At 45.4% G+C, this 287,026-nt stretch overlaps 6 protein-coding genes across 7 annotated transcripts in view; 3 read left to right on the plus strand and 3 right to left on the minus strand.

Moving 5' to 3' along the window:
* Positions 1–6,366, minus strand: part of LOC111153948 (5-hydroxytryptamine receptor 3A) — a 13,025-nt gene extending 6,659 nt beyond the window's left edge. The window contains exons 1-4 of the mRNA XM_022513295.1: positions 6,294–6,366; positions 3,980–4,146; positions 2,976–3,020; positions 968–1,077 (exon numbers count right to left, since the gene is read on the minus strand). Of these exons, the coding sequence (XP_022369003.1) occupies positions 968–1,077; positions 2,976–3,020; positions 3,980–4,146; positions 6,294–6,360 (389 nt within the window). The 5' untranslated portion in view covers positions 6,361–6,366. The remainder of the gene's footprint in view (positions 1–967; positions 1,078–2,975; positions 3,021–3,979; positions 4,147–6,293) is intronic.
* Positions 6,367–26,836: 20,470 nt separating this feature from the next.
* LOC111153895 (5-hydroxytryptamine receptor 3B) lies at positions 26,837–72,365 on the minus strand. Of its 2 annotated transcripts, XM_022513195.1 has the most exons (10): positions 72,285–72,365; positions 67,154–67,273; positions 51,389–51,549; positions 39,399–39,443; positions 38,962–39,071; positions 38,361–38,530; positions 37,666–37,823; positions 29,131–29,341; positions 28,814–28,996; positions 26,837–27,647 (listed from the first exon to the last, which is right to left on the minus strand). In XM_022513195.1, exons 3-10 carry the CDS (start codon positions 51,530–51,532, stop codon positions 27,412–27,414), a joined length of 1,257 nt encoding a protein of 418 aa, XP_022368903.1. In that variant the 5' UTR covers positions 51,533–51,549; positions 67,154–67,273; positions 72,285–72,365; the 3' UTR covers positions 26,837–27,411. The 2 variants fall into 2 exon arrangements, with proteins under 2 accessions (XP_022368903.1, XP_022368904.1); XM_022513196.1 differs by lacking the exons at positions 51,389–51,549; positions 72,285–72,365 and having other exon boundaries at positions 67,154–67,181.
* Positions 72,366–73,531: 1,166 nt separating this feature from the next.
* On the plus strand, positions 73,532–132,708 carry LOC111153880 (ubiquitin specific peptidase 28). The gene is made up of 26 exons (XM_022513158.1): positions 73,532–73,630; positions 90,173–90,250; positions 91,740–91,872; positions 97,604–97,709; positions 98,619–98,778; positions 104,121–104,207; positions 104,925–105,062; positions 106,103–106,176; positions 107,077–107,153; positions 108,549–108,697; positions 110,583–110,710; positions 113,475–113,570; positions 116,703–116,882; positions 118,017–118,234; positions 119,392–119,462; positions 120,958–121,186; positions 123,609–123,803; positions 124,412–124,551; positions 124,717–124,902; positions 125,904–125,999; positions 126,697–126,875; positions 126,980–127,058; positions 127,861–127,940; positions 128,464–128,587; positions 130,256–130,451; positions 131,555–132,708. Exons 1-26 carry the CDS (start codon positions 73,574–73,576, stop codon positions 131,728–131,730), a joined length of 3,432 nt encoding a protein of 1,143 aa, XP_022368866.1. The 5' UTR covers positions 73,532–73,573; the 3' UTR covers positions 131,731–132,708.
* Positions 132,709–146,612: 13,904 nt separating this feature from the next.
* LOC111154012 (claudin 25) lies at positions 146,613–147,299 on the minus strand. Its single transcript, XM_022513362.1, has one exon. It carries the CDS (start codon positions 147,297–147,299, stop codon positions 146,613–146,615), a length of 687 nt encoding a protein of 228 aa, XP_022369070.1.
* Positions 147,300–152,178: 4,879 nt separating this feature from the next.
* Positions 152,179–184,958, plus strand: LOC111153788 (zw10 kinetochore protein). The gene is made up of 16 exons (XM_022513027.1): positions 152,179–152,361; positions 154,472–154,606; positions 158,821–158,922; positions 159,123–159,200; positions 159,349–159,508; positions 160,807–160,959; positions 161,585–161,776; positions 170,563–170,726; positions 171,321–171,503; positions 175,532–175,770; positions 178,258–178,329; positions 178,909–179,078; positions 179,929–180,059; positions 180,778–180,909; positions 181,698–181,900; positions 184,358–184,958. The coding sequence occupies exons 1-16, from the start codon at positions 152,257–152,259 to the stop codon at positions 184,476–184,478; spliced, it is 2,340 nt and encodes a 779-aa protein (XP_022368735.1). The 5' UTR covers positions 152,179–152,256; the 3' UTR covers positions 184,479–184,958.
* A 21,688-nt stretch (positions 184,959–206,646) lies between these two features.
* Positions 206,647–223,061, plus strand: LOC111154017 (transmembrane protease, serine 5). Its single transcript, XM_022513364.1, has 13 exons — positions 206,647–206,670; positions 209,119–209,242; positions 209,590–209,688; positions 210,195–210,317; positions 211,378–211,513; positions 211,847–211,960; positions 212,655–212,698; positions 213,401–213,563; positions 214,548–214,726; positions 216,444–216,542; positions 217,030–217,172; positions 217,423–217,575; positions 222,954–223,061. Exons 1-13 carry the CDS (start codon positions 206,647–206,649, stop codon positions 223,059–223,061), a joined length of 1,509 nt encoding a protein of 502 aa, XP_022369072.1.
* The last annotated feature ends 63,965 nt before the right edge of the window (positions 223,062–287,026 follow it).

Genomic DNA, 287,026 nt, shown 5'->3' on the forward strand with positions numbered 1-287,026 from the left:
AGAATCAACTAGAGAAATCATGGAGAAGAAATGAGGCAAGGTGGAAAGTTCTGCAAGACTTAGCCCTACTCTCTCAGCAGATCCCCAACCCCTAGGCTCTCCCAAGTGGCCACTGTGGCACGGAATGGCCTGAGCTGGGCGTCCCGAGCCTGTAACCTCCTGTGGAATAAGGCTGAGAAATCAAGATTCAGGCTGCTTCACAGTTTAACTGGAGACCCAGCCAGCAACTGGGATCCCTGCAGCCTGAGCTGTGCAGGTCATGGGGCTCCAGGTCAGCTGCCTTCCCTGAGAAACAGAGTGAGTGGGACCCCAGGCATCGGACAACACAGTGCCTACTGAGTGGAACGCTACTGGCCCTGGACCCCTTCCTCCTTCCATCTGTCTCCCCAGCCCTCTCCATGCTCTAGCACTCAGAAGCCCAGGCAGCAGAGCCTGAAGGAGCCTGAAGGACGGAGGGAACGGATGTTAGCTGGGGGCCGCATGAGACAGTGTTCAGCCGTTGGTAATAAAGGATGGGGGTACCCACTTCTCACTGGGGGCACAAGCTGGAGCCAACCAGTCATTGCACGACTTGAAAGGTCGGAGCCTCTACGGCTCCAAATCACCCTGTGACCAAGGTGGTGACCCCTGCGGCACTTCACCCCTTTTGGTAATGCAGCTGCCCCTCATTCAGCTACTGTTAACAGTGGGGATTCATTCCTCAGCTTCCCCTCGCCAGGAAGGGGGCCCTCGGACCAAGAAGAGCAAAGTTTCAACATCAGGCATAGAAAAAGGAGTTTTAAAAAAGAAAAGAGAAAACAAACCAACCACAAAGGGGAGTTGGGGCCCAAGGCAATTCCTACAGTCACCTGACAATTCTGCAAGCCTGGGTGGGACCTCTCCTGCCGTGCAGAGTCGTGTCCCCACGCCCTGTCCCTCCCCAGCCCCGGAGGCACCGGGCAGCCCAGGACTGGGTGACAGCACTCACAACTCATTGATGAGAATGTCTGGGACCCAGATGTTGTCGGTGGGGATGGACAGCTTGGTGATGTTGTCAAAGTCCTCGGGGTTCCACTGGAGAAACTCGTCAGTCCAGTACTAGAGGAGGAGTGGGGATGGTCACAGGAAGCCCCCTCCATCTTGGGTGGGGGGGGACATCCGCAACTCGGGGTGATGTCACCGCTCAGGGGGAATCTGGGTATTGGTGTCCCCGATCACCTGGCAGTACCCAAGAGCCCCCCACCTCTGTGCTCACACACTCCCCGCATGCAGGTATGACCCAGGCATATGAAGCTTTGCCCAGGGAAGGCATGCGGCCATTTCTCCTGTTTGAACAGCCCAGCTGCCAACTGCGGGATCTTAGACAGATAGCCTCTTGGGTCTTGGTCTGCTCACGTGTAAACTGAGGTAATAACACGCACCTCACAGGTTAGAGATGGTTACTGTTAAATTTGGATCAATGCATTGCTCACCATCCTGTCGGAATGACTGATCTAAAATGTCAACTTAATTGTGTCACTCCCTCGCTTAGAACTCTAGTCGCCAACTTTGCCCTTGGGATAGAGTTCGACCTCACGGCCTACAATGGGCCGCATCGTCCGACCCCCCAGCATTCTCTCTAGCCTCGTGAATTCTGCCTCTCTGTAGCTTCTCACCTCCGGCCACGGGAGGTGAACGCCCCACATCTCTTCTTACCCACGCTCCCACACCGCAACCCCCGTCTTCACCCCTGAGGGAGGTCTTCCTCGTCCCTCCAGACTTTACCAATGCATCTGTCTGCTCCCTTCTGCAGGAACCTTCCAGGACCCCACAGCCCAGGTGGGGTGTTTAGGTGCCTCCTCTGCTCCCGTGGTTGGCCTCTTGTTCTTGCTGCATTCACGGGTCTGTCCATGTGTGGAGGCCCCCTAGACTGTGAGCTCACTGTGGGCAGGGCCTGAGTCTAGTCTGCGTCTCTGATTCTGGCCCCTTAGCATAGTCTCTGGAAGACGAGAGGTTGGTGTCCCCTTGCTGCTGGGCAGACAAGTGACCCTGAGGTCCAGCGGTGGGACCTAAGCCCGAGGTCCCAGGAAAGGAGCTCCAGGCTGCCTTTTTGGGCTGGGCCCTTTCCCTTGACACAGGTGTGCTCCACAGTGAGATCTCTGTGAGGCTGAGGGGCGCCGTCGGACGGGAATCTGCACTCCCGCGTCTTCCTCCACCCGTCTCTCTGCCCCATGAGCAGCTGGTAGTGGTGTATGCGCATGAGGAGAGGGAAGGATTTCACTGAGACCGTCCTGTGCCAGGCGTGCCCCCAGACAGAGCCTCTCTCACGTTTGACCTCTAGGAACCGGCCCCGTCCTCCTGCCCATGCTCTCCAGCCACTGGGGTTCCCTCTGGCTCTCACGTCCACCCCCCAGCTCAGGGGCTGCCCGAGCAGACCAGCCCGCGGACAGCAGCCTGCGCTGTTGGCCTCCCTCCCCGCCGGCTCCCCACAAACGTGCTGTAAAGGCCTCAGAGAGTTTCCACCAGCTCTGGAGCGACGTGGGTCAGAAACTGAGTGGGGAGGTGGCTGAGGGGGTGAGGACTCGGTGGATGGAGTCACCCCCTGCCAATCGCCCAATTTGGTTGTCATTGCATCTGGCGTAATAGAAGGAAGAACTTTCTAGCAAAGAGAGTTGTCTGAAAGTGCAGTTGCTGCCCACTGAGCTCCCAGTCACTATAGATAGTCCATCAACAGTGGCTGGGCAAGTTGTTGTTTGAGATGCTATGAAAATCCCCAGAAACCAGAGGGGTCTGGAGGATTCCTCCTCCACTGACAGACACGCTTCCTTCCACTGCCAGTCCTGAGATGAGAGGAGCCCAGACTCCTGGGCCTCAAGAGTCTGCTTCCTAACCTCTTCCCTCCCTCTCCCTCATCAAGGCCTCTGAGATTCCTGATTCCTTTGAGATGGAGGAATCCTTCCTGGCAGGGGAAGCCCAGATCTCAGGACATGGGGGTGGGCGCGCGGTTGGTCGCTCACCTGCCGGTACCAGATGTAGGTGGTCAGAACCTGGTTCTTCTCATCCTGTGAAGGGAAAGGGAGCTCAGCTTTGGTGGCCCTGGGGGTGGGCGTCCGCCCTGCACCCACACCCCAACAGGAGCTGCTACTTTGTGTCCCTAGTCCTTTGGGAAGTGAGAGTGAAGGAAAGGGGAAACGGAGCCAGCCAGGAAGAGGTGGTCTTTTACTAGACACATCTAGAAAGAAATACAACCAATTCTTTAAAAATTTCACATATATATACACATTCATATATATATATTTCATATACATATACACTTTCATATATATATGAAAGTATATATATTTCATATGTATATACACTTTCATATATATATGAAAGTGTATATATATATCTTCTACTATTTTCTATTGTTATGCATATTATAGATATGTATACATCTCTTATATTACATCTAGTTTACGTATATAATATACATAACATAGAGATAAGAGGAGACCTATAGACAATATCTTCTCTCTGTTACATGTTTTTACGTATCTGTATGCCTATATGTCTGGATCTGTATCTCCCTCCTGTCCTGGTGTGCCGGCAACAGGGACAAGACTGCATCGAGAACAAGATTCATCACTGGTTTCGGATTCATTCTGCAACAACGCTTCAGCAACACCTGCCGTGTGTGGGGGCCCACGTAACACAGCTTGGGCCTGGAGAGGAACAGGGCAGTTTGAAGCCTCACAGCACTCACATGGAGACGTGGTGACCGTGACACACTGAGTGGAAAGTGGGTCTCTAGCCATAAGGGTAGGGAGAAGCAGCCACACAGGTGACCCCGTTTTCTGGTTTGGGCAGCTGGGCAGGTGTTGGGTGACATCGTCTGTCCTGACACGGGTTTGTGCCAGGTCGCAGGTACTCTGGGTCCTTGAATGGCCACTGTACTGCCCAGGGGGTGACTTGGCCTTCCATGGTCTCCCACCCCTAAAGGTCTACCTCCGAGCGGGGCAGTTTGGGGCCCAGCGCTCACCACGCTGAGGATGGCATAGATAATGACGTCGATGGCCACGGTGGTGGGCTTCCTCCAGTCCCGCACGGGCCGCACGCCCTTCTCGTAGTTGGCCATAAGGTGATCTGACAGCCTCAGCAGAGCTGGCCTGGAGGTGTTCTGGGCCTGGAGGCGCCTCCAGTGCCTGGCTGGGGAGAACAGTTCACAGTGGGCCTCAGAGCCTGAGGCTTCCCCCAGTTCTCTTGCCTTGGTTTGAAAGCTGTTAAGAGGGAAATGTCTCCACTATTTCCATCTCAGATCCCCAGGTCTGCCCACTGACTGAAATTCCCATGATTAAACATTTTGTCTCCAGAGGTAAACAGATCTGAAGCTATTGTCTCCTCAGGGTGACAGGTACGCTCCTGTGTGTGAGGGGGCCGCTCGCCAGGCTGCAGAGACCGGAGCCGCAAGACAGGTGAGGTCTAGGGAGGCCAAGGGCTGAGGAAGGCTGAGAGCAGGTACAAGCTCAGAGGCGGTGGGCCTGTGGGGATGGCGAGGGGCCCTGGGGGACCAGGGAGGAGTGGCCCCAGGACATGGTACTGGGGCTACATGAGGAAAGGCAGCTCAAAGCACACAATCTCTCAGCCCCAAGGTCCACATGAGGGTTTGCCTCGGTGTCTGCCCTTGGCTCCCTGACCCCAGCCTGCTACTGACGAGGACAGAAGGGAGCCATTCCAGGAATGCTGACGTTCTTTTCCCTTCCTGCAGAATCCCCCCTCTCAGCCGCAAACACACGCTCCTGGGGGCGGGTTGGGCCGGACTCCTTCAGAGGCGTCCTGCTCTGCTCTGTGGGCAGATCTGGTGAAGATAGGAAGAGGGTTAGGTGTGGGGTGAACAGGAAGTGGGGAGAAACCGAGTTGTCCCCAGAGCCCGAGGCCTAGAGGGACCAGAGAGTGGTGAGAAAACCCAACTCCTAGGCCTCTCCCCATTCTATGGGGGTTTCATGTGTACCTGTCATTCCTCTGGGAAATAGCAGAAGAATTTCCTGAGAGATGCCAAGAAGTATGAAGGTGAAAGGCACAGGGGAGAGAAGGGGAAGGCCCCAGAGGGCCAGGGTGTGGGCTGTGAGAGGACGAGCAGGGTGCCACCTGGGTCGTTGCCCCGGCAGGTGCCTCTCCCTGTCCTTTCCCTGATAAACTCTCCGTTTCCCTCGGAATGACAGAGAAGAGCAGAGAGAGGCGGGAGGCCAGAGACCATTTATTGAGTGTCTCCTGTGGGATAATCTCAGGGAACATATTATTCAATTCGATCTCGAGCAGCCCCCGGGGGTGGCTATCATGACAGCATCGTTTACAGAGAAGAATCCCCAAGGCTCAGAAAGGTGGGTCCTGTGCCCGCGAGTGGAGGAAAAGAGATTCAAATCCCAGTCTCTGTGTGTCTTACCAGACAGGGCCCCGCAGGACTCGGGGCGAAAAGCCGTTGCTGGAAGGGACAATACTTCTCTTCAGCCAGGGAAGCCCCAGACCAGGGTCTTGACAAGCAGCCTGGGGCGTTTGTCCCTCTGAACTTCCCCAGGGACAGCTCAGGAGAGGAAACCCATCGCGTATTTAAGCTCTTCCTATCTGTCCAGCCCCGAGACGGGCATCCTAACTGTGCTCCAGCCCCAGCTCCGTCCTAGCTCTGGATGGGGAGATGACCTTCTGGAATGGGGAACCGATATTGTTTGTAGCCAAAGGAAACCGATCCTTTGGTGACCCCAACATCTTTTATCCTGGGAAGGCAGGAAAGGGTGGGTGGGGGAATGAGAAAAATTTGGTGTCGCTGGAGTTTCGCTCTGGAAGGGAAGTTTGGGAAAGGAGGCCCAGGGAACCCATGCAGTAAGACTAGGGAAGTGGAGGAAAGTGGAGGAAAGATGGCTATGTTTGCTCTGGTCCCCACTCTGTTGCGAAGGCGCTGTGTGACCTTGAGTGAATGACCGCCCCTCTCTGGACCCCTGCATTCCCACTGACAACTAGAAGGGGTAGACTGCCTCAGCTCCAGGGAAACTTGCGGATGTCATTCCATGAATCTAGGGCAGGGCAAAGGACAGAGAAGCCCCTCTCTGGTAGCTGTGTGCCAGGCTGCTGCTGGGTCCCTCTCAGCAGGCCCGGCGCCCCACCCACGCTCAACCGCCCCAACTTTGGAGGTGGACCCCAGTCCCTTAAACTCCTCTCATGCTCCTGCGGCATGATCCCTGACCCTCCTGCAGCAGCACCCGCCCCAAAACCCTGCTTCCCTCAAGCCCTGGAGGAATCAAGCGCCCCCGCCCATGTCTGCAGGGGTCAGCAAGTCGTATGGGCACGACCGGTCCCCTTACCTTCTCCCTGTGCCAGAAGCGTGGGCAGAAGCAAGGCCAGCAGTGCCTGTGGCACCCACAACAGCATGGTGAGCTCTCCTGGGTGTGGGATGCTGGGCGTGAGCCCGGGGTCAGTCGTGCCAGGGCGCAGCCTGCCTGCACGCTCCCAGCCTCGTGTGTCCCAGCCCGCCTGCCTCTCGGGGCCACTTCCCACACCTTCTGAGGCTGCTGCCTCATGGAGCCCCGCCGCTGGGGTTGGGCGGCCGCCAGGTTTTCCTGCAATCAGTTCTTCTGCTGGATCAGGTTTCAGGGCGGGAGGGAAGGAGAGGGAGCCAGTGAGAAAGGAGCCCGCCCAGCTGATGTCATGGGGCCGGCCTTGGGCCACCCAGCCAGCCAGGTGGTCTGGCCAAATTCCCCAAGGAGTAACTGGGAGTAACTTCAGGAGCCCCCCCGAAGGAGGGTGCGTCTGTCTGCTGGGAGGTGCTCGGGCTCCTGCCTTCATTTACGTCCAGTGTGGTTTGATAGCATGGGGCCGAGGCAGGGAGAGGTGAGGTGGTGGGAGTAGGGAGGGGAGGGACCAGGCTGTGGGAGCAGGAAGGCTATTCTTTTACACCACGGGGTGGGGGGGGACGAGAGCCCCTAGCCAAGCAGGTGACCGGGCATCTCTGTGGACAGAGGAAGGTTAGTCCATGTCTGCTCTTTTGTCCTTATTGAAGTATTTATCTACTTTTTTCACCTAAATATGTAAATTTAAATATTTAAGTAGCAATACATATATGTATCTGTAGTTTATACTATGCAAATATATTAATATATTTAATATGTACAATAATATGTTATTAAAATATAATAGTAACACCTGCTTATTATAGAAAAATATGAAGAAAAATTAAAAATCATCCGTGGGCTTCCTTACTACCCAGACACAGCCCCTGTTAATATTTTCCTGTGTACTGCCCTATTATTTTCTTCTGTGATCTGTATGCAGCGAAGTACATATACCAAGCACTTAACTTTGCACCCCACTCCTTTCTTTGCTTAATATCAATTCATGAGCATTCTCAACACTTACCTTTGAAATGTTTTCCTCGAAGAAGTGTTTCTCTTTCCTTTGTAAATTGAATAGGAAACGATCTACCCCTCAGATCCCCAACTGTGTGCCCACAAAATTGTCTGAGAAGAGTATCGCTGTGAGTTGGAGTGAATCCCACTCCCACATCACCATTTGGAGTAGAAGCGGACATTTCCACCTCGAGCGCGTTCAAAGCACAATGCACTTGTATTCAGATTGTGGCAACCCTCAGTCGCAGAACATTTTTATGCCTTTCACTTTTTTTTCCAGTTGAGTTTAAGTGTGGCATAAGCTGGGAAACCTGGAGGAAGGAGTTTTCTGAATTGCAATTAAGTTAAAAAAAAAATCACCTTGGGCAGGGATGAGTCCTTTTTGGCTCTGTCTGGATATTTCCCCTTATTCATGCACAGGATGGAATCTGCATTTGGCATTATACCTTTCAACCAATGGCGTCCCTGTCCCTTCATATGGCTCTGAGCCAGAGTCTGGTCCTGGAATGTTCAGTCAAGCTCAAGGAGGCTGGGCTACACTTCTCTTAAGTCACATGCTTCCTCACTGCACAACTCAGAAAAACCAGGAAAATCATCTCCAGGATTTCCTTTTAGAGGAATGAAGATGGGGGCAAGTGGAAGGAGAAAATAGGCACCCCCAAACTTCTAAGGAATTTAGAGAGCCAGACCCCGCCACCCCAGAATGAACGCATCCAGACTCCCAGCTTGACAACTGGAGAAGGCAAGGCAAGAACCAGGCTGCCCCCAGGCCTCCAGGCTGAGGTCTTGAAGGGGCTCCAAATTAGGAGGGGCACTTGTGGACCCCTAAATGCATCCTGGGGCCCAGCATCTGGAGTGATACACAAAGATTCTTAGGCTCAAGCTCACCTCCGTCTTTGGCCACTGCCACTTAGAAATCTGCTGCAAATTTCTAGAAGGACTTTTCGTTTTGCTGTGCATTATAAAACCTGCATATAGCATTATACCATTCCCTGATGGGGTGTCTTCGTATGGGCATTACCAGGTTCAGTGCTTAGCAGTAACCCATTTGGAGGTTCATCCTTCTAGAATAAACAATACTTAGCTGTCCCCTTGCATGCCCTAACTACTGCCCCAATGCCCCATCTTGTCCTCCCTGAGGTTCCCTGTGTGCACTCACGAGGCACTCCCTCGTCTCTTGCTCCCAGCTGAGACCAGTGTAGCCTGGAGCCCACGCCTGCCACAGAGCCAAGTCATCTGGAGACAGAGAGCAGGAAGGAGCCTCTGGCCCTGAACCTGTTGAGTGAGGTGCAGAACCAAGGCAGGGTGCGAAGAAGCAGAAGGTAAGACTACAGGAAAAGGGAGATCTGGAGAAGGAGAAGGGAGAGAAGCAAAAAATAAAAGGAAGATGAGAAAAAGAGAACATTGGCAGGAAACTGAGAAAGAAAAGGAAGCTAGGAGTAGAAGATCAGGAGTAAAGGAGACGCAAAGAGGGACGCAGAAGGAGGAAGAGAAGGCTGCAGGAGAGGCTGAGCTGGGAAGCGGGGGGCGGGGGGACGTGGACTGAATGGGGCTGACCCTCGATACTGTTGGGGGACGTGTGCCGAGACCCGTGCAGGGGCAGCGAGAAAGCCTGGAGGCCCCGTGCTCTGAGCCCGAAGCCTTCGTTTCTGCGCTGAGCTCCTGGAATCCTCTGGGACTGCCCAAATGAGCTGGGGGTGGGGTGGGGGGAGCGGATGTCTCGATACAGTGTGTGCATTAGAGAATTAGCTCCCTAGGTAATGGGATTAGAGCGAGCCGGGCAGGCCGAGGCCTGGAACGGAGATGTATTGCCTGTGTGCCTCTCGGATGTGGCTGCAACGAAGCTTCCCCTGAAGAAATTTCCTATTAATGGATGTGACGGCGCAACAGACAGGGGCAGCTGGAGCTGAGGCCAGTGGCGGGGTGTAAATTGCCTCTGTCGAAACTGCGGAGTCACTTTTGTCCCTTTTAAACAAGATAGAAATTAGTGCGAGGCCTCGATGAACTCTCCTTGGCCAGTGGGGACAAGGGACAGGCAAGAGGGCCGGCTAATTTGATTCTGAGCTCTGGCTGCAGACGGCTGGGCTCCTCCCAGGGAGCGGAGGCAGACACGCGGATGGCAGCGGTCCAACGTGGGGACTGAGAAGCCCCAAGAATGCAGGACCTGTAGCCCAGGGCCCTCCGTTGTGCTCCCAACACCGTGGCAAGCAAGACCGGGCTCACACATGTGCGTGGGGCTTTCCAGAAGTCAATCAGCCTGGGTCTAAACCCTGGAAAGAGCTCTGTGTCATCAGGTGGTTACGAGCCCAGGCTCATGCCGGCACACACTGCCCTACCCCTTACCACATGGCTTGCTCCCATTTTTCAGGTGAAAATACAGAATCCAGAGGGCCTCCGTGACCTGCCTCAGTTCCCACAGCCAGTTATGGACAGAGCGGGGATCCTGTAGGCTCCTGGCTCCAGCCTTTCCAAGACAGCCGTGTCTCAAATCTTCTGTAAATTTTACTGGTCTTTAAAACTTTTAACACCAAAGAGCCTGACCTTTTAGAACCTATAAACTTAAAAAAATTTTCTGCAACCTGGAGTCCCATCTGGCCCCTCGAGGCGCCCGCCTGCTAGGGAAGGGCTGGTCTTGCTTTCCTTGGTGTCCCATCACGTCCCAGCATGACTTTTTCTCTGTCCAGGCCCTGGTCCTTGGAGTGGCCTGTTCTGCCCCACTCCACCAACCATCCCTGCCATTTTCCAAGCTCGCTGTGTGCTAGGCACTGTGCTAAACACGTTATCGTATTTCGCCTCTATTTCCTATGAAGAAGATCTTACGACTCTCACATTGCAGATGAGGAAATTAAGGCACAGGAAAGTTTACCAACCTTTGTGGAATTATGTAGCTGATAAATGGAGGGTGAGACATTTGGTCCTGCAAACTCAAAAACCTGGGCCCACCTCACGTCACGGAGTTCCAGAACATTCTGCAGGCTTGAGACCCAGGCTAACTGGACTCTGGATCCAATCCCAGGTACAGATGGGGGTCCCCACACCTCCTTGATTGCTCTGATTGAAAGGGCAGGCTCATTGGGCTGGCTCCATCCACATAAGCCTGTGAATTAAAGATATTTTTATTAGAGAGTAGTCATGAGTAAGAATACATGATAAGTTTATGGACCATTATGTTTGTTGTTTGCCCCGGGACAGAGTGGACTCAGAAATACTGCCCTTTACCATCTTGGCCCCAATAGAGTAGACCCTGTTTCTGCAAATGCTATGTTATGGGGCTTCACAGTAAATTTGGGACCATGAACCTCTGTAGTCCCTCCTCCTGGTAAGGAAGGGATGCTAGAATTTTTGGAGTGTAATAGTACTCTGTTGAGTCTGGGTGCATGGATATCCTTAAAAGGATGGGGTTTTTCTTGTCACCTGTCACCTGAGGAGGCCTTTTGTAGTCCTCCAAACACACAGGATGGGACTCCTGTAGGAAATGGCACAGTGGAGGTTTTTTTTCTCTGATTATTGACCTTAAAGGTCAAGGTGGCTGAGTTGTTTTAAGGTGCTCGTATGGCTACTCTCCCCACACAGACAGACAAGGAGTAGGAATGAAGAAACACAAGCAAGGGGCCTGTGAAGTTGTGCTGCTCCTTTGGGACCCTCTAAAGCACTGTGGGGACATGAGGAGGGATTTGGCGGGTCTGGGATAACCGAGCACTGTGAGCCCTATAAGACCAAGTGTTTCAGTCTGCAAAGACTCCTTTGCTTCCTTCCCCTGTCTCTTCCCTTAATATGTGTTAGTGTGGGAATTCTCAGCCTTGATCCATCACACTAAGCGGGGAGAAGGAAGGGGACTCTGTTCCTGATTAGGCCAGAATGCTGGCAGCAGCAATGGCCTGAGAGAGAAAACACCTGAGGAAAGTGAATTCTAAGGGTCTGTGATGGGTTGCTTGGCCCCACTGCCCCACCTGCCTGGAGACATTCCTGCTGCAAAACTCTGGAGATCTGGGACTTGTCTTCACAGGGGAGGTGGCCATCCTTCCCTCAGACCATGAGGGAATCATGGGCATGAGAAACAGCAGAGAGGAAGACCGGTCTTTCCTCTCCCCTCCCCTCCTTCCTGGCACAGGAGGGAGCAGTCTCACTCCAGGTCCTTACAAGGATCCAAGACCCAGATGCTCCAGCTTCTGGAGAACGTCTCCTTCCTATGCAATGAAGCTTCCCCTCGTACCTCTTTCCCCAAATCTCCATCAAATTCTGTTTGTTGGCCACAAACACACAGCTGACTCCAGGGTGGTCTCCAGGAAGAAAGTCACCAGGGAAGGTGCATCTAGAACCAGCAAGCTGGTAGCAAAGCCAGGCCTTAGTGTGGCTGGTGATGGGTCATTAGCCCAATGGTCACCCCAGAGCTGGACCTGGGGACAGAAGGTCATTTGGCTTAAATTTCTCTTTTTCCTGACTTCTAATTTCTCGAGAGGAAAGGATCAGAGAGGACTTTTGATCCATTCCCTGGCTTCTGGGAAGATAACAGTCTTAATATATTGTTATTAGTATTTTCCGAAAAGTTTACAAAGAAAGAAACCTCACAAGCCCCTTTGGGATTCTGAAGCAAAATCTCCTCTAATATTAAACTTTAATTGCACTTGGTACCATTTGGATCATTTCCTTTCATCCTGTAGAAATGAGTTCCATCTCCTATCCATTCTCTCCACTGTCTCCAAGAGGTGTGGAGAACACTGTGATCGTTTCTGGGCTTTTCCAGAGCCCAGCATGCGTGTTTTCCATGCATTTTCCTACACATTCTTTCACTCTGATGCTCACAAGAGCACGCTGGGGTAGGCGATGTGGCCCCCCACTCTGAGACATGCAGTGACCCGCCCGAGGTCACTCAGCTAACAGGTGGCCGAGCCTGGTTTCAGACCCTAAGCCCAGCAAGGGCAGCACAGGTGAAGACGGGATTCTCTCTTTTCTCCCTTCTCCCTCTTCCACTCGGGGAAGGAGCCAAGAGACTGTCGTGGTTGTTGTCTCAGCGGCCGTGAGATGTGGAACTGGGGATGGGGTGCGGGGGGAGGGAGACATTTTCTCTGTCTGCCTGTTATGCCTTTAAATTTTGTATTGTGTAAATATAACGTCTCTTAAAAAGAACAAAAAGCAAAACAACAAGTTGGGTTTTTGAAAGGAAGGCGAGGGAAGAATGGACTACAAGCCAGCTCTAGCCCTGGTTCCATCCTCAACTTCCTGGGTAGCCCCAGGCAAACCAGCGGAGCTCTCTGTGCCTCACTCGTATCACCTACCAAATGGGAACAAAGGAATAATTGCTCTCCCTACGAAGTCCACCTGTCTGCCAAATTCACAGACTCTTTTTGAGAATAATACAGTCCCAGAATCATGAATCTGGAAAGGGAAAGGCAATGCCAGCATTCCCTGGTTCAAATTACGCACGCCCCCTCCCAAGTATTCTGAGACCCGCTCCCTCTTCCCTAGCACACAATTACAAAATTTGTAATTCATGTGTCATGAGAAAAGCACAGACTCTGGAGTCAGACTTGACCTCAGATCTCGGTTGCTCAGCTTACCAGTCATAGGACGCTGGTTAAGACACCTGAAGCAGCTAACCTCAGTTTTCCCGAGTCCAAAGTGGGCATAAGCACATGTGTCCCCGCACAGGGCCATGAGGATTTGATGGGCTGAGCGAGGTAGGGAGGGAGTGTAACACCCCCACAATAACCTAGACTCAGAAGCTACTAGTTGTCTTCCCATTGCAAACAAAAGGGATCAATAGAATGAATAAACAAATGAAATAATGGCTTGTAAATACTTTATAAGAGTTAAATACAGCCACAGAGCCTGAAAGGGGTGGGTTGGGGGTAGCTTGCCCCGGGGGCCGCAGGGTGGAGCCTGGGAAGAGGGGAAGAAACTGGAAAGCGATAGCGTGTCTGTGAGCCCGGCTGCCATCATCCACCTCCAATGTCACCTTCTCAGCAAGACCTTCTCCGACCACCCTATCCAACATTACCTCTCACACACACGCCCTACAGTCCTTCTGCACGCTGTCTGTCACCATCTCACACCCCACATGCTCGGTTTGTGTATCTTGTTTATTATCTGTTCCCCCTACTGGACTGTGAGCTCCAAAAGGCGGGGATCTTCCCCGTCTCCGCTTTACGAAGGTATAACTGAGAAATAAAATTGTGCAAAGTGTGCAAAGCGGTGGTTGGATACACACATGCATTGTGAAATGATTACTGCAATCGAGTTGACGGGCATATCCACCTGCTCGCACAGTTATCTTCGCGTGCGTGTGAGAAGGCTTGGGGTCTGCTCTCTGAGCCGGTGTCTAGCAGACGGTACGGTACTGTCACCCGCAGCCACCAGGCTCCACATTAGACCCTGGGAACTTACTCATCTGATAACTGCACACTGGACCCCTGGCCGACGTCCCCTCTGCCCCCAACCCCCAGTCCCTGGCAGCCACCATCCATCCAGTCCACTCTCTGCTTCATGAGTTCAATTTTCTTCTTCTTCTTCTTTTTTTTTTTCTCCCACACATAGTGCGCAATACAGTCTGTCTGTCCTGTCTGGCTGATATTCACTTAACATAATCTCCTCCAGGTGCATCGCATTGCAAATGGCAGGATTTCCTCTTTTCTTGACTGAATAATAAATACTTCGTTGTATACAGAGACCACTTTTCTTTATCCATTCACCCACTGATGGACACTTAGGTTGCTTCCAAACTTGGTTACTGTGAATAAGGCTGACACTTCCTTCAAATATTATATCCAGAAGTGGGACTGCCGGGTCATAGGGTGGCTCCATTTTTAATTTTTTTGAGGAACCCCCATACTGTTTTCCGCAGTGGCTGCCCTGACTGGCATCCCAACCACAGTGCATGATGGCTCCTTTTGGTCTACCTTCCCACGGATATTTATTTATTTTTTTCTTTTTGATAACAGCCATTCTAACAGGTCTAAACCTCATCATGGTTTAGACTTGCATCGCTCTGATGATTAGTGATGTTGAAAGCATTTTCAGGTACCTGTTGGCCCTTTGAATATCTTCTCTGGACAGGCATGGGAGAAATTCCAGCCTCGCTCCTAACAAGAGCGAGGCAGTGAGAGCCCACAGCAGGACTAGGCTAAGGAGATTTCTTCCAACACCACCCGGTGGAGAGGCAGGACCGAGTAAGGAGGTCACATGGCCTGCCTGCTTCAGGGACCACTGTCTCATTCCGCTTGACATTTGGGAGAGCAGTCAACCTAAAAGCAAGGTCTTCAACACATCCCAGCAGACACAACCTGCTTTTGTACCAACGTCCTCCAGAGGTGGAGACATCAGAGAGAGCTCCCTTTGGCCTTAGGAACCATCTAGTCCAGCCTCTCTCCGGCACCCAAATCTCTAGGACATCCCCAACCAACGATCTCTCAGCTTTTGCTTGCAGACCTCCAGCGATGAGGAGGAGATCTTTCATGACCGCCCAGCACAGTTTTGCAGAGATCTTTCTTACACTGTGTTTCTCAAAAGCTTCCACCCACCCAATGCTCTCCTTTGGGATATTGAGAAGTCTAATTCCTCCTCAACACCAAGTCCTTCCACCATCATGCCCTTTTGCGTGCAGGCCCAGACCCTCACTTATGTCAGTACAGAGCGGAACAGGCAGGACCTGGACAGGGAAAGTAGAGGCCACACGTGACTCCCCTTGGGGCCTGCAGTACGTGCCATCGGCCTGGGGCCTCAGCCGTGCTTGGCGGGGTCCTCTGAACGGACGAGGAGTGAGCGCATCGGTGCGAGCTTCTCCATCTGTAAGGGAGGAAAGTGAATCTCAGGGAGGCTAAGGGACCTCAGCAAGGCCATGCAATTCCCAGCCCCAGGACGAGTTCCCAGTTCGGAGGACTTTCCAGAGTTCCATACCGCAGTGTTCAGAGAGCTTGTTTTACTGTGTCTTCTCTCTTTCAGGCTTGGCCCTGTTAGCTCCACGGAAGCAGCCCACCTGGGTCCTGTTCCCACGCCACTCACCTGCTGTGGCCCTCCCATCCTTCTGCACCCTCCCATCCAGAACCTTCGCTCTAGCTCTTTACTCTCCCAGGAGATCCCCCTCCCAGATGTCCACTTGGCTGATTCCCCCTCACCTCCTTCAGGTCTTTGCCTAAACCCCACCTGTTCAATGAAGCTTGTGCTGACTAATCCGCTTAGGACCTTCACCTGCCTGGTCCTACCTACCCCTCCCTCTTACCTGGCCCTACTTTTTCTTTTGTTCCATGGCCCTATCACCCCCTAACATCCTATGTGATTGACTTATGATGACTCCTTACTGTCTGCCTCCACTGATAGAATGAGGGCAGGGAGCAAGTATTTCCCAGGTACCTAGAACCGTGCCTGACATCTAATAGGGGCTCAATAAGTATTTGTTGAGCGAGTCTCCTACTTGGAGGACCTGGCAGGGCCCCGGGTCTGAACCACCTCCCGCGGGACACAGTAGGTGCTGAATACGTATTTGTTAAAACGTGGATTACCTGATTACGTGACAAGTCTATGCTGCCTGCAGCACTGTGTGCTTCCTCGATGGCTGGAGGGAGGGAGGTGTCACAGGGTCTCCAGGGGTTGCCACAGACGTCCTATCGTGGCTATGGCCTAGAGGATGCCCCCTATCTCAGGCCCCACAGGAGATGTGTGCAGCTGGCTCGTGGGTGCCCTTTTGCTTTCTAGCCCATCTTGGACGCCCCATATGGTAGGCTGGGTAATGGCCCCAAAGAGACTCAGGTCCTAATCCCCGGAACCTGTGACTGTTGCCTTGTGCGGTAAAAGAGAGATTGCAGATGGGATCGTATTAAGGATTGTGAGATAGATTATTCTGAATTATGCTCGTTGGCCCTACATGGAATCATGAGTGTCCTTCTAAGAGGGAGGCAGAGGAGGTTTGATGAGAGAAGAGAAAGCCATGCGGAAGCAGAAGCAGAAAGCAGAGACGAGCTTGGACGGCGGGCGGCCCCTAGAAGCTGAAAGAGAAAAGAAAACGGATTCTCCGCTTATAGCCTCCAGGACGAACCAGTCCTGCCAACACCTTGCCTTTTACCCGGTGACACTGGTTTTGGACCTCTGACCTCCAGGGCTGTAAGAGAACACCGTTGTGTTGTTTTAAGCCACTAAAGTTGTGGTGATTCGTTACGGCAGCCCCAGGATACACAGCATCCTACAGGCTGCTCCCCCCTTCACGAACACCAGCATAAACCCCCCGTCTGTCTTTTCTCATCGCCCAAACCTCTGACCCTGGGAAACCCAGGCTGGGGTAGGGGCGGCGCCGCAACGTCCTGAGTGGTTTCAGCCCCTGATAGCCTCGTGTTCTGCCTCTAGAGTGTTGTTCCGAGTAAAGCCACCCACTTCCTCCTCCTCCGGAGCTCTCCAAATGCTGTAAATAGACCCTGAAGTGCCTTGCTGGCCTGGAGTACCTTCCCAGAGAGGACACTTTCAATCTTCCTGCTTCCAAGTATTTAATTAGTCCTAAATGAAGAGTCCTCCAAAAGCGTACGGCACTTTTGCACATTTGCTGACATAATCACATTTGCTGTTGCCTCTGATGGTCATCCTGGAAATGTTCCTTCCCTTCTGGCTCCCCTGGAGATGGTTTCATAAGCAGTGAGAGCAGCACCGTTTTCCAAAGCATGTCCCCTTGTCTCACCAGAACTTCTGAATTCCGTACTGGGATTTGCCATTCCACCAAGTAACAGCTGAGCTGACCAGTCCAGAGTATTCCTGAAGCCCACACGTAATCACCATGATTCAGTGCTTCATAGTACTTGTGTCCTATGTCCTGTCATCAGGGTGACCATCCTGGAAGGTAGAATTATGATTCCTTCCTTACAAATGAAGACACTGGGGCTAAACCCACTGAGCATAGGGGTTAGAAACTGGATATGGTGGTCATTCATTTATACTCCAAACATTCTGGCTGTCCCCCTTTCTGGGTGCTTGGAAAGACTGCCCTTCCTGGTGACATGATAGTTGAGTGGGTTGCATGATGAGGACAATGGGTCAATGGGTTAGGTGGTGAGCAGAAGAGACAGCTATGCCTTTCAGGCCTGAGAAGACTCTTGTGAGGTCTCTTTCCTTCTGCTAAGGTGACCGACAATGTTCCGGAACGAGGCAGCTCCTCCAGCCTGGGTCTCAGAGGGAAGACGTGGCCCAGAACTGGAGCTGACCTGCGGTGGGCACACAACATGCTGTAAGCGATTTGGGGGTCCTTGTTGCCAGAGCATAAGCTAGCCTCTCCTGATTAACCCAGTTCGAACGTCAGCTCTGCTGTTTTCTAGCTCTGTGGCCTTGGATGGATCCACCAGCTTCTCTGGGGCCTGGCAGTGTGGATGGATGGAATCTAGCATAGAGTTCTGGGGAGGAGCTAATGAGATAATAGGAATAAGATGCTTACTGCTTACTGTTATAGCTGCCATGTAGTAAGTGCTCAGTAAATGGAAGTTGTAGTCACTATTTTTACTACCACTGTAAAAGAAATTAAGTAAATTGACCAGAGTCCCCTAGTTAGGAATGGTTGGAAGGGTATGGGACAAGGAAGGGCTCATACTTTGGAGCAACTGTTATGTCTCATACACTAGCAGAGTCTTCATTCTAAATGTTGGGCATCACAATCCCTATTTTACAGAGGAGTAAACTGAGGCTCAGAGAAGTATTTAAGTTGTCTAGCATCATGAAGCTATTAAGTGGTGGCACCAGGATTTGAATTTATGCTTGGGTGACTCTCTCTCCATCATCTTACCTTCCTTGAAAGAGAATTCCCCCACCCTCTTGCTCTGTTGGTGGGAACGCAAATCGGGGCAGCCACTCCAGAAAACAGCATGGAGGTTCCACGAAAAGTAAAAAGTAGAACTGCCCTACGATCCAGCAATTGCACTATTAAGTATTTACCCAGAGAATTCAAAAATACTAATTCAAAGTGATACATGTGAGGTGTACATACGAGCATTATCTATAATAGCCCAATTATGGAAGCAGCCCAAGTGCTCATCGACTGATGAACGGATAAAGATGTGGGGTGTATATACACACAGTGTAACATCACTCAGCCTTAAAAAGAATGAAATCTTGCCATTTGCAACAATGTGGATGGAGCTAGAGAGTATTACGCTAAGTGAAATAAGTCAGTCAGAGAAAGAGAAACACCATATGATTTTACTCATACGTGGAATTTAAGAAACAAAATAAAGGAAAGAGAGAGAGAGAGAAGCAAACCAAGAAACAGACTCCTAGCTATAGAGAGCAAAATGATGGTCACCAGAAGGGAGTTGGGTGCGGGGAGTGAAACAGGTGATGGGGAAGAAGGGAGGGCACCTGGGGTGATGGGCACCGGGTGATGCATGGAGATGCTGACACTATACTGTACACCTGAAACCAGTATCACACTGTATGTTAACTAACTGGAATTAAAATAAAAATTTAAAAAAGAAAGAATTCCCCCAGTGCCAGGCACGCAATTCCCCCTGAAACCCCACCTCGTCCACTCCACCCTCCAGCCGGCCTCATCACTTTCCAACATCGGCACGGCTCATCAGGGGCTCCGAAATGCCAGCCTTCTCTAGCCGCCTCCCCAAATCTGGACCTCGTCCACCCCGACTTGACCTGCAGCAGTCCCGCCTCATTTTGGACGCCTCCCCTGCCCTTCACCTGCTTCTCTTTGCCTGGGCAGGGAAGCATGGAGGTTCTCAGGATTCTAGCCCAAGACAGCCTGTGTACCTTTGAACCCAAAGGCACTGGGGCAGGGCCTCCTGCCCAGCAGGGTAAGACCTCAAGGGAAGTGCACCGCGTCGGGAAATAGGAGACCCCAGCTCTCCCATGGGCTCTGCATTGAGAACAACAGTCCCTTACCTTGGCAGCTTCCACCCAGGAGCTCATTTAACTCTGCCACGGCCCCTGTGCTGAGGGAGGCCACCTGCTTCTACCACTGTCTCCCCAAACACGATACTAAAGCCATCTAGATACGGAAGCTTCTGGATGCTCCCTGAGATAAGCCTGAGTTCAAATTCCACTCTTTCCCCTCCTCATTGATATGAGGCAGGTCACTTCCCCTCTCTGGGCCTCAGTTTCTGTATTTACTCATTTATCCTACCGTAAGAACGGAATTGGATACAGTACAAGCAGTGTGACACAGAGTTTAAGTGTCCTATTGCTAGCGGCAATCCATAATCGTCTTTACCACTGTCTAGGCTTTATTGTTATCCTGTCCCAGCCTCATCTGAAAAACGAGAGCTTTGAACGAGCTGGTGTCGTTCCCCTCCAACTGAGTGACCGCCTCACACACACATGCACGCGTGCACGCCTATACAGGCACGCATACACACTCACGCTGCCTAAAGAGGCAGAACAAGGGGCCCAAAGCCTATAAAGGCACAATGACAAGCCCATGCATCCTCAGTGTCAAGTTCAGGTGCCAGGGAGAGTGCCAGGGTGGCTGAAAGGTGGGAGGGCAGGCAGTGCCAGGGAGATGGGCTGAGCAGGCAGCAGGGAGAGCTCAGGCCTCGGGGGCAGCCCAGAGCCGTCTCCTGGAGGCCTGGAAGGCATAGGATGTTTGAGGTGTCACCAGTAAGGGAAGGTCTGGGAGAGAGACCTTTCCTCCCTCCCAGGAACTGGGGCTGAGACCTGGTGGTGGAGTGAGCGGGGCCTTGGGAGCCTCGGGGACTCTGCGAGAAGACAGAGCCTAGGCTCCACTTAGGTGGAGGAGGGGAGGAGCGGGAGTGGGGAGGGGAGTGGGAGGAGGGGAGGAGTGACAACAGCAGGGCTCGCCCTGTGACTTGGGGCTCTTCCCCTCCCACCCCCATAGCTAGTGCGATGTGAGAAGGCAGCAAAGCCCTCACCCATGGTGGCTTGGCTTTCCGGGAGGCGGGTGTGTGTGCCAGCACTGCGTGCGCAGGCCCCGTGCCGGGCTTGTGCCAGACACAGGAAGGAGGACTGCAGTGCGGACCCTGCAGTCTCGGGTCCACCTCTGCTGGTGTGCCAAGCCTTGGTGGGCTCAGCGGTCTGCCCAGTGCTGCAAGTGGGTTCTGGGGCGGGGGGGGGGGGGGACAAGGGTCGCTTGATCACTGGTGCCAGTGGCCTGGCTCTGGCTCTCCCAAAGGAAGGGTGTCTGCTGTCAGGGGAAGGAGGGCAGTGGAAGGGGCCTTCCTTTCCCTTCACTCTCTTCTCCCCGCGGATGGCACACACAGAGCCATCTCCGCCATCTGCCCACAGCCTATAATTCAGTCGCCCAGCTGCACGGAGTGCTTGACTGCTCTGATTGTGGGGAGGGCAGATTACTGAGTGAGTGGGGTGATTGGCAGGTGCCCTGTGGGCCCAGCTGCCCGGGTCACAGAGGCGGGTTCCACATGAGTCTGTGCTGCCCCTGAACCCCAGCTCCCGGGCCTGCTGTGGGGCTCCCTCCAGGAACACCCACTGTCCCCCTTTACCATCACTGTTTCCATCCAGGCTTCTGAAACTGGCCGTGCGCAGGCGAATCCTCTGGGGTCAGGTGGGTTCAGGTCCTGACTCCTGAGAGGTCTGAGAGGTCTGAGAGGACCCAAGATTCTGCATTTCTAATGGTTCCTGTGCTGCTGAGGCTGCTAATCCAGAGACTATGCACGGAAGAAATCTTTAGAGTTGACATAGTTTTTTTATATATATATTTATATAAATCTCAGTCTCTATGGGCACTGGTAAAAGCCCTGTGGAAACACGGCAAATAATAATAATAATTGCTCTCGCTCTCAATGCCTCTAATGCGAGCTACGTGCTCAGCACTTCATAAATCTTATCTCGTTCAGTCCTCACAGCGCCTCGGGGAAAGAGCTCTTTCTCAGAATTCACAGATGAGGGTAAAAACGGACATTCTGAGCTAACTCAGTTACTTGCCCAAGGTCACGAACCTAATGATGGTAGAATTAGAATGCACGCTCCAATCTTCTATGGTGGCCCCTCCTCTAGCCACCTATAAAGTCAGCAAAGATGAGCCTCTCTTAGGAAGTGACGGTCAAGGGTATGAGCTCTGGAGTGAGACTGTGTCTGACCACAGCGGAGTCCCCAAGAGCTCAGAGTCTGGAGCCAGACTGCTTAGATTTGAATCCTAGCTTTGTCCCTTGTTAATTTGGTGATCTTAGACAATATCCTTAACCTCCACGTGCTTTAGTTTCTTCAACTGTGAAGTAGCAATGATAATACTAGGGTTATTATGAGGATTATATACACCAGGAGGTCTCATTATATGTACATATCTCGTAATATATGTAATCTTCATAATAACCCTCATATTATCTATCTGTCATCTATCTAATGAGATAACCCATACAGATCAGTGTCTGGCCCAAATAACAGTGATCTTGATCACTTGAGAAATGGGGCATTGATACCCACGATAAAAATGATTACTTAACCAAGTGCTTAGCATGTGTTGGACACATCTGTAAGCACTTTATATATAGTCATTCATTCAGTTCTCCTAAGAACCTTATGAGCTAGGGTTAGTATTAATCCTATTTTATAGATGAGGACACTGTGGCACAGAGTTCACATGACCTGCCCAAATCACATAGCTAATAAGTGGAGAGTGGAATTCGAACCTGCTGTGGTTCACCCAAAACATATGGCCACACGGATTGTTTGCTGTGTGTCAGGCACTGTCGTAGGCACTGGAAGCCCAGCGGAGAACACAATAACCTCCCTGCTCTCCCAGGGCTGGCGTTCTTGGGGTCCTAGAACACTGTGTCACCTAAGCACTCTGCACGGTGCTTGACACATGATGAAAGCCTCAAGAAACACTAACACCGTTTTCCCTCTTACCCCTCTCTCTCCCGGAGCAGACGTCACCAACTGATCACAGCCTTCTTTCCCACAGAGCCCACTTAGGGCCCCCAAACCTGTCTCAAGACGGCACTCCGTCAGGTTTGCATGGAGAGCAAACCATGTGGGCTCTGAGTAACCATGCTCTAGGGGAACAAATGAATACTTCGGACTCCAAAGCCCGTGGTGTCCACCACCAGGGGGGCGGGGGGGGGGAGCAGCAAAGCTAGGAGACAGGGGTTGGGAAGGTTTGTACAGGAAAGATCTGAGAAGCTGAGATTAGCCAGGGAGATGGGGAGAAAAAGAAATGCCAACAGCACCTCGACCCTCTTGCTCTTAGCCCAGAGCTCTCCAAAGAGGATGAGCAGGGTGGCCGGGGGTGGGGTCTGCTCAGGGTCTGGCCGTCCACATGCAGCCCTGGTCCCTGGAGCCACTGAGTAGGGCGGATAATCCTGCTAGGCCCAGGTCTTCAGAGGCTGGCGCTAGGCTGGGGGCAAGGCAAGAGGCAAACAAGCACCCCCACCCCAACCGACGGATCCGGACTCTGCTCCCTGCCACAGAGCCCGCTGCTGCTCAGCAGTGCCTTCCCACCCCTGCAGAAATCCTCGCTGCAGTGCCTGCTTTATGGCCTCTGCCAAATGAAGCACAAACTTAACTACATCACCCCCCGACAGGACAGGGAGGGGCTGGGGGCGCACACTGGGCTGCTTCAGCCCCCTAATCTAATCAGTGGCGGGCGTGGGTCATTTCAATTACGGACACCGGAGTGTGATGGGGGGCCTGGCTGCTCATCAAAGCTTCCATGCTGTTGCTCAGCTAATTATGAAGCTCTTACTGTCTCAGCAGGTAAATAACTCAGGACTGAAAAGTTTGGGCTGCTGAGATGGAGTGTGAGCCAGGGAACAGGACAGAGAGACGCCTGGGATGAGCTCCAGGGCACAGATGGGGTTGCAGGGAGAGGGGGAGAGCCGTCCTGGAGGGAACAGGGGACTGGGGTGGGGGGGGGGTCTCTGCCCGGGGGCGATCATCCTACAGCCAGGAGTTGGTGGACAAATTCCCTACCTTAAACACAAGATCTGAAGTTTACTAGAAGCTCCAGAGCCGAACCATGAGACAAAAATATCAGGTGCACATCCTTTTGCTAATCTCACCTTTCTATGTGTATTTCGATCCATGGGAAGTGAGTCCCCCCCCCCCTCACTGCCGAGAGCCACGGGCTGTTCCATGCTGCCTGGCCCCAGGGTTGGAATTGTGACTGCTCTGGTTTGCTTCCTGGTCTGACCTGTCCAGGCTCAAAGCTGGACCCCAGAAGCTGGCTGGGTCCTTGAGATGGAAGGGTGAGGGGTTCAGCTTCCTTAACCACAACAGCTTCTCCCCTCTAGGACAAGCAGGGAGGGAGAGGGGGAGGTCTTGAGAGGTGAGTGAGACCCTCCACCACCTGGACGTGCATGAGGCCATGCATGAGACCCCTACCCACCCCACAGGCTACAAGAGACCAGGGCAGAGTGCCTGCAAGTTATTCTGAGATGGAATGACATAGAAAACGGAGGGCTGCCTGTCTAGCCTGGGGCTGTGCTTCGCTAAGTCTATATTTTAGACATCAGTGAAGTCCCCAGAATTGGAGCTGTGATTTTCTTGGTGAGTTCCAAAACTACCTTAGATTCTGGGAAACAGCAGATGGTCGGAGCATTCACAGCTGGGAGAATCCCATTTTTGCTCTGTTCCTCAGTTTCCTTCCTCTGTGAAACAGGAATCGTGAAACGGATAAACATGTGGAGGACTTGTGCACAGAAAGGGTGCCGGCGCCCTCCCCGCCTCCCACCGCACAGGGACTCTGCTCCAGGGCCGTTGGTTACTGACGGTGCTGCTTCGGGATGCAGAGCTGACCCCAGGGCTTCGCATGAATCCCTGGCCGCCACGTTGAGATCAGGGCCCTTGGTGCTCGGACAGAGGTGGTTCACGCTGGGGCCCAGCTTAGCGGCCAGGCTTCACCCCTGAAGGGCTGCCTCGTAGAGGCACACACAAAGAACCTGGGGATGTCCTCTAGGGAGGCAGCGGAAGGGAGCTACCTGGGAAGTGGAATAGGAAGGCCCTGGGCAGCTCCCCCCACCCGAGTCTCCTACAAGAAGGCACAGGATGGTTTTAGTCCTTGGCCTGTGGGTCCCAGAATAAGGGCACTTGTGGGTTGAACCAGAGCCCATAACTGGAATCTGAGGCAGGCAGCGGGAGAAGGACGACACACCAAAGACTTCAGGCTGGAATCCATCTGTTAACAGCAGGAGGTCCTATTTTTATTTTGTGATGTATTACCTACTTTTCAGAGTATTGTTAAATACACAGCTTCATTCTGACCCTCAGCGTTGTGCGATTTGGTGGAGTAAGTATGAGCGACCCTAACGCCAGACAGGGAAGTTGAAGCTCAAGGTCCCCTGGCCAGATAGTGATGCTGCCAGGACCCCAGCCAGGTGCTTTCTCTAAGGACAGCTGGACAGGAAGGAGGCTCTGTAGCGGGGAGTCCACGGCAGGCCTTTCCCCTATAATAACTGAGGACGTGCAGAGAGATCTAGGGGGTCATTGGAGAGGCTAACTGAGCGGTGGGAGACAGAGGTGGCCGGGGGTAGAAAGGAGGAAGTGAGTAGGGAAACAGGTGGAGGTTTGCATGGACACTTCCTGTTCACAAACTTCTTACACTCCCCATTTCATTAACAGCAGCAGCGGAATTTCATGGACAATTGGCGTTGAGCACTAACTGGGAGGTAATGAGAGAGGGAGGATGCAGGTAAAGGCTGTTAGAATTTAAATTCTTTTTCTTTAAGGGGATGGGGGGGCAGGTTTTTTAAAAGGCAATTTTAGTGTTGCAAAAAGTTCCTAGCAAACAGCTTTGGACTTTTGTGTCCTCTGCTCCTAGCATTAGGAGGGCTGATTCTCACTCAGCCTCCTGGGGTCCACAAGCTCCCGATGGCTGCCCCGACGGTGGGCAGAGCGGGGCTGGAGCACCGGGAGTCTGACCTTGGGTAGACTCTCGCCTCAGGCCTGGGAGAACACACTAGAGACGTGCCCAACAGCAGCAGTGAGCTGGGATGAGCCGCTCTGTGGTCATCACTGCAGGGTTGCCAGGAGCAGAGCTCTGTGCGGACCTGTGCAGACATGGCGGAGAGAAGAGAAGCAGCCAACAGGGGACTCCTCTAGGAGTCTGTGGTCTGTGTGACAAGTGATGCGCCTACACACATACACGCCCCACAACACACACACTTACGTACACACATGTATACACACGTACACATGTACAATGCACCCCACACCTACAACACACACGTGTACACATGTACCCCACATCACACATACATCTACATACACACACCTACGTACACACACATGTACACACATATACACACGTACACATGTACCCCCACACCTACATACACACACCCCTACATACATACCCTACACGTGTACAAATGCACCCAACACACACACACTACAAACACACACCCACCACACACACACCTACGTACATACCCCACACACATACATACACACTCATGCACAGGAAGCCATAAAACATTCAAAGGGGGAAGGCTAAAGGATAAGGTAAAACTGAAGGTGGAGAAGGAGACAGAGTCACAGGATGACTGCGCGGGAAGGCCGTTTTGAGCAGGGTCCTTAGAGTGGCACACAGATTTGGTGACGCAAAAGACTATGTCAGCTAGCTGTGGAGGCCTGGACAGAACGGCAAGCAGGTGAGCTTGGCCAGACAAAGCCTCCATTTAAAAAAAAAAGCGATGTAAAAGGAAGAAAGTCAAAATGAGAGGAAGGAAAACTTGTGGAAGACTTGAACTCTAACCTTCAGGTGAGGGGGCCCCGGGAACTGCTGTAAGGTAAGCCGGTCAGTACAGATTTGGCTACTGGAGAGTAAGAGCCAGAAGCTGATGAGTTATGCGAGTGCCTGGTGACCAGGGCTCTTCTGTCTTAACAAGCAACTGTCGGCATAGATGGGAAGCTATGGGGCCACGGGGACTGTGAGGGCTAGTTTTGCGTGTGGACTTGGGTGGGCCACAGGACCCAGATATTTGATCAAACATTATTCTAGATGCTTCTGTGAAGGTATTTTTTTTTTTTTTTAACACAAGATTAGCATTTAAATCAGTAGACATTGGTAAAGTAGATTCCCTTCCAGAATGTGGGTAGGCCTCATCCAATCAGTTGAAAGCCTCAAGAGTAAAACACTGGCTTCCTGGAATAAGCTGGGAATTTGGCCAGCAGACACGACGCCTCTGCTTTGGACTCAAACTGCAACTATTCCCTGGGTCCCAGCCTACCTGCAGATTTTGGACTGGCCAAGTGTCCACAGTCATGAGAATAGCATGGGCTGAATTGCGTGACCTGCCCCAAATTCACATTGAAGTCCTAACCCCCCAGTGCCTCAGAATGTGTATCTGGAGTAGGGCCCTTAAAGAGGTGGTTCGGGTTAAATGAGGTTGTTAATGCGGGCCTTAATCCAACAGAGTTGGTGTCCTCATAAGAGGAGGAATGCGGACACAGATAGGGACACGTGCAAAGGGAAAGCCACCTGAGGACACAGGGATAAGGCAGCCAGCTGTGGGCCGAGGACAGAGGCCTCAGAAGAAATCAACTCTGCTGACACCTTGATCTCAGTGGGGAGAAAAGACATTTCTGTTTAAGCGTCAGAGCCTCTGGTGTTTTGTTATGGCAGCCCTAGCTGACAAATACAAGGACAGTGGATTATAATGTCCTTGAACCCAAGGGCCATGCAGGAAGCCTACCCCCTGCGCCGTGTCTTACACATGTTGTGTTGATTCGGTCCGAGAGGTTGGTACCGGCTTCCCTCCAGCAGGTGACGGGGTGCAGGGGGAGAGGTGCTCATGGGAGACAGTGGGAACAAGGGCTTCAGGACACGGATATGGTGCGAATCTTGCATTCTGCTTTGTGCAAGGTTGACCCTGGGAATCAAGTCAAGTGAAGAATGATCTGCAATACACCTAGGCATGTTCTGAAAGAGACTGCTAGTGGTGGTCACTCTGGGGGAGCGAACCAGAATCAGAAGGCAGGCTTCCTTTTCACTGTATACCTTGAGATGTCTGGGCACTTTCCTCCGGAATGCCTGATCCTGGGTCATGCAGTGCCCCCTCAGCTGTGAGCTGCACTGAAGGACAAGAGGCAATAAGAAGTGAGGAGCTTGTTAACCCATGTGCCCCCATCTCCACCCCCGCGGAAACCCTGGAGGCTGCCCCACGTGCTGAGAGCGAGCAGGCTCCCGTGTTCACGAGCTGGCCCACAGCGCCCACAGGGAGCACAGGGTGACGGCATAGAGTCCCAGCACGACGGCGTAGGCTTGAAAGAGCAGTCGGTCAAAACGCTGCAGGAGGGCCAGCCACTTAACCTCCTGCTGCTCCGCCTGCTCCCAGGTTTGGAAGTAGGTGCTGATGGACCTCAGCTGGAACCAGACCTCCTTCAGGGTCCCTGGCTGGACCTGGTGTTCTTGACAGAAGGGGGGCTCTGCATGAGAGAGGAAAACATCCCGGGTGAGCTGGGGACTCCCGAGGCCCCCTGGGCTTCCCACCGCAGCCCACGGCCTCATCCTACAAGGAAGGTTTGTAGGGGAAACAGGGTGGTGGATTGGGTTGGGCTGGTGGGGCCGGGGGCAGGGCTTTGCTCGAGGAAGCTCTGCAGAAGGTGGCAGAGCTGGGCGGTGCAGGAAGCCTGTCAGGGCTAGATCTCCCCCGATCCTCTTGAACCGGGGCCAGCCCCACTGACTCCGGTGGAGCTTTAGGGGCTGGGATGATTTTATTTATTTTTTTATTTTTATTTTTTAAAGATTTTATTTATTTGAGAGAGAGAGAATGAGCATAAGTGGAGAAAGGTCAGCAGGAGAAGCAGACTTCCCGTCAAGCAGGGAGCCCGATGCGGGACTCGATCCCAGCAATCCAGGATCATGACCTGAGCCAAAGGCAGTCACCTAACCAACTGAGCCACCCACACGCCCCTGGGATGATTATTTTTGATTGTGATATTATTTACATATTATAGTATGTTTCAGGTGTACAGCATTACACACACACACACACACACACACACACACACACACAAAACGATCACCAGAATAAGTCTGGTTAACCACCACCACACAGCCACACGTTTTTTTCTTGTGATGAGAACTTTCAGGATACACGCTCTTTAGCAGCTTCCAAGTAAACAGTAAAAATACAGAATGCTTCACACGTCTGCCTCTCATCCCTGAGCAGGGCCACACTAACCTCTGCACTGTGCCAGTGTTACTATATGCGCTGCTGAAGCGAGCCCTGGGATAATCCACACACCTGTTCACATGAAGCAACGGGGACCCAAACACATACAGGCCCGTGTGCGCACACACTGGCACTTGATTACTCCAGAGTCAGTCGCTGAGTCGCTCCAGCTGACTGGCTAAAAGTGGAAAATACAAACAAAAACAAGCAAAGTCAACTAGGGCCTGACCTCTAAGCTAAAGCGAGGCTTTCTGGAAAGTCAGCGAGGTCTCCGGAGAGGTCCTATCAAGTGCAGCACAGGGGCTAAGAAGCCAGTGTTCCAGATTTTTCACACAGCAGGACACATGGCCTGGTGCTCCACCAGTGCAGAGAGTGATCAAGCAGGACAGGGTAGGGACCCCGAGGCTTCTCACAAACCTGTTGCCCCAGCAAGCTGGGCTCTGGGATCTGTCCTAGGCTCATCAGCATCGGTGTCCCCTTGAAGGCACAAGAGGGGCCGTTCCTGCCCGGCGCCACTCTCATCATGAAGGAATCTGACCAACAGGATGGACTTAAATAAGCTGATAACCAGGAAGGCCATGCAGACCACAAAGAAGACCCCTGAGGGAAGGAACCAGAGAGGTGTAAGCAGCCACAGTGTCTAGGGCCTCTCCCTCCCCTGATCTGAAGTACAACATCAGATCTGTGACAGGAGTCACGGAAGATGGGTGTCTGGTGTCCCCAGGGCTGCTTACCAATCAGAGGGGTGCTCAGTGCACTCCTGGGCATCTCGTCAGATATGTTGACCCTGAAGACGGTGTAGCCCACCAGCACGCTGGTCTTGAACGCAATCCTGGCACGACACGTGGGTGGTAAGTAGAAGCTCCCCAGATCCACGAGCATTAGGAAGATGCTGGGAATCAGCAGGCTCACAACATAGACCAGTGGGTGCCTGCGAATCACCACCTGACCGGGGACAAGGCATCCGGTGAAAAGAGGATCTGTGCTGAGGGACTAGAACCCAGAGTCAAGAACATTCCCTGATGTCCCAACATGTTTGCATAATGTGAAAAAGTTATGTAGTTTAGAAAAAGATTATTTTGTGGTTTAGAAAACAGGAAAAAAAACCTTTAAGCTTTTATGCAGAACTAACATCACTAATTATAAGAAGATGTGTCTATTTATTTGCTGCTGGCTGTATGCCAGGCACCAGCCCAAGTGTCTTCTGTTTCCTGTCCTGTTCAATCCTTATGCCCATTTGAAAGGCTGGTTATTATTATCTCCATTCTACAGACAAAGAAACTGAGGTTCGCAGAGATTAAACTGCTTGTTCAAACTCACACAGCTGGCGAGTGAGAAACTGTTTTAAATCCAGGTCTTAAACCAAAATCTTCCTTCTTATGCCACTCATACAACATATTGTACTGCTTTTGGCTTAGCCTGTCCCCCTCTGTAGAATGCGAGCGTCTCAGCACCTGTGTGTCTGTCAGAGTCTGGGCAGGACCAAATGGTACCCCGGGGGAATCTGAGGAAGGTTTGGCGAAGAGACTGCTGACAAGGGATGGGCAGGCAGAGGGCAGTGCCCCAGATATCTGGGAGGACTGGGTGAGCTGTGTCTCCCCCGAGTCCTGAACGGGTTTAGGGCTGGGAATGTGACTAGAATCTGAGGAGAGAAAGCTGGGTGGAGGAGACCACCACAAAGGAGCTATGGCCCTTTCCTCCCTCTCTGGGGCACAGCCAGCCTGGTGGTGATTCCACAGGGAGAAAAAATGAAGGGATACAAACCCCACTCACTCTCCCCCTCTCTCCAACCTCCTCCCATTCCATCCCTCTTCCCGTTGGTCAGTGAGGCCAAGGTTCATGTCCAGGGGCACAGGGCAGGAAGAGAAGGGGTGAAGCAGACGTAAGTGGGGGGACGGCTGCAGGTGCCCGGCAGGATGGCTGGGCGTACAGACCTGCTAATTGGGTTCTGTAGCTGGGAACTGGAGACTCAAAATGTTGCTCTGTTTTTGCCATTTTGGTACACCTCACTTCTCTGGGATGGTGACAGAAGTGTCTTTGATGAACACACACTATTTTCATCAGGGAATGACAGGACTGCTTCCCCATGACACTTTGAGGGCAAAACAACAACAATGAAAAATTCCTCATGGGGCCAGAAACAATACCTACCTTATTCATGTTTACTGAACAAATGAATGTTCTGAGCCCTTTCCTATTGGATCTGGGGGGAAAATAATGCTGAAATCTTCTATTTCTCTGATCCACCGAACAGCTGAATGCTTTCTGTGTGTCAGATAATATGTGCGATGCTTTTATGCATATGATGTGGTTTGTTTAATTCTCACTGTGAGCTTGTTGGCAGGTAGTAGAACACCCCCCAATCTAGATTCTTAAAAATAAAACTCGGCTCCTGAAGTAAGTGGAGTAAGTGGCAAAGCTGGGCAGTGCCCCACATTTGAATCCAAGCCCAGTGTTCTCCGCCACAGCTCTTGACTACAGCTCTTGGTCTGAGCAGACATCTGAGTTGAGTTCAGGGCTCTTCTCCCTCATCTCCATCTTCTGAGGGAGCCCAGGCAGAGGCCAGGGATGGAGGAGAAGGTGGTAGGGAAGAGCTGGGCTGGGCGAGACCAGACATCTACTGCCTTGCAGAAGACAGCGGCGGCCCCAGCCGTTGGGTCTGGGAGTGTATCCCAACTCAGTAGAGCCTGGCGGGCCGGAGCCATCTGGGGGACTGTAGTCGGGCTATTGTCTTTCACATTAAGCCCAATTGGCTGCAAATATCTAAAGGAGAGCAACACTCATGCTTTGTAATAATTTGGTTAAAACACGTTTCTACCAAAGCACAGTCAACAAGAAAACCACCACCAAATGAACTGTCGTCACCCTGGGCCTCTCAGGTAGTCTTTGTCATGCTGTGACAGAGATGGCTGCGGTTAGCTGGGGGTGGGAGGAAGGGAGCTGACTGGTTGGAGCCCACGCGGGTGTTGTGTGATGGGCCCGGCCTGGGCTATGTGGGCTGGTGTGGGGCGATCAAGCCTGATGTCTCTAGGGGGGGAGAAGTGGGAAGTCTCCCCTAGAGATTTCATAGAAGAGGATGAGAAGTGTAAGAACAGCATCCTAAAGGAAGTTCAAGTGGGCGGGGGGCGGGGTGGGGGAGGGTAAACAGAAACAGCCCAGACTTTGAGGCAAGGGATTCAAGCTCCAGGAGCCCTCAATTCTAAGTGCCCATGTGTGCTAGTTTAAGTGATCCTGGCTGTATGTCTTGATTTTCCTTTTTTAAAAAAGTACTTTACTGGGGAGCCTGGATGGTGTAGTTGGTTGAGTGTCTAACTCTTGGTGTCGGCTCAAGCCTTGATCTCAGTGTCATGGGATTGGGCCCCATGTCAGGCTCTGTGCTGGGCATGGGGTCTGCTGGGGATTCTCTCTCCTCCTTTCCCTCTTCCCCTCCTCTGTCTCTCTCCCGCAAAATAAATAAACAAAGCCTCTTTTTAAAATTAAAAAAAAAAAAAATTAAAAAGCACCTTACTTTTGCTTGCTGAGCATTTGGCTATGATTGAGATCGGCTGCTTTACTCCAAATAATGCTCCTGTGTAACTAGCACGTGTTTACCCGGTTCCTCTCTAACCAGAGGCTGCTGCAGAGAGTGAACGTAAACCTGGGCCCGAACCAAAGGTGGAACCCCAGTTCTATCAGACTCCATGACCCCCAAGGTGCCAGGGGAGAGGTGTGGCCACAGCCAAGAGGCTTGGAGGCAGGCTGGCGTCATGGGCATACCACTTGGGAAGTTACACAGGGGCCAGCACTTAGAAGGGATCGGTGCTTGGTTTCGTGCTCTGCTGGGGTGCCGTTTTGAAACCAGTAATTTTGAATAGGGCGCCCCACGTTTTCACTTCGTACCTGGCCCCGCCAACCATGTAGCCCATTCTGTCAGGGGGATATTTTGCCCCTGGAGGATGTTTTGTAGCTGAATGTAGAAGGGAAACTTGTAGCCACAAAGGTGGCTGTCACACAGGGCAGATGTCTCCCCTGCATATAGACACTCTCTATTGATTTTCTTCAAGAGCAAAGGGCCTTCCTTTTTATTTAGACTGATTTAGGAGCAATATTACATATGGACTAATTTCTTCTACAAGCCCAGTGCAGCCTAAAGAAATTTTAAATTTTATCACATAGTTTTCAGAAATGATTTGTTTTCATGTCTCGTTTGATCCTCAAATCCCTTTATTCTCTTGTTCAAAGAACATTAATTGAGCATGAACAGAATGTCAGGCACTTTTTAAAATATTGGAATTAGTACAGTAAATAGGATAGGTTTCTCCCCTCTCCATCCCGTGGAATCAGCAACCGGGCTCTGGTGGTTGGATGTTTTGGAGTCTGCAGATGGAAAGGAAGTTTGTGCCAGAATGGACCATACTCAGAGTCTGTACCTGACTTAGATGATGAGATTTGGGACCTTCTGAGTTTATATTTCGATTATATTTTGGTCTCAGGGTTGGTGCTGAAATAGGTTAAGACATCTAAGGATGTTGGGATAGGGTAAATGCATTTTGCACATGTGAGGGACCTGAGTTTTGGGGAGCCAGAGGGCCAGAGGGCAGTGGACAATAATGGCCCAAGAATGAATGTCCTTCCTGGGAGCTAAGAATGACCTTATTTGGAAATGGGATCACCGCAGATACAAAGTAGTTCAAAAGAGGGTGGACCCTTGTCCCAGGATCCTTATGAGATCTGGTATCCTTATGAGAAGAAGAGAGGAGATGCATAAAGGAGAATGCCACGTGAGGACAGAGGCGGAGATCGGAGTAATACATCTACAAGCCAAGGATTGCTGGCAGCCGCCAAAAGCTAGGGGAGAGGCATGGAACCGATTCTCCCTCAGAGTTCCCAGGAGGAACTAATTATGCTGACACACCAATTCCTAGCCTCCAGAACTGTGAGAGAATAAATGTATTCCTGTTGTTTTAAGCCACCGATTTGTGGTCCTTTGTTATGGAAGCCTTAGGAAACAAATACAGGTGACTTGCCCTGTAACACGCCGTGATGAACGCCAAAAATGCCCTAGAACATATGTGTTGAGTTGTGTGGCAGTGGCAGCTACATATAGGATTAGCCTGTGGTCTCTGGAGTCAGATTTTTCAGGCTCCACAGTCACCCTGTCCCCTTGGGCAAGTTACTCAGAACTGGGGGAGTTCACTTCTCTGTGCCCCCAAATCACCCGTCTGCATGATTTGTACTCAGAGCACCAATCACATAGACATGCGAGGATCACATGTTCAAACTCTTCAATGGTGTGTGGTGTCAAATAATGCTCAGTTTTGTAGTTATTATTTCAAGTCTCCCTGGGCCACATTTGAGGCCCATGATGGATACCAGGAGCCCAGTTTTACTCATGCTTGTGGTCCCAGTGGGGCCACTGAGACTGGCACGTGATAAGAGCTCAAAAGATGTTCACTGAGTTGTACTGAGTTGAGTCTATGAGTAACGCTACTTTTAGTTCCAATTAGGTGGGAGTGTGGAGTTTGCACAAACAGGGGCTCTCCGGGTGAGGTTGGTCCTCTGAGGGCCGCCTCTCTGCAGGTCATGCTGGAGCCAGTACCTGACTGCTGATGCTTGGGAGGAAGGTATGTCACCTGCTCAGTGAGGCACCGCTCTCCATGGGACTGGCTCTACCTAGAGCCCATCACTTCTAATGGACTAAAGGAGCTGGTGCCTTTAAATTCCACAGAAAGGGAAGAAAAAGCACTTTAGTTTCAGTCCGTGTTCTCCATTAGACACCCTTCAGGTGTTAGCAATATTATGCCACAATTTCATTATCCATTAAAGCCAGGTAATAATAAGTACACAAAGGTATTTGGAGCCTATTGATGTTAATGAAAGAGATCAATCTAATTCAGAATGTGTGTGTGGAGAGCTCCTTGGAGATGGAATAGGCCCCAAGGTTAGCCTTTAATTGCCTCCTTGATGGCAGACCTACCAGTACTCAAGTTTGCATGACCGTCTTTATGACATAGTTGGAATTTTTGACGCCCAGCCTCACGCTTCATACAGAAGCCCATCTTCCTCCTCTCCCATGCCCCTCCCAACATTCCCAATTCGGAAAGAACGGGAAAGTTGCTGCCATGTAACTGAGGTCCTTGCATAGGAGTGAGAGTTTCCTGGATCTGGACCACGGGTCAGGGGGGATGAGCAGAAAGCTCATGATTCCAGGGGCACTTGAGTGACCTGGAAAGACTTCTAGGACTCTAAATTCTCTTTCTTCACTCTCTCCCTTGATCGCTGGTGGATTCAGAAAGATCTATCAGGTTTATTAACTGCATTCAATAGACATCTCAACAAAATTACTCTACCCTAATCTAGAAAAAAAAAACTATGTCAGAGAAAGAGGATAGAGCAGGCAACTTTCTTTCTCAAATGCCCCTCTGCATTTTTCCAGGAGCCCCCAGAGGGCTCCCACCTCCTTCCCGCACGGACTTTTTGCTCATTGTGAGGATATCTGAGCGATGGGCTCCCAGGAGTTCCCACAGCTGTCCACCCTCTTCCATCCAAAATGAATTCTCACATTTTATTCCTACCTCCTCCCGCTTCTACCCTCATCCTTAAAAAACCCCAAAAACAGCTGCCATAAAGAAATCAAATGCTTCCCCTGCTGCTTCTGGGAACCAGCACCTCCGATAACATATTGGAGGTAAGATCCCCTCCTAAGGCTGCTGGACCGGGAGCCAGGCGCACACAGACATCCCCGGAGGCAGAAGGGCCTGTGTTCTGGGTCCCCTGTGGAACACAGCCTGACTCAGTGCCCGTGTCCTGGAGTCGGTCCGTGTCCTGGAGTCAGCAGATAGGACTGCCCGTTAGCTGGAACCAACAAGGCATCCTGAGCATGTGATTTAGTACCAATGGCAGCAGAGCACATCAGGCCCAGAGTGACAACATGTTTAGAACAGATCATTTTCCCTCCCGCCTACGTGGGCTTGTCTCCAACCCCTTGCTGGGCAGCCTGGGCAGGGCTACAGCACGTGATTAGATTAAGAGGGAGATGGCCCTTGCTGTCAGGACCCTAGTAGACCCAATGTTGGCACAAATCCGGGCTCTGAATTTCACATCACTGCCCAAGGGCTACTGAAAGACACCAGGACTTGTCAGTTGTTAACTTCAGAGCAGGAGGACTGAGAATAAGAGAACATAAGTCTGGCCACGGTACACATAGCAGGCGGGGGAGGGGACACAGAGGCTGAGACAGGTCAGGGAAATAAAGAACTGGGATAGTCACTGAACCTACTTTACGTCTGTTCAGAGCAGTGGAACCGCTGCTGAGTCTGGCTCCCTGCCCTAGGAAACACGATCTGTGACTCTACTCAGGGTTCCCTCCCTCCTCCGTTCTAGAGGGCCAGGCTAGAAGGCAGCCCTGCCACATAGCCCACTTCAGCCTCCATCCAGGGCAAAGCTCCACAAGCAGGAAGTCCTATCGCGGTCTACCTCTAGCCTGCGTCCACGTACACTCTGTAAGTGCAGATGCAGCATGGCGGTGAACAGAGCAGAGGAGGAGGGGGTCATTGTTCGTGAGATGCAGGGAAGCTTCTCCTTTCCTTAAATGATCTTTCACATCTCTGCTCATCACATTTAAAATGGAGCTACCAAATAGAAAACCTCTGGCCACTACTGAGAAGACAAACTAATATTCAGGGTACGGGATGACGTGTAACCACAAGTAATGGCTGCTCTATGGAAAGTGTGTGTGTGTGTGTGTGTGTGCAAGTGTGTACATGTGTGTGTGGGTGTGCATGCATGTGCGTGCACGACTCCTGTTTACCTGCCCTGTCTCTTGCCTTTGTTTGTCTCATTCGTGCAGCGTAGGTAATGGTGTGTGCAGCGTTCTCCGGCGCGCTTGCTAGGTGACTATGCCCTACCTTGCGCGTGCTGCTCCCTCACATTTCCCTTTAATGCTCTCCATTATTTGGGCTGCATTAATAATGTTTGTGGGCTGATATCTTTAAAATTAATGAGGTGTTTACTCTTAGCCAAGAAACTCATTGAAGTTAAAAAAGCTTTCTCTTCTTCCCCTCCTCTTCTCTCGCTTACAAAGAGGTGGACAAACAAGCCACAATGCTAGCTTTGTTAGAAACCAAGCAGAACAGGGAAACACCCAAACCCCACCACTGGGAAGGCATGAGTTGTGATTAGTTAGTCATACGGAGTCGGGTTCAAGCCACAGCTACTTCTAGGAGGCCCTGATTTAACCAGGGCTTTGCTAGAAGGTTACATAGAACACTTACTAACAACGGAGGGCACCTGTGCCCTCGAGAATAGCTTATCTCACCCTCTCTTAGCATAAGATTAGCCAGCGCAACCACAGTACCTAGTCTAGTCTGAACTTTCCCTCTTATTCAAAAGATTTATTTTCAGGAGAATTCATCTTGAGTATAATCCTGGCTGGTCTGTAGTCTCTATTTTTCAATCAGAGACACTACCTGGCATGAAGGACTCCTCCCCACCCGACCGCCACCACTATCTGACTTGGTGTGGAAGAGCAGAAGTGAATATGAATCGTGGGTCGACCAGCCGCATGATCGTGCTGCAAACCACTTATCAGGGAAGGGAGAATGGCTGCCTCTGGACTGTAAACCAGCAGGCTTCATTGTCCTACACCCACCTCCCAAGCTCCTGCGAACCAAACCTCCCCATGATAGTGCGGCCAAGCGCGTCCCTGGTGGCGCGTCTGAGAAGTCTGGGTAATCACTGAGTCATTTTAGAGCAGCTGTCCTCTCTGGTCCAGAAACCACCAATAGGTTCCAAGGATCCTGCAGGTGATTTGTTAGCTAACTGCTCGAGATAGTCAAGCTAATAATGATAATTTTATAAATTTGTATCTGGAATTAATAATTGACTCAGTTAAAAACAGGACAATAATGTCGAAGAGACAGTCTTCTCCCAATTTGTTGTTATTGTTGTATGTGGGGTTTCTTTTCTTCCCTCTCCATGGCTGTTAGGAATGAGGATGTCAGTATGTACCGAAAGGCTTGAGGATGCCTGCTATGGTGGTGGTTCTGGTGCCTGAAAACCAATCTTTTTATACCCACATAAGGGATATCTGCAGCAGGAGTCCAGGGCCTGTGGCTGAATCTCTGGTCTGGGAAATGCCATCACGCCGGGGGACGTCCAGAGCCACCAGAGTCATCTGTTCTCGGATGATCACAAGTGAGAACAAGCAACAGAGCAGAGACTCCTCAGCCCAACACAGAAGGCCCAGGGCTGCCGAGAAGTGGGCAGCCGGGACAGGGAGGAGGACTTACGTGAAACTGAATCTGGGCAGACTCTCCAGCGCAGCTCTGCAGGATGTTGTGCGTTGAGGACACAGAGAGAAGCTCCCACTCACTGTCATTCAAAAATTCCTTCTTGTCATGCTTCATGTCTCCTCTGCTCCTCAGGAAGGCCAGGTTGATGTCATGCACTGACAACAACAGAAGCAAGTGACTTCTCCACAGAGAGAGGCCTCGATAACAACCAACTTTTCCAACTCCCCATTCAAATTCTTCCCTTTACTCCTGCCCCTGCATGTACAGTCTCACGGAGACAGGGTTCAGTATAACCATTTTGAATTAGGGATAGCAATGTGGAATAAAATCTTTTGAGCAGGAAGACAAAACAAAAGAAAAACAGGAATGAAACCCCGCTGTGAATTTACAGTTTGTATTCCATTATCCATAGAATGCTGGCCACGGTCCTAGGACTTCTATAACCTTCTCAGAGGCAGCAGAGGTCAACTATTGTATTCCCAAACCAACAGCAGCAATGAGCTGGGCACAGCACAGGATTTATTCGGGATGACAACAGAAGCCAAAGACGGTAAGAAGACACTGAGATTTGCAAAGAGTCAATGATGTGCGAGAACAAAATGACCTCGCGGATGGCACGACCAAATGTTACCCGTGTGTGCCAACTCAGCGCAGTGTGTCTCCCACTAGCAGACTGGCCTCTCCCAGTTTACCTGTGTGCAGGGCGCTACTGAAGGTCAGGCTGCAGTTCTGGATGTCAAACGGAAACGCATAGGTTTCTAAACTACACGCAGAGACCACCTGGATAGGCTTAGAGTTCTTAATGGTCCCAGATGAGTTCACATAGACATATGGAAGGTCGGGTGATCCTTCGAAGTCCACACTATGTAAAACACAAGAGACCTCGCTGTTACAGAGAGGGTCTTCCCCATTTCAATCCACAGGCAGAACTGATTATGAGATGGCAGTGACCATGATACCCAGGACTTGCCCAGAAGTGCAAATAAGAATCACATTTCCCGTGACATAATTCACCCTGGCAAAGATGGACTCAGTAATCAGAGTCTCAAAAGTTAATTCACTTGGTGCTCTTGAAACACAGACATAATCCATGAGTAACCTCGAGCATTTGCAATCCAATCTGTATCTTAGATGACATCAAGTCATGGTACTTCCAACTTGAATATTCCCAAAACTGTGATCCTTTCCAAGATGAAAACCAAAAAACAGCAGCAATAACTGAAAGTAAGAGCAAGTGGCCTGAACAGTCCAAGTAGTGTTAAACCCCATGGAAATATACCCCAGCACACTTACACCTCCTTGATGATGATGTCAGGCATCCAGATGTCACTTAGAGGTAGAGAGATCTCTCTAATCTCATCAAACATGCTGGGGTTCCAGGATAAAAACTCATCATCCCAAACCTGTAAGGAGTGGCCAGAAAAGAAATTTATCAAAAAGGGGCAATGTCAGTCTCACCAAAGAATTGAAGAGGGATTTGGGTGAATAACCCAACTGATCTGCTTGATGGCACTGTTAGGGGAGAGGACTTTTCTCCCAGCTCCTAAAGATGGTGCCCCAACCAGAAACCATGGCCATATATCTTACACAAAATCTAATAAATTAGGTCTGCTGCACATCTAAGAAGCTAAGTTGCAAACACAAAGAAAATATCTATTCCTTAGAATAATGATATTTTGCAACAGGTTAAGATCAAGGGTCCAGCATGCACAGAAAGAAACGTCATTTACCTCGTGGTACCATATACTTGTCTTCAATTTTTGGTTCTGTGCGTCCTGCAAGGCAAAGAGAAAATCTGTACCAAATCTTAGAATGTCAATAAATGAAAGTCCAATTCAACACGATGATAATTCAGAGAAAAAAACAAATCTAACTCAATATGTTGATTTTGAAAGTATTGCCTTCACTCTTCAAGTCTGAGTATTCTCGGTTCCTATTTATTTACACATGCCTGTCACCGTGAACTTTACCACAGTCTCTATGACAAAATGGCACCATGACTACATCTGACATCTTGAAGGATTTGCTAATCCCTTTCCTACCCTAATTAGTTACTCTGCCATTAATCAAACTAAAAAATGACATGTAGCCTAGCCAATTCTGGGCTAAAAAGATGAGACCAAGCTTTCATTTGTAATTAAGATATTATTCATAATATTTCAATGAGCATTATCTCAACTGCTTTTGGCAGCCATTCCTGTGAAGTTACCTTCTGTTTGGATTTCTCTGCTTATCAAACAGACTGAATGAGCTTCATGTAAATGAACTGTATTTTTGATGATCTAGATGTGATTTCCCCATGTCGGCAATGAGTAATTTTTTTTTAAAAGACCCCTAAGAATAACAAACAAAAAAACCTGCGCCTTACTAATTTTTTCATATCTACTCTAGCAAAGAGCATTCTAAAACTGCTATGTCCTGAGGAATTAAAAGGAATATCCCACACCATGTACAAACATTCACTCATTAACTCAAAATGGACCATACACCTAAATGTAAGAGCTAAAATTGTAAAACTTTAGAAGAAGACATAGGACGGGTGCCTGGCTGGCTCAGTCTGTTGGGCAGCTGACTCTTGGTTTCAGTTTAGGTCATAATCTTGGGGTCCTGGGACAGAGCCCCACGCCAGGCTCCAACCTCAGTGGGAAGTCTGCTTGGGATTCTCTCCCTCCCCACAACTGCATGTGCACACATTCTCTCTGACTCAAATAAATAAATAAATCGTTTCTAAAAAGGAAGAAAACAAAGGAGATCATCATGACTTTGAATTGGGCGGTGGATGACACCATAATCACTACAACCAAAGAAAAAGTAAATGGGACTTCATCTAAATGAAAACCTTTCGTGCTTTAAAGGTAAAGGACAGGGGCGCCTGGGTGGCTCAGTGGATTAAAGCCTCTGCCTTCGGCTCAGGTCATGATTCCAGGATGCTGGGATCGAGCCCTGCATCGGGCTCTCTGCTCAGCCAGAAGCCTGCTTCCTCCTCTCTCTCTGCCTGCCTCTCTGCCTGCTTGTGATCTCTGTCAAATAAATAAAATCTTTAAAAAAAAAAAAAAAAGGTAAAGGACAGCTTCAAGAAGTAAAAGGACAATCCACAGAATGGAAATAATATCCGCAGATCATATATCTGATCCGGAGTTAATATCCAGAATACATAAAGAATTTCTACAAATTAAAACAAAACAATGACCCTACTTCAAAATGGATTATTTCTTCAAAGTGGATATGCAAATGGCTAATTCACACATGAAAAGATGCTCAATATCCCTGCTATGGACCAATTATGAACTTTGATCTTGGACTTCCCAGCCTCTAGAACTGTGAGAAATAGAGTCTATGGTACTTGTTACAGCAGTCCAAGCTGGCTAACACAATCCCTGATCATTAGGGAAATGCAAATCAAAACCACAGTGAAATACCACTTCACTCTCATTAAGATGGCTACTAAAACAAAACAAAACAAAATCAAACAAAAACAGAAAATAAGTGCTGGTGAAGATGTAAAGAATTGGAATCCTTGTGCACTCTTGGTGGGAATATAAAATGGTACAGCTGCTATGGAAAATAGTGGCAGTTCCTAAAAAATTAAAAATAGAATTACCATATGGTCTAGCAATTCCATTCTTTGGTATAAATCCAAAAGAACTGAAAGCAGAGACTCAGTTATTTGCACATCCATGTTCACAGCACCATTAGTCACAATAGCTAAGGGGTGGAAGCAACCCAAGTGTCCATCAAAGATGAATACATAAGCAAAATGTGGTCTATACGTACAAAGTAACACTATGCGGCCTTAAGAGGGAAAGAAATTCTGACACATGCTACAACATGAATGAACCTTGAGGAGACACCATTTCCTTCCAAGTTTTACCAGCGGAGACATTCTGAAATCATGTTTTTAAAATCAGCATTATTTAGTTAGATTTGATTTTCTTGCTCTGAACTGTCATGCTGTTGAACTGGACTTTGATTTATTGACACTGGAAGATGTGGGGTCTGTCTCCCCAGTTAAAGCACAAAGGGCTCAGTTCTAGGTTAGCTGCCATTGATGAGGGTTCCCCACAAACTGGGGGAGGGGGAGACTGGGCTCAAAATGTAGTTTGTCTTACTGGAAAATATAGCTTGTAACCATTCTTTCATAGCAAATATACTTTTAAGGAAATTAAATTAAATTAAAATTTAATGAAATTTAATTTAATGAAATGTCCTGATCGGTTTTTTTTTTTTTTTTTAAATGTCTGTCACACCAGGTCATGAACGTGTCACTGACTCAGTCATGGCTGAGGAGACTATTATTTTACCCAGTTGATTCTTATTAACTGCCATGTTGATGCCTTAGCTCATTTTTCTCTTCCTGCCCATTGTTTTGTCATGTTACATGTAACAAGTGTTAAGAATTTTTTTTCTAATATATTAAGGGGTGCCTGGGAGCATTTGTCATTCAGCCCTAAAGAACACAATGTCAAAAAGAAGTCTGAGGCTAAAACTGAATTTCTTTTCTTTTTTTTTTTTTTTTTTTTTTTTGTCGAAGGAAACAAGTTTCTCTTTGCCAGCTGGTGAACATAATTGGTTCTCTGGTGGCATTATTCACAGCTTTTCCCTCTGTGTATCTCTTTCTCTCTCTCTTTTTTCTTTAGATACCTTCCATCTTGCTTGTTAAAAGCAAAGGATATTTCAGAGAATTGGAATTCATTAGTCTTCCTAACAGAGGGAGTCTACTTAGATCTAAATTGGTGGTTAGCAAATATACAGATAATTCCCGCACATTCTTATTTCTCTTTCCCAGTTCCGAAGACTATAGAAACAGATGCCTCAACGTCTGGCTGGGAGGCTCTAGTCAATGGACTGGAATACAAAGGTAGCGGAGATTCGGAATTGACAAAATTCAATAGAAACAAATTGCAACTCTTCACTGTTGAGTAGACTATCTCTATAATCAGATTTCCCTAAGGTACTCATAATACCCAGAAATTCTAAGACAAGACTGTAGTCTTTCATATAAACAAAACAGGAGGCAAAACATTATAACGGAAGCGAGATGCCGTGATGGAAACTGCACTGGAAGCTCTTCACTCCAGACAAAAGTTGCCAGCGGCGGATGCACCCAACAACTTATCTATTCCCACGGGGGGTGTCCTGTCCGATTCTGTGCATGATTTCCTTAAGTCCCTCAAAACGGGCCTTGACTCCACGATGAACTTTAGGCTTAGCCCTGCTGAATGTCCTAGAGATGTTTGCAAAGCATATTAGACTATCTTAATCAATTGATTGCTTGACAGATATCTATCCCTGTCGTTGAGGTAAAATATGCTACGCTGCATATTGTGGGAAACATGAACATGAACATGAAGCAAGCCCTTCCCTCAGGCAGCTTATTAATAAACTAGGGTATGTGACATTTTAACAAATAGCTCTCTGTGTGTTAAGAAATATATAGACTTCCATGGATTTAAAGGAAGGAGACATTGCGGTCAGCTTGCAGATTTGAGGGAAATCTCTTTTGGGAGCTGAGATTTGAAGGATTATAATATTTTACAGATGGAGAATGAAGACAAAGACATTCAGTGGAGGAAACAGGAGACAACAAGGGGTTGGTTTCATTGTAGTATTGAGGAGATAAGGCTAAGGCAGCAGACAGGGATAAAACTAGAAGGATGGAATTTGAGATTTTTCCAGATTTCTGGAGGAAAGTCTGCCAAATCCAATAAGACAGTACTACTGTCTAACACATTCCAGTTAAAAGTAGTATATTCCACGCCAATGGAGAAAACATATCTTTGAAAAAATAATGGTGTTCTCCTTAACTACCGGAAAGAATCTGGCTTTATTTTATCAGGATAGAGAGAAACAGATAGATTTCAAGTTGATATAGTTGTTCCAAGAGAAAAATATTAACATAAAAACTTTACTCCTTTTCTCTATTTATCTCCTCTAAAGGAAAGCCTGAGCAATTCTATTTTATCTTAATCAATACGAAGCAGAAAGTGGGAGGAGGAGGATAGACCTAAAGGTAGTCTTATTCCCTTACTCAAAGTTGATTATCCGTGTGTCCTGGGGTTTTGCAGGATGTGACTCATATCCTGTGTCCTTATTCAAATCAGGTTATTCCCATTGAACAATGACTGATAAACAATGCAGTCGTGATAACCCACTGACAACTAGTAGAGACCAATATTCCCTAAGTATGTGAAGATACCGCCCCAGGAAATTAACTCTCAAAAATTTTAGTTCAGTATCCAATTACAGAGGAAAGTTAAGGGAGTTTTCTGTAAGCTCTATGCTTTCTGGGAGCTTTATGTAAGATGAGGCCTTTGAAGTAGGGGTGGATATGTCCTGGCACTTCATTAAATATTTTCTAGGATCTTAGAACTGGTACTTTTGCGAAAAACGATTTTTTTCTTTTTTGGTGTGCATATCATTTAAATGTTCCTTTTTATAAAGAAATGATGATTAGGGATTTATCTGAGCTGGAGGAAAGTGATGTTAAAATAATTTGTGGGGCGCCTGGATGGCTCAGTCCGTTAAGCCGCTGGCTCTTAATTTCGGCTCAGTCATGATCTCGGGCTCTGTGCTCACCACTCAACCTCCTTGAGGATTCTCTCTCTTCCTCTCCTTTTGCCCCTCCCCTGCTTGGGCACATGCTCTCTCTCTCTCTCTCTCTTAAATAAATAAGTCTTTAAAAAAATAACTTGCCTCAGACAAAAAAAATAATTTAAGCCCTGTGATATCAATTATATTTTAAGTTTCAAATTATTTTTTAATCAATTACAATGTCTAAATCTCAGTCAAAAAATCAGAGTCTATGATTGACAGCAGAGCATTAAGGTATTAACACAGAAAAATATCTCCATTTAAATAAAGAGAAATTGTTAAGTTATTTTAGCAAAATACATTAAAATAATAACATATTGTGGGGGAATATTATGTATGTAAATGTAAAATTGAAGACAAAAGTAGTACAAAGGACAGTGGAGCTGGGAAATGGAATCTTACTGTTGTAAGATTTGTACAATTTATGTGAAGGACAGTAACATTAATTCTAAGTACACTGTATTAAGTGAATGATGGATATGGAAATCCCTAAAACAACCTCTAAAAAATAATCCAGAAGGATGCTAAAAAGCCAAGAGAAGAACTGAAGTCAAATATTAAAAGAATGTTTAATTTACTTAAAGCAAAATAAAAGGAAAAAAGGAGAACAGCAACAACGACAAAAACAGGTGGGACCACTAGAAAACAAATAGCAAGATGGTTACTGGCAAATAGACGAGATGCTTCGATAAATGCATAGATCGACAGGTTAAAAAAAAAACAATGCCCCAGAATACTACTCAGCAATAAAAACCAAGGAACTCAAGATATGTGCTACATGGGTAAACCTGAAGGGAATTATATCGACTGGAAAGACAGATCTCAAAGGTTATATGCTTATGTTTGCATTTATAGAACATTCTCAAACTAACACAATTACAAAGATGGAGAGAGATTTATCGTTTGCTAGTGGTTAGGGATAGGTGTCCGGGACAGGGGTGTGGCTAAAAAGGGAGAGAACCAGGCATCCCCTGGTGATGACTATAAACTTGATGTGTGGTAGCCGTGGTTACAAAGCTACACATGTGATAAAGATACACACACACACACACACACACGAGTATATGTAAAACTGGAGAAATCTGAGTAAGTTCTGTGGATTGAACCAATGTCAATATTTTAGAGCTGGAATTATACTGTATTGCCCTAAGATGTTAACATGGGGGGACACTGGGTGAAAGGTACACAGAACCTCCCTGTAAATTTGTTTGCAACTTCCTGTTAATTTATAATTATTTCAAAAGAAAAGTTAAAAAAAAAAAAAAAGCAAGACCCAACTATATGCTGCCTCCAGGAAAGGACCTTGAATACAATGTCACGCAGAGAGACTGAAAATGAAAGGATGGCAAAAACGTACAGCGTACAAGAAGCAAGCATGAGAAAAACTTCAAGAAAAGGATATTACCAGACATGCAGAGGGGTATTTCATAATGACAAAAGGATCCATTCATCAAGAAGACACATAATTCTCAATGTATACTAGCCAAACACAGATCAGAGAACTAGACAAAGCACACTTACAGCTGGGGATTTTAACACCCCTCATGAAATTAAAAGAATGCCAAAAATTTAAAAAGTTAGAGAAGATTTGAATAATACTATCGAAGACATTTATCAAATTGATATTTATGGAATAGCACATCCTTCTCTTTAAGATTTTATTGGAGGTTCAAGCCAGTGCAACAGATGATAAGAGGAAAAAGAGGTATAAAGAATAGAGATAAAGAGGCAGAATTGTCTTTATTCACAGACAACGTCATTTTCTACATAGAAAATCTGAATCCACAAAAAGGCCTATAAAACTAATAAGAGATGGTAAGGTCACAGGATCCAAGGCCAATGCATACAAATCATCTGTATTTTTGTATGCTAGCCACAAACAGATTCATTTAAAAATACCATTTATAAAAATAAAATAAAATACCATTATAATAGTACCAAAATTGTGAAATACTTAGGGATACATTTAACCAAATATGCATAAAACACTGACAACTACTAAATATTACTAGGAGAAATTAAAGAACTAAATAAATGCAGAGCTAAAATGTGCTCACAGATTACAAGACTATTATTAAAATGTTGACTGTCCTCAAATTGACCGATAGATTTAATGTAATCCCAATAAAAATTCCAGCACTTTTTTAAAAAAGAAATTGATTTTAAAGTTTATATGGAAATGCAAAGGACCTGGAAAAGTCAAAATGATTTTGAAACAGAAGAAGGTTGGAAGGCATACTCTAATTTCAAGACTTCTGTAATGCTGCAGTAATTGAGACAGTGGGCTGGTGTCGGGAGAAACATTGATTAGATGGACAAAATGGAGTCCAGAAATAGACCCAAAATATATAAAGAACTCCTGCAACTCAATAAGATAATGAACAATACTGTTTTGAAAATGGGTGAAAGATTTGAGCCCTTTACCAAAAAGATACCAATTGGTAAATTAACACAGAGAAAGATATTCAATGTCATTAGTCTTTGGTGAAACAAAAGTTAAAAACCACAGGGAGGTATCATCACAAATCTACCAGGATGGTTAAAAGTTAGAAATACTGACAATATCAAGTGCTGGCAATGACGTGGAAGAAACCCCTGCATCCCAGGGGGAATGCAAAACGAGGCAACCACTATGGGAAACAGTTTAGAAGTATCTTATGAAGCTAAATACAGGCTTACCATACAACTCAGCAAACCTACATCTGAGTATTTATCTAAAAGAAGTGAAAACGATTTGCAACTGTGTCTAGTGGCTTTACTCATGATTTCCCCACATTGGAAATAACCCACGTGTCCCACACCTGGTAAACATATAAGCCAGTTGCAGTACACGTCCTTGCACAGTGGAATGCTACTGGCCCTACAGCAACTCATGTGTGATCTCCAAGGCATGATGCCACACCCAAGAAGCCAAAACAAAGGGCAAATTTCATAGGATTTCATTTATATGGCTTTCTGGAAAGGCAAAACTATAGTGAGAAAGATAAGATCACTGGTTGCCAGGTATTGGGGGGCAGGGGGAAGAGATCAGCTTCAAAAAGATGTTTCATTTTATGGAATTTATGTTTCAATTTTAAATGCTTCAAAATTTTGTGGGATACAGTTAAAGCAGTGATTAGAGATAGTATAAACGCTAAAATTAGAAAAAGAAAGGTTTAAAATCAATGATCTTAGCTTCCACTTTAAGAAAGTAGGTAAAGAAAAACAAATTAAAAGAAAGAAATTAAGTAAAGATAAGAGCAGATATCAGTGAAATAAACAACAGATTAAATTCAAAATGAGTATTTGGTTTTTTGGAAAAAAATAAGTAAAATTAACAAAACTTTCCCAATATTGGTCAAGGGAAAATAAGAGAAAACACAAATTACCCACATGAGGATAAAAAAGGCAATATTATAAACAAACAAATTTGACAACTTGGATAAATAGATAAATTCCTTGAAAAACACAAATTATTAAAAGCAACACAAGAAGAAATAGAAAATTGGAACATTCTTATATATGTTAATGAAAATGAATTCACATTTGAGTATCTTCTCACCAAGAAAACTCCAGTCCTAGGTGATTTTACTGGTGAATTCTATCAAATGTTAGGAAAGAAAAATATCCATATTACACAACTCTTACAGAAAATTGAAGCGGGAAGACATTTTAATGGTTTTATTAAGGCCAACATAACCCTGATACAAAACAAGACATGTACATTACAAGAAATAAAAACTATTGCCCAATATGCTTCATTAACATAGATGCAATCTATATTAAGTAGGTATTTAAATCCAGAAATATATAAAAAGGATAATATATTAAGATTAAATGGAGTTTATCCTAGGAATACAAGGACATTTTAACTTTTGAAAAATCAATCAAAATAATTCACCCTTTTAACTGCATAAAACAGAAGAATTATCTGATCATCCAAATAGATGGAGAAAAAACATTAGATGTAATTCAATATTCTTTCATGATTTAAAAAAACAAAATAAAACTCTTAGTGTACAATAGATAAGAAGGAACTTCGTCAACCTTATAAACAACATTGATAAAAAAGCTATAACTAACATCATACTCAATGGTGAAAAAATTTCCCCTAAGAATGGGAATAAACAAGGGTGTCTGCTCTCACTATTTCTGTTAAATTGCAGGAGCAGTCTTAGGCAATACAACATGACAATGAAAAAATAAAGAGTATAAACAGATTAGAAAGGAAGAAGCAAAACTATCTGCAGATGACACGATTGTATATGTAGACAATATTGATCTACCAAAAAACTACCAAAATTAACAAGTGAATTTAGCAAGACCACAGTATACAAAGTCAACATGCAAAATTAATATTTATCTATAACAATAACAAATAGAAAATAAAAAATTTCAAGTAATAGTTATAGCAGCAAAAATACTTTGGGATACATTTAATAGAAATATATGTAAAGCTTCTACATTGGAAATTATAAAACAGTGCTGAAGACCCAAAATAATAGAGAGACAGAACGTATTTTAAAATTGGAATATTTATTATTAAGATGTCAATTCTCCCCTAAATTACTCTGCAGATCCCACACCATCCTAAAAAAAACTCCCAGCAGTTTTTTTTTTAAAGAAACTGACAAGGTAATTATAAAATTTATGTAGAAATGGAAAGGACTCACACTGCCTGATTTCAAGAGAAATAGCCCAACACTTATCAGTCAATCTAATTTTCAACCAAGGCACCAAGCAAATCAATGGTGAGAGGAAAACCTTTTCAACTCCTGTCTGAATGCAAAAAAACAAACCGGAACAACACACAAAAACAACAAAAACTTTGACCCATGCCTCACACCATCACAAAGATTAATTCTTAATAGATCCTAGGACGAAATCTAAGAAACTAAGAACTATAAATCTTCTGACAGAAAATACAGGAAAATATGTCTGTGAACTTGGGAGTATTGAAGGTGTCTTAGTACCCAGAAAGCACTAACCACAACTAAATAATTGATTTACAATGGACCTCATTAAACTTTAAGATCTCTGGTCACCATAAGACCCTTTAAGAGAATGAGCAGATAAGTCAGAGATTGGTAATAAGTATTTGCAATGTATAAGTATGACAATATATAAACAATGCCTATAAGACTATAACAAAAAGACCAAAACATAATTTAGAAGAAAAAAAAAGGAAAAGACTTAAAAAGCTACTTCACAAAGAAAGATATGTAAGTAGCCAATAGGCACATGGAAGAGAATTCCTGGTCACAAGCCATCAGAGAAATTTAAAGTAAAACCTTAGTGAAATACCATTATACCCTCAACAGAATGGCTAAAAATAAGACTGATAACACCAAATACCGATGAGGATGTGGAGCAACGGGAACTCGGCTATCTGACTCATGGGAGTGTAAAATATACAACGACTTTGTAAATTAGCCTTGCAGATTCTCAATAAGGGTACACCTGTCTGAGCCAATTCTTCCACTTCTAGTTTTACCTAAGAAATAAAAGCATGGGGGCGCCTGGGTGGCTCAGTGGGTTAAGCCGCTGCCTTCGGCTCAGGTCATGATCTCAGGGTCCTGGGATCGAGTCCCGCATCGGGCTCTCTGCTCAGCAGGGAGCCTGCTTCCCTCTCTCTCTCTCTGCCTGCCTCTCCGTCTACTTGTGATCTCTGTCAAATAAATAAATAAAATCTTTAAAAAAAAAAAAGAAATAAAAACATGTACATAAAAAGGCTTGTATAGCAGTGTTATTAATAATATCCCAACACTGGAAACAACCCAAATGCCTATCAGCATATGAACGGATAAACAGGGGTACCTGGGTAGCTCAGTAGGTTGAGTGTCCAACTCTTAATTTCAGCTAAGGTCATGATTTCAGGGTTGTGAGACTGAGCCCCGTATTGGGCTCTGTGCGGGGCATGAAGCCTGCTTAAGATTCTCTATTTCCTTCTCCCTCCGCCTCTCCACCCATGCCCAACCCCCTGACCACACACTCTTGTGCTCTCTCCTTAAGAAAAAAGAAAGAATGGATATAAACAAATCATGGTATAACCATAACCAAATACTATTCACCAATAAAAAAGAAAAACTACTGGTAAACCCGACATGAGTGAACCTCAAAAACATGATGCCGAATGAAAAATCCAGACACAATAGAGGACGCACAATAACATTTCATTCATATGAAATTCTAGAAACGGCAAAAATAATCTATGATGAAAGTAATGGGAACAGTGATTGTCTCTGTGGATGGAGAGATGGGGATTGGCTGAGAAGTCAATGAGGGGTCTTCCTGGGGTGATGGAAATATTTGTTATATTGATAGGGGTGTGGATTCTATGCATGCACCCAGTTACCAAAAATCATTAGACTGTATACCTAAGATCTGTGCATTTCAACACGTGTATACCTCAATTAGAAAAACAAGTTTTGGGAAGTAAATTGAAAAAAGATATTAAACTACATTAACAAACAAGTTTAGTAAAGTCTGCTCTTAAGAAAAATCAAGATAAATCTGGGACCTATTGATACTGAAGACTTTGTGATTAAGAAAAGAGGAGAAAGAGGAAGCAAGGATAAGCCATCATTTATGGAGGACCTACTAAGACCTCTGGTAACTGGTTTCCATGTATTCTCTCATTTAATTCCCACAACAACCCACTTTCTAGTTATAGAAGATAGCTATATAAGCAAATCTTCCCTCACCACCCTTAGTAAACACCTTGGGTATAAACTCAAAGTACCAGAACACGTTTTTCTCTTTTTCTCAATTTCAGGCAATAAGTGGTAGATGTTTTTCTGAAATTTACTACTGTCCCTAAGAAATGTGAGCTATAGGGAAAAAAAAAAAACAAACCACCTTTTTTTTTGGTTTCAGCAAACTCATAAAATATGTACAGTGGTCTGTGACCACAATTTTTAAAACCTCTTAATTCCATGAAACTCCTATTTCTAGATGCTCTGCTTCTCACATTGCAAGTCGGGGACTAGAAAGCATGGTTTGCCTAGTAAGTGTTTTACCTCATGCTCACTGCTCACTACTAACACGAGTCCAGGTCAACTTCCCTACCAGCTCAACCAGGCTCCCATGTAAACAGCAGGTGCTGTTACAAACAGGTAACTGGGATCGGTAGGGGTAAGACAGTCCTCACCACATCCAAAACGGCATGGACAAGCACATCCAGATACACCGTGGTGGCCTCAGTCCAGTCGTGAACTGGCCTCACTGCCTTGTGATATTTCTGTAGTAGGTGCTTGGTGAGACGATACAGAGCAGGGTTCGTGGGATGAGGCATGTCCACAGCTAGGGTTTCTGAAAAACAAAACTGGCATCATGAGGAGGAAAATAAGAGGAGCTTAGCATCTCAAGGAGATCTCAGACCGTTGAGGACTTGGTGGGTTCTGGCAGAATACGGTTTTCAGCTTACCCCAATTTCCTGAAGTTCACAGCCAGCCAGTGGGCTCTTTGGCAGACGCTTACTTTAAAGTAAGCTGATGACCTGACTGCCCAATAAAGACAGCTCATTGTAACCGTCAGTAAGTCAACTCGGATCTCCAAGGATCCAAACCACACCTACAATTCTATTTTCACAGCATTCATGCATCTTGGAGACAGAATCCTGTCTTCTAGTATCACCCCCTTCTAAAACACAGGGAAAAAACAAAACAAAACAAACCTTCCCATACACTTAATCAAAAGTGATATCCTCCTTGACTTTAACGTTTTTCATTTGTAATTCAACAATTAAATAGGAAATTCATGTAGAAACATGGACAAACCAGTGAACCCAAAAATTCCTACGTAATGGGAATAACAAGATTCCAATTCATACTTTTCTCCTAAAAACAACAACAATTAAAAAAAAAACCCTCTTTTCTCACTCAACTGTCTTTAAATAAAACACTTGTCAGAAAATGAGATCTTCGTTTTGGGAAAATTCTTTCTGTTTCCAGAGAACAACCATTCTTTATGGCCTGGGAATCCTGATTTGTAGAGGAGCAGTGACTGGTGTTGAGGCAGGGGAGGCCAGGGGAAAAGAAGCAAGAGAAATGAGCACCAACAATTGGAAGTGACAAATTTGTGAGGGCTTCCTCTGAATTGAAAAAGATATTTTGCTCACAAGCTTTGCCACCTCCTGGGGGATTCAAAGCTTCGCTAAGTCATTGGACTGGAGCAAATTGCCCGCCTCCTGCCACAGTGCGTGAGTGAAATCTATCTGTAGTGTCCTGCGCGTGAATTCACCTCACCTCTCAGTGGTTTTGATAGTTATTTTGATGAGCTGCTGAAGGTATGCGGGATCCAGCAGGAAACTGTAAATGAGATATCTTCTCCCTGTGTGACAGTCCTGTTTATACCCATTTCTTTATGAATGATGTGTCACCTGCCGCCACAGACAGCAATTTCCACGATTTATCAGTGTCACTGTGACCAAAATGCTAACGACGATGCTGGGGGTGCAATGCAGAGTCACTGTGGGCAGTGGAATATTCACTCTCATTACCACCAGAACTGCGAAGCTAATGAGCGTTTTAACTCCCTAACTATTCACCCATGGAGATGCCCAAAATGGCATCCGCTATTCAGGCATGGAGGACTAAGGTAGGTGGCATGCATCGGGCATCATTTTCAGGGTTTTTGTGAACCGTGATTGTCAAAAAAATGTGCTGTGACTCTCTCTACCTGAGACCATTTCTTGCTGGTGTACCCCAGGGGAGAGAAGTCAGGAGCACAAAGCAAAGCTGGTCTGGTGCTTTTCCTGTGAACTTCGCTCTGGGCAACTTCACTTTCACCTCGCTTGGAAGCTCCCAATTCAAGTCCCAGTTGGGGAAACACTGAAATGTGCATGTTTCGATACAGGAAACTATCTGAGACAGAATTAAAACAGAATTCTGGGAAATGAATGTGTTTTCCCTATACCCTCTGCTATTAAGACTCAAATTCCCTTCTGCTGTCTTTTCTAGGAAACAATCCATACGTCTCCTATGGATAAATAAATTTTCCAGGACGTGTCAAAGCCTTTGGGTAAAAAGAGAAAGTTCTAGAATCTAGAACTAGGAACAACAGAGAAACAAGCAACAAATAAGAGGAAAAATAAGAATGAAATGAAAGTATGCTTAATTAAACTATAAGGGTAAAGAGTTCTTTGTTTAAAATGGGAAGAAATAATAAATTACATTTCTACTATGAATGCAAATTTGCCTGAGGAGAAAGATCAATTACAGGAGAGAGATTACGGATTTAAGTGACCATTAATTAACAGTAAATTATGCCCCTTGAAAGCTAATGTGACATTCACACAAGCACTAAATGACTCACAGTTCAGTGATGTTTCAACAGACACTGATGGAAGCTATCCACAGACCCAGGGAAGATTCCTCGTTAACGCGGCCTCTATGGATGCTAATAATTGGCTCCAAATAATTCACTTGTAAGATTTCTAGAAAGTGGAATGTGTCGGGGACTGAGCTATAAAGCACTTTTAGGGGCAGAGTTTTTTTTTTTTTTAAAGATAAGAATACAATAGAATTTTTCCTTTGTTTTCCTTGCTTTGACGAATTCTATCTTAAAGAGTTCTGGGCACTGTGATGAAAAGAGCTGTTCTCACTTAGTATGTCAGCTTTGGGAGTATAAAAGAGTTACACACACATCTGAGAAATTGCAGGAGGAATGAGATTTAGGGGTGTGGTCTACTGAATTCCCAAATCTGGCTGAATACATGCTGCGTGTCAGGCACTGGGCTTAGAGCATTTTACACGAACGACCTCCTTTGGCTTTTACAACAGCCTTATGAGACAGGTACTCTTCAGCCCCATGAGGAGTCCACCTCACTAGAGGTGACAGACTAGAGGCTTAGTGAGCTTAGGACCACCCAAAGTCCTACAGCTTGCAAATGAAGAGGCTGGACTAGATCCAAAGCCCAAGCTCTTTACTGTGACATTACACTGAGCTGGCTCCCTGAGAATATTAGGGATGGAAGTGAGTGGCCCTCCAAAAGGAAACCGACATGTTGCATGGTGTACATCACTGGGCAGAAACAGCCTACTGTTATTTTCTGTGTATGTGTGTTTTTGGGTCAAAAATACCTTCTATTAGCATTGCACCTTACAATTTCACAATGCTATCTTATTTGATCACCACAATATACAAAATAAGCATTTAATTTACAGGAAAACTCAATCTCTAAGAGATTAATTGGCTTGTTCAGGGTCACATGACTGGTGAGTAGTGCAGTAGGAACTAAACAGGTCTCTTAATCTAGGCTCTTGCCCAGGACACTGCCATCAGGCAGTGGCCTTAAATTGGTGGTTGGTTTACTGCTCTTGTATTTACAAGTTATCTTGATATTAACCCAGCAAAAATTCCAAAGGGCAGCTTTTTCTGCAACACATGTCTCCAGTATAATTTATGGTCAAGCACTGATTACTAGACACCATTAAAGCACACTTTCTGTCACATTTAGAACAAAAATCAAGCATAATACAAAACATTAGAAAGAGACATTAAGAAGACTTTCTTTCTTTTCCTTACCTTTTATTTTTCTATTTTATCTTACTTAGCTTAATGTTCACAATTATTTTCTGCTAAGAAACCCATTTGGCATTTAATGAAATTTCCTGTTTTCATTTTTATAATTAAGATATGCTTTTATCCTTTAAGTTCAACATTCAGGATTCTCCTATTTTAATGATAAGTGGCTATTTTTCTTCTCTACCCAATAAAAAAATCATTTCCAGCTGCTGGGCTACCAAATTCCTGCCTCATCTCAGTAATTGACTCATTCCACTTCCAGTTATATTTTAAAACATGGAAACTCTGAGATATGAGCTCAAGGACACCCCTCAAGAAAGTGGGGGTACTGGGGGAACACCAGCATAAACATATATTCTTGATCTGTGTGTGTTTTTTAAGAATCTATTGGATCTTAACACAAATGGCCCAATTCAGTGGAGTTAATACTCATACCACAAAAACTTAGTTCTAGAAATTCAGAAGGCTATATTAATTTTTAAAGTATCTTAAGGGGAAATGTACACTAAAAACATACAAGTTTCTAGTAGTTGTCTCTGGAGATATATTCATCACCTACACAGACTTTGCATGGCTGGGTGAGACCCGTAATACCAAAATGATACACAGGTGTCCTCAGCCAAGCTGTATCCAGGAAACTCTCTGGGCTACCGAAAGCTTATAACAAAGCCAAGACTGTTTGGGACAATAAAAATCTATTATTCAGACACAAAAGCAAATCTGAATAAGGAATGCCCCAAACTCTCGATGTAAATTGCCACAAAGAGAGCTTGATTTCTGGAGAAGCTTTATCAAACAGCTATAACATTTCCAGCATATTTTCAGCTGTGTGTCAAGAGCCCCACTGTGTGACTCCGTTTGTATTTACAGATCTGTCATTGTAGGAGCAAAGACATAACAAATCACCGGGCTCCACGTCGCTTCGCAGGACTGGTGCTTTACAGATGCTAAGTAAAAACGAACACTTGTAAGGAGTTATACAGCACCAGGTAGAAAAATACTGTCTCTAGCTTTTAAAAGTTAATATTCTGGGCTGAAAGTAAAATCATTAAAAGGACCCACCTGAGGCAGCCACCAGGATGAAGGGCCACAGGAAAGCCATGGCACCTGCCAGTGTTCTCGGGCTCGGCCCAAAGAGGAGACATGCAACTTGCCTATTGGATGGACTGCACTCAATTTTTCCTAAATGGCCTCCTCTTCACTCCATTCTTCTGTCTTGGCCAGTGTCTGCTGTCCGTGCTGGTGCTATTTTGTAAACATTAAACCGGACCAACGGCAACGCCGGCACCAGGCAAATGTTTTGGAATTGATGCCATTGAGATACCCCTTAACTTCTCCATTTGGTTCTGCCCCAGGCTTAGATCATGGCCAACATTTCAATTTCCCTGACGGGAGATAGCTAAGTGAATAATGTAATCTAAGAGGAGCCCCTAAGGAGAGGAAATTCCACACTAATATGATTTCCTTTACAGCCTTTACCTAAGGCAGTGCTCTTGCTGACATTCAGGACACTAATTTCATTAATAATTGAGATCTAAATAGCTGTTCTAAATCAGACTTATGCGGCTACATCTTCAGCATTTGAGAGTGGTTATTGGACTCTGGAATTACACAAAGCTAATGGAAACCTGGTATTGTCCAATGAAGGACAACTGCTAACAATACAGGGAAAGTGCTTTTTGTTTTTCCTAAGCCCCTTTAATTAAAAGAAACATTGATTTTTTATAAATGGGAGTGTGTCTTCAATTGTCCCTGCGTACAATTCAGAAAGTAACTGTGTATGAGAGGATGCTTCCAGGCTTACTGAAGATGAGAGCTACTAATGTTTAACATCATTTGATAAAATTTTCCTTTCACTTTTTGATTGAGTACCCATCCACTCTTCATTATTAAGGAAAAAGAAGCATGATTCTATATAACTCTATCTGCCACTGGTAGACACGCCAGATGATCTAGAAACAAAAACTAAATTTCATACCATTTCCCGCGTCTGCTTTTTCTATAAGTGGGACTGTAGAGGCACAGCACTGAGATGAGTTACACAGAGCAAACTAAGGAGAAACATACATACCTGATCCCTGTTCTACTAATTATGCAGTCCCTTTGTTTAGAATCTTTGACGCTCTTGTCTTAATTTTCATCTACCAATAAAATGTAGCCTGATTGGTGTCCTACTACTGGTGACAGGAGTTACAAATATGGAAATGGAGAAAATTAGGACAAACCCATGGTGCTGAGTTGGTTTTGTAGGTATCAGTATGAACTCATGGTTCTCAGTACATGTTAGCTAAAAATGGAAATAAACACAGATGTAAATGTGTGTGTACACATGTCCTTATAAACATACATCCCTAGCTCTGTCTTCCAGTGGGTCTGTGGGGAGGGACACCCCAGTAGCAATAAGTATACCCAATACCCAGAGCTTAAGTTCTAAATAACATACCTACTTAAAAGGAAGAAATAGATAAATGACCGATTTCTGGGCTGGACAGGAGAAGTGTTAAGAAGAGCCTAGAACATCTCATTGCATCACAAAGTAAAGAAGTGCTAGACAGAATAATAGGGATATGGTAAAAGGGCATAATTAGCTTGAAGGGTCTCCCACTGGCCAAATCTGGGACAATTGATTAAAATCAATAATGACCTGAAGAATTATAACCCACTAAATAAAATACTAATCCACAAGTCCATGTAGATTTAAATAAATGAATGGAAAGAAGAGACGGCTTTTCCTTAAGTTAGAATGCCAACTAAGAAATGTAGAAGGAATGCTAGAATCTTCATAGTAATTATTCACTCAAGAAACATCAGGGTCTGATAAAAACTAGTTGGTGAAAGTGATGAAAAACAGGACACTTACACAAGATACTCATTAATCACAATGATTTAAAAAAAAACTTTCCATGGAGAAATCTGGCAGACAACACCTTAATCAAACAATGAAAATTAACATTACCAATCATGGGAGTTGTGTGCTGCAGAGATAGGAGGAATTGAGAAGACACAGCTGCATTTCTGTTATCATCTGGCAAAAAATTCAAAACTTGAATCTATTGAGGAGGCAACACCAGATAACCCCATACCGTGGGACATTCTACAAAACAGGCATATATCATCTTCAAGAGTGTCAAAGTTATGAAAGCTAAGGAAAGACAGAAACCATATCACACAAAAGTAGATTAAAGAGACAGGATGACTCAGCATAACCTGTGATTCTGGCTTGGATCCTGTTGTTACAAAGAACATGTTGGGAAGAATTCCTAAAACTCAAACTGGAGCCCCTAGATTAGATGGTAACAATGTAGCAATGTTAATTCCCTGATTTTGATGGAGCTGAAATCATGTGATGTTCTTGTTTGTAAGAATCACCCACTAAGTACTCAGATGACAGTTTATTCTCAAATGGTGTGTGTATATGGGGGGAGGGGTTCATTCTGCTATTCTTCCAGTCTTGCTGTGTGTATTTGAAAATATTTCAGAAAACAAAAATGTAATCTGGTAGAGGAAATTTGATACAAAGTTATGGAAAGTTTGAGAAATATCCTCTAGAGAGAATGGCTGGATAAATGGGGCTTTATCAAGAGAGAACATCACCAAGGATTGGTCTGGCCATCAAGGTCCCAGCCCTGTCCATTGGGAGAAAGGCAAACTACAGGCAGCATATCCATGCACACAGCACTTTCTATGGGAAGGCAACACGGAAGCTTGCCTTTATGCAAAGGTTTAATTGAGATGATGATCAACATTACATTCTTGCCACGCATTTTAGTAAGCATGGCTCTGTGTCAAACCTTCTGGGACATGCTTCCCCTCCCTTTTCTTCTCACTGCCTCATATCCCCATCTGTTACTGGAAGGCCATTGCTAATGATGTGTAATACAGGTACATTACGACCTTCATTAGCTAATTTAACAACAGTCTGGTGATCCTGTCCATTACAGCTCTTTATTGGCTGATGAATTCTGCCAAGATGGGAAAGGTTTTGTGTGAGTGACTTGTCCTCAAAATAGTTTATATGCAGATGCTTCCTGATCTTTCCTTGATGGTCCGCCCTGCTCCGCATCACCAGAAGGCTCAGATAGTACCTTTTCTGACCTTACTGCCCTGTCTGGATGTAGTTTGTTTACTCAGTGCCTTTAGATTTGCTATCTCTTCCCTGTTCAACCTTTAATTTTTCATGAAAACTGTCTTTTCTCAATACAGTACTTTTTACTCACATTGTTTCTTATCATCCATGACTCAAGGATCTCACCTCCACTATCCTACCCTTAGACAGCTCTTTAGGAAAGATGAATGGGAAGTGAACTTCATTCAGGTCCTTCAAGCAGATCAGTGTATTAAAATAAAAAATTGGAATTGTCAGGAGCTCAGCATTCAGGCTTCTCAAATATCAGCTGGGAAAAGAAAGACTTATTAATCTGAGGTTTGAATCAACTGTTTCCTCAACACGGTTTAGGTCAGGCCTACCACTGAGTACCTAGAGATGTATTTCTTTCAGTACCCCCGCTCCCCACATTCCCATGAGTCCTTGCACTCTGTTTCTCCATTATTTCCTAGTAAGATATGACACCTCTTAGTTGGACCAGTGTCTTTTAGAAGAAGGCGGGGGAGAGGGTTTATTATGCAAACATAATAAGGAAGTGTTTATTATGCAAACAGCAACTGAGTTATGTGTCCTTTAAGACTACTAAATAGTTTTTAATTACTGCTATATCAGTAAATCCCATAAATATGCAAATGCAATTAGTTCACAAAATAGACCTTAAATATCTTTATTCCTCTCCAACAAAGTTCTTTGAAGTTAATCGCTAACTCTCTTTGTTCACTCCCTTGGCAGTCGTGCTAAAATTGACAGGAATTTTGACAGATGTACATATTCGGGGGAAACCAAATTTTCTCAGCACATCTGGTCAGGCTGGAGGAGAAAAGTAGAAATGGATGCTCTAGCCAAAATCAAATATCTAATGAGTAGAGTCCCATATGAAATTTCTTTACTCCACAGCATTATCCTCTGAAATAAGTATCAAGGTAATCACTGGGCCACCACTTCAAGTCCAAAGCCACACTCAACATTTGATTTTCTTTTGGCTCGGAATTTCATCTTTAATAATAATGCACATCTGGTCCTTAAAAATGAATGAATGAATGAATGAATGAATGAATGAACAAGGAATAGTATCCCTCACGACTCTAGCCCTTCATGGCCATGTGACACGGTTTTCTATGGTAAGTCAGAGAACACGGGTGTAAGTTTCCAGGCTTCTGAGTCTGACACATGTCATTTTCCCTCCCTGTTCCATCACCTGTTAGATGCTCATGGCCTTGGTCAAATTGCTTACCATTTCTAAGCTTAGGTTTTCACTTCTGTATAATAGGCTCTGTTTCTATAGGTTTCTATGGCAACATAACAAATTACCACACACTTGGCAGCTTAAACCAAAACTCATTTATGAGCTCGTGGTTCTATAGGTCAGAAACCCAGGCATGGCTTGAAGGGATGTTCCGCTCAGGGTCTTGGGAGGTGAAATCATGGTTGTATGCCAGAGCTGGCTCTTTCTGCAGCAAAAGAGCCAACTGTGGATATCCCTTCCCAACTCTGTGCTCAGTGACATCCGGTTAGTAGCTTGAAATCAGCCATGATGGGAAGGTCGGCCCCACTTAGAAATCAGCAGATGCTACCGGTGAGGGCTCCTCCCACCAGCCGGCTACTGGATCTCGGCTACTGCACCACGGCCCTCTTGTTGAACCTCCAGGGCCTCACAGACACCTCCTATATGATAGCATTTATTCAACTATATTATGATTGTTTTTTTTTTAAATTAAGACTATTTATTTCCTTCCCTATTTCTTCCAGAATCCTGTGAATTCCCTGAGGGTAGAGCACTGTGCCTTATTCATCTTGGCATCTCCAGCAAAGAGCTCAGCACGTGGTGGTACTTGTTAAATATGTGAGAAGGATGGGAGAGAGGGAGAGAAGAAGGAACAGGTGGGCAGAAAAGAAGTTCGGTTTATGCAAGAAAGAGGACACCAGAAAGGACGAGCTTTTTCACAGCCACATCCAATATGCTGCTCTTTCGCCACCAACTCCCCAAGGATGGGCAGGGTCTTCAGAGCAAGACTGCTCTTATTTGGCGTGCTCCAGAACCAGCTAGAAAGCAGCCAAAGTATAAACGTGGGACACAGACACAGGGAGTTCATGCGTCTTTGATTTTCTCAGAGGGTGCCTCAGACTCAGGGGTGTCACAGTTACCTGGCGCAAGACGGGCCCCCCAAACTAGAGGAACATGGAATCACAGGTTTGCTGCTTCTTTCCATGCCTCTGACTACGTCAGCTGCAGGACATAGCTTCGACTGCAATGGCAGACAGGTAGTCTGACTCAGTGATCCATGTTGTCCTGGCCTTCTGCACAGATGATAGGTCTTGATGTCTTGCTCTGCCAGCTCTGGGCATCTTCCCTGATCTGTGGCTCAGTGCAGGACCCAGAACCTCTCCATGTAGGCCCATTTAGAACTTTTCTGTGGAGAGGTCGTGGTCAACCATAGCGGCCAGGAAGACAGGCTCAGGTCTACATGTCTGGATATTTTCAACCCAGTTGTGGACTTAAGATGGGACAAGGGCTTCGATCTGTTAGAACTTGCTTTATTTATTTACCTATTCATCTGCTCACTGTGTGGGGAATTGTGGCTGACACTGGGGAATACAAGAGAAGAAAAGTTCAAGGAACTTTTCAAGTTCAAGGTGATAGGTAAGACACACTAAGAATGCAATGAGATGAACACAAGCTACTTGGTGAGTCAACTGGGGACAATGGAAGCAAAAACAAGAGCCAGACTTGGGGTGGGCTGAGGAGAGGTTTTTCACAAATGGCATTTGTGCTGGGAAAAGACAGTCAATTAGGTGACAGCAGTGAGAGTGGAGTTCCTAGCAGAAGGAACGGGGTATGAAAGGGCTGGATGGTACCTTCTTTTATAAAACTGGGAAGCAGACAGAACCCTGGTTTCTACCTGAATCTGTTGTCTTCTGACTTGTAATTGTAATTGCCCAAATAAATGCTTCTTGCTTTAAAAAATAAATAAAGTCAAATCAAATAAAATTAGGGAGAAGATCATTCTAGACTCATAAGATGAGCGGATTAACAAACTCATGTTGCAGAGTGTTGAGGGGGGTGTAAAACAGAAAAGGGAAATATTGTATAAGTCTGTATAAGTGCCATTATTATAAAGCTGTCTCCAAATGGCCTGTAGCAATTATTCTAAAATGCACAACAGCTGTATTTGTCTCCCTTCTGCCATTGCTGAAATTTACACTGTCATTGCTCCAGGCGGAAGGCTTGGCACTAATAATAGGCTGGCTGACTATGGCTGGAGTGTGACAGACCTCTAGTTAGAGCCCTTAAAGACTGAGAGAGGAGTGGGACAATGAAAAGCACAGTGGAAACCCAAGTAGATGTAGTCAGAGCGCCGCCTTGTGGCAGCCACTGCACCCGCAGCCCCAGAGAACTCCAGCCAACCTCTGGTATGTTTTACTCCACAGTGCGCGCTTCCACAACTTGAGTCATGCCGTGCCTCTATTCACTAGTCTTCCTTCCTTGCTCTAAACATTCGTCTTCAGGGTCCCCAACATCATCCCGTCTAATTTATTTCTAATCTGCTGCAACTGCCAGCAAAGTCCTCCCTGCTTACCTCCTTACTCTTGCTTTTCCAAACTCTTGGTCCCTAGGAGCACCCAAGTTTCCCAAAGACTCAGTGACTTTCTAAGGGGTAACTTCCTTACTTTCTTCCTAAGCGTGGAAATAAGTAAAGCCTTGGTCCTCCACTTCTGAAAATTTGCAAACAGTATTACTAAAAACCATACAGAATTTTAATGTTAGGAAGCTCTGCCTTTTCTAGAATGTCATATAGGTAGAACCATACAGTATGTAGCCTTTTCAGAACCAGACCTATAAATACAGAGAACAAATGGATGGGTGGGGGATGAAGGGTTGGGCAAAACAGATGACAGGGAGTGGGAGATACAGGCTTCCAGATACGGAATGAATAGGTCATGGTATAAGGAATACAGCTAATGATGTTGTTAATGGTGAGGTATCAGGGCAGAGGGTAGCCAGACTTGTAGTGAACACAGCATAACGTATAGATTTCTTGCATCACTATGTAGTCCATGTGAAGCTAATGTAACACTATGTGTCACTACACTCAGAAAAATAAACCCATACATTTCCTCTAAGCACTGCGTTAGTGGCGTTGTACCAATTTTGATATGTTGTATATTCATTACTTTTCCTTTTCAATATTTTCTAATTTTTCTTGTGATGTTTCTTGCCCCATGGATTATTTAGAAGTTGTCTATTTTAAAATTTGGGATGTTTTTCTAGATATCGTACAGGTCTTCCTTGACTTATGACAGGGTTACAACCTCATAAACCTGTCACAAGTTGAAAATACCACTAAGTGGAAAATGCATGTAACACACCTAACCTCCCAAACATCATAGCTTTGCCTAGCTGACCCTATTAGAACACTTACATTAGGGGCGCCTGGGTGGTTCACTCAGTTGGGCGTCTGTTTTCGGCTCAGGTGGTGATCCCAGGGTCCTGGGATGGGGCCCCGCATCGGGCTCCCTGCTCGTCGGGAAGCCTGCTTCTCCCTCTCCCACTGCTTGTGTTCCCTGCTCGTTGTGTCTGTCAAATAACTAAAATCTTTAAAAAAAACACCCAAAAAAACACTTACATTAACCTATGGTAGGAGAATACCATCTAACACAAAGCCTGATTTATAATAAAGTATTTAATATCTCATGTAATTTATTGACTGATATATCAAAAGTGAAAACCAGAATGGTCGTATGGTACAAAATGATTCTAGGTGGACCAGTTATTGACCCTTGTGATCTGACGGGGAGCTGTGGCTCCCTGCTGCTGTCCAGCATCATAAGAGACAATCAGACTGCGTAGCACTAGCCCAGGAAAAGATCAAAATTCAAAGGACAGTTTCAAATGAATGTATATCACTTCCACAACACCATAAGGTTGAAAATCTTAAGCGGAATCATCAAAAGTTGGGGACCATATGTAATTTTAATTTTATTGTGGTCAAGGAACATATTCTATGATTGCAATAATTTTATTTCGATTCAGAGATGTTTCATGGGTTGGCATACAATTCTTGCAAAAGCACTAGGTATACTTGAAAAGAATGTGTATTCTGCTATTGCTGGTTCTAACATTCTGTGAATATCAATTAGATCAAGGTGGTCCAATAATGTTCAGATTACATTTTCATTGTTTTTTCTGTCTCTTGTTGGACCATCTCCTGTAGGGTGTTAAAATCTATTAATATTGTGGAATTGTCTGTTTCTTCTTTTTAGTCTTTGTTTTTACTTCACATATTTTTGAAGCTCTGTTATTAGGCACATACACATTTATGATTATTAGGTCTTCCTGATGAATCAACGCTTTTGCCACTACAAAATGACTCTCTTTGTTTCTGGTAGTACTTTGGTCATGGGTCTATTTTGTCCAATACTAATAACCACCCCAGGCTCTCTGTGCTGTTTACACGGTGTCTTTGGGCAGCTGTAACAGAATACCACAGACTGGGTCACTTATGAACAACAGAAACTTATTTCTCACAGTTTTAGAGGCTGGAATTCTAAGATCAGGGTGCCGGCATGGTCAAGTTCTGGTGAGGGATCTCTTCTGAGCTGCAGACTGCCAACTTCTTGTATCTCCACATAAGGGAAAGAGGACTTGGGAGCTTCCTGGGTCTCTTATAGGGTACGAGTTTCATCACGAGGGCTCCACCCTCATGACCTAATCACCCCTGTAAAGTCTCACCTCCTAATACCATCACACTGGGGGTTAAGGTTTTAATATATGAATCTGGGGGGACAGAAACATTCAGTCCATGGCGCATGGTGTATCTTCTCCTTCAGCCTGTGCATGTCTTTATATTTAAAGTGCATCTCTTGCATATGGTGTACGTGGATCTTCCTTTTTTGTTTTGTTAATTTCTGCTTTTTAATTGGAATATTTAATCCACTATTATTTAAAGTAGTTATTGATATGGTTAGATTTAAATCTCCCATTTTAATGTTTGTTTTCTATATTATTTTTTTATTCTTCCTTTTCTGCCTACTTTTGGATTTTTTGATTTTTAATATCCACGAAAGACTACCTATTAGCATTTTATTTTTTTAAAGATTTTATTTATTTATTTGAGAGAGAGAGAATGGAGAGACAACATGAGATGGGGGGAGGGTCAGAGGGAGAAGGGCAGGACTTGATCCTGGCACTCTAGGATCATGACCTGAGCCGAAGGCAGTCGCTCAACCAACTGAGCCACCCAGATGCCCTACCTATTAGCATTTTAGCTATACTTTTTGCACAATTTACTTAGTGGTCATGCTAGGAATTAAAATAAATATTTTTACTTCCTCACAGTCTTTTTAGTCTTTTACTGCACTTTCCCATAAAATGCAGTAATCCTGCAATCATTTGGTTCCATTCACCAGCCTTGCCGTTACTTATGTTCGTTGTCATAAGCATTACATCTAAACAGACACACACCACAAGCCAATGTCATAATTTTTCCCTTACACAATGCGTACCCTACAATAAAGCCAATTCAACGACTTGTTATTTTCAGATACTGAATGGTTAAGTTTGAAGTTTTTTCATTTTTGTTCTTATTTATATTTTATAATTACCTGTTGAGGTTTTTCTGTTTTCTCATTTATTATGAGTGTGTTTTCCTTTACTCCAAAGTATAGTTATCATAGATACTTCAATGTTCTTGTCTGATTAATTCTAACATCTTGATCTGGCCTGTCTTTTCCCTTAATAATGGGTCATATTTTCCTGGTTCTTTACATATCAAGTAATTTTGGATTGTATCCTGCATACTATGTTTTACTGAGACTCTGAATTCTGTTAGGTCTAAAGGGTAAAGAGAATGTGTGTGTGTGTGTGTGTGTGTGTGTGTGTGTGTGTGTGTGTGTGTAAAATCTTCCTCCAGGGAATGCTGATGTTTTTGTGCTTTAGAAGTGAATTCATTTGGTGAGACTCAAACCTCAAATGGTCTCACTTGGATGTAGGCAACAGCTCAGAGCTCATCTGCTTTCTTTTGTCCTTTTTGAGGTGTTTCATGTCTGTGGTAGAAGGGTAGCCAGGGACCTGAGTTGAATCCGCACAAAAACCTAGGGATCCTTTTCTCTACCTCTCTCCTTTTCACAATTCTCTCCTCACTCTTGGGTGAGTATATTTGGCCTAACCTCTAGTTCATGGTTCCTCAGGCCATAAGCCTGCTTGGTCTCCTATCAGCACTTCGGTCACCTCATGTCATGCTCTGACTATGGCCTGTTGCCTGAGTAAAGCTGCAAAACTGGGGCACACACCCGTTGTCAGTCCTTTCTTATGTGTTCTGACTCTGCTTTTTTTTTTTTTTTTTTTAAGATTTATTTATTTAGAGAGCATGAGCGTGGGGGTGGAGAGGGGTAGAGGAAGAGAGAGAGAATCATCAGCAGACTCCCTTCTGAGTGTGGTGGATCTCACGACGCTGAGATCATGACCTGAGCTAAAATCGAGAGTTGGGCACTTAACTGACTGAGCCACCCAGGCGCCCTCAGTGTTTCGTTTTGTTTTTCAAGTAGGCTCCATGCCCAGCATGGAGCCCAATGTGAGACCTGAATCCACAACCCCAAGGTCAAAACCTGAGCTGAGATCAAGAGTCAGACACCTCAGCTGACTGAGCCACCCAGGTGCCCCCAGATTTATGATAACCAACAGAGAGATTGCTAACTAATGAATGTATGTGAGTAGGAAAGCCAAAAGTTATGTCATAGCGTTTCCAGTACTGTTAAATACTGAGAATGAATTCCTAGCCAAGAAAAGAAACAAAAATGTCACGTCTGTTAAACTTTTGTTTCAAGAAGCCTCCCCCCAGGAAACTTTATAACCTATGCTGAACGTGTAGGCTTCCTTGTCACAGAGCTATAGAAAAGGGGCTTTTTATCCTATCCAGTTTGAGCAATGCAGATTTAGTTTTTTAAAAATCAAAACTTATTTGTCATTTCGTAATGTTGAAAATATTTTTATCATGATCTCCCCATGAGCTTATAACCAGATCACCGACCTACTCACTGTGATCAACTCAGTGTTGGTTTTGCCATTGTCCCATTCTCTTTGGTTTGCCAATGAAATGACTGATAATCAATAATTGTTGGGATCACTGTTATCTTTTCTCTAGAGTTGAGAATTCTCTACTTCCAATAACATGACTAATAATTTTACACGAAGTACTTCTCTAAATCTTTTTAACGCCTTGGTACTAGAGCACTCTGATTTGCCCAGACCAGCTCTCTGAAGGGCGTAGGGAATGCAGTACTTACCTGTACTCCTTAAAGCAAGTGACACCCCTCTAGGGTGCTGCAGCTCCTCAAAGAAATGGCTGAAGAGTCCAGATGGTCTGTTGGGCACCTTGTTCCTTTGGTTTTAAGTTTCTGGTTACTCTGAATAAGTAAAGGATACAATAAATATTACAACAAACAATTGTTTCAGAATTTTAATGTTCTTACCTTCAACATCCCAGGTCCAAAATTCTAAATGCTTTTCTCCCATGGGGACAGAAAACCTCATTCAACTTCTGCCCCCCTTGGCAGAGACCATCAAAGATTTTCTCTCCTTTTAACTCTACGGTGTCTCCAACTCTCCGGGGATGGCTCTCAGGCACCTCTAGGCTTAAATGCTACGGAAACTGGGTTACAAAACTGAAAAAGCTACAGTCCCTTAGGGGCATGGGACTCAAGGCAGTGATCCCATGCGCTTTCAATAGGGTGCCCGCTATTTCCCCTGGCTGTGTTCTTCTGAAACAGGTTAACCAGTTCTTGTTATCAGACTTGGTTAGAGATTTGCATTTGAGCTATACCTCAAAGACTTTGGGATTACTACGGTGTGATTCTTTAGGAATTGTTTATGTTCAAGATAAACTGTCAGTAAGATGACCATACAATTTATCATCCAAACCTAGAAGCTTGAGAAAGGAGAAGCTACTAATAACCGTGCTGGGAAAACAGGGGTAAACCTTAACCGCCCCAGGCAAACTGGGACCTGGTTACTCCTCTTAAAACTAGTTTTTGAGAGAGGGCCCAGTGTCCCATTGTCTTTGTCAACTCTGTACAAATGGCACCTCCTCAGAGAAATCTTTACAGGATCTTTTTTCTACTTAACCATCCAGAATCTTATTTTTTACCTTGGCCTATAGAAAGAAAGCTAGACTGCTTAGCTTAGAATAGTGGCTCTATCTTTATTAGTAGAAAAATCTTGGGCAAGGTATTTAACCATTCTTTGTTGGTTTCCTCATTTGTGAACGAGGTATTAATAATGACAGCACTTACTTCACAGCGCATTGTGAGGATGAGTTCATAAATGCGAAGCTCTCGTAACACCACCTAGCCTGTAAATGCTATTTATTTAATAAATAAATAAGTTATTACTTCCTCTAAAAATGTTCTCTTTTCTTCCAGAGTCAAGTCCCAGATCAGTAAAAACATTTGCATTTCAAGTTGGTATTAGTTACTCTTGCTGCATCTACTTTTTCAAATTCTGGTATTTTGAGGAGAAAGATTTTTCACTTCAGTGGTGTCCTGAGTGAAAAATTAAGTCACCTTAAGCTCCAATTTATGCTCCAGTATTTGCTGCATTATACAATTAGCTTTTATACATTTTATACATTATATATTATACATATTATAATTATATATATGCATATATAATGTGTATAAATATATACATATTACACATTTTATACAAGTATACATTTGCTTTTCCCGGGTAGCTTTCTGGCTTTTATCTTAAAGCAGGTTTCTGGTTTCTATAGGAGGCCCCAACTTTGACACAGGATATCTTTCCCCAAATCTAGAAGCCAAAAGGGAAAATGTTTTATAAAATGACTATCATTCGGTGTCACCTAAAATCTGGATTTTTGGCACACTTTGCATAAAATGGAATGGTAATATTTTTCATTTATCTTGAAGACAGTCAAATTATAATTTCTACTTATTAGGACAGAATGTTAAAATGCTGCCTCATGCATCACCCAACGTAAAAGAGTAATCTTTGTAAACTACAGAGACTGTGTTTTCTGTATTTTTGGAGGGCACAGAAATATTATTAAAGATTTCCTTTTGATCTTAATTTTAGAATAACGTTCTTTTAATGTTTTACGTACATAAAATGTATGTAAAGTGATATGACAAAGCCTCATATACCTACCACTTGATTTATGAAAACAGAGCATTACCAATTATCTGTAAGTTCCCCTATATACCCCTTCCCCTCTCCTCCCCTCCCCTTCCCTCAGAACTTTTAGTCCAAATTTTGTGTTCATAACATTTAGGGTCTTAATAGTAGTTTAGGCATGTGTTTAACTCCCTGGACTATATATTATTTGACAATTTTTGTAATTTGTACAAATGGAATCATATTGTATGCCATCTTCTGTAATTTGCTCTTTATAATATTATATTCATGAAATTCATCCTTGATATTGCATAGCTATAATTCATTCATTTTAACTACTATATATATTTCCATTGAATGACTACACAAAAAATTGATCAGTTTTACTGTTGATATATTTAGGTTGATTCCCATTTCATCTGCTATTAAAAGTGTTATGAACATTTTTGTACACATATCCTGGTAACGTTTAAGAATTTTTCTAGGATATTATTTGGGAAGTGCTGGCTGTAAGGCATACACAACTTTAAATTTTAGTACTTGATGTCAAACTGTTTTCCAAAGTGGTTGTGCTAATTTACACTACTCAACAATGTGTAGGTGTTCTCCCATGGCTCCATATTCTTGCCAACACTTGTTATTGTGGTATTTTAAAACTTTCATCCATTGTATGCATGACATGGCATCGTTGTAGTTTTCATTCCTGTGTTCCTGATCATTAGTGGGTTTAGAATCTTTTTATACACTTGAGTTTCCTATCTGTCAAGTGCCTACAGAGGTCTTTGGCTCTTTCTTCAAGTGCACGGTCTCTTTCGTAAGGGTTGTTCACCTAGTTTAGATCGGTGGTCCTCTACTAGAAGAGAATTTGCTATTTAGGAAACATTTAGCAATGCCTGGAGCCGTTTTTGATGATTACAGGCGGGGAGCGGAGCTCCTGGCATCTGGTAGGGAGAGACCAGAGACGATGCTAAACAGCCTACGATGCGCAGGACAGCTCCCAGAACAAGGAAGCATCTGCCCCAGTAAGGTACCAGTGCCAAGGTTTTGAAGTTTTGTTCTAGATACCAAAATGTTATCAGTTACATGTATGTGTTGCAAATATCTTCTCCCAGTTTGTGGGTATTTTCACTTTTTTAATGGTACCTTTGGATGAGAAATTCTTAATTTTAACATAATTGAAGTTATCAGTTTTTTTTTTTGTATGGACTATACTTTTTGCATCTGATTTAAGAAAGTGCCCCTGTCCTCAAAATCTATTCTCCAATTGAGTGTTTTAAAACTTTTTGATTTTGCTTTTTTACATTCAAGTCTTTAGTCAACCTAAAACTGATTTCTGTTTATGATGTAAGAGTCTAAAATTAATTTCTTATATGGAAAACGAGCTGTCTGAGCACCATTTGCTAAAAATCTGTCCTATGCCCACTGGTCTAGAGTGCTGTCAAAAATCAAGTTTGAAGAAATGGACTTAATCCTGGTTCTTCATTACCACATTTCAATCTGGAAGCTAAAGTTATTTTCTCCTTCTTATAAAAGGAAAACTGAATCCCAGGAGTTGAAGGCTTTTACGAATTCTGAAGAAAACTGATGTTAAGAGGGTTTGTTGTTGTTTTAGTGTTTGCTTATATTTTCCAGAGAAACAAAAAGAAGGGGACTGGGAGGTTATTATTTTGAATACCAAGGCCAATACCTCTAAAACGGAAATGAACTCACTCATTTTGTTGAAAGTTGTTTTGATTCCCCACAAACTACATTTGCTTACAGTACACATTTCAGGAAGGCTAGAAAAGCATTTACTTTTCAAATAGTCAAAGGGAGCCTTTTCTGAAACACTTTCTTAACACCTAGCACTTAACCTTGTATATCATCTAATTCTTTAATCTAGGGGTTATAACAGAAATATCCATATTCTTTTAAAAATAATGAGAAAGGCCATTTTCCTACTGCTAAGAAGCTAGCCCTTACATAAGGACATTTGTGACTCCATCATTCCCGGAAAGGAATCCATAACTCAAAGAACAACCATACTTGTCCATCAGCCTGAGCCTCCAGCTTTCAGATCCAACTGCTCCAAAGCCTGGGGCAAGCACTGCTCACAGAATGAGGCAGAGAAGAGAAGTATACACACCCTTCTTACCCTTTATTCTCTTCCTAATGCTTTCCCTTCATTGTCATTTATCCCACGCAAGCTCTGCCCAAGTACTCAACAGCACTGAAATGGGATGATTTTACTGTAATACAAACTACATTTTGGGTGTGAGGAAAATCAGAAGCAGAAATGTAAATTCACTGACTCAGAAAAAGTAACAGCACGGAGACAAAAAGTTTCCAGAGAAAGAAAAAAAATTCAATTTCTTCCTCAGGAAAATACTCTGAAAACTATTCCCTCTCTACATTATGTCAGTTACTTGCTATCGGTCCTTAACAATATTGTTTATTTTCCTGAACACTCCTGAAATTATTATCAACTAAGAATGTAATTATTCTGGAACCTTCATGTATGGGTTTTTAGGGGGAATAAGAAGGGATTTTCTGTGGTGACAGCCCATGGTCCATGACGTCCGCTTTGGATACTTGATCACCACGAAACTTGCCAACTGATGGCCAAGCACTGATGCAGACTGTTCATGAAACACCCCGGTTGGACGGAGTGTCTCCAGCTGATTACCATGTCCAAGATCAGGTGGTACTTAAACCCAAGGAGGCTAAGAGTATCTATCAGATCTAGAGCCCTCAAATTGATTTTATCAAATTTATTAGATCTGGAGTTCTGTTTAGAACCACATAGCAGAAAGACACTTAATCAGAATCCAGGGGTCTGTATTTATCAAATGGCCTGTATATATCTGTTTCAGAAATATGGGCATAGGTGGTCCCTGGTGGTCTTTTAAGGAAATTTTCGTGGAAAAGTTACAGGTTTCCACCCCGTTTACTAACATTAAATAAGCAATTTCCTAAAATGAGCGGGCAAAGACAAACAAGAGTTGCCCCACAGACATGGTAAAGACACACAGAAATAGCACTTTCTAGTAATTTAGATGTATTCAATGCCGCAAATAAGCCAGACTGAGAAATCAACTGGTTTTGCAGTGACCGCTGGGTTGAGACCATGCGCACAGCTCTGGATTACTCACCACAAAAAAAAAAAAAAAAAGAAAAGAAAGAAAAAAAAAAAGAAAAAAAAAGTCAAAGACATAAACATGAAAGTCCTGCAACCTACAACCACCGGACACACACACAGTCAGCCTGTTGAGGGTGGAAGATTCTGATCACTCTGCGGGTTACCTGTCAAGGAAAGGGGCGCCTCTGTGTCTCCAGGTAAGGAAGCAGCAGCTGCAGTCATGGCCCAGGCTCCCGAAACCAGCCAGGTCTCCTCCCAGGGGAGCCGCCCCTGCACTGTACCTGTTTCCTTGTGCCAAAAGCTATGCCCACATGCAGACTAGAAAGCCCTGCAGGTGAAACATCACAATCACACGGACAACAATGCCAGGAGCACAGGAAAGGTCACCCTCCATATGCAACTCACACCCAAGATGCCGCCAGGGGCCTGCACCGGGAAAATGGTAGAACCCTACCCCTAAAAGAGGCTCTTCCACACCGGGTCTCCGCATACACTGGGGACAGCCAAAAGGGTGCCAGCTGGATTGTCGTCGTGATACATGTGAATAAATGTGAAACATGGTTAGTAGTTAACATTTCCACCGAATTGTTGAAAATACAGTTTTGGGTGTGGCGGGGAGGGGGTGGGGGAGCCGCATCTTAGCTTTTAACATGCCGTCACAGCATCCAGCGCAAACTTAACCAAATAGGACAGAGCTGTGGTTGGAACTGCAGAAAACCGGAAATGGGACAACTCGGCAATTGCTGCCCGCCGGGCCCAGGGGTATCCGGGTACCACGCTGGGGTACCGTGCGTGGAAGGGCTGGTCCGTCTGGGGACAGACCGCAGCGCTCGGCCTCCGCCGGCCCTGGAAGACCCTGATGCTCTAATGGGGAGTCCTTCCTGTTCCCGGACTTCGAAGCGGCGGCGCGGCCAGGTGGGAAACCACCCCGCGCGCGGTCCCCACACGGGTTCCCAGGTGGAGGGCAGTTTGAGCTCTTCTGCGGGCAGGCGTGAGGCGGCAGCGAGTCCTACAGATGAGTGGGTTCTGAGGGCAGAGCGCCGAGAACTATACCGGGGAGCGCAGCGTCCGCACTTGCCAAGACCATTTCCCGGGCTCCCGCAGCTCTGAACGCGAACGCCGCGGGGCCGCGCAGCTGACCGTTAGCCGCGGGCGGGGCCTGGGGGTCATGTGATCCGCGCCGGGTCAGAGCGCGGCGTGCGCGGGAGCACGCAGAGCCGCTCGGCCCTCGGCCGCGCGCCTTGCGTGCGCGCGCGGGCCGGGGGCGGGGCGTGTGGGCGAGCCTCCGGCGCGCTCGGAGCGGAGGCGGGGCCCAAACGGGGCGGAGGGCGGGGCGGGGCCTCCTCCTCCTCTTTCTCCTCCTCCGCCTCCACCTCCTCCTTCTTCTGCGAGGCTGGGCTGGCGGCGGCGGCGGCGGCGGGAGCCGGATGACCCGCGGAGGGGCGCCTCGGCCATGACTGCGGAGCTACACCAGGACGACGCGGCCCGAGCAGCCGACCGACACGGCTCGGTGGGCCCCGCGGCGGCGAGCGAGGGCCGGGGGTGGCTCGGGGTCCCGGGCGGGGAGGGGGCTGCGGGGCGTGAGCTGGAGCGGCGCGGGCCCCGGGCAGGCCTGCGGGGCTGTGGGGCTGCGGGGCGCGGGGCGGACGGGGGCTGCGGAGAGCACCGGCGGCCGGCTGGGCGGGGGCGAGGGCGGTGCACCCGGGGGGTGGGGGGCGCTAGGTCTTTGCAAGGCTTGGGTCGGGGGCGAGCTGAAGTTTGGGGGGAGTCGGTGTTTTGGAGAACCAGCTATAAAGGGCAGGACGTGGGGTTGTGTACATCAGGGATCTTTAGGGGGAGCGCTCCTGGGCCCTGACCTGGGTGAGAAACTTCTCAAGAGGGCCGCTAAGGTGGTTTTTAGTCCCTTTTCTGGCAGTACTGTTTTCAAGTGTCTGAAGCAGACCGAACTTACCTGACTTAAAGCAGGGATTGATGAACACCGTGTGGAAGACCAGGGGTCCTGGTTACCACTCCCTCCCTTCCCTTACCCCAGCAGCCCCCTTCTTTTTTCTTTTCTTTCTTTTTTAAATAAACTGAGAGCAGCCTGCCCGGTGCATTCATCAGTAGATTTTTAAGGAGGGAGGAGGAACAGCGCGGTGAATAGAAGGTATTCTCGTAAATGCGTTCCTGTTCCTATTATCTCAGAAGATTGAAATCGATACAAGGATTTCTGGGCTGAGTTGGTGAGAGCGGAACACTGGTTTGGGAGAAATCAAAAGGCTGATAATGCCGTGTGTAGAAACTTGGTTAAGTGGGCAATTCGAGAACGTCTTCTAATGTTACTTTGGAAAGTTATAACTTCACACCCCCTCCTCCCCCCTCCCCTGCTGTGCTTTTTCGAGACCGAATGGGAGACCTGTGCCAAGTATTCCAGTGAGAGTCTGGAAATGAGGAATTTCATAAAAATATTGACAATGCAGAGCTGTCAGCTACTTCCACGTGGGAAACCTTTTGTGCCTGTGTATTCTTTTTGTGCACACAGGAGACCCGTGGGGTGTAGTGAACCCATTTCCTTTTTAATGTCCTCCAGGTCCTGGGCTCCAAAATGAAAGTAACATGGATGGTCCTTCACGTGCTGCTGATTTCTAATGGGGATGCTCTTGTTCGGTGTCCGCAAATACCTAATGGTCTCTGAGTCAGGATTTTCTCTGGTTTCACAGGTCATTTCTATTTGTTTTTAGGACAGTGACTTCAGAACAGGTGGGGAAAAAATCGGAGTTTTGAGATAGTTGCGTTGGTTTAGAGAAGAGGCTATTTTAAGGGAGAGTAGGTCATATTTAAATATGTTGGGGGACCACGTGCCTGGTCATCAGCGGCATCTTCGTTTACCTCTGCCACAGTTTGAGCACTCTCTCTCAGCACTCGGGGTTTGTATGTGAGGTGTTTGATGAGCACTTGTATGTAAGTCATAGCTATTTTGGGAAGACTTGGAACTCGGCTTGGCTGTGGCTGGCCCGAGTACCCTGACTCTTGGCCACCTGCGGAGTGATGACATTCGCTGTTCTTCCTGGTGATTCGCCCCGTACAGACAGCCTGATAAGCTTGGAATTCTTGATAATGTTTGCCCCTTTTGTTTTTGCTAATGAAAATGCTTGAAATTAGCAGGCTAGGTTGAAGGAATCTTATCGAGGGAAAGTACCGTTTGCATCTCAGAGGAAGGATTTTAGTAATTTCCCCATCTTGATGAGTTTCATGTTAGAATGGACTCTATTTTGGATTCTCGGAGGCACTCTGCGTTTCCCTTAAAGGGTCTTCAGTTCCGGTTGAGAAGAGCTATCCGTCCAGGAAGCTATTTAAAACCTAGAATGCAGCCCTTCCCTTATTGGTCAGTGGTGCATGGGGACACACAGAACCCTTTATAGCCTCCCAAGAATTTTAGTGAGAAAAATGCAGCACCTTTGGAATATGTTCTCTAGAGTCTGAAAGAGGATACTTTGTGATGTTGCTTAACACCCCAGACTGCCCACTGGTAATTCGAACATCTACAGAGATTTCTTAACAGACAGATTTCTGTGTTTTAATCAGTTCTTGACTTAGATTAAAACAACAACAACAACAACAACAAAAAAACAACCAGCAGCAACATTTACTGTTACTGTAGGATAAACAACTTGAAGTCAGGTTGGTTCTTACAAACCTGTCCTCCTTGGCAACGGCACGAGGATTCATCACATGCTCCTGACGCTGCCTGGAGCCCTATGAAAACCTGCCAGTTTTAGTGAAAATTTAATGTCCTTTTTGCTTTCTCTTGATTTATAGGCTTTTCATTCGCATTTACCTTGTCTCGTTAGTTGTGATTTTCGGAACACCAGCCCGTTAGCACTGGGTTGGCTCTCACAACTTTAATGTCTCTTCAGCTACAGATAGTTTCTGCTCACACAATGAGTACAATATTTGTAAAAAGCAGTGACAAGTAGCGCCTTGCCAGGCAAGATCTTCCCATGTGTTATATTTCCTTGAAGGAATGTAAGTGGTAGCCAAGTGAAGCAGATGTTTTTTAAGGAAAATAATGGTGCTGGTAGTAGCAGGAGCTGACGTTAATTGAACATGTAGTATATGCCCGACCCTGTGCTCAGAACTTAACCTGTATTATCTCGGGACTTAGAGATGCTCCGTGAAGTTTTCATATAGGAAGACTTACATTTATTAAACAGTTTGCCCAAGATCACCCACCTAGCAAATGGCACAGCCAGGATAGAACTCAAGAAATTCTGAGTCTAAGAGCCCAAGATAGCTTTGATCCTACTTCTGAGTCAGTGGACCCGTTGTCTTAGGTCAGAACCTTTCTTTTACCCTCCAGAACTCTCCTGATGTTTTAAACTCAATCTTCCCTTCATTCTTTCTAAATATATAGCTTCTACTTGGCTGAGCCTGCTGCTATCAAAAGAGATGGGGGGTGTTTGTTTTTGTTTCTATAAGGAGATGTCTTATTTTTTTTGCTCTTTGTGTTTCCTCTTCATTATCTCTTTTCTCTTGGTGTAAGAGGTACCACCCTTCCCTTCTTCCTTCATTTCTTAGAGATGAATCTCGATCCGTGGTGTCTGGAGAGCTTTTTGATGGGGATTGCTGGAGGAGGATGTACTGGCCTCAGTGGGTGGAAGCCAGGAATGCTGCTGAACGTTCTGTGATGTACAGGACAGCCCCCAAAACAAAGAGTTATCTGGCCCCAAATGTCAGTAATGCTGAGCTCAAGAAACTCTGAGCTAAGTGATGCCCCTCCTTGCCCTTCTAAGTTATCTCACATTTCCTTTATTCTAGCCTAAGCCCCAGACACCTTCGTTGTCAGTGGGCTAGCAGTCCGTGGGCCAGCAGCCTCTGCATCCCCCAGGAGTTTGTTGGAAATGTAGAGATTTGGGTGTGCTGAGCCAGCTCGGGCTGCCTGTCCGTCTGACTGTGTACATCTCTTCCCAACCCTGCGTCCGGGGGCCTCTTGTTGGTAGCTTGAAATTGTCACCGTGGGAGTATTTATACCAGGGACCTAAACAGGCTCCACAAACCAATGCACCTAGACCTATTGAATCGCAGCTTGCCTTTGGATGACATCTCTGGGTGATGACTTTGAGACGCTCTTTCCTATTGTGCAGAATTCCCACCTTCCATTTAGCTATGCACGTGTCCCCAGTCCTCCAGCAAAACAGCAATGACATTGACTTCTGCCCTATCCAGTGATTGAACTTGTCCAGTCCCTTACTTCAGTTTTGTTTACTTTTCGACCAGAGTTTCTAAGTCCACCTGTTTCTTTCCTTAAGCGTTTTCTCAATTATATTGTAATTTCAACCCACTGTGGAAAACTTGGAAATCAGACCCTTGCAAGATCTGCTTTTGGGTGATAGGAGGCGCAGCCCTCTGGTCCGAGGCATATGGATTCCCAGACTGCCCTGCAGAGCTGTTGGTGGCAGCAGGCCTCAGGACAAGCATCCAGTTAGGAGACAGCTGTGGGGGACCAGTCTAGGCTCCCACGAGAAAGAGGTCTGATTGCCCAGAGGCATGCAGAGAGGCTGACCAGGCACCAGAAGGTTAGATCGTAGGGCAGTGACTGTATGGGATCAGCATTCCCCAGGCCACCCAAGGAGAGCCTTGCCAATAGTAGGCTTTTAGTATTTGTCTCTTGGGAATGAAACTGATCTCTCCGAGGCGACCAGTGACTAACCACCTTCTGGTGAACTCTGTGGCCTTACAGAAGTAATTCTTTTGGCCATTCCTCCTTGGTTATTCAAGTACCAACTCAAGCCCCTTTCTCCTGCTTTTGTATGTGATGATTCCTCATTGCCACTGTTTGGTTGATGTTTATTTTGGCATTTGACTTTATTCCTACTTACTATCAATTGTTCTGCTTTTTCTTAAAAACTAAAAAAACAAAACAACAACTTTCTTAGGAAAATTAGTCTTGGAAAATATGTTTGAGTTTCTTGTCTTCATCTTACAATTTTAAAATCTTATGACTCGAGGGTATAGAAGGAGTTCTTAGACAGTGACCTGTTACTACGCTCACTGTACAACTGCCTTACTTCCCAAACTCTCTCCCTTGGAACATTTGGAACCTGTATTATTCCGGTTCTTCTACCTTTCTTCTCCTTGAGGGGCTAACCTGTTAGCTTTCCTGGCTGTTAATGTTCCTTTTACTAACTTCATCCAAGTCTGCATTTTGAACCACGACTTGCCAATGACTCCTCCTCTATTTGCAAATGCTGTTTAAACAGTGGTACTTGCATATCTGTGTCCTTGGCTCTAGCCCTGTGCTGCATAGGGACTTCTGCCACAGGCATTGGAACAGCTACCTGCTCTAATAGTATTTGCCACATGCCAGTTATGGCCTGAAGCACTTCTCTGTGCTTTCTGTATATTTACAGTTATGCAAGGTGTTAAGTTATTATGTCTTATGACTGATGAGGACACTGAGATTCAGCTCTTAATATAGCTTATAAGGGCCTAACAATGAGATTTGAAGGTGAAGTCTCTTGGCCTGCATGTTGCCGATGGGAAATGTGGCTTACTTAAGCTCAAATGCTAAGTAGCAGGGCTGGGACCTCAAGCCACTCCCCCTTTCTTCCTGGAACGCGTGCCTTTCTAAAACCAGACTTTTTTCAGTGGCCTGGGTGGCTCAGTCTGTTAAGCATCTGCCTTTGGCTCAGGTGTGATCCCAGGGTCCTGGGATCCGGCCCTGCATGGGGCTCCCTGCTCAGCAGAGAACCTGCTTCCACCTCTCCCTCTGCTCTCTCTCCCCTCATGTTTGTTCTTTCTCTCCCTCTCTCTTTTAAATAAATAAAATGTTAAAAGAAAATAAGTAAAACCAAACTTTTCAGCTGCCACGTGACGTATGACGTGCTTTGTTGTATGTTCTCATGGAACCCACAGAGCCACCTTGTGAAGTAAAATTTAGTGTGAGGAGGAAGTAGGAGTTGCAGAGTGGCACAGCTAGTAAGTGGTCACACCGAAACCATCACATGGGTAGTGTTCTCCCAACATCTAGACGAGTTTTGCTGGATGGGCAGGTCACAGCGTCTGACATTTCTTTTTTTTTTTTTTTTTTTCCGTTTTACTAACAAATCTTGTATGCATTATTTCATCTGAGGGTCGTACCCGCTGCCACCAAAGCTTACAGTTTACTTTATTTTCCAAATGTGGAAACTGAAGCCCTGGAAAGTTGAGATTTACTCCGAGGCTAACGTGTGGTGGGATCTGCACTGTGGAGCACTATTCCCACTATCCAGGCTTTCTACCTGCAAAGGGAGGTCAGAATACCAGAAAGACAAAGCCAAGTTAACCATCCGCACGAGTAGGGGTGCCTGGGTGGCTCAGTGGGTTAAGCATCCAACCATTGGTTTTGGCTCAGGTGTCCCAGGATCCAGCCCCACGTCGGACCCTGTGCTCAGTGGGGAGCCTGCTTGAGGATTCTCTCTCTCCGTCTCGAATAGTGCTGCTGTGAACATTCGTGTACAAACATTTGCATACCTGTTTCCAGCTCTTTGGGGTATATTCCTAGAAGTAGAATTGCTGAGTCATATGGTAATTCTCTCTTTAACTTTTTGGGGAACTGCTGAACTGTTTTCCACAGCAGGTGCACCATTTTACATTCCCACCAGTAATGCACAAGGGTTTTAATTTCTCCACCTCCATCCTCTCCAAACACTTGTTATTTTCCATTTTTGTTTTGTTTCGTTTTATAGCAGCTATCCTCATGTGTGTGAAGGGGTATCTCATTATAATTTTGATTTGCATTTTCCAAATGGCTCTTGTTGAGCATCTTTTCATATGCTTATTGGCATCGTCTTTGGAGAAATGTCTGTTCATGTCCTTTGCCCATTTTTGAATTGCATTTGTTTGTCTTCGGTTGTTTGAATTGTAAGAGTTGTAATATAATCTGGATACTAGAGCTTTATCAGATATATGATTTGGAAATATTTCTCCCATCCTATAGGTTGTCATTTCATTTCCTTGATGTTATTTTTTGGATACACAAAAGTTTCTAATTGTGGTGAAGTCCTGCTTACTATTTGTTTCTGTTGCTCATGCTTTTGGTGCCATATCTAAGAATCCATCGCCAAATCCAAGCTAAAGATTTGCCTCTATGATTTCTTTTAAAAGAAAGAAATTTTAAAAAGAATTTTTTAATTTTAAAAAGAATTTTAAAAAGAAAAATTTTAAAAAGAAAAAAATTTTAAAAGAAATCATAGAGGCACCTGGGTGGCTCAGTCAGTTAAGTGTCTGCCCTTGGCTCAGATCATGAAACCAGTGTCCTGGGATCGAGCCCCACATTGGGCACATTGTTCATCAGGGAGTCTGCCTCTCCCTCTGCCCCTCCCCCAGCTCATGCTCTCTCTCCCTTTCTCTCGCTTTCTCAAATAAATAAAATCTTAAAAAAAAAAAAGTTTTGTCGTTTTAGCTCACATATTTAGGTTATTGATCCATTTTGGGTTAGTTTCTGTGTAGAGGTAGGGGTCCAAGTTGATTCTTTTGCACGTGAATGTCTACTTGTCCCAGCATCAGAAGAGACTGACTTTTCCCTATCAAATGGTCTTGGCACCATTGTCAGAGATTGATTGACCATACATTATAGATTTTTCTAAATTCTCAATTCTAATTCTGTCCTTGTCTGTCCTTGTGCAGTATTCCACTGGCAGGATTACGATAGCTTTTTTTTAACTTTTGAAATCCAGAAGTGTAAGTCTTCCAACTTTGTTCTTTTTCAATATTGTTTTGGTTAGTCAGGGCCTATTGAAATTCCTTAGAGTTTGAGGATCAGCTTTTCCATTTCTGCAAAAATAGTTGTTGGAATTTTGACAGATTGCATTGAATTTGTAGGTCACTTTGGGTATAATAATAGTAGGTCTTTTGTCATGGTTAATTTTGTGTGTCAATCAGATTGGGCCCTGAGGTGCCCAGATATTTGGTCCAGTGTTATTCTAGGTATGTCTGTAAAGGTGCTTCTGAATAAGATTTGAATTGTAGACTGAATAAAGCAGATGGCCCTCCCTAATGCCTGTGGACTTCATGCCCTCAACTGAAAACCTGAATAGAACAAAAAGGCTGAGTAAGAGGGAATATCACCTACCTGACTGTTCAGCTGGGCCATTGGTCTTCTCCTCCCCTCAGACTGGAACTACATGTCCAGCTCTCCTGGGTTTGCAACTTGTCAGCTGAAGAGCTCAGGGCTTACACCCTCCGCAATGCAAGAGCCCATTTCTTACAACAAATTACTTCTCCCCTACCACCTAGACAGGAAACTAGGAATACAGGGTTCATTTACACACACACACACACACACACACACACACACACACACCCTGTTGTTCTTTTCTCTGGAGAACCTTGACTAATCCAGTCTTCCAGTCCATCAACTTGATTATCTTTCCATTTATTTAGGTTTCCTTTAGCTTTTTTTCTCAGTGTTTCATGCTTTCCAGAGTTCAAGTCTTGGTTAAATTTATTCCTAGGTATTTTATTTTTCCGGATACTATGATAAATGGAACTTTAAAAAAATTTTCCTTTTCAGATCGTACATTGCTGCTGTATAAAAACAGCTGATTTTCGCCTGTTGATTTTGTATCAACATCGCTGGATGTGTTTATCAGCTCTAGTGACTCTTGTAGATTCTTTGGAGTTGTATATATCCTGTCATCTGTGAAGAGAGCTAGTTGTACTTTTTCCTTTCTAATTCGGATACCTTTTTACTTTACTTGCCTGATTATTCTGGCCGGGACTTCGGGGACACCACTGACTAGCATCGCTGAAGGTGGGCATCCTTGGTTGGTTCCTGATTTTAGGGGGGTGGCGTTTGGTCTTTCACTGTTGAGTATGCCGCTCACTATGAGTTTTCTTTTTTTTGTTTTTAAGATTTTATTTATTTATTTGACAGAGATCACAAGCAGGCAGAGAGGCAGGCAGAGAGAGAGGAGGAAGCAGGCTCCCTGCTGAACGAGAGCCCAATGTGGGACTCTATCCCAGAACCCTGGGATCATGACCTGAGCTGAAGGCAAAGGCTTAACCCACTGAGCCACCCAGGCGCCCTCATTTTTTTTTTTTTTTTAAATAAAGGCACTTTATCATGTTGAAATTCTCTTCTGTTCCTAGTTTTCTGATTGTTTTCATCATGAAAAGGTGTTTCATCAAATGCTTTTCCTACTTCAGTCAAGGTGATCAGGTGTTTTACCCTTCACTCTGGTAGTGTGGTGTATTACACTGGTTGGTTTTCTTGCTGGTGACTTTTTATGTCCTTGCCAGCAGCATTCTCTCAGGCATCCAGTTTTGAATATTTGACTAAGCCTCATTTTTTCCATCTCTGAGATGTTTGCTGTATGTCCTGCCTTTTCAGTTCTCCTCTCGGCCCCCTCCCTGTCTCATCACACCTGTGTATTTGGTACTCCTCTAACTCACGGGTAAGCTTTCTTTCCCTAGTCTCAGCTCCCTTTGAACTGACTGTTCACATGTGCTGGATTAATCCCCTTAGAGCACCATTATTTTCCCTCATATTTATGCTCTGCTGAGGGACCTGTGATGATTTCCCATTGTTCATCAGATTAAGTCCAAACTCATACTGACATTTAGAACCTTTCCTAATCCAGTCCCTCACCACTATCATGTCCTGCTTATTTATCACAAATAGAAACTGCACCCTGAGTCCCGCCTAACAACTTTTAATTTTACTGTTAGTTTTGTAACACTATAAGCATGTAAATTTGATTTCCTGTATCTTTGCCCTTATCTTTCTGGTTTCTCAGCCTTTGAATTTTTGCGAAAAATGGCATTTTCTCTGATTTGTGAAGATGCATTCCATATGTCCTTATTGTAAAAGCTTCCCGGCCTCCTTTCTTGGATTTGGCTGGGGCGTGTATTCAAAGAAATGAGAGTGTTGTCTTAGTGAGTTCCACAGTATGAAAAAGGCAAGAACACAATGTTTCACACAATGTTTCACACAATGTTTCATGAACACGATGTTCAGTATGAAAAGATATATTCATATGCATAGGCCGCTTCTGGAAAGATATATTGGAAACTATTAATAGTGGTTACTCCTGGGAAGTGGGACTGGGTTGGACAGAAGAGAGAAATTCCTTTTCACTCTGTATCCTTCTGTGCTGTTGGAATTGCTCAGTGCATTTGAAAAAAAGAGATGAGAAACAATGATTAATTCCTTTTTTTTTTTTCCTGGCTTTTAATTCCAGTTTCAACCCCTTCTATACCATATAAGAGTGACTACATCTTAAAAGCTTTCAATGTTTTTTAAAAACTTTGGGCCAGTTGATGAACTGGAACAATCCTTTTCTCCATGAACCTACTTTTTGCGTCATTACAGTGAGTTGTCAGTAACCCTATTTCAGGCATTTTAGTTTTACCCACCAAAAACTACTGTCTGTCATTTTTTAGGGAGTCCTGTCCTTATGGCATAGTGTGGGTAAACCTGAGTTTGGAATAAACATGGATTTGTTCCTGGAAAGAAAACCAAGAAAGGACGAGGGACTTCCATGGCCAGGTCCTTGTTTTGTGGAAGGTGGGAGGGTCCGTCCGTGGGAGGCTCTGAATGCATTTGAGACCCTGATGTCTAGACTGGATTTCTGGAGTTGCTGCTATAGATTTCCTTTGATTCCTAAAGCTCTTCTTTTGCTTTCCTTGGGCATTGAAGCTGCTTCTTAAGATCGGAAAAGCCGATCTTTAATTTTGGAGGGAATTCTATTGGGCGCACTTACAAAGAACTTTGGTACTTCTTTGGAGTAAAAGAACGTTTATCAACTATTCACTTAGTTTCAAATTTAGAAATGTCTTTGGAAGAATAGACAGTTGAGATCAGGAAATGTGTGCGTCAAAATGATACAGCATCCCTGTTTGAAGGAATAGGACAGTCCAGAAAGCTCCACACCACAATGCCAAAATAGGTGTTTTAAAGATAAAACTCTTAATTAGTAATCTCACAGATTTGCCTCATCTGATCAAAGGAGTTTGATTTTAGTTGCAGTAGGATTTGACCAGTTAGTGTTTATTATAAAAACTCGATTACCTTAATGTTTTTGTCATGTGACTAGTCCTGTTCCCTGCTTATTGGGGGAGGAAGGACGGTCTTTGCTTTAAGAGAAGTGGACTAGATTGGACCAAAGTCACCGAGTAGCTGAGGTCAGAAAGCTTGGGTTTCTTCTTTCTATAGATTTGTGTGTACCTGTCTGTCTTCACTGCCTGTGGGCATTTAGAAAAGAGAGTGCTTTTTGTTTTATGAAAACAATGTGAATTTAGCCAAGGAAATGCAAACTTGTTGGCTCTTGCCAGTTATTTGAGTTCATTATGCCTGGTGCATAGGGTTTGTCTTGTCTCACACTGGGTGTGTACTCCGTATAGAGAGCCTCGTCGTTATGGTGAAGTTAATATTTAAATCAGCTTCCTGTGAAGTGCCCGGAAAAACTGAGTTAGTAATACATTAGGACTCTAATAAGCTTAATATGTCTGTTACAGTAAAATGAATACTTAACATAGAGCACTTTTTAGGATTTGGGTTGAAGGTACCACAGAACATAGGTTTGGCTAAACATTCACGAGAGTGAAGTGTGTCAGCATGGCTTAATCCTTGTGAAATGTATTCGGGCTTATAATAGTTATCTTTGATTTGTCTTTTTGAAGAGAGATTTTCTTTATTTGAGAGGGAGGAGAGAGAGAAAGAGAGCATGTGAGAATGCATGGGCATGCTAGCAGGGGGAAGGGGAGAGAGGGAGAGAACCCCAGGCCAACTCCAAGCTGAGTGCGGAGCCCGATGCAGGGCTCCAGCTCCCGACCCCGAGATCATGACCCGAGCCAAAGTCAGGAGTTGACACTTAACCGACTGAGCCACCCAGGTGTCCCTGATTTCTTTTAATTCAAGACATTTGATGACAAAATGGGTTTTGTAAGCTCTAGTTTCCTGATCTGCGTGATGATGATGATGATTCCTACCTCTTAGGGCTGTTGGAAGGATTACAGGGATACAGGGGCAACTGAGGTTCCTGTAACAAAGAAGGTGTTTATGGTCCCAACTGTTGCCAGCACTGTCCTTTAGATAAGATAGTATGTTGTATGATTCTTGCTTTATGTGGGCAAGAATTTCATATTTGAAACAACTAGAGAGCCATATGATGAGAAATACCAGGTAAAGACGGGGGAGTCCCTTTCCATCACAAGCTCATTCGTTCCCTCAATATGGGAGTTTAGAAGGGGAGAGAGTAGCGTGGACCAGAGTTCTTGGGGTCAACTTTAAGGAGGAGGTAAGATGAATATAGCCCTTGAGTGCAGGTTGCCAGAATGTAGGAGGCATTTCTGGAAGTAGTAAAAGTAACACCTGAAGGCATGACAGAGGCTGTATTTGTGAGGTAGGGAACCAGTAGGAGTAAAGGTTGAGCAGGTTAAATGTAGAATCAGTTAATGGTCTTTGAATAGCAAGATCGGGTTGGATTTGAATTAAGATGTAGAATATTATTCTTGGAGTTGTACAAAATGATTTTACATAGTTGTCATCTGTGCCCAGTAGCTTTTAAACAAGAGACACTTAGAGTTTATTTTCTTTCCCTGTGTGTATTCTAGATGTATTAATGTTTCACTGCTTCTCTATTACTAAGTGGCGAAAGGGGAGTGGAGCTTTAATCCACAGACAAATGTAATGATTGGTGAATTGTTTACCATTTGAATACCTAGTTCATTGATTCATATTTATTTGGCATTATGAGATCTCTGAAACTGAGATGCTCCTTACATCGACGGCCTCCAGGTAGCAGAGGTGATGTCCTTAATCACTGTCCGCACATGTATGGGCTTGGTCTTAGCTGTTCCTACTGTCATGACAGTTGAGTTATACGTACTGTTGGTGCCACGTGGTTAGTTTCCTTTCCACTTTAAAAGTCACACTGTGGGGTGCCTGGGTGGCTCAGTGCGTTAAAGCCTCTGCCTTCGGCTCAGGTCGTGATCTCAGGGTCCTGGGATCGAGCCCCGCATCGGGCTCTCTGCCCGCGGGGAGCCTGCTTCCCCCTCTCTCTCTGCCTGCCTCTCTGCCTACTTGTGATTTCTGACTGTCAAATAAATAAAATCTTTAAAAAATAATTAAAAAAAATAAAAGATCACACTGTGATTCGACATTTAAGTGGGAAAAAAGCAAGTGGGTGAAGAAAGGACTAGAGCAGAACAGCAGGGTATAAGTTTGATTTAAAGTGAGGCAAAATATTCGTCACTGGAGGAATGAGCTCAGTTTCAGATTTTCCTGCAAAGCTACAGTCCAGTGTTTCGGGGCCCAAGCAAGGAAGACAGCCTAGGTGTATTAGGTTTTGTTACCTAGAAACGTGCAAAAGAACTGCTTGTCACATGCTAGGCAGGGCACCTGGTAAAACTGCTGAAGTTCTCCACATAAATAAGAAATTGTGAAGCTGCGGGAAGCTGGTGTGACCCATTCACATGTCTCCTGGACTGTTGTGTCGTCCTGACTGACATGCCATCCTGTCCTAGTTTAAGTGAGCAGCAGTGTTTCTCCTCAGTGGCACACCTAAGTGTGTTCCTTACGAGTAATGGCCCTTAGATTCAGTCAGAATAGCGTTTTCCTCAGGTACAGTCCTTTCCTGACGGTGGCTGCTTTGGAACTGACCACACCGCGATGTCATCATGGTCGTGGTTGTGATCAGAGGGGTCTTGGGAAGTTGCGGAGACCAAGATCAAAACATAGGGAGAAAGTAATTGCCTGGTTTCTCGTGAAGTAGGTACTCTTGCCTGTGTTCCTCGTCTTCTCAGGTACAGCCTGGCGTAGAGTGGAGTGTAGACTCTGCAGGGAGGTGGCCCTTCGGTAGCCATAGCCTTGTGTAAGTGCCTTGACCTCCCATGCCTGCACTCTGTCGTTCGGGCCTAGCACGGAGCCCGGCTTTGTTACAAAGGCGAAATTAGCTTATACAAATGTTTCTAACAACACCTGGCTGAGAGTAGGCAGTGTATGTTAGCTGCTATTTTTGACTGGCATTATTTTCTGTGAATCTTAAGTGGCAGTCGGTGCACAGAGTAGCTTGAGGTGACGGTGTGATTGTCAACCCTGCTGCTGTCTTGGTTCCAGTTCAGGGCTAATGACGCTGCTCCCATCCTCCTCCCAATGACAGACGGTCCCTGACACGATAGTTCGACCTTACAGTGATGTGGAAGTAATGCGCATTCAGAAGAAACCATTCCCTGCATTTAAAACTTTGGCTCTCCCCAGCCTGGCACCACGTGACATGCTTCTCTCGGGTGACGCTGGGCAAGGCCGGTGAGCCACGCAATCTTGGGTCAGCAACCAGTACACTTACAGCCCTTCTGCACCCCTGCAGCCGTTCCCGTTTTCACATTCAGAACAGCAATCTATACATCCCATGAGCTACTCAACACTTTATTATAAAACAGGCTTTGTGTTAGATGCCCTTTTCCCGTTGCAGGCTAACATAAGAGTTCTGAGCACATCTGAGGTCAGCTAGGTGAGCTACGATGTTTGGCAGGTTAGGTGTATTGAGCGCATTTTCCACTAATGATACTTTCAACTTAGAGTGGGTTTACTGGCACGTGACCCTACCATAAGTTGAGGAAGGTCTGTATTATCCCACGCTTCTTGGGGCATGTTGATTCTGATTTTTTAGAAAATTGTATATGATTGAGATATATAGATTCACACAGTGAAATAAAATGGAATTAGAATTCAGTTGGGGAAGAAAACCCTTTTTATTTTTATTATCATTATTTTTTTAAGGTTATTTATTTATTTATTTATTTATTAGACAGAGATCACAAGTAGGCAGAGAGGCAGGCAGAGAGAGAGGAGGAAGCAGGCTCCCCGCTGAGCAGAGATCCCAATGCGGGGCTCGATCCCAGGACTCTGGGATCATGACCTGAGCCGAAGGCAGAGGCTTTACCCCACTGAGCCACCCAGGTGCCCCTATTATCACTATTTTTTTTAAGATTTTATTTATTTATTTGAGAGAGAGACAGTGAGAGAGAGCATGAGCGAGGAGAAGGTCAGAGAGAGAAGCAGACTCCCCATGGAGCTGGGAGCCCGATGTGGGACTCGATCCCGGGACTCCGGATCATGACCTGAGCCGAAGGCAGAGGCTTTACCCCACTGAGCCACCCAGGTGCCCCTATTATCACTATTTTTTAATTTTATTTTTATTTATTCTTTTGAGCGAGAGCATGCTCAGGGGGAGGGGCGGAGGGAAAGGGAGCATCTTCGGTGGACTCCATGCTGAGCGTCAGACAGGACCTGAAGCTCAATCTCACGACCCTGAAATCATGACCTGAGCTGAAGTCAAGAGTGGGACGCTTAACTGACTGAGCCATCCACGTGCCCCCCCCCGCTGCAAAAAACTTTCGGATACGTCGTTCTTCTAAAATTCCATGCTTGTGTTTCCGGCATTTGCCAAGGCTAATCTGGACACCTTTTAGTCTGATAGCACTCTCTCTGTGTTCAGGCAATGACTGCCTTCGACAACACTCATAGCCTCCAAGACTGCTGGTCTCAGCGGGGTCGGGTTCCATTTCTAGCCTGTGACCGTAGCCCATGACTAGAGCAGAAAGGCTGTTGCTGCTTTTCTGAGCACTGTGCAGGACTGTTTCAGTTGGTTATTTCTAGTTGTGTGATATTTAAGTGTTGCATTGGGCCCTCAGCTGTTGAAAAACATAGGATACTATTTCTGTTACAGCTGACGGTGAGCATAGACTGCCTCTTAGAGACATATTACTAACTGAAAGATAGTGGATGGGAGTTATCAAGTATTGAATTGGGACTTAACTCTAGAATAACCTTAGGAATGATTTCCCCTCACTGAATTAAATTTGAACTATTTTTTTTAAGATTTTATTTATTTATATTAGAGAGAGAGAGCACGCACAAGCGAGGGGAGGAGCAGAGGGAGAGGGAGAAACAGGGTCCCCCACTGAGCAGGGAGCCCAATGTGGGGCTCCATCCCATGACCCCAAGATCATGATCTGAGCTGAAGGCAGATGCTTAACTGACTGAGCCACCCAGGCGTCCCTGATCTATTTTGTCTTCAATGATCATGTGAAAGAATTGGGCCAACCAGTTCTTTCTATTGAGCTTGCTTATAAAAATTAGGTGTTATATGTTAACTTTCGTTTTTGTGCAAAACAGGGTAAAATGTTCCAGTGAAGACTTATAAGCTGCAAAGGGATTATAAACTGATCTTGTGGTAGCTGAACGTTAACGAGATAGGTTTTTCCATGATTCGGATTAATGAAGGGAAAGCACTCCATACTTTATTCCCCCTGGGATTTTATGTATAATTCAGAAAATCGTGGTTCCGTCTGTATTTCTTTTTAAGTCATCAAACCCGTAGTTTTCAATATGATGTTTGTGGTATCACTTGTTAATTACATGACTGGAAATTTATTGTCAGTGAAAAATGACACACAAAAATGGCATGTGCAATGAAGCCAAAAATAGCACATCTTGACATCCATGCAAATTCCCTGGACTCTTTGTATGACCTAGTTATGGAGTACTCACGGAAAGAGAAACCTCAGGCGCTTTCAGCTACTACGAGAGCTAGATATTACATTTAAATGTTTTATTTACTTAATAGTTTTTACTCATAATTTTTCCACAAGCACCAAAAGCATTTTTCATGATTAAGCTTTTAAAAGAGTAATGGATTTCACATTTTTATTTTATTTTATTTTATTTTATTATTTATTTTTAAAGATTTTATTTATTTGTTTATTTGGAAGAGCACACCACTGCAGTTGAGGGGTTGGGAGGAAGAGGGAGAGAGAATCCTAAACAGACTCTGTGCCGAGTGTGGGGCCCGACATGGGGCTCGATCCCACGACCCCGAGATTGTGACCCGGTACCCCAAGATTTGGCATTTTAGAATGTGTCTGACAGTCAGTACCTCCTTGTTTGGAGCTTTTCGGTTCCTGAAGGTAAATATACAATCTCACACCAGATTATCCAGGTTGCTTGTACTTAAATTCTTTAAACATATCCAGCTTTGCTTTGTGACCGACCTGTCTGTGGTTTGTTTTTTTTGTTTCTCAAATATAGAGTTGCCAAATGCTGTTAAACCAACTACGAGAAATCACAGGCATTCAGGACCCTTCCTTTCTTCATGAAGCTCTGAAGGTTAGTTTCAAGGTCACTGTTCGTCAACAGGCTTTAAAACAATTGTCCAGGGCGCCTGGGTGGCTCAGTGGGTTAAGCCGCTGCCTTCAGCTCAGGTCATGATCCCGGAGTCCTGGGATCGAGTCCCACATCGGGCTCTCTGCTCTGCAGGGAGCCTGCTTCCCTTCCTCTCTCTCTGCCTGCCTCTCTGCCTACTTGTTATCTTTGTCTGTCAAATAAATAAATAAAATTAAAAAAAAGAAAAAAAAAAAAAAGATTTAAAACAATTGTCCATATCATAGTTAGATCAGGTCAAGCTATTTTTATGCCAAACGAAAGTGCATATAGGGACAGGAGCTCTCCGGGTCAGATGGCCCACTATCATCAATGACCCAATAAGGTGGAGAAGCTGGGGACAGGAGGAACCTCACTGAGGGGGAACCCTCCAGGGCAAAAGAATGGAAGAAACGCATCAGTCAGTTGCATTGTATAGCCTTTACATGGATCCTGACTCAAACACAAACACACACTAAAGTCTTTGAGTTAGGCAAGTTGGAGCTGATGATTTGAGAGTAAAACACTTGTTACCATTAAAGTGTGGTAATAACATTGTGGGTTATAGTTTGAAAGGTACGTTCTGATGTACGGATAAGATACCTAGGATTTGCTTCAGAGAGTCTGGGCGAGTTAGGCAGAATAGGTCAGATCGAGCATCACTTGATAATTGTTGAAGGTGAGTGATGGGTGCCTGGGCTTCAGCTATACGTTCCCAGTGTCTCTGCCTTTGTGTGTGTTAGAAAGTTGCCCTAATAAAAAGTTAAAAACAAATAGAAATACGGTCACCGCTATAGAATATGGTAACTGCTTGGCGTGTTTATTGTAGAGACTGACTTCATTTAGAATCTCTGTCTTCATTGCCAGCCCCCTTTTGACACACCAGGCTTCAGCTAATCTGTGAAATCGGGAGTGGTAGCATCTGGAGCAGTGGGAACAAATCTCCAGCAGGGTTTCATTCTTGTTTGCGTGTGGTGGGAAGTCAGAACACGGTGGCTCCCCCTCCCATACCCAGGCGTTTGGATGCTTTGAGCATGGTACACTCACTGTCCTCCCCCGTACTATCTTTTTTCTACTTTCTACCCTAGAATGAGGCCCCGACTTCCTCAGAATGTTACGGGGTGTAGTAAGGAATTAAACAAAAAAACTGACTCCCTGTTTATTTTATTTATTTATTTATTTATTTATTTATTTTAATATATTCTTTAAAGATTTTATTTATTTATTTGACAGAGATCACAAGTAGGCAGAGAGGCAGGCAGAGAGAGAGAGGGAAGCAGGCTCCCTGCTGAGCAGAAAGCCCAATGTGGGGCTCAATCCCAGGACCCTGGGATCATGACCTGAGCTGAAGGCAGAGGCTTTAACCCACTGAGCCACCCAGGCGCCCCTCCCTGTTTATTTTAAATGCTGAGATGCTTTACTTTTGAAATCTCTGTTTTTTTTTCCCTTTCTTCAGGCCAGTAATGGTGATATCACCCAAGCCGTCAGCCTTCTCACTGAGGAAAGAGTTAAAGAGCCCAGTCCAGACACTGTTGCTACAGAACCATCTGAAGGTGAAGGGAACACTGCCAGCAAAGAAGCATTAGCAAGTAGGTACATACATGGTGTCTTGGTCCTGCCGTGAACTAGCGGAAAATACGCGAGTTTCCTATCAATCCCATCAACCCTTTTGGAATAGTGCTAATAATAGCTAATTACCATTACAGTGTGCTAGGTCTATTTCTAAGCAATTACATGGATTTATTTATTCATTCATTCTGCATTTATTTAATGAACACCTACTGTGTGCCAAGTGCTCTTTTAAGCGCTGGAAATAAACAGAAGAATTAGAATCCCTGCCTTTGTGTAGCTTACTTTCTCGTGCGTGAGATCAACAAGTCGATGAGTAAATTATATTGCATATTAGGATGATAAGTACCATAGAGAATAGTAAAGGATGGAATGAAAGAAATGAAAAAAAGGAGTGCCAGGGATTGGATTTTTACTAGGCGGAGCCTTCTGAGAAGGTGGAAGGAAGGTGAGGGAGTCAGTGAGGTCTTAAGACGGGGATGTACTGCTCGAGGACAGCCAGGAGGCTGTCCTTAGTGGATGAGAGGTGAGGCATGGACAGACCAGGAGGCAGGTCCTGCAGTCTTCTTACAGGCTTGGCTTTTCCTCTAGCTAGAGGCTAGCCCGAGGAGAGCTTGGAGCAGGAATGACGTTCACTGGTTTCCATTTCCTAAAGGTCATTCTGTTGAGAACAGAATTGCAGGGGGAGGTGGTGAGCCTGGGTCAGAGCAGGACAGTGAGATGGCTTTGCAGCTTCCGGTGGCGTGGTCCAGCAGGTAGTGGTGGGAGCCTGAGGAGCACCTGCCGAGTGGGATTTGCTTACAGCAGAGATAAGGAGTGTGGAAGAGAGAGGACTTAAAGGTAGCTCCTGTTTTTTTTTTTTTTCCTAAGCAGCAGAAACGCTGGCGTTGCACTAAGCACCGGAATGACTGCTACTAGAGCAGATCTGGGTGGCAGATGACGAGAGTGGTGAGTTTGGGGCAGCTGCTAGACGACAGGTGGAGTGTTGGAAAGGCAGTGAGGATCCAGGCGTGCGGCTCAGGGGAGGGATCTGGCTGCAGAGAGAAAAAACTTAGAATCATAAACTTGAGAATGGGATGCGAAGTTAGGGGATCATGGGAGCTTTTCAAGGGGTTAGGGTGCACGGAAGAGAACGTGTTCAGTGATTAAACAGTGGACATTCCCAGTGCTCAGAGGCCAGGGTAGGTGGACAGTGTCCAGGGAGGTTGGAGGAAGACCAGGAGAGCTGGGAGAATGGGACTCTGGAAACCAAGGAGGCTTCCTGGAGGAGGGAGCCATCAGCTAGGGCAGATGGAGTTAATGGATATTTGGACTTCTGCAGTTTTGAGTTATTCTGAACAATGCTGTTATGAATATCCTTGTGTATATCTTTCGGTGCAAATAATGACTCTTTTCAACCAACGTTTTTCTTTTTTTATTTTTCTTTTTATTTTTTTAAAGATTTTGTTTATTTATTTGACACAGAGAAAGAGACAATGAGAGCAGGCTCCCCACCGAGTAGGGAACCCAATTTAGGGGTTGACCCCAGGACCCTGGGATCATGACCTGGGCTGAAGGCAGATGCTTAACGACTGAGCCACCCAGGCGCCCCTCTTTTTCTTTTTTTAAAGATTTATTTATTTGAGAGAGCGTGTACACACACACACACATGTGAGCTGGGGAGGGGCAGGGTGGGGAGGGAGATAGAAAATCCCAAACAGGTTCCACAGGGTACAGTCTGATTCCTCACCACCCTCCGGCCCCATACAGCTATGCAGTTATCCTAATATTAAAGGATACTTTTATTTTTTATTTTTTTTTTAAGATTTTATTTATTTATTTGACAGAGAGATCACAAGCAGGCAGAGAGAGAGGAGGAAGCAGGCAGAGAGAGAGGAGGAAGCAGGCTCCCCTAGAGAGCAGAGAGCCCGATGCGGGGCTCGATCCCAGGACTCTGAGATCACGACCTGAGCCGAAGGCAGCGGCTTAACCCACTGAGCCACCCAGGCGCCCCAAAGGATACTTTTATTAAAAAGACTTTACTTACCCACTGATCTATAGTATCAGCTCTGTGTTATATTGGATTTTCAAGTTTCCCATTCTGTTTCACTGAGTATCTGTTCTTAATTCTTTAGGATATATATCCATATATATTTGTGACTGGCATGGGTATTATATATACCCAGATACATATATATATATATATATATATATATATATATATATATAGAATATATAGCCATATTATATGGGGTTACTGGGTCATGTAACAATCCTGTGTTTAACTTTCTTGTTTTAATATTTCTAAAGAGGGTGGTTTTCATAGCTGCCACATTATCACATTTTAAAAATTAATAATTCCTTAATCCCAAAGACCAGTGTAGAAATCTCTCTGTTCATCTCATTAATGATATGTCTGCAGTTGGTTTGTGAAAATAATGATCCAGATGACGTTAAAACATTAAATATGCTTGAGTGTCTTTTAAGACACTCTTTATCTATAATTTCCCCGTCTTTCTTTCTTGCACTTTATGGTCCAGAGAAATCAAGCTCTTTGTTCTCTCAGATTTCGTGTGTTCTGAAACTTGCTGATTTCAATCCTGTGGTATCTTTCAGTGGATTTTTCGGTCCTGTCTTTCCTAGAGACTTAGATGCTTGGTTGACATGACGGTGTCACAGGTAGTGTCGTGTGTATAGTGTGTCTTCTGTTTTGTCACAGCGAAGAAACAGGTGATGTCCCATTGCCCTCTGTGTGTTCAGAATATTATCAGCTTGATCTGTTTATTATAAAATCCCCCACCGAGTGTTTTCTGCAGCCACTGGTGATGGTTGCTGCAATGCTTTTATTTTATTGGTGATTTCATAAGTTATTAGTTGGGGTTCTTTTTTTTTAGTTGTTAACACATAACGCAAAGTTTACCATCTTAACCATTTTTAAACGTACAGTTCAGTAGTATTAAGTATGTTTGTATTGTCGTGAAACAGATCTCCAGAATTTTTTTTTCGTGCAAAACTGAAACCTGTGTTCACTCAACAGTAATTCTCCATTCCCCCTCCCTTCAGCCCCTGGCAGCCACCGTCCTGCTTTTCTATGAGTTTGACTACTCTGAGCGGAATCCCACAGTATTTGTCCTTTTGTGACTAGTGTCCTTCATGCAGCATAATGTCCTCAAGGTTCATACCGCAGCCTGTGTCAGGGTATCCTTCCCATTCAAGGCTGAGTCCTACACTGTTGTATGGAGATAGTACATGGCGTTGCCCATTTATTCATTGGTGGGGATTTGGGGGGCTTTCACTGTCTGGCTGTCGTGAACGGTGCTTCTGTGGACACGGAGGTGCAGAGGAGGTACAGAGATCTCCTCGAGACCCTGCTTTCTGGCCTTTTAGATGCATACCCAGAAGTGAGATCCTTGGCTCATGTGGTCGCTCTATTTTTATTTCTGTGACGAATCCTTGTACTGTTTCCCATAGCAGTCGCTGCACCATTTTACAATCCCACCAGTGGTGCATGAGCCTTCCGAAGTCTCACCACATCTTCCCCAAAACTTGTTATTCTTTGTGGGTTTTTCTAATAGTCATCCTGGTGGGTTTGAGGTGATAGCTCAGTGTGGTTCTGATTTGCGTATTTCCTTAATGGCTGATGATGTTGAGTGTCTTTACATGTATTTATTGCATCTGTATATCTTCCTTGGAGAAATGTCTATTCACCTTCTTTGACTGTTTTTAATATTGGGTTATTTGGTTTTTTATCATTCTGTTGTAGGAGATTTTTTAAAATATATTCCATACATAGGTGTCGTAGCAGATACACAATTTGTGAAAATGTTCTCCCATTCTGTGAGTTGTCTTTTCACTTTCTTGATGGTGCCCTTTGAAGCCTGAGGTTTTTCATTTTGATGCTAATTATCTGTTTTTCCTTTGGTTGCTTATGCTTTGGGTGTCATCATCATCTCTAAGACACCGTTGCCTAATCCAAGGTCATGAAAATGTGTGCCTGAGTTTTCTTCTAAGAGTTGCTCTTGAGGGTCTGGTCTACCTCGAGTTCATTTTTGTAAGGGTGTGAGGTAGGAGTTAAAAATCACTCTTGCATGTGGATATCCTGTTTTCCCAGTACAGCATGTTGAGAAGGTATTTTTTTCCCTGTTGAATTGTCTTGGTACCTGTTTCAAAAATTTAATTGACCATTGGGGCACCTGTGTGGCTCAGTCAACCAACTGAGTCAAGCGTCTGCCTGTGGACCTCAGCTCAGGTCTTGATCTCAGGGTCATGAGTTCAAGCTCCACACCGGGCTTCATGCTGGGCGATTAAAAAAAAAAAAAAATCAATTGACCATAAATGGGAGGGTTTATTTTTGGTCTCTCAGTTCTTTTTTCCCATTGATCTGTGTGCCTGTTCCAATGCCAATAGCATACACTCTTGATTACTGCAGTTTTGTGTTCTTTGTGGGTTTTGTCCTTTATAAATTAAATGTCCTTCCTTGCTCATCTGTCGAAATTCACTTAACTCTAGTGCATTGATCTTTTATCTAATTACCTCTTATCACTAGATAACTATTTTCTGTGGATTATTTTGGGTTTCTCTCATAGGTGATTATTATCTGTGAATTGTGATGACTGTGTTTCTTATTTTCCAATCTTTATATTCTTTTTTTTTTACTTATGTATTTATGTGAGAGAGAGAGCAAGGGGAGGAGCAGAGGGAAAGGGAGAGAGAGAATCTCAGGATTCTCCGGCTGAGCTTGGAGCCCGACGCAGGGCTTGATCCCACGACCCTGAAATCGTGAACTGAACCAAAACCTAGAGTCAGACTCTTAACTGACTGAGCCACCCAGTTGCCCCTAGTTTCTTTTATTTTCTTATTGAATTGGCCAGAACATCCAGAACCAGGGTGAATAAAAGCCCTGATAGTAGACATTTTTGTCTTAGTTTTGAATTTAAAATAAATGTGTTTTACATTTCACAATTAAGTATAAAGTTTGCTGTAGGCTTTTCATGGCTACAAATACTGTAGCCTACAAATACTGTCTTTACTTCTCAGCTGGCTTGGGGTTTTTATTCCTGAATACAGGTTGACTGTTGTTATTAAGTACTTTTTCTGTACTTACTGAGATGATGATTCCTTTAAGCATATTCTGGTGCTCTATTTTCTCCTGTTAACTCAGATTTCGTTCTGCAGTTACCTCCACTTGTTCTTAATATTTGCTTTTGGGGGTACATTATTGGATATTATCTGCTAAAACCTTGGTTTTTTTAGTTTGTTTTTTGTTTTTCACATCTGCAGTTGTATGTGAGTTTGTTGTTTTACCTTTCTTACTATTCTTGGATGGGTTTGGGCTATAGCTAGGTGTTAGGCTGGTTTCATAAAATGAATTGGGGAGTATGTTCTCTATGCTCCAGGATAGTTTGTATGAGATTAAAAATATCTGTACTTGAATGTTTGATATTTAGCTGATGTTTTATGATGACAGGTAAAGAGATGACTTGTCCTACAGAGACGGGATGTGGATTTTACTCTGTGGAGTAAGACTTCAGAAGTCAGTATCCATCGCATTCTCATGGCTCGTTGGCTCATCTTAAGGTTACCATAGAGCTGTGAGTTACTCCTGTGTCTCTTGCACAGAGCGGTCAAGTTGTTCCACAGATGAGCCGTTGTAGTGAAAACTAGGGAGCATATCGAGTTTTGTGAATGCTTTTGCCTTTTTTTCCCCACCATACAACCAGCAGGGCATTGTTTCCTGCATGTAGACTAACGGAATTTCTGTTTATCTTACAGAAGTGATAGACCTTACCCATGATAACAAAGACGATCTTCAAGCTGCCATTGCTTTGAGTCTATTGGAATCCCCCAAAATTCAAGCTGATGGAAGAGATCTAAACAGGTTATTGAAGTCATCTATCATCCTCGCTCCCCTCATGAGTGTCTAGGCTGAAGGTGGTAATAGCTGTGGATGCCATCTTGCCAAGGTGTTTTAATTGCATCCCAGTGAAATTTCTTTTAGGGGAAAATTTAAGTTCACATTAACTTACTTACTCTTTGGTTTGCTCTTTGACAAAGCCAAACACTATAAGGGTCTTACAGCGGCTATAGTCTTGAGTAGAAGCCTGCAGGCTGTGGTAGTACAGTTGCTGGGGCGAGAAACCCCATTGTCGTGCAAGCATCTGACAGTATCTATTCCCTCTCTCAACCCGGAGCCTTTGTAAACTTCAAGGGGCTGTTGCCAGCTCCTTATCACTCAACTACCCCATCTCAGGAGGGACCAGGACTATCTTTTTTGAACTGGTGCTCATTTGGTGATTGTCTGGTATTGATCGTAAACCATCAGTTCTGATGGTGGGTGGTCGGTTTCCAGACACGTTCATTCCCTCTCACGACTGAGCTCTTTCTTCCAGGGAAACCTAGGGCTGAGTTTTGTGCCATAGGCCGTTGAAAGGCTCTTATTATTAGCAGAGTGTCTCTCTTGCCTTTTTCAATGGCAAGGTCTGAGATGGGGCACTGTTGTTGAAATCTAAAACTTGTAGTACGGTAGCCATAAATAGGCTTGAGCATCAGCTCAGTTCCATCATGGACCTTAGAAGTCATATTCTCTGATGGAAGGATTAAGATCTCTGTCTAAATCTCACTTTTCACTTGTATTATAATTTTATAATTACTATATAGCCAGCAACGACCCAGTAAATAGTGGATCTGTTTTGGATTATCCAAGGAAGATTACCAATATTCTCCATATATACTACCTTGTTCCTTCCCTTTTTCCTTTCTGGATATGTGGTGTGTCGGCACCAAACAGGATGCATGAGGCAGCCTCCGCAGAAACGAAACGCTCCAAGAGAAAACGCTGTGAAGTCTGGGGAGAACATCCCAACCCTAACAGCTGGAGGAGAGTCAACGGGTGGCCCGTTGGGCTGAAGAATGTTGGCAATACATGTTGGTTTAGTGCTGTTATTCAGGTATGATCTTTTTTTTAAAAGATTTTCTTTATTTATTTAAAAGAGAGCAAGCGCACGCGGGGGGAGCGGCAGACAGAGGGAGAAGCAGACTCGTGGAGCAGGGAGCCCGATGTGGGGCTCCGTCCCAGGACCCTGAGATCATGACCTGAGCCAGAGTCAGACACTTAACTGACTGGGCCACCCAGGTGCCCATCCCGTATGATACTTTTTGAGACAACTGTTTTTTCTGGAAGCAACTTTGTAATTTATTCAACTGAAATGTGAGAAACATAGTTTTAAAAAATGGGAACACATATGAGATTGGGGTGTTTTACTTTCCCTGGCATTACTGTGTGTTGGTTGCTTTCCTGTGTTTGGCTTCAGATGCTCTGGTGTCCAAATTGGGCAACACTAAAAACAAAATATCTCATGGTTTAGAATACAGTTGTAAAGATGTTGAATAGGTGTTTTAGATCAGCATTTCCTGTCACATGTTGGAGCAGAGCCAGAGTTCGTAAGGGGAAAGCATTTGTCGGTAGGGGGTCACAGCCATCCAGGCAGGAAATGATGGCGGCCTAGAGTAGAGGAGCTGCATAAGCCTTGAAGGAGAGAAGTGCAAGCATTTTAGAGCTGGGTGGGAGATCAGATCTGCAGGATTTGGCGGAGCAATTGGATATAGGGTTGAGAGTTGAGAAAGACTCCAAGGTTTCTAGCTTGAGGAACCAGGCGGATGACGGTGCCAGTTGATGCGGGAAGAAGAATGTTTGGGGGAGGGTGTGAGGAGTGGGATCTCCGTTCAGTGTTACCCACGCTGAGTTGAAAGTGCTGCATGAAGAAGCATGTAGGCAGTCAACGACGTGAATCTGTGGTTTGGTAAAAAGATCTGGGCTACAGGTGCCGCTCGGGGACTCGGTAGCTTATAGACGGTGCTAAAGCCAGAGTGTGGATGAATTCCCCTAGAGAGAGCGTTGCCTCTCTGGAGTACGCCCCACGCACCTTAATCTTGGCAAGGCCGCATTGCAGCTCTTGATCCTGCCCTTCCATCTTCTCCTTTGTACTTGACGTCTACCCAGCTGCTCAGCCGGAAATGGAGGCCTCCCTTTCCACACACAGGATCCAGCTTCCTTCAGCTCACTCTGTGGCCGGCGCTGTGTTCGCACTGGGAAACAGCAGTGATACATCACAGCTGTTCCTCTCGTAGAGTTTCCTTTGAAAAGAGTGGGACAGACAGTAAAATAATATCAGGTGTTGTGAAGTGCCATAAGCACGAGTGAGGGGCCGCCTGAGTGGCTCAGTGGGTTAAGCCGCTGCCTTCAGCTCAGGTCATGATCTCAGGGTCCTGGAATTGAGCCCCACATTGGGCTCTCTGCTCAGCGGGGAGCCTGCTCCCCACCCCCTCTCTCTGCCTGCCTCTCTGCCTACTTGTGATCTCTCTCTCTGTCAAATAATTAAATAAAATATTTAAAACAACCAAACCAAACAAAACATGAGTGAGGGCAGGAGGAGCTGGACGGGGAAGGAGGCCTTTCCGATAAGGTGGGCGTTTGGGCAGAGACCTGAGGGAGGTGAGGGAACGCACGCTGTAGTCACAGAAAGGGCACTGCAGACAGGGAGGAGCCAGGAAAAAGACCCCAGTTCGGGAGCTTGCTCAGTGTGTTGAGAAATAGGAAGAGGGCAGGACTCGAGGGTGGGGAACAGACCGCGAGGAGCTCAGAAAGATGTGGAGGTGAGGTGGGGCAGCTGGGGTTCGTGAGGAGAACTTAGGGATTGTCTGTGAGCTGGGAAAGTATTGGAAGGTTCAGAGCAGAGAAGTGAAATGATCCTACTTCTGTTTGAAAAGATGACAGGCATTTGCATTGAGAATAGGATGTTGGAAGGAGTGTGGCATCAGGGATATCAGTTAGTCCTTTCAGAGAGAGCAGGGGAGAGAGCTTGAGAACCCTGGCTGTCTTCACACCCTCCTCAGCCTTCACACCTGAGGGGATGTTGAAAGGAGCAGAGGGTGTCACTGAGCAAGGTTCCTGCGGCAGCCTGAGAAGACAGGATGTGGAAGCTGGAGGGAGGGACTGGTCCTTAGTAGGAATAGAGTGGGAGGGACAGGAGAATAGTAGGGGAGAGGGCAAGGAAGACATGGCTGCAGATTACAGTTGAGGTAATTTCCAATCATCCTCTCTGTGGTGTGAACAACCATTTTCTGAGGCCGTGGAGAAGGGGCGATGTTGGATGTTAAAGGGAAGCCGGTTGGCACCAGGATACAGTAGGAGGATTTCTACAGATTGGAAGGTCTCCTTCAGGGTGTTGACCTTAAATGCATAGTGACGTCAGTATGGGCTGTTTATATCAGGACTTTTTCTTAGAAGCACTCTGAGACTCTTTAGTGGAAAATGAAATTTTTTTAGGTCGGAGGCTTTGCTGGGTTCGAGGAAAGTTTGAGGATTTAGTGAAGGGTGGTTAAAGATGATTCAAAGCTAGAGAGAGGGAGAAATGAAGACAGGGAGGGACTGGTGGTTAGTGGGGAACAGGAGGTGTCCATTTGCTTGGGTCCTTGGTGGAGTCAAAGAACAGATGTCCTGAGGGGAACTTGGATCAGAAACGCCGGAAGACAGGTCATGGTTCAAGAGCAGGATTTTCTGAATTTGTGGCCTGAGAGTTGGCTGTGTCTCAGGAATCGACCTATCCTGGGTGTGACCTCAGGTGTGGGTGTGGAGATGGAATGGAGGACTGTGGTACTAGAGATTGATGCTTGCAAAGCCCGGGGGTCCCCGGGCTGGGCGGAAGTACTTGTGTTCCCTCAGCAAACATTAGCAGAACACCCACTGTGTGTCCAGCCCCGTTCTATGCCCCTGAGATAAGGGAATGAATAGAACCCAGATGGGGCCTTGCCCTCATGGAACTTCAGTTTTTGTGAGGCAGGAGAGTGTACTGCGAAAGTAACTACTTCAGTGGCCAAATTGATGAGATGTGTTAGCTTGTGATCAGTTGATAGGAAAAGACCAGGGCAGGGCACACAGAATTGCCGTGGGAAAGAGTGGAGCAGGGCGCAGTACAGACTATATTGGTAGGTAAGGCCTTCTGGCCCCAGGGATGAGGTTGGAGCAGGAGCCAGATATGTGTGAGGCGGAGGCGTGAGCCAGGCGGTTTCTAGGGAGAACATTCCAGGGAGGGAAAACCCCAGAGCAAGGGCCCCAAGGTAGGAGTGGGCTTGGTGTGCTCCCTGGAATGTCCAGGACACTAGGAGCAGAGGGGGAGTCATTGGAGGTGAGGCTGGGGAGTCACTGTGGGTTCAGAGCAGAAGGATGATGAACTCTGAGCCAGATCTTAACAGGCTCGCCGTGGCTGCTGTGAGGAGAACAGAACGGGAGTGGTGAGGGGCAGGTGGCGTGAACTCTACAGGGAGCTGCTGCAGTTGTCCATGGGACGGGACAGGTGACAGTGGCCTGGACCTGGCTAGAAGCCATGGAAGTGGCGAAGAGGTCAGGTTCTTGATTTATTCAGAGAGCAGAGCTAACAGGATGTCCTGTTGGGTCGGGTGTGGGCAGGACCTGGGAGAGGAAGAAGAGCCGTTGTCCTGGGGCAGGTGTCCGTGAATCAGGAGCTTTATTTCAGTCCTGTCAGGAAGACAGAGGAACCCATGTGGCAGGTGAACTGGTACAGGGCAGGCCCTGGAGGCAGAGAGAGGCTGAGCAGTGACACGAGTGAGCAGTGGCCCAGGGGAGCAGTGAGGGGAGACCGAGGAGGGCCCTTGACAGGGACGGGAGGGAGGAGGTGGTTCTAAGGAGACCCCCGGAGGCAGAGTCCAAGCGACCTCTTCCCCGCTGGATGTGAATAGTTATGGAAGAGGAAGGATTCAAAGATTCTTCCTGAGTTCTAAAGTTTGGTGACTGAAGGAGGAGGATGTAGTGAAATGATAATGGGAGAAGCAACAGACGCTGGAGGGCCCGCAGGGGTGCTGGGTGGGGAAATGTCATCAGCTCACACGTCGGGGGCTTTTAAGAATGGCAGTGTCTTTGGGGAAAGCCTGGTTTGGGCGAAGGAGAGGGTGTAGGGTGGAGTGACCTGCACGTGGAGAGCCAGTTTTCTCGTGGCAGAGAATTTCTGGGACGTGTGAGGGCGTAGTCAGCAGAGCAGGAGTGACGCCACAGGAGGGGACAGGTGGGGTGGAAAGAGAAGAGGATGGGTTGGGACGCCTGGGTGGCTCAGTGGGTTAAAGCCTCTGCCTTCGGCTCAGGTCATGATCTCAGGGTTCTGGGATCGAGCCCTGCATCGGGCTCTCTGCTCAGCGGGGAGCCTGCTTCCTCCTCTTTCTCTGCCTGTCTCTCTGCCTACACGTGATTTCTGTCTGTCAAGTAAATAAGTAAAATCTTTAAAAAAAAAAAAAGAAAGAAAGAAAAGAACGGGTTGAAAAGAGAGCAAGCAGTCTCACCGTGGCTACAGAGAGAACGTTGGTGGAACAGCGGGACCCGACTTTAAAGGCACTGCCCGGTTGTGTGCTCACCCTGTTGGTGGCATCCCAGTCGGGTTGGGAGAGTGGGAGCGAAACTGGAGGCCTGTTGTCTACCCAGGATGTTGCCTCTAGAGTTTTCCATCGGGGTCTTTCCTGAGGGGTTTCCTCTGAGCAGTGTGTCAGGATAAGGAACTATATTCATATATAAGGGATTTTTAAAAACATTAACCTTCCAAAGATATTCATGGTAGATTTGTGTATGATTTACAAGTAAGCCAAAGACTCCTGCTGTTAAATTTTTTTTTTAAAAGCAGTTTTTGGGACAGTGAGTGGAGAATAGCCCGCGTTACTGTACTCACTGCCCAGCTTTAGAAAGAAATGGTACAGCTCCTGTGGCTGCTCAGTCCCTGCTGTGCCCATCCCAGTCATAGCCTCCCTTCCCCACAGGTAAAACCGCACCTGCGTGTATCCCAGACCAAATGCCATGTTGTTTTGTATATAATTAAACTTACTATAAACACTTTAATACTTTATTTTTCTGGGACTTTCTTCCACACAGTGTATAGCTTTGAGATTTCTCCGTGTTGATCCTGTAGCTCTCAGGCAGTCCCTTTCAGTGCTGTGTAATAGTTCATTTTATGAAAACTTTTTTTCCACTGTTTTAATGAGTACATATGGTATATCATGTACACGTACCATACCTTATTTAATCCATCCCTCTCGTCAGTCATGATGTTTTTGGGTTTTCCTAAAAGAACCAATATTCCGTCAGCTCAGTTTGTACCATAGCTATCATTCCCTCAGACAGGATAGAGGGAGAAATAGCAGGGGACAGTCGCCTATACTTTCAAGTAAAAGAAATACTTTTCCGCTACAGTTATTTGGGAAGAAAGGCTACAAATCTCTTTCTTTCTTTCAGTCTCTCTTTCAACTGCCTGAATTTCGAAGACTCGTCCTCAGCTATAGTCTGCCACAGAATGTGCTTGAAAACTGTCCGAGTCACACTGTAAGTTGGTGTGGAGAAGTCCTCCCTCTCATCCCAAAGGCTTTTAAATTGTGGACAGAGGTGATAGCTGTGATGTCCTTTGGCTTGCGCTAGGATTTGTTTTCATTTTCAAATGGATTTTTCCTTCTTTGTCACGTGAAACGGGTTTGCAAAAATGCAAAGTTAAGTAGGAACAAAATTAGAAAAACAGTTCGGTGGAGTGTCATCCTGATAGTCTTCACTTTTTTGCCTCTGGGTGGGAGATTCAGAAATTCTGAATCACAGAAAGTGTGTGTGGCGTCCTGCAGTGCTTCTCCTCAGCCGCTCAGGCCAAGTGATTTAGAATGGGTGACCTGATGCTGGAGGCCTGGACCTTCTAGAAGGTTCTGTGGTCAGCTCTCCCCCAAGGACGTGGCCTCCTGCCAACACTCTTAACTCTTGCCAGAATTTCACCTTGGGGGTGCATTTTCCTAGCAGGAGGGAGGGCGGCAGCTTCAGAAGGTAAACATTTTTGCTTTTCCTACAGTATTCCCTTCCTGGCTTCCACATAGATAGTCTTCAGTCGAAGGTAATCCCCTACACAGACCTCGTCAGAGGACCTGTAAGATGGTTTGAGTCCTCACTGATCTAGATCTAGGTAAATATAAATTAGGGAGGGATCACTGACAACTTTTCTCTTTCGTGTGTTCTAATTTTCTGAATGAGGGGTTGTAAGGGCACACATTGTTGTCTCTGCAGGAAAAGAGAAATATCGTGTTTATGCAAGAGCTTCAGTATTTGTTTGCTCTGATGATGGGATCAAATCGCAAATTTGTAGACCCTTCAGCAGCCCTGGATCTCTTAAAAGGAGCATTCCGATCGCCTGAGGAACAGCAGGTACGAGAAGCCCGTTATGCTCGTGTTTTCCTCCCAATTCTGTGATGTTTGAAGTCATGCCTTGTGGCTATTCTTGTGACGTGGCTTCAGGTCAGCTGTGTAAGAGGCTCTGACCATGACTACGCAGGACGAGAAGTACACAGGGGCTGTCGGAGTAGAGAGGAGGTTGAAAATACCTCTGGGAATCCTAGCAAAGGGTCACTGACAAAAGGAAAGCCCTCTGTCTGCACCTCTGCCTTGGGATGGCCCAGATAAAAATCTTATTTTTAATATTGTCTAAACCTAAGTTGAGCAGCTTTTCTGAACAGTCTTTCTCTCCTGGACAGTAGTACTTTCCTTTCCTTACTTCTGTTAAAAAACAAAGCTGTCTCCAGCAGACGAACACCTGCTTCATAAAGTTAAATTTTCCCTTTGTTTCTCTAAAGGTCCTAAGTTTTTCTAAATTCTCAGAACATTTCATAAAAGTTTCTTTTCTCCATTAAGTCTCAGATTGTTTTAGAGGATTAGAGTCTGTTCTGTGGATTTTTTATTCTTTTCTTTTCTTTTCTTTCCTATTTTTTTTTTAAAGATTTTATTTATTTGACAGACAGAGATTACAAGTAGGCAGAGAGGCAGGCAGAGAGAGGAGGAAGCAGGATCCCTGCTGAGCAGAGACCCCAATGTGGGGCTCGATCCCAGGACCCTGGGACCATGACCCGAGCCGAAGGCAGAGGCTTCAACCCACTGAGCCACCCAGGCGCCCCTTCTTTCCTATTTTTAAGGCCTACCTGGAAGATTCTGTTTGTTGGTTTGTTACAAATAGATGTGGCTCAAGTGGTGGTTTTCCAATTCCCTCCTAGCCACAAGCTGGTCAGCCCCTGCCTTCTGTCTCTGCAGTGGCTGGGTTCCAGGGTTCCTTGTCTCTTTCTGCTCTTTGTCCTTAATAAAGAAATCCTCCCATAGTCCTATAATCTTAATCATTGGCGGGTTAAGGGCAGATTTTCATTTCCCTAAGTGTAGTGTTGGGTCTAACTCTTATGCAATTTGTGCCTCTCTTGTAGCAAGATGTGAGTGAATTCACACACAAGCTCCTGGATTGGCTAGAGGACGCATTCCAGCTAGCTGTGAATGTTAAGTGAGTGTTGAGGATTTGTTTGTCCCACCTTCCTACTCACAGTGGTCCAGCGAGAACTAGGATGGGGGGGAGTTACTCTTCTCCAGTAGAAATTGCTGGTTTTTGCCAAACTTCCTGGGGTAACCACTCAGAAACTTGTCATTTTGTATCCTCCTTGCTTTTGGTTTTCCTCTCTGAAGATGTAAGTAATCCTCTCAGTCTCAGTCTGCCACCTTTGACCGAAAGTCGGGCCATAACTCTGAACTTTGTTAAGACATCGCCTGTGCTACAGAACATATTAAAAGGTCAAATCAATCCTAGATGCGAACGTGGGAAATCAAATTTAGTCATTGCAGTCACTGAAATGAATTTCAAAAGTGAAATTCAGGGCAAAGAATACAAGTATCCCCTTTTGAATACAGTTGCTAAGGAATTTTCTAAATTGTTTTTACTCCAAGTAAAAGAAATATGTGTATCATAGGATAGCTTTGCACGGAGCATCTCACATAGTAACATAGTAACACTTCATTTAATGTGGGCCTGTCCATTTCTGTTGTGCCACAGGGAAACTTATGTGTTTATTTGCAAAACTGCACAAGAGGGTTGATTCTTGCTTTTGTCCTATTCTAGAATCTGTATACATCTGTCATTGGCTAGAGTTGTATATATTGATTTTATACAGATACATGTATTTTCCGGCATGTAAGACTCTCCCTCAGCTCCTCACAGCCTGGGATCATGCCCGTATATTTGCTCAATTAGTATTTAAACTGAACCAACCCGTGACTCATTTTGGACCATGCCCAGCTCTTTGGAGGTCGATGAAAATGTCCTATTTTTGCTTTTGAATGATGGTTAGCCTTAGTGTGGTGCTTATCTGATCCAAATGATAGAGAACTGTTTCCTTTTTTTTAAAAGCAGCAATCCCAGGAACAAATCTGAAAATCCAATGGTGCAGCTTTTCTACGGTACTTTCCTCACTGAAGGGGTTCGTGAAGGTAAATTCTTCGCTCTGTTACTTCTAGAGTCGTGACCATATCTGTATTAGTCGAAAAAGGCTTTCAGGTCAGGCATTTCCAGGCCTGAATATTGATTCCACCTCTTAAATACGTGTGTAACCCTGACAAACTGTGAGAGTGCCTGGATCCTCAGTCTCCTCGTCTGTAAAATGGGCACAGTGTTTCCCTCAGAGTTGTCAGATGAAATTGTATAATTGTATAATACTCACACAGCCCAAATGTACCATTAACGTCTAGTATTAATGTCAGTTTTCTCTGTGTTGTTTCCGATCTCAAAAGGTTTTGTTGAGTTAGACTGCCAAAAATATTTCTCTGCTCTAGAGGCTTAACTAAGCTCCCGTGTTGGTTGTGTAATTTTAATTTTTCTTCACTATGGAGAATTTTTTTATCATCTAGATAGAGCAGTCTAAAAATTCCCATGAACTCAGCCACCTTTAGTTCACGGCCAGACATTCCCTAACTCCTTTCTTCTCTTACCCTTCCGATATTCTCTGTAAAACAATGCAACACCACTATTCACTCGGGAAAAGTAGCATTTATTTATTTATTTATTTATTTTTTAAGATTTTATTTATTTATTTGACAGAGAGATCACAAGCAGGCAGAGAGGCAGGCAGAGAGAGGAGGAAGCAGGCTCCCTGCTAAGCAGAGAGCCCAATGCAGGGCTCGATCCCAGGACTTTGAGACCATGACCTGAGCCGAAGGCAGCGGCTTAACCCACTGAGCCACCCAGGCGCCCCGAAAAGTAGCATTTAATATCAGATATCCAGTCAGTGTCCAGATTTCCAAGTTGTTTTATAATTTTATATGTTGGAGGGGTGGATGATGTGTTTATTTTTTACAGTTTGTTTTAATCAGGACCCAAATGTGGGTCATTTCATTGATACGTCTTTTAAGTTTCCTATCAAAATCTGTACACTATCCCCCCAATCTCTTTTTGCCTTGGAATGTATTTTTTAAGAAACCAGGTGGTTGGTTCTCTGCGATTCCCCACAGTCTGAAATTTCGCTACTTGCACATCCATGATTTCACGTTCCTCTCTACTCCTCTTTTTATAAATTGGTAGTTGGATCTAGAGTTTGACCAGATTCAGGTAGGGCTTTTCTCGGCAAGACAGTCACAAGAGGTGGCGTAGTCTTTGATGAGGAGGCACGTCGTATCTGCTTGTCTTCCTTCCTGTGACAGTAGCAGTAGCTCACGATTAGTGCCTGGATCCACTGGTTTGTTGGAAGCGGCCCTATCAGGCTTAAGTAGCTTCTAATGGTTCTCAGCAAGTTGCTGAACTAGGAAAACCCTGCCTCTGTGGTGCCAGAAAAAAAGGCTTCAGATAATACTAATGAGGTCTTTAAAAAAGCCATCTGTTTCTTTGCCTAGGAAAGCCCTTTTGTAACAATGAGACCTTCGGCCAGTATCCCCTTCAGGTAAATGGTTATCGCAACTTAGACGAATGTTTGGAAGGGGCCATGGTGGAGGGTGACATTGAGCTGCTTCCTTCCGATCATTCAGTGAAATACGGGCAAGAGGTAAGTTGGATATTTTTATTTGCTGTGCCAGTGACAAAACCAGTTAAGTAGGACTGAGCTTTTTGGCAAACTGTCTTCCCATCCGATAGTAAATAACTTTACACTTAACAGATGTCGAACTAGTAGTCTGAAGGTCTCTCATGAGTTGATATGAGTTAGTCAGTCTTAGTGTTTGATAAATAAATTCTTTGCTGAAAGTATTGAATTTGAGTTAATCATATAAAGGTTGTATGCTGCTTCTGATGTTTTAAGTATGATCAAGTTTCTCTTTTTCTGTTGAAGCCTACCTGTACCAGTAGGGAGAGCCCACTGCCTCCATATTTTCGGAGGGTAAAAGTACAGTGATTAACTCCTATGGTATGCCATTTAGAATATTTTCCCTATTATAATATTTACTGTTCTTCATAGTAAATTCTGCCTTTGCTTTTAAAATTTTTCAAATTTAACGTTCATTGATTTTGGGGGGTTGGAAAGAAAGGGGGCAGTTGGTGGGAGAGCAAGGGTAATTAATGCCTCAGAATTCCAGTTGGGTTAAGAATTAGTGAATTTGGAGCATAACTGCCAATACCACACAGCTTGGCTTGTTCTCCTTTCATTGTATATTTTGAAACAAAACCGTGGGCTTATGTGAGTCCAACTGAGTAACTATTATTGGAGAAAGCAGAGCTTTTTTTTTTTAATTAAAATCGGGAGCCTGACATGAGCCGTGTGGAAGGGTGGGAGCTGTAGGGCAGCGTGGGCACTGGGACAGAGCTGCTGCCTCCTTAGCTTTTTGAGGCCAGTGCTGACTCCTGGATGGGAGCCACAGCCTCTGTCCCGTCTGTGCATAGCTGATGCACACTCTTATGAAAGAGAGGGGGTGTTCACCAGCTACCTAGACCTCTGGAGACCTTTATTCAAGAATGGGAACACTATTTTAAAAAAAGAAAAAAAAAGGAAAAGAAAATCTTTATGCTTATTTAGATTTACCCTGAGGTAGCTGGACAGGCTCTCTGGATTCATCTCATGCCAACAAAGGAAAGGGAACTCAGCCACCTGCACCTTTGGTAAAGGGAACGTCTTAAAGCTGTTCTTACAGACCTGCTGGCATACAGGTGAATTGAACAGAAATGCCTCTCCTGATTTAGCTCTTCCTTATCTGTGATCAGGAACAGCTTAGATTTTTTTTTTTTTTTAAATAAGTCATTGCTTTCTTTTCTTGAAGCTTAAGGTAACATCCCAGGTTGCTTTGATTGGGTACCTTGTGAGACATCTGTAAAGTCTTAGAATTCAGAGATTTTCTCATAAACTTGAGCACTCATAATCATGAGGCTCTTTCAAGTTTCTTATTTTAGAAAGAAAGGGAATTCAAATTACGGTTAATATACTGTAAATAAATAGTACACACACACACACACACACACACACACACACACACGTCTTCTGCGCTGATTCATGGAGATAATTGGCTCCTTAGTTCTATGCTGCTGCTTGGGTCATAATTTCTGACTCCTTGGTCAGGCCGCCCATTCTCTTCAGGTTTTGACCCTCTTTTGACTTCTAATGACTTGGTAAGCAGTGAGGATTCTTGGCGCAGCTCACCTACTTAAGGATGGGTATTTCTGAGGACGATAGTCGAGTAAAATGTTGTTGACTGGCTTATAAATTTGGAGTCTTGACGAATGTTTCACCACATTCTCTGAGAGGGCACAAGGCTAAGTGGTCATCTTAGTATTTGGGATTAAAAAAAAAACAAAAAAACAACAAAAAAAAAACCTCTAGGGTGAATTTGATTTGAATATAAATTCTGTGCCAGAAGAAGAAAGTTTAATGAGGGATGTTTTAAATCCAGCTTTTGTGGTTTCCTAATTAACTTCTTTCTTTGGCATTTCTGCTTCTGACATAGCGTTGGTTTACAAAGCTACCTCCAGTGTTGACCTTCGAACTCTCAAGATTCGAGTTCAATCAGTCCCTCGGCCAGCCAGAGAAAATTCACAATAAGTTGGAATTTCCTCAGATCATTTACATGGACAGGTGAGTTCTGTGGTTGAGTGTCTTCCTGGTGTATGACAGAGGGAGAAGGGAGCATTTACCAAGTGTAGTGTGTGTAGGAATCGCCTGGGGGTCTCGATGATACGCAGGTGTGGAGTCACTGGATTCTCTGGCTCTAGGTTGGGGCCCAGGAGTTGGCATTTCGGAGACGCCGTCAGGGTGATGCAGGGGATGTGTGTCGTCTCGGGACAACTTGAGTAGCTGGGCTTCCGGGGACAGCCTGCTCATTCTGGGGAGAGGCAGAGTGTGGAGCAGCCGCAGGGTATTTCTTTCCAATCTCAATAGTGTTTGTATTCCTAAAAAAAAAAATTCCTAGACAGACTTCATAGGATTCTAATGTTTTTAAAGTCTGGTTTATTGATGTATAGTTTACACACAAAACAATATTACCATTCTTTCGGCGTAGAGCCAGTGAGTTTTGGCCAACGTCTGTAGTCAAGTAACCACCAGCACAGTTAGATGTAGCGAATTTCCATCCTCCAGAAGGTTCCCACATGCCCCTTGCAGTCAGTCTCTTTCCCCCACCCCTGGCCCTAGCAACCAGCTGACTTGTTTCCTGGCCCTGTACTTTTGCCATTTCTAGAATGTCACAATAGTGGTGTTAGTATTCGGAACACACTCCGTTGTGGTTGTCTTCTCACACTGAGGACAGTGTGTTGGGAATTCATCCATACTGAGTCGTATTTCACTGCAGTGATACTCCAGTGTCTTCCCATTCGCCAGTCGACAGACATTTCAGACGTATCCGGTTTTAGGCTATTGTGAATAAAGTCTTGGTGTGGTTTTAGTGCTTCTGGGTAAAAGCAGTGAGATTGCTGGGTTGTATGAAAAGTGTATGTTTAATTGTATAAGAAATTTCCAGACGGCTTTCTAAAGTGGCTGTGTGATTGTGCTTTCTCGCCAGCGGTGTATGAGACTTCCATTTGCTCCAAATCTGCCCATAATTGGAATCATCAATCTTAAATTTTAACATTCTCGTGGGTTTGTAGGAATATTGTATTTTTCTTTGGACACATATCTCCCCGGTAACTGTCGATGTTGAGCTTCTTTTTGGTGCTTAATTAATGGTCATTTGGATATTTTCTTCGGTGAAGTGTCTTTTCAGATCTCCTGCCCATTTTTTAATTGGGTTGATTGTGTTCATCCTGGGTTGTAAAGAGTGAGTTCTTTGATAATGTTTTGGATACAGAACCACATAGTCCCCATCTGTGCTGTCTCTTCCATTTTCTTACCAGTGTCTTTAGGAGACAACAGGTTTTTAGCTTTGATAAAGTCTAATGTATCAGTTTCTCTTTTGCAGTTTGTGTTTTTATATTCTAAGAGATCTTTGCCAACCCAAGGCCACGAAGATTTTCTTCCATTTTTTCTTCTAGAAATTATGTAATTTTAACTCTTACATATTCATATCTATGACCCACTAGGGTTTATTTTTATATATATAGTATGAGATGAGGGCTTTTGTTTTTGTTTTTGTTTTTTTGTAGGGGAGGGCAAGGAGGCATGTGGATGTCCAGGTATACTTTCCCCCATTCAATTACCTTGGTACTTTTGTCAAAAATTAATTGAGCATGTAGTTGTGGGTCTATCTGAAGTCTCTGTTTTATCTATTGTCTAATCTTAAACCTGTGAGTGACACATTGTCTTGATTACTGTGGTTTTATTGTAAATCTTGGCATCAGATCATGTTAAGTCCTATAATTTTTTTTTCTTCAAAATTATTTTGGCTATTTGATCCTTTGCATTTCTAGTAAATACTAGAATTAGCTTGTCCGTTAACTACCTAGTAAATGTTGGGATTTTGATTGGCATTATGTTAAATCTCTAGATCAATTTGGGGAAACTATTTTGAATTATTTAATCCATGAACGTGGTATAGCTCCATTTATTTAAATCATTAATTTCTCTCAACATTGCTTTGTAATTTTTAGTATATAAGTCTTGCATATGTCTGAGGAAATTTTTACTGAAATAATTCATTCTTTAGATCTTCTAATGGTTTCTAAAAAAATTCTGCTTTCCATCTGTTCTTCACAAGTATACAGAGATTCAGTAGATAATTTCCCGCCCCTCTCTTTTTTAATTGACTTTATATCTTTTGACTTCACTAAACTCAGTTACTAATTCTGATGCATTTTTGTAAATTCTTTGGTCCTTTCTATGTAGACAATTATGTCATCTGCAATAAAGGGCAGTTTTACTTTTTCCTTTTCTCTTTGTATGTCTTTCCTCCCTCCCTCTTTCTCTCTCTCCCTTCCCTCCCTCACTTCCTTGCTTCCTCCCTCCTTTCCTTCCTTTCTTACACTGGCCATGCCTCTAGCAAAACATTTAGTAGAAGAGACAAGAGTGGACATCCTTGCATTGTTGCTGATCTTAGGGGAAAAGCTTTGTCTTTCACCATTAAGTGTGATCTTAACTATATGTTTTCATAGATGCCCTTTGTCTGTTTGAGGAAGTTCCTTTGTATCACTTGTTTGCTGGCACTGTGTGCCATTAATGCCTTTTTTTTTTTTAAGATTTTATTTATTTATTTGACAGACAGAGATCACAAGCAGGCAGAGAGGCAGGCAGAGAGAGAGGAGGAAGCAGGCTCCCTGCTGAGCAGAGAGCCCAATGCGAGGCTCGATCCCAGGACCCTGAGATCATGACCTGAGCCCAAGGCAGCGGCCTAATCCGCTGAGCCACCCAGGCGCCCCGCCATTAATGCTTTTAAATATAAATTGTGTTTGTGGTGTTATCCTTCACTTAGGTACATGTACAAGAGCAAAGAGCTTATTCGAAGTAAGAGAGAGTGTATTCGAAAGTTGAAGGAGGAAATAAAAGTTCTACAGCAAAAACTGGAAAGGTGAGTCGTGACCCCTTTGTGCTTAGAAATGTGAAACAAAGATTAGAACGTTAAAATCAGATAATTTGCTTAAATTTAAAAATTAATTTGGATGTTAAGTATTAACTAGTGTGTTCTATAGAATAGCTAAGGAAAATTCTCTAAGCATGAAGCAGTCTGTACGAAGGGCCGGAGTATCCGTGGGTCAACAGTAGTCCCAAGGGCTGGTGGGACACAGAGTCACGCGGTCAGTCCCTGGCAGTGTTCTGAGTTAATAGCCTTTACTTTTTCTACTCCCTTCGTTGTCATCTTCACACACACGAGAGAGGTAACCATCACGGTACTGCAGTCCCTCTGCCTCGGGAAGGCATTTTCTTAAGGATCTGGGAAAGCTAAAAACGAAAACAGTGCTGTTCTACCTGGAGCAGGTGCGAAATGACTCAAAGGGCTGACCGTTGTGACACAGACAGAGTCCTCCCTCTTGTGGAGGAATCTTTCCCTTTTTGTCAATTCGTTTCCCACTGACTATTTCCTGAAATCACCCCATGACTTTCTAAGGAGGAATCAATGTAATTTCTTTCTAGTAAAGATTGATCCCATTGATTTAGCATTTAAGAAGGAAATCCCATATAACGTCAATGGCTTTTCCCCCCTTTATCTACTTCAGTGTTGCTGTGACCACCACCCCTCCTCTACCCACTCCATTGTGTGGTTGTTCGTTTCTGTGAGAGGCAACACTTTCTCTACCAGCCCAAGGTAGACCCTGCTCCTGTAGGTCCCTGTTTCCAGCTTCCTGTCTCTCACGTGGGAAGAACTTGTCCAAGGTGTTCAGTGATCAGTTCTCTACTTATCTTATATAGACTTAAGCTGAGGATTGATTCTTCAAATACCGTCCTGGAAGTGATTTACAGGACTCTACTTGTGGCTATATTTTACTTTTAAGGTTTTAGTGGTGGCTTGTAAGATTGGAAAAATGTAATTGTTTTTATAGAACCAAATATACCTGATGTATTATAACTTAGAAAAACTCAATCTGCCAGTACCCAACAGGGTGTTCTGACTTTAAATTTTAAAATAGAGTATAGGAGCATTTCCTGTAGTATGATACAACTTTAAAAATAAATAAATAAAATGACTTTTAAGGGACACCTGGCTGGCTCAGCCAGTAGAGCATGTGACTCTTGATCTTGGGGTTGTAGGTTTGAGCCCCATGTTGGGTGTAGAGATTACTTAAAAATAAAAGCTTTAAAATAAGTAAATAAATAAATAAAATAACTTTGAAAATCTCAAATAATTTTATTTGGGTAGTTAAAAAAAACTGCTTATCTAAGTGTGACCTGCTCCGGGGAAAATATACAGAAACTGATAGTGGATACCAGTAGGTAGTAGAACCAAGATGGGAGTGGGTGACTTTTATGATCTGTTTTACACTCTTTCGTATTTGAGTTTTCGTACCAGGCAAATGCATTATTTTTATCAGGAAACAAAGGTTCACCATTTCTTCTCTAGGATACCTTGATATAATAGAAAAATGAGATTTCTTGCATATAGTGTAGACATCTTTTTTAAAGCTACTTTTGTTCAGATTCTACTAACTGAATACAGGTGCAACCTTGCATGAAGCAGTGTGTCTAAAGGAATTAATTCAGTAGAACAGGACAATGATTATGTCAGAAAATTGAAGCCAAGTTTTTTAGAGGAACATTTTTTCCTGAAGTTTTGTTACTAGTATCATATGAAAGTGTTAAAGGGCTGGTTGTAAATGATGACATGCGATCCTATGGCCTATTGTGTCTATACAGCATTTCTAGTAAGAAATGTTTCCTTTGGTCCAGGCCAGTCGTGTGTAAATTAGTTCTTTCCACAAACCTGTGTGCTTCTGAAGGCCATGTCTGTGGTATAGACTTGAGGTTCAGGGCCTGTCCTGTAGAAGTTCACCGGGGGTGGGGGAGATGGTGGGTGGGTAGGATGTGGAGGAAGACGTCATGGAGAAACTAGATCTTGAAAGGTAGGCAGTTTACTTAGATGCGCCAATAGTAGCTGAAGTAAAGACAAGAAAATACAACTAAGGAACAGTATGGTTTTCTAAGTTTCCTCTGAGTTGACGTATTTGGCATCCTTTTCAGGGAAGGCCACCGCTCTCCACGACAGCCAGCTGCTAATTCCACCTCTCCTTCAAATTAGTGAGGATGAAGTGTCTTTCTTTGCTCCCTACCCTCTAACATGTGGTTGACCTTGAACTGCATTGTACTTTATTTCCACTGGTATTCTCATTTCATAATGTCCTTTTTGATACAGACACAGTTTTCTTTCTTCCTAGTTCTGTATTTTTTTCTTTCTTTTCAAGTGCCTCCCTATCCCTTTGTAAGTGGAACCCCATAATTAGAAGATTCACCTGACCCAGCCAGTGAACCAGTATTATTTAAATGCTGTCCCCTCTAGTGAATTACAGAGTTCATTAAAGTTCATATTTTTACTGAGTCTCACATGTTCTGGTAATGACAGAATATTGGATAGTATTAAAATAATTTTTTAATTATTTTGATTATATATTGAAGATATGTATTATTTACTAATCCCAAAGAAATCTTCAGTAATTTGTGACTGGGCTAGGCCGTTGAATGAGTGCATGAATAATAGGGTACTAATAAGGACCTTACAAAAGAAAGATTTGCCAGTTTTTTTCAACTCTATCCTTTATGAACACCTACTTTTCATTTCCAGCTTTCTCTCATTGTTCTTAATTTCCAAGTAGGGGTCTTAAGGGTAGCAAAGAATAGACCCTCGGGTACCTGTATACCAGCGTGATTTTCAGATTTGCCTACTGCTGATATATCTGTTTTCCTTTAAGAAATAGAATTTACTTTTCTGGCCAGAGCCTAGATGTGACAAGCTATCAAGAGAGAGCATAACAGACATGACTTCAATTAGGCGCCCATTTGAAATGTTTTCTGCCAGATGTAAACCTGTGGACTTGCCAGTTTTTACTTTTGTAAAGAATTCTCGCCTTATGGACTGTTGGATGCATTGCCTACTGCATAGCCTTCGGGAGTAAGCCTGTGCGTGGGGTCCACGCAGTAGCAGAGGGTCTGTAAGCGAGCCGCAGGGTGCCAGACACTCGGCCAGTAGAGCGCCATTGTCTTTGCCTCCTAGGTACGTGAAGTACGGCTCAGGCCCAGCTCGGTTCCCGCTCCCTGACATGCTGAAATACGTTATTGAATTTGCGAGTACAAAACCGGCCTCGGAAGGCACCGCGTCTCAAAGCGATGCTCACACAATGTTACCGCTTTCGTCAGCACACTGCCCGGTTTCTGACCTGGCGTCCGAGGAAAGGTAATGAGAGCAGAGGTTTAAAGTAGTGCACCTGGCGCGGGGTGGGGGCACCTGGCTGGCTTATTAGGGGGAGCATGCCACTCTTGATCTCAGGGTTGGGAATTCAAGTCCCATGTTGGGTGTGGAGATGACTTAAAAATAAAATCTTAACAGCAAAAAAAAAGATGGTACACATTGGGGTCTTTGTGTAATTTGAACTGTGCCCCAACTTCCCACCTGACCAAAGATTCCCCCCATTAGAGGGCAAGGGCTATGAGTTCTTGGTCTTAAAGGAAAGCGTTTACCGCCCACAGAGGTGGGAGTCTTCCTGATTCTCATCAGGGCACTCACTTGTCTTGCCCACAGGATGGGTGGGATTATTTCAGAGGCTTCTTGAATGATCAAGCGTCCCTTGATTTGAACCAGCTATAAGCTGGCTGCCACCCAGGGATTGCCCCCCGTTCTCACACCTGCTGAGAAGGATGCTCTACCAAGTCAACCTCAGGGAAAGATTTATTCCTGAGTAGACAATTAAAACATGTTCAGGAACTGGCGAGATGTTGAAGAGGACAGCCAAGAGGGGCTTACTTGGCAAGGAACCAGGAAGCCAGGTCACATGAGCCCTCTGATTCTCTTCCAGTTCAGATCAGATTGGCTGTATGTGTCCTGGCTAATAAAATCACTAGAACCCACTGGGAAAGAGTCCGTGCTTCACGTATGTTGCTTCCGTGTATTTTATTCAGTCTTCTGATCACGGAGACTCTGTAGTGATGCCTTGATTCTGCCAGTCCCGTCCTGTCTTCTTTGAACTCTTCCTTCACATCCCTTCTTAGAAGTGATAAGAGCCTAAATCATAGACTCAGACAGATCTGGGTTTAAATCCCATAATTTACTAGCTGGGTGAGCTTGGGTAAGTTGTTTAATTACCTAAACCTTAGGTTTGTAACTAGTGAACTGGGCATGATAATAGTATCTGCCTAAGAAGCAACTAGTGTTAAATGAGATGATGCATATAAACACGTGGTTTGGCTCAGCGCAAATATGCACTACATTATAGCAGTACTTTTCCATACAGCAATTAGCATTACAAAGTACACTGAGGCCAAGGCATATTTTGGAAATTATCATGTGAATGCGATTTTTATCTTTCTTCAGTTCAAGTAAAGAAAGCTCTTCTCAGGATGTTGAAGGTACCTTTTCTTCTGAAGATTCTCTGCCTAAGTCTAAGGCAATGAATAAGCCACTTGCATCTTCCCGGTCTTCCATGGAAATGCCGGCCCAGCCAGCTCCTCGGACCGTCACAGATGAGGAGATAAACTTTGTTAAGACCTGTCTTCAGAGGTGGAGGAGTGAGATTGAACAAGATATACAAGGTTGGCTCTTTTAAAGCTTGTTAGACAATGACTCACTCCTTTTCCGCCAGAAGTTAGGCATAGATAATGGAGAGGCACGACTTGGGAGTTGGGAGGCTTCTGGACTTTCAGTTCCTCCCATCATACAACTGTGGAAAGATCCCTCCTAGAAACCCTCCTCAAAATTTCTGGGAACTCTCAGGACTCTTAGACACTCACAATCACCTTCAGCTGGGATTTTTCTAAACCTTCTGATTTCTGTTCCTGTAGCTTATGTGAACTCTGGCTTTAGTTGACCTGGACTTAAAATTTAGCTCTCGTAGATTTCCACGTTTATGAATCTTGTCTGTATGAAGCAGGTTTTATTGGAGGCTGATGAGGCAGAGAGTGTTCGAGCAATGTACACGATGTAAAATGGAATTATTCAGCCTTCTGTTTTTTGTATTTTTAAATATTTTGCTTATTTATTTGACAGACAGAGACCACAAGTAGGCAGAGAGGTGGGCAGAGAGAGAGGAGGAAGCAGGCTCCCTGCTGAGCAGAGAGCCCGATGTGGGGCTCGATCCCAGGACCCTAAGATCATGACCTGAGCCCAAGGCAGAGGCTTAACCCTCTGAGCCACCCAGGCACCCCTCAGCCTTCTATTTTTAAAGGTCTTTTGGCCTCATTGTCCTGTTGCTCAGACTCTCCCTCCTTCCCTTCCTTTCTTTTATCTAGGGAGCTAAATAAATAAATAAAATAATCAGATCAGTCAAATCCCATCAGTCAAATTAAATCATATCATCAAATCCAGATTCCTCCCACGTTCTCATCACAGAAATTTTGCCCTGCCTTTTGCTCTGCCTTCTCCTCTCAGGTCCCATCTCAGGGACATTCATTTTACACCCAACATGACCCATGAAGGTTTTTTTCTAAATGGAGACTGTTTCTTTTGGGGGAGATTTTTGTGCCAATTATAAGAGATACTTTTTTAAACCCTTAATGGAATTAGGTTAAACTAAAAGCCTTTGTAACCTAGAGCACTAGCTGCCTGGAAGGCCTCCAGTCCTTTGTGGTTATGAAGTGAGGCTGAAATTGTCAGAACCCCGAGAAGCAGTTCTCTTTGCTTGGCCGAAGCACCCCATGTGGCATGGAATGACATCATTTTAACGAAGTTTGTGTGTGTGTGTTTTTAACAGATTTAAAGAACTGTATTGCAAGCACTACCCAGACTATGGAGCAGATGTACTGTGACCCTCTCCTTCGGCAGGTAGGATGCTAATTGATGGGAAGGTGGTCAAGCCATGTCCTCATGTGCGGACGCAGACCGGAAAGAAAAGTGGGTAGTTTTCTCTGAGACTGAATGGGAACCTCCCTGAGTTAAAAGAATAAACTTAGGACAGAAATAGGTATTTTTCTGTTTATTTTTAGGCCGAAACAAGGATGTCTCTTCTACTAACAATAAAATTTAAGACATACTTGTTTTGATTCTGCCACCTGCTATTTTTTCATGCAGTAGAAAGGTTTGCTGTCAAGTGTTAAGAATTTCTCATCAAGTGGTCCTTTAAGTCGTGCGGTGGGGAAAACCTCCACCAGAGATGGTACCCACCCTTGCCAAAGTTTTGTCATCCGCGGCGATGCTTTGCTTATTAGCAGCATGCTTTTTAGGCTTTGTTTCCCTGAAAACTCCAGAAGGGAATGTGGTTAAGGTAGAAATTCTTACTGTCCACATAATTTTTGTTGGGCATACTGTCGTGGGCATGGAGGGGAAAAGATGCCGCCATCCTCCGCACAAGTGCCCACTGGCTTCCGTGTGCGCGGCAGGTAGTGGGGAGCCCTGTCTACTGCCAGGTCTCACGAGGCACTGCAGGGACGTGCCCTGTAAATCCTGGGTTTTCTCCATCTGCTCTTCTATATCATTTCAGAAATGTCCCCACCAGAAAAACCTGTCAACGTACTGATTGAATGCAGGTTGAACTTGATTATCTGGCCGATTTGCCTTCTTATCATCAGCACCTACTTGGCACCTAAAGCTTTGCTCTGTTTTCTCCATATTGAAAAAAACAAATGCTTTTTTTTTTTTTTTTAAAGATTTTATTTATTTATTTGACAGAGAACACAAGTAGGCAGAGAGAGAGGTGGAGGCAGGCTCCCTGCGGAGCAGAGAGCCCGATGCGGGGCTCGATCCCAGGACTCTGGGATCATGACCTGAGCTGAAGGCAGAGGCTTAACCCACTGAGCCACCCAGGTGCCCCAACAAATGCTTTTCAAATGCTGAAACCAACAAGTATGGAGTTAAAAGGGTCCTCGCCCCAGATAGGTGGATGGGTCATTGGGCAGAAGAAATGTAGGGAGCATATGACTGGTTTGTGATGCAATGTGCCAGCTTGAAATTCAGTATAGACCAAGAGAGTGCAGTACATGTTTCCCAACCTGAGTGGTGATGCTGATTTCTACTTTTAGATAAACTGAGTTTGGACTTGGGGGGATAAATTGGTCTGCGTTACCTTTGACTTTAGATCTGTGACCTTAGGAAATTAAAGAGTCATCGAGTAGGTCAGGAATTGAAACATAATTGGTAGATTCCAAGACTGTGTTTCTGTTAGTTCACATTGAATCGTCAGGATGTTTCCCTTAACCCCATACCAAGCACGTGTATAGTCAGTTTTCTTATCGGATGGTTGATGGTAAGTTTGGATTTTAATGACCTAAATTGTCCTTTACTTTGCTTCATCTGACTCTGGACTGTGTCTTCTGCCCCATAGGTGCCTTATCGCCTGCACGCCGTTCTCGTTCATGAAGGGCAAGCCAACGCTGGACACTACTGGGCCTATATCTATAATCAACCCCGACAAGTCTGGCTCAAGTACAATGACATCTCTGTTACTGAGTCTTCCTGGGAAGAACTTGAGAGAGATTCTTACGGGGGCCTGAGGAACGTTAGTGCCTACTGTCTCATGTACATAAACGACCAGCTACCCCACTTCAGTGCAGGTAAAAATAGCCTGGTAGAAGCCCTCCTCACAGAAGGGAATGCTCTTATAGTTTTGTTTTTGTTTTTGTTTTTTTAGATTTTATTTATTTATTTGACAGAGAGAGATCACAAGTAGAGAGGCAGGCAGAGAGAGAGAGGAAGAAGCGGCTCCCCGCCAAGCAGAGAGCCCGATGCGGGACTCGATCCCAGGACCCTGAGATCATGACCTGAGCCGAAGGCAGTGGCTTAACCCACTGAGCCACCCAGGCGCCCGCTCTTACAGTTTTTAAGAAAAAATTTAAACTATGGGGCATCTGGGTGGCTCAGTGGGTTGAGCCTCTGCCTTCGGCTCAGGTCATGATCTCAGGGTCCTGGGATCAAGCCCCGCATCGGGCTCTCTGCTCGGCGGGGAGCCTGCTTCCCCTTCTCTCTCTGCCTGCCTCTCTGCCTACTTGTGATCTATCTCTCTCTCTGTCAAATAAATAAATAAAATCTTTTAAAAAAATTTAAACTAGAATTTACTATAAAATAATAATGCATTTTTAAAATACAGTATAAAAGAGAATTTTAAAAAATAAGTTTGCGTTCCTGCTTCCCCATGTTGGAGCTTGGCATGTGTTCATTCTTCGGTCTCTTAGGTAGTATTCAGGAAATGTTCTGGGCAGATGCTAGATTTTATTTACTGATATGTGTCCTTGCCCCATTTTTCCCCCCAAATGGGATATTTTACTCTGCTATCCTACATCTTTTTCATGCGTATTAGTGATCTCTATATTTTTATAAATAGAACTGGCTCCTTTTTAACAGCTGCATCGTAATTCCATCGCACGGAATATGCATGTAATTTATTAAGCCAGCTTCCCATTGATAGACTTTTATGTTGGCACGAGTTTTTTTTTGTTTTTTTTTTTTTTTCTTTTTTAGTGATATCCTTGTGCACAGGTTTTTGCACTCTTTGAGAATAGCTAAATTTTACGAGTGGCTTTGCCTGAACAATTTCATCCTTCTCATAATACTACTAATTCTGAGAGCAATTATCATTACCATTTATGTTGGAACTTTTCCTCCTTACTACAGGTTTTCAAACTTTATTTCTCTAATAACTTACAACCCTAAAAGACAGGATGGGAATTTTTATTACCTACTGTGTGCTGGCTGAGGTGTTCCACGCGTCCAGAGTCCTACAGCCAGGGAATAAATGGCAAACCCAAGATCCAGAGCCGGTTCTGACTCCAAATTCTATGTTGTCATCCATTTACCTTATTCTCTCTTCCTTTCATGTGTTCTGGGAAAGGTCTGGTGACCAGCATTTCACATCTAAGATCCTGGAAGGCTTTTTCTTATCCTATTCAAACTGTCCTGGGCTGAATAAGTAAGGAAACACAGACGGTATTTGGTCCAGGCAGTGCATTGTGTTTCTGATCTGCTGGTGTGGCTGGGGGACGGGATAGACAGAATGACCACTTAGCAGTAACTGAGCCTCCTAATTGCATCTTTGCAGCCCCAGAGCAGGGACAGCTGCCTGTGGGAGTTGTACAAATGACCAGACTATTGTTGGTAGTCGATAGGAGCCTTGCTCCTACACATACGCTTCATTTTTGCACTATAGAAACAGATAAATGGAAACTGTCATTTGCTTAATGGGAAGACTAATTATAGGCTCCCAGGAAATGGATGGCTTTTTCTACTGTAGACTTCTTGTCTTGATTTGGTCATAGGCTTAGAATTAAAATTTAGGGGCGCCTGCCTGGGTCAGTCGGGAGAGCATGCGACTCTTGATCTCGGGGTCGTGAGTTCAAGCCCCACGTTTGGTGTACAGAGAACAAAAATAAAATCTTAAAAAAAAATGAGATTCCACATGTCCGTGATATTCTTGCCATTTTTCATCCAGGCCTTTAATTATCCACCAGGAATTATTTACCATCTAACTGTTGTATCACATTGCTTTCTGGTAGCACTCACTTGTGGGGAACTTGAGGCAGTATAAATGTCTTGGAATTCATCTCTAACCATCTGGGGATGGACATTCTTATCAGTAATAGTTGTAGTGGTTACATTGATAGAACTACTCAGCTTGAAATTTCCATTGGATCTAATGATTTTTTGTATTTCCAAATGTTCGGTCCGTTCTTGCCATCTTGCCAGTGTTTGGCCTCTATTCCAAATCCCTGCTTTCTATTAATCAATCGTTGATTGATTGATTCATTCCTTCAGTAGGTATTCCTACTTGCTAATCTGCCAAGCACTGTTACTGCTGTGGTGTGACTGTCGGCTTTATGTCGTCCCTGCTTCTGACGGATTATGTATGTGCGTATTTTTCACATAGAGTAAGAAAAAGGACAAAGCGTCTTACTTCCTTCTTTCTAGGGAGGACCTTCTGATTCCTTGTGACCTTTTGCTGGATGGCGCTGCCTTTCAACTCTGTCTTTGTTCTTGTCTCAGAGGCAGCCCCGAGTGAATCAGATCAGATGTTAGGAGAAGTGGATGCGCTGTCTGTTGAACTGAAGCATTACATCCAGGAGGATAACTGGAGGTTTGAGCAGGAAGTCGAGGAGTGGGAAGAAGAGCAGTCTTGCAAAATCCCTCAAATGGAATCCTCCAGCAGCTCAGCATCACAGGATTTCTCTCCATCCCCAGGTGCAGAGGTTGGAGGTGGGGGGCGGGGGGTCTCTGCGAGCCTGTGGTCTTGGTAGCTTCCACCCTGCCCTTCCTGAGGCCAGCTCTGGGGCTTTAGCCCAGGGAGGGGCTGCCACAGTCTGCACGATGTCTAGTTCAGGCGTAGCTGGTGTTGCACGACCTGCAGAGGAACTTATGGCTTTAGGATGTCCTTTCTGATGAGCAGACGTGTATCAGCAAAACGAGCTCCCTATACTCTCCCTCGGTTAGTTTTCACGGTTTCCCAGGCTGTAGGAGAAGCTATGATAGGATGAATAAGTAGACTCTGTGAAAACTCTTCTCCGAAGACAATCTTCCTAACAAAGGCCGTTTGTGGGAAGGCTTCACTGATCTAAAGCAATAGGACAGTCAGGAGCCCATTAAACTTTCCAGAACCATCACTGCATCCTTGATAAAGTGGACGTGTCTTCGAGTCACTTGTTTCTGGAGAACGTCTGCACTGGATTCTGTTTTGAAAGTTCTTTAGAAGGGCTGTAGATGAAGCTTTGTGTCCGTCTCGCTTGCCTTTCGCAGTGTTCTAGACGTTGTTTATCATCAGACGCTAACCCCTCTGTCCCATTCCTTATCAGAGCCTGCGGCAGCCTCCTCGCACGGAGCCCGCTGCTTGGCGTCGGAGCACGCGGTGATTGTCAAGGAGCAGACGGCGCAGGCCATCGCCAACACCGCGCAGGCCTATGAGAGGAGCGGCGTCGAGGCAGCGCTGAATGAGGTGACAGGCGGGCCGCCCCCATGCGGGTGGGCGGGAGGGGTGGGCTCGCAGCAGAGACCCCCGGTCTCTCACGTTTCCGTTACTCTGTGTCTTGGCTGCATTTAACCGGTCGCTCTTTCTTTCTCCTGTTTTTTCTTACTCTCTCTCTCCATTCTGCTGCCACAGCTTAAGGAAGCTGAACCCAAGAAGCCCATGCCCCCGGAAACAGCCCTTGCAGAGCAGTCAGAGCAGCCCCCAAAGGCGAAGGACACAGAGTCTGCCGCCCCGCCTAGTTCTGAGGCGTCTGAAGTCGAGATCCCCAGTGTGGGGAGGATTCTGGTTAGAGCTGATGCAGATGGATATGATGAGGAGGTACAGAGACGAGTGCAGGACTCCGCTGTCTCTCCAGCCTTCTCTTTCCCTCCCACCTGACCCCATATGCTTGGCCAAGGTGTCTGGCAATAGTTAATATGGGAACAAATAAAGAACAGGAGGGCCCGCCTGGTTTTGACCTCAGCTACGTCTCATAGAAGCTCGCCTGGTTCCCAGCGCATGCTGCCCTTGGTATCTGTCTGCCCAGGCGTATACTGATGGAGGCGCCGCAGGGTCTAGGTGGCTCAGAAACGTAGCACTTGGTTCCTTTCTTGGCATTATGAGGGGAAAAAAATGCCTTTTAAATTAGGAACCTCTGTCTTTGGTAATATTATTCCATTGTTTTTCCTTCAAATCTAAAATTTCCAGGTGTCTAGTAGGCCAAACAAATGAAAATTGAAGTTGTTTTTAATCCTAAAACTTTCAGAAGAAGCTGTGGGATCCCAAGTTACTTATGGTTGGTCCCCTTTACGCTGGCGCTGTGCATGACAGTCGTGAATCCTGTCCCTCAGGGTTCTGTTTCTTCCTGTGGGATTTTTTTTTTCTCCAGATCATTGAAAGGTTTTGACTTTATGAAGTCGTATTTGTATACCACCTAATTTCCAGACTGTTTTAAAAGTACCGATCATTTTAGCTAGGCAGCCAAATTACAGAACCTTGTTGGCTTTCTCACGGGGGACACTTCCCTGGGAGCAATCATTTAACTTGATTCTTTAGCAGTGCCATTTGTAAAAATTCTCCGATGTCCCTCTTTATTTATCTGCTTACGTTAGCGTTTTTGGAATAGCTCTTCCTGGGCAGGGTCTGGCCGTGGTGCACAGGGACAGGGCCGTGAGGGTGTGTGGGCACAGGTATGTGAGTCTGGGCTGGCGGCAGGTGCTGGTCCCGGGCTCGCAGCTTCTCTTCCCTTTAGCAGCCTGCTTGCCTTTCTTCCATTCAGTCTTCTCTTGAACTTTTTTTCTCTCCTTTTTCTGTCTGTGTTTTGTGCCTTCCTGTGGTAGGTGATGCTGAGCCCCGCCATGCAAGGGGTCATCCTGGCCATAGCTAAAGCCCGTCAGACCTTTGACCGAGATGGGTCTGAAGCAGGGCTTATTAAGGTATCTCTTTTTAAAAATCTAATCCTTATACCACAGGTATCATAGTAACAGGGACTTAATTTTATTAGATGGTAAGAAAAAAAATGAGATGAAGAATGTTGTCCCTTAAAGTAACACCTAAAACTCTGTTGCCTGCTAACTGAGGTACAGGCCCTCTCATGGTACCGATGGCGCCTCCCCTTGGCACTAACGCAGCGTCGGCGAATTGTGCTGAACTGAGTTAGGCCCTGCCTAGAGAGCTTGCCGTTGTCCTTAGGAAATATCTATGAATAAAACTGGGAAGGAGACATTGTCTTTATGGTTTGGGAACCATAATACAAGAAAGTCGGCCATGCTTTTTTAAGGCACCTCAATAAAATTTAAGGTACTTGAATAAATTGCATTTATGTGCATTTTAAAAATTCCAGTCCTCAGGACTCAAGGATACTAATTAAAACTAAATATTTGTTTTTCTTAGAGCCTTATGAGAAAAACGAATTTCTCCCAAGTGTAGTACATCGTTGGCACCACAGGAGTTCTGTCCCTCATGGAATGTAAATAGCTTACGGATTCCATGGTTGCCTCTGTGATTCCCCAATATGAGTTTCTGGGAAGTCTCCTTGGAGTTATGAGGACCTCTGTAGTGCACAGGCATCTGGTTCTATGAGCAGAAGCCCTGAGCACGCCCTATTCTGATCACCAGTCTTGTCCCTCCCAGGCATTCCACGAAGAATACTCCAGGCTCTACCAGCTTGCCAAAGAGACGCCCACTGCTCACAGTGACCCTCGGCTCCAGCACGTGCTGGTCTACTTTTTCCAAAATGAAGCGCCCAAAAGAGTAGTAGAACGGACCCTCCTGGAACAGTTTGCAGATAAGAATCTTAGCTACGATGAAAGGTGAGACGCATCACCCGCCGCTTCTGGGTCGGGCCCAGTGACCGGCTCTGACGGGGAGGCGGTGCCCTGCCCTGCTCACGGCCTCTGACCCTTGTGCCACACAGATCCATCAGCATCATGAAGGTGGCGCAAGCTAAACTGAAGGACATCGGTCCCGGCGACATGAATATGGAAGAGTACAAGGTGAAGTCTTTTCTTTAAGTCTGCAAAACAAAAACATGAATTCTTGAGGCCAGACTAACAATTTCACGTCATCACAGAATGCCTTGCCCCCACAACCCCCCAAAAAACAACTGGGTAAGAAGAGGTAAATGATGTTTTCTGACCCTCAGAATAACCAGTTTCTTTGTTCCATTCTTCCATTAGAATAAATTAACCCTTTATTTCCTTTTAATACCTACGTTAGCCTTGGATCTAGGAAATCAAATTCTTGATTTGTGGTTTTGGTTTGTTTTAAAATAATATCTTCTGAATAATTCTATATTTGAAGTGAAATTTCTGTGCATTAAAATGCATGGAAAAATACAAATTTCCCCAAAAAACCTTGTGTTACAAGTAACACAGTGCTCTGTGACACCTTGGGGTACCCCAGCACCTGCCGAGCTGAGGGCTGTGCTAAGCGATTGGAACAGCCTTGTCCTTCTGAGTTCCCTGCACGCACGTGTTCTTGTGAAACCGTGACAGGCATCTGTTCAGACCAGAGCTGCAGGACTTTGACGGGGTTACTGGAAATTAAGATGATACATTCTAAAGCTCACTTGAAGTAAACATTTCTGTTGCTCAGAGGAAGTAACAGGTCCCTGAAAATGAAGGTCAGCAATGGGCTTACATCGTAAATGGTCAATACATCATTATCGAAAAGTTTTCGTGTTTGTGGTTTTCGTGTTCGAGAAGCATTTGTATGGCACGTAACACTGACCACAGTGGCAAGTGAGGGAATAGTTTATGGTGACCATAATTGCTAATGGCATTCATTCCTTTTCAGAAGTGGCATGAAGATTATAGTTTGTTTCGAAAGGTGTCTGTGTATCTCCTCACAGGCCTGGAACTCTACCAAAAAGGAAAGTATGTGGGCCTTTTACGTCTTTGGGATTATTGGTCAGGGCGCTGTTAACGGATCCCCAGCCAGGAGTACTGAGAACCGTAGCCGTGCCTCCCCTCCCTTGCCTCATGCACTAGGGCACCTCTCCTTTTCCCACTGTTTCACTAAGCATCACACGTAGTTTTTCATCCTTCACGTAGTGATGGATATGGTGGTAAAGATATGTAATGGCCAGATTTTCCTTTTGATAAATGAAGATGAACCCAGAAAATGAATTTTAGAGTCACGATGGACCTCAGTAAACATGCAGTCCCCTTCTTTAGAGTTGAGGAAAACGGAAGTGAAGGAAGTTTCATGAAGCACTTTGGGTTTCTTGACCAGTTTGCAGAAGAGCGGAGAGTGGCCGCCATCTTTGGCTCTCAGGCTTTTCCCAGCGCACCGCGCTGCCTCTGTCCTTGGGGCCTTCCATTAACTGCCACCTTGTAAATATTTGCCCTTGGGGGAACAGAGAGGTCAAAGCCCTCGATTGATCTGCTGTTTTCTCAGGTACCAAGAGGCGCTCTCCTACCTGGTCTATGCGTACCAGAGCAACGCCGCTCTCCTGATGAAGGGGCCTCGCCGCGGGGTGAAGGAGTCGGTCATTGCTTTATACCGAAGAAAATGCCTTCTGGTATGTACTGTCGGTAGAACCTGACAATTTTTTTTTTTTTTAAAGATTTTGTTTCTTTACCTCACAGAGAGAGAGAGATCACAAGCAGGCAAAGCAGCAGGCAGAGGGAGATGGGGAAGCAGGCCCCCAGCTGAGCAGAGAGCCTGATGCGGGGCTCGATCCCAGGACCCTGAGATCATGACCTGAGCTGAAGGCAGAGGCTCAACCCACTGAGCCACCCAGGCGCCCCATGATTTGTATTAGTTTATTGTCTTCATCTCTGTTCCTTGAAGCCACAAAGAAATACAGCTTAAAAAACAGAATAATCTTCAATAGCTTTCAGATTTTTCTCAACTCTTCGGAGTAGTCGTACATTGAAACAGATGATTTTAAGTTACTTAAATGAATATCAGTCTTCTTCGACCCCGGGTTGAAGTTAGGGTGAGAATCAGTTTGTGTTTTCCTTTTCCTGGGCCCTTTTCGGACACCTGCAGTACAGTGTGTATCATCACATCGCTGCTCTACCGCATCGTGAGCTCCTTGAGCACAGACCCTGTTCTTGGGCTGTTTTCTCTGTACCTGGCACATCGTAAGCGTGCAACGGATATGTGTTGAAGGAACGCAGTGTTTTTTCTGTGTTCTGTGCAGTGTTTCCTGCTAAGCTACTAGATGAGAATTTGAGCAGCTCCTGAGATACTTCATTGTTTTTTTAAATGGTATAAACCCTAAGAACTAGCTCTGCTGTTCTGTTACTATCGCTGTCGCACAGCACCGGAGGTCTGGCCTGGCCTCACTTGCATTGGGCGGTCATGGGGAACGGCAGACCCGTATTCCCTCAGGCTAGCGGATGGGTTCTACAGGTGCTGGTCCTTTGGAGAACTACAGAGCGCTGGCTGGCCCTCAGCCTGTGAGCCGCCCTGGGCCTCCCTGCCACCCGGCAGGATTGCCCGTTCTGGGAAGAGTGCAGCCAGCATTTCTGCCCCTGCCTTGCTACTACCAAATGGAGGAGGTTAAGTCATGACATACATTCATCTCAAGAGCTTCCTTTTCTGACGTGTGTGTTGATTTCTTTATCAGTTCTAGGGCGTGACAGGACATTTTGAAGCTGGAAAGAGGGCCTGGTAGATTTGATGGATCTGAACTTTATTATGCTTTAAATCCCCAAGTACAGATTATGTCTGGAATGTCCTGCTCATCTTCCACTGTCAGTGGTAATAGTGATTGAGGTTCTTCCCATCACCGGCTCGCAACCCCCAGTGTGCGTGTGAGTCCCTCGGCGAGCTCTCTGTGGCGACCGCTCCCCAGACTGTCAGACCAGAGGCTGGGGAGGGGCCTGGGCACCAGCGGGTGCTCTGCAGGTGATTCCGAGCTCAGTGGAGATTGGCAGCCATAGAATAAAGCCTTATAGTAGAAGCAAGTGGTAGGCGAGACCTTGACTTGGAAGTTTGGGTAAGTGGGTCACGAACTTTGCTGCATTAGAATCACCTCGGGAGCTTTTTAAAAAATCCCAGTGTCCTGGTCACCTGCCCGCCAGTCAAATCAGCATGTCTGGGGTGGGGCGTCCGTAGTCTGTGGAGATTCCCATGCAGTATGCAGTAGAGTTTGGGAACCACTTGTTTAGGCTCTTCTAAAATAGGTATTTATCTTTTTCAGAATGTTTTCCCCCCCCACTCTGCTTTTTCCCTGTAGGAGCTGAATGCCAAAGCAGCTTCTCTCTTTGAAACAAACGACGACCATTCCGTAACGGAGGGCATTAATGTGATGAATGAATTGATCATTCCCTGCATTCACCTTATCATTAATAACGACATCTCCAAGGATGACCTACATGCCATCGAGGTCATGAGAAACCACTGGTGCTCTTACCTCGGGCAAGACATCGCTGGTAGGTTGCGGTTGGCACTTGTGATGATTTCTGTGGCTCTTCAGACTTTTAGAAAGTACGGTGTTTTCACTCTGGCGCTGGTTCTCAAACCTTTTTAAAGGCTTATTGATGTGTGTCAGTGAGTTAAGAGTGGCTCTGCTCTAGTGAAACAAGGGGTAGGATCCTGGACCTCTGTCCCTCTCAGCTTCTCCTTACCTCCCCCCTGGCTGCTGAAATACCCCCATAGACAGTCTGCAAGCCTGTTTGATAAAATGATTCCTCTTTGGGGATGTCACACTTGTCTGACTTTGTCATCTCTCAGAATCGGAACTCTGTAGCTTAGAAATCAAAATCTATTTATGTAGCTTGATGACTTGGTGGGGCCATAACTAAATTTTCCGGTGACTTGAAGTTGCAAGACAGAGCGTGGTTACTAACTATGAAGCCCTCAAGGTTCATAAAGTGAGAAATGGAATGGCCTAGCTTGTCCAAAGCATTTTGGAGAGGGAGCCTAAAACTAGTCATTTTTAGGTGAGTTCTGGTAGCCTTAGAAAGTTGGTCTGTGTTCTAATATGAAGCTTCTTTGTCCGTTTCTCACTGACGTAACGATATTGTATTGACTTCTTGAAGTATTCATGTTTATAATATTGAGTGGAAAATTCTATGATTAGTAGTTAGGAATTTCTTTTTAATGTCTTCAGTTTTCCTTTAGACTCTTTGTGACATGTAGCTTTACTTACAGTGCCATACATACGCACCTGTGTTTTAATCATTGAAAGGAGATGACACCATTATATTTATGGCATGGAGTATCTTATCCACTTTCTCAAGTTTTAAAAGGATGGATTAGAAGGCCTGTCAGTGAAATGAATATTTAGTGTTTTCCTGCCACACATCAGTGATTTAAAGCCGTGACCTAACGCTTTGGTATATCTGGCAAGTAGTCTTTGCTCCTGGTTTGAAGCGAACGAATCATTTGTTGTTAGCTGGCCAGCGTGATGCTTTGACCTTTGAGGTTGGGGAATGAATGGGCTCTAGGGAAGACCTTCTGGCTGCAGACTTAGCTGGTTTTTACTTGGAGACCTGCTTCGCTGTGTACATAATGATCCCTTTTCCCTCCACAGAAAATCTACAGCTGTGCTTAGGAGAGTTTCTACCCAGGCTTCTGGATCCTTCTGCAGAAATCATTGTCTTGAAGGAGCCTCCAACCATTCGACCCAATTCTCCCTATGACCTTTGTAGCCGATTTGCAGCTGTCATGGAGTCAATTCAAGGGGTTTCAACTGTAACAGTGAAATAAGCCCCCTCAGGGTCAAGACCCAGTTTGGTCTGGGGCGGCCTGTTGCACAGAAGTCTGTTGTCACAGTGTTTCCCCTGGGGGAGGGATTAGGCGGGAAAGTAAGATTCAGATCCAGACCCCAGCCATGCTCTGCGTGTAAAGAAGGATTGAAAATAAAATTGCACTTTTTAGGTAAAGAATCAGAAAAGCAATTTCACTAAAAAAGACAAGAACCGTTGTACATTAAGGTATTGAATTATGTCAGAAGACCTGAAATGCCTCCTGTGCCTGCAGGAGTGCTTGGGCTTCGGTAAGCCTCTTGCCACTTTTAAAATTACCCCGCAGGCATAAATATTTTTGACAGTGGAATAGAAGGGTGATCCGTCAGAACCTGAACCAGATGAACAGCTACTAGTTATTTTATCAAATACAGGTGACATCTGAAAGTTCTTAACGGCAAGAGATGAGAAGTCTCTGCCTGTCTCTTGACAGGAGATGGCAGTGGGCTGCTGATGAGCTGCCAGCTTTTACGTGTGGGTAGAAACACAGGGGCGCGTGGCAGCAGGATGCTGCAAATCAAAAGAAAGCTGCCTTTCCTCTCCTCTCTCTCTCTCTTATTTTATATTTCTCAATAAACCAGAAAACCTCACACTCAGTCCCGAGTGAAAGAAAACAAAGCACTAAGGACCGTAGACGCAACGGCGTGGTAAAACGTGATCGAGACAGGAGAGCGCTGTGAGCGTTGTTCCCCATTTCAGTGAAATCTCCTAGCGTCCAAAAATTGTCAACAACAGATGTCTAAGGCTGCTGCTGGCCCGAAAGAACATTTGGATGCCCCTCCCCCACCCCCACCCCCGTTTTTGCTTTGAAAAGATAAGGGCTGTGGGTTTGTAAAAAAGAAAAAAAAGTATCTATATATATGTATATGTAGAGAGAGAACTATCCCCAACTGACCATTTGAAAAGGCTCCAGATTGGATATTGTGTTTTAACCAAATTTTAACATGAATGAGGGAAGAGCGGGTGGGAAGAACACTTGATACAACTATGCAGATTTTATAAATGTGCAATAAAAGTATTTGTTTTACCTTTGGTGTCTGCTGTGGCCTTCATTTAAACGTACTTTCCAGAACTAGGCAGACTCCGAAAGCATTTTAAAGAAGTTTTACTTCTTTAGAAGAGAAAAGCAGACGAAAGTGTTGAGAATCTTGATGGGGGAGAGTGATTCTTGGGCAGCGCCTAGTGGTGGCTGGTGTCTTCCCTCCCATTTGCCAGTTGCAATGCTTGTAAGTCTATCTACTGTTTAATTTGTAGAATTTTTTTTTTTTTAAGATTTCATTTACTTATTTGACACAGAGAGAACACAAGCAGGGGGAGCAGCAGGCAGAGGGAGAGGGAGAAGCAGGCTCCCTGCTGAGCAGGGAGCCGGATGTGGGGCTCCATCCCAGGACCCTGAGATCATGACCTGGGCCGGAGGCAGACACTCAACCGACTGAGCCACACAGACGCCCCTGTAATTTGTAGAATTTAGGAGGGGGAAAAGTTATTCTCTTAAGGTGGACTTTCTTACGTTTTGACTAATTTGTGGTGGACCATCTTTTACAGAATTTCAGAAGTGCTTTTGCGTTTCAGAGCTCACTGCAGAGATAATTGTTTCATGGGAAATTGATCCATTTTCTTACTTTTGATTTGATTTGCTACTTAGGCTTCGAGTACCACCATTTGCTGTTCCCTTTCTCATCTCTGTCATTACTGAGTGCTGTGCACAGTTAAATTGTTTGGCTTCATGTAAGAGTCCTGTAATGGTGGGGACTGGTTTGTCCAAGGTCCTAGATGTTTTAAGGAGCAGAGCCAGGATGCTAAGTCTTGGTAGTCTGAGTTCATGGCCTTTTAACAACTGCTCAGCTGCCCTCAGTAGTCGGGAAAAATATTTTGCTCGGGCGCCTGGGTGGCTCAGTTGGTTAGGCGACTGCCTTTGGCTCGGGTCATGGTCCCAGAGTCCTGGAATCGAGTTCCACATCGGGCTCCCAGCTCCATGGGGAGTCTACTTCTCCCTCTGACCTTCTCCCCTCTCTCTCATTGCTCTCATGCTCTCTCTCATTCTCTCTCGCTCACTCAAATAAATAAAATCTTAAAAAATCTTTTGCTCTGTACCTTCCCACATTTGCTACTTACTGGTCAGCTGTTGGAAATCTATAGTTGACCAAGAAAGGAACAGATGGCCATTTGTATGTGTGGTGTTGGGCACTTCAGACCCGCAGGTGGAGTGCTGAGGAGTCCTTTCTTTCTCACATCTGCTGGCTGCTTTAGGGACAGCCTGGTTTCTTAAGGAGTCCACAAACTGCCTCAGGATAAGCAGGGTTTTTACATGTTTGAAGGATCATGAAAAAGAATGAGGGCCAGGTGGGGTTGGCGGGTGTGTGGGGAAGAAACCTACGAGACTCTTAACCTAAAATGTTTCAAGGATTTATCAGGGCACTTGACCTCAGCGTAAATTCCCTGGACACTGGGGTTAGACTTCCTGTGGCTCGCTGGAATCACAACCTGCTTCTGTTCAGATTTGTTAGCTCCTCTAAGAACTCCAAGCCGTATAAGCTTGTTTTTCCCCTCCCTGCTTCAAGAAAGAATTGTGAGAGGAAAGACACAACAGTTTCAAAAAATGAATGAACCGGAGGCTAGGCCTGAAGGAAGGCTGATGAAGCAGAGCTGGGATTGAAGGAGAGATTCACAGGAGCAGAGTTTAGCCATTTTCATTGCTTGGTTTATTGCTCTTTCTTTGTACAACTATACCTTACAATTTATTCTGCTAATTGTCATTTGAATTCTTTCCAGTTTTTTGGCTACTACCCATAATGCTGCTAGGAGCATTCATGTGCATGTGTTTCAACGCCCACACAAAGGCGTTTCTGTCATGGAACTGTGAGCAGAATTGCTGGGTCATAGAGTGTATGGGTCATAGGGATAGAGGGCTGTGTCTTTACTAGGCACTGCCACATGGTTCCCAAAGCAGTTAAACCAACTGAGACTGCCTGCCACCCCCCAGCAGTTTACAAGCTCCAGTTGCTTCGTATCCTTGTCAAGCTTTGGTTTTGTCGGTATTTTAAAATTTTAGCCATTATGGCCATGTGATGTTGCTTTAATTTGAACTTGCACACCAACAACGCTGAGCATCTCTTTATATGCTTACTGCTTCGGCTATTCTTTTTTGTGAAATACCTAGTTAAGTCTTTTGCCAGCCTTTTTGTTGGATTTACTCTCTTGGTACATACTGATTTGTAGGAGTTTAAAAAAAAATAGCCAGTTATGGAAATTTTTGAGTTCTATGCATTGCATAGATCTTCTCGCACTCTGGGTTTTCGCTCCTGATGGCTTGATGAAAACAATTTTTTAATGTTAGTGTAGTCCAATCTACCCGTTCTTCTAATCATTATCCAAGGTCATGAAGACATTCTGTGTTATCTCCCAGAAGTTTTGCTTTTTGACCCTTCCCGGTTAGCTGATGGACCCAGCACCATCTACTGTGTTTTTCCCAGTGCTGTGCCTTTGTCATAAATCAAGTGTCTATGTAGGGGTATCCTTCTGGGCCCTTTTGTTTGTTCCATTAGTATGTTTGTCTGGTTGTACCAACATCACACTGTCTTAATTTGTGTAGCTTTTTATCAGTCTTGATTTCCAGTACAATAAATCATCCAGTTTTGAACTGAAGTCAAGTTCAAGTCAAGATGAAGTCTAGATCATCTTGTCTGTTATTAATCAAAATTTTGCCATATACATTTTGGGATCAGTTTGTCAGTTTCACACACAGATTTTGAGGGATTTTGATTAGGTTTGCAGTGACTATAGATAATTTGGAGAGAATTGACATCTTCTAATCCAGGAACACAATATATCCTGTGTATGTAGGTTTTTCTTAAATTTTTGTATTAAGTTCTTCCATATCTTTCATAAATCAATTCCTAGATCTTTGATGTTTTTCAAACTATTTAAATGTTGTCATTTTTGGAATTACATTTTTAATTGCTTATCACTGGTATCTAGAAACAATGTGCTCACTTCAGCAGCACATACACTAAAATTGGAACAATATGGAGATTATCAGTGCCCCTGTACAAGGATGAGACACAAATTTGAGAAAGAAATTGATGTTTTTATATCAAATGTGGATCCAGTGACATTAATAAGTTCATTTACTAATTCTAATAGTTGATCAGTAGTTTTTAAAGATTTTTCTCTGTGCATAATTATGTTATCTGTGAATGATAACTTACTTCTTTATTGCAAGCCCTTGCAACAGTGATTTTCCGTGCTTGATCACACTCGAGGGCCTCAGGTACAATGCTGAATAGAAGTGGTGATAGCGGGCATCTTTGTCCCTTAATATCAGGGGGGAAGGTTTTCAACATTTCACAATTAAGTATGCTGTAGGCTTTTTATAAATTCCATTTGTTATATAATAAAGATTCCTTCTATTCTTATTTTGCAAAGAATTTTTAAAAAATTATGAGTGGATGTTGAAATTTATCGAATGCTTTTTTATACCTATTAGAATGATTACATGGATCTTCTCTTTTTTCCGTTCTTGTGTGACGTTTCCTAATTTTAAATGTTAAACCAACCATGTGTTGCCAAAATACACTGGTCATGATATTTTTATATGTACATGGAATTTTTCTTATTTTTAGGATTTTTGCATGTATATTTATGAGGGAGATTGGCTTTTTCTTATTTTGTCCTTGTCAAGGTTTTGGTATTAAGGTTTTTCTGGTCTTAGTGAATGAATTGGGAAATAGTCTCTCATTTTCTCTGCTCTGGAAGAGTTTGGATAAGATAAGATTATTTCTTCCTTAATGTCTGGAAGAATTTGTTTTTGACATCATCTGAGCTTAGAATTGTGTCTTTTGTAGGCATGCTTTTCATTATGCATGCAGTTTCTTTCATATATACAACATTTTCATATTTGGGGGGGTTACGTATGTGAATTTTGGAAATTATTAGAAATTTGTCCATTTCATCTAAAATTTAAATTTTACTGGCAAAATTTAAATTTTACCTCATTATTTTTCTTCTTCTTTTTTTTTTTTTAAAGATTTTATTTATTTATTTGACAGACAGAGATCACAAGCAGGCAGAGAAGCAGGCAGAGAGAGAGGAGGAAGCAGGCTCCCTGCTGAGCAGAGAGCCCGATGTGGGGCTCGATCCCTGGACCCTGGGATCATGACCTGAGCCGAAGGCAGAGACCTTAACCCACTGAGCCACCCAGGCGCCCCTCTTCTTTTTTTTAAAAATGACTGTAGGATCTGTGATTTCTCATGATGTCTCTTTTTCTTACTGATGCTGGGTGACATGTATCTTTTTTCTGGTTAGTATTATCAGGGGTTTACTAGTCTTTTCAAAGAATTGTATTTTGCTTTTGTATCTCTTTTGTAAGACTTTGTGGGTTTCTTTTCCTGCCCCCTTTTTTAAAAAGATTTAATTTATTTATTTGACAGAAAGAGAGACAGTGAGAGAGGGAACACAAGCAGGGGGAGTGGGAGAGGGAGAAGCAGGCTTCCCACTGAGCAGGGAGCCCAACGCCGGACTTCGTCCCAGGACCCTGGGATCATGACCTGAGCAGAAGGCAGATGCTTAACGACTGAGCCACCCAGGCACCCCTCTTTTCCTGCTTTTTTTAACCCAAAGCTCTTCAGCAGTGGTTCCTAACCTTGGCTGCCAATCCAGAGTCAGTTGTGTCACTTAAAGAAAAACAAAAAAGATGGCAGCTGGGCTTCAACCCTGCAGATATTGACTTGTTAGATCTGGGCTGGGCCCCTGTTGTTCACGCTTAGAAGGCATCGCAGGTGATTTTGAGGTACAGTCACAGCTGAGAGGTAGTCGAGCTAGTCCTCCAAAGAACTTCTGTGTCTGCTAAGAAAGTGGCTTTTACACAACAAACCCGAATTCTTTGGGTTCACAAAAAGTCTGTAGAACCTCCTTCAGGGAGACTTTAGAGGCCCCCATTCTTTTTGAACTACTATATATTTGCATTCCTCATGCTGCGCTTGGCTGATAGAGCTATAGAAAAATGTATTTCTGTATAATTTGCCTTTAATTCGTATAAAAACATCAGTTCCTTAAAGTTTGCACAATCTGAACTTCTCGGCTGCTTGTTTTTTTTTTTAAGATTTTATTTATTTATTTGACAGACAGAGATCATAAGTAGGCAGAGAGGCAGGCAGAGAGAGGGGGAAGCAGGCTCTCCGTTGAGCAGAGAGCCCGATGCAGGACTCGATCCCAGGACCCTGAGATCATGACCTGAGCCGAAGGCAGAGGCTTAACCCACTGAGCCACCCAGGCGCCCCTTGGCTGCTTGTCATTACATTACTTTTTTCTAAAACTTGAAAAAAAATTATCCACATTCTTTCTAAGCTGTCGAACAATAAACTGACCTATTAATCTACTGCAAGTCAGAGTAGAACTGACTTAAGGGAGATTTTTCAGGACATTTCCATGTCTTCCTCCCTGTAACTCTCTTGCTTGTTGGCTCACCTGTGAGGTTGTTGACTAGTTATGAGGACCCCTCAACCTCCTATTGACCTCTTATAGACAGGTGAATGGGTCCTATAAGGCAGAGACCTGGTCTCTTCCCTTCTCAAAATAAGATCAGCCTTGACACCAGGTTCCCATGACACCAGGAGGATGAGAAATTGTGATAATAAGCAATGAACAGGAATATTAGCTTTGAGTAGAAGGAGGGGAGAGAACTTCTGTAGAATGTAGGGGACTTGGGATTGACATGCTAGGACAGAAGCGGTGCCCAGGAGCTGCCAGTACTGAGCTTTGAAAATTAAGTATGTGCTAGTCCTAGTGTTAACATATTCATGGAAGGATGGCCAGTGTTCTGTCTAGAGTCCTGATGGTGGACTAGAGGTAGTCTTCCATGCCAGAGTTGATCTTCCCAATTTAGCATTCAGATGTCAACAGTAAGGGCAGATATCCCAGTGATGACCTGAAAGTGGCCCGCTCATTCACTAAGTCATCTTGACTGTCCCTGCTTAAGGAATAGCCACAAGATGAACAGGTCCCCAGCTTGACTGACTTATAAATCACTGCTGAACCAATGTCTCTTGTTACAAGAAATGGACCCTCAACTTTATGGTCAACTTATCTTTGACAAAGCAGGAAAGACTATCCAATGGAAAAAGGACAGTCTCTTCAATAAATGGTGCTGGGAATATTGGACAGCCACATGCAGAAGAATGAAACTGGGGGCACCTGGGTGGCTCAGTCATTAAGCATCTGCCTTTGACTCAGGTCATGATCCCAGAGTCCTGGGATTGAGCCCCACATTGGAGTCCCTGCTCAGCGGGAAGCCTGCTTCTCCCTCTCCCACTCCCCCTGCTTGTGTTCCCTCTCTCATCTCTCTCTCTGTCAAATAAATAAAAAAATATTTAAAAAAAAGAAGAATGAAACTGGACCATTTCCTTATACCAGATACAAAAATAGACCCAGAATGGATGAAAGACCCAAATCTGAAACAGGAATCCATCAAAATCCTAGAGGAAAACATAGGCAACAACCTCTTCCATCTCAGCTACAGCAACTTTTTACTAGGCACGTCTACAAGGGAAGGGAAACAAAAACAAAAATGAATTATTGGAACTTCCTCAAGCTAAAAAGCTTCGCACAGCAAAGGAAACAGTCAATAAAACTAAAAGGCAACCTAAGGAATGGGAGAAGATATTTGCAAATGACATATCAGATAAAGGGCTAGTATACAAGATCTATAAAGACCTTAGCAAACTCTATACCCAGCAAATAATCCAGTCAAGAAATGGGCAGAAGACATGAACAGACATTTCTCCAAAGAAGACATACAAATGGCCAAGAGACATTAAAAAAAAAAAAATGCTCCACATCACTTGGCATCAGGGAAATACAAATCAAAACCACAAGGAGATACCACCTCACTCCAGTCAGAATGGCTAAAATTAGCAGGTCAGGAAACAGGGAAGCCAGGATGCGAAGAAAAGGGAACCCTCCTACACTGTTGGTGGGAATGCAAGCTGGTGCAGCCCCTCTGGAAAACAGGATGGAGGTTCCTCAAAAAGTTGAAAATAGAGCTACCCTACGACCCAGCAAAGGCACTACTGGGTATTTACCCCAAAGATACAAATGCAATGATCCAAAGGGGCACGTGCACCCCAATGTTCATAGCAGCAATGTCCACAATAGCCAAACTATGGAAAAAGCCAAGATGGCCATTGACAGATGAATGGAAAAGATGTGATGTGTGTATATATACAATGGACTATTACTCAGGCATCAGAAAGGATGAATACTTACCATTTACATCAACATGGATGCAACTGGAGGGTATTACTCTGAGTGAAATAAGTCAGTCAGAGAAAGAAGTATATGGTTTCACTCACGTGGAATATAAAAAGCAGTGCACACGATCATAGGGGAAGGAGGGGGGAACTGAATGGGAAGTCATCAGAGAGGGAGAAAACTCATGAGAGACTCTTAACTATAGGAAACAAACTGAGGGTTGTTGGAGGGGAGTGGGTGGAGGGATGGGGTAGTTGGGTCGTGGGCATTAAGGAGGACACGTGGTGTGATGAGCACTGGGTGGTACACACAACTGATGACTTATTGAAGACTACTTCTGAAACTAATGTATTATATGTTGGATAATTGAATTTAAATAAAAAACAAAAAGATGTTCCATGGAAATATTGACATCATAATCTGACATGTCTGAGTTCAAATGCTGGCTGAACCTGTTTTCCCAGGCTATGAAACAGGAAAATACTTACCTCGTAGTAATGTTTTAAGAGTCAAGAAGGGAGAAGTAGCAATGACTCAGTGTGAGTAGAGCCCTAGATGCAGTGCTCACGGGGGCATCTGTCACAGGGTGAGAATTTTAAGAGTAGGTTTGGCCTGTGTAGGTCCCACAGATGGGTTCTAAATAACCGGGGCATAGCTAGATATATCTGAAGGGTTATGAGGCTCTGGCACATAGAAGTGTTTGCATTGGCCAGTCTGGGAGAAAGAAACACTGAAGGGAACTTATGCTGGAGAGAAGAATCATAGCATCTTCTATCCGATTCTTCTCCTGTTTTAGATACATTTTTCTCCTTAATCATGTCATTGAAAGGCTTGAACTCAATAAGGCCCAGCAAGACAATAGTTTCCTTTTTGTTTCCACTGCCACCTTCCAATACGATCCTACGGATCTCCTTCCCTGCCCTTGACAGCATCTCAGGAAGATGGCGTACCTTTCCTGGCATGTGGGAGTATTAAACAATGATTTTCATGTATGGCAGAGCCCAGACCAATCTAGAGCAAAAGTTTACTCATCCATTTTCAGGTGCTTCTCCTCCCACCTGACTTCGGGCCAAGGCCTGAAGGTCAGGGACTAGCAGTAAGGAAGGAGCCGTAGGGTGTCCTCCCACTCACCCTGCTCCCAACCCCCAACTCCTGGCTCCCCAGAGCCTGCGGGAGGAGGCTTTGTAAGAGAAGGCAAAGGATGTCTACTTTTTAAATAAAAACAGAAATGCCCTCTTGGTTCTCAAACGTCCTTTGTTATGTCAGAAATGTGATTATTAGCTCTTGCGTGGGATATTTTACGAGTTCTCGAGAGAACCCCATAGAAAAGCTCTGCACTGTCCTTTGATGTGGCTTTTGGACTTCCTGGCTGACCTCTTGCAGACCTCCTAAGCTCCTAGTTAAGTCATTCACGCCTCCCAGCAGTGCTCTGGCACAGCGTCACCCAGACTACTTCCCCGGCACTCACTTGGGCTGTGCGAAGCTCAGCACCCCAGCCCCCCACAAGGGCCAAGTGCAGCTGCTGCCGCCATGCCGCACTCCAGCCAGCCTCCTGCCTCAGACCGCTCGGTGGGCCTCAGGCTCCCTTCTTTGCGCCTCCAGAGCTCAGATCCGGTTTCCTCAAGAACTTTCTTGGGCACCATCCCGAGGGAAGCAGACGTGGGACTATAGAGTTTCTGGAGCTCAACCGGTGTGGGATGGGTGTGTTTCAGATACCATCTTCCTTCTTAGAAAGAGCCCCTGTCTCTGCATCATTCTCTTGAGGTCCATTTCCACCCATTCCTCACATGGAAGGGTAGGGAACACCACCATACACACCAATGCTATGGATTCCCTTCCCAGAATCCTCCCTAATGAATCTGTGTGCTCTTTTGTAGGCTGTCGGTGTGGGGCTGGCCAGCTTGGCCCCTTCTTGGAAGCAGTGGTTGAGCCTCTCTCTTTAGACTAGTGGCCACATGGCATCCATGGGCCTTGGCTTTGAGGCTTTATTAAAAATTCTGGGCAACAGAGATGTCCATTCTATATAAACATGGATAGAATAGCAAGAAGAATGGCTTAAAAATAAGTCATTATTTTTTAAAAATAATTTTTAAAATACATTCAGAGTGGAAAGTAACCTCTGGGGTCTTTCATTCTGTGCTTGAGGCTGGTGACTACAAACATTTTCCTAATTCTGTTTTATTGTCTTAGTCCTGGCTGCTAAGACACGTCTCCTGTCCAGAAGCTCATGAAACTATTTCTGACTTCTCTCCCATCCCAAAATGTGTCTAACCCACATCAACTTCCCTTAGGACCTTTTCTCTAGATCTAGTCTCAGAAGCTCGCAAGGGTAAGAGATGAGTATTTTATTTTTTATTATTTTTTTAAGATTTTATTTATTTATTTGAGAGAAAGAGAGAGCATGAAAGGGGAGAAGGTCAGAGGGAGCAGACTCCCCATGGAGCAGGGAGCCTGATGCAGGACTCGATCCCAGGACCCTGGGATCATGACCTGAGCTGAAGGCAGATGCTTAACCAACTGAGCCACCCAGGCGCCCAACACATGAATATCTTAATAGGGGCCTTCTGGAATGCCTTAGCTGTTCATGGTGAAGTTTTCAGACCCAAAGACAGGCTGTTGGCGAAGACGGGACTGAGGCACAGCCAATTCCAATGACAACAAATTTGGTGAGTCCCTGAGTTACTTTCTTACAGTGCTTTGCATATAACAAAAGCTTTTGACTTAGAATTCTGATTGACTGGTATCCTTTGCTGTTTCTAATACACATGACAACACACAGCTCTCCATGGGTAACCACAATAAGGGAATGTTCCTAATGTTAGGATAATTTGCTGTGAATTCTTAGGAAAAAAAGGCTGAGTTGAAACTAAGATTTAATTAGTTCTATTTTTATTTCTCATTATTTTCCCTACAAAGCAGGTAGATGAAAACAGTGGCGGTTTTAAATGAAACTCATCTTCTCCCTCAGACTCCTTCTCTAAATGTGGATTCACACTCCCTTCTGGGAGTTGACATGCTGTTGATTACTTGGGAGTCAATCAACAATCCCCATCCATCACATTTTTTTAAAAAGTACCTTTGTGTCCTTTATAAGAATTAGGAAGACAAAATATTTTCTTAACAAATCTTTGGCTTGTAGTTTGTGGTTTTTTTTTTGGCAGTGGAAGCCGTAATCACATGCTGGTGATAAGTATCCCATTAGCACCTGCAAACATGCAAACATGGGATTAGGAGGAGCGCTGTGAGCCAGCAGCAGGAACAGGTGAGCCACCTGAACCCTGTTTAGCCCTCAACAAAAGCACAAAGGATACGATTTTTCTTTGTAGGTCTTGGATTTGTTTTTCTTCTGCTTCAGTGCTAGCTCTTCCTTCGGTCTGTCAGACCATCTCAGCAGCAGACTGTCCCAGCAGCCCAACTTCACGAAGCGACAGGAACAGTGCGAAGAGAGACGGACGGCCCTGGCATCACGGCCCTAGTGAGTTCCCGTCCCAGGCAGCTCATGACTCACCATGTGCACTGGCCCAAAGTTTCTGCATCTCAAATTCCTCCTTAGCAAAACAAAGAATAGTAGCTCTCCCGACCTCAAGTAACAAAAACAAAAGAAAACAACAACAACAAAACACCCAACCCTCAAGATGTGTTCAGTAAAACTCCCAGGATACATGAGGTGTTTTGTAAACTCTGAAGCCCTGCACAACTGTGTCATCCTGAAACTGTGTGGGGATGAGGTGTGACAGGAGGGGGAGCAGGAACAGCTGCGATCACCTGGGGGCTGAGTTCCACTTCCTGGCCGCACGCTCGGCTTCTTGTGGTCCCAATAGCAGAGACAGTTCCATAACGTGAGGGACAGGCTCTGCAAATCTGGCTCCTTCCTACCTCCCTCGCCTTAGCCTTATGCACTCTCTTCTCTTCACCCAGAACTGCTCTCCATCCTTCACCTTTCAGCCAGTTATCGCCCTTTTCGGATATCCGTCCATGACCCCCTGACTACATTACAGTTGCTCCTGTTGCGTGATCTAGAAGCACGTACCGTTCCGAATTTGTCAAGCGTGTCATGATCACGATTTCCCTTTATCTAAGTGATTTCACATTCATATTTGTCTCCCCATCTGCCTCTACGAGGGGCAGGGATAAATTTTGTCTTTTACCATTTTATTTCCGGTTCCTAGCACGGTGCCGGGAGTACGGTAGGTGCTCAGTGCGTGTTTGTTCAATGAATGAACAAGGGACCAGGTGGACGAATGATGAGATGGGTCCATCCTGGAGATCTGGTGGGACCCAGGCATAAGTGTTGGATATTTGAGGCTCAGTCCTGAGAAGGAGCAGTTGACGAAATGGGCTTTGGAACCACAGAAAGCCAGACTATGACTTTGGTGCAAACTGCCCTTTTATGCTCAGAAATTTATCTACTGAAAGTCATTTGGATTTATGGACATCGAGTGGACATATACACGAAAGGACATTAAAGGGAAAGGAGCTTTCTGGAGAAAGCATGACTCCTAGAGACACGCCCCCCACACACACTCTGGGTAAGAAGGTAGATGTTGCCAGAAATGAAGTTGTGCCTGGACAGACTCGTTTCCTCAGGAAAACCAACCAAAAACCCACGTTATTTCTCTAAGGAGGAAAGCAGCCTGGGCTATGTTGGCAAACTCGTTTACACTCATGTTGTTGTACCTCTTGCTCGAGCAGCGGCTCCCTAAAAACACCAGGGCTGCTTGATGGAGGAGCGAGAGGGGAAGGCCCGCAAGCTGGTCATACCTCAGAGCCCGGCCTGGGGGACGATGTCTCTACTCAGCTCTGCAAGCAATCGGGCCTGCCTCTGGGCCTGGGGAAGTGATCCGCTCGGGGACATTGGGAGCCAGCACCTCTATTCTCCCGCAGGAATCACGGACTCATTCTCCACTGATTAAGGGAGTGGGGGACAGATGGCAGTGAGAGGACCAGGGTGGGTAACGCGTGGTAATTTCAGCCGACACACAGGTTCCTGTGTAAGTGTGAGGCTCCCCCTTGAGGACTTGCACAAAAGCCTAAGGAAGACCTGGGGGAGGGTAGTCAGGCCCACTACTGGCCAGGGCAGGTGCAAAGGAGCTGGAGTCACTGTTGTGAAGGGGACTTAATTTGTAGCCACAGCCTGGGTAGATCTGCTGACCTTCAGGTTCCACTTGAAAGGAAGTGTAATGTGAATTTGCCTAGCGTAGAAGACATTTCTGAGAAGCTGCTACTTCTCTCCACATCCGTGCCCACACTGGGCCATTCCTGGGCACAGCCAGTCTGTGGTAATCAGTTTGTGCCAGTGTGCCTGGGACTCTCCTGGCTTTAGCACTGCAAGTGCTGAGTTCTGGACAAACCAGGACAGCTATTCACCCTACGGCTCATTCACACTATTTCTCTGGGAAGACAGAGCCGACCACTCACAGCCTCATAATACAGCAGAAACAAGAACTTGTCTTCCCTCTGGGATGTTAAGAATCCACAGAACCACACAGATATTGTGACGCTCCCCTTACAGATTGTGCACCTGAGAAAGAGAACGAACACAAGGAAGCTTCCTATGTTAAGGTGCTATCCTGGGGCAATAATTGATTTTCATTTGCCAAGGCATATTCTCCAGCATTTCTTTCTTTCTTTTTTTTTTTTCCTTTTTAAAAAGATTTTTATTTTTATTTTTTTAAAAGATTTTATTTATTCACTTGACAGAGAGAGAGATCACAAGTAGGCAGAGAGACAGGCGGGGCGGGGGGGAAGCAGGCTCCCCGCAGAGCAGAGAGCCCGATGTGGGGCTCGATCCCAGGATCCTAAGATCACGACCTGAGCCAAAGGCAGAGGCTTAACTCACTGAGCCACCCAGGTGCCCCGATTTTTATTTATTCGAAAAAGAGAGAGAGAGCCTGGACACAATTGCGGGTGGAGGGAGGGGCAGAGGGAGAGGGAGAAGCAGACTCCCCATTGAGCAGGGAGCATGACACAGGCTCTATCCCAGGACCCCAAGATCATGACCTGAGCCAAAGGCAGATGCTTAACCGACTGAGCCACCCAGGCACCCCACAGCATTTCCATTCATATCTACAGTGGCTATTCATGCTAGATTTCCTATGATAGTTGTAATTTTGCAATATATTTAGTAATGAATTGAGTATATAATTAATGTTATGAGTTTAAAAGCATTTAAAACAAGTAAAATCTAAATCAGAAAAACATGTTCATTAGAAATTGTCTTGATTTTTTTAAAAATTTTATTATTTATTTGACAGAGATCACAAATAGGCAAAGAGGCAGGCAGAGAGAGAGAGAGGGAGAAGCAGGCTCTCTGCTGAGCAGGGAGCCTGATGTGGGGCTCGATCCCAGGACTCTGGGATCATGACCTGAGCCGAAGGCAGACGCTTAACCGACTGAGCCATCCAAGCACCCCGTGCCTTGATTTTTATTCCAAAATTATGGATCACCATATCACCAAGATAGTTAAATCCATAACCAATAGGACAGTGACTACCACCCCCGTGTGAGACGACTAAATGTAGAGTGACGGAGGATAAGGAAGAGAAAAGATTCTACCGACATTCCTTTATTCCACAGGTTCCTTGGCAGGAGCAGTTGCTAGATGAATAGGTTCCTGGATCTTGGTGTTAGATAGAAGGAGTCACTGGACTGGTCTGCTGGGGCAGAGAATGGTGGGGCTGTAGGGCCAGCCATCTGGAGGGAGGGCACATCTTCTTTTCCCGGACAGGCTGAGAAGATGAGGGATAACCCACCGAGGGCCAGGAAAATCCCAGCAGCCCAGCCCAGGTAGAGGGCATCTCCAAACTCCCAGCGAGGCACAATCTCAGGGATGCTATTATCCCAGAAGTCTTGGATTGTGGCATAGGCCACCCAAGAGACTGGGAGGAGGGTAGTGGCTGAAGCTGATGCTTCCAGAGTCCCTCCCAGGAGACAAAGCCGCCTTTTAAATACCCATCTGATCCTGTGCAACTGGAAACATTCAGACCCAAAGCCAGAGAGCAGAAGCCCCAGTAGCCCCAGCCCGTGGGAGGCTACCATCAGGATGCGGGATACCTGGAGCTCCTGGGGCAGAGACAAGAAGGACTCAAAGGCCTTGCACACGGCAACTTCCTCTTGATTCACGCAGACCTCCCAAAGTCCCATGACCCAGGTTTCCATTTCGTTCAGGTCCAGACTGAGAGTCTTCCACTGCGGTAGGATGGTGGTGACACAGGAGCAGACCCAGCCGAGGAGAGAGAGGAGCAGTCCTCCAAGCTGGGCTTTCCCGCGGAGACTCCAGGCCATGGCTGCTCCCACTACAGAGGCAGAAAGCAAAGGACAGATGGCTCAGTGACGGGTTAGCGGGGCGTACTCTGGGGGCGGCCCAGTGGAAGATCTTTCATTGAGGGCTCTTGTTTCTGTTTTTAGGCAGCAGCCGAGGCAGATGCTAGGAACTCGGCAAGGTTGGGTTTAGGGGGTGTGCCCAAGATCGGATGTGGGCGTGGGTTCTGGGGGAGGGCCTCGTGAGAGGCAAGAAAAAAAAAACCAACCCCCCCCCAAAAAAAAAAACCAAAACAAAATAAAACAAAAAAACCCAAAAACCCCAAAAAACCCCAACCAGACAGTAGACTATCAATATCTATTTGATGAGTAAATTCATAAACCTGAAAGTAAAATCACTTCCCAGTTGATGAGAATGGTGTTCTGGGAATATACATTGATGTAATCTTTCTGGAGGGCAACATGACTTCATATTTCATACTTTTATTTTTTTTAAGATTTATTTATTTGGGAGAGAGAGAAAGAGAGAGAGGGAGGAGGGGCAGACGGGGAGGGAAAGATATCCTCACGCAGACCCCCTGCTGAGCATGGAGCCACATATGGGGCTCCGTCCCAGGACCCTGAGAGCATGACCTGAACTGAAACCAAGAGTCGGATGCTTAACCCACTGAGCCACCCAGGCATCCCTCATATTTCATACTTCTAAATATGCATGTACTTTGACCCAGCACCTTACCTCCAGGAACTGACCCTAATTTATGGTGAATATATACAAAGATTATGAAAATGCCCATTTGAAATATTGGTTAGTACTGGGCAGCCATTTTAAAGTGATGTAGAAAGAATTTCAGTGACGTGAAAAATATTTTTGATTCATCGTTAAGTGAGACAGGCAAGGGACCAATCAGTGTATAGAGCATGTAGAGCACAATTTCACTTTTTAAAAAGAGTGTATGTCTTTATCTATGTATCACATGCCACAAAATGTTAACCGTGGTTGTTTTAGTGGAAGGATTATGGATAGTTTTTATTTTCTTATTTGTGATTATCTATATATTTTATGCATTTTGTAAGTGTATCAGTTAATATTTTTGTAAGCAGGAAACAGATGGAAAATGCCCCATCCCAGGAAGCAATCCAGACCAGAATCTTCCAGGAGGGATGTGCCCCCCGCACCCCCCGCCCCCCACTGCCACCAAGCTCCCGCTGCTGTAGGACTGTAGCTGTAAGAGGTGGTACTTACTCATGCCAGCTTCCGTTCCTATGTGTTGCTGCTGCCAAAAGGCAGGTTCTGACAGCAAAGGAAATAATTTGCATTTACTGAGTAGGGCTAAATGCCAGACTTTTGACCAGATACTTTATCCTTATTGAATTTTCACCCCAGTGCTGTGAGATGCATGTTAGGTAACGTGCCAGGGTCCCCCAGCTGGTAAGCAACAAATCTAGCTCCTGGGCCAGGTGGTTTCAGACTGTGTCACTTCATGGCCCTGTCTCCAGGCCACCACGGTGACTCCCCCTTCACTGCACCTGCACACCAGTGACGGAGCACATGGGCACGGTTCATCTTTATGAACAAATACCCAAGAAAATTGGGATTTCTTGTAATAAAGACATACATGTTGGCCATTGTATTCCCCTATTCATATTTTAAGCTACTGATAGTCCTACGGTGAGGAAGGGGAAGGAAGGGTGTGGGGGAAGGGGAAGCAGGGGTGTGGGGGAGGGGGAAGCATGGGGAAAGGATCTAAGAAGACACTACCTTGACTTTATCTGAATGATGTCTCAATACAGTCTGATCAGATTATCAGTGGTGTGGGAGTGGAGGGAGGTGACCAGAATCATCTCAAAGTCCCCTTTTTTCTTTTATGTTTTATTATAGAACACTTCAATAATACACAAGTAGAGCAAATGGAAAAAGAAATTTCATGTCCTACCACCTAGCTGCAGAAACTATCCACACATACCGATCTGATCTCATCCATGGCCACATCCACCATCCGCATCCCTCCCTTCACACTGTTTTGAAGCAAATGGGGGGCTCTCCCAGATTGTAGGCTCCTTCTGCTGCTTTTGTAAGAACCACATGTTCTAATCAACACAATGGCAAAACAGAATGCATCCCTGGAAATGCTGTCTGCTTGCATTTTATTCATCCAGGTTTGTATTTGATATTTTCCTTCTTGAACACAGGCATGCCACAGGTGTATGAGCTCTGATAGGTCAGGAAGAATTATCCTTATTCCCTTGCCTTTTCTTCAGAGCCCTTTCTTTTCTTTTTTCTTTCTTTTCCCTTCCTTCCTTCCTTCCTTCAAGATTTATTTATCTGGGCACCTGGGTGGCTCAGTTAACTGTCTGCCTTCGGCTGCATTCATGATCCCAGGGTCCTGGAATTGAGCCCTGCATCAGCGGACATCCTGCTTCTTCCTCTCCCTCTGCTCCTCCCCTGGCTCGTGCTCTCTCTCTTTCTTCAATATAAATAAAATCTTTTAAAAATTTATTTATTTATTTGAGAGAGAGTGTAGACATGGTGGGGGAAGGGGCAAGGGGGGGAGAGAGAGAGAGAGAGAGAGAGAGAGAGAGAATCTTAAGCAGACTCCTCGGTGAGCGCAGAGCCTGACTCGGGACTCGATCCCATTACCCTGAAATCATGACCTGAGCTGAAATCAAGAGTTGAAAGCTTAACTGACTGAGCCACCCAGTCCCCCATTCAGGGCTGTTTCTTGACAATTTGTGAAAATCCGTGAGTTGGGAGACATATAAATCATGAGAAGTGTGAACCATGGGGGAGGTCAGGTTAGTGAGGGAAAAGAGAATGCATTCATCTTATTAATTTCTTTTCATTTATTCAGATATTCATTCATGCTTGCATGCGCTGTACGTATGTAGCAACTCCACTCTATTCTCTATGTTCTTTCTTCTCCTTCCTCAGTCTAACTCTGGCTCTTCCTGGCCTTTCCCCGCAAACTTGACGGACCGTCTGCAGCTTATCCAATGGCCTCTCTGCCCAGGGAGAGGCAAAGCTCTGCAGTTGCATCTGTGGGTCTGACCCATGGATCGGTTTCCTGGAGAAGATCCCAGAACCTCAACCTCAAAGTGGTACCTCCTTCCATTCTCAGTTCAGATTCCTTCTTACTGTGAAACTTTTCTGGGTCAATCAGACTGCCAGACGGCCTACTCCATTATTTCCTCTGCCCTTTGTATCTTCCTCAGAGGTGACTTAGCTTCTGGGCCTGTTACTTGCACAGGTCCCTTCTTAGGCCTGCACCTAACTTTGAATTTATTTTATATTCTTTTCCTTAAAGAGTCTTCCCCTTCCCAGCAACTGGATAAGATTTAGGCCCCCCAAAATCTGGACTGATCTCTCATTTACCTTCAAGATGGCAATGATCATATTTCCTGGGATTATTTATTCACATATTTTGGATTTCCAGCCTAGCCCAATGTCTGTCATATGTAGTTAAATAGAATGTAAGTTTTCAGGAATGTCCCCTGCAGGTCCTTCTTTCTCACTGGGCATTTAGTAGTCGTAGCATTTAGAATTCAAAGTGAGGCTGACAGGTCTACTGATCAGAAACGAATTTGGTTTTCTAGGGAGGGACGCCTTTCCAGCATGTTATGGCTGTCCTTTGTGCTTCCTGTCTCAACCCCTGTTTCATTTCCTTTGCTCGTGTCACAGAAAGCTGCGCTTGGCTCATTGGGATAAGCAGATAGTCCTACAGACACCTAAAATTGATAAGGACTTTAGGGTCAGCATCTACCTGGGGTCAACTCTCACCAGATACTTTTTTAAAAATTAAAGATGACATTTTAATCAAAGCAGTACATGTTTATGACAGAAAAATAAGAAAAGAGGGCAAAAAAGAGAAAAAAATACCGTAAGTTTGCCACTCAGATAATTTGGTGTATACCCTTTACCTCTATATATGTATCTATATCTATTTATTTTAAAAAACAATCATCCTCTACATGGTATATTATGAACATCTTCCAATATGTGACACATGTAAATAATGGAAAAATTTTTTAAAAACTTCAGATAAAGTTGATTTGTAATCTCTGATAGAAAGTGTTAAATATCTTGCTCTAGTCTACACAGTACTAATGTTATTTATACTTAAGTCATATAAACAATATAAATATGTAATGGGGGCGCCTGGGTGGCTCTGTTGGTTCAGCATTTGCCTTCACCTCAGGTCATGATCTTAGGGTCCTGGGATCGAGCCCCTGTCAGGCTCTCTACTCAGCAGGGAGTTTGCTTCTCCTCTCCCTCTGTGCTCACCAGTGCACTCTTTCTCCAATAAGTAAATGAAATCTTTAAAAATATATTTATAAATATGTAATGTATTACATAGAAGAAACACGTGTATTTGTTACACAGATGTAGTATGTATGTAATATATGCACATAGTTGAATGTAATGTAATATATGTACATAGATTGCATTGTAAACTATGCAACATAAAAGGAGGGCAATTTAGGCAGACTTTTTTATGAGGTAACGCCACTTCATTTGCACAACTCCAGAGGGCTCTATTCATATAGACTCTGCTGGCAGCTGCGGCCCTTAAGGGTGAATAATTAACGAAAAAAGATCAAGGTGGGTTCCTCCGGTATTCCGGCTCGATAAATTTCAGAGTTAAGCGTTTTGAAGTTGAGAAAGGTTCATTTAGGACTGGTTTTTAAGTAAAAACATTTCATTTCTTCTAGCGAAAAACAGGCGGGAACAAACTATTTTGAAAACAGCCAGGGAAAGAAACGCGTTTTCCCAGTTTGCCAGCGAAGGGACACCGTGGAAATTCCAACCTAGGACGGTCCCGGTGCCTGCTGGGAGTTGTAGTGCGGCCTCGCCTTCAGAGCCACAGTCTGGGCCCCGCGAGGCTCAGTTTCCCGGCAGGCCGCGCGCCAATCCCGCCGGCGGGACTGGGGCTGCCGCGCTGGCCGCAGGATAGTGACCTCGTCGGTGTTGGTTCCTGTCGTGGCGATGGCTTCTTTCGTGACGGAGGTTCTGGCACACTCCGGGAGGCTGGAGAAGGAGGATTTGGGCACTCGGATCAGCCGCCTGACCCGGCGGGTGGAGGAGATCAAGGTGAAGGCCGGGCAGCGGGAGGCTGACTGAAAAGGGACGACGGGTCCGTTTGTGGGGACGGGGAAAGGAGTGGGGGCTAAGGGCGGGGAGCGGGGTTATGAGCAGAGTCAGGTGTAGGGGCTGAGGGGGAAGAATGTGAAGTGGGAGGACCGGCAGGTGTGTGGATTGGGGAGGGGAGCGGAGGAGAGCTCAGGCAGGGGTTGGGGAGCAAGGAGGCGCGGAGGCCTGGAGCCTAGGGGAGGAGGAGGCGGTGGGCCGGGAGTGCTGGGCACTGGGGTTAGGGTGGGGATCGGTCGGGTCGGGGGCTTTGCGGGAAGACTGAGGAAACCAGCAGGGGAGGTGGGACCAGAATCCCGGAGGTGTCCGGGGAGGTTGCAGGTGAGAAGAGAAATGCGGACAGGACCACCTCCCTGATTTGTGTTTATCTCCCCCGCCCACTCCTTTTTATGCCATTTGCTGATGAATAAAATAGCTTTGGGAGAATCGTACCGTCCTTCCCTCTGAAATTTTTGTTGTTCCAGTCTGTCAACGTGTATGAAACTCTGGTCTTCATCCCCAAGTCCTTTGAGGCTGCTCTGAGTGTTGTAAAACATACTAAAAACGCTTCGGTGGACCCCGCTGCCTTGAGATTGATACAAACCCCAAAATACATCTCCATTCACAGTTTCACTCTGTATTGGTATCCTTCCCTTGCCAGTATTTGTTCACATCTTTGTGACTTTCATTTAAAGTTGAGTGTTATTTCATTTAAAGTTAAGTTTGGATTTAAGTCTGGAAGTTGTGAAAGGTTCATTGAGGACTTAAGTCTGGCGTTAAGTCTGGATTTCAGGGAGCAAGTTTGGCAACCCTGTCATAAAGGCACAAGAAGTAGGTCTTCCTAACAACCCCTGATTTTACAAAAATGGTTTCCTGACTTATAAGTAGTCATGTTACCCCCATCTCTCCTTTAACATGGGTTTAGGGTTTTTCAACACTTTTTATATGGTGGAAAGACCGTGGAGCGACCTTAGCATGGCACTCAAGGTTCTTACTGTTCTGGACCTAGCTTTCCTTTCACTGGGTTTCCTTCACCAACTTGGATCTTCAGCCAACTGACAATTACTTTCTATGCTCTAAGCAGACCCAGTATTTTTCCTGTTTCCCAGATTTTGCTTATGTGGCCATTTTTTCATCTTTACCTATAGTGTTTCTACCCATTTTTTTTTTTTAAAGATTTTATTTACTCATTTGAGAGAGAGAGCAAGCAGAGGGTGAGGCAGAAGAAGAGGGAGAAGCAGACTCCCTGTTGAGCTGGGAGCCCGAAGAGGGGCTCAATTCCAGGACCTAGAGATCATGACCTGAGCCAAAGGCAGATGCTTAACCATCTGAGCCACCCAGGTGCCCCATCTACCCATTTTTTATGTCCTATCTCAAATCTAGTTTCATGTATGAAAAGTATGTCCATTTTTCCCTCAAGCAGAGGTGATCTCTTTCTCATTTGTGTTTCTGGAGGACATTAACTCTTTTCCTATATTACATTTTTATATTCTGGTTACTTAAGTGTATAGTACTTTTCCTGCTTAAAAATAACTTATATGTGGGCAGGCATAATTTTTTTCTGGTATTTTCCAAAGCATTCAGTGCAGAGTATTCAATAATTTGTTTATTGATGCAGCTCAAATTAAGTTAGAGTTTTAAGATTAGGCCTTAAAATTTTATAAGCAAGAAAATAGAAATTCATGAACTGAAGTATACAGATTGTGGATTTAATTTATCCATTTTCTTTTTCTAGTAGCTATATGATTAAAGTTGGTGGCTGTAGTCAGAGCTAATCTAGTTTAATATGAGAACTTCTGGCTTCTCCTTTTCTTTTCCAGCATTTGTATAACTTTTGGGGACTGGTGGAATTTGGTGATCATTGTCTTCTTGCATCATAATAATGTTACAAGATCCTTACGGGTGGGAGGAATGTGTTTTTCAAAGAAAACCATTGGCGTGGAGGAAAAGTAAAGGGGTGTGGGTAACTGGCAAGAAGGCTCCAACATGGAGGATTCCTTATGAAAGATGAGCTGTATATTTTTAATAGAGTTCTCTACTCATCCCACTGTAATTCTTCTGTCTTATTTTATAGGGTGAGGTGTGCACTATGATCAGCAAGAAGTATAGTGAATTCCTGCCTAGCATGCACAGTGCCCAGGACCTGGTTACCCAAGTGGATAAGCTATCTGAGGACATTGACCTGCTGAAATCCAGGATAGAGAGTGAGGTAAAAATGGTTCATTATATTGGTTAGGTTTGTAGTTTCTAGTAGTTTGTAGTAGTTAGGTTTCTTGAGTCCTAAGACATTTCAACTCTGTGTGTAAGTTTTTAAGACCTCACTTTCCTTCCTTATTGGTCATTGGAAGTTGCATTAGATAACTTTAGAGTAACTTTCGATTTTAAAATAGAAATATTTTCTAGAACTATAAACAATTTTCATAGCAAAACTTTGCATTTGAGTAGCACTTTGTAAATTAAAAAAATAATCTTAGAATTTTACTGTCTTCAAAATAAAGCTGAATCATCTGGCCTTTTCTCGTCTCTTAGTTTAAAATGTTTGCATCTCTTAATGGCTAGCATTCTCTTATATCTGTGGCTGGCCTCCACACTTTCCAGACTCAGCATAATCTTGGTCATTTGGCCTACTCCTGGAAAACTGGCTTGATTTGCCAATTACAACCGCTCTGTTGCTTGTCATTGAGCCTCTTTATCTGGACACACAAAGAATCCTTGCCTGTCTTGTGTCATGTCACTGTGTTGGGTCAGTGCTTGCTCTGCTTCTTAGGCAAGGTCTGGTGCTATTTAGAAATGCTTACCGTGTTTGCTGGAGTGCTGTCATCACAAAAACAAGCCAATCTGGAAACAAAAATAGTGACTTTGTAATTTTTTTTTTTTAAGATTTTATTTATTTATTTGACAGAGATCACAGGCAGGCAGAGAGAGAGGAAGGGAAGCAGGTTCCCTGTTGAGTAGAGAGCCCGATGCGGGGCTGGATCCCAGGACCCTGGGATCATGACCTGAGCCGAAGGCAGAGGCTTTAACCCACTGAGCCACCCAGGCGCCCCCATCACTTTGTAATTTTAAAAACATTTTTCACATGTATTATTTCACCAGGAGTTTTTTTCCTGTATTTTACTTTTAGGAGACATAGTCATTTGAAGTAAGGAAAGCAGTGATATTAGAGGTTTAAACAAGTATAATCTTAGAGGCCTTCTCTGTCTATTGCTAAATTATTGGGCAGGGCTCATTGTTATCTCAGATCAAGATGGTGAAATGTTTTCAAAGTCCTCAAGGAAAGACACCCAAGTCTTTTCTCTCTATGTGATTTTCTAAAGAAGGAAAGTGCCAGATGTGTTTTTCAAAAGTTCTATATAAAACTTCAGGCACAAATGGGGATTTCTAGGTACCTAGAAAATCTGTTTAACAGCCAGTTCATCAATCATTCTGATTCGAGGTTTTAATAAAAACAAATTTGTTCCTCTACAATTCTGGCACAGTTCAAATAGTATTTTCAAAGTATATTTGTAATTAGTTGATTGTTTGATCTGTGAGTCAATAGTCAGTCTTAGACTGTACTATTAGAAGTGCAGTGTGTGGAACAAGAGGGTCCTGTCTATACCTTTAGCTGACCAGATTATGGTTGGTGAAATTTATTCAGTTCTGGTGGTTGCATTTTGCAAGGTGCCTGGTCTAAATGAGAAGGTCCATACTTAAACATTTTGTCATTAGAAGAATGGTGAGAGAAACCAAGGGCGTTTTAGCCCTAGTAAGATTGAAACTTAGGGCTGGAGAATGAAAATGAGATTTAATAGGTAGATATTATAAAGAGATTCACTCAGTCATTTGGTATGCTTACTGAACATCTGCAAGGCTCCAGATACTGTGCTGGTTACTGAACAGAAATGATGGTTTTCTTAATTTCAAAGTGTGAATCTCATGCCTAATGTAGATGACTAAAATAGTATGATACCCATTAAATAGGAATAATTCAAATGGAGGGAAAATATAGCTGAGCTTGGCTTCCTGTAGGAAATAGCATCAGACCAAAACCTCAAGTGATAGGTAGTTAGGCAAAGAGGAAGGAAGAGCGTTTTAGGTGGACACTGGGGACAGCGTTACAGAGACATAGATGGAATGGAGAGGTGACGCTTTCAGAGAGGGGCAAGGATTCCATATGACTCATGTTTAGAGAGCTTGGTGGGAAGGGACAGGAGATAAGACTAGAAAGGTAAGCAAGGACCTTGTGGACATTATCTTGATGGCATCAGATTTGAATTTTCAGAATCCCATTCTGCTGGCAACTTGAAGAAAGGACTTGAGAATGAGACAGGGAAATGAGCTGGCAGTTAAAGCATTAGGAGGCAGTTAAACTAACCAGGGAAGAAAGAACAGGGCCTGCTGTAAAGTCAGTGGCCATGGATGGAGGATGGAGAAGAGGATGAGGATGAATCCTAGTGACATTTAAGAGGTGGGATCTTTGGGACTTGATGTGGGGAGTGAAGGATCATGGAGAACAAGGTCACTGATGTGCCATTCACTGAAATAGAGAATCTCGAGAAGGAGTAGGTTTTTGTGGGGTGCCTGTGAGATATGCAAATGGAGCTGCCCAGTTGGAGTGTATAAAGATGAAGGCTAGACTTCAAAAAGAAATGAAACGAGAGAGCGAGAGAGAGTGAGGGAGAGGCAGTCCTTGAAATGCAGTGGCTCAAATGGTTTTTAATGCAGTAGTCTGGGCTGCCAGGCCAGTTCTACACAGTCAAGAACTGTGAGGGGATCTGAGATTTTAATCTACTTGCAAGTTAGCTAGTTAGTCTGCCACAGTTTCATGGACGCCACTAGAAGACATGAGACTCCTTGGGTGAGAGATGAAAGACAGTTTATTACTCACAGCAGTGGGCAGACTGAGTGTTTTGTACAGAGGTTAAGAACAAAGAGAGGGCACAGAGGAGGCACATCTGTTTGCTTGACTCAGACTTGGAAATGGTGCACATCACTTCTGCTTGTATTTCATTGGTGAGATCTTAGACACGTGGTCATGCTCCACTGAGAGAGTCTCATCGGATAGCCATGTGCCGTTACTGTTGGGAACGGGAAAACGGCTGTTAGTGGACAATTTACACATGACCCATCCATATACATGTTTGGAGCCTAGGAAGGTGATGCGGACTTGAGATAGGAGTCTTTAGAAATGGAAGCCGTGAGCCACTGATTGTCCAGAGAGGGTATATAGCGCAGGGTTTCTCAGTGTCAGTACTGGTGATATTTGGGGCTGGATAGTTCTTGGTTGTGGTGGCCTATCCTGTGCCTTGTGGGGTAGTTAACAGTATCTCTGGTGTGTACTCCCTAGATGCCAGTAGAACTCCCTCAGTTGTGACAACCTAAACGTCTCCAGACACTACCAGATGTCCCTAGATGGGAGTGGGGGAAAAAATACAATTATTTTTTGAGAACCACTGGTTCAGAGTAGGAGGAGGGCCAGGGAGAGAGGACTGTCAGTCTGTATGAAGTGGTCAGAGGGAAAATGAAGCTCCCTGAAGAAAATGAATGGCCAGAGAACAAGGAGGAAAATCAGTGGAGAATAATTTCAGGGAACTAAGGGAAAGAAAGGAACTGTACTCATAAATAGTTAAACACTGATGATGTTTGCTTTGGATTTAGCAACAAGGAATTGATTGGTGTTTGGGGCACTGTTTTGGAATAGTTTTGATGAAATGGTGGGGATAGAGACCAGATCCCGGTGAGTTGTAGGATGAATGAGAAATGAGAAGGTAAAGACATTGAACTTGGGTCACTCTTGCAAGAGGCTTGTTCGTGAGAGAGAGGAGAAAAACAAGGTAACCACTGAGAAATGGGGTAGCTGTGGTGGAGGGAGTTTTTCCTCAAAGATGGAGGAAATTTCAGCATGTTCAAACCTGAAGGAAGGAGCCTTGCTCTAGTGGGTATCGAGTGTGTCTTTCATGAATGAAAAATGAATTAGGAAGAGGTAGAGATACAGAAAAGAAGGGACTTTGCACCTGTAAAGGCAGGACAGAATGGGAGGTGGATTCTGATTCAGCATAAAATCTTTCTAATGGTGAGAGCTATCAGCTGTAGAATGAGTTGTCACTTGGCAGTGGGGATACCCCTCTAGTCATCCAGGTGGGTGAGCTCTCTGGTGAAAAATACGGTTCAAATTAAGGCTAGATGGTGCCATGAGCCTGTTATGTTGATGGCAGTGGGAACTGCTGCGTAGGGCAATGGTTTGGACTAAGTGAACCGCTTAAGATCTCTTCCCAGTGCGTTCTGTGATTTTGTTGTTGTTGTTATTTCCAATCCTAACCAGCCTTTACGTTTCAGTATGAATTTTATGTTCACCTAATAAAGCTTATTGCTCAGCTCTGAATGTTTTATTTCTTGGATATAGTATAACTTAAGAGTACTTACCTTTGATGTGTGGATTAGGTTCGCCGGGATCTTCATGTATCAACAGCTGAATTTACCGACTTGAAGCAACAGTTGGAAAGAGACTCAGTTGTCTTAAGTTTGCTTAAGCAGCTGCAGCAGGTCAGTAAACTCAACTCAAACTTGAATGTTTTGCTGGTGAGAAAGTAATTTTTTTCCAGTTGGCCTCCGATTAATTATTAAATGTGTATACCTCCGATTCTAAGATTTTTTTTTTGTATTTTAAAAACAAACAAGCAGACAGACTTGAAATAATGGGATATATAAAATGAAATACCTGATGGATGTGTTTATCGTTTTAGTTTTCTGCTGCTATTGAAGAATACAATTGCGCATTAACGGAGAAGAAGTATGTCACTGCGGCTCAGTGTCTGGAAGAGGTACTGAACGTTTCTCCATAGTACCAGCAATCAGTACCGTTCTTGGTTTTAGTAAATTTTGTGTTCCACGTATTCCTTTTATACCAATACCTTCTCCTTACCCTGAGTCCAGATGGAATGTCTAACGATGACTCCATTTCACTGCCAGGCACAGAAATGCTTGAAGTTACTGAAATCCAGAAAATGCCTTGATTTAAAAATGTTGAAATCTCTCAGCATGGAGCTCACAATACAGAAACAGAACATCCTTTATCACCTTGGAGAAGAGTGGCAGAAGCTGATTGTGTGGAAGTTCCCGCCATCAAAAGGTGCTGCTGACCTCAGGTGGACTGCTTTGCTTAATCTGCCTGAACCAGTGTGGCCTCTGAATGTATTCTAAGTATTTTATATTGGTGGATAAGGAGGTTTCATTTCTCAGTCTCCACTGCACCGAGTTCTCCTGCTAAGCAGAATGCATGTTAGGACTAGCTCCTCACTTTACCTCCCTTCCGTCTCTCTCTGTTCTCTTCTGGAGGAAGGAGCACAGCAGGGGGAGATGATTGGGTGGCTGGGAGTCACGTGATGAGGGTGCGGTGGAGGAGGCGGTAGCAGTTAAAGACCACACAGAGTTTCCACTGCATTGTAGGTACACCGGTTGCCAGCAGCCCCAATCCCTGCCATTTACCTTGGCCAGGAAGCTTTGAAAAGCTGTTCATCTGTTTTCTCTCTTGGTGAGGAAAGAAGGCAGGGGACTCAGTGGGACAGGGGTTTTTCTCAGTTTTTCTCAGTCCTTGGGGGAAAAAAACGGTGGCAAAATCATGAGATATGGGGTGCTTTGCAAGATGAAAAAAACAGAATTACTTTGGCCTGGCTTTGCTTTACGCTGCTTGGCTCTGGGGCTCTCTGCTCACTGCTAGGTGTGAGCCTTTGGTGTCTTGTTTACACATAGCAAAGCCCTGAGAATATATGGAGAGGACATGTCATTACACCTGGTATATTTTCTAGTATTGAAATTTAGTTTGTTTCAGTCTCCCCCAACCCCTTTCCCATTCCCACTAAGGCCTTCAGATTCATTAAGTATGTGTGTATGTATATAGACACACATGCACATATGTATTCCAGGTATTTCGAAGGAAGTCCTCTAGAAAATTTTGGACTCTATTTGCAGGCAGAATAAAATTAAGAGAAGATAGCAGGCATGTTAATTCTTTGTTATAATACACCCTTCTTGTTAAACTTACTAGGCAGACTCTTCTCTGTACTCAAGGAAGCATTAAAAAGAGGTCTTCAGTGAAACGAGGACCTTACTTGTCATTCCTTACCTCCATTCAATACCTATTTAATAAGCATTTATTAGGCACGTCTTGCTTTTGCACTTAGTTTGATTCTATGAATATATCAATATGAATATTCATATTCTGTGAATATGACTATATAATATACAGTCATTTCCTGTTTTAAAGTGGTGCCAACGACACATATGTCATAATTAAAATTTGGTTACATTAGAAGTGTATTGTAATAAAACCACATATTTAGGAATCGCAGTAGAGAATGAGCTCTGAGGAGTAGAAGTGGAAATATCTTGCATTGCTGAGACAGCTGATGTTTTCCTCCTTTTTCTTAGATACCAGCAACTTGGAATCTTGCCTGCAAACAGAACTTCATTTATGCATTGAACAGTCTCAGAAGGAAGAGAAGACACCTGTACCACCAATCAGTTCTGTCCTCTTGGCATTTTCTACTCTTGGGGAGCTACAAATGAAGCTTAAATCATTTGGTAAGGCATACTACTTTGTTTCATTTTCGTGACATCTCAGAATGTTTAGTGTTAAAGGAATGACAGGGAGATTTATAAAATATTCTCTAGATAGGGGCGCCTGGGTGGCTCAGTGGTTTAAGCCGCTGCCTTCGGCTCAGGTCATGATCTCAGGGTCCTGGGATCGAGTCCCACATCGGGCTCTCTGCGCAGCAGGGAGCCTGCTTCCCTCCCTCTCTCTGCCTGCCTCTCTGTCTACTTGTGATCTCTCTCTGTCAAATAAATAAATAAAAAATCTTTAAAAAAAAAAATATTCTCTAGATAATATTGATGATGGATCCTAGGGTTTGACCTTAAGATTCATCAGATGGAATTCTCATAAATACTACCCTTTTTATTAAGGGCTTGGATCCTTTCTTGACTTTCCTTTTTTCCTTCTTTTAAACTAGCTACTGTTATTTATTTAATTTGACTTTTTGAATGATTTAAATAAAAATCTGTACACTCATTTAGTGGTGTGTGATGTCACAGGATATGTATTTTTATGGTTGGGTTCAAAGATCTTTTTTGGTGGTGAGGGGGCATGCTTGCTTTTTTTCAAAGTTTGTTCCAGTGATTTGTGATGAATGTTCGTATAATTTTTCAGGTCAGATGCTGCTGAAGTATATCCTTAGGCCTCTGGCATCTTGCCCATCCCTTCATGCCGTTATAGAAAGCCAGCCCAACATCATTATTATTCGTTTTGAATCTGTGATGACTGACTTGGAACATCCGTCACCGTCTGAGGTTTTTGCGAAGATCAGACTAGTACTGGAAATGCTCCAGAAACAACTTCTAGGTCTGTATCTCCAAGGTTGTGCTTTTCTATTTTTATGTCTGGGAAAAGTGGATATTGTTTTTAAAAGCAAACATTATTTTAAAGTAGATAAAAATGCCCCTAATAAGGATGTTTGGAGGATTGGAGGTGAGTAAATGATGCCAAAGGAGTAAAGTTATCACCTGCCTATTTCCTGCTCTGCTTTACATTCATTTTCCTCCCTATATTGAAAATAGGGTCACCAGTGCTACCCCAGATTCTGTATTTGTAATATTTAGTTGAAATTTAGGATATACTTCTCTCACTGGACTTCTAGTAACATCACACTTTGGGACTCTTTAATTATGGGAGAAGCAGAGATGAACTAAGTATTATTATTATTATTTTTTTTTTTTAGCATTTTTTTTTAAATTTATTTTCAGTGTAATAGTATTCATTGTTTTTGCACCACACCCAGTGCTCCATGCAATCCATGCCCTCTCTAATACCCACCACCTGGTTCCCCCAACCTCCCATCCCCCGCCCCTTCACACCCCTCAGATTGTTTTTCAGAGTCCATAGTCTCTCATGGTTCACCTCCCCTTCCAATTTCCCCCAACTGCCTTCTCCTCTCTAACTCCCCTTGTCCTCCATGAGTATTGTTTTTTGTTTGTTTTTTAGAGAGCGAGACAAAGAGAGATGTGGGGGTAGGGACAGAAAGAGAGAAAGAGGGAATCTTAAGCAGGCTCCAAACCCAGTACAGGCTCAATTTTAAAACCCTGAGATCATGACTGAGCCAAAATCAAGAGTCAGATGCTTAACCAGCTGAGCCCCCTAGGCAGCCTGAACCAAGTTCTGTGTATTTCAGTAGGAAAATCTCCATTAATCTGATAGAAACAAACCAGATTTAACATAAATAAATTACATTCCATTTTAGCCTATGGTTTAGATCTTTATATATTCACAATTGAAATAGCCAATTTCTGTATTTCTTTGAATAATTTTTTTGGTTGTCATACTACTAAAGTTTTTCTGGTGTTTTAATATTGTTTTTTAGTTACCCGATATATCTTCTTTTTAAAAAATATTTATTTGTTTATTTTGACTACCTTCTTTATGCTTTTCTCAGTTGTCTTACTGAATAGTCAAACATTCTTGATGTAGAAAAAAGTTAAAAAATGCTGGTGTTGTTTGTATGCTTTCCTGGCAGTCATTTAGTTTATTTACATAAAATAATTTCTGTGTAAAGGAAGGAATTGGTTCTAGTTTTAACAGTAGCAGAGAAGAAAAAAAGGAGTCTTTAGACTTGTGTAAACTGCAAAAATCCAAGGTAGTTTTCTTGTTCCTTCACTTAGGGAAATAATACATAGGTATAAATAAACAAAGTATCCAAGGATTGGAAGGAACCAGAGATCTCGGATACTCGAGTCTCTCTGGGTCACATAGCCAGCCTGAGCACTGTTAGTGAGGGGGAGGTCCCTTGCTCTTGACGCATTCTGCCCTGCCTCTGGGCAGCTCTGATTTGTATGGAGTTCTGTTTGTTTTTTTAAAAATCATGTCTCCTGTACCTGTAGTAATTACTATTAGCAAAACCTCCATATTGCAAATTGAATCTTCAAGGTAGTTGTTTAAAAAATTTGTTCAAAATACAGTACTCTGTAATGCCTGCTTTGTTGATGCTATTTCTACTGTGTTTAGTATATAGAACTTGTTAAATTCCCATTACATCTGATGGACTTTTAAACTCTTTTCAGTAGCTGTTACTTCCTTTCTATCTTACCACTAGTATAAACATCCTTAGGTGTTTTTTTTTTTTTTTTTTTTGAATAACGTTTTAAGTTCTTAGTTTCATTGCTCTTCTATGAATATATTCCATTTCTTCTATAGTCTTATTAAAGTATGATGTTCAGAACAGGACAAGCTTTTATAGGTATAGTGTGAACTAATTCAGCGTAGTTTGGGAGCATTCATGGCCTCATTCTCAGTTCTGTGCTTCTGTGAGTATAGCCAAAGGCTTTTTATTTATTACACAGTTAACTCACTGAGCTCAATCCAAACGAAAATCCTGTGTCATACTTAATGCAATGCAAGCTGCTGCTCTCCCATCTTAGATTTGACTTTTTGGAACTAACATTAATCTTTGTTAAATTTTACCTGATACAATTTTGCAATGTGTTTCCTGTCCTTTCCCTTTCATGTCACGGGCATAATGGATACCCAAGCTTGCATGTAGTTTAATCTGAGTCAGCGATGACATTGTTGTCTGAGTCACAGTCAGAGGGTGCTCTGGGGAGTTCTGGCATGGACCTCTTTACAATTTTACTTTGCTCCATTAAATTAATCAGTACTAGACCTGTTGTTGTTTTGTAAGTTTTCTGATATCTAGGATATTCAGAGCAGAAGACAGCTCACTTAGTGTTGCCAGGTGCTTTTCTAATCTCTTTTTATGCATTTTAGGCTCTAGTTTCTCTTTTACTATTTATTCTTTCCCCTCTGGTTTAGAGATCACTGTCTTTGACAAAGAAGAGGGTATCAGAGTGAGTTCAGGAATTTTTTGTTCTCTTTGATACCTGTCAGTCAGCATTCATTCCCTTCCTTCATCTTCTTGATCTAAATATAACCTGAAAATTCCATTTTGAGTCCTTAGTTCTTTTTGGAATCCTCTATTTTCTTTGGATTTTAGTTATTCTGAAACTTCCTAAGGGCTTTTGCTTTTTGCTTTTTCTGTTTGCCTTTGGTTATATGCTCTTCTTTTCACCTTTTTAAATCTGTATTTTTCCTTCAAACTTTTCTTTATTAGAAAGCATTATTATACCAATGACAAAGGAGCTTTTATTTCTTTAAATTTTATTTATTTAGTTTCATTTTTATGTTTAACCTACAATGTTATATTAATTTCAGGTGTACACAAAGAAGCTTTTATTTTTTTATTTAAATTTTTTTTTAAGATTTTATTTATTTATCTGACACGGAGAGAGACACAGCGAGAGAGGGAACACGAGCAGGGGGAGTGAGAGAGGGAGAAGCAGGCCTCTGCCGAGCAGGGAGCCTGATGCAGGGCTCGATCCTAGGACCCTGGGATCGAGTCCCGCATCGGGCTCTCTGCTCAGCAGGGAGCCTGCTTCCCTTCCTCTCTCTCTGCCTGCCTCTCTGCCTACTTGTGATCTCTGTCTGTCAAATAAATAAATAAAATCTTTAAAAAAAAAAGAAAAGAAAATTCATTTGGAAAGAATTTGGCAAAATATATAAAAAGCCTTAATATGTTTAAATCCTTTGAACCAAGATTTCAACTTATGGGAGTCTGCCCTACAGAAATAATCTTAAATATATAAAGCTATATATAAGGTTGCTCATCATAATGTTACCTATAATGCTGAAATACTGGAAAGTAATGAAATTTTGAAGAATAGATAAATGATTAAGTAAATTATATAGCTATGTAATAGATCACTTAATTATGTTATACTTATTGTATTGAATTTTCTTGAAGTAATGATTGGTTTTAAAACTAACTGATTCTAAAAAGCAAACAACAGGCATTCTATTAAAGGATTAAATACTTGGGGCGCCTGCATATCTCAGTCGTTAAACTTCTGCGTTCAGCTTAGGTCATGATCCCAGGGTCCTGGGCTTGAGCCCTACATTGGGCTCCCTGCGGGAAGCCTGCTCCTCCCTCTCCCACTCCCCCTCCTTGTGTTCCCTCTCTCACTGTCTCTCTTTGTCAAATAAATAAAACCTTAAAAAAAAAAAAGAAGGATTTATTTCCATTAAAACCAGTTATAAATTGGGAATGCATACTACCATTATTTAGTATTATTTTTTAAGGGTTGTGCTAATGCAAAGAAGAAAAAATGAAAATAAGTTTGAATATTTAAAGAAGCAATTATCTTTATGTATAAATGATATAATTGCATACATAAGAACCAAAAGACTCTGGTAAAACTTTTATAATTAATACGATTATAAATCATATTAAATTCATAATTTAATTAATTTTTTAAGGTTTCTTTTTTTAAGATCTTATTTCTATATTTGACAGAGAGATACACAGCCAGAGAGGGAACACAAACAGGGAGAGTGAGAGAGGGAGAAGCAGGCCTCCCGCCAGCAGGAAGCCCAATGTGGGGCTCGATCCCAGAACCCTGGCATCATGCCCTGAGCGGAAAGCAGACGCTCAACGACTGAGCCACCCAGGCGCCCCTATAATTTAATCTAAATTATACTTCTTCTTTATATTTAATTTTAATTTATTGTATAAAATTTAATAATTATTTAGATACAGTATGAGGATCTAAAAATCAGTAACATTTTCGTGCACTAATAATAATCAGTTATATTAAAAATAAAGATATTTATAATGCTAACAAAATCTATACAATTCATAAAGATAAGTTATAATAAGAGAAAAGAGGAGGACATATGTGAAGAAAACCATAAAACTTTGAAGGACATAAAGTAAGACCTGAATAAAAGGTGGCTTTTGTGGATTAGAAGTCTCATAAAATTGTCAGTTCATTCCAAAACAGTCTATAAATCTAATACATTTCTAACCAAATATATTTTCAAACTCAATAAATTACTCTAAAGCTTATCAAAAATAGATTTGGAGAATTGCCAATAAAGATTTAAGAAACACTCGTGGGATAATTTTAAAATTAAAACCATGTTCTTGGTTCAAGAAAATCAATGGAATGCAAGAGTCCAGAAGTAGAGCCAGGATAAATGAGAACTTGATGTTTGATCAAAGTCACATTTCAATTTAGTGGGACAGATAGTTCATTTAGTAATGGTGCTAGCAAAATTGGCTGGCTCTGCGATAAAGCAAAGTTAGATTCCTGCTTCATACTTATGCCGAAGTAAATTCAAGATGAATTAAAGCCCTCTATGTGGAACAACAACAACAACAATAAAAATGTTAGAAGAAAATTCAGGAGCTGTAAATGGGCTGAGGAAGCTCAGAAGGCGTAAAGGGAAGGACCGAGAAATTTGACTGTGTATATATGTTAAATTCCGTGTGCCAAACAATCCTGTAAATGAAGTCAAAAGACAATAGTGAACTGGGAGAAAATTCTTGTAAAATGTTTGACAGATAAGGCGTTAGTATAAGGACATTTTTCCGAAGAAAAAGAACATGAATAGACAAATAGGCAAAAAATTTGAATAGGCAACTCATGGAAGAAAAGGTGCAATTTGTTAATAAACCTAAGAATGTGTTGCTTACCCTCCCTAGTAGAGGAATGGAAATCACACCCTCAAGGGGAACTGTGATCTTTAGGGCTGACATTAAGAGATTCTGTGGGAGACACTTCTGGCAAGAAAGTGGAACGATAGTCTCCTTCATTGCTTTCTGTCAGTGCTTTGTAGAAAATAATATGAAGCTCTACTATAGTGTATGTATAGTAAAATCTAAAATATGCATTCCTTTGAGCTAGGTATTCCACTTTTTAATTCTTTACAGAAGTGATATCAGTAGGCTTTATGTTTGTGTGTGTGTGTAATGTATCCTTGCACACTGGACTGGGCCTCATTTGAGAAATGGTTCTATAACATGTTTGAGCCATACTATGGTACATTTTATAGCTCTGGGAAAGAAATGAAGTAGAGCTAGCTATGTTGACTTAAGAGATGGCTATGATCTGTTGTTAAGTGATTTTAAAAAAAAGTATAAATCTATGGCATGAACCCATTTTTATAAAAAAGAAAGCAGTCCCTTACGTGAATATTGTATTGGTTTGCTGGGGCCCACCATAACAAAATGCCATAGGCTGTGTGACTTAACAGAAACCGATTTTCTCACAGTTTTGGAGGCTGGGAGTGCAAGCGGAGGGTATTAGCAGATTTGGTTTCTCCTGAGCCCTCTCTCCTTGCCTTGTAGACAGCCTTCTCGCTGGTCTCTCCTGTATTAGAGTGCATCCTTGGTGTCTCTTCCTCTTCTTATAAGGACACTTAGTCACACTGGATTAGAGCCCCTCCCTAATGACCTCCTTTAACCTTAAGTGCTTCTTTAAAGGCCAGGCCCTGTCTCCAAATGCAGTCACCTTGGGGGTTTAAGGCTTCAACATAGCTTTTCCCATGAATGATTTTCTAGAAAGTTCAATTACAGATTTTTACCAAAGAGCAGAAACTCTGAGCATACAAATAATCATAGAAGAAATTTGAAAGGTTGTTAAAGACTTGCCACTAAGAAGGCCACCATTAGGCACAAAAGTTTATAGCTAAATTCTGTGTCTGTTTCAGTTTATAGATATTCCTGTGTTAAACTCTTTTGGTCATTAGAAACAAAGATGAGTATGTTCTGCTTAAGTTTTTAAAAACCAGCATAGGGGTGCCTGGGTGGCTCAGTCACTTACATGTCTGCCTTCCACTCAGGTGGTGATCCCAGGGTCCTGAGGTTGAGTCCCGCACTGGGCTCGCTGCTCTGCTCACTGGAGGACCCTGCTTCTCCCTCTCTCTCTGCCCTCTCCCCCCCCCCCCCGCAATCATGCTCTCTCTCATGCTTTCTCTCTCTCAAATAAATAAATCAAATCTTAAAAAAACCCAAACCAAAAAAACCCAAACAGAATAAACTTAATGCCAAAATGTAATAATGATAGTTTACACACAGGGAAGACATTGTTGACTGATTTTTACCTTTGGCTTATAAATGGAAACATTTACAAAATATGTAAATTAAATTCAACAGTACCTTTAAAAAGGAGGCATTGTTTATTCTAGGAGTACAGAGGTGTTTAGCATAAGAAAGCTATCAACCAGTTTATTATGTCAGCATATTAAAAGGGGTTACATCGTTAGATATGGAAAATATGACAAAACTCAGTACCCTTTCTTAATAAAAAACTAAAATAAGAACAGAGTACTTTTTCGTAGTATGGTGAAATGTTTGATATTAGCTGAAAATATCTCTTAATATTGTTTACTTTATTATCTTAAAAAGAAGGACGGTTTTTTTTGTTTTGCTCTGTGTTAGTAAGTTGAAGCTGCCATTTATTGTGAAATTTGTGACGTATTTTCTTCCAGTCTCTCTTTTTTTCCTTTACTGTTCCCATGATTCTACTCGCTTTTGCATCTTCACTTAATTCTGCATTGGTAGTACACCTTGTCCATAGTTATTTTTCTTAAAGTTAGAAAAATAATTCTACCATGATTAATAAGGTAAATATTTCTATTTAATTGCCTTTTACAGTTTATATAGGTACCATTGTCGCTTGTGCTGTATGCATAAATATTTAAATAAATGCATTACAGTGTTACATTGGTGCATAGAAAAAAAATAATTCGAATGGAATGAATCTGTTTACACGGACGGGATTGGTGATGTGTTCATGTGCTGTTCTGGAAATGATGTGTGTGCCAGCCATGAGCGGTACAGACAACGTAATTGCTTACGTGGTACAGTGGTTCAAGTGACATTGCAGTCTTATTGAAATAACGAAGCTGTCCTTAACAGAAAACTATACTACTTCCTTTTTTTTCTTTTACTTTAAGAGTTTTATTCAAAAAATGTACAGTCGTCCCATGTACCCTTTCGCCATTTTCCTCAGTGTTAACATCTTGTGTACCTGTAGCACAATATCAAACCCACCAAACTGACGATGGTCCAATTCACAGAGCTTATTCCGATTTCACCGGTTTTACCTGCACTCCTGTGTGTGTGTGTGTGTGTGTTTGTGTGTGTATTTGTGTGTGTGTGTGTAGTTCTGTGTAGTTTCACCACACATAGATTCCTGTAGCCACCACCTTAATCAGGATACGGACTGTTCTAGCACCGCAGCTGCTTTGTGCTACCTCTATAATCACACACTTTTGCTTCCATTTTTTTAAAAAAGGATTTTGTTTATTTATTTTAATTTGTTTGTTTAGAGAGAGAGAGTGCAAGTGAGGTAAGGGGCAGAGGGAGAGGGAGAGAGATGCAGGGCTCCATCTCACAACCCGAGATCGTGACCTGAGCAGAAATCTAGAGTCAGATGCTTAACCAACTGAGCCACCCAGGCTCCATTTTTAAACTGAAATTGAAATCGATTAAAAATTTAAAAAATTCAGTTCCTCAGTGCTCAGCAGCAAAATGTGGCCGGTGGCTATGCAGGTGTAGACTTTAGACGTTGTAAGGTTCTCAAGGCTGCTTGTCCCTCTCCTCCCCCCCTTATTTCTTCTCTCACTATCTCTGTGGCTATCTCTGTCTCTCTCAAATAAAATCTTTAAAAAAAATAGCTTGTCTTTTTTATGGTTCCTTTTCCCTCTACATTGGTCACTGATTCTTTATGATTATGTAATTAATGTTATATTTTTAAAAACTCCATTAAAATGTGCTGGGGGAAAAAAACCCCACCTTACTATATATTACAGAGAGGCATTGAAGTATTCCGTTTGCCAGGTTAGGTATTATGCTGTAATATAAGATGTTTATTGATATTTTACTTAGGATAAACATGCAGATCCTAGGCAGAGATGACAGAGGATGTTTATTATTAAAGAACTGGGATTTTATTCTAAATGAGTTTCAACTTGGCATACAGAACTTCTGAGTGCTTGTCATATAATCAGATCAGTAGATTAGCAGTAGATGATTACTGCATAATGTAGATGACTTAATACTTCAGTGTTGTAGAGTACAGGCAGTAATACAGTGCAGACTCTTCAGCTGAGCACTGAAAATAAAGTAATAATTGTATGTCATGCTTTGTCCCACGCAAGTACTTGAGATAACTGTAGAATTGTCTGTGCTGTGTTCTTCCCCATCCTAAAATGAAAGAATTCTAGAAAACTAGGGAACTTGCACATAATCTGAACTGTGAATGGCTTCTTGTTTAAAAGTTTTTCTTTTGATTCAGATTTACCTCTTGATACTGACCTAGAAAATGAAAAAACACCTAAGATCGTATTGGCTGAGATGCTTGGTGACATGATCTGGGAGGACTTGTCTGAGTGCCTCATTAAAAACTGTTTGGTTTATTCTATCCCAACTAACAGCAGCAAGTTACAGCAGTATGAGGAGGTGAGTGCAGACATGCCACAGAAGGTTATACTAGACTGTAGGTGCCTATCAGTGTCTTGTTTTTCCTGGGAGACCTTTTGCTGTTTAGTGACATCTTTAAGGAAATTATTAATAGGGAGTGGAAGCAAATTCGCTGTTAACTTCATTTCTCTCCTTGCTTTCTACCTTTTGATTGGGAAGTGTGTTTACTTTCTAAGTATATTTTTGTGAGTGAGCTACCTTTTGAAAAACCATTGTTTTTTTATACTCATCAACCATAGTAGTTACCATGTGACATTTTACTTTTTTGCTTTTTTTTTTTTTTTTTAGAATTTCCTTGAACACTAAAATAAGTGTATTTATTTTAGAGATCGTCCCACTTTTACTCAGTAGATCAGAAGTTTATATTGAAGGTACTATTCCTAATCAACTTAGGGCTGGAAGAATGTCTAATATATGTATACCTTCAAGCTGCTGCTTTGCTGTAAAACTTAAATGACCAGCTGGACCTTGTTATATTTTGTACATTGGATTTGAAATTTTAATACTGGAATAGACTGTGTGTATGTAATTCTTTTTTATTTTTATTTTTTCCCATTTCTCTTTCTTTCTCAGATCATACAGTCTACTGAAGAATTTGAAAATGCCCTCAAGGAGATGAGGTTTTTAAAAGGAGATACTACTGATTTGCTGAAATACGCCCGTAACATCAATTCTCATTTTGCTAACAAGAAATGTCAGGATGTGATTGTGGCAGCCAGAAACCTAATGACCTCTGAAATTCACAACACTGTGAAGGTGCTGGGAGTTATCTTGTGTTCTGTTGTATTTAGGAAAGGGCATGCATTTTTGAGACACATTTAGTAGAGTGAAAGAGCATGACAGTTGCTGAGGCACTGGGAGGTTATTCATCTTCCAGTAGTTAGTTCTCTCATCTTTCAAGTGGTCCTGATATCTGCGTCTTTCCTAGGATACTGTGGGGCCCAGATGAGATAGTGTACATGAAAGCGTTGTGGACATTGAAAAGCCCATGTAAATATAAGAGATTCCTGTTGTTGAAATTAGACCATATATCAACCTATGTAGATTTTTCCTCGATTTCATTACTTGTGTCTTTGGTACACAATTTTGGGACAGGTGTAATTTTTTAAAATTAAAGAATTAATGAATTAATTATTTTTTTTTTATTTTTATTTTTTTTTAAGATTTTTATTTATTTATTTGAGAGAGAGAGAGAGGGAGAACATGAGAAGGGAGAGGGTCAGAGGGAGAAGCAGACTCCCTGCCAAGCAGGGAGCCCGATGTGGGACTCGATCCCGGGACTCCAGGATCATGACCTGAGCCGAACGCAGTCGCTTAACCAACTGAGCTACCCAGGTGCCCATGAATTAATTATTTTAAAAAAGATTTTATTTATTTATTTGAGAGAGAGAGGGAGCATGAGAGAGAGCATGAGAGGAGAGAGGTCAGCTGGAGGAGCAGACTCCCCGCTGAGTAGAGAGCCCTGTGTGGGACCTGATCCCAGGACGCCAGGACCATCACCTGAGACAAAGGCAGCCGCCCAATGAACTGAGCCACCCAGGCACCCCTGCATTTTTTTTTTTAAAGACTCTATTTATTTATTCATGAGAGAGGCAAAGGGAGAAGCAGGCTCCCGAGGAAGCAGGGAGCCTTATGTGGGACTAGATCCCAGGACCCCGGGATCATGACCTGAACCGTCCAGGTGCCCTGATTGGGTTTTGTTATGTCCAGAGATTATACCGTGTTGTGAAAGTGTTGAATTCATGTCCTAGGCTAACAGAGGCACTAGTTTTGAAGTTAAAGTAATAAAACAAGAAAGATAATCATTGTAGGGTTTCAGCAATTATCTGCAAAGTCAGTGGGCTCTTTAATTTGCATGAAAGGTAATTTACTCCTTTGACCTTAGATAAGTCTGTGTATTTTCTTTTCTGGGTTGTTTGTTTTGTTTTGTTTTGTGTATATAAAACATCTGGTAAATGTAAGGTATTACTTAGATTAAAGTAAAACAGACGAAGGTAGTCCCTGAATAGAAAATTTGTCAGCCATTTTTTCTCCTGTCACAGTGATAGGGACTAGGCTTTTCTTCCTTCTCTCCCTTCTTTTGCGATCCTCCCTTTTTCTTGGGGGTCCCCTGTTACGGTGTCCACCCAGCAAAACAGTTCATTAGCCCTTTGAGATGCACAGATTTTAAAACATTTTGAGGTATTTTGGATTATTAAGGAGCTATAATCCACTCAGTGCCAGCAACTGTGCTGTGGGGTTTTATTTATTTTTACATAAATATTACTTGATTATGTTATTCTCCTGCACAAAATCCGTTTAGAAAAAGACCCAGTAGCCTGTAAGGCCTTGTAGGATTTGTCCCGCCATTGCCTCTCTGACCTGCTCTGCTATTACATTCTTCTTCAGCTACAGGCTGCAGACATGCTGGCCTCATTGCTGTTCTCCGAATTTGCTCGGCCCACGTGGTTGCAGAACCTTTGAGTCTCTTGTCCCCTCTGCTTGGTACATTTTCACTACAGATACCTGGATGACTTATTCCCTTTCCTGGCAACTCTTTTTAAAATTGTGACCTCCCCCAATCCTGCACCGTTTTCTCCTTGCTTTATTTTTCTTCATATTTCTTATTATCAACAAACATACCCTATGAATTATTTATCATTTCTTTCTCTCTAGAGAATAAGCTCCATGTGGGGCTTCTCCCCCCGCCTCGCCACCCTTTTGACTACTGTTCTATCTCCAGCACCAAGAAAATACCTGTACATAGTACTGTAAACTTAGTACTGACTAAATATTTGGTAAATGAATTAATGTATTTCTCACTTTCCTGTCCCATAACTTCTTGATATAAATAGGATTGTTACTGAATTGCTCTGTGACCCTGGGCTAAATCTTTAACCTTGCTGGACCTCATTTTCCTTTCTGTAATGTGACAGAATGGAACTGGGTAATCTCTGAGCTCCCTACTCAGCTAGCTCTGACATTCTTTAAGACTACATTTTCCTCAAGAGCTCAAATCCCAACAGTAGCTTTTGCTTAGGTCAGGGTTTCTCAGTAGTGGCACTGTGGACATTTGGGACCAGGTAGTTCTTTGTTGGTGGCCCTTTTGTAGGATGCTTAGTCGTATCCCTGATCTTTACCTACTAGATGCCAGTAGCACCTCTCCCAGTTGTGACAACCAAAAATGTTTCCAGACATTGTCACATGTCCCCCAGAGGGCAAAAGTGTCCCTAATTGAGAACTCTAGATTCAATCCTGGTTCTTTCTCTTCGCATTTAAGCCCCGGGTTAGATCTTCTAAACTGCTCAACTTTGAAAAGCTCCGTTTCCTTTTTCTAAAAGCCATTTTCAATTTAATTGCCTTTAATGGTTTTCATCTACATTCTCTCTAAACAATTCCCTATATATACCCACCCCTTTCCCAAAAGATCTAAAACTACTTTTTGTTGTTTTGACATTTTAACTTCCCAGATACCAGACCAGGTCTTATATTCTTCCATCGTGGTTCCTTCAACTTCCCCAAGAAGTCACTTCACTGGGTCGTGTGTATTTTGGGCCCACTATTTTTCAGACAGACATTAGTGTTTTTTTAATCATCTCTATAATTATATTTTTTCTTCTCTCTATCTTTGCCATAAATTTGACTGCCAGCTCCCAGACATTTATATTCTCATTTAAACTCCTTAATAGCCCTTTGAAATGGGTATTATTATACCATTTTGTAGATCAGGAAGGCAAATTTAGTGATGTAAACATTTTTATTAGACCTGGAGCTTTTTCTGTTAGCGGCTTGTGGAGAAGGTCAGCATGTGCAGAGCAGACCTGCTGCTCCGCCTGTTTGGTCACTTTGGTTTTTGGCCCCTCTGGCATCTTGGGAAAACAGGGTTTGAAGACCATTACTGTAGCACAGTTTCTTCATTTTACAATGAGAAAATTGAGGTCCAGAGAGGTTAAATGACTTTGTTAAAAGTCAAGGTAAATATCACTGATGTTTCCAGGCTAGCAGCCTAGTGTTCTTTCAGTAGGTTTTGATAAGTGTAGGAATTTTCTTTTCTTTTCTTTTCTTTCTTTTTTTTTTAAGATTTTATGTATGTATGTATTTATTTATTTGCCAAAGGGAGAGAGAGAGAGTGACACACGCACAAGCAGGGCAAGTGTGGGCAGAAAGAGAGGGAGAAGCAGGATTCCTGCTGAGCAGGGAGCCCGATGTGGGGCCTGATCCCAGGACCCTGAGATCATGACCTGAGCCGAAGGCAGACACTTAACTGACTGAGCCACCCAGGTGCCCTGGAATTTTCATTCTGTATAAATGTTAGGGAAGCTTTTTTGGTTTTAGTTTGAAGTTCTGTTTTATTTAGCAGAGGTAACCTGAATGAGTTATTTCTTAGACTAAGCCAATACGTCTTACTGATGGGGAATAATTTAATGACAACAGAACACAAAACTAGACTGGTCTGCAGTAATTAGGTGTCTAGTCTGAGAAAGATGATTTTTGAAGGTCCTTTCATTTGCCTGAAATCTTGGGCCAGTTTTCATAGCTTTGCTCTTTCCACCAATATGAAGAGTACACAGAAGAAATGGAAGAATGGTACAGTAAAGGGGATTCTTAGTTTCTTAGGACATGCTCTCACCCAAGATCAAGCAGTCATCAAAATAATTTTCATATTTATTCAAATCTTTTGATTACACTGTAGAGCCAAAACTTGATCATCGTGCAAGTCCACCAGTATCTTAATTCCTCTCTGTCTGCTTGCATTTGAATTATTCTGAGGACAATACATTTTCTGTTTTATGTTTGAATCTTAGATTACTCCTGATTCTAAGATAAGTGTGCCGGACTTGCCCCGTCCTGAGAAGGATGAGAAGCCAGAAGTACAGAAAATGTCCACAACTCAGTACAACGAGGTGGTGAATTTAGAGCCTGAAAATACATTGGACCAACATTCCTTCTCTTTGCCCACGTGCCGCATCAGTGAATCTGTGAAGCAGTTAATGGAACTTGCCTATCAGACTTTACTAGAGGCAACAACCAGCAGTGATCAGTGGTAAGAGTTCTGAAAACGGCAGTGACGTGGTGATATGCACATGTAAATTAGACATTTATTGAGAAAATTAGCGGAATTCTTTGGGTTTTCTTATCCCATTAGTTAGTATTTTTCCCCCTAGAAAAACAGTGTAGCAGATAGATCTATATCAATAATTCACTTTTATTTGCAATAACATGTATTTCTCAGAGCATATATTAGAAATGGAAGCATGTGTATGGATGAACGAATGGAGTTTCTTTGACATTAAAGACGTTAATCACTTTTTTACAAAAAGCTCTTTTAATTTTTGTTTAATTTCTACTTTTTATAGGGGTTGAATGATGTTATATGAAGCAGCACATGTAAAGAACTTAGAATACTTCCGGGACAATGATCAGTACTCCAGTATTCATTTTATTACTGTTGGCCGTGGTAATAGTGGTCGTTATACCATCTGCTGCAGCCTGCCCTGGCCTTTTAGTTTAGCATTCATTTTACATTTTGAAATCTAGTCCCTAATTATAATTATTTTACATTTTTGTTTTTGATGCAATAATGGTTGGTTGGAAGGCCAAAGGTAGAAGGAAAAGCATAGAATGTTCTGAAGATCTGATTTTATCTTTTCAAGATGATGATTTCTCTTAATCTACCCTGTATTCAGGGTACCTCCGGCTCTAGTCCACATTTTGTTCTCAACCTCTCTGCTTCATGAGCTCCTCTCCTGCTCCTAGGCAAAATTGAGGAGAAGATGCCAGGCTAGAGCCCAGGCTGTAGAGTCGACTGACAAAAGCCCCTTTAGTTTGAGTCTGTGGGTAGCGGTTCTTTACTCCTTGTCCTCACAGGAGAGAACTGTCCCAGTTAGGGCCTGACTCAACTACATTGCCTCTCAGGTTGGCTTCCAGAGTTTTCGTTTTTATCTCCCTGTGCAAACAAACCCTTTTATTCTGCTCTAGAAAGAACATGTTTACCAGGATACTTCCATGATTTCAGGGAATTGTTGTGTTCACAAGCCCATCTAGTTTTGTTTTTTTTTTTTTTTTTTTTTAGATTTTTTTTTTTTTTTTTTTTCAGAGAGAGGGGGGGAGAACACAAGCAGGCAGAGAGGCAGGCAGAGAGGGGGGAGGAAGCAGGCTCTCTGCTGAGCAGAGAGCCCGATGCGGGGCTCGATCCCAGGACCCTGAGATCATGACCTGAGCCGAAGGCAGCGGCCCAACCCGCTGAGCCACCCAGGCGCCCCAAGCCCATCTAGTTTTAAATATAAGGGGGAAGAACAAGCATGTAGAAAAGTATATATTCCTTAAAGGAAAAAAAAAATATATATAATATATATATTCCTTTGGCAAAATAAATTTAGGGGTAACTCTTATTTCACCTGAAACATGCTAGACCAGAAGTTAGAGAGGCAAGACAGTATTTCCTCAATTTTTTGATAACAGAACACCGAACGGTAGTTTTTTTTTTTTTTTTTTTAAGATTTTATTTATTTATTTGACAGACAGAGATCACAAGTAGGCAGAGAGGCAGGCAGAGAGAGAGAGAGGAGGAAGCAGGCTCTCTGCCGAGCAGAGAGCCCGATGCGGGGCTCGATCCCAGGACCCTGAGACGATGACCTGAGCCGAAAGCAGAGGCTTTAACCCACTGAGCCACCCAGGCGCCCCTGAACGGTAGCTTTTGTACTGCATATCTATATGCATTCTTTCCTCCAAAAGAAATAGTTTTAAATAGGACACGCAGAAACACAACTACATTATGACTCACTTCCCCATTACCAAACCTTGAATAGCAACAAGTGCACCAAAGTAAAATGAAATAGTAATCAAGTAGTAACAGTGTTTCGAGATATAGTAACCATGGCTTGTTTTTCTAAATATTTGTGGAATTCCTGTTACTTATTCAAGGTACACAGTTTAAGATAGTCTTATGTGGAATAAGCTGTGTAAACCTTATATTTGCTCTAAGTGCATTTTAATAATAATCTTGAGGTGTTCCAAGGCCAGATTTAAAGGGCAAGAAGTTTTGAGGTTAGAGTCTATCCTAGAAGTGTTGATTCATCTCCTTGCATCAGGGTAAGGAAGAGAAAAGGTGAAAGCTGAAAGTCAGACTGATTCTAAAAGAACCAAGTGAATGCCTTTATTGATACCTTGCCCTTTGCAGAGTGTGTCAGTGAGAGGGTGACATTTGCTTGAGGCTTAGCTCCATTTGTTATTGAAGGGATACTCTGGGTACTGGCAGAACGCAAATTGATAATGGGAAAGAGGCTTTGGGTTAATGCTGCTATTCTGAAAATTATTAATAGATCTAGGTTTTTAGAACTGCAATCTAGTTAGTAAATACTGGTTGAGAATATATTTCCATCTAGATTAAGTGTGTTTTCAGCAGTGACCAGGGCAGGTGTTCTCTCGAACTGTAGTTTTGGTTGATGACTAATGTGCACTTAGTTTGACCTTTTTTTCTCATTGCCAATATCCTAATGCATTCCTGGTGAAACTTTTTTTTTTTCTCCAGTGCTGTTCAACTTTTCTACTCGGTGAGGAATATCTTCCATTTGTTCCATGATGTCGTGCCAACATATCATAAGTAAGTGCCACTGTGTCTGATTTCTCTATGGTCCTGTGTATCTGAAGCGTAAGTGGGGTTAAAACCAGTAATTGTATGTTCCCACCAAAAATATTTTGGTTACTAAAATTCAGAATGAAATGCAATAAACCATTTAAAAAATCATGTTGGAAGAATATTGGTTATTTATTCAAGTCTAAACATCTATATATTTAAAATTTTCCCAGGTGGCTCTGATTTGTAGCCAATTTGAAAACTAGTGATTTAGAAGAGTTTTAGTGCTTCATTGTCTAAGTGAAAAAGGAATTCGGCAGAAAGGCAAGCAAGTCTACTTGCTCTGACTGGTCAGTGTTGGGTTTGAAGGGAATGACTGGGTACAGCTCTGCTCGGTTTACGTACAGAGAGGCAGCACAGGTCAACATCTGGGTTCCCTTGCTCCTTCTTTCCTGTTAATTACAGGGATAGGATTATAGGATCAGGCTGCACTCGGGCAGAATAGTTTCCTTCTGACTGACTGGGGTGGGAGTGATGAGACTGGACCTTGTCTCAGCCTCAGTAACTTGTGATTTCTTTCTCTTTCTCCCCCTCCTCCTGGCCTAGGGAGAACCTTCAAAAACTTCCCCAGTTGGCCGCTATTCACCACAACAACTGTATGTACATTGCTCACCACCTGCTGACGCTTGGACATCAGTTCAGATCGCGTTTTGCCCCCATTCTTTGTGATGGCACCACGACCTTTGTGGATCTCGTACCTGGCTTCAGGAGACTTGGTAACGGATACCTTCATTTTAGGAAAACATAGTGATCATGCAGCTTCTCAGCCTCGTGTCTTTGTAACTTATGAATCAGGAAGCTAGAAATTAGATGGTGGTCCTGCGCTATATGGGAAATGGGAGAGCATTTAGTTTGCAACTGTTCCCGGTTATTTAATGTTATAAAGTGAATGCAGTCTTTGTGGAAGTATTACTTTTTATGACATGATTTCATGGTACATTAGAGATCCAGGCTACATGGCTGGTGTGCCGTGAATTCACCAAATCTAAGTCATTTCAGTAGAATGACACATAATGAGATTTGGATTGCGGTAATTCTGTTAGCATTGTTGGTAAGAGCTTACTAATGTCACTGCTTGTTCTTTTGCAAAACCTCAAGGTGGCTCTCCGCCCTTCTACCTAGGTTTACTTGGCATTATTAAAAAATCAAAAGAAATGAAATGTGGAATAAATCAATATGTTTACTATAATGATATTCTAAGAAAAGCAGGGACCGTATATGATTCACTTAGCTTTTTACTCCCTGATTTCTCCCTTAGGTGGTGTAGATCTATGAGAAAAATAAGTAGCTGCTTCTTTGGAATAACTAATGTTTCTTATCTGACCCTGGACAGACTACTGGGAAAGACTTATTATCCTGAGAGTGGGTTTGGAGGGACTGGCTAATGTATGAGAAGTGATTATTTCTAGTAACCTTACAGCAGCTTTATGATGTCATCAGGCAAGCAGTTGTTTTCGAATAAGCAGAATTATGGATGATTCATGCTTGTCTCTCTTCCTCCACCCTGGGGTTCTAGTATGCAACGGAACAACTTTTAGAATTCTTTCTTCTATTTCCGCACCATAGGGACAGAGTGTTTTTTGGGCCAGATGAGGGCACAGAAAGGAGAACTTCTGGAAAGACTGTCAAGTGCTAGAAACTTTTCCAACATGGACGATGAAGAGAATTACTCTGCAGCAAGTAAAGCAGTCCGGCAGGTGGGCAGCTGCTGTTAGCTGTGGGATTTGTACTTTTCCTCTAGATAATTCCCCCTCGTGTTGTACACAGTAAAGAATGTATAGCAGGTAGCTCAGTTGATTCTCTATAACGCCCATGGGAAGATAGGGGTACCTTTTATAGTCGTGCTTATGATCTTTCCCTTTCCTTATCCCACCAAGCCAATAGAAAGCTATCTTTCTTTCTGTCCAGCCAATAACATGACTAGTTATTAATAAGTGTCCCAGCAAGGTTTTGATCCACAAACTTGAGTTTTGGAAATCTGAAATAATAGCTTTTACCTCAGTGCCCCTCTGGGGCACAAATCACCTACGTGATTTGTCGTTGTCTTTTTTTTTTTTTTTTTTTTTTTTTTTTGAGCACATGGTTTTTGTTTGTTTGTTGTTTATTGAAGTGAAAGCTAATACGCAGTATTATATTGGCTTCAGGCATACAATGTAGTAAGTCCACAATCCTGTACATTTCTCAGTGCGTGTGGTTTATCTTCTTGCAGTGGTTTTCCCATCCTTGGGATAAGTCTCCTTTTCACCTGGCAGGGGTATCACTAGGGTGACATTTTCAAGAAGCTTATTCTTTTGATGACTTTACCTCCCCTTCCTATAATGCCTCTTTCCCTATATCCATGTGCCGAGTGTGAATGTGCAGAATGGAGTTGGCACCCGTCTCTCTTTCGGGTCAGCAGCTGTGCTCTCCTGACAGGTACTACACCAGCTGAAGAGACTTGGAATTGTGTGGCAGGATGTCCTGCCAGTGAATATATACTGCAAGGCCATGGGGACTTTACTCAGTACAGCAGTTTCTGAGATCATCGGCAGAATCACTGCTCTAGAGGTAAGGGCCGTTAGATGCTCGCCAGACTTGAGAGGGCGGTCCTTGTCTCAGATTGTCACTTTACTAAGAAAATGATGTTGAAATCTCATTTCTAGTCAACACAGATGGTAGAAGAAATTGCTCATGTTTTAATGTCTAACTCATTATACTGTTATTTTTTTCAGTTCCATCTTAATTCTGTTTCGCTAGAGACTTGCTAATTTCTATCTTTTATACTTATATAAGGAAGTAGGATTATACTGCTTCTCCCTTTAGCATCGTGTGAATTATGAATGAGAAGGCCGTGTAGTCCTTAGATGTATTGTAAAGTGTGAAGTCATATATTTATTTAATTTGCAAGTGAACTAAATGATTTGGTAAAGTGAGATGCAGCCTGGTGCCGATACCACTTTTTCAGCATGCTCTTGCCGTTGGGATTACATATGTGAACCTAGATGCAGGTTGCCTGGACTCTGCCGGCTGATGTCTCTCCAGCATAGATTGGCCAAATCCTCGTTTATAAAAATATCCCCGCTTTTCAGCAAGCCGTCCAATATTTCTGCTAGAGAAATGGGCTTCTTCATGTAGGCATACTAAGTTATTGACATTTTGTTGAAACACACTTTGTGTCATTCTAGCGTGAGGAGTACTGTCAGGGAGCTGATGATCTCTCATGTCTGCTAAGGTGTGCTTAGGTGCTCGGAAAACAAGTTGCTGTAGCTGACCCTTGGACAGCATGCACCAAAGATCTTCCTGACGGCTAAGCTGGCCCAATTCTGTTCTTTTGTGTTCCCTCTCTGCAAAACCAGGACATCTCTACTGAAGATGCTGATAGATTGTATTCCTTATGCAAAACAGTGATGGATGAAGGACCCCAAGTATTTGCACCTCTGTCTGAAGAAAGCAAGAACAAGAAATACCAAGAAGAGGTTCCAGTCTTTGTGCCAAAGTGGATGCCATTCAAGGAGTTGATGATGATATTACAAGCCAGCCTGCAAGAAATTGGGGATCGGTGGGTATAACCCTTTTAAAGAGGGTTATCTCTCTCTCTCTCTCTCTCTGTCTCTTTGTCTCTCCAAAGATAGTTACAAAGTATTGGTGCCATTGATAGCAGAGCTCTTCTCCGTTTCTTGATTTTGCTCAGGCAAGTTTCATATTGAGTCACAGCAGTTGGGACCTTTGCATGATCTGTAATAGTGTAGATCTCATTACCACTTTCTCCTATTTGATAACATAAAGACTTCTTGTTTCATATTATTTTGGTCTTGAACGTGTTCTGGCAGGCTGTGCCAATAATCTTGCATTTTTAAGAAGGACAGCCTTCTGACACCTGGGTGGAAATTGTTGCCCATTTTAACCAACAGTGGATACATTTTATTTAAAAAAAATTTTTTTTAGGATTTTATTTATTTGACTGAGAGAGACACAGTAAGAGAGGGAACGCAAGTAGGGGGAGTGGGAGAGGGTGAAGCAGGACCCTGGGATCATGACCTGAGCTGAAGGCAGATGCTTAACGATGGAGCCACCCAGGTGCCCCAAGTGGATACATTTTTAAGATTGACTTTGATTTGTTAAAAGAGAAGTGACTTTTGTTTGAATGGAATATTCAGCATCAAACCACTGTTTGATCGATCAGCAGTTCTTCTGCAGGGAGTGTAGTGGCTTTAGAGATTAAGCATCATACACATAGAGAACATTCATCTTTTCTTAAATAAAGTGGATGGTGTTTTTCCCCGACACCAGAGACCGTCCATTAACATTGCTGTGAGCAGTAAATACATGCTTTAATGTATCATACTTGGTGTGTGGAGGTCACTGATGCTGCACAGAAGAGAATAGATATGGGTTAGTTATACATTTGTGGGTGCTTTTATTATTGTCTGGGTAAATTATTGATGGGTACGCGTACTTTGCATAGGGAACTCCCTGAGTCGGCCTTCAGGTCCATCTCCATCCTCAGAGCTACCTGTCTACCTATTTTAGCCTGGTTTACTAGTTCATTATGGATGCTCCAGTGTATCAGACCAGTCACCCCGATGTGCCTGAGCTATTCTCAGCATATACTGTCTGTCCTAAAACAGTGAAAATGAGATTTCTATACTACCTATACTACCTTAGTATAAGATTTGATTTATTTATTTGTTATTTACAAGTCCTTAGTAGGTAATGTCTTTAGGTAAGACTCCAGAGGGCAGCAGATAAGAAATTTTCTTTCTGCTGTTAACCCTCCTGCAGCCTAATAATCATTAATTCTTTGTTGTGAGAACAGTTAGAGCACTGGTGTATCTTAGCTTCGTATTTTCTCCCTAGGAAGAATTTTTCTCCTAGAGATTTCACTTAAATCTAAGAATGGTAACTAATTGGGTAATTTTTTTCTGAGGAAACTACCTGCAGTTATATAGTTTAAATCTTTTAATATTATAAAATATACATATGTATACATATAAAATATTTTAATATTATAAAATATACATGTATATATAAACATATTTACAGTCTAAAAGAAACAAGTAAAATGTTTGTGTTCTTATTACCTAATTTAAGAAAAATATTACCAGTACCGTGAAGACTCCTGTGGGCCCCGCTCCAGACATTTCTCACCATAGGCAGCCACTATCTTGAATTTTACTTACTTCCTTTCCTTTCTTTAGAGTTTTGCCACATTTGCACATATCCCTGAACAATGGAGTTTAGTCTTGCTTGTGTTTGAACTTTCTATAAACGGAGTCTTCCATAACTTGCTGCTTGTGTTCAGTATTCTGTTTTTGAAATTCACTCGCGAGAGTATGCAGAGCTGTAGTTTGTTTCACTGCTGTATCAGATTCTGTTGTACAGATATTTTGTTGTTTATCCTGTTGCTTCATAGTTTCCCTGGTATTATCAGGCTCTAAAATTTTTGTTAGTGTGAAATGGGAGTTCATTGTCATTGTAATTTATATTTCCCTAAATTCTAATGATATTGGGCATCTTTTTATTGATCATTTATTTTTCTTCTATTGTAAAATGCCTATTCATGGTTTTTGCCCTTTATTCTACGGGATTGTTTGTGATTTCCTTGTTGATTCAGGGAAGTTCGCTCTGTATTTTTTATAACAGTCCTTTGTTGGTTAAAGTTTGTTGCCTGTGGCTCATTTTTAAAAATAGTTACCCATCCCAAGACTCCATTTAACCATATGAGGATGTGGCCATATTTCTCAAGTTCAAACAGGACTTAGTGAGTATAGAATAAGGGGTAACAGTGTTATCTTCCTAACTTCATCTCTTCATCTAACTGTGTTGATTCCAAAATAACTCAGAGAAGCAAAAGTTAAAGAGATTGGGTGGTAGAGCCATCAAGAGGGGGAAGGATGCCAGGATCTGTTTTACTTCCATTTAAGACAAATGAGCATTTGGGAATAAATAAGCAGTTTTAAAATCTTGCTTATACAGAGACATAAGAGGAAATAGAATTTTATCTTTTATTTTGCAGGTGGGCAGATGGAAAAGGGCCCTTGGCAGCTGCATTCTCTTCCAGTGAAGTAAGAGCTTTAATTCGTGCCTTGTTCCAGAACACAGAAAGAAGAGCGGCTGCCCTTGCTAGGATTAAATAGCTGCGTCTTCCTAAGAAAGCCATGTCTTGACTGTGTGGATTCCTCGCTTGGCGTAATTACTACTTTGAAGACTTCTTGGAATTGTCCATGAGTTTTGGTGAACCAGGATATCAGGGAAGTCTGACTTCACCCAAGAACGCCTCCCCTTCTGGCTCGTATGAGGCTTTGTTAAAGAACTGGACGTTAAGATAAGCTGTCAAGTGACGCACCTCAGTTGGTTGACTTTCTAGCCATCCTCCCTTGATAAGAAACTGTCCTAGCATTATTTCATGTCGCTTCCGGGCCTTCTGGGAACCGTATCCATTGTAGATGTAGACCCTGGCCTCCGATGGAGGAATCCTGGGGATTCCAAGAGTCAGGGTGAAGAATTTGTGAGCAGATGGGAGGTATATTTTGGGGGCTAGGGGAGCCATATCTGTCCTTGCCAGAATTAAGAAGACTTCCTTTAATATTTCTTTCCAATAAATAATGCTTTTCAGAGTTAAGGGTGACTGTCTTTAATAACATAGGAGCTTTGACAAAAGAGACCAATGAGTTTTCTGGTCTTTTGTGCCATTCTCTCTGTTGACATTCATGATTCTCACAGAGGACTCACTTGCATCTTCTTTCTTCAACTATCTGGTAATTTATAGGAGTCTTAGGACTTCCTTTCAGTTTACATTTTTGGCATTTTTTTCTATTTCAACTAAATTCTGTTTTTTTTTTGGTTGGAAATCTTTTTTCACCTTTTCTTAAACTCCACTGTTTCTGTACCTTATCAAATGGCAAAGGTTTTAAATTGGTCACGTTCCTTTGTTACATAATATATGCCCTGAGATACTAACTCTGGGCTCCGTAGCCTAATCCTTGATTTGCTGACATGGGCAATTCTTCAGCTCTGCTTAATCTGTTTTTAACTCTTTTTCAGCCATCGGAGGTTTGCATGATGTCTAGGTTATCCTGGCCCTCTGTAGGACTCTTCATACTGAAATACAGTTTCCTCTCATGAAAAGAATAAAGGGTGTGATTTTTTAGATGCTGTCCAGGTAGACACGGCCTGGAAGAAGTTTTCAGAGCAGTGGGCATGCTTCCTTAGGCTTCACCCCTTGATTCCTGGCACACAAAAACAATTATTTTTCCTCCTGTCTTCAAGTGTCCTGCCTTTCCCCTCAGTTCTGGTTCAGCCCCCCACTCCTTCCGGTTGCTTAGTTTTTCTTTTACCTACTATAGGGGTCAGAGAATAACAAAAAAAAGAAGGCTGTTTTTGTTTTTAATAACAGAGCTCAGCTGTGGTTAATGATGAACTACTTATCTATACTGAGCACGTCCTACCTTGAGAACTCACAGAAAAAAGTACTGCCTGAACCAACTTTAGTTTTTTTGAGAACAAAGGAGTTGTCTCTCTTGAGAGAGGAAGGAGCCGTTTTCACGGGTGAAGAAAATATCTGTTGTTGAAAATTCGCACAATTTCAGGTAGCATTCTTCCCTCAGCAATTGAGAGAATGGGGAACTAAGGACAGAGCTGAAATAAAGGCATGCCAGGGCTATTACACTGAAGAGCGGATTTCTTTTGTTCACAGAAGCTATTCCTGCTGCTTGACAGGTATAGCAGTTTGGGCGTGGGGATCGCTTGTAACTGGAAGGCACACTTCGCATTCTTTCCCTCCCCTCAGTGGCACAGAAAATCGCATGCAGTTCTTGCGAGGCCGTGTCGACTGTGTCTCTCGGGACTGTTTCCCCCAACGAACAGTTTGGACTCACACAGAGCAGGCACACGGCTCTTCTTCCCTGGCCAGGGCAGTGGGGAGCTGGTGATCAAGTGGACGTTCATTTTGGGCAGAGACAAGCCATCCGGTGGGGCGCTTGGCAGTTGGGTTTGTCTGGAAGCTCTTACAGGGCCCTTGAAAGTACCTGTTCTGATTGGGAACGTGAGTGGGAATGGGAGTAGAACCTGCTTTTAGAGAGACCACACAGATTATGGGAGGAAGGGAACTTCCGGAGGACTCACTGAGTGGCTCTGTGGGCCAGCTAGAAAAAACCCCTTTCCCAATAACAACCAGGACTCTACGAATGACGCTAACAGTGAAATTCAAGAAGGTTCCCCAAGCTTTTAGGAGAAAGAGTTTTGTTAAAAAGGTGAGATGGCAAACAGCTTGAATCTAATTGGTAGTGACTTCTGTCCCTATGCGGATCCTGGATTTTTGACTTCCCTCCTGATTTTCTATGGTCAGTTTTGCGTGAGGATTTCTCTCTAAAATGGAGATCCTCCAGATGGCACTCTTACTTCAGGCCTGGGAGCATCACAAGGCCTGTAGGTCTGGTCTGTGGAAATTTGCCCTGGGTGTATATAGTTGGCCTGGGTCAGCCCAGGAAGATCCTTCAGACTCCCGAACAGCAGCCTTACTTACTGTAACCTGTGAGAGTGGCCGACCCATCACTTGTGAGTAGATCAAACGGGTTTTCTTTCATCAGTAATGTTGTGAAAGAAGTGGATAGTCTGCTTCCCACACTTGCATAATATTTATACTATCGCTTACGGCAGTGATTCCTGGCCTTTTGTGGGGTTTCTTTTTATTGTTAATTTGATGTCTCAAGATTTTGTCTATCATCTGTAAGTTCTGTGTGGTATGTGTGTGTATACACACACACACACACATGCACACACACAGAGGGTAGTTTTTTTTTTTTTAGATTTTTTATTTATTCATTCGACAGAGAGAGATCACAAGTAGGCAGAGAGGCAGACAGAGAGAGAGAGAGGAGGAAGCAGGCTCCCCACCAAGGAGAGAGCCCGATGCGGGGCTTGATCCCAGGACCCTGGGATCATGACCTGAGCCGAAGGCAGAGGCTTAACCCTCTGAGCCACCCAGGTGCCCCGAGGGTAGTTTTCTTATAAGAAAACTGGCCCAAAAGAGTTTGCCCAAGTTCCACAATTAGTTTGTAGCATGGATACATGAAGCTCTGTATAGAAGGAACTTCTTCAGGAAGGGATGTAACTGTAAATGCAGGAAAGGATGAAGCTATTGGAAAGTGTCTCATATACAAAAAGTCTTGGCACAAAGTAATCTTTTAAAATTGGGTTTTGATGGACTTGATTTTGAACATTTGTTCTAATCATGGACTTGATTTTGAACATTTGTTTTGTGGTGACTTCCACCTAAAAATACACTAAAAAGGTGACTTCCACCTAAAAAAATTGTCCTAAAGCCTAACATTTCCTAAAAGTAACAAAGCCTCACTTTGAGGTTTTCAATTATCATATGTTTTAGACAAAATTCCTCCCTTTGTCACGAGGGGTTTGGCTTAAGATTTTTTGGGGGGGGGTTTAAGAATTTTGGGATGTCACCTGACATAACTGGGGACAGACTTAGATGTCTCAAAACCAAGTTATGAAATCTCTGCCTAGAGGTTGGGAGGAGGGCAATAATTCTGATGAGCTCCGTTTAAGTTCTGCACTTCTCCTCAGAAATCAGCTGCCCTAGATTTCCTGTTTAGTGTGAAAGACTGTGGTGGGAGAAAACTGGTATCAAGACCACAGACACCTACCTCTGCCTTGCCTCAGCCTTCTGGGCAGTTCTAAAGTTTCCTGCGTTCATCCCCCACTTAAGTTTATTGGGTGCTCAGGCTTGTCCTAGTCGCTGAACAACCTCCCCACCCCCCACCCCTGCCCTGGAACAAAAATTCCTGTCCCTCTGGTGATTTAAATTCTAGTGACAAAGGTAATAAAGTAAGTAGATTAGATAGTATGTTTGAAGATTTTAAGCTTCACTATGGGAAAAATAAATGTAGAGTGATAAATGTGAACCCCACAAGAGTTCCAGAGAAAGGAGAAAAGGGGAGGGAGTTGTCATTCTAAAGAGGATAGTCAGAGTACATCTTCTTGAGAAGGCAGCGAGCTATGTGGCTACCTGGGTGCGGATAATTCTGAGTAGACAGACCAGCCCTTGCAAAGCCCTAGGGTGGTGGGCGTGTGCTGGTGGACTCAAGAAATAGCAGAGAGTGAGGGAGGGGAGTAGGAGGAAGGGAAGTTAAAGAAGTAACAGGAGAAGGTACGACTGTGTACTCCATCGTAAGGTTTTTGTTTTGTTTCTTTTTACCTCTGAGTAAGTAGGAAAGCTTCAGTAGCTTCGAAAGAAAGGTGGGGGGAAGCATATATAAAAGCACAGAAAATACTATGGTGAAAGCGTAGGTACCCATCACCCGTCTTCAACAATTATGATCATACAGGCAATGTAACAACTGTGATCATGTGTATCCCCTCTATCCTCCTTGCTCCCGCAAACACTAGATGCTGAAGCAAATGCCAGACAGCATATCATTTCAAACCCAGGGCTCATTCCTGTGTAAAGTCTGAATTTTGTTTCCTTTGAAGCTTTGTCTGTTTGCATCCTTCTTTTTCAGATCTCATCATTCCCTCTCTCTGTGCCAGCAGGAGTGTCCTCTAGCTGTCTGCCTCCCTCCCTGTTTCACCAACCTTACTTCTCCATGTAGGTTCATCCTGTCCCACTCTACTCCCATTCCCTGAACACTTGGTGTGAGCTAACAAACACCAAACCCACCACACTTGACAGCCGACTTATGCCATCACTTCCCTTCGAGTCCTCTCTGCCCCAGCCACTTGCCCCAGACATCCCATAGTTTGTGGGTGTTCTAAAGGTACCCAGAAAAGACCTCTCTCTTGCTGATTGTCTTCATCAGAGGATGTCCTCTGCCCTCTTAAAACCAGGTTTTCCTGGTTTCTTTCACAGAGAATTCAGTGGACATAGTGACCCAGCTCCAGCTGGTGGGTCCAAGGACTGGCTGTTGGCTGGAGTCCAGCACTGGCTTGGTATAAGGCCAGGCAGCCCCCTTTCCCTGGGTCTGTCTGGGGGTGGGGGGTGATACAGGGGGTATAACAGCCACTACCTGGCTTCTTCTGTCTCCCGTTCCCCTTTCTCCATTTCTCTGACTTTAGTAATGCTGCTTTAAAAGAATAGTAATTGTTTTCATCTGCATGAAGGGCTCCATTTATGCTTGATTATCGTGCAGTATGGTAAAATTTTTGCATAACATTAAATATGTCAGATTAACCCTGTTATCAATTTCATTGCATTTCAATACCAAGCTCTATTCCTTAGTGCAAAATCTACGTAGTTTGCCACATCTGTATCTACATTATTATTACTTAAAACAAAAAAAAAAAAAAACCACAAAAAAACACGGACTTTTTGTTCACCAACTATCTGTTTAGTAATGTGTCCTAGGATCTTTTGTAAAATTAACTTCAATTGCATGGGTCTGAAGGACCAGTAGATCTTTGCTCCCCTTTCTCAAAGTCGGGGCACCTGCTCACATTCACCAATAGCACGGATCTGTGATTACGTGTGCCGTTTCTTTTATTAAGTCCCGTGGGATAGAATTCATCTGCGGGAGAATTGTGAGCTCATTTTAAGCCCAGTTTTTCTCTTCCTGTCTTGTCACCCACCTCGGGCTCCCTTTTCCTCCTGACTATGTTTTTATTCTATCCTTTCCAGGCCAAAGAGAATTCTCCTTGCTATGGGTGTGGAAGCACAGTGGTGGTGGAGGTGTTCAGCTTGCTTTCTGTTGGCTTTTAACGTCACCCTGTTGGCTTCCAGCAGAGCCTTTCTTTCTGCTCCTTTCCTTTCACTGACAACACTCCCTCCCTGCCCCACCTGAAATAATGTTTTTCATAAACTGGGATTTTAATCTTCCTGACATGATTTTTCTCTGTCCAGGCCATTCTGCTATTTTTTGCAATACGAAGGGCCTGTTTGTTTTTTGCTGGTTTTGTTGTTGTTTTGTGGAACTCATTGCTGGTTTCCGTTTGCAGCCACACTGCTGTTTTTATATGATAGCAGCACATTTTTTCATATAATCATATTTTATTATATTGTCAGATTTTCAGTTTTCAACTTCGCCTCCCCCCACTTTCATTCATAGAATGATGTCTTTCTTTTAAAGTCTGAGGCCATGAAATATGCTTCCGTGGTCTTGGACTATGCTTTTCTAAAGTCAGGCCCTATGTCTAGGCCACATCATTTCTTCCTCGCCTGTTGTGAAATTCGCAATTGTTCTCTAATGGATGTTTTGGACAAAAGTTCCCCTGTTTGCTTCTTTGACTTTCTGAAAGCAATTATTAGCAAGACTACTAGTTAACACATTGGACATTCTGGTTTTTAACAGAGTGGGACTTCGAGTAGGCGTCTGGAGAGCTGACAGCCCCTACAGCCCTGTATCAACTTCTTGCTCATCTTAGAAAAATACCAGCCTCCTTGTCCACTTAGCTGGGTGGTGCTTAGTACACGCGTGTGGCAATATTACTTTTTTTTTTTTAAAGACTTTGTTTATGTAACAGAGCAGAAGCAGGCAGAGTGGCAGACAGGGAGAAGCAGACTCCCCACTGAGCAGAGAGCCTGACGTGGGGCTTGATCCCAGGGCCCTGGGATCATGCCTGAGCCGAAGGCAGACACTTAATTGACTGAACCACCCGGGTGCTTCATACTTCTGATTCTTTTTCTGTTTCCCCCCTTTAAAAAAAAAAAAAAAAAAGATTTTATTTATTTGACAGAGAGGGATCACAATCAGGCAGAGAGACAGGCAGAGAGAGAGAGGAGGAAGCAGGCTCCCCACCGAGCAGAGAGCCCGACGCGGGGCTCGATCCCAGGACCCTGAGATCATGACCCAAGCCGAAGGCAGAGGCTTAACCCACTGAGCCACCCAGGCGCCCTTTTCTGTTTCCCTTTAACTCCCATGCCTGATTGTTTCACATATGTTTTATCAACCCATAATCATTTCACTCGGGGTCCCTGAGAACGCCACAGAACCTTAACTTTCTGGCCTTTGTTTGTCTCTGAGTAATTTCTGACAGCAAAGCAGTAAGTAGGAAAGGGTGGTTCGGCTCAAGGAGAAGCAGACCTATATGACAGTTTTTTTTTCATAAAGGCAAACTCACAGTCTCATTAAGAAAGCAGTATTATTCTTCCATGAAGGGAAGATAGTAAACACCTTTTTAAATTTGCACTGAAATATATTTTGCCTTGGAGTTTGCTTCAGAGTAGAAGAAAAGAGCTCCCAAGAAAGCCTCTAGACTTAGTTTTTCTGTTTTGTTTTTGTTTTTTTGTTTCATCTTATCTTGGGAAGATTAGTGGGAACTGTGGGTGAGTCCGTGGGGTTAAAAGGGAAAGGAAATAAAACTGAAGGGACTTGGTTCTGGTCCTTTGGCTGATCTTCTTGGGGGCCAGCTGGTCCTGCTGGACTCGGGAGGAAGGAAGGGCGGAAGGGGCACGGTTGGAGGGTGGCGGTGGGCTCGCACTGACCTGGCTTGACCCAAGTCCACATTTCTTTAGCTCTGTGACCTCACATAAGCTGTTGATTCTGTCTGACTCAGAATCTTCATTTGTAAAGTGGGGATAATAATGTGACTGAGCTCATGGGCTCACTAAGAAGATTGACTGAGATAATCCATGGTCAAACACACAGCATAGGCCTGACACAGCACAGTGATCATAGATCCGTTGACACCAGTTTGGCCGCCTCTAGCTCAATGCACCCAATTTAGAGTTTAGTGTTGTAGGCAGTTCCCTGATCCGAATGGAAGTCGTCCGAGGACAGGAATGGTGTCCAATACTTTCTTGATCTAGAGCTGGGTAGAGTAAGCTTAATGAATAATCACAGGGTGGTTGGATGTCAGCCCCACATGATGTGTGACATGGCGGCCCACACAAAGAGAGAAAGGGGCACCTTTGCTCTGTGGGTTGGGGTGCCCTTGTAAGTAACCTGTGCGGCCTCTAACATGGGAAAGGGTTGATTTTGGGTCCCCAGGGGGCTTTTTCCGTGGGCTGTGTGTAGATATTTGTATTTACGTATAGGTTTAAAAGCCTGTTCGTAGAATCTATACCACCTAGAGATATATATTACCTTCAGTTCTTGTTATCAGGAGTCCTCAGCACTAACTGAAACCCTGACAGTGTCTCTGAACCATTGCCAAGTTCTGCAAGGCTTCCGGACTGGCGAAGATCAAACCATCCTAGTGCACTTGGAGTTAACATAAGTGATTTACGTTCTAGTTCTTTGAAAGTTGGTCTTCAACTTTGGGCAACTTTTAAATAGAATAGGCAGTTAGCCCAAGCAGTCAATTTGCCAACTATTCTGGACAAATAGGGCTTTATTATGTGAGCTTATTATCATTATTACTACTGCTACTGGAAGTGGTTTTCCATTTAGTTTTATTACAATGATGATTATCTTTGGGTGGAGGTGGGAGGAGTTAAGTAACAACGTTTTTTTTTTTTATTGTTTGTTTTGTTTTTTAAAGCAGGCAACAACAACAACAACATTTTTTTCAAAGTCTGTATTTCTGTCTCCAGAAATGAGCATGAGAGGGAGGTGATGAGGGATGGAGGCTTTGGGGGCTGCTGAGTAAACTCCCCTTCTGTTCCATGTCTGGCAGGAGAAAGAAATGCAAGAGAGGGACACAGGAGCAGAGAGCTGAAGTCTTTAGTCAGAGCGACAGAGAGAAAGAACAAGTGGGCAATAAATTCAACTGAGACAGAAGGAACAGAGATGGCGAATGTTTGTCAATAGTCACGTTCGCAGAATCCTGTGGGGGCGTGGTTATCAGGGTCATGTGTAGTTTGTAGTTATTTTACAAAAGTGACTCACGATCATTCCGATCAGTATTTGTTGGGTGGTCGGGATTTACATGGGCCATTGTGCCTAATTGCTAATGGGTCGTGTGCAGCATGGGTCTGTATAAACCAAAGACTGTGTTTTCACATTTAATCCTAAAACCGCTCCTTTGAGGAAGATATGATTATCCCTATTTTATGGATGATGAATCAAGGCACAAATTATCCCTATTTTATGGATGATGAATCAAGGACACGCAGCGGGTAACACAAAGTCAGGCACCCAGCCCTGGTTTGTTTGAGTCCCGTGCTGGTGCTCTTTTTAGTGTTTTCATGAAAAGTCCTTCTCACCCAGGGGTCTTCCTTCCTCTCAGATGTCTCCAGATGTGTTAGTTGGCCAGAGCTGCTATAATAGAGAACTAAAAAGAGGGTGGCTTAAACAGCAGAAATGTATTGTCGCTGTTGTGGAGGCCGGAAATCCAAAAATCAAGATGTTGGCTGGACTGGTTCCTACCTAGGGCTGTGAGGGCAGAATCTGTCCCAGTCCTCCCTCCTTGGCTTGCAGATGGCCATCTTCTGTCTGTGTCTCTTTGTATCATCTTCCCTCTATGTGTCTCTGTCCAAATTTCCCCCATTTTTAAGGACACCAGTCATATTGGATTAGGGTCCATCTTAATGACCTTCTTTTAACTTGATTACCTCTGTAAAAACCCTATCTAAATAAGGTCAGATTCTTGGTTAAGACTTCAACATATGTATTTGTGTAAGGGGAGCCACAGTTCACCCCCTCGCATGACACACATCTACAGGTCACACACTCTGGCAGCTGTGCTCCTCACACTTTGTTTACGGTAGCAGGATTTTTCCTCTTGCCCGTCACTGTCTGTGTCTGTTTTATTTAATCTGTTAACTAACAGCCACGAACACAGTCACCTTTTAAGTGGGCCTGCTCGCTGGGCTGAGTTTGAGGTCAATAAGGCATTCAGTGGGCTCTAATTTAATTAGTCAAGTTACTGTGACAGCTGCTTTGTGACCCTGGTTCGCAGACCGGCAGAGGACAGAGACGAGACTGGAAGAGCTCGCTGTTGATTCCAGGCATCCCCGGGGCAGCCCCGGGCCCTAGCAACCTTGCCCCTGTTCTGGTGGGAAAAGAGAAGGGGCATTGGGGGTTCTTTACCCCGGATGTATCTTTTAAAATTAAATGCGAACGAGAACAGAAAGTCAATACCCTGCAGTTTCATTCCCCTCTTTCCTGATCTTGCCACTTAGCAAGTCAGTTCTCCCATAATTTAAAGGCTTTCCAAAAGTCCCCTTTACCGCAAAACCTTCCTGGGCTGCTGCTGGAATCGGCAGCTGCTTCCATCCTTCTCCCCCAATCCAAGCCGACGACATGGTTCCCCAAACTTCTCCTAAGCCCCGCCCCCCGCCCTGCAACTCATCAGCCCCAGTCTTAGGCTTGCCTCTTGCTCTTGAGGAGCCCTTGAACTTGTCAGTCTCTCACTGGCCTCCCCCAGTCTGTGGCGGACAGGGCAGCCCTGGAGATGGGAAGAGAGGTCTGGACGCAAAATCAGAAGACACAATTTTCTTCTTGGCCCAGCAGTGTGAACTTGGGCAAACCATTTAGCTCCTCTGCTAAGTGTGGTCCCTTACCAAACGGACACAGGAGTCCCTGTCTGGACCACCTTCCAGGATGGTCGTGAAGCGGGAATCAACTTCAAAGGAGCTGCCCCTACACAAGCCAATGAGGAAACGAAGACGACTCTCACTTTCCTTCTGCGGAGCGGCAGACTGGCCGGGTCGTGATGCGGGCTCTGTGTTCTGCATGTGTTTTGTCGGAGCTGGGCCGACCACCGACCACCGAGGAAGCGAGAACTCTGCGTGGCGCCCCACCCTGCGCGGCGTGCGGTCAGGCGGGAATGGGCTTCGGTTGATGGAAGAAGGCCAATCTCGGAGAAGAAAGGAAAGACAAGTGGGTGACAAAGTGGGTGTCCCAGCAGGTTGCACACGGAGAGAGGGACTTATTTTCTCTGAGTCATGAAGGTTTTACAGTCTGACCAGTCGTTAAACATTGACTTAAAGTGTCAGACAGCTATTGCTAGGCTAGGGCAAATGTTCGCGAAGGTACTTTTAATCAACCCCATGACTGATATTTTTCGCTACTCCTTTTTGTCTCAATTAAAAGCAGATGAAAAATGCCCTTTGTGTCCAGTAGCGACACCACCGACTCACCCTGTGGGGAATTCTCACAGTCCAGATCCGGCTGAGTAATCCACAAGCGTAAGTCTTCAGATAGAAATGTGAATGGCTCCCAAAGTAAATGGCCTTTAAACAAAGTTTTTTAAAAAAACAAATGAGCAATTTGAGGGGGGATATTTTATTTATAGTATGTAAATTACAAACTTCATATTTTATGTCTGAGCTTGAGAAATCATCCAGAAACAATGGATGGATCTTTGTAGGCTTAGAAATCATTTCCTAGAATACAACTTGGGTAATTTTTTGTCTGAATATTTGAACAAAGGGAGGCCTTGTTTCCCTAGCCTCTTGGGAATGCATGCTCCTGCGTGGAGAGGAGAGAACCGCTTTTGCTGTCCTTCTCACTTTTTATGGCTGCCATGGTGGCTAATGCGGGGGGAGTGCAGGGGAGGACAGAGGGAGCTTTTTTATTTTTTATTTTTTTTAATTTGAGGACTATGATGTGCTGTTTACTGGGTAAAATGCTAGGAATAACTCTATCTATGCAGGCATACGTTCTTTATTGCACTTAGCTTTATTGTGATTTGGAGATAGTGTTTTGTTTTGTTTCATTTTTACAAATTAAAGGTTCAAGCAAGTCGATGACACCATTTTTCCAACAGCATTTGCTCACTTAGAGTTTCGGTGTCATATTTTGGTAATTCTTGCAATATTTCAAAGTTTTTCATTATTATTGTATTTGTTAGGGTGATCTGTGATCCGTGATTACAGCTTTCTGAAAGCTCAGTTGATAGCAGTTTTTTTTAATATTTTTTAATTAAGGTATGTGCATTGCTTTTTAGACATAATGCTATCACTGCACACTTAATGGACTATAGTATAGTGTGAACATAACTTTTATTTGCACTAGGTAACCAAAAAATTCATTTGACTCACTTCATTGTGATATTTGCTTTATTGCTGTGGCCTAGACCTGAACCAGCAGTATCTCTAAGGTCTGCCTGTATGGAAAGAAGCCAGTAATTTTGGGTTTGGGGGATTAGCGAGAAGTTTGGTGATGGGTTGGCATTTGAGCTCTATCTTGAAGCACCTGCAGTTTTCTCCTTATGAAAACTGCATGACGGCGTGTCTGGCTGGCTCAGTCGGTTCGGCTTCTGCCTTTGGCTCAGGTCGTGACCCCAGGGTCCTGGGATCGAGCCCCATGTTGGGCTCCCTGCTCAGGGGGCAGTCTGCTACTCCCTCTACTTCTGTCCCTCCCCTCTACTCATGTTCTCGCTCACTCTGCTCTCTCTCTCTCAAATAAACAAATAAAAAATCTTTAAAAAAAAAATGAGTGAAGGACGTTCTAGGCTGAGAGCACAGTTTAAGCAAAGAGTCGGAGCGGGGGAAGTGGAGGTCTACTTGAGGAATATTCTAGGACTTTGACTGTAGTTGGAATACAGGGTACAGGAGGAGAAAGGATGCAATGCAACACGAGACTGAAAAGATTAGTTTGAGATTAGATCATGATGTGCATTGAATAATTAGACTAAAAGATTTGAATTTGACCCTGAGGGGAATGGGGAGTCAGTGAAGGTTTATATGAGGAGCAGAGTGGCCTGGTTTGACCTTTGTTTGGGGAGGAACTCTGTAGCCACATGGAGTGTGGGTTGTGTGGGGTTGAGAAGGAAGGCAGGGAGATTGTTTAGAAAGCAGGAGATGACAGGAGTCTGAACTAAGGTAGGGTTGGGGAGTGGGGAGTGGTGGGGAGAACTTTCCTGAGTGGGCAGGATGGTGGAGGGGAGGTAATAAAACAGACTGGCACATGTTGATCAATTGCTTCAACAAACCTTTACTGAGCACTTACCACAGCCAGACAGGCACTGTGCAGCTGAAAGGACAAAGATGAAGAGACAGTGTCTCTGGCCCAAGGTTTTACCTTAATTAGCCCTCAATCATGTCCCACATATGTGTGATTCATGAGCTACTAGTGTGGAGGCTATGGGGGAATTAGAGGGACATTTAACTTGGGTCTTAAAGGATGGTGGCAAGCTGATTATGTCCATGGGCTGCTTTTAAAAAATGGTTGTTTTGGGGGTACCTGGGTGGCCCAGTAGGTTAAGCGTCCGCCTTTGGCTCATGTCATGATCTCCGGGTCTTGGGATCAACCCTGCATTGGGCTTCCTGCTCAGTGGGGAGTCTGCTTCTCCCTTTACCCCTGTACCCCCTGCCCCCCACTCATGCTCTCTCTTTCTCTCAAATAAATAAATAAAATCTTTAAAAATGGTTGTTATGGTTCTGGGGATAAGGACCAACCTTTACCTTAGCTCTAAAGGCTCACCTAATCTGGTCCACCCCTGCTCCAGCTTCCGCTCACAGTGTCTCTTTTCTGCTGTCTGGCTTCCACTTCTTTTGGTCCCTTGGTGTCAGCAGACTCTCTCCTGAGACAGGGAATTTGCCCGTTGTCTTTGCCTGGAGCACTCTCACCTCTCCCAGATCCCATCTGAATCATCCCTTCCTTGGAGACGTCTTTCCTGAGTCTTCAGACTCAGTCATGTCTCTGTCACATGCTTTCATTAGCACCTCGTACCTCTCTCTCACAGCGCTTTTCTCAGAGCTGTAAGTGTGCGCATTATGTGGTCCTCTGATTCGTGTGTGTCTCCTCCCACTAACTGGTAAGCTCTTTAGGGCAGGAATTGTGTCTGGTTTTGCTCAGCATTGTTACCTTCAGTATTTGCACAGTGCCTGGCCCATAGTACGTTCTCCATGAATGCATATTGGCTGATTGATGGGCTAAAATAATTAATTAGCTAAATGAGGAAGGGCATTTCAGGAATGGAGAGCAGCATGAACGAAGGTGCAGTGGTTTGTTCTGGGGGATATTCTAGAAACAACCAGTGACTGGCTTACGGGAGGGAGGTTAAAGGGGAGGAAAAACAATGAGGCTAGAAAAGTATGTTGGGTAAACCTGGGGAAAAAAACCTGTGCCATACTAACTTGGATGCAAGTTAGGTATACCCTGTTATACCCTGTTCGTCCCCCATCGGAGACTGCGTTCTAACTGCTGGGTTGCTAGAACAAGACTATGATCTCCTCCAGGGCAGAGGCAGTGCCCAACTTACTCACTAATGTAATTCCAGAATCTAGGAAGGTGCCTAACATGTGGTAGGAACCTACAAAACACTTGTTGAAGGAATAAATGAGCAAATGAATCAATACTTTTATCGTGGGAGCTACGGTGAGCTATGGAAGGTTTTTAAATATTTTTAGTTTTGCTCTAGGAAATGTTACTTTGGCAGCAGAATACAAAAGAGGGTCTGTTTTCATTTATTTTATCCTTCTGTATTGCTAGTGGAGCATCTGGATTTGCTTGAAAGGAGGGAAGGTGCACATATCGATCAGGATGGAAGAGACGAGAGGCAGGAGATCATTTGGGCGGCTGTTATGGGGGAAAATGCCGGTGGATGTTTAGGATGCCGGAAGAAGGGGTAGATTTGAGAGGTGTCCGATTTGAATGACTGGGCAGAAGGTCAGGAGTTGGGAGCAGGTGAAGATGACCCCAAGATATTCAAGATTTCTATTTGCCGAGCAAGAGTCAAACTTCTTGCCAGTGGGGTCTTGCTGGGGAGAGGGAGGAGGAGGGAAAGGAGAAGACGGAATGGGGGTCATCTCTGGGACCCTTCTGAGGAAGCTGCCCTCCACACTTGCTTAGGCATCCCCTATTTTAGATTTCAGTCAGAATAAGACAGAAGGGAGCACTCAGAAAGCAGTATGCTAATGAATAAGCAACTCATTACCATATGAGACCACATAGCTATTCTTTTCCTCCTAAATACTCTTTTATCCATTTCTTTGTATTCCAAGCAAGCAAAACAATAACAGACAGTCAGGATTTCTTCACTGCCTATTAAGACGCAGTAATGGTCTGGAATAAGTTAACTGGATCTCGCATTTTCCCAGTTTTCACTCTTTAAAGCTTATCTTTTATTAGACTTAGGAATCATTCATTTCTTCACTGAGAAAACCACTCTCCAGAGGGCTGGATGGAAGGAGGTACGTAGCTGGGCCTCATTAGGCTGTGAGATGGCATTAGAGGGTCTGGTGGCTTGAATTAACCCCAGTGTGGTGGTCCTAACCCAACTGGGAGGGGCTGGGACTTGTTTGAGGGGACCTGGGGATATTGTATATACAGATGCACTATGCAATAGATAGGGTCTGAGAGCAAGAGATGCGTTCTTGGTAGAGAGGAAGCTGAAGAAGGGAATGGACAGCACTGAGGGGATGTACAGAGCTGTTAAGTATCTCCATCCTGCATCTCGTTCCACGTCTGCTCTCACGACCTCCACCAAGAGCACCAAACTCCCTTTCTCTGGGAGAGAAAGAGTGAATGACTATGGGGGCCATGCAAGCCTGTCTAAAATCTGTAGGGCCGACAGTCAGAAAGGGAGGATCATGGGCAGGCTTAAATCCACAAAGGAGGGCCGGAGCTGTCGTCTACCGGCAGACAGGAAGGGAGCATTACGAGGAGGCTGGAACTCTGCAGGCACTGGCCAGAGCAGTGGTCCATAGACAGGATTTCTTCTCAGAGCCTGCATGTTCTGTGAATAGGTGACTTGCGGGGTATGTATGTGTGGTAGGAATGGGAGAAAACCCCAGACCGGATGTCGGGGGACCTGGGTTTGGATGGCCTCCAACTTCCTGTGGCATAAATGATAGATTCTTTCAACAAACTTTGTTAAGTCTGAGAATTCTATATAACTTGAACTCAGGCATTTCCATTTGGATAGAGGAGAAATACAACAACAGAGAGATCTTCCCGAAGGACCGCTGAGAAAGGCCCTTCTTGTTTTGGAGAAGAGTGACTGAAGGAGGAGAGAAAGCAAAATTTCAACATTCAGGAGGCGAGGCCTATCCGTAGACATGGTCCTGGGAGTCAGGGAGTTGTCAGGGGGCAGAAAGTAAGGGAGCAGGGTCAGGACTAAAATGAGTCTACCAAAAAAAAAAAAAAAAAAAAATTTTTTTAAAATGAGCCTACATACAAATCACCATGGTAAAAATAGAGCTCCCAGGGCCTTCATGCAGAGGGCTCATGCTCCCTCAGTGCCCCAAGGGACAAAATTTAAGGAGGCATCACTCTTAGGGTATTCAGGGACTGACACTCTGCTTGCTAGTTTGCACCTCCTTAAAGTTTGCACTTAAAGTAGGCCCCTCTGCCTTATGCTGGAGTTGGGTATTCTCTCCTGACCAGAGAAATGGCCAGCGGACTCAGAATAGCTCACCTAGAACGGAAGGAGTAGAGAGAGACAGGGGAGCCTTCTTAGGTAGCAAAGCAGAGAAGAATGGCCAGAGAGAGGTCAGTCCCGGTTTACTCTAAGACACACTTTTTTTTTTCTTCCCAGCTTTTTGGAGGTTTATGATCAACAAAATTGTGATTGTAAAATTCAAGTGTACATCTTTTTTTTTTTTTTTAAAGATTTTATTTATTTATTTGACAGAGAGATCACAAGCAGGCAGAGAGGCAGGCAGAGAGAGAGGAGGAAGCAGGCTCCCTGCTGAGCAGAGAGCCCGATGCGGGGCTCGATCCCAGGACTCTGAGATCATGACCCGAGCCGAAGGCAGCAGCTTAACCCACTGAGCCACCCAGGCGCCCCTCAAGTGTACATCTTAATGATTTGAAGTCTATGTGTGTTGCGAAAGGGTTCTTACTTCTCCTCTAGTTCATTAACACATCTATCCCCCCACATATTTATTTACGTCCTTTTTGGTGAGAACATTTAAGTTATATACTCTTAGCAAATTTTAATTATACACTGCAGTGTTATAAACTATAGTCATGAAGTTATAACTTCAAAGAGTTCTAAGATGAATACGGTGCTCAGACCTTCCAGCAGTTATCAGGCATGCAAGCTCCATTCTCTCCCACAACTAGGCACTGGGGGAGCCTGTCCTTCAGGTAGAAGTCTGAAAAGTTGGATCTGAAAAGTGGGGTCCAAACGCTGCCCTCGTCAGGGAAAATTTGAGAATTGTGAGTTCCCTCCTGATGATATGTTGTTGGGCCGTGGGTGGAGTTTATGGCAAGAGTATGTCTCATATTTTCCTGCCAGTTTTGATGTGGATATTTCCTTGTTGGCCGTATTGGAGGAGTCGCTCAGCTAGTTTCTGGATTTCTTTCAGAGAGAGTCACTCTGTGTGCAACTGTAGATTTGGTGTGTCTGTGGAAAGAACGGAATTCAGGAGCCTTGTATGTCATCATCTTGAACCAGAAACCTTCACTGATTCCTCCCTGCCACCCCGGCCCCATATATGGGCCATACTTTCTTAATTTTTGTGTGCCTCAGAGTTTCTTATTGAAAACTGGGTTTTAAGTAATGTAATACATTGACTCTGGAAATCAGATTCTCCCCATTCCCTAGCGTTTATTGTTGTTCTTGTTTGTTTAGTGACTTTTCTTCTTTTTTTTTAAGATTTTATTTGTTTATTTGACAGACAGAGATCACAAGTAGGCAGAGAGGCAGGCAGAGAGGGAGGAGAGAGGAGGAAGCAGGCTCCCTGCTGAGCAGAGAGCCCGATGTGGGGCTCAATCCCAGGATCCTGGGATCATGACCCGAGCCGAAGGCGGAGGCTTAACCCACTGAGCTGCCCAGGCACCCCGGTTTAGTGACTTTTCTGAATGAATTCTGTAACGTCTATATTCTTTGTCATGTGTGGCCACTGAAGTCTCTGCTCAATTAGCTTAGTGGTCAGCGAAAGATTAGACATAGATTTGCCTTCAAGGCCTAGAACCACTAAGTCTCTCAGCCTTGGCAGGGGGGCTCCATGGGCATGTTGGGGCATGCCGTCAACACTCAGCCAGGAAGTTGGCAACTCTGCCTTAGCCTTCATGTCCTGCCTCTTCAGAGCCTCAAGGTTAGCCAGAGCTGAGAGCTTAGGACCTTCCTGAAGTGTTTTCTAAGTACGTACACAGCCCTGTGTATGTTTGCTTTCCTGTGCATGTGCCTGCTTTCTAGATTCTCTGGAATACTTCAGAGCCTTTCAAAGCCTCTAAGGATGCCTCATTCCCCAGCTTTTTATTTTAAGGTTTTTGATTAGCTGATTTTTTTTTAAAGATTTTATTTATTTATTTGACAGAGAGAAATCACAAGTAGGCAGAGAGGCAGGCAGAGAGAGAGGAGGAAGCAGGCTCCCTGCTGAGCAGAGAGCCCGATGTGGGGCTTGAACCCAGGACCTGGAATCATGGCCTGAGCCGAAGGCAGCGGCTTAACCCACTGAGCCACCCAGGCGCCCCTGATTAGCTGATTTTTGCCTCAAGTGTTATTCTTATGCCTTAGGCAGCCATAAAGTCCAGCAACTGTCCTTGATTGTTTTCAACAAAACTCCTTGGAGAAAAAGCTGTTCGTACTGGGCAAGCTCAGCGTCCAGTCAAAGTAAGACAGTCTCACAAAAGGGATTTTCCAGACACTTCAAATGACGGCAGCTCTCTGGAGAGGAGGCTCTGAAGGAACTCCAGCCCCGTTCTACCTGTGGCTGTTAGGCTGCTGGTTTTCCTAGCGATTGCGGGATGCTGGTTTCTAAGAGAGAGCTCGATGGAATTACAACAAATTAAAATGCCACAAAGATCACTGTTCTTACTGAGATTGTGTCATTTTCCTTGAATAAACACTTTCTATATTGCTGTGAGCCTTTGGTTAATTTTCAGACTTTTAAAAATTTGATTCTGACAAATTTTTTGTCTGCTTTCTCCTTGCTCTAATGGAGAAGAGCATTTTTGGAGGTCTTTACTCTGGCATTTTCACTGACATCACCTATAGTATATTTGGAATGCCCTTCTATATGATTGCGTTCTCATTTCTTAAACACAGCTTAGATGTCTCCTCTCCTCTGATGCTTTTTCTGTGTCCTCTGGGCAAAGGAGTCAGCTCTTCCTTTATCTTCCTATACCCCTGTGTTTATGCCCTTGTTAATTCACTTTTCACTTACTTGTGTCTGTTCCCATGTCTTCTCGCAGCCTGCAATTTCCTAGCTGGTGACTTATTCATTGTCCGTGCCCAGACTGGTTCTGGAACACACAGCAAGTATGCCTGCTTCTAGGCTAGGGGTATTTGTTTTAGGAGATCTCTGAGCCTAGCCCGGGGAGTCTCAGCCCGAGCCACCAGGTCTCTCCTCCTGTTTCAGAGATGCATAGCTGACCTTCATGTCTCCATCGTGTTGGAAGTGTGGGGAGCTCTGCGAGCCTACCGCAAGCTCAGAGCTGACTGAGCGTCTGAGGGAAGCAGAGGGCAGAGGCAAAGCCCGTGTCGTGAGCTTCAGCAGTGATAACAATGCCGACAGCCGACAGTTACTGGGTCGTTTCCACGCTGCATGCCGGGCTAGGAGGTTTATACTCAGTATCTCATTCGGTTCCAGCATCAGTCCTAGGAGGTGGGTCCTGTTATCCTCATTTTACACGTGAGGCCGTGTAAGGAAAGGGGCAGACCTGGGGTTAGATGAAGGCCTGGCTTCCAAGGCCCATATTCTTAACTGTTTCATCTGAGGGATCCATGAGGAGCATTCGGAGGAGGGGAGACCACACAAGCCTTTTTCTTCCCTGGCACCTGTTCTGCCTCCCTGAAGAGATGCGGCTCCCAGGTGGGTTCAGCCCACCCTGGGCTCAGCTGGGCCACCGTGTGCTTTGAAGCAAGGGAGCGCTGAGGGCTCCTGCAGTGACTTGGCCTCCAGGAAAGCTGTGGGGAGAGGCTCCTATTTCCACAGCATTGGGGTGACAAGTGCATCCCTGAGGAGAGAAACGGCAAAGATTCCTCGTTATCTCCCCCATTCCAGCACGGTGACAGCCCCAGGCTGCTGGGAAGGCCAGCCCACACAGAGAGGAGGTATAATGTAGAGGGCTCAGAAGCATTTCCACAGATGTGGATATCGGTCCTTCTGATAGAGCCCTGTCAGCAGGAAGGGGGATTGTGCTAGCATGCATGGGGCACACTGTTGGGTACAAGGGACCTGGTTGCTAAGCAACAGTCACTGGCCTCCCCTCCTCCCTGTAACCTTTTTCTCTGTTTCTAAGCTTCTAGTTAGCAGATGGGAGGGGCTGAGGCTGCCCAGCCCAGCCCAGCCCTTGGCCCCCTTTCCTGCAACAAGGGGTCTATTCATGGTTCTGAGCAGATTTATTGTCTCTCTGGAGCATGTCTGTGTGTGTGTGTGTAGGGGGAGGATAAAGGGAGGGGTGTATGTGAACTAGGGAGACCTCACCCTCCGACCAAGCGGGCTGGGCTGTTTGATCGATGCTGATCCAAGAACAGGAGCAGAACCCTGCCTAGAGACCCCAAGTGTTTACATCGGTGCCACTGACCCGAATGGTAAGGCCGTACGTACGTCTGCCTTCCCTGACCTGGCCTTTCTCTCTTTCTCTCTTCCTCTCTCCCCGCCCCCACACTTGGGCTTCTAGGCAGGTGGAAAGAGCCCCGTCTGGCAGCTCTGCACAAGGGCTAGATCCTAGAGGGGACGCTTGTGGCTAACCTCCCACGTTTGTCCCCAGGGACTGACTGTCAGTCTCTCCTGTCCCCCATAGGCCTATCCAGGTGCTTTGCATATAGACAGAGCTTAGCAAGTCATTATTACACTGAACTTGTACTCAAAGGGAGGACCAGGAGGTCCTGCTCCATGACAGCCCGTCGTTCCAGGCTACTGATGAGCTCAAACACATGGGTCTGGAGGTAGAGCAACTCCTGGGTGAGGTCAGTTAGTCCGGGAGCTGAACTGAAAACCAAGCTCCCTTGATACTGAGACGGGAAGAAAGCCTGGCCATGCCCTGGAATTCTCTCCAGACCAAGCATTGCCTCTTTGCTCAGAAGGACATCCATTCAAGAGAAACCATGTTCCCAGAGGAGAAGCCCAAACCCCAAATGCCGTTGTCACTTCTGTGCTTTCTTATGGGTGCTCGACTGAATCTAACAAGCCTGCGGTTCTCCAGTCTCATTGCTCTTGCCCTTGAGCCTCATCTCTGGACCCAAGAAGGAGTGTCTGTGGTGAGGGGCAAGCCAAGACCCCATGTTTCTTGTGGAGCAGCAAGCCCTATTGGTGGGAGGACCAGCCCTACCTGTCCTGGGCCATGACCGGTAGAGGGGAAGGGAGGGGAGGAGAGGGGAGGTAGGGGTGATGTGTCTTCATACGGAATTTTGGGCTGCTACCCTACTTGCGAGCTGAGCTGGCAAGGGTGTTCACGGGTCTGGTAGAACGATTTCCAGGGTGATTTAGAAGTGACTGATCTGGGTGAGTCTTCAAAGGCCTTTTTTCCTCCTAGCCAGAGGGTCAGGAACATGAGGATGTTCTATGGAACACAAAGGCAGGACTGAGGAATGTGACAGGAACATTCCTTCTGACCATTGGGAATCCCATCTAAACCAACATTGTCTTGGAGTCAGTGTTTCAGGTTTTTTTTTTTTTTAAGATTTTATTTATTTGATAGAGAGAGAGATCACAAGCAGACAGAGAGGCAGGCAGAGAGAGGAGGAAGCAGGCTCTCCGCGGAGCAGAGAGCCCCATGTGGGGCTCGATCCCAGGACCCTGAGATCATGACCTGAGCCAAAGGCAGAGCTTTTAACCCACTGAGCCACCCAAGCACCCAGTGTTTCAGGTTTTTATGATCATTGGGTACCACTCTGGATCTTGGCAGGGCAAGTTGTGGTCTTCAGAGGAGACAAGTCTTATTAACTTTTTTTTTTTTTTTTTTTTTGAGAGAGTGCATGTGCCCGTGTGGGTGAGGAGGTGCAGGGAGGGGCTGAGGGAGAGGGAGAGAGAAAGAATCTTTTTTTTTTTTGAAGATTTTATTTATTTATTTGACAGAGAGAGAGTGTGAGAGCACAGGCAGGGGGAGTGGGAGAGGGAGAAGCGACTTCCTGCCGTGCAGGGAGCCTGATATAGGACTCGATCCCAGGACTCTGGGATCATGACCTGAGCTGAAGGCAGAGGCTTAACCCACTGAGCCACCCAGGCGCCCCCTATTTCTTATTAATATTATTATCATACTTAGCATTTGCACTGTGTTTTATAACTTATAAAACCCTTTTGGTCATATAATCCCCACCTGCCTCCCTTCCTCCTCAATGTACATTAACTGAATTCCCACTTTGTGGCAGGCCCTGAGCTAGGCTCTGGGAGCCTAGACCAGTGAGGAAGGGCAGAGAGAAAGAGAAGTAAATGAGCACAATATAGGGACACAACAGGTGCCTCATAGAGAAAAATGCTTCTTGGAGAAGTGACGTCTGAGCTGGGTCTTACGAGTCAGTGACGCGGGGAGAAGGACAGCAGAGGCAAAGTCTCTGTGGCGCGAGAGTGCATGAGGGCCCAGAAGACTGGCATGTGTGTTACTAGGACCGAGTTCCACTGCGGAGGGCGTCATGCCGGCAGATGGGGATGGAGAGGTGAGGAAGGGCGAGAGCTCAGAGGATTTTGTAGGCGGTGCCATCGGACTTTGGATTCTTCTTAAAGAGTAGAAAGATTCGTTGGGTACTTAATGAGGGGGTCAGCTTGCTCATGTTGGAATTGGAGGAGGATTGCTGCGGCATGGACAGTGAGTGGAAATCAGATGCTAGAGACTGAAGTTTGGAGAGGGGCTGAGCTCAGCTCACGTAAGAGGCTGCAGACCGAGCTTTGCTTTGCTGGTCTGGGGTTTCTTCCAAGATCTTCTTTCCCGTCACTCTTCTTCATGGCACGTGAGCGTCTCGCAGCCTTGCGGCTCACTCTGCTCTGTGCTTTCTGACCCCCGTGCCTTTGTCTCTTCCCCCAGTGCCCATGTATGTCCGTGCAAGCCCGGCTCATCTAGGAGGGACCGTCTCAGGCTGCCTTTTCTAGGAAGCCTGTTTTGATCCCCCAGTGAGAAGCTCTCCTGCTTTATTCTGTCACTTAACATGTTCTGCCTTTTTTTAACATGTCAGGACTCGACAGCAAATTCTCTGGGGGCAGTTGGGGAGTGTTCCATGTTGATTTATTTTACTTTATTATTTTAGTAATAATTTTACTTTATTATTATTATTATTTTTTAAAGGTTTTATTTATTTATTTGACAGAGAGAGAGAGAGAGCTCACAAGTAGGCAGAGAGGCAGGCGGGTGGGGGGAAGCAGGCTCCCCGCGGAGCAGAGAGCCCGATGCGGGGCTCGATCCCAGGACCCTGAGATCATGACCTGAGCCAAAGGCAGAGGCTTAACCTACTGAGCCACCCAGGTGCCCCTTATTATTATTTTTTAATTAATTTTATTTTTTTATTTGTTTAGTTCTTGAGGTTTTTTTTAATTAAATTAAACTTATTTGGGGGTAATTACAGATGCACATGCACTTATAAGAAATAATCTCACCTGTACCCTTTTCCTCCCAGTGCTAACATCTTGCCAAACTCTAGTACAATATCACAATATTGACATTGATAAAGTCAAGATACCCCCCAAGGATCCCTCCTGTTGCCTTTTGTAGCCACACCCACTTCCCTTCCAATCCCATCCCTCCTTAACTCCTGGCAACCAGGAATCTGTCTTCATTTCTTTAATGCTATTGCTATAAGAATGTTATATAAATGGAATCATACAGTATGTAACCTTCTGAGACTGGCTTATTTTTCACTTGACATAATTCTCTGGAAATTTACCCACATTGTCCCACGTGTCAATAGTTCATTCTTTTTCTTTATTCCTTGGTATGGATGTATTGCGATGGGTGATGTCATTCATCCATTGAAGGACACCTGACTTGTTCCTACTTTTTAGCTATTACAGATAAAGCTACTATGAACATTATATACATATAGGTTTTTGTATGATCATAAGTTTTCATTTTAGACTTATGCACCCCAATGTTCATAGCAGCAATGTCCACAATAGCCAAACTGGAAGGAGCCCAGATGCCCTTCAACAGACGAATGGATAAAGAAGATGTGGTCCCTATGTACAATGGAATATTACTCAGCCATCAGAAAGGCTGAATACCCACCATTTGCATCAACATGGACGGGACTGGAGGAGATTATGCTGAGTGAAATAACTCAAACAGAGAAAGAAATTATATGATTTCACTTATTTGTGGAACATAAGGAATAGCATGGAGGACATTAGGAGAAGGAAGGGAAAAAATGAAGGGAGGGAAATCAGAGGGGGAGACAAACCATGAGAGACTATGGACTCTGGGAAACAAACTGAGGGTTTCAGAGGGGAGAGTGGTAGAGGGTTGGGTGAGCCTGGTGATGGGTATTAAGGAGGGCAAAGGTTGCATGGAGCAGTGGGTGTTACACAGTGAATCATGGAACACTACAACAAAAACTAATGATGTACTTTATGGTGACTGACATAACAATAATTTAAAAAAACTGAACATGCAGATAGTAATTTTATTCTTGGAATTTTTCCATGTTGATTTATTTTGAGCTCCCTACCTTGTCCTCCACTGTGGCCTAGCACTTGGGCTAAGTCTTATTTACTGGGCAAATGAATGGACGGTGAATTGGGCAGGGGGCTTCTTCCTCTGAGACAGGAGGTAATGAAGAAAGCTGGGATCTAGAGGCCTGAGGAGGGATGCTGAGAGATTCAGCGGACATTCTTGATGGTTGCAGGAGGCCAGGGGAGGGAATGGTGAGGAGCGCTGGGTCTGGGTTTGAATACCGGCTGTGGTGCTTACGGGCTGTGTGAGAATAAGGGGGGCAGGGTTAGAGGCTCCAGGAGAGCAGAGAGGGACTGGTGGGGGGCATCAGTGGGAACACACAGAGTCTCTAAGATGAAAAAAAGGCAGTGAGCGCGCAGCCAAGGTTAGAGAGTGGGGTCTTATAGGGGCCGGAGCTTTTCCCCTTGGTGTGGGGATCCCAAGTGACCAAAAGTTATTTCCCCAGAGCCTAATGCCGGATGGCCAAACCCACATGGAGGCTCAGTATGCAGAGGAGAGCCCAGGACCCAAGAACTTCCAAGCAAAGCTGAGAGACCCACTGCGGAGGCCCGAAGCCCAGCAGCACCCCAGTAGGCTGGACTGGGCTATAGGGGAATGACAGGGTGGGGACAGCGAATGGGTAATCTTCCTACATTCCCCAGACCCTTCTTGAGAGAACCCCCAGTGGCTGAAGGCGAGTTTATTCCATGGTTTATCCCAGACCTGCTTTTGCTCTGTGTCTAGTTTGGGGGTTGAGTGGGCTCTGTGGGCCTTGTGGGCATGGGGACAAGGGGAGGCGGGCAGGCGGGCAGGCTCAGTGGGGGGGTATAGCTCCTGCTGTAGCCCCATGGCTGGAGCCCCATGGTGGAGCCTCAGGCAGAGGGAGGCTGGCAGGCAGGGGCCAGGCACACAGACGCTGCCCTCCCCTCTCCCGCAGCCTCTCTGGCAGGGTGCCCGGGTGCGGGACAGCGCTGCTGTGCGGGGCTGGGAGTGCTGGCACTGCTGGCTGGTGTGAGCATCAGCTCCTGGCTTCTCGGTCAGTGCGGGGACCCTTCTGTGCTCCAGGGAGGGCCGAAGACCAGGGTCTGGGGGGTCCTTGCGGGAAGAGACAAGCAGCTGTAAAAGGCAGCCAGGACCCGTCTTTCTCCTTTCCCCTGGACTGCCCACAGGGGAGAAGGAGTGGGGGGGGTGGGACCTCAGCAGGAGGGAGTTAGGCTCTGTGTCCAGAAGGCTATAGTCTTGCAGGGGGAAGTGAAGGTACTTGAGTGGATGAGCCAGGGAGGCCCAAGTTGAACAGTCTCTAGAAATCTTTCCCAGTCAGAGAGAGAGAGAGACAGACAGACAGGGAGAGAGAGCTGTGCCTCTTAGTGTGTTAGGTGGGGACGCGCCTGAGGCTGGGTGGTCGAGGGCGAGTCCCCAGCAGCTGCTTTTGTCTCCCTCTGGTGCAGGGGTCTTGTTCTGCCCCTTGGCCCTCTCATGTGGGAATCCCTCCCCTCTCCTAGCCTCTTCTCTGTGACCCTCTCCTGTCCTTGTCCTCCAAAGTGCTCTATCTGCAGCCGGCGACCTCCCAGCCCACTCCCGGGACCCTGCAGGATGAGGAGATCCCTTTGAGCTGCTCCGAGGCCGGCGGTGTGGAAGCCCTGCTCCCCACGCTGCCCAGAACAGGTGGGCCACACCCCCAAGACTACAGACCACCCCCACCTGCCCTGAGCCCCTTCATGGCTCTGGGATCCCCACTTCTGGCCGGGGCAAGGGGACAGAATGAAGTGCCCTGACATCACTGCCGGCAGTGGGGGCTTCTCCTCTGGTGGGGAGGGAGCAATGTGGTCCAGCTTTGAAAATCCATCTCAGATTTGGAGCTTTCAGCACTCCCTGGGGACGGTCTTGAACCCTACCGTGGGCACAGCCAGGAGCCCAGGCTGGGAGGAAGGATGGCAACTTGCCATCTGGGGCAGAGTGAGCCAGGAGGATGGGGAAGGGGGAACAGGTGCATGTGGGGAGCCGGTGTGTAGCCGGAGGGGAACCTTGCTTCACATTGTCCTCTTCCCCCCAAACCTGAGTGGAGGATCAGAAGAGGAGCTGCCCAGGAGGGGGCTGGAATCAGTTACAGAAGTCACGGTTAGCATGGGGCCTGCCTTTTGCTAGTGCTAGTTATGCGACCTTGGGCACATTGCTTCTTGGAACTTCCATTTCCTTCTCTACAAAATGGAGATACCACTATTTGCCACATGAAGTTGTAAGAATAATACGAGCTAATGGGTGAAAGAGCCTAGAACAGAGCCTGAAGAAGGCAGAGGCTCAGCGGGTAACCATCACTAGGATGATCACAAGATTTGAAAGCGGAAGACTGGACGTAGTCCTGGATCCATCACGCGCAGATTCTGTGAACTGGGGCAGGTCCCTTACCCTCCCTGCCTTAGTGGTCCCTCTGCAGCATGGAAGGATGGTCATACTCACCCCCTGGGGGGTTGCCACGACAACAGGTGACAGCACATTTAAAAGCACTTGGTTAAACACCAAACTGGAATGCAGCACTATAAATAGGGGCTCTTTTGTTCTCAGAACTGGCCTGATTCCCCGGGGGACAGGGAGCCCGACACTGGATGACCCAGATGCTGTCATGAGGCCTCTTCAGGTCCCCCCTTGGCCAGGTCCAGCTCCCCCTGCCCAGCCTGTCCCTCCGCCCTGCAGGAGGAAGGATGTGACTTCCATGCCTTGCCTTCAGTATCTTTCAGAATAATCACGGAGGACTTCCTGCTGGAAGCACAGGTGAGAGCGCGGCCAGACTGGCTCCTGGTCTGCCACGAGGGCTGGAGCCCTGCCCTGGGGGTGCGGATCTGCCAGAGCCTGGGGCATCTCAGGTAAGGGGGGGGCAGACTTGGGGCCCGGGCGAGGGTGGAGGGGAAAGGGAGGCGGAGACCTCTATCTGCCTGTCCCGTCAAAGTGCTCAGGAACTGACAAGAGGTCATTTTGGCCGTCTCCTGCCCTCTGGGCATGATGGGACCTCAGCTTGTTTCTCTCCTTTGAGCGTCCCTGCTCTTTAACAAATATGAATCCGAGAAGAGGTCATTGTCAGTCTTGCTCCGTGTACCGCTGGGGACGGCATCTCAGGCACATCTTGGTCGTGATTATTGCCATCTCCGTGCTGCAGCATCAACCAGTTTCCTCCCGTTCTGTTCCTCTTTTCCGCCAAGACTCACTCACCTCAAGGGAGTGAACCTGTCTGACATCAAGCTCAACAGCTCCCAGCGGTTTGCTCAGCTCCCTCCCAGACTGGAGGGCTTCCTGGAGGAAGTGTGGCAGTCCAGGTAGGACCTCTCAGGAGGCTGAGTGGGTCCCTTCTGGTGAAATGTTCAGCAAAAATTTTCCTGTTGTGGGAACCTGGGGGTGAGGATATTGGCTGTGTGAGATGGGACACAGGAGCGTTTCCCAGTCAGAAATCACAAACTCAGTTCACGTGAGTGGAACTGTCAGGGAGCCAGAGCCCTGAGGGTTTGGGATATGAGAGGGATCGGGGCCGCCGGGGCCTGAGATGAGTACGAGAGAGAAGAGGGCTTTGGTCCAGCAGAAATTGAAGTTTTGCTTGGAAGGAGGAGGGAGAGGGGAGAGCAAGAAGGGGTTGGAGAGAGAATAGAGGAAGCCCAGGAGGGGCGTGGGGTGACATGCGCCTTCTTCCTTCGCTCCCTTATCCAACCACACGTTTGTTCTGGGGTTCTTAGTAGGCATAGCTGGATTTCCCATCTACAGATACCAGATTTGTAACTTTGGGCCCTGCCCAAGACCACCCTCAAGGGCCACGACCTCCTGGGGTGATGGGGTGGAGTAGCACGCTGTCCTGGAGAACTGCTAATGAGGAGGGGCCCAGGGCTTGGAGGCAGGCAGGACGCAGATGGGGGCTGCACCAGAGGCCTCCTCTGTCTGCACCTGATGACTGCCCCTGGCCTCCCTCCAAGCCCTTGGGTGGGCCCCTGCCCAGCCTCCTGCTGCCACCTCTGTTTGTAGGAACAGCTGTGCTTCCGGCCAAATCGTTTCCCTCAGATGCTCTGGTGAGTCATATCCAGGCATGTCCAGGACGGTGGCAGTGAGAGGAGGGAGTCTCCCCCTGTCCTTAGTGTGGGTCTGGGGTGGGGTTCCTTACCCACCTGCCCCTCTGCCTACTGGTCCCCTTCTTGTAGACACGGTTCTGCCCCAACAGAGCCCTGACCAAGCCCCTGTCCTGTCCCCCACCAGCCACTGATCTGGGCGGATGATCTGCTTCGCCTCCTGGGACTACTTGCCTTGACTTCTGAAGCTCCCGCCCCCCTTCATCTGGAGAGCCCCAAAGGGATTACTCTTGGCTGCTAACCAGTTAGCACCTTCAGGAGACTAAGGAAGGGGGCAAACTAGAGGCCACATGGGAGACAGTCTGTGGTGCTCCTTTCGTCTGACCCCATGCCCCCAATCATCTATATTTCTCTATATATCTGTGCCTCCATCCATACACCAACATTTCGACCCCTCCCATGGAACAGGCTTTTTATGAGGTGTCGGGGCTCCATGGACAATGTAGGCATGGTCACAGCTCTCAGTGAGCTTGTAGCCTGATGGGGCAGACAGATGTGTAGCTGACACTTGGACCATCCTGTCCCCCAAACTCAGGAGTAATAAATGAGAGCTGTCCGTGCTGGGCCACACTCCGGAGGGTAGGACCATGCTGACACCCACCTGTCTTCTGGCTAACCATCTCCCCTGTGCTTCTCTGTTTGCAGCGTGTGGGGCGAGGCCCCTGGCCTCCCGGATAGTTGGCGGGCAGGCCGTGGCTCCTGGGCGCTGGCCCTGGCAGGCCAGTGTGGCCCTGGGCTCCCGGCACACGTGCGGGGCCTCCGTGGTGGCGCCCCACTGGGTGGTGACGGCCGCTCACTGCGTGCACAGGCAAGTCTCGGGGCCGCGGACCCGGAGGGCGCCTCAGCGGCCTTTTCTGTTTGGCCTGCGGTATGTCCCGTATAACATGTCCATGTCCGTCGGACTGTCTGCCTCCCGCGTCCATTCTGAGGGGCGTGCATGGCGCAGTTCTCCCCGGTCCCTGCCGAGAACAGCTCTGCACGAATAGCGGCGATAACACAAAGATCGCTTCTTTATATTTGCTCAGTTTTGAAGTTTTTCAAAGGCTTTCCCATTCACAGTGCTCTGTGCTTCTTAATGTTTATCACAACTGTAATTAAATCACCTTCCGTGTAATTATTGGCTTAATGTCTTGCTTCCCCTTTAGACGGGAAGCTCCGTGGGGGCTGACACTCTCAGTCTTGTTTACCACTGAGTTTCTGTGTTGATTTTCCCGCTGCCATGTCCCTCTGGCCGAGAACAGTCCTGGCAGATAATAGGTGCTTCATAACTACAGCTTGGAGTGGTGTAGGAATGAATGACGAGTGAATGAGCTCTGTGGACCTCTCCTTCTGGCGGCAGGCGGGGCAGATAGTGTACTCCTCATTTTACAAGGTGGCCACCGAGGCTGGGAGCGATGAAGCGAATTCCCCACAATCGCAGTAGGCGGAGAGACAGGACTCATGGTTTTTCTGACTCGCAGTTAGCATATCACACAAGCCCCTTTGATGTCTGTTATAAAACATGGAGGAGCGTTATTCAGGACAGAGACGGTGGGAGTTGTAGATCTCCCACACTGTCTTACTTCTCTGGCCGGTCTAGAGCATTTATGGAGCACCTACTGCATGCCCAGTATCTTGCCAGCTGCTGCAAGGATACTAGGAGGCGTGGAGCCTGGGTTCTGGGAGCTCCCAGCCTGGTGATGGGGGCAGCCACAAATGGCTTCTCTGGCCAGCTTCCCCCATCTGCCACCTCACTTAGGTCAGCCTTGTGCGCCCTGTCCTTCCCCGGGCTCAGCATGGCTCCCGTGTACAGTTCTAGGGTACCCCGCCTGTCCAGCTGGCGGGTCCATGTGGGGCTGGTCAGCCACAGTGCCATCAGGCCTCACCAGGGGGCTGTGGTGGAGAGGATCGTCCCCCACCCTCTCTACAGCAGCCAGACTCACGACTATGACATCGCCCTCCTGCGGCTCTGGACGCCACTCAACTTCTCAGGTGAGGCGCTGACCTGGCCCGAGCAAGTGCAGGCTGTGGGGAAGGAGGCAGGCCCTGGGGTGGAGGCGGGGCGGGGGGGTGGGTGGGGCCTGAGGGGTGAGCTCATTTCTGAGGTTCCCTCCTAGTGCTGTAGACATTAACACGTTCAGTTCATTGGATGACCACAGTGAACTTGGGCATTACCTGGACCTAAGCATGCAGCAACGTGTGTGGGCTTTCTTGGGGACGAAGGTTCTGGCCCCCCGCATAGCTGGGCTGCAAGAGGGACTTGCCTCAAAGTACCTGGCAGAGCTTCCTCGGTGCTCCATCTCCCCATGCACTGCTCCGCCCCGACCCCAGGCTGGCCCCAGGTCCCAGCCACCATGGGACATGTCCCAGTTACTAAGCTTTATTTTCCCAAATGCCTTTCCTTCCGTCTGACCCTGACAGGTAGATGAGGCAGGTATAAACAGGGAAGGACCATAGGATTTAGTAAGGAAAGTGACTCTACAAGATCTCTCAGCAAACTGTTCCTGAGCCTGGTGTCCTGACTCCGGGGTCCGGCTTCTCTCCGGCAGCGGCTCTCAAACCCCCACCCCTGCCCATAGCACGCACGGGTGCCTGCCTCCTCACCAACAAACACACACATGCACGCACTCGTTCATGCCATCTTCACGCAAGTAATGCTCCCATGCGTACACATTCATACACAAGCACACACGTGCTCCCATGCTCCCATGCGTACACACTCATGCACAGGCGCACACACACACACACTCCCATGCATGCACACTTATGCACAGGCGCACATGTGCACGCACGCTCCGTGCTCCTCCCTCCCATCACCACCTGTAGCCTTGGGTTTCCCAAATCGCGGCTGTTGCTGCACGCCCTTCACAAATATCACCACGCATGTGTACTCCCTGAACTTTGGCTCAGCAGTTAATATTTCTCGGTTGACTCGGGTATATTTGAAAGGGGAGCTTTAAGTTACGACCGAACCAGAGAACCCGTATTATTTGTGGCGAATAGGTAACAACCGTAGAAACACAGAGAGAAAACAAGACAGCGCTGGGGCTCCAGCTCGCTGCCCTCTGCAGACCAGCCGCGCCCAGGCCTGCACTCTCCGTGTTTAGGTGGAGGCTGGCAGGACTGGGGAGCCCCGGAATGGCACTGGAGGGAATCTTTTTCCTGGCTGCTCTTGCAGAGGTGGAAAGAGCCCTGAGAAGGGAATCCTTTCTCCCCATGGGACTCAGTGTTTATTTTATAATCAGCATGTCTGTTTGCTACTTTAGAACAAGTTTGGGCCCAACCCTGTAGGACTTGCCACACACTTTTGGAAACCATGCCCCAAGAGGGATCAAATACCCTAAGGAAAATGCAAAATGAGTCCTCATTAGGAGAAGTTGGGCACAAACGCCCAGAAGGAATTCCCATTTTCCCTCATTCCCCAGGTTAGGTCTGTGCGGGGTGTCCATTGCCCAACCTAGAAGGCACCAGGCACATGGTGGTTTATACATCGTCCTCTGTGTCAGTGGTGACCTCCGTGCCACTGTGGTGCAGTGCATGACCTGCGCAACCTTACAGGAGACCTGGCTGGGGGAGGCGGGGAGCCAGGACTGTTTGAGAGGGAGTGAGAGGACCTGCCAGCCCTGGTTCTTCCCCCAACCTGAGGGTGAGGAGGTGGGGAAAGGAAACTAAGCCCAAGTGGGACCCAGGATCACCTGCTTCTCCACAGACACCGTGGGTGCTGTGTGCCTGCCAGCTGAGAAACAAGATTTTCCAAGGGGATCACAGTGCTGGGTGTCTGGCTGGGGCCATACCAACCCCAGCCACAGTGAGTCAGCTCCCAGGGTCCTGGGTAAAATAGGGGTGGGGGGACCTTCTGGCCAAGGTGAGGCCCCTCTATCTCCACCTCCACCTCCCCCAGCCAAATGGTGGTGCCAACCCCCTTGTTCTCTGGCATCACTGTTGGCGAGACCTAGGACCCCTGTCTCCCTGGCCTGGGTCTTTCTGGAAGAACACTCCCTGAGTATCCCTTGAAGCCAGGTGTTTGACACCCCTGCCCTCCATCCCAGGAGTGCTGTGGCTTCAGTGTTTGGGGGTGTGTGTGTGTGTGAGTTCTACTCCTCTTCACTCTTACGTCTGATGGACCCATGTTTCCTTCCCGGGGTCCGCAGATCCCACCTTGGGCTCCCCTCTATGGGTCTAATGCCTCCAGGGCCCCTAATCACCTTCCCTCTTGTTGTTGTGTCTTCCTGGTCTTGCTTTGTGCCCCGCGGCCTGGCTCTGTGTCCCTCCTTCTCCATGTGTACCTCCTGCAGCCCACAGCTCAGATACACTCCAGGACACGGTGGTGCCCCTGCTCAGCACCGAGCTCTGCAACAGCTCCTGCATGTATAGTGGGGCGCTCACCCCCCGCATGCTGTGTGCTGGCTACGTGGATGGGAGGGCTGATGCGTGCCAGGTACAGCACGGAGGGGGACCGTGGTGGCGTTGGGGGGCACGGGGGGACCTGCGGTGTCTTGACCTCTTCTCCGAGCAGCCTCTCTAGAAGGAGGAGTGCCTAGGCATGTCGAGCGGTGTGCTAAGGATTTACGGAGGGGTGAGGCAGGCGGAAATCCCGTGCTGCAAGCAGCGGGGACCAGGAACAGAGGCACTGTCCCCTCCACCAGGAAGGACTAACTGCCTCTTTCTTTGTGTCTCCATGCTCTCAGGGTGATAGCGGGGGGCCCCTGGTGTGCCTGGACAGGGACACCTGGCACTTGGTGGGGGTGGTCAGCTGGGGCCGTGGCTGTGCGGAGCCCAATCACCCGGGCGTCTACGCCAAGGTTGCTGAGTTCCTGGACTGGATCCATGACATTGTGAGGGTGAGTATGGGGGCAAGGATGGGTGGGTTTGTAAAGGACCCAACCTTTGGAAACTGGGACCCTCACCTCTTAGGCCTGGGCCCTGCTTGGGGCTGGGGAATGGTCCCGAGAGTGGGAGGAGGAAGTGATGCTTGTAACACTGAATCCATTGGATTTTTATGGATTTAAGTGTTCGCTAGGTTAGAGTAGATCTGGCTTTGTAGCTCAGATCTGCCATTTACTGTGTGAGCTTTGGCAAATCGCTAACCTTGGCAAGCTTCAGTTTCCTGGTAATAGCACCATGGCTACCTTGACCGCTCCTGTGATGAGTGAATGAGGCCAGACTATGAGCAGTGGCTACACAGTGCTGGCTCTAGGCCTCCAGCCAGTGGTCTGCGTGTTGTTCATATGCGGGTTTATTCCTGGTATCTATGGTGGTTAGGAGCGCCTGCATTCCCTGCGCTCTGGAGAGAGCGTGGTATTTAGCAGTTTGGGTTCAGCAAGGGATTAATTCTTGTGCAACACCCGGCAAGGCTCTCAACCATCCGTTCGGTGGGAGGGCCAAGCAGGAGAATGTGTACGAAATGGGTTACGTGTATGAAGAACTTTACAAGTGCAGGGCGTGATGAAGAAACGCCTCTTTCTGCAGGGTTGGGCACAGGCACGGGTGGTAGGTAACAAATTTTAGAGTCAACAGGGGACACAGGCACCCACCTCCTCTTTCAGGCCTTTCAGAAAACCGCGAGAAGCAGGTATATTTAGCTGCATTTGATAGAAGTAGAAATCAAGGCTCTCAATGGTCAAGTGATTTACTACAGTGACTGCTACTGGGCTGGTAGGTGGTGGGGCCACGCTGCGGGTCTGGCTCCTTCCTCTGTCAGCCCGGGACTCCCTCCCCCAGTGCTGCACGCAGCCTCATGCTTCCTGGGTCTCTGGCAGGTCCACTAGATGGAGGAGAAGCAGCAGCCTCAGATGCCGAAGGCACGGACCTCCTACCACACAAGACAGTCACCACCTGTGGGCCAGCCTCGCTCATGTAACAGGAGAGCGGGTGGGGCTGGGCTGGGAGATAGGAGGGTTGGGAGGGGGTCGGGAAGGAATGGGAGAGCAAGAGGCTACCGGCAGCAGCTCCGTGCCTGCCCTTCTGCCCCACCCCCCCACCTTGTGCACATCTTTTGAAAGGACGCTCAGGGACGCCCTGCAACCACTCTCTCCATGTGCTCTCCGGTGGGGCCGGTGCCGCCCTAGAGGAGCCCCTGGCTCAAGGCAGGGCCAAGCCCATGGAGTCAAGGACCCTCCCCACTCTGCAGTCTTTCTCACCTACTGCCTGTTCCCTCCTGGCTCTGACTGGCCCTGTGGGGTGGGGGGTGCAGGAGCCCTGTAAGAGTGCTCTGGTTGGCACTGGGATAGGGTGTTGGTTTATAAATGACAGTTCTGTGAACTGGTCCAAGGCGTGTTGTTATTAAAGTGAAATGATGTTTCGTCTAGGTCTGCCTCTCATTCTCAGTCTCTTTCTGTCTCTCTGTCTCTCTCTCACACATACACACTCCCTCTCTCATACTCTTTCTCTCTCTCTCTCTCTCTCACACACACACACACACACACACACACACCCACATGCTAAGATATAGAATTTTAATTTTCCTCCTATACATGTTAAAGCTCTAGAACGGGACTCCTGCTGATCTTTCTAGAATTTCGGCATTCTCTTATTTAATTCTTTACATTTCTTAAGTCCACACCACATGATCTACTGCAGAAAGCCCCAGGTCTCTGGGTGGGCCGCAGCCGCAGGCCTGAGAACCATTAAGTCATTGCTCTCTTAGGAGGGCCTGGCTTCCCAATACCTGTGTCTCCTGAGCTCCGGTCTCAGCACTGGGCCTCCCGTCTTGGGGAGATTTCTTTCTGAGTTTATGCTCAGTTAGCATTTTCCTGGTTCAGCTTCTCCCTGACTCTCTCCCCTCTAGCAATTAAAATACACTTGGCATCTTGTTTCTAAAAACTGCAATGAATTTTTTATGGTGCTTACCCAAGGAAATGCAATGAGCGTTTAGCAATAACACAACTTTTTTTGTGAGTTTATCAGCATTTTTTTTTTCCTGGAGGGTCTGCTCCCTTTCCATGAAGAGCACTAAAACAGAGGGGCCTCAGTTTACTGTGGTTCTGTTACCTGGGAGGAGGTTGCTGGGTCTGCTCTCAAACCCCAGAAGCAGCACGGGGAGGGCCTAGTGGGTGGCAAATTGCCTCACCCTGTGTTCGTGGTCCTCTAGCCGCTTCTCTGAGCTCGAGCGTTTACTCCCTGACTCTGCTAAGCCCCCATCCCAAGAGGCAGCCTCGGGACAGCTGATCACTCTGGGCAGGGAAGAGTTACCAACAAATCCATCAGCGGTGATCTTCTTGGTGTTTCTCATGTCACCCGGAAGCCTTGGCTTATTCAAAGGGAGGTTTTTCTTTATCACAGTCATTGGAGTTGGTTAATAACCAGAAACAGCTGGATATTCCAGTTTATCAACACTGTTCATGTGTATCTCACTTAGATCTCATAATATCTGTGCAGCGAAGATATCATTATCACTGCGGCAACTTTACAGGCAAGAAACTCCATTCCGAAAGATTGGGTATTCACCCAAGACCCGCCACAAGTAGGTGCCAGGGAAGCCTGGGGCTTTTCGCTCTGCCTCCACACCCCTGTTCTGCACGTGGATGAGCGAAAGGTCCAGTGCCGCCCAGAAGTGTGGACTTGGAACGTGCTTTTTTACCTAGTTGAGTCACTTGCCTGCACGGAGGCATTGCCGCCCCTGCTGTTTATAGGTGAGGTAAAGCAGAACCTGGGAAATTAAGGGGCTCCTGCCAGAGACCCTTCTCAGGCAATATTCTTACAGATTTCCAGTTCTCCGTGATTTTCACGGTCTGCCTTAAACCTTACAAATGAGTATTTTCCACAGGAGGACAATAAAGAGAACCCTAATTAGAGAATTTGCTAATAGCAGTTCCCTGTTTCCCGACAGAAGCTGCTAGTGTCTTTTGCCAGGCGACCAGTCGGGACTGTAGACTCTGAGGCGCCACCTGCACTTAGTTGTTTGCACCTGCTGATCTAGCTCTTAGGACGGTGAGGAGCTGTGTCCGTGGGGGCTCGTCCTGCTCCCCTGGGCCAGCTGCCCGAGTGCCAGGATAGAGATGGGGGGCAAGGAAAGGTGGGAAGATTCAGGTCCAGAAGGATTTTAATGGGGGACCAGCTGGGTGCCCAGTTGCATTCAGAGGTAGAGAAGCCGACTGCCTTATTGGAGCAATGAGACGGATTTGCAATAAATTATAGTGGCCAGTCAGGCACAAAGCTACATGGCGAGGCAGTAATTGCTAAGGGAGCTCCAAGGGCCTCTCGTGGAATAAGTCCGGGCATTTCTGTGCAGGAAACCTGCCTCTCTTGTCAAAGGGGTCTGCGTCCCCCCTACCTGAGCAGAGCTGGCAAGCCCCCTGGGACTTCCCCAGCAGGTAGCTCCTGGCTGCCCTGCCCAGGGTCTCCTCCTTCGCTCGTCTACTCCTTCTCCATGCTTTCGGGGTCTGGAGGGTACAGTGCGGGTGCAGGCTCTCTCTCCTTGTTAGCCCTTCTGTGGAGTCCTGCTTTTCCTAGAAAGGTTGCTGTGAACGAAGGGGCAGCCCTGCCATTCCTCGGGAACCTTTCCCAGGCTCTTTCTTACATTTTACTTTTGGAAGTGCTGGGCTCACCCGTAAAACGACAAAGCTGGAAATGCTATAAGTGCTAAAAGCTGGTACAGGAGCTGCCAGGAGCAGATTTCCCTCAGTCCTCCCACTGTTTTTGGTGCTCTGCCCTCTCCTGGCCATGCACTTAGGACCCTCCTGGCTACTCAAGAGAGAGCCCAGTTACACCTGCTACCACTCTTCAGCCTCTCCCAGCCTCCAGCTCCAGATACCCCCCACCTCTCGACTCAGACACATCAAGATGCACTCCTTGGGTGAGCCTCACCCTTGGGACCCTGCTTCCTGCTAACCGACTGGTGTTCAGGGTTGTTAATGGCTGTTTAAGCTGTCTTAAATACCACCACCTCTAGAAGGTTCCTAGTAGCAGATGGGGAGGAACTCCTACTTCTGAGGGCAAGGCTGATCTTTCTTACATATTCCGAGACCTGGACAGTGAGACGTGGAGCAGGCAGTACATCTGTAGACTTATAGCACAGGGCTCCAGAGGCTCTCAGGCAAAGCAGTCCCGGGCAATCTGCTGGAAGGTTTCTGCCTGGAGTTGGTGCTGGAACGGACCAAACTGGGGACTCAGAATGGAGAGAGCAGTCCTGGCTCCAGACGACGCTGATCTCCCGCTCATGTGCCTCTCTCAGAGCAAAATATGGGCTCCAGGAAAGCGGGGGCTTTCACGGGCCTGGGCTTACCTTCCGAGCTTCCTCCCTTCTAATGGATCTTTGGCTGTGGCATCTGATGGAGTAGAGCCCCAGTCTGGGCCTCCAACCCCTTAAGAGTGTGCTGCCCTGAGTAAGGGACTCCACCTCCCTTGAACTTGGTCTCCCACCTGTCCAACAGGGAGCCTGGGCCAGGTGGTCTCCACGGATCTGCCCTCTCAGCTTTAACTCAAACCTCTTTTACCTCTGGAGACACCTGCCCCACCGTGGAGAGAGCACCTCGGGGTGGTGCTGGGCAGATGTGAAGGACCAGGCACGTTCCGGCTCCTCAGGCCCATACCAGGACAGCACTTCCAGTGCTCTCCCTTGAGGCTCGCCCTCAGGGTCCTGATGGGGGTGGGGACCACACCAGGCAAACAAATTTTTTTCCCCATGTCTGTCCAGTGTTTGTATGTATGGGGTCAAGGTTCCAGGATAGGTGGAGGCCCGTGACCTGGCAGTGTTTCAAGTCCTCCCCAGCTCCTTCAGTCCCATGGAGGGAGAATCCTTTCCCACGGCCCCTCAGGGTGACCCTATCTTCCCGGTTTGTCTAAAATGCTCCTGGTTTTAACTCCCAAAGCCCCATGTCCCCAGAAACCGCTGTATGGGCAAACCAGGACAGTGGGTCCTGCCAAGTCCACTGTATTTATGAAAGGCATTCTGTGAAACCTAGTGCCCCTTGGCCCCCTTCAGTCTGTGCCTCCAGTCCTCCTTCAGTCTGACTGGACTTAAAAGAAACCTGCCCTGGTGACCCCAGATTTGGAGGAAGAGAGGTTTCCTGGGAATTCTGGAGGGCTGGACTGTTGTGTAGACGCTGCCTTGGCCCGGCTGCTGGGGCTGCCCCTCCTTCCCTGCGGCCATTCCTCAGATGGTGGCCCGGGCAGCGGCACTTCACCTCGCCAGCCTGGTGCTCTCCTGCAGTCTGGGGAGGCTGGGCAGGTGAGGTAGATCAAGTGCTGCTCCTGGAAGCCATGAATAATAATTTCCCAGTTTCCCCAGGTCTCACTGATTTCTGCTCCCCAGAGCAGATATGGGGCTCAGCGAGCACCATTGGGGGAGGCGAAGGGGGGTGCCGTCGTCCCCCTAGGAGGCCGGTAGGCCTCTTCTCCAGCCTCTGCCATCCGGAGGGGATCAGAGAAGAGCAAAGAAGAGACTGCCAGACTGCTGGAGCCCGCAGGGATTTTGTGGGGTTTGTTTTTCCTCAGCACTGTCTGCAGAGGTGAGGGCATGAATAAAAGAGTGAGGGAAAATTTACTGTTCCCACAGTCGGTGGTGGCCCTGTATTTGCACAGCGGATCCGGGCGAGGAGGGGCTAGAGCAGGTGGGAGCGAGGCTGGGACTCAGGGAGAAAGACTCTTGGCCATCTTTCTGCAAGGACCCTGGGGAGCTGCAGGCCAGGCTGCGAGGGGCTGTCTAGGCCAACTGTCCCATCACCAGGGTCCAGAGGGTCCCTCCCCTCTCCCACCTTCTTGCCTGCATGAACCCATAGCAAGCAGCTTGGGTTCAAGAATCTCTAAACCCAGGGGCACTTGGTGGGCCTGAGGGGTGTGCTGCCCATGAGGACCTCAGAAGAAAGGGTTCCAGGTTGGGTTCATTGTCATTCATGGCCCTGGTAATGACAATCGAGATATGACCTTTATCATGGCCTAGCCCAGTCTGGAGCTGGGTGGGCCTGGGGCTAGGGCTGGGGCTTGGAACCTTTCCACTGGCATCAACCTTGGACGGGGTCCCCTGTCACCCCCACGTGCATGTCCAAGGTGATACAACCCATATCTTGGCAACACTGTACTGCTTCTGGGGCCAACAAAAGATGGACAACTTTTTATGTAGTCGTCCTAATGGGTCAAAACTGGTGGTGGGAGGCAGCGGAAGAGAGGAAAGTCTGAGGGGCTGGGGTGGCCCCTGGGAAGTGATATGATCCGTATTGTGTGTGTCTGTGTGTATGTGTGGTCTGTGTGTGTTTTTGTGTGCGTGTCTGTGTGTGTGTGTGCTTTTTTTTAAGATTCACATAATTTATTTACTATGTGAAGTAGTTAAGTTTGAAGCAAGTTTTTTAATGTTTTATTATTTAAAAAAATTTTTTATTAACATATAATGTATTATTTGCCCCAGGGGTACAGGTCTGTGAATCATCAGGCTTACACATTTCCGCAGCTTTCGTTGACCGTTGATTGGTGAGCTTGGTCTTGGCTGGATGTTCTTGCTGATCTTCTGGGTCAGCAGCCTGTTGCTGTGACTCTCAGATGTCTTTGCCCGAGGCGGAATTGCACTGCCCTTGCCAGGGCCAGGCTAAGGGTACGCTCTCAGGAGCTTTTGTTCCCTGATCGCTTTCCATAGGGCTTTGGAGATGGGAATGAAGATGGCGGCGCCCAGTATCTCACCGGAAGAGCCGAGAGCTCAGGGCTCCACTCCTCAGTGCGCCCTCAGAGAAAAGCTGTCAGTCCCTCCCATCTCCCTGGTCTCCAGCGACACTTGTGCTCTTCCGGTCTGTGACGGAGCGTTTCTGTCTCTAGTGCATGGCCCTGTTTGGAGTCTCCAAACCCAGCAGATTCCTGCCGCTCACTCCCACACTGCTTCTCCCGGAGGAGGAAGGCGGGGGTTTTCCCAGATCTGCCACTTGTGGGGTTCCTGCTCGGAGAGCAGTGGCCCGACTGTACCTTGGATCACGGTTTAAGGTAACCCCTTAAGCCCCTTGGCTGCGTCTCTGCAGCGACTTCCCCGCTTTGATACCTGCGAGCTCTGCCACACTCAGACACCCCTGGTGTTTCTGTGACCCCGCGGGTCCTGAGACCACACTGTCCCCGCGAGGGCTCCACCCCTCACTTAGCCTCTAGAGCGGCGTCCCTCAGTGGAGCAGACTTCTGAAAGTTCCGATTCTGTGCTCTGCTGCTCTCCTGCTTGCCGGGAGCCAGCCCCTCCCCCCGCGGTCTACCTTCCCATCTGTCCCCTCGGATTCACTTCTCTGCACGTCCTACCTTCCAGAAAGTGGTCGCTCTTCTGTTTGTAGAATTGCCGCTCTTCTTCTCTTCCATCTCCTGTTGAGTCTGTCGGTGTTCAGAATGGTGTGATAACTATCATGCTCAACTCCTGGGACCTGATGATATTCAGTCTCCTGCTCCTCCGCCATCTTGCTCCTCCCTCCTGTGTGTGTGTTTGTGTGTTTACCTGTGTGTGAGGCGCACAGAACATCTCCCCTAACCCCGAAGAGGTGGATCTAATTCTGGCCAGTGTCTACGTACAGGCCCCCCACATTTAGCTCCCTCCTCCCCACTACACACACACACACACACACACACTCACACACACTCACACACACACACACCACCTCAACACTTTACCCGAGCAGGCATGATCATAAATTACTAGGAAGTAATCCTTCATGGCCCTGATCATAAGCACAGTGACCATCACAGTTGTCATATAAGAGAACCAAAGACCTGTAGTTGTCTGTTTGTATGTGTGTGTGTGTGTGTGTGTGTGTGTGAATGTGTGTGTGGTCATTTCCCTACAGGGGCTTCTTAAGTTAGCCTCTGAAGCCTGCTTCTGCCTGGTCCACACTAACATTTGTGGGGCTTAGGGCAGGAATGTGGGTGGAAGGCCACAGACCCTTTGTCTAAAGGGTTAAAAGTCAGACATCAAACTAGCAAATAGATACATTTAAAATGTCTTGCCATGACAAATAAACCTTCTTCAAGTTGTGGAAGACCAGATCCAAATCTTTGGGTTCATTCCTGGAACACGATGGGCTGGGGAGGGCCAGCAGGGGGCCGCCTTTCCTTCCCACCTCCTGATCCAGCCCCTCCTACGCAGAGCCTGGTGGATAGCCTCGTGAGCTTTCCTCCTGCCTAGGGCTGTGCCCAATGGGAAAGAGGCCTGTGCAGCCTCAGGGCCACTTGAATTCTAGGGTCTAGAAGGGGGCACGTGGGCTCTGCGTGGGCACATTATCTCAGCCCTGTGAGCTTCTCCCTTGAGGGAGGGAGTGGTCAAAGAGGGCCAGGACAGCAGGGGCAGGCCTAGGGTAAGGCAAGTGAGATGAGGCTCTCGGGATCACACAGGATGGGCTGGCTCCTGCCTCATTGGTGCTGGCCCTACAGGACAGGGTCCTACGAAGTGAGCAGCCCAGAGGAGGGCAGGCTTCTCTTTCTGGTCATCTTACCATTGAGTGAGACCGAGGTAAGATGGCAGAAGTAGACCCCCTCTCCCGTGTGCCCCTACTGCTCTAAAGTATGATAAAGTCACCCCCCTCACCCAGCCACCTTTCAGGGACCTCCACCTCACATCAGCCCAGCTCCTCTGGCAGTCCCTGCCCTCAGGCTCAGGGGAGAAATGGAATGACTCATTATGATTCCCACTCATGTGCCTGCTCAGAAATTAAGAGATAAGCACAGGGAAGAACTCTAGTGTGCAAATGGATGGTATTCCAGAACTCTCTCACAGAACAGAATTCATTAAAATGGTGAGTCAATGCTAATTAGAAAAATGGATGTGTAGGGTCAGGAAAGGTCTGTGGGAGAGGAGCCAGGAGACAATCTGTATGCGTTTTGGAGAGATCTGGATTAAGCTCGTATGGACAGATTGTCTTCCCCGAATGCATATGTCGCAGCCCCAACCCCCAGTGTGACTATATTTGGAGACAGGGCCCTTGGGAGGTAGTAATTAAGGTCAAATGAGGTCTTCCCTGGCGTCCTTATAAGAAAAGGAAGGGACACCAGCCTTCTCTCTTTCCTCCCAAGCACAGAGAAGAGGCCACAGGAGGACGCATTGAGAAGGTGATCACCTGCAAGCCAGGAAGAGAGTTCTCACCAGAAACTGACCCTGATGGTGCCTTGGCCTTGGACTTCGGGCTTCAGAACGGTGAGAAATAGATTTCTGTCCTTTAAACCAAGCAGCCTGCGGTCTTCTGTTACAGCAGTCCTCACCCATTAATATCAAACTAAATCACCGTAGAAGGTGCTCATCAAACAAGAGAATAAATACAAGAGGAAACTTGGGGTGTCATAGCCCGATGTGAGGCCTGTGGCTTGGGTGTCTGCTGCACCATGTCTGGGAGGCATTTAGGGAGGCCCACCAGAGGGCAGTGCTGCTCCCGGGAGCCCCGGAGCCTGGGTTCTGATCCAATTCTCGTCACTTCTTATTGAGCCCAGCTGTGTCTGGACTTGGCTGAGTTCCTATTTTCTTCTGTATGGAATGGGGCTAATAACATGCCCTGCGCAACTCAGAGTAGATGGGAAGACCAAGTCCCATTAAATGACGAGAAGGCTTTGGCGATTGCACAGAGCTAGGCAAATGGAGAAGGCTGTGGCTTCCGAAACGGATGGTACATCTGCCAGTTGTCATGGTTGGCCGGTCAAGCCTCACTTACGGGATGTTTTCTTGGTGTCATGCCCCATCGTAAGCCTGGATCACCCAGAACTGAACGAAATAGCACTGTCTTCAAGGGGTTCATGATCTGGTAACAGGCAAGCTCTGAAAACTGATTATATTTATTATTTGCTGAAAGACACAAATAAGAGCTATTTTGAAAGAGTGGGCTACAATTATTTTATAACCATTTACGGAAAGATGCTTGTTGCCAGCAAGAAGTGATGTGGTAAATGCAGACATTTCCCACCTACTATCAGCATGTAAGGTTTCAGGAAAGCTGGTGGAGGCAAATGATGTTTCGATCATAATCTCAGAAGTGTGGTTTCCATACCAACATATCTGTGCCGATTAGAAAGCCCCAAAACAAAACACTGCCTCTGATTCACAAGAAGGCAAGCCTTGGCTGAATCGTGTTTGTAGTAGAAAAGACTAAGCGTCCTGCCAAAGTGTCTGTCTTCATTATCTTGCCAGAGCAAGCAGCAGGATAGTCACACAGGTGGTCCAGAACAGCTTCATCTAGAAGGTCTTGCACACTTCCAGGGGCTGGGTCGCCTGGCACGAGAGGCCACATTTAGTTTTGTGTCTGCCTTGTCAGGATGGCTGCCACAGAGGAGCCAGTCCTCCCCGATCTATCCTGCTGACCTCTGCCCATCCCCTCTTTCCTCCGTCCTCCCTTCTCCCATATCCCCACCTGAACTTCCGTTGTTTTTGTTACATGCCTGTTGTGTGCCAGAATGTAGAGATAAGTATTTCCCTGTTTCAGCAGAAACTCCAAGTCAGGCAGGGAGCTTGGAGACGTACACGAACCATTTCAGGGAAGGGCCAGGTGTTTAAGGGGCTATGAGAGTGTGAAAAAGGCACGAGCCTGGGTGAGGAGACTCTGCCTGAGCTGGGCCTTGACGGATGAATGTCAGGACTGAGCTGGGCCAGGGGCGGGGATACAGCAAGGAGAGGAAGAGAGAACAAGAGCCTTTGGGACCAAGAGAACAGCAATACAGAAATACTCGATATTTCCTGGGAAAGAGCTGGTAGTTCTGTGCTAGTGGTTCTATGATTGCGGACCCAGAACAGGATCTGATACCAGTGAATGTGCGGCAGCCAAGCCAAGGAGTCCTCATGTTGTCTCCTGGGAAGGGGAAGGGAGCCTTGGAGACTGCTGAGGCAGAAGAGAGCCACGGTCACATATAATGAGGGTATTGTGTAAAACGGAGAGGTGATGCTGGAAGAGACATGCAGGTGTGCTTTGAGGGGCACTAACCATTAGTGTAAGGTTTCAAACTGCTTTTAAAGATAAAAATCTTGATTTGGAGCCCTTAAATAGATCACACAAAGCGGCATTTCATGGGCATGCATTTATTTTATAATTCCCAACTGGCCATACTGACTTAGTATAGAATCAGTGTGAACAGAGATGCTGTTTGGATGAGTGTGAGAAGCTGAAGTCAGGGGCGATGCATCAATTCACTTCGGATCCCGGTTTTTTATGGACTTGGGTTTTAGCTGCATAGCACCAAGGAATCCTGACTTATCTGGTGAAGTTATTAGTAATGGGAATGGGTTTTGCACATCTTGACTTTCAGTCTCAGGACAATTTTAATTAAAGGAAGAAAACTGCATTCAGAGGCCTGTATAAAAATGAATTGATTTTGTAAGCGAGGTTAACGGGCTGGTGGTCCCCAAGGACCAAAACTGGGTATATAACACATTTTCATTATGGTTTAGATGGCTAAAATACATTTTAAGTGAGATTTAAATAAAATACTTGAGAAATCCCAAGCCACATAAGGAAACTGAAGACATGCGAGATGATTCCTCCCCTGAGTGAAGGGTGTTAAGTGGCTTATTTGTGTTGGTCATTCACTGGGTGACAGCAGCTGGTCCTCCCATGGCCAACGTTGATAAGTTAGGGTTACGTTAATACACACTTCTTTAGTTGGACGTTGACAGGCACTTTTCTCAGCACTGGCGGGAGCGGGAAAGGGGACTGAGTACATTGGGTTCGTCTTTCCTTTGAACAGCATATGGCATCTGTATAGTCTAGGGACTTGTCTGATATGTGATTTGTGGACATTGGGAGAACCCAAGCAAAACGTCAGTTTATCAAGAGACCTCATGCCCATTGGGAAACTTCTATCCATGTACATTTAATGGAACTTCTGCAAAGCACAAAAGCCCGCTCCCCCCCACCACCCCAGAGGAAACTGGTTAACTGCTCCTTTTACTGAGCACCTGCTGTGTCCCGTGTGTGCTTCATGCACCCTACGTGTATCAGCACTCTTCACCTTTGCAACAATTATGAGATGATTGCTACTCATTATCCCCATCGAGGCACAAAGAGGTGAAATGCCTTGCCCAAGGTCAGACAGCTAGTAAGTGGCAGAGCTGGGCTTTGAATCCATAGTCTGTCCCCAGAGCCTGCATACCCAGTCACTGCGCTGTCTTTTCCTCTTCAAAGTGAGTTTACATTAGACCCCTGAGCTCAAATAACTCTTAATTGGAATGAACATTGCATTTGCCCCTTAATTTTTCCCAAGAATATCTTCCATGCTAGTCACAGAACATAGGCTCTTCTTTTTCTCCCTTTAAAAAAAAAAAAAGATTTATTTATTTATTTGAGAGAGAAAAAGAGAGTACATGTGTGCAAGTGGGGGGAGGGGCAGAGGGACCAGGAGAGAAAGAGAGAGAGAATCTCAAGCAGACTCTCCACTGAGCTTAGAGTCAGATGTAGGGATTGACGCAGGGCTCAGTCTCATCACCCTGAGATGAGAGTCAGATCCTTAACCGACTGAGCCACCCAGGTGCCCCAAACATAGGTTCTTCTGATGTTCAAGGTGGACTTTTAGTAGAAATTGAGCAATAGGCAGTATAGGGGGGAAAGGGACTTAACATACATGTGAACTTTGTTGAAATGTATTCTTTGGAGATGGGCTTGAGCCCTATCAGGAAACATCAGGTATTATGGAGTCCGAAATTGTTCTAGGGGTCTGTGAGTCAGGCAACCTTTGTCTCTCTGTTAATTGCAGGATCCAAGATACAGAGAGGGTGAGAAAGACCCAGGACAGAGAAGGTGGGGGGATGCTGAAACTTTGGGTGAGGGGTGGTCCTGGCTCCCAGGTCCTCCTCAGGTACACCCTTTTCTGGCATTGGTCCTTCCAAGTAGAGAGAAGCAGCCCATTAAGCCTCCACCGAAAGTAAGAGGTTGAGAAGCTTAAGAGGAGAATGTAATGAAAGTGAGTTGGCAACATGTTAAATTGATAGGAAACAGCAGGGTGGGGGCAGCCATTGCAAAACCAGTCTATTAAGACAAGGTCCCGAGAGGCCAGGCTGGATTTTCTGGAGAACAAATGCCGAGCTGAGCGGACTGAATAAATGAAGACACGTTATTGTCTTCAATGCACCGGGCTGGTGCATTGGCAGGAACAGCACACATTAGAAGCAGGTCATGGTCAGGGTGGCAGCTGACCTGTTGGCTGGGTTTCAAAGCTGAATTTGGAGTTTATTTTAGCATGAACAAAAGGAATCTCTTGCTAGGAGAGCTTGTTATCTCTGATGTTCACATCAGAGAGTGAAGATCACATCAAGGAAGGATTTAATGAGTTCTTGGAGCGTGGAGAGCAAAAGAGCTAGTGAGGGGAATAAAGAGGTTCGGGGGAGCTGCTTGACCTTGTGGGATCACTACGGGGGAGTTCAGCAGCCTCCCCGGACTCCTGGTTTCCCTGCGTACCCACGTGAGCACAAGTCACGATTGCCACGTGACCCTCGAGGGCTCAGGTTCCCAAGTGCCACCCCCATCCCCGGGGTTGTCCGAGCATCATGTTCCGAGATCTCATACCCCTACTCACAGCCCACACACCTCTAGGTGTCAACTCCAGCAGAGCATCCCGAGCTCAGGCCTCTCCGTCAACAGGGAGCTGGTTCCAACCTAGCGGCGGCTCTGAGAACGAGGGCGTGGTCTCTTTCCATGTGGCCAGACCACTACTCCTAGTTGTAAAGAGCAGGGAGGGAGCCAGTGCTCTTGGGATACCTCCGTTGTAGCCGGCACTGAGCCAAACATACTAACTACACGGCTCAGTACCGGCTCCCTTCCCGTGGTCCTCACGCTACGCTGCCACCACCTTGTGATTTTTCCTGAATCAGGTCTGTCTACAGCTCTCCAGTGTCCTCGGGATAACGTTGGAACTCCTCAGCTGAGTATGGACCCTCCAGCACAATCCAGGTCCTCCCACCATCTAGTCCCAGTTCCCTCGCTCCAGCTCTTAAACCCTTTGTGCTACCCAGGCACCTGCAGTTCCTGGTGTGTTCTGTCACAGCTGCCCTGCCCCTGCCCAGCGGGTTCCTCCTTCATGGCAGGAGGATGGGATTCCCAGGGGAACCACAGTCATCGGTGGTTCCCAACCCTGGCTGTGTGTTAGACTCACCATGGCAATCACCCTAAAAATACCGGCGATAGGCCCACGTCAGAAATTCTGATTTAATTACTCTGGGCCGGGACTCAGACTTAAAACTTTTTTTGAAAGCTCCTCTGTTGATTCTAATGTTTAGGATCAATAAACTATGTGATCCAAGCTGCCGAAGGCTGAGGAGCGAGCTGGTTCTGCACGCAGGCCTGCCGTTGAGGGAGGAGGAGAGGTGGAGCTGTCTCGGGATTGACCAAGTTAATCCCAAACATTCTAGTCCCAGGTTTAGGGGATAAGAGACATAGTCTGGGGGAGAACGGTTCCGCCTCCTGCTTTCACAATCTTGAGTTGATGTTGAAATCAGGACGTGCAGCTCTGATCAGCTAGAAGACTAAGGTGGGATCCTGCAATAATGCTAAGATAAGTTTGGACCGAGGATATTCTGGATCCTTCTGCTTATGAGGGGCTCAAGTTCATTGTCCTTACCATATGCAATGCTCCCTTCTCCATCTCCTTCCTCCACACTTCCACCCTAAACCAGTGATGGAGACGCAGAGTCCTGTGACCAGGAGTGAGGCTTCCTCCGTCTCAGCCGCATGCAGGTGGGCTCATAGAGGGTGAGTGTCTCCCCTTGCCAAGTTGTGGGTACGTGTGTCTCTCTAGTTCTACCCGGACTTTCCCCCACTAGGTCCAAGCAGAGACCTCTCTCAGACCTGTGGTTCTTTAGCATGTATCAGATTCACCTGGAGAGATTTTAAAATGCAGTTTCCGGTTCTGTAGGATTAGACGGGGGCTTGAGAATTTTCATCTCTAACAAAGTCCCAGGTGGCGTTGGTGCTGCTGGTCCTGGCAGAACATTTTGAGCATTTCTGCTCGGAAGAACGGGTCCTTTTGGTCTGGATTCTCTAGGTATTAACTCAGCTTCAGGAGTATCAAACCTTGGTGTATGCCTGAAAATCCAGGTTGCAAAACTGTGCCCTGCCTTCCCCTCACAGAAACCCCCAGAGCCCACGTTTCCCAGGTTTCTCGAGCATCTCCTTTAACCACAACAATGATACAATCCTTGTTCTTCTGCCTATTTCTTTTCTTCAGCTTCTCAGCCTTTTTTTTCCTTTCTGGCTCTCATGGTCTATCTTTTCAAACATTCCAGACTGTTTTATGATTTGGCTGTGCCATTGTCTGTGCTAAATTCTCTGCCCGGGATTACCTTCCCTTTTCTCCATCTGGCTATTTTATTAGCCTCTTTTGGTTAGAAGGAAGAGTGACTCACTCTAATTACTTCATTTTATAGGGACTTAATTTTAAAGATCCCAAGAGAGGCTGAACAGATCTTAGGAAGAGCAGAAACAGGTGGGTGTTTCTGATTTCAAGGTGTCTGAAGGGACATCAGCAGCAGCAATGTGTGTGCATTTCCTCTAATGTTTGGCCACTATATGACTCAGCAACTCCGTGGATCTGCTCTTTATTCTGCTTTCCACCAGCTGACATGCTTCCCCGATACTCTATGTTTTTCATCTGACTTGTAGCTTCTGCTTGTTCTTCCTCATCTTACTCAGTTTCTGTTTCCTTTGGTTTGAGCCATGGCTCATGTTCTACCTCACTGACATTCTTTCAGATAAGGCTATTACCAGGAACAGGGTGTCCCATTTAAAGCACTTCTAGAATGGTGGAGGAGGGACTTTCAAAAATCTTCTCCATAAACACAATGAGAACACTGGCAAAAATAGTCAAAATCAACTTTTCTAGAATTCTGGAATTTAACCAAGATCTACAACAATTTGAGGATCATTTACACAAGAAATGGCCAAATGTCAGCAAGAACACCATATTTTTGTGGTATTTTGTCTTCCCCTCTTCCCATCCCCCTCTCCCCAGCTCCACAGTAACCTTAGAAGCCGGCAGCCTCACAACTATGTTTCCTGTAAAACCAGCAGCTTAGTAGCCACAGAAGAGGGCAGAATGAGTTTGGACTCACCAAAAAACACTGTACCCAAAAAAGTGTTATTGTTTGGGTCATATGGAAGCTCCTTAAGAGAGCCATTCTCAAGGCTTATCTTTATTTGACCCAGCTCAGAGCTCAGACCTGTGGGACACCATCAGGTCGCTAACATACATACCAGGAGTCCCAGAAAGAGAGGAATGACAGAAAGAGGACAGAGAGAAAATCTAAAGGAATAATGGCCGAAAACAAATTTGACTGAAAACATTAATCTATCCCTACAAAAGCCTGACAAACTCCAAGTAGGACAGTCTCCAAGAGATTCATACCTAAATGCATTATAGTCAAATAATCAAAAGCCAAAGACAGAGAACCTTGAAAGTGGCAAGAGAGAAGTGACTCATCATTTACAAGGGCTCCTCCATGGGGTTAGCAGCTGCCTTCTCATGAGAACTCATGGAGGCCCAAAGGCATGGGATTCAGCATCCTAAAAGAGAGAATGTCAGCCAAGAAGTTTATATCCAGCACAAGTGTCCTTAAAAAATGAAGTGTCCTTAAAGAATGAAGGTGAATTTAAGACATCCCCAATCATGTCTTCTTTTGACTTCTTCAGGTGCTTTGGAATATGATCTCTTTCATTGTTGACTTCACTCCAGTATTCTATACACTGTCCCCTGCAGGGAGGATAGATGAAGGACACACAAGTGGAAGAAATGGAAAGTCCTTTGTTTTGAATGGTGGAAGACTAACCTGAAAGAATCTGATGTCATCACATCCACCAGAATCAAGAGAAGACATTGATAAGAATGGCCTGTTGGCATGGTGGAATCATTATCTCCAAAGCCGTTGGAGGAGATGGCCCAGTCATCCCCACAGGATGGTCTGACATGTGTATGGAGCTTGCAGAAAGCAGAGATGCTAATGGTGGGGGAGCATCAGTGCTCCCGCTGTCTTTGGGTGCTGCAGACTAAAGGGAGTTCCATGGATGAACACAGATGGATGAGAGCTGATACATGAGCCCAAGGATTGGTGATGGACCTTTGGTAGCCTGAAGTCCCGAACTCATCTTGTGCCTGACGGAGTGAGTGTCACTAAAAGAAATATAATGATACCATCCTGATCACCTAACCTTCTGTAATCCCATGAAAGAAGTACTGCATTGGCTAACAGTAGCAGTCCTCTCACCAGGCTGAGGGCATAAGACAACCACATTGCTCTGAGCCTAGAGCTCTCAGGGAATCTGGTTAATCCCACATATGATGTAGAAGATCTGTGAGGTTCCCAAAGGGAAGAAGCAGAAAACAGGACCTTTGCAAGTCCTAGTCCAGGCTTGGGGTGCTCCCTCTAGATGATACTGCTAGCCTCCCTCACCACAGGTCTTAGGCATGAGAGATGAAGTACTGGCCCCCCTGAGGTGTGAGGCCCACCCAGGACAGGGGCGCTGCTGCTCTGATCTGAGCAGGCTACCATTCTCCAGTTCACTTCTTGCTGTTAGCTACCTTGTTGGTTAAGCATTTCTTGGTTTAAACCCCTCAGAGAGGGAATCTGGTTGACCTAGCTAATCATTTTTGCTCTGGCCCAGCAGTACTTAAGAATATGGTCTGAGGACCCCTGGGCTCTGAGATGCCTTCAAGGGATCTCTAGGGTTGAAACTCTTTTCATGATAATACTAAGATCTCATTTGCCCTTTTTGTGGTGTTGCCACTTCAAAAATAGTGGCAGATAAAACCGCTGACACCTAGGCCCAGATCAAGGCAATGCCACCAAAACGTTCTAGTGGTTTTCCACCCTATTTTTCACTGCCACATACTCGCCTTTGAAAAAAGACATCCAGTTGCACTAAAGCGTATCTTTGATGAAGGTATAGAGTACCATTTTATTACCTCTCGACTTTTCAGACAAGACTTTAAGCCTGTGCAGAGCACCCCATGTAGCCCTTCTGCTGCGCTTGGAAAGGCAGTGGGCGTGTTTAGGAAAAGCCCTCGAATTCTGAGCTGTGAGCTGAACTAGCCACTTTTTTCAGAAACGGAACACCATTCTACTTCTGAGATATATTGACAGAAAAACCATAGTTATTCAGATTTGATATTTTGCAGACATTAACAAAAATGCACAGAGTGAGCCGGCAAGTTGAGGGAAGCAACGTGGGTTGACAATGGCGGCATTTGAAGTTTCAAGTGAGCATCAGGGTTTTGGAAAGCGTTTACCCACCAGGAGCTTCCCAATACTTAAAGACTTGCTGGTTGGTGGCGATATTAATGAATGTGAGCAGATAGAGGGGGAGATCGAATGTTCTGATTTGGACTGACGTGGTCTGAGGGGCTTTTGTGACAGAAAGCAGCCTCAGGGAAGGGGCCAGAAGTCAGACTGTGAGAGCCCGAACAGGCAGGGCTGAAATGTTCCTGGGGTCGGCACTGCCTGAGTTGACCCGGGTGGTCTGTGTCCTTTGTGGGACCATGTGGGTGGCTTCCTCGTGGACTGAGAGTTTCTCTGGAAGTTTCCTGGGATCATCAGATAACTCCAGAGCTCCTGTGTGGAAGGCTTGGGAGAGGCTGAGGCTTCCTCCACTTGTCTTGAAGACTCTGGGCATCCTGGAAAGTGACCTCTGAGCCCCACAGGAGAGAAGGGGGCTTGGGTGGGCTGGCTTACGCTGGCCGTAACAATGCCGAAAATAAATGGCTCTGCACCCCAGGCTCTGCTCAGAAGTGAGCCAGACACCCCCAAGCTTCTGCAGCATATCAGATATATCAGATACGGGGTTTTTCAGAAATCCCAACTGAATCCTGAGTATTGCTGCGCAAACACCCTGAGCAGAAATACAAGGGAAAACAAACAAGTCCGGAGCCTGGCAGAGTGACTGAGACCAGTACGGCAAGAGAGAGAGAGCTGGCAAAACATCAAAGTGAAGTCAGCTTCTTCCGAGACTCCAGGCCAGCGGCAAATGCAATCGTCAAGTATTTAGAGGAGCAGAGAACTTGTCCTGGGCTAGGGTTGAGATGAGAGCACCCCTCTGACCGAGCACCCTCGTTTAACATCTGCATGTTTCTGCCACTGAGTGAGGTGGTGCCTAGCTAATTGCCGCTGGTCACAGCCCCCATCCCCACACCGGCCCCAAAGAGATGGCATCGTCGAATGGGGTTGGGTGGCGGGTGGGGGTTGGAGTTGGGCACAGAGGGATTAGAGTGAAGTCAGGGATGCTGGTCCTGAGGACTTTGCAGTCTTTACTAGAAACCTTTCACATGGACATGGGTCTTATCTGTCACTAGATGCTTAGTCTAGTGCTGGCTGGCACAGGCGGCTGGTGCTTGGTAAATATTTGTGGCGTTGTGCTGTGCACTACTTCATAGGAGTACTGTGGAAGGGAGAAAGCATCCTGGGCTGGGAGGAGGCAGAGTCATCCCGGGGCCAGCAGCTGACAAAGGAGACAAAGGAGCTGACAGAGGAGAGCGGGGAGAGGACTGATAGACCCTGATGGCTGTAACAAGGCAGGGCTGGGTGGATGTCCCGGCAGGTCTTCTGTGGGCTCAAAGGAGGACTGGAGAGACCAGTCCCCAGGACTGGGCGTCCCTGCCTGCCAAGTCCCTGGACAGAGAAGCTGGAAACTGGAGTGCCCACTGCACCATAGTCTGGGCCCCTCAGCAAACCACAGCTCTACAGACCCTTCTCAGCAAGTAGCCCCAAATGTCTCCGTCACCCTCGTGTTCCCCAACTCCACGGCTCTGTGGCGCTCGTAGCTGAAAGTCACTCGCCTTCTTTCAGTCACCTGCCCACTGGCTCACGAATTAAAGAAAAAAACTTCGTTGAGTGCATCCTGTATGCCAGGCACATGCTAGGTACATGGTTAAAATAACGCGGTCGTTCTCCAAGTGCAGCCCCTGGGCCCACTGCGTCTGCCCCATCTGATGTGTTAGTGGCCTGTGGCTGCCTAACCCACGGCCCCCGGACTGAGTGGCCTCCATCTCTGAGCCCTCACAGTTTCTGCAGCTTCTGGCTTCGGGCCTGTCACGGCGCTGCTGGGGCTGCAGGCAGGAGGCTTGAGAGGGCCTGGAGGGCCTGCCTACGGGGTGGCCCATTCACGCGGCTGACACGTGAGTGTTGGTTGCTGGTGGGAGGCTCCGGTCCCAACCCCTGTGCACCTCTCCCCAAGGTTGTGGAGTGCCCTCCCAGTGTGGTGGCTGGGAGAGTCTGAGAGAAAAGTGGCCAGCTGCAGTGTCTTTTGTGACCTCGTCCGGAAGTCCCACACCATCATTTCCACAGTATCCTGTGGGTCACACAAGCCAGCTCTGTTCAGTGTGGGAGGAAACCTGCTCGTGAAGCAAGTATGATGAGGGCCATTTGTGAGGCTGGGAGCTTGTGAGAAATGCGAATTCTCAGGCCTAACCCAAGACCTACTGAGTGAGACACTCTGGGAGCAGGGCCTTACCGTCCGGGGTTTGAGTAAGCCCCCTGGGGCACGCTGAAGTCTGGGAACCACTGCGGTGATGTGGAAACGGTCTCTGCTCTCAGGTCGCTCCTGGCTTAGCTCACGTTATGGAGCGATCATGGAACAGTGCTGTGGCAGCACCTGGAAAGTCAGGGGTAGTTTCCCGGCCCAGCAGGCAGGGTCTGCCTTAACTGTCGCTCCTCTGACCCTGCCCCTCACTGCACCCCTCTCTGCGGTAGTCCCATCTCTTCCCTGTGCCCGCGCCCTCACATTATTTCTGTGGAATGAGCTGTGACAGATGTGATAGCATCTGGCTTAATAGTTAGTTGCTCAATAAACCCACCCAACTCCCATTTCCCTTGTTGTGGACTTCATGGGGGGAAGACCTGGCTCCTGAGCCCTTCACTCCGCCGGATTCTCACCTTTGTTCAAGGCCTAATTTGGGGCTCCACTGCCATGAAGTGTCCCAGATATCCTCTGCCCGTGTTTCTCCTTTCCCCGAGTCTCTGAGCACGTCAGCGTCTGACTCATACAGCCCAGTCCTAGATTCCGCTGATGCACTTTGTCCTGTATTTTCCCCCTAAAATCCCTCATTTGTGACAATCTTTGCAGCTCTTATTACCATCTGAAATTGCCTTATTATCCTGTTTTCTTTTTTAAAAAGACTTTATATATTTATTTGAGAGAGAGCGAGAGCAGGAGGGGCAGGGGGGAGGGCAGATGGAGAAGCAGCAGTGGACTCCCCACTGAACAGGGATCATACCCTAGGACTTTATGAAATCTGCCCAGCTCTGCCTCAACACCTCTCCTTTCCTCTTCACAAGGAGGAATTGCTTTGCATGTCAGCACTGCTCCAGGAAGGATTGAATATTGCACAAAAGATAAGAGATGACTGTTGTAGTGCTACTACCCGGCAGCCTACGTGTAACGTTTTATGTCCTACATCTTTAAGAAAAATCATATGCCCCAACTCAAATGGCCGCCTCTCCAGCCCAGTGCCCCTGAATAAGGTCATATTCTCCATCAACTGCACCAAAATGGTTCATCCCTGGTCATTAAGGAATTTAACTCCATTTATCAAATAGCTACTGAATTCTTGTTATGTGTAAAACCTTACCATGCATGCTAGAGACAATAAAAAGAACAGAACCCTCTTTTCCTTGGAGACACAATTTTATATGGTGTCTCCTATGTGCTGATTTTCCAAAGGAATAATTGCGTTTTGAGCATCTCAATGTCTGAGTGTGTTGTGTTCATAGCAACAGCAATGACTATTCTCTTAGTTCACACACAACTGTGTGCCTGACGTCACGATCAGCGCTTTGTAGGTATTTCCTCTTTTCATCTGCACAACGATCCTATTCCAGAGACGTACCCAGCCGAGGCCCAGGGACCTCAAGGAACTGAACCAAAGTCATAAAACCAGTAAGGACAGAACAGGGACTCCACCCAGGTCTGGCTGCTTCTATTACCCGAGACATCTGTCATGAGAAGAGTCTGCTTTGTGTGAAGTTGACAGTCCCGAGAGATTAGTTGAGTAATCGAGGGAGCAAAGAGTGAGAGCTGGAAGGATAAGTAAATGGAAGAACTTTGGGGCAGACCCCGCAGGGCTTGAGGGAGATACGGGCCGCCCCCTTCACCTCACTGAATGGGGCCCAGGCCCTATAGTTGGGTAACTGTCTTCGGGGCCCCTTTCAGTTCTAGTCTCTGCTCTCACCTCAGAAGCAACTCCACGCCCCCTCCCAGCACAGCTTCATCCGTAACTCCTTTTTTATTTGAGTGGAGCCTCTGCTTTGAGTCAACCAGATTTTTTTTTTTTTCCATTTTGTCTTCACTCTACCTCTACCCCAAGTCTATTTCCAGCCAGGCCATTATGCAGTCCATCTCCTGGCTTGAGATCCTGAGAGAGCATCTGAGGTTGGTGTCCTTGGAGTTATGTACTTATCTCCCTTCCAGATGCCCCAAGCGTGGATCAACCAGAGGAGCAGGGAGATGGCCTGAGTTAGTGCCCTCAGCCCCGTCCCGGCACCCTCGCACACACTCACAGGCTCTGCCAAGCTGAGGAGAGACCCAGTCAGGGACAGCCCCTCTGCTGGGCCCTCCAAACTCAGGACAGCCTGACTCCAGGCCCCTAGACGTCAGCCTCTGGAGAGTCACTGAGGGAGGACTCCCTCTGGAGGCTGGCCAGGAAGTCTGTGAACTCACAACAGACCATGCTAGAAAATCCATGGCCCGGTCTTAGCCTTTTCAGCCCTGCCTCGTGCCTTGTGCAACCTTCGTGTCTGCTTCAAGAGCCCAGTTCCTCCAGGCCTCTTCAGCCTCTCTGCAACTTCAGGCCTGCCTCAGTTTAAAGGCTGAAAGGCTCATTCCCCTGGAAATGCTGGGGCTGTCCTGCAGATGGACCAAGGAGGGGGCAGGACCGGGCCCAGGGCAAGGTGGACCGAGGGATGATGCTGCAGAGTAGGGAGGAATCAGGGCACCTCCAGAGGGTGAGTGCCTGCTGGGGGCCTGGAATTGCAGGCTGACCCAGGCGGGCCTGGCCTCGATGCCAGATGAAGGGAAGAAGGGCAGGAGGGAATGTGATTTATTGAGAACTTGCTACCACGGGCCTTTACCCTTGGTTTATCCTTTGATCGCTGCAATTCTCTTCTTGGTGGGGTTTGACTACTCCCGTCTTCCAGATGAGGAACCTGGGGCTCAGAGAGGCAAAGTGACTCCGCTGTGTTCTCACAGCAAGTCCCGGCGTTGAACTGGAGCCCGGATGTTTCTGACTTCTGAGCCCACACTGCTTCCCAAGGAGGGGGCATTTTACTCCCGGCTCTTTTCATTCCTTGTGTGGACGCCACTGCTTCCCTCCTGCTTCTTGGCAACCTCCCTGCCGCTTGCTCAGGCCCCGGGTTTCGAGGGTGAGAAGGCCAGTCCCGTGTTGCGTGTGTGCGTGTGCGCGTGTGTGCTTACATCCAAATACCTGTGCGGAGCGGGAAGTAGGCAGAGGAAGGGGAGGTTCTGGGGCCTGCAGAGAGGCTCCCTCCTCACTGCCCCCCAGCTACTGCTGCTGCTCAACCCCTCCGCCCCTCAGGTTGTCCCCAGGCTCCCCTGGCGCTTTGGGGTCAGGTTTGTTACTGTGTTGTAGGCTCTTGTCTCTTTCCCCAACAGGTGGAACAGGATGAAAACCAACTGTATTTTACCGAAATTCTCCCTTCATCTGCATGCTAAAAAAGCTTTAGGGTTGGGGGAAAAGTCTTCGAGAAACACCCTGCATCTCCCTTTCTGCTGCTCCTAGGAAGTCATTTAAGATGGAAATTAGAGCCCATTATCACACATTTAATTACTCACCAAATGAATGGCATATTTAATGGAAATGGCAAAATCCTCCAACATGCTTAAGATTTCTAGTTCATGCATCTCCAGACATGTTGCAAAATAATTCATTAACTAGAGATGTGAGCCGCTGAGGCTGCCTCGGGGGAAAAGTGGGGCCAAGGCATAGGGCCAAGGATGTGTGAGCCAATTAGCTGACATCCCTGCCCCTGGGGGGCTGAGGTAATATTGAATTCACTCCTACTGTGCTCAGAGGTGCAGCCCCGCACCCCCACCCAGGGGTGAGGCAGGGAGGCCAGCCTGGGGGCCTCTGGGGTCTGTGCAGGCTGGTCCTTGGCTGAGTGGGGAGAAGAGGGTCAGGGTGACCCACCTCCAGTCCTCTCCCCACCCCCGCATTCCCATAGCCTATACACTGTAGCCCCAGGCCATATGCAGAAACAGCTGAGGGGTGGAGGGGAGAGCTTCAGAAATGACAGGCAGAAGGGAACCACCTCTGAGGCCGTTGATGGGGGGCAGTCTCTATCCTCCTTCTCTCCTTCCAATCCTCTAGCTATGGCCTCTCTGGCTTTGGCTCCAGGCTGTTGTTATATTTTTAGGGATGTTTGTTCTTTCATTCAACCAGCCAACATTTATGGAACATCTGCTATTTGTGGAAAATCTGTTTGTTAATTCAACCATGCAAACAACCAACCTTCTTATTAAATACCTATTATTCATTCATTTCCTTATTCATTCATTTGTTTTAAGCAATGAACTCACCAGCCAACATATATTGAATAGCTACTGATTTACTTATTCATGCAACCAGTCAGCAACAAAGTACCTGTCAGACCATCCATACCTCTATTCATCCATCCAGCCAACCAACCAACCAACCAACCAACAACCAACCAACAGTCAATAAATGAACTCACTATTTATTGAATATTAAATGCATATTCATTTATGCAGCCCACAGACGTATACTGAACATCTACTATATACCAGGCATGGTGTAGGCACCAGGGAAACCAAGATCAAGATGCAGGTCTTGTTTTCAGGGAGCTTAAAGCAAGGTATTATTATTAAGGTAACACTGATTCAGCATTGAATATATATGCCCAACACTGTGCTGCATGCTTTACGTGTATTAACTTATTTGCTATAAAAGGTGCCCTGAAGGATCAGGCTTAGAGAGGTTGAATAAATTTCTCAGTGTTACACAATTTTTGAGTTGATAGAGTTTTGGGTTTGAACTCAGATTTGAAAGTGTGTGCTCCTAACCACAGCACTGCCCCCCTAGGCGGGGTAGGAAGCCAGGTTTGCATTGCCCAGCCCTATAGATGGAGGGGTTAGCATTTGAGTGGATCTTAAAGAAGGCATAGGAATCCGTGAGCTTGGAGAAGGAAGATGAGACAACTTGAGCAGGACAGTGTTGAGAACTAGGGAAGGTAGACATACAAGATATAGTTTCTACCCTCCAGGGGCTTAAGAATCTTTCTCTCCCCCTGCCCCTCCCCCCACTCATGCACTCTGTCTCTCTCTCTCTCTCTCTCTCAATAAATAACAACAACAACAACAACAGCAATAACAACAGAAGAGTTGGGACTAAAATCTACATTTCTGATTCTATATTCAGCTTCTTGGGAGAACCAAAACCCAGGTAAAAGATCTTCACAGTAATTGAGTCATGCTATTTTCCCAAACTTGTTTCCTCTGGTCTTTGCATTGCCAGATGTTGGCCACCTGAACTGGCGTTGGCTGCACACTCTTGTCCCCCAGCTAATCGTAATCTCGTAGTCCTGTGGCTGCACCTGGCTTGTATTTCCATGTCTTCTCTCTCCAACTGTCTCTAAACCTTTAAAGACAGGCAGTATGGACTAGTGGTTGGTGCATGGTTTCTGGAATCTTCGATCTTTTCCACTCCATAGTCTCACTCACCCCCTCACTCAACCCCTGTATCTCATCATCTACTGGATGTTGAATGGCTTCATTTATGAGACTCTAGGACATCATGTGCTGACCACTCCCCCCATCCCTCCAGATTTATCACTCACCACCTATGGATTGTGAGTAACTTGTTAATAACTTGTTAATAACTGCTCAGTAAATACTAGCCATTTTCTTATTAGGGTGGGTAAGAGGGAGATGAGCCCGCCAACCGGACAGAGATAATTTCTGGGGCAAGGAAAGAGCCCTGAGGGTAAGGTATATTTTATGTCCAGTGGAGGCCAGAAAAGACCATTGTTGCATACGTATCATGTGCCAGGTACTTAATGACACTGTCCAACTTAATTTTCACAACAGTCTGATGACCTGTGTGTCTATTTTTATTTTCCTGAAATAAACGGAAGTTCAGAAAGGTAAAGTAAAATTCTCTACATCCCTCAACTCAAGGCGGCAAAGCCAGGACTTGAACTCACATCTGTGTGACTCGGGAGTCCATGCCCCATCTGTCACAGCCACGGCCTCTGGCATAAGGATGCTGAGATGAACAACCCAAGACAGAGGACCGCAGCTAGACAACAGGATCTCAGGCTACAAGATATGCCCGAGGATCTCAGCTCCATTTTTAGATCTCTGGTGACTCCCTCTGTCCCATCTGTCCCTGCCTTCCCACCTGCTGATTTCACCGGAGAGGCCCTGGGTAATGACTCAGCTGGGAACCATCCAGCCTCATCTTCCAGACCTACTGGGAAAGACTTCTGAGGTAGATAATGGCTTTTGAAATGTAATTTAACTTAATATGCTGTTGTATTGTTACTAATGTAAGCCCATTGTGTGTGTCTCCGAGACAGCCAATTATAGAAACTTCCATAAAGAATATGTCTAAGCCAAGGCAACTGTTACTTTTCTGAACAAATGGGATGGGGTTTAAGCCATCCGGCCAGGACCGGCATTTGAGGTGTCAGTGACTGTAGACATTCCAGGCTTCCAAGAAACTGTCAGGAAAAAGGTCCCCATTATCTTCGCACAAGTAGCACAGGGATGGGTCCCGAGGGTCCCTGTGCTCTCATGCCTCATCCCCAGCCTTCCAGCACATCAGGGTGGAACAAGGCTGTCCACATCGGCATGCGGATTTCTGTGTGCAGATGGGCTGCATTCTTCATGTTAATCAAACGACATCTCAGAAAAAAGGAAAAAGGACTTGTAATAAGCATTCTTCAGTGTAAGTCACTAGAAGGGGTCTTGCAACAGGTTGCTGGCATTTGGGGACACTGAGTCAAGTCACAATTCAACCCTCATCTGACTGGTAGACAGAGAAAGTGCTTAAAATACACACAGGTAGGGGCTCCACTTACCTTCTTTCCAATTTCTGACATTAATCTCCCCTCCTCTTCCCTCCTACACCAAAGCTGTCACCAAGGGGTTCCACTGGGTTCCCTGCGGAGAGCCACCCTCCCTCCTCCTCCCTGTCACTCAAGCCACACTTCAACAGGCCCTGCACTCAGGAAGCAAGTGTGTGACCCGTTTTCCGGGAGAGTATCTGCCCTGTCACATCTGGGCTGTAGACCTCTGTACTCTGGGATTTCTGAGGGTCACACCCTGAATCTCATAGCAGCTTGCTTGAAATCCTCATTTTTTTAAACAAGATTTTATTTATTTCTTTGAGAGAGAGAACACAAGCAGGGGGAGTGACAGGCTGAAGGAGAAAAAGACTCCCTGCTGTGCAGGGAGCCCGACGCGACTCAGGACTCAATCTCAGCACCCTGGGATCATGGTCTGAGCTGAAGGCAGACGCTTAACTGGCAGACTGAGTCACCCAGGCACCTGAAATCCTCATTTTTTCATATGATGATGGGAAAAAAATATCAATCCAAGAAAAATCAATCAAGAAATCAATTGAATCAAGAAAAATATCAATCCAAGAAAAAAATATCTGGTGTTAAGAAATTCTTTCAAGTATGTTAGCCTGGAGAGGTCTTTCCTCTGGGACTTGGAGGTTCAAGGGCCTTTAGCGTTGTTATGTGCTGTGCTGCACTTAGAGTGTGTATGTGTCTATATGAAGTGACTAGAGCAGGTAAGAAACACTGGATGGATGAAGGGAACATCTCTGTGTCCTCAGGGTGAGCTCACAAACTGGAAAGAGCACTGAGTCTAGGAGTTTAGGCTCCTCTTTGCCACTGGCCTTGTGGGACTAGGTGATCAGAAGGAGAACTAAACACCGCAGCCTTCGCGGGGGCCAGCTTGTAGCTCTGCTTCAGGGTTGCTGTGATATCCCAGAACTTCTCATCTTCCATCACTCCATCCTCCCAGCCATATACTTTTTCCAAAATAGCCAATAACATTATATTTGGAGAGTGCAAACTTTGATGAAGGTTACAACACTCTTCACCCCAGCCCTGTCTCCTCTCTGGCCTTTGTCTCCTGACCTCCGCTTCATGCTCTACACCCAGTTGAACCAGACACATTCTCGCCTCCCAGCTGTAGTGCATGTCGTCACCGCACTCACACCCTCTTCACTTTGACTCCTTCACCAGGTTCATCTTCCACTAACCCTTCAGGCTTGAACTGAGATATCATTTCCTCCAGGAAGCCTGTCCTTACGTCCTTCCCATTGCCCTGAGTAAATGCCCCTCCTTGTCTGTCCCACCTTTGCTCTTGAATCTACTCCATGAGGACACCTGTCACCCTACAGGGGAAGTCATGAGTGTCCTCTCACATTGACTGGGTTGTTCATGATCTGTGTCCCTGGTTCTGTGCCTTCCTCTTGGGGCTATCCAGGTGGCTGAAGCCTCTCACAGGGTGAGAGCCCTAAAGGGGCTGCTTCTACCCATGAAGGAAGTCTTAGATATTGGTCCATGATTGGTTTGGGTATTACAGGGGTTAGGAGGTTGAGGGGGGGGATGTCTAATGATTAATTTTATGTGTCAACTTGACTGGGCTAAGAGATGCCTGAACAGCTGGTAAAACATTTTTTCCAGGTGTGTCTGGGAGGGTGCCTTCAGAAGACATTAGCATTTGAATGGGTAGACTGAGTAAGGAAAATGACAGTCACTGACACAGGTGGGCATCATTGCATCTCTTAAGGGCTCAAATAGAACAAAAGGGTGGAGGAAGGGTGGATTCATTCTCTTTACTTGAACTCAGACATGCTTCTTCTCCTGCCCTTGGACATCAGTGTTCCTGGTTCTCAGGTGTTCAGACTCAGACCAGGACTTTTGCCTTCAGCACCCATTGCACAGGCCTTTAGATTTGCACTGAATTACACCACTGGCTTTCCCACTTCTCCAGGTGACACACAGCAGACCATGGGACTTCTTGGTCTCCATAACCACATTAGCCATTTCCTATAATAATCTCCTCTTAAATATGTCTGTGTAGATCCTACTGGTTTTGTTTCTCTGGAGAACCCTGACTAATATAGGGGGAATACATATTCTTCCTTTTGTGCATCACCTGGGTCTGGTGTCATGGCCAATCTAGCCTTCCCTGAGCTCTGCATTTAGGTGGGGTAGAGTTATCAGAGAGCCCATATTTAGCTGTTCTGGAAGTCTAGGCTTCCTTCCTGCTGGGGAAGAATGTGAAAGCGGGAAATCCCAGAGAGGAATTTGGGGCATTTGGGATTGTGCAGAGAGAGGCAGACAATCTCACTGCCTGATGGCCTGTGTTTGTTGGTAAATGCTCTGTCTCATTCCGTGTTTCCTGGGTCCTGGAGCTTATCTCTCCCATCCAGGTGGAATTTCAAAACCTGTTGGAGCAGAGAATCCTGGGACAGAAGCAGGAACACATTACAGGTTTTTATGGTAGAGTGATCCTTGGAATTTTAATTACCTATCTTCACACTATTATGTATTTACATATCCTAATGACGAGATTACACATTTCAATTAGCATGTAATTATGAGTTCTATTACTTAAAGAAAAATACTTGGGGATAATTACACAATTATGAAGTACAATTAGAAAATGACATATAATTAAATTTAGAAAAGCTTTCGAAACACTCCTCCTACCCTCCCATCCTGCCGCCTGTACAAGAGACGTCTTGTACTTGTTCTCTCTCTCTTTCTCCTCTTCCAGTTCAAGTCCACGCAGTCCAGTCCAAGGTGAGCAAGGGGCCCAGCAACATTGTAACCTGGGGAGGCAAGTCCTTAGTACCTCTTGGGGGATGAGGTGGAAGTTCTATCTGAGGTTGTGGAATCATGGGGGCATTTTTTCAGGATGTAGGGAGCAGTTGTCCACAATTCCTGGCTGGAGATCGGCTGGGAGCGCAGAAACTGAGGAAGCAGGGTGGGACGGGCAGTTCTAGGGGCTGGGCATGTTGCCCAGAGGCTGAGCCATTGACAGTGGCAGAAACTCATAGGGTATCAGAAGTCATGTCTTCATGCCTATAGCATTTTACCACGTTGGAAACACTTCCCTCATTCAGTCCTCTGAAGCATCTGACAAGGCAAGAAGACAGATTAAGGGTTCTTATTTCCCTTTTAGGATTCCTTTCTTTGAACTCACTTGCCTAGTTTTTCTCTTTAGTTCTTGGATTTCCCTTCTCCGTCTTCTTCATTGCTTCTTTTTCTACTTGGCTCACAGATTACATGTTATTTTTCTCCAGCGGTCCCTCCTCTCTCCTCTTCCTTTTTCTTTCTTTGGCAATTGAAATGGGGTGGAAGGAGCAGGCTAAAGATCCCAAGCCCTCAATTCCAGGTTCCTGCCGTGGGAGTGGGCAACCCCACTGGAACTGAAGGTTTCAGGAAGGTTGCCCAGAAGGCCCCAAGTGGGGCTTGGCCTGGCACGGCCTCCTCATGGTGTCCACTCACAACATCCCTGTTGGTAGAGCTGGCAGCAGGCAGGATCCCTGGGAAAGGCATTGACAGCACTGATAGCAGCTCATGTTCAGGCCACATGCTCCCCAGGCATGTCCTGGAGCACCCCCAGCAGCCCTGCCCTGAAAATGTGCTGACTGTGGGCAGGAGAGAGGGCCGGTCTCTTGGGATTGTGCCAGTGGTGGTGGAGCAGTGTAGAGAAGGTCTCTGAACATCTTTTATAAACACAGATTCAACCTGCTGTGATGGGGTGCAGTTGGCTGGAAAACAGTGGAATGTTGAACCAAGCCCCAGCCTGTGCGCAGGCTATAGGAGTGAGCCCGTTTGTATGCAGGAAGGCTGGAGGGTGGGGGTTGCTTTCCTTCCTGGCTTTGGAGGGAGTGAGGACATTCCCTTCAAATGTGAGTTCTAGAGAGCCTTGGACCTTGCAGGCCTCAGGCTGGCTCCCATAATGACTCCCCTCGTCTTCTGCCTCCTATCTTCTCCCATTTTTTTTAAACTATCTTTTTTTTTTCATTTTTATTTTTTATTTTTTTACCAATTGCTGTCGCACCACTGCTGAGCATGTCAAAGATAATGAAGAACCCAAGGTCAAGGTGCTGCTTCTAAGAGAAATAATTCTAAATTGCAGATCTAGGGGTGCCTGGGTGGCTCAGTGGGTTAAAGCTTCTGCCTTTGGCTCAGGTCATGATCCCAGGGTCCTGGGATCGAGCCCCACATCGGGCTCTCTGCTCCGAGGGGAGCCTGCTTCCTCCTCTCTCTCTGCCTGCCTCTCTGCCTACTTGTGATCTCTGTCAAATAAATAACTAAAATCTTTTTAAAAAATGCTTTAAATTGCAGATCTAATACCATTTGCTCCCCATCTCCATTTTATTCCACCCCCCCCAACTTAAGACTATCCAGATACCCTTGGGAGAACATCTACACTCCTTAAAGCATCTGTAATCCACCACCCAGCCTTGCCTCCCACCTTGAGCCTCCTGCTTCCTTTCTGCTCCAGCCACAGACCTTCTTTCAGTGTCACAGAATGTGGCCACTGTCATTGTATTGTCCGCCACGCCCTGCCTCTCCCTCCTCCTTGTAACGTCCTTCTCTACCTCCAGTTCTCAGGTTAGACATGACTTCCTCTGGGACCCCCTCCTGCCTCGGACATCAGACCTTCCTCCTTCTCTGTGCAGCTCAACACTTCAACTTGTGTGTCTCCAAGAAAATAGATCAGATGTTTTATGATCCCAAATGGTATTTTTATCTTCCTGTGGAACCTTTCTACTAGGACAGGGACTGCTGTAGCCCCTGACACACATTAGGACTGAATGAATGAAGGACTGGAAACCTCTCCAGTCTGGAGCTGTCTGGGATTTTGAGAGAGCCAAGCAGTACAGATTACTAACACCTGTATTTCCCCCTGGGGCGGCTTTTAGATTCCATGTCCCCTGCCTTTGCTTACCATCTCTCCTACACAGAACCATCATGCCGCCGGAGGGAACCCTAGCCTCCTCCGGGGTTCCTGGAAACTCTGAAACTGAGTTTTTTTGTTTGGCCTCTCAGTTTTTGTGAGAGCAGGGCAGCCCTGGGGAAGGCATTGCTTCTAGGCTTCCGAAGAATGGCTCCCAGAGACACCTCAGGGCCTGCTTATCACAGAAAAACTCACTGGATTATTTTCCCTCCCGCTTGATATTTTTCTACTTCCTACAGTCGATGAAACATTTTCAAGTCTGCTGCCAGCTCTTAGGGGAGGGTGGCCCTGTGGCCTCCCCATTGTTATCCTGCCGGCTGGGCTTTGAGCAGGTCGAGCGACTTGGGGCTGCTGGCTCTACAGCTCACGGACCTGCAGTTGGAGGTGGGTGGGAAGTGCCTGCTCCCCTGGGCACGGTTGGAAAAGAAAACTCAGTTGCTATTCTGTTGAAGACTAAGATGATTGACCACTGCAGAAATGTCAAAGCCAGCCCATGAGGGAGGTAGGGAAGGTGGTCCTAGGATCACAGTCCTTTGAAGCAGTTGGTCCCTGGAATCCGCAGTGCTGGCCTTGCCCCTGGACTTGAGGTTCTTGAGGCTAGCACACCGGCTATGTTTTGGTTCCAGGCCCCCACAGGCAGCAGGATTACTGTGTGCTTGGTTTTGAACTGAACAGTCTAGTGTTTGAGCTTGATGTCTGGTGGAAAAAATACCTTACACAGGTTTGTCTTTTTTTTTTTCTTTTTCAAATTCAGTATGGATTTTATTATAGCATGATGTGATTTCAGTGCACAAGAACCAGCGTCTTTGAATACCAAAATATAAGCTGTAGTAGTAATGGTGGTTGACCTGCTTTCTATCTCTGTCATTTTGGTTTGGTTTGGTGTGCCCATTATGCATTTATATTTATATATATATTTTAATCAAGCATGACCAAGTATTTATTTTTGGTTGAGAACCATCTGCCACCTCTAACAGGGAAGGCACAGAGACCCACAGAAAGTTCTTTCTACTCATACTCACTTTCTGACTGGTCGTGGGATGGGTGAATAGTAACGTTGGAGTCAGGCTTTTGTGGTGCTTTGCTAAGAATGTTGGAGTCCTCGGTGTGTCTTCATTAAATAATCATAAAGTTAATTACTGGCAGGGAAACAGGAACTGGGGAAAGGAGTTAAGAATTCCGCTCTGAGTCCTTCAGAGGGGAGGGGAGAACTCAGTGGGTGGGAGTAAGAAGATGAGATGTCCCTGAGCAGGAAAGTGAGGGCAAGTGGGGTCTTGCAAAAGAGATGGTGGTTTCCCGGCTCAAAGCTTCAACTCTGTGGCTAGAATTAGGGACCTTCAAGGTCAAGCTGTCCATACCAGAGAGGACAAGGGCGTGGGGAGGAGAGCAGCTAGAAGGCATACAGGTACTAGTGAAGGCTACAGAAAGCTGATGAATTTCTGTGGGCTTGCCAATGTGGTGGGAGACAGATGGCTTCAAGGAAGCCTCAAACTGTAGCATAGGGTTTGGTGGGGAGGCAGAAGGGAACAGGGCTTTTCAGGATGAGGAAATGGGTTGCTTCCCATCAACATCTGGGCTTCTGAAGTTCTGGGATTTCTTGAAAAGATAAGGACACCTTTTTGCTGGTGGCAACTTGGAAAGTTTTCTTAAGTAGGTAAAATTAAGGGACTTTGCCAGGAAGAGTAAAATGACTTCTTCTGGTGGGCTCTAAGGGATACATTTAGAGATGCCTACTGATGATAGGCATCTCTTACTGCCATAATGTATGTATGTCAGAAGGTGTAGGGGGTTGAATGGTAGCCCCCAAAATATGTCTGTGTCCTGATCCATGGAACCTGCCAGTTTGACCTTAGTTGGAAAAATGGCCTCTGCAGGTATAACCAAGTTGCCCACCTTTCCCACTGGGGCCTTTTTCTCTTCAAGAGGTACTCAGAGAGCTCCCATGTGGGGAGGTAAGTGTCCTATTGAAGGCTTCTCCAGGTCCCAGATCTCTTTTCAATCTGAGTATGAAAAAAACTCAAATAAATTTAACTTTAAGGATTTATTCCAACATCCTGGACGTTTGATTCAGACAGGGAGTAAGTAACTCACTGAATTCTTCAAAGTGTTTGTTCCCCAATGATCTGTTTTCCATATTCAGGGGGTCCACATGCTGGACAGGCTGTTTGAATAAAATGACCTGACGTTCTAAGAGCAAAGGACTGTGGTCTCTTGCTTCCTTATCGAAACCCCGTTATAAAAACCTCTGGGAAATACAGTGATTTTGCAACATGAGGTTTATTCAACCTGTTGAGAGAGGGGGAGCGTCATGTTGACAGAGTTTCAGTAATGGCTAAAAAGGGGGAAGTTAGTGGGCTTTTATGATAGGGTGGTTGTAGGGGAGAAGTTAGTGTGTGAGGATTGGTCCGAATTTACAAATAATTGAATTCCCTATGGTCTTGTCTTTGGAGCTTGAGTTCATATGGTTAATCATTTTCATGATCTTATGGAGCCCATGGGTCTGCAGGAACTGGTGTTAAAATATTTTGATCTTAGTTTATGTTGTAAGACAGGGTTGCATACAACTGATCTATTTTGTGAGTCAGGACATTTTACAGTTCATGGTTTCAGTCTTATTTCTTACCTCTCAAGACAGGAGAATATGTTTTCCAAAGAGCTGTTGTTTCTTTGATTCAGTCCAGGAAGAAATCCATGATGGAGGCCAGAAGGAATGCTTGTTCCCAATGGAAAAATGGTAGAGTTCCTCCCACTCTACCAGAGGTAGTCTGAATCTTCTTGCTGAATCAGGGACCTCCAAGGACCTGGCTTCCCCCACCCACCAGTCACTACCATCACTCCCCTCTTCCACTGGCGTGGTCCAGCCTCTGTCACCATCACCCACTACCATCCCAGCCCATATTACTCCCACCTGCATCACCATGTCACCATTGCAACCAGAGCCACGTTGTAAGCAAACACTGGATGCCAGGAACTGTGCTACGTGGGTTGCTAACCATAGTTTTGTTCAATCGCCACTGCGGCTTTGAACATGGATTAGTGATTCTTGACTAGAAAGATACTGATGGATCCTTGCCCAGACGTGCTGAGTCAGCAGTTCTTGGACATGAGCTCAGGAATCTGTATTTTAAAAATATTGCATTGATGACTTGGATGCGTATGTAACATTCAAGAACACAGATGTAAACACTTTTATTCTTATTTTACAGATGGGCCAAAGGACAGGGGATTAAGAAATGATTTCCCCTGTGATCCCAGGAATGGCTCTACGTGAGATGAGTTTGGGAAACGGTCTTACAGGTCAAGGAAAAAGAATAGCTTCTGTTTGGTGACCTACTGTTCATCTTGTTTTATGAAGTTCAGAAAGGTTAAGTAAATTGCCTAAGCATGCACAGCTCACAAGGGCTGAGCCAGGATTCAGAGGCAGAGCTGCCTGATGCCAGGTTCTGGGCTCTCTCCCGAATGCTCTCCCGATGCCTCCAGGAAGCTTCTCTCAGGCTGGCCCAGGCATTTGATCTATGGACACATCATTCATGTTCCCACTTCTCCACCAGTGGGAACATAGTTTCTGGCCAAAAATGACCTTCCTGCTGTCCTAGCCTTTATGAACAAAGCAGCTCATCACTACCTTCTTTCCTATTCCACAACCCCCTCCAATACCCCTGTCAGGCTTGTCCTTCTCCCTGGCACCCAAGGTTTCAGACTTTAATATTGTGTCTCATTCTTCACCTTGATCCAGCTATCACTTCCTGTCTGTCTTTTTTCCCAGTGTATTTCTTTCCTTTGTCTTTCTCCAGTTCCACTGTGATTGTTCTAGTCCTCATGCTCCCTGAATCCTTATATATCTCTGAAACTGGCCTTAGTGACACCTCCGGTTTCTACTTCATGCCATCTCCTGTGAGAAAATAGAAAAATCCGTGTTGATCTCTGCCCCTGGATCCTGACACAGAGCCCCCCAAACCCTTCTAAATTCCTAACTGATAAGAGCACTAAGAGCATCTTTTGTTGTAATGAGGTGACTCTGGGTGGGCTCCTGGATGGGGGCTGGATGGGGGCTGGTAACCAGGAAGGCCAAGCCATGATTAGAAGCTTGGAACTTTCAGCCCTGTCCCCCGTTCTCTAGGGAAGGGCGAGGGGTTGGAAATGAAGGTAATAGTTGACGGTGCCTGCATGAGGAAGTCTCTGTAAAAATCCCAATAGTATTGGGTACCAGGAGCTTCCAGGTTGGTGAACACATCCAGGTGCTGGGAGGGTGAGGTACCCCAACTACACAGGGACAAAGGTTCCTGCTCTCGGGACCTCCCAGTCTCCTATGTATCTCTTCACCCAGCTGTTCATCTGAATCCTTTGTCGCATCCTTTAATAAAGGGGTAAAATGTAAGGTGGTGTTTTTCTGAGTTCTGTGAGCTGCTCTAGTAAATTAATCGAATCTGAGGAGGGGGATCCTGGGAACCTCTGAGTGACAGCTATCGATTGCAAGCACAGATGACAGCCTAGGCTTGTGGTTGGCATTTGAAGTGAGGCGAGGGGCAGTCTTGTAGGACGGAGTCCTTAACCTGTGGGATCTGAGGCTGCCTCCAAGTAGATAGTGTCAGAATTGAGTGAAATCCTAGGACACTCAGCTGGTGTACAGGGAATTGCTTGGTTGGAGCCCTTCTGCCACCTCCCCTCGCCACCTCCCACCACCACTTTCTACCACCCCCACCTCACGTATCAGGGGTCAGAAAAATTTTGAGTGTGGTAGTTGTGTGGGTGAGAAGGAAACACACAGGAAGAAAGGACTGAATTTTTCCCAGTATATCTACCCTGAGCTCAATGAAAGATTTATCCTCCAAAAATACTTCCGCTTTCTGTCATTCCTGGCTCTAGAAACCCAGTCAAGCCCAACCTGCTTGTCACAGGCCCTCCTGAAGGGGGCTCCACTGAGTCTGCAGGGTCATGGCAAAATAACAAATGATAACCCGTTTCAGTTAAAAATTGTTGTATAAGCAAACAGCTAAACAATTTTGACAACCACTTCCTGTTTTGACTTTTACTGAAACATTAGCAGATTGTCTTCAACATAATGTCAGTGTTGATAAAAATCAGAGCGAATTTGGACAGAGACACTTGATCTAATTTCATAGAACACAAACAACTTCTAAAATATATTTAGTTTCCTTTCTTGGAAATAAAGTGCTTTCTATGTAATTATGATTTTTGTAATTTTCAATATCCAACTCTCAAAAGTATCTTTTATATGCACTCTTTGCAATTTCGAGAAACGGTTGCTTTTTACTTTATATTCCACTTAAGATTTCTAAGTTACCACAGTTGTATCCAGTTAAGTATATAAAATGGGGCCATTAATTCCAACAGCAAACATATAGTCAGCATTTGTGAAAAGAAGAATCTTTGGCTGTTTCTTGAAGTGTCTAAATACTGGATACATTACTATCCTTCCCCCAAGCCCTTGAAAATAATTACTTGTTGTATTACATTGGCAATGCTCGAACTTTAGATATGATTTCCATCTCTATTGAAATGCAGAACTTTAATTTACCAGTTGAGAAACTCATTTAAATACGTGGTATAAAAACCAACATGACTTTAAGCATTCTTTTCTGGCAAAAGTCCATTCTGTGCATTAGAATAGCTCTGACTAATATACAAGCAATTACTTTCACTTTCTCTTGTCTCAAATGTTCAGAAGACCCTACCTTTTTGGTTTGTTGGGCTGGATTCCAGCCGGCACCATATGATCGTAGAGCTATCTAGCCATCGTAAGTATGGTAGCCACTATAATAATCCTTCAATCTCAGTGGCACACCAACATAAAACTTTATGTTGATGGGTTTGGGTTATACTATTGGGCATCTCACCTTCAAGCAGTGACTCGGGCCCAGCCAGGCCCCTTCTATTTTGTGGGTCTTCCAGATGGAATTTGGTGTGGGATTTGCCGGGAGCCAGGTCTAGAGGTGGCACGCATCACTTTCTTCTATCCCCTATTACCAGAACTCTGTCACTTGGCCAGTCTGTGACAAGGGGTCTGGGAAATGGTGAGGTACACACAGATTTGGAGGAGGTATACCAGCTTCTAAAATGGGCTGACAGACTCGCCCCCAGAGAATCTGGAAGCCTTGGGAACTAGGTTGGGAAGTTTCCATTTTCTGTGTCTTCATTAGAAGACAGAACTCCCTGTTCTATCCTCTAATAGGAGGCCAGAAACTTGAATGGCCTCTCTGATCTGCAGCCCATGGGCCCCGATGAGGTCTCCCTTTAGGTTTCTGCCAAACTTTTAAAACATTTGATCAGCTAACACAAAACTCGTGAACAGGAAGAATGGTACGGCAGAGCATTTATGCTAAGAGGCTTGGATCAGTGAATAAGTTAACATTCAGTTATTTACCATTGAGTGAATCAATGGTGTCATTTTGGACCCTTCAGGTTTCAATGCACCGAAGCTGCCCCCTAACTTCAATGTGCCTAAGAATCAGCTGGGTGCCTTGTCCAGGTGGAGATCCTGATTTAGTCAGGGCTCTTGGGCTTCTAGGTTATGCCCATGGTGCTGGTCCGAGGAGAACATTGAGCAGCAAGGCACCCAAGTAGAACATAAAACAGGGCGTTCTAAGACATCGCTGACATAGAAAAAATAGTTGTGAATGTTCTTGACTCACCAGAGAGAGAGAGAGCAGGCACGCATGGGCACACGCAGGTGGTGGGGAGCAGAGCGAGAGAAAATCTTAAGCAGGTTCCACACCCAGCATGGAACCTGATGTGGGAGCCGAAATCAAGAGTCAGACACTTAACCAACTGAGCCACGCAGGCACTCTTTTGACTCACTTTTCAGTCACATTCCATGTCAGTATTTGTGTGCGTGCTAAGAGAGAGATACAGCATAACCTAATGCATACAAACAAGCATGTGGAGTTAGTAAGACTAGGGTATGAATCCCCGCATGGTCACTTGTTGGCTTTGTGAACTTGAGTGAGTCACTGAGAGCTCCAAGACTCTGATTCCTCTTCTGTGAAGAGCCATGAACCGTACCTGCATCCAGTGATGCGAGATTTAAATGCAAGTCTTGGTTGAGTCTCTGACACAGTACTGGCAGCGAACAAGAGGAGGTTGTTACTCTCCACTCACACTGGCCAGCAGTGAAGCTATCATACGGCCGGCATGCAGAAGAATTTCTGGTCCTGGCCCTACGTTATAAACATAAAACCTATCACGTGCCTAAGCAGGGTGTTGCCTGGTCCTTCCAGACTAAGACGACTGAGTCAACTTCATCCAACACCAGAACCCAGCATTCTGTCTTGAGTTCTGGGACAGATTTTGACTGAAGCAACATTTGGGCTTGTCTCTTTCAGCTGGGAGTCACATGAATGTTTCATGCACTGTATTTACTGACTGCTGTCTCTCTGGGCACAGTCACCGGAGCCCCCTTTCTGGAACCACATGGAATAAGCTTATTGCTTTGTTTGTAAGATCCACATGCATAAAACCCTGTGGGTTTTATAATCCAATCCACTTGTCCAATTTAAAAAAATTCATTTTTGATTTTGAAAGCAATATGAAGATATATTTTCCTTACACAAACACACACAAGAACATTTCTGAAAAGGCTGATTTCTTCCCATCCCAGTTCCCTGTCCCCCTAAAGGAACATGGTGATGAGTCTGACACCTCTCTCTCTCTCTCCAGTTTTCAAGATAACCGTTTGCAGTCTGAAATCCTGCAAATGCTTAAAAGTGTGTATTACAAATGTAAGGGTTTGTTCTATCATTTGCTTCTCTTCAATCTAAAGTCACTTTCTAGGCAATCTCATTTACACATGCAGTTTCCACTGCTACTACTGATACCTTCAGAATTTGTATCTGGAGCCCAGATTGCTCTCTTGAGCTCTAGAACTGTAATTCCAAGTCTCTCATTTCCATCTAGAAATCCCTCAGGTGCCTCAAACCCAACTTGTCTAAATCTAAAATTACAAGATTCCTCCTAAACCTATTCCTCCTTCTGGTTTTCCTCTCACAACTGGATCACCCAATCACTCATGCTAAAAGGAAATCGAAGCAATCACCCCCCCCCAATACAGTTGACTATATACAATTTAACTGTTCTAATGGATTAGACAGTGTTCAAAAAGCAAGATGATGTCCTAAGTCCTAAGATGTCGGTGGCTTCTATTAAATTAAGAAAGTCCTAAGATGTAGGTGGCTTCTATTAAATTAATGTTAGAGTAATGATACCTAGGGTTGGCAAGGATGGGGAGACACATGGCATTGAAAATTGATGCACTCCTTTGGGAAGGCGATTTGGCAAGTGTGGCAAGTGCCATACACGTTCTCATTTATTTTGTTTGATCAAGTCATTTCTTTTCCAGAATTCTAGCCTAAGGAAATAATGCAGAACTTAAGGGAAATTATATTCATATAGATATCTACCTTGGTGTTATTCATAAGAGAGAAAAAGGGAACATTTTTAATTAATAACAACATTGATCGAGTGCTCACTATCTATTAGGTTCTAGGTGAAGCCCTTTACATCTGTTAGTTCATTTTGTCCTTACAGCAAACCCTCGAGTTAAATGCTATCAGGCTGATGTTGTTAAGTGGAAAAGTAATGTTTAATGAGTTGAAGCATCTTGCACCAGGTTACACAGGTATGAAGTTACATGTTGAGATCTGAAGCCAGATTAGTCTTCACAGACTGAGCTCTTAACTGCTGTGGTCAACGTGAGTAGATGAGGTCATCAATGTGAGTAGTTGAGGTCATCAATGTGAGAAATGAGGTCATCAATGTGAGTAGATGAGGTCATCAACATGAGTAGACGAGGTCATCCACCTAATGAAGTATCACAGCACTAGTGGAGATGGATACACAGACCACCTGGCAGCATAGAAAGATAATTCATTCATTGACTCAATGTATATTTGCTGCCAGATACAGCCATTTGCTGAATGAGAACAATATTAAGCAAATCGAGTGGAAAAAAGCATACATGTCAACTATGTAGGAAAAACACCAGAAGAAGGTACAATAAATCATTAACCCTGCTTATATTAAATTATGGTAATGGTAAAATTACTGATTTTTTCCTCCAAGTTTTCTACTTCTAATAATGAGTACTATCACACTTGGCATGTAAAAAATCTTTTTATTATGGGAAATTTCAAATGTGTACAAAAGTAGAAGATTATCACGAGCAGCCACAGACCCATCCTCCTGCTTTACCAATAATTACCTTAGTTAGTTAGTCTCATTTCATAATATCCCCAGTCCTATGGCTCTGTCCCTCGATTATTTCCAAGCAAATCCTGGAGATCCTACTATTTTATTCATAAATATTCTTTTTGTATATTTAAACGACGAGCAGTCTGTAAAAATAACTGTAACACAATTTCCTAAATTATGAATAATTCCTTCCTATAACTGGATATCCACTTAGTGTTCGAATCAATCCTATTGTGTACCTATTTATTTGTTTTTATGGTTCTTTCAAATCAAGTCTAAAGAAGATCCATAGCTTGCAATTAGTTGATATGTTTTTAAATCTCTTTTCATTGCTAGGTTTCCTCCTCTTCTTTTTCCCTCCTTTGTAATTTATCTGTTGTCCAAACGGGGCAATTTCTTTGTAGAATTAGTTTCCTATTTTCAGGGTTTTGTTGATTGTATGCTCATGGTGTCATTTACCTTGTTTCTTGGCCACCTGTATCTATGGAATTTAGTAGCTAAATATAAAGTCTTGGTCAGATTCAGAGTCAACTTTTTTTTTTTTTAAGTAGGCTCCACACCCAATGTGGAGCTTGAACTGATGACCCTGAGATCAAGAGTCTCATGCCCTACTGACCAAGCCAGTCAGGGATGCCCAGGGTCAATAGTTTTATGTAAGGATACATCTTAGGTGATGTTGTATAATTTTATCAGAAGGTATATAACATCTGGTTAGCTGTTGTTTTGTATTCTTAGTGTTATTGTATTGGTGGGCATTGCTTCAATCTGTCATATATATATATATACATATATATGTATATATATAAAATATAGTTATATGTAAAATATAACTCAAGCCACATAAGTAATTTTTAATTTTCTAGTAGCTATATTTTAATCTATTTATTTTTTTAAAGATTATATTTATTTATTTGACAGAGAGAAAGAGATCAGAAGTAGGCAGAGAGACAGGCAGAGAGAGAGGGAGAAGCAGGCTCCCCACTGAGCAGAGAGCCTGATGTGGGGCTGGATCCCAGGACCCTGAGATCATGACCTCAGCTGAAGGCAGAAGCTTAACCCATTGAGCCACCAAGGCGCCCCTCTCATAGATATATATTAAAAAAATAAAATGAAACAGGTATAATTAATTTTAATAATATATCTTATTTAATCCAATGTATTTCAAAAACTATCATTTCAACATGAAATCAATATAAACATTACTAACGAATTATTTTATATTCTTTTCAAATATAAGGTCTTTGACATTCAGTGTGAGTCTGTGCTTAAAGCACATCTCAATCCCAACTTGCCACATTTCAAGTGCTCAATAGCCATGTGTGCCTGCCGGCTACCGTACGGGAGGGCGCAGAGTCATGATATTCTCATTCTGGCATGCTTTCTTCATATACCTGAAAAAGTAACTTATCCTCATTAATTATTTGATTTTCTTGAGAATAGTTCATTTAAAAAGGCAAGATAGATCTTGATATCTTGATTTTTTTTTTATTTGCCAGTTTTCAAATAATGAGTTGGTTTCTTGGCATTCTCCAAAGATAATAAACCAGTGAGGTTTTTTAAAAAATGTAGCAATCTGAACTCATGGCTTTAAACACAGATCTATTTAAATAATTATAGTTACTCTTATTGATACTCAAATTGTTCTATCTTTGGCCCATAAGAACCTCTTCAGGTTGGCTCCTGAGTGTTCTAGACATGGCCCCAGTTGTCTCTGATAGATTTCTGGTATGATAAGATATTCTAAGCTCATCTTGTAAATTTTCTGTCTAAGACCTAGAATCAACCATTTCTCCTTGGAGCCCTGGTTCATTTTAGTGGGAAGTGACTTTAAAGATTATAATCTAGTTCTAAAGGTGCTTATTGCTATAGGCTTAGTCACTGTTTTTAGACATTTTCAGTAGGCAAAACTAGAAAATGTTTTTTTAAAAATCCATATCATTAGTTAATACTGATACTTCCAATTCAAATTTAGGAGTACAAGGGCTTTTATTTTTTTAAGACTTTACTTTTTGAAGAAGTTTTAGGTTCATGGCAGAATTGAGGGGAAGGTATGGAGATTTTCCATCTACCCCCACCCCCACTCACACCGATCATCTTCCATTATCAACATCCCTCACCAGGAAGAGAACCTTTGTTACAACTGATAAACCTCCACTGATACGTCACAATTGGTACTGAACATTCTGTGGGTTTGGACAAATGTATAATAATGACATATACACATCATTATAATATCCTACAGAACATTTTCACTGCCCTAAAAAGTCCTCTGTGCTCAACCTGTTCATCCCTCCCCACCCCAACTACTGGAAACCACTGATTGATTTATTTATGTATTTTTACCATCTCCATAGTTTGTCTTTTCCAGAATGTCTTGTAGTTGGACTCATACACTATGTAGCCTTGAGAATGGAGACTCCATCTGATCTCTGAACTTCTCTTCCAAACTTCTCTTTTCCCTTCCCTACACTGCTACCAGAATCTGGACTAAGAAGCAAGAGACAGCTTTCTGGTTGCAGAGCTAATGTCCCTGCTTCTTCCTGGTTCTTCAGTTTTACTGTGAGGGTCCTGGCTTTGGAAGCATCTTTGCTTTGGCTCCTGGTCATTTTCTGCCGAGGTCACCTGTAAGGCCAGTGCTGTCATCAAAGCCACCAGTCTGTGAGGGCCTATCCTGGGGCTCGTCCAAGCCCCAGCTCCAGGAGGCAAACTGCAGATGGTTTTTCTATTTTTAGATCCTGGGATGTTGGCCATGAATGAGCCAGTGACCTGGAAAAGCCAATTCTCCCTCCAGGCTATGTTTCTGACTCCTTCATTTCCCTTACTGTTCTACCAGAATTTCCCTCTATGGGACTGGGATGAAATGACCCAGAGTTAACTGAGTGGCACCTTATTCTGGTGACATACTACTTAATTTTCCAGAAACCTGCCAAAACTGTGCCTACCAAGACTGTTTTTAGGTATAACAGGCCAGACTGCCTGTAACATCAGGAATCCACAATTTTTGATCATGCTTTCCAATTAGTAATACATTTTTGAGCACACATTCCAGTTTTTGCTTATGTATCCAGTCATAAATTCTATACACATACATTTGTACTAATATATGTGTTATAGAGCTTATACAAAGGATAGGAAATTGATAGCCTGTGGTAGTCCTAAAGAGTTAGAAGTTCTCATATTCTTTTCTTCTATTTCATGATCTTCTGGCACACCCTATGGTGGAAATCACTGCTACCTAGGGAATTTTCCTGCAGAGTAGAGTGAGGAAATGTCCTTGGGAGACAGTGTTTTTGAACTGCAATGCTAACTATTGTTGATTTGAGGAATAATGGAAAAGTTTTTGTTGCCTAAGGTATTTTCTCTTTCCCAGTAGATAGCAATATCTTAAAATCCTCTATTAGAGATGTGATAACTTTGCATCAAATATTGCCTTTTCCCCAAGGGCTCTTAAAACACAAATCCTCATGAAAGAAGTTGGCAGAAGACACAGTTTACACGTCCAGTGCTTTGGGTCGGTGTCTAAGTCCTTGCTTTCCTTAGAGCCCTGATGCCTCACATAGTGCTTGGCGTCCAGGAAGAGCTCCATAAGTCTTTGCTGAGTGGGCAGATGAGTGAAGGAAGGGACACAGCATGGAAGGATGGGAAGCAAGGACAAAGTGTCCTGGGAGATACAGTGCAGTTGAGTTTCCTTCTCTTCCTGATTTTGCTCGGGCTGGAAGAATCACTCAGCACAGAGCAATTTCTCTCAGTACAGGGCTTCTCTTGTCCTGAAATTCTGTTTGCCATGCCTGCAGGAGAGTCCAGGTCCCTCCCTCCAGGTGTGAGAATGGACGCTCTACTACATGGACATTTGGAAAGAGGTCCCTCCTGCCTTTCCAATAAGTTTAGTAGGGTCTCTATTCCGTTTCTTACCACTTTCCTCTGTTCCTTCTTTTTTTTTTTTTTTTTAAGATTTTATTTATTTAATTGACAGAGAGAGAGAGAGAGAGAGCACATGAGAATGAGCATGGGTTGGGGAGGCAGGCAGAAGGAGAGGGAGAAGCAGGCTCCCTGCTAAGAAGGAAACCCAACACCTGATTCAATCCCAGGACCCTGAGATCATGACCTGAGCTGAAGGCAGACGCTTAACTGTCTGAGCCACCCATGCACCCCAGTTCACTCTGTTCTTAGAGCACCCTAAGATAAAGGAGCAGAGGTCAGTCCATCTACCGACTCATGGGGTATCCTTGGGACAAAATATCCTTGGGACAAAAGACGGATCTGCCCACTTTGGTATCTTGAGTTCATTTCTTTTGGGCAACAGAAGGAGGCTTCTTTTCCCAGAAAAGAAATGCCGGGTAAAATGGATTCTGCTCAGCTAGTAGCCTTGGGCAGACTTTTGTTTCTGTTTAGATTCCCGTCCCCCAAACTAGAAAAGGATTTTGACAGATTGGATTAAGATGATGGGCTGAGCAAGAGTATCTTTTTCCTTTTGTTCCCTAGAGTTTCTGTACACACCTAAGTACAAAGGAGCACATAATGTGTAAATACATTCCTGTGTGAGCGTGTTTCCACAAACAGCACAATTTAATCTGAATTGCAACGAATTTATAGATTTACTTGGCAAAAATGGACATCTCGGCAATATTGAACTCCCACATTCAGGAAAATGATATGTTGCTGTGTATCTCTCAAAACAGTCAGGTCCTTAATAGCTTCCAGCCATATTTTGCACTTATCATTGTGTACATCAGCTAAGTTTTCATTTGTTTGATCCAAGGGATTTTATATTTTGTTTTACTGCTGTGTACTGGTCATTTATTCTACTGTATTTTTTACTGTCTTAAAACATGCATAACATAAAATTTACCATTTTAACAATTTTTAAGGCTATGATTTAGTGGCATGAAGTCCTTTCGTGTTGTGTAATTATCACCACTGTCTAGTTCCAGAACTTTTTCATCATCTTGAACAGAAACTCTGCACCTGGGGTGCCTGGGTGGCTCAGTAGGTTAAAGCCTCTGCCTTCAGCTCAGGTCATGATTCCAGGGTCCTGGGATCAAGCCCCACATCTGGCTCTCTGCTCAGCAGGGAGCCTTCTTCCTCCTCTCTCTCTCTCTCTCTCTTTCTGCCTTCCTCTCTGCCTACTTGTGATCTCTCTCTGTCAAATAAATAAATAAAATCTTAAAAAAAAAAAAAAGAAACTCTGTACCCATTAAACAACAACTCCCCATTCCCTCTCCCACCCCACCCCCGCCCAGGCTCTAGGAACTTCCAGTCTACTTTCTGTCTCCAGGAAATTGCCTGTTGTAGGAACCTCCTCTAAGTGGAGTCATATGGTATTTGTCATTTTGTGACACTTATTTCACTTAGCATATCTTCAAGGTTCATGCATGTTGTAGCCTGTGTCAGAATGTCCTTCGTTTTATGGCTGAGCCATATTCCGCTGTATGCATGTATCGCATTTTATTTAGCTGTTGTCTGTGATACACACCCGGTTGTTTCCACCTTTTGTCCGTTGTAAATAATGTGGCAGTAAACGTGGGTGTACGACTATCGACTATCGGTTCTCTCAGTTCTCTTGGGTGTATACCTGGGAGTAGAATGGCTGGATCATACAGTAATTCTCTATCTTGCTTTTTGAAGAACTGCCAGAATGTCTTCCATGGCAGTTGCACCATTTTGCATTTCCATCAGAAATGCTCAGGGCTCCAGTATTTCCACATCCCGATGTTTTTATGATAGCCACCCACATGGCATCTCCTTGTGGTTTTGTTTGTTCTTCCCTAGTGACTGGTGATTTGCAGTACTGTATTTTTAAGTTGATTGTTACTAGCTGACATCCTTATTTTTCCAAAGTGTAGAAATATTTGTCTGGTTCCTCCAAAAATCCAGCTTGCATTTTAACGGATTTGCATTGATTTTATAGATTAATTTGGGGAAAAATAGAGCTCCCCATTGAGTCATCTTTGTATCTTTTGAACAGCTTTTAAAAATTTAATAGCGTTTTAAAGTTAGGCCTTAGAAGAATGTGCATTTTTAATTAGCTTATTTCCTAGCTATGTTATAGATTTCATTACTGCTGTGAATCTTGTCTCCACCCCCCCATTTCTAGACAGTTATTATAGGTTTGCAGGAATGTTACTAATTTTCATAGATTGATTTTGTATCCAGCCTCCTTGTTGAACTCTTACTAGATCTTCATGGATGAGCATATAATTTGCAAATAATAGCAGTTTTATCACTTCCCATTCAATTCTTACAACTTCTCATTGTTGAGCTGTTGTTATTATTATGACAAGTCTTATGCAGCATTAGCCAGGATACCCAGAAATGGTGATAATGAACAACATGCCTAATCTAATCTTCTCCATTAAGAATGATATTTGCGGGGCACCTGGGTGGCTCAGTGGGTTAAAGCCTCTGCCTTCGGCTCAGGTCATGATTCCAGGGTCCTGGGATCCAGCCCCGCATCGGGCTCTCTGCTCAGCGGGGAGCCTGCTTCCTCCTCTCTCTTTCTGCCTGCCTCTCTGCTTACTTGTGATCTCTCTCTCTGTCAAATAAATAAATAAAATCTTTAAAAAAAAAAAAAAAAAGAATGATATTTGCTATATATTTGGGGTATTGATCCTTTATTAAGTTATGGGAGTTCCAGCTTAGCTTTTTTCTGAACATTTCTGTCATAAGCATACATGGAATTCTAATCAAATTTATTCAATCTATTGTGAAATCATTTGATTTTTCTCTGTCATTGTAGTGTGTGGATTATATCCAATGATTTCTGGTGTCAAATGACCTTTATATTATTGGGATAAACCTTATTTAATTTTGATCTATTGATTTTTTATATTTGGTTGGTTTATGTTTTACTTAAGATTTTGGGATCTATAACTGCAAAAGAGAGGTTCTGTTATTTCTTCTATTTTTATTAGGGTTTGGAATTAATCTAATACTAATCTAATAGAATAAGTTGGGTAGCTTCTCTACCTTCTGAAACAATTGTTCCAGATAGGAGTACCCTGTTTTTTAAATTATCATCTGTAAAACCAAGTGGTCTAAGGCCTTTTTACCTCCTAGTGATAGGGGTAGGTATTTTTGTTGTTGTTGTTAATCATTTTGATTCTTTATTTGGTGCTGATTTGCTCATAGTTCCTAATTTTTCTTGGGCCAGTTTTATATTTTATATTTTTCTAAAATTTTAAATATTTTATGTTTTTAATATATTTTATCTCTACTTTTATTTTACTAGTGAATAGCTATCCATAGTATTCTTTGATGATTATTTTAAATTCTTTGGTATCTATTAGTATTTTCCTTTTTTTATTCTGAATTTTGTAGATCTGTGTCTTTTTTCACCTTTATTAGCTTTTGGTGGAGGTTAGTATATCTTAGCAATCTTTTCAAAGGTCCAGCTTCTGGCTTGGTTTTATTTATTTTGTAGTTGCTACTGCTTTGGTCTACTTGTTTATTTAATTCTGCCCTGAACGTTTTTTTTCTTTTTTTCTTTCTTTTTTTTTTTTTGTATTTGTTCTATTGTTCATTCTCTAAACTCTTGAGTCAAAACCTTAGCTCATTTATTTTTAATTATTTGTTTCTGATAAATGTGTTCAGAGCTATAAATTTTATTCTTAAGGCTGTTTTAGCTGCCTCAAATTCTGTCATGTACTTTTCTCATTATCATTCATTTCTAAGTATTTTACAATTTCCTCTATATTTTCTTATTTTCCCAAGAGTTATTGAGTATGATGCTATTTACTTTCCAGGTGTACAGGGCTTTAATTGTATTTCCTTGATAATTTATCACTTTAATTCATTGTTTTATGATAATATTGTATATAATGTTGATTTTTGGTGGTTGTGTTGAGGCCCTCTTTCTGATTCAGTAAATGGTAAATTGTTTAAATGCTCAATGTTTGCTTTATTCATTTATTTTTAAAATTTTTATTTTATTTTTTCAGTGTTCTAAGATTCATTGTTTATGCACCACACCCAGTGCTCCATGCAATCCATGCCCTCCTTAGTACCCACCACCAGGCTCACCCAACCTCCCTGCCAACTCCCCTCCCAAACCCTCAGTTTGTTCCTCAGAGTCCACAGTCTCTCATGGTTCATCTCCTCTTCCAATTTCCCCCAACTCGTTTCTCCTCTCCTTTATCCAATGTCCTCCATGTTATTCCTTATGCTCCACAAGTAAGTGAAACCATATGATAATTGACTCTCTCTGCTTGACTTATTTCACTCAGCATAATCTCTTCCAGTCCCAACCATGTTGCTACAAAAGTTGGGTATTCATCCTTTCTGGTAGAGGCATAATACTCCATAGTGTATATGGACCACACCTTCCTTATCCATTCGTCCGCTGAAGGGCATCTTGGTTCTTTCCACAGTTTGGCGACTGTGGCCATTGCTGCTATGAACACTGGGGTACAGATGGCCCTTCTTTTCACTCCATCTGTATCTTTGGGGTAAATACCCAGTAGTGCAATTGCAGGGTCATAGGGAAACTCTATTTTTAATTTCTTGAGGAATCTCCACACTGTTCTCCAAAGTGGCTGCACCAACTTGCATTCCCACCAACAGTGGAAGAGGGTTCCCCTTTCTCCACATCCCCTCCAACACATGTTGTTTCCTGTCTTGCTAATTTTGGCCATTCTAACTGGTGTCAGGTGGTATCTCAATGTGGTTTTGATTTGAATCTCCCTGATGGCTAGTGATGATGAACATTTTTTCATGTGTCTCTTAGCCATTTGTATTCAACGTGTGCTTTTAAAAAAATGTGTTTTTCCCACTTATTCATCAGTTTTATAAAGTTCTTCTCTCTTCCCATATAATTATTATTTCAAGTGTGTGAATCATGTCATTTGAATATCCTCTGTCATTGCTTATTATTTGTCTGCTCATTCTCTGTTTCTTAGATGGTTGTGCAAAAGTTTCTGATTATAATTTTTATGTTTCTCTCTATAGTTATGCAGTTGAGTTTTATATCCTGAATCTGTGTCTTTAAGGACATGTATGTACAAAATTGTTATAGCTTTCTGATTTTGTTTTCTTTAAAAAACACCCCTCTTTATAACTTTTTTTTTTTGCTTTGAATTCAGTTATTTGATATTAAATTCACTCCCTAGTTTTATTTGCTTCAAAATTGCCTTATTTCCCTTTCAATTCTTTTCTTTGTAGCTTTCCTGTCACCTTTTGGTTTACGAATATTCTTTTTAGAAAACATTGCTGAGTATGACTTACCCAGTAAAAACCACCCTGATCTGTGAATCTCTGTCTTCTGATTGCTGACTTTAATTGTATTAATTTTCTAGGGCTGCTCTTAACAAAATAGCACGAACTGGTGCTTAAAACAACAGAGATGCATTGTCTTGTGGTTCTGGTGGCCAGAGGCCTGAAACCAAGGCACCAGCAGGACCATACTCCCTCTGAAACCTGCAGAAGAATCCTTCCTTGTCTCTTCCTAGCTTTTAGTGGCTTGCCAGCAATCTGTTGCATTTCTTGGCTTGCTGGTGGGTAATTCCAGTCTCTGCCTTTGTTGTCATACGACCTTCACCCTGCATCTCTGACTTCTCACAGCTGTCTTCTTATAAGGACACCAGTTACACTGAATTAGGGTCCCACCCTATTCCAGTATGACATCATCTTCATTTAGCTGATTACATCTGAAACAACCCTATTTCCAAATAAGGATACATTCCTTATTTAAATGGGGTTTAAAACTTCAAAGTGTCTCTTTTGGGAGGGAGGGGAACACAATTCAATCCATAGTACAAATCATGAAATAATTTTATATTAGTATTTATTTCGCTCCTTATTTCTAATGTATACTCACTATGTTTTACTTTCCTCTCTTTGCTTTTTTTCCTTTCTTGTCCTTCATTGGATACAATTTTCTTCTGCTGGACTGAAAATCTTGAATTCTATTTTTATGCTTTTTGGTAGTTATATTAAACTTATTAAAAATAATATTTATGTTTATTTTTTCTCATCAATTCTCTATCAGTATTTATGTGTTTCTCTATAACAAAATAAGCATGCTCTCACTTTGCACCCGACTCCCTTTACAACAACTATTTTTCATCTACTGCTCACTAGTTGTGTTGGTGTTGCCCAGAGTTTGTTTCCAGGTGCTTCTGAATATTTTGGATATTTTCTTTCTTTTCTCTCTGCATTTTTAAACACGCATCCAGGATCACGGGCCATGGAATCTCACAGAGTAGATAGTGTATATAGAACACACAACAGGGTTGTTTGGAATATCTAATGAGATCATGAAGGGGAAAGACCTTGAGGAATTTAAAGCCTTAGAAAGCATTGAGTTGTCGTGGCTAAAGAGACCATCCCTTCCCTGGCCAAACAGTAATGGAAGACTGGTGTGCTTTTGCACACTCTGATGGTTGTTCATAGCAGCTTTATGTGTCTTTTATGTGTCAGTTTTCCCTGTTGCCCCACAGTGAAAACAACCCACATGGACAGGGCTAGGGGAATGGATAAGCACTCTGCGGTGTATCCCTACAATGGAATGCTACTCGGTGATTATAGGAACAAGGGGCTGATGTGGGATGTAGACTGGGTAATTCCATTTGTATCAAATTCTAGGAAAAGCAAACTAACCTCTAGTAACAGAAAGTACATGAGTGGTTGCCTGAAGATGGGGGTGGAGGGAAGGATGGGTTACACAGGGGCACAAGGAAACCTTTGGGTGTGATGGAAATGTTTGTTGTCTCGATGACAGTGACGGTTTCACCAGGTACACACATATGTCAAAACGTATCCAACTGTGACCTTGAAGTGTGTGCAGGGGTTATACTTCCATTGGACCTCAATGAAGCTGTTAAAAAGAAAGATTAACCAGAGACGGTTGTCCTCTTAGACCCTCTTTTCCCCTCTCCTCTCTCCCCTTCCAGAGAAAAGGTTCTGAGAGGTAGACATGTGATTTTTTTTCTGGGGTGAAAGGGGTTGAGGAAAGCTTTGTCTTTGTTGAATTTTACTGTTTGTTCCTGAAGTTTTCCCCTTGGCTGATGGCAGGGAAACGAACTTCTTCCTAATTTACTGTTCTCTCTGTGTGTTCTCTCTTCCAAAGGTTTTGGCTGATGGCCTCGGTAGATTTTTTTGGTTGGAGAACAGACTTGCACAGTACCTGCCTCCCCAGCCGGTCTTGGACCCAGCCATCAGGACTGTAAATTTTCCATTACCCAATCCTCCAAACCTCCTGACTTTACTCCATCACCTGTATCCCATCCAAGGTGGACATCACCGAGAACATGGCCTCTTCATGATAATTTTCCCTTAAAACAGAGTCATAATGATTATTTCCATCAAAGACTAGTCCAGATAAAACCTCTAGCTTCTGAAAAACTCTGGACTCCTTGGGGATGGGAGCTGGGGAGGAGCAGATAGCTTTAAAATCTCTTGGCTCTGCAGACCCTTCCACCCAGCCGGAGTCTATCCCTCGGTCCTGACATCCAAACTCAACTTCATTTAATGCCTGCCAAGTCTCTCTAGGCCACAAGTCCCTAGTCCTTTCCCTGCCTGCTGCCTGGCTTTGCTAGTGCTCTTCTGGCTTTCCAACCATATATTCCTGCCGAGAGTGATAACACAAATTTCAACAATCTTTAGCGACAAGGAGATCTTGCGAGCTCTCTGAATGTGATTGCAAAAGTAAGATCATGCTTACTCTCACAGTAAGCTAAGAAGGCAGGGGTGGGTACCTTATTTAGTAGATTAAGACAGAGGGTCAAGGGACTCAGTATCAGAAGAGACCAGAACAGCATTTAGATCACCTGTCTCCCACGTTGGAACTTTCTGCTCCTGTCTCCCACTTTTGTGGTGCATGGGGGTCTCAGAGGAGGGAGCAGGCAGTAATGAGACCTCTGCTCCCACACCCTGCTTAGCTGGTCTGCACAAGGGAACACAGGCTGGAGACCACCCCTCTCTGATCGGCCTGGCCCCATGTCTGCTGCCTCGGGATGGACAAACTGTGTGCCGCAAACACCCCTCTAGCTCCCAGAAGCTGACCCGGCACCTCCCTTCTGTATGGGATGCTGATCTTCTGTGTCCTTTTATCCATAGACCTCTCTCCACCCCCACACATCTCCCTCAGGAGCCCTGGAGCTTTCTGTCCAAAGGGCGGGGCAATATAAATAAAGAGGGAGGGGGACTCCCAGCAGCAAGGGGTATGTGGTGATCCTGGTGAGTGTCTCAACCATACCAGGCCTTCAAAAACTCATTCTCTTCAGAAGGGCACTATACTTGTCTACTGGGGCTGCCATAACAAAGGACCCCAGGCTGGGGGGCTTAAACAACAGAAGTTTATCTTCTCACAGTTCCGGAGACTGGAAGTCCAAGATCAAGTTGTTGGCAGCGTTGGTTTCTCCAGGGGCCTACCTCCTGGGCCTGCGGGTGGCTGCCCTCTCATCTTCTTTGGAGATAGAGGCCCTATCTCCAAATATAGTCACATTCTGAGGTACCAGAGGTCAGGGCTTCAACATATGAATTTTGGAAGGACACCATCCAGCCTATAACAGGCACAAAGTCCCAGTTGAACCTCCTGCTGCCCTTGGTGAGATCACAGCCTCCAGACTGTGGTCCCAGACTCAGGGAATGTGAGTGTGGGCCGTCTGTCCCACAGGGGCAGCTCTTGGCAGAAGTGCCTGGCCCAGTGTTGCCCATAGGCTGTACCTCTAAACCCTTCTCCATTTTTCTCTTTTCCAAACAAAACTTGCTCCCAGATCACAAAACGATAAGATAGCAGCTAACATTTATTGAAGCTTACTATGCATTCCGCCCTAGAATGATCCATGTTACTGAGTCGTGTGATACCCATTATACAAATGAAGAAACTGGACTGGAGAGTCACTTGCCCAGCATCACAGCTGGTGGAAGAAACCTTAAAAATCATGTCCTTCACCATGTAGATGAGGACACTTGGGGCTCAGAGGACCTGTGTGGAGCAGACCAGGCCCCACTTTGGACGCTGGGCTCCAGGCTGCTGACAGAGAGGCCTCTGCGGGGGGGTGTGGTCCTTGAAGACCCAGAGCGCCCCATGGGAGCTGCCCCTGAAGGTCTCTGGTTTCTCAGTGTGTCTGGTGAGCTGACCAGGGAGGGACTAGATCTAGGACTCAGGGCTCCTGAGGGCAGAGAGAATGCGTGGGATTAATGGCCAGCTCTCCTAGACAGAGAGACTACTTGGAATTCAGGCCACTGCCTCCTAAGGACATCCCAGAGATAGAAAAGAGGCGGAGGAAGGTCCCTAAGATATTCAGAGATGAGGAGGGTCTGTGTCAGAACAGAGACTGAGACGGTAGAGATGTGATCATGGCCCTGGAAGGCATCCCTTTGAAGCTCAATGAAGGGACAGCAGAAAAAATGCTATTTTACACTGACTGAGGCTCGAAACAGGTGGAAATTGTCTCTGTGCTTTTGTGCAGACGGAAAATAGTCAAAGCCCCACAGCCTCAGGCCTGGATAGAACTTCTGGACTTAATAAGAGGTCATATGAATTGTTTGGGGGGTGTGATGCGGTCAAAGGGAAAGAGGCCTGGGTAGGGTGGCAGGGGAAGGGCCCCATTTATTCAACAAAATGGTCCAATCCAGGTACCCCATCCTGCTCTGGCCTTAATTAGCTGTGTACTTGGACAAAGAGCTGAAACCTCTCTGAGCCTCAGTTTCCTTCTATGTAAGCTGAGGATGTTAACTGCAGAATGTGTAAGCCACCCGCCCCCTGCAATCAGTACCCCCAGATTGTGTGGTCCATGGACCAGAAGAGATCAGCATGGCTGTCAAGGGGTGCCTGGGGCCACAAGCAGCCGCCATGCATTTGACTTTGAGAACACCTTTCACAAGAGCACCTTCCCTGGAGAGTAGCCACTGGGTGGTCATCAGAGACCTGAGACCATTCAGGAAGGACGATGGTGCAACCCATTGTGTTGGCCATTATAGGCCTACGTAGTGGTACAGAGCGGAAGGCAAAGTGGAAGAAATAAACTTTAGAACGAGACAAGTCTGGGTTGGAATCCCACCTCTGCCATTAACGCGTGATGTCTCTTTGGGCAATGTATGTCATCTTTCTGTGCTCAGAATCCTCACCAGTAAAACCGGGATAATAACACCTTCCTTCCAGAACTGAGGCAAGGAATAGATTAGATCATTGTCTATAAAGCGCTCAGCACAGTTCCTGGTAAGGTGTGAATCCTCATTACGTGGTTATTTTATATTACGATCACTGTTCATTCACAGCAGTTACGGTGGAAAGAGAAGCCAGTGGGATTCAGCTGGGGCAGGCTGATAATGCTCCTTCTCCTGGCCTGGCTGGTCCCCTGGGACATTGAAGGTTTCCATGAAACTAGAATTTGAGGCCTGTCAAGTAGCCAGATGGTTGTTTGGCTAATCGATGGTCTAAGAAAGAGTGGAGAAGCCGAGCAGAATGCAGAATGCAGATAAATGCACAGAGCTATTGAAGTGTAATTATGTTTTTTTCCTGCAATATTTATGGAGATCTTTTACTCTTCAATAGAGTTACATTTAAGCTCAAATGACTTCACAGGGACAGGTGGAGGGATGTTAAATGTTCTGATTGATTGATTAATGCAGTCAGTTCCAGTGATGCAGTTGACATCCACGGGGTGACAGAAGATGTAGCTTGTAGAAAAAAACCCACAACTCAACAATCAGTGTGGTTAGGTGCTGATACTGTTTCTAGAGCTGGACCATTTGTCACAAGGGAGTGAATATCAATGATAATAAATGATCTTCTTGTCTGAGTGAAAGCTAGCTCTGAGAATGCTGAAAGCTATGGCAAGTATATGTCCTGGAGGTGTTGTTTGTGTCTCTGGAAAGCAGAATTTCATCGCTAAGACACTACATAGGAATGTAGTAATTGGTCTCTTGTTGGATGGCTTAGTGTTCCCTCGGATGGCTGTGATGGTGTGGGGAGTGGTAGTGGCTTGAGGCTGGGGAGCAGCAAACTTCAAAGAGACACGGGCTGACCAACCTGGAGCTTGTAAGAAATTCAGACAGATTATAAAAGTCATTGGCGACAGTGGAACCAGGTAGGGGTCCCTGATTCCAGCATAAAATTTGGTTATGAATTAATAGGGGAAAAAAAGAGACACAATCAGCTGCAACCTGCAGTCTAAAGTGTATAGAATAGGTTGTTACGAGGCATACATTCACCAAGTCCCAAAGCGAAAGGACAGTAACACTAACCGAGGCTGTGACATGTGAATTAGGGAAAGTGGGGTAAACTGGAACGCCTAAGGGTCTGGGGCTCACCGGTCCCACCAGCCCCTAAGCCCTCCCAGTTCTTCTGGCTCCTGTTGTGTTTCTGCTTCAGGCTGTCCTTTTGTTATCTTGTAAACTTTCTGAGCTGACTTTGCAAATCTTTTAAGCTTTGGGAAGGGGGTAGAAGGAGGGGCGTGGACACAGGTGCTGCCCTCCTTCCTCACCCAAATGCGTCCTTCCTGTCCTTCCTGCGCAGAGGACGCATCTGGGTGAGGCTGTGTGTCCCTGGGCTCCAGGAGCTGGCAATGCAGGATGTCCCTCACTCCCCAGGAGAGGAGCCGTGATCTGGAGTTGGCCTCCAGCAAACCCTGATGACTGGTACCTCTAGAGGGGCAGAAGATAGCCTGCGGGAGGCTGTAGCCATCAGGAGCCCACGAAACTGGGATTTTTGGAAGCTGTGACCTGCAGCTGGTAAATTGGTGATCTAGCTTCTGCATACGAGCCCGGGTTTGATTCAAACCCTTCCTGAGGTTGAGTCCAGCTGGTCAAGTGACTTAAATTCCCTAAGGCTCAGTTTCTTCCTGCATGAGATGGAGATAGCCCTTCCTTCCAGGATTAAGGGAGGAGATAATGGGATCAGCTATACGCAGGGCCTGGCTCCTACGAAGTGCTCCCCAAATGGTGCTGATTGCTACAGTCATTCATTCAATCCATCTGCACTGGACCTTGCATAGGGATCCTAGGGGTCCAGGCTGGACCGTGGGGAGAAGGACGGTGTGGCAGCGGGGGGTGGGGGGGGTGGGGGGTGCGCATTAAGATAATGGGGAAGGAGCCGACTCCCTGCCTGACGCTGCCGTCTGGATGGAGCTAGCTGTCTCAGTGGGTCCAGATACAACCTTTGCTGAGACAAGAGAACATTAGGGCTGGAAGGGAGTGTATCGGTACCCTCATTTTACAGTGGAGAAAATGAAGGCTCTGGGAGGCCCCTTAGGGAGGACACATAGCGAGTTAAGGACAATTTCAGATCCGGGTTCTGGCTCAGTTCACGGCCCACGACAGTGGGGCTCGTTAAGATGGTACGGCCGTGCTTGAACCTAACTGAGGCCTGCCATCTCTGGTTTCCCACCTGTCCCAATCTGGACAGGCCACCTCCGTGTGAGGCTGGATGCCTCGGTCCCAAAGGCCTCCAGAGAAAGGATCTTCAGCAATTCTTACCAGCACATTCCAGAAGCCCAAACTCTCCGAGGCCTGGATTCTCCGCTGGAGCCTTCGTGCTGCAGGCCCTCCAGGGGTACGGGGCGACCCCGTGGCCCGTGTGCAGCTCCCGGGGATGTACTGCCTTGCCGTTCCTCAGTGCCCGCAGTCGGGCTGTCCCTGCCCATCTCGCTCAGAGTGCGAGGTGCTGCTGAGGTTGTGATGTGAGTTCTTGAAAGTTTACTTTTGAAACAAGGACAAAAAGTTGCGTGGAACTTAGGCTCTCAGCTTGCTGAGCTCTGCAGCTCTCCGTGGGGCTGGCTGCTGCCGTCAAAAAGAATAGAGCCGTCATTCTGCAGGAGGTTTTAGATGATAATAGGCTTTTTTGCCTCCCAGTAATTGGAAAGGTGCTAATCTAGTGACTCATGAGCTGCATATAAGAAAAAAAAAAAAACAAAAAACAAAAAAACCCCCACCCTGGAAATGAAACTGCCTCTGTCTCCTGAGCACCTCATCTCCGTATTTCAGCAGGGAGGGCAAACTGGGGCTTCGCTGTTCGGAGCAGAGCCCTGTCATCCTGGCAACATTGCTGGAGTGACCGTCCCTCCTGCCTCCCCTCCAGGCATTCTAGTGGTACAGGACAGGGAAGGATGGACGTCAGCCATGTCTGGGGACGTGAACCCAGACGCAGGCCACTGGGAAGAGGAGCTGGCACGTGACTGGGTTTGCAAAGGACATGGTTATTACCAGATTAGCATTAGATCCTCCCACGGTCAGGTGAGAGTGCAAGTGTGGGTGCACATGGGTGCGTCTGTGTGTTGCAGTTGGGGTCTCTGTCCCTGGTGGGTCGATAACCACATGGGCTTAGAGTGCTCATGCGTGCATTTGTGCGGACGTGCCCCGACCTGGATGCCCGTTCTCTTCTGTGGGCTTGGGCTATGATTATTTTTGCTTCCTCCATTGGTGTTGTTGCCTCTGGCCTCAGAGACCTGAGCTGAATGGCGGGATCTGACCCTCGTGGATAGGCAGCTCAGGTAGACGGCTGAGCTGGGTCTTGCTGCCAGGGAGCAGATGGAGTTAGTTGGGTCTCCTTTGGAGAAGCACAGTCCTCTCTCTCCCCCAGATGGGGGCAAACAGCTGGATCTTGCCTCTGCCTAGAGGTGCTTGGGGCTACTCAGTGACTGGACTTCCTCTCCTGGGCTCGGGGGGACGGCCGTCTCCCATACCCCATGCTTGCACCACCTCTGCCTCTCTGCTGTGCTCCTTTTGCTCGGGGACAGCCCTCCCCACAATCCCAAAGCCTGTTCTCTTCCCATGGGATCCTGCTGCCCACAGAAGCTCCAACCTTGGTGTACCCCGGGGACCCCGGAGCCCAGAGGAGCGCGTTTTACCAGCCATAGCCCTCCACAGCCAGTCCTGCCGCAGCGCCCAGCCCAACCTAAATCACTGTCCCCCGAGGCCCTCCTCTCCTCCCTCCTCCCCAACTCCTTTCATTAACTTCATTGAAGCTAATAATCCTGCAGCAATTCCATTGTCTCCTCTTAATTCCAATTTCCTTTTGTCTCAAGGGGCCCATCAGCAGAATGCACTGGTGAAGTGGCAGACTCAGGCTCGTGGATAAATTAGCTGGGCCTCGGGGAGGCGAGAGGAACATGCCTATAGCATCAGGGGGCTGCTCCGGCCTCCCTCTCCCTTCACCTCTGCCCCTTTCTCTTCCTTTTCCAAGCTCTGGGCACACCTGGAAGCTGCCCCAGGGTGGAAAACCCTCCAGTTGTCCCACCTCCACTCACTCCAGCTCAGTCTCCGGGTCCCATCTGCCCAGTGTGCCTCACATCCTTCCACCGGCCTCCCCTCCCCACAGCCACTACCCTGGTGCACACCACCATCGGCCTCTCCCTGGGTGGGGGTGGCAGCCTCCTAACTGGCCTCCCTGCCTCCAGATTGCCCTCATCAAATCCATGCTCCATCCTATAACCAGACGCGGCACACGCCACTCTTTCCAGGTACCCTTCCTGAGCTGAGTGGGCACCACACAGCCGCCCCATGTCCCATGCACTGCGTCCTTGTCACCGGCTGAACTCCCGCTCATCCTCCAGTTTCTTGGACATCTTTTCCTGCACAAAGCCTTCTCCGGCCTGCAGGACTGGGCCAGGAGAGCCTTTTGAGGATTCCCAAGCAGTGTGGGCTGGTCCCTAACATCCCATTGGCCATGCCGGATTCCAACGGTCCTGAGACATTCCAGGAGAATGAAGGAGAATTCCAGGAGAATGAGGAGACATTCCAGGAGAATGAAGGTTTTGGGAAAGGGAGGGTTTGGGGGAAGAAAGGGAATGGGATGCCAATGAATCCTGACTTCAAGCTGTGAGTTTTGAGTTGGGAAACAAGCACAAGAGTCAGATGGGCTCTTTATTATTATTAGGCTTTTCATGATTGCTAGTAAGGCTGGATTGCAGAGAGTGACTTGGCCCAAAGACAAAATGAGCCCTCTATGTCTTCCTTCCCCCAGTCACAGCAGCAGAACGAAAAACTACTGGCCTCAGGAGCAGGCCTGTGGTCATAGAGACCTCACCAAGTGGAGGAGGGAAGTGTGTGCGTGAATTGCATGGGCAGCTCCATAAAGATAGACACATGGTCACATAGGCACTTGGCCCTTTGCCCAATCCCAACAGAGAGTCACGGCTTCTGAAAACAAGTGCAAAGGAAGCAGCTGCTTCTGCCCAGCATTAAAAGAGAAACTGAGGCATATTAAAAATTTGAAGAGCTGATATGAACAGAAATTGATTGGAAAACGGTGGCACCAAATGGGAAGTGGTTAGGAGAGCTCCGCTGTCCTGAGCAGGGGCAAGACTTTTATAGAGAAGATGCAGAAGCCGAGCAAGGACCCTGACCAGCTGGAGCGTTTGCATTATTGGGAAGGCCCAGATGACTGTTTTGACTGGTGCTCCTTACATATCCATCCTTGGCCCTTCCGGTATCCTAAGCTTAGGCTTGGGTTTGCTCATTTAGGCCACTAAGGTCTTCAAGCCATTTCACTCAAATGGCTTCCTCGCTTATGTAATTGAAACCCAGCCCAGCATATGTGTGCATACGTTTTTCCTTTACAGACTGGCAGGAGTGTGGGGAGAGGTGAGGGGTGTTTCTCCCTAACCAAACCGTCTCTGGTCTGCTATTGGACCCCAGCACCCAGTCCGCACTGTATATGGTTGATAACAGTTTGTCCAGTGGAAGAAAGGTCTTCCATTGATTGGTTTCATCAAACCTTAGAGCTTGAAAGGATTTTGATTATCAGGAAACTGAGTCCCAAGAGCCAAGGTGGCTCACCCAAGGTCAAGGTTCAGCCTACTTGCTGTGTGATCCTGTGTCCTGCTCCACCCCACCAAGCTTCCGCTGAGGGTGAGGTCACGAGGCAGGTTGGCCATGGAAGGCTGTATGTGCAGGGAACTGGGGCGATGAGAAGTGGACAGCCTGGGGCCAACTTGTGAGTCTCCCAAGTACACAGACGGTGGTCCTGAGATAACCCTCACTGGTCTCCTCTCAAAAACCAGAGTTAGCCCCCTCAGTGCTCCAAAATCCTAATAATGTTTTCCTAGAAGTTTGAATCCTCTCTCTCTCTATTTGATCCCCTCTTCCTTTCTTAGTTCTCCAATGGTCCATTTCTATCCTCATCCCTGCTCTGCCCTGACCCTCTTCTCTCATTAGGGATTACAGTCCAAGACCGTCTTCCCTTGGGAGCAGGAAACCAGAATCTAACCTATCCATGTCTGATATTCTGGAATTCGGAAAGAAAAGGGATGTTCTTGTCTTCTAAATATCGAAATCCGGGAGCCCGGACGACAGGCCTGTCCCATCCCCTCCTGCCCTGCCCCTACCCCACATGCCCCTACCCCACATGCCACATGCCCCTATCCCACCAAATGCTCTCAAATTCCCTTGGCTAAAATGTTGTCCACAACAAATCCTTTGCTGAGATTAATGAGAAGAAGCACACAATAATCATTACCCATCTGGCAGTGCTCTGTGGTGAATATGCTTTCAAGTGAATTTTCCCCCCAGTGGTTTTAGCAACTTCTAGATAGGAAGAGAAAGCTCTATGTTCCCTTTTACAGATGGGTAAACTGAGACTCCTTGAGTCGATAGACTTAGAAGCCACGAAGAAGCTTATATCCAGATCTGAACGCTTCAGGGAAAATTCCAGTCTAATTCAACCATTTTAAACTCTTCAGTTTACATTTTCGTTCCCTGCCTTACATTTTTTAGAGTATCAGCTAATTTATATGGTTGTTCTCAAAGGGGTCCTTTTAGAAGTCCCCGCCTGAGATGGTTGAAAAAAAAACAAACCCCACACAAAGACCTGCATGTGGACATTTATGGCAGCTTTATTCACAGTTGCTCAAACTTGGAAGCAACCGTGATGACCTTCAGCAGGTGAGTGGGTAAGTAAACCATGGTCCATGCAGACAGTGAGATATTTATTATTCCATGCTAAAAAGAAATGAGCTACCTGGCCATTGAAAAGATATGAAGGAACCCTGATTGCACATGACTAAATGAAAGAAGTCAATCTGAAAAGGCCACATCCTGTGAGTGTGCAACCCTGTGACATCTGGAGAAGACCTAACTACGGAGGCAGTGAAAGGATCAGTGGTTGCCAGGAGATGGGGCAGGGCTGAGATGAATGGGTGAAACACAGAGGAAAAATACTCCATGTGAGGCTATAATGGTGGACACGTGTCATTACACACTTGTCCAAACCCGCAGACTGTGCAAGACCGGGAGTGAGGGTGTTGGGTGATTACGTTGGGTTAGTGAGTCGCGATGCACTGTTCTGGTGGGGGCTGTTGACAATGGGGAGACTGTGCGTGTGAGGGGCAGCGTGTCTACGGCAAGTCTCTGCACCTTCCCCTCGATGATGCCCTTTCTGTCCCCTCCCCTCGAATCTGTGTGGGATTGTGGCTGCTTTGGCCCATCCTATAAGGAGGAAGGGCTGCTCTGAGATTTCTGACACTGTGTCACAAGAGGGCACACAGCTTCTGCCTGGTTCTTTCAGAACATTCTGTCTCTGGATACTCCCCCTGGAGGTGCTCCCTCCTAGATCCCAGCTAGCATGCTGGGGGCAGCCTGTGCTGGATGAAGCAGGCCTGCAGGCCCCTGGCTGGTGGCCCTTGCTGGGCACAGCCTCCCCGTCACCCCAGCCCAGCTACCAGACACGAGAGTGAAGCCTCCAGTAGTTTATCCCAACCTGGGGTTGTTCGAGCTGGTTGAGATTCTCAGATGGGGCCCCAGACATCACAGAGCACAGATAAGCCATTCCTGCTGGCCTGGTCCAAGTTCCTCACCCATAGAATCTGCGAGCATGATGATGTAGTTTCTGTTTCTGCCACTTAGTTTGGAGTGGCTTGTCACGCAGGCGCAGCTAACCGGGACACGGGGTCAGACCAGAAGTTCATGGGGACGCATTTTCTCAGGCCCCCAAGATCAAGTTTCTTGTCACTCACAGGCAGGCAAGATGTGGGCTGCTGGGGAACAGGCACGGATTGTCCCCAGTATCGATGACCAGGACTGGAAGGGATAGCCCGGCCACTTTCCCTCTCCTTCCTACCAATCACTTGGCTATAAGGGGAAGCAGATGGTGCCATTAGTCACCTGTTACCCTCCTTCCATCGTCAGGGGACTGCTCGCAGGTTTCAGAGCTTAGCCATGAGCCCATGGGGAGGGCCCTGAGTTCTGAGACCTAATCAATACTGGCCTCTGAGCCAGCTCTTAGGGGCTGTTGGTGCATCACTTACGAAATGACTATTGAGCACAGGAGCAGATAATTGCTAATGACAAATGCCCACGTTGACACGCAGCTCTCTCTGGGGCCCCAGCAGGGGATCCGACTGGGCCTCCTGTGCGGCTGTGATGTGTCTGGGTGTGGGGAGGGACTGGCACACGACAGTCTGGGACTGGTTGTGGGGGTGGGAGTGCCCAAGACTGTGTGTGTGAGAAGAAGAGAGAGGGAGACAGGGTGAGGGAGGGATAATGAGTTTGGGATGCATTTGGGGAGGGCTCTGGCCTATGGAGCCATCCTCTAAGTCTCGTGTGGGCATGAAACAAGTGTATGAAATGTGAGCAAGATCAGGGCTGCTTTGGGGTTCAGTTTCTTTTTCAAAATTTGGTGTTTTTTAATTTTATTTTTAATTTTATTTTTAATTTTATTTTTATCCGTGGGGACTAAGGATGATGGAAATACTCCTTCCAGTTCCCATCTTTAACCGTCTCCTCCAGGAGCTGAGTAAGATGAAAATGAATGATCAGCGCTGACTGTGCTCCCCAGGGAACGAGAAGGAGGAAATTTACTAACCTAACTGGGGCAAGAGGAGAGTCCAGGGGACCAATTAGGGCACCAGTTAGGCTGTAGCTGCATAATACATTTTTTAAAAAATAATTTCCCCATACGGATGGTAGCATAGTAGGCCACTGTCCTGCCCACGCTACCTGCCCCCCCCATTTCAACAGTGTATCTCGTAGACTGTTCTTGATCAGCATGTAAGAAATGGCCCCTATTTTCTAATGATCGTATATCCAATTCCACTTTAGGCATCCACTATAACATTCCATCAGCTTCTGACTGGTGTGTGTCTAGACCAGTTTCTCAAACTTGCAGGTACATAGGAACCATCTGGCGATCTTGTGCAGATCCTGACTCAGCAGTTCTGGATTAGGACCCGAGACTCTGCATTTTTGACAAGCTCTGGGGGAATGCTGCTTCTTCTGGTCCACTGACCACCCTTTGAGTAGACAGGATTCAGATGAGCTTCAGTATGTTGTCATTATCCGTAAGGCTATACTAGCAGTTCTCGTAGGGGCCTCTCACAATGTGCAAGTCTATCTGTAGGGTAAATTCCTAGGAATAGAATTTCTGGGCCAAAGATAGGTCTGTGCCCTGGTGATCTGAAACATTTTGGAAATGACCCTTCATAGGATGTCCTCTCCATCAGCACTGCATCTGAAGACTTGTTGCCTCCACAGCCTGGCTGATAGGGGAATGTTGTTACAGATGCATTTCCATTTCTCCTTCATAGTTTTAGTTTTTGTTTTATGAATTTTGACATTATATTATTGGTGCCCAGATATTCAGGACTGTTAGCCCTTCATGGGGAATTGTACCCTTTCTATAAGGGAACTGGTTTCGTTTTAACACCTTCGCCTGCTTTTCCACTTCAGATACACATCTGCCTCGTGGGCCTTTGCCCTTGCTTTGTCTTCATATTCCTGCATATTTTTATTTAGGATTTTTCAAACTTATTTTATCAATCAGTTCACTTGCATATGCATGTTTAAACTCACATATTATATAAAATCTTAATTTAGAAATGCAGTTTCCTCCACCCTCATTATTTTATGAAATCATTTCATTCAAACACTTTGCATGCATTTTCAAGATTATGGTTTTCTTCTCCATCATTAGAGATAATGTTCTGAGTCATTTATCCCAATTTTCCAGAGCACATCATCTTTATCTCCTTCTGGAAACTGAGATATCACAATTTTTGTATCCCTGTATCCTAATGTCACTGCCAAAGCTACCCCAAGATACAAATACTAGAACGTTCTTGAACATTCTTCTTTTTTTTTTAAAAAAAAAAGACTTATTTATTTATCTGAGAGAGAGAGAGCACAAGCAGGAGGAGGGACAGAGGGATAGGGAGAATCTCAAGTAGACCCCTCCACCGAGTGTTGAGCCTGATACAGGGCTTGACGCCCACGACCTCAAGTCATGACCTAAGCCAAAATCAAGAGCTAGATGTTCAACCGACTGAGCCACCCAGGCACCCCCATTCTCGAGCATTCATTCAGTTGTTTTATCCATTTGTATGTGTCTATTTATGAGATGCTCAGCGGAGCTACTTATTATATTGGTTTTCCCCTTTCATTGTATTTTTTATGGGAACACATGGGAATTCGTAGAAATATATAAACATCAATGGCAAACATTGTATAGGGCTTAAATTTTAAAATAAACATTTACAGAATTTCCTAGTCCTTTCCATCCATAGCTTCTGTACTCAGACAAGGCAATCACTTTGAACCCTATTAGCTTTTCTGGCATTTTCTCTTTATTTCCTTCCTTCCTTCCTTCCTCAGCTCCATACCCAGCATGGAGTCCAACGTGGGCTTTGAAAACATGACCCTGAGATCAAGGTCTGAGCTGAGATCAAGAGTCAGGACATATAACCAAATGAGCCACCCAGGCGCCCCTCTATGTTTCTAAATAACACAGTCATATTGTTAATTTTTTTTAACTTCTTAAATTTTAGCCACAATGTATCAACTTCCCACAATGGAAAATGTGGATTTATTTCTTTCATTCTGTTCTTCCCCACTTTCCCTCTCAATTCTGCTAATACAGTTAGAGTACCATTTTGGGAACTAAATAAGTCTATAGTGTTTATGTGACTGTGATTGTATGACTATTAGCTAGAGTTGAGCCATGTGTTGAACCAGAGCTACTTTTCCTTTCTTGTACAGCTTTCTGGTTTGGTTTGGTTTGGTTTTCTCCTACAGTGACTACTGGCTTTCTTGCTCTTTTGCTTTTTTGCATCTCTGTATTTATCCATAATTTATCTCCAATTCTCTGATGAGTATAATTCTTGTCTCAATGTGTTCAAAACTCCCCTCGTATCTTCCTGGAGGGCCACGGCCTCTTGTTCTGATCCTTAGCCTGCTGCCCGACTGTCATTTTGGGGAGTCCCTCCACCACCCTCTGGGAATCCCCTTCATTTTCTCCTGTGTCGGGTCCCCTGTCCTCTAGCTTCATTCTTGTTTATCCTCATTTTGGTAGAGCCGTTTTCCAATGGCATTCTGAGAAAAGTTGCATGGACAATCAACTTCGGAAGATTTCCATCTCTGAAAATGTCCTTATTCCACCTCCAGAGTCGACTGACAGTCTGGGTAGATAGAGAATCCTGCCTTTGACATAATTTTCCCTTAGAGTTTGAAGGGCCATTCTGTACCTCACTTAGCGCTCGCCACAGCAAGCTGTGCTGGGTTCTTATGACCGGACCTTACTATGTGCAAACATCGCCTTCAGCTCTAGGACATTAACTTGCACGACCGTATATTTTTGGTCACTTCCTCCCTTTTGTTTTTTCTTCTCTTTTTCCAAAACTCATAGTATTAGATACTTGATCTCCAGGACAAATACTCTAATTTTTGTCTTTCCTATTCTCACTCTCTGTCTCTTGTTACTCTTTTATCTAAAAAATGTTTTTATCTTTATCTTCTAATCCTTCTCTCAATTTTTAAATTCATACTAGTGTGTGTGTGTGTGTGTGTTTCCCGAATCTCCTCCCCACAACACTTAAAAAAATTTTTTTTTCTGCATCCTGTTCTCATTTCCATGAATGCCCCGGTTTCCTTTTATCTGTGAGGATAGTAACTACAATACTGGGGAAGTGTTCTTTGCTACCTCGATGCACATTCTTTAAGCTGTTTTTCTATTAGTTTGCTGTCTGTGCTTTGCATTAGAGACTTTCTTAAGTCTGTTGGCTGGTGGCGAGCTGCTAAGAGTGACCGGAAGTTCTGGCCTGGCGGGGGGGAGGGGGGGGCGGTTTCCGTGGGAGATCACTGGGCAGGGAGCAGGCTGCTTGGGGAGGACTCCCCCTCCCTCTGCCATGATATTAGCGTTTCTCGTGGCCAGTCTGTCTGTGCAGAGAGGAGTGTGTCTGTCTCCTGCGCCGGGTGGTGGGATGGGGTGGGGAAATGAACCTCCGTGCCCACGGGTGGGAGCTGGGTGGGGAAGGTGGGACAGGGAGGGAGGGGTCTTACCACTTAACCTGCAGACCGTCCTGTTCACCTTCAGGTTCTGGGTGACCCTCTCCAGAACCTAAGCCTACTTTCTGCCTGGCAATGGGGGGCGGGTTGGGGGCCTGACTGCTGCTTATACAGAATTTGGGCCAGTGCCGTCATTTTTTGGCCACGGCCACGTCGTTTTTGGTGCCTCCCCTTCCTGAGTCTTTCTGGGATCCTGTGCCCGAAAGCAGCTTTGTGTCTGCCTTCTCCAGTCCGTGGCCCTCCAGGCTAGAAGTCAGGCCGCTCTGTTTGTTGTCGGCTAAGTTTCTCTGTGTTCCTTCCACCGTTTTCTCCCCTAAATTCCAAAATTCTTTTTATAACTCTTGCCTGCCTTCATCTCCTTTCTGTTCTCTTTTTTTGTGGTTTTATGCCTTTTTTCATCTGTTCGCTGTCACCTTTTTAGTCCTATCAGAGGAGAAACAGAGGTAGGTGTGTTCAGAACTCCATGTTGAGCTGTCATCTCCGTCCTTTCTGAATCCTTCTGCTTTAGGTCTTTCAGCGGGATCTTTCCCTATAGAAGCCTGGCCGTGCCTGTCTTCGGCTTAGAAGGAGGCGCCCAGTGTCTGCTTAGGACGCAAGCCCAGCTCTTCAGCACGGCTTGGAGGCCTGCAGGATCTGCCCCCTGCCTCCGCTCCCCTCTTCACTGACTCTCTCCCAGTCGGGCTGGATTTCGAAGACGCTGTTCCCTCTGCCTCAACACTCTTCTCTCACCTGCCCTTCAGGTTGATTTGTCACCCCTCAGTGTTCACCTCTAACCCCCCTTCTTCAAGGGAGCCTTGCCTGCCTCCAGACCAGGTCAGGTTCCCGGCTTCATGCTCCCTGCCTGCTCCCAGTACAGAGGCCCAGAGCCGTCTACGCATGCATTTAACTCCTGCCCGATGTCTGTGGCCTTCATGACATGTAAGCTCTTAGCTTTAGTAGTGAGCTCAGCTTAGAGGTAGAGGGTGGAGCTGGGTTCTGTCAGGCTAGGGACCACATCTGTCTTTGTTACTTTTGTTTCCCTGTGGCCCAGCATAGTCCTTGCATGGAAAGACTACTTGAAGCCTAGCTTTGGGATGGATGGATCTGTGGATGGATGGCTGGCTGGCTGGATGGATGGATGAGTTTGCGCCTGACTCTTAGAGATCACCTGGTTCGATATCTACTTGTTATAGCTGAAGACAGTAAGGCTCATAGACACGAGGGGAAATGCTTCCAAACACACGTTTCGTACGTAATGCTAATAGCAATCCTCAGAGTTGTTTTCTGCCAGTCTTCTTTCACAGAGGAAGGAATTGGGGCTCTGAGAGCTAAAGTCACTCACTTAACATCACACAGCTAAGTGACAGAGCCAGAATTAGCACTCAGGTCTATCTGCTTTCAAAGCCCATCGACTTCTCCACTTTATGATGCCCTAAACAGTAACATTCAGGTCACATTTGGGTGGGAGCTGCCTGGAATCAGGGACGTGTATGAGTCAGCTTTTGCTACCATAACAACCCTTAAACCTCATGGCTTACAACAACTAGAACTTTGTTCTCCCTGTGGGTCTGCAGGTCCGCAGTGGGTCTGCTGGCTCTGGCTGCACTTGGCTCTAGACTCTGACCCTTATTCAGGTCTGTTCCATGTATTTTCTCATCCCAGGATGAGGCTGAAGGAGTCTCTAAACTGTGGGGTAATTTGTTCTCATGGTAGAGAGCAGAAGCTCGAGAAAGCTGACATACATGGACAGCCCTTCTAGAAGCTCTGGACCTGTATGCCACATCCATTCAGATTCCATGAACCACACAGCAGGTCACGTGGCCAAGCCCACCATCCAAGATATGGGAGAGGTCTGCTCCCACGGGAGTGGGGGCTTTAGAGAATGAACACCGGCTGGACAAGAACATAGTCTTGCATGGCGAGAGACACGGTCACGTCCACAGTCAATGACAATGTCAGAATCCATTCCCTAGGGTCCAGCCACCCTGTGATTTCTCTTGAGAAGATCCTTCCCTGCCGGCCA

This window comes from Enhydra lutris, unplaced genomic scaffold, assembly GCF_002288905.1.
Source record: "Enhydra lutris kenyoni isolate GAN:26980312 unplaced genomic scaffold, ASM228890v2 scaffoldscaffold34, whole genome shotgun sequence".
In the NCBI taxonomy this organism is placed as follows: Eukaryota; Metazoa; Chordata; class Mammalia; order Carnivora; family Mustelidae; genus Enhydra; species Enhydra lutris.

Bases quoted from the DNA above. Each gene is read 5' to 3' on its own strand.
- LOC111153895 (XM_022513195.1), bottom strand. From the start codon at position 51,532: ATGCCTCATCCCACGAACCCTGCTCTGTATCGTCTCACCAAGCACCTA. The intron at 39,444-51,388 runs GTGAGGACTGTC...TTTGCCTTGCAG, and splicing joins TCCATGCCGTTTTGGATGTG to GACGCACAGAACCAAAAATT. The intron at 38,531-38,961 runs GTAAGTGTGCTG...TGTTTTACATAG, and splicing joins GACATCATCATCAAGGAGGT to TGTGGACTTCGAAGGATCAC.
- LOC111153880 (XM_022513158.1), top strand. From the start codon at position 73,574: ATGACTGCGGAGCTACACCAGGACGACGCGGCCCGAGCAGCCGACCGA. The intron at 108,698-110,582 runs GTAAGTTGGATA...CTTCTGACATAG, and splicing joins CAGTGAAATACGGGCAAGAG to CGTTGGTTTACAAAGCTACC. The intron at 118,235-119,391 runs GTTGGCTCTTTT...TGTTTTTAACAG, and splicing joins GATTGAACAAGATATACAAG to ATTTAAAGAACTGTATTGCA.
- LOC111154012 (XM_022513362.1), bottom strand. From the start codon at position 147,299: ATGGCCTGGAGTCTCCGCGGGAAAGCCCAGCTTGGAGGACTGCTCCTC.
- LOC111153788 (XM_022513027.1), top strand. From the start codon at position 152,257: ATGGCTTCTTTCGTGACGGAGGTTCTGGCACACTCCGGGAGGCTGGAG. The intron at 161,777-170,562 runs GTCTGTATCTCC...CTTTTGATTCAG, and splicing joins GCTCCAGAAACAACTTCTAG to ATTTACCTCTTGATACTGAC. The intron at 178,330-178,908 runs GTAAGTGCCACT...CTCCTGGCCTAG, and splicing joins GTCGTGCCAACATATCATAA to GGAGAACCTTCAAAAACTTC.
- LOC111154017 (XM_022513364.1), top strand. From the start codon at position 206,647: ATGCCGGCAGATGGGGATGGAGAG. The intron at 211,514-211,846 runs GTAAGGGGGGGG...TTTTCCGCCAAG, and splicing joins CAGAGCCTGGGGCATCTCAG to ACTCACTCACCTCAAGGGAG. The intron at 216,543-217,029 runs GTGAGTCAGCTC...TACCTCCTGCAG, and splicing joins CCATACCAACCCCAGCCACA to CCCACAGCTCAGATACACTC.